This window comes from Diabrotica undecimpunctata, chromosome 1 (assembly GCF_040954645.1).
Source record: "Diabrotica undecimpunctata isolate CICGRU chromosome 1, icDiaUnde3, whole genome shotgun sequence".
Taxonomy (NCBI): domain Eukaryota; kingdom Metazoa; phylum Arthropoda; class Insecta; order Coleoptera; family Chrysomelidae; genus Diabrotica; species Diabrotica undecimpunctata.
The window spans coordinates 56902466-57190823 of record NC_092803.1 but is presented as its reverse complement, the minus strand read 5'-3'; the positions used below and the strand labels follow the sequence as shown (position 1 = coordinate 57190823).

Genomic DNA, 288358 nt, shown 5'->3' with positions numbered 1-288358 from the left:
AATATGGAAGAACTGTGTGGCAGAGAACTTGAGGGAGACACAAAATGAGTGGTGATGAAGAGTCAGGAACAGCGACCCCTGAAAAGGAAAAAGCTGAGAAAATAAAAGAAATATCTTGTGATATTTGTATTAAATTTTATTTGATGTCATTAAGAATTTTTTTTTAGTCAGTCAATAATTAAAAAATTATTATGTTCTGTTTTCGATTCCGGTGTCCTCATTCTTGCAATTGCGGGTCATTTCTTTACATTTCTGTTTCTTATATCATGATTGAGTCTTTTTACCTGTTATAGAATTAATACCCATTTTGTATAACTGGGAGTTGATGAACACAAATGTTATTTTAAATTGCAAAATTAGAGTTCCCGGAGAATAACAAAAAAATTAAGAGATAGAGCTCTAAATTAAGAGATGAGCCAATTGGAAGGAATTAAATGGATCTAAGTTAAAAAAAAAGAGAAATGAGTACATATACCCAATGATCATTTCTTCTTATTACGGTACCTATCCGTTCCGGATGTTGGCGATCAGCATATCTATCCTAACTTTACTTGCAGTTATACGGAATAATCCGGTTGTAGACGTATTGAACCACTTCCTTAGGTTTTGAAGTTAGGTTAGTTCTCCCTGGCCCTCTCTTTCCAAATACCTTGCCCTAAAGAATGAGTTGCAATAAGCCATATTTGTGTTTATTTCGTTAATTTGCGATCTTTGATTGTGTTAGTGATCTCGCACTCCGTGTCCATTCTACGTAAGACCTCAATATTAATTACACGATCCACCCATGAAATTCGTAAGATGCGCCTGTAACACCACATCTTGAAGGCCTCAAACTTTCCTAAAGAAGCTTTAGAGAGCGTCCATGCCTCTACTCCGTACAATAATGTAAATCATTCGAATGATTCTATATTGTAAAAGAACAAGAGTAACTAGCTATATTTTCGATAACTCTATGAGTGTTAGCTGATAACTAATTGATCCACATAATAAGAAATTATTTCACGATTCTACAAGTATTTTCCGATATTTTATTCAGGGTACAGTAAAATTTGTTGTTTGGATTATTTTACTTATTTATTATTTTATACACTTTATATTTAGTGAGAGCAAAAGAAACAATTACAAAAGTGATACCCACAATAGGAACACAATGAGATACAAAAGAATTGTGTGAGAAGAATTATGCCGAGCTGGTAGAAGTTAAAATAAATGTAAGAATATGCATAATAGTAGACCCTAATAATAAAAATAGAAGAAAATATAACCAGGTACGTAAACACTTAAAGCAAATTTGCTTTGTTTTTCAAAAATTTCTTAGGTTTTAAAGCCAAGATATTCTTTTTCTCCCTGGTCCTCTCTTTCCAAATACCTTGCCCTGAAGAATGAGTTGCAATAAGCCATATCTGTGTTAATTTCTCATAACATGGCCAAGATATTCTCATTTGCGCTCTTTGATTGTGTTAGTGAACTCGTATTTCTTGTCCATTCTAGGTAGGACCTCAATAACGCAGATCTTGCTTTTCCTATGCGTTGTTTTATTTCAGTAGAGTATATGATCATAGAATAGTCAAAATACTGAGAGATATTTTATTTACAGAAAATGAACGGAAATACCAAGAAAACGAAGTTTAGGCAATTTATCAAACGAAGGAATAATCCGTTGGATAATCAGGAAAATATACCTATATAGAAAAAGGGAAATAAGAAAATCATTACTCCAACATAATGATTATATTTTATTCTTTTCGTCCAGTTTTGTTATTCTCCATGTTTAATTTGTTCTAAATATCGTCTTTGGTTTCTCTTTTGATTTGTCAAGTTATGTCGAATTATGTTATTATTCTTAAAAAAAAACTAATAACTAAAGGTTGACTCAGCTTGAATAAAATTATTGCCTAAGATAAATCCAGAGGTACAGTAATCATACATTAAGCCCTGTTTGCTTCTTTGTATACTTTCGGTATTAAAATAGGGATATTATTAGTTTAATTTAAAATACTATTCTTTTTTTATAATCAAAAAACTTTTTACAGTTTTCATACCACATTCCATTACTTTAGCTACCTGTGTTTTGTGCTTTCGAACGATATTATGCCCCTCTTATTATTAGCCCAAATACTCGAGGTTGAGTCAACAAATTGTCGTTTAGAGAAACCTTAACCTCCGATTTACGACATGAAATGGGAATACGCCCACAATCTGGCAGAATAGAGGAATAAAGATTGGGTTCACATTACACATTGTTTTGTTTACTGTACATGAGAAAATAAGAGTAATAATTTTTAGGCTATCGTTAAATCATTCGAATGATTCTATATTGTAACTCTTTGAGTGTTAATTGTTAACACAATTAACTATAAGTATTTTCCGATATTTTATGCAAGTTATAATAAAATTTGTTTTTTGGGGTGTTTATTATTTTCTACACCTTATTTTATGTAGTGAGAGCAAAAGAAGCAAGTACAAAAGTGATAACCAGAATAGGAAGACAATCAGATACAAAGGAATGGTTTGAGAAGAATTATACAGAGCTGGTAGAAGTAAAAATAAATGCAAGGATAGGCATGATAACAGATCCAAAAACAGATCCTAATAATAAAAATAGTTAATAATATAACCAGGTACGTAAACAGTTTAAGCAAATCTGCTTTGTTTTTGGAAAATTCAAAAACGGTGAAATCAGATCATTTTACCAGGAGGTTAAAAAACTAAAAAAGGGTACAACGGAAAGCAAGACAACAGACGAAGGGGAGCTAGTATCTGAGCCTGGAAATGCTATGAACAAATGAAAAAGTTATTTTAAAACATTACTAAATTGTGAAGAAAAAGAAAAAGATACCAAAAAGATATAACAGACGAAGGAGATGTTAGAATAGCCGAACCAACCAGAAAAAAAGTGCAATTAATCATTAACTATTTGAAAAACAGCAAAAGCTCAGGACTAAAGGAAAGAAGTGCATAAATATTTAAGGCAGAAAGAAGGAGTTAAGCTACATAAAAAGTTACATGAACTAATAAATCTTACATGGAAAAAATGCCCGAAGAGTGGTCCAATGCCTGGATAATACCATTACACAAAAAGGCGTTGCGTCAATTGTACAAAATTACAGGGGATTGCTCTGTCGTTTGCTATAAGATACTTGGAGGGAGGGAGACAAAATGGTTCCACATGCCCTTTTCATAGACTTCAAAAATACCGATAATAGAGTAGATAGAGAAAAATGTTCGAAATGCGAAGACAATTGAAAATATCACACAAATTAGTAAAGCTAGTAAGAATGACCTTAAAAAGAAAACAGTATGAAATGGGCATGAATCGGAAAATGTTTTAGTCAGAAAAGGCCTGAAGCAAGGTGACCCGCTATCGACAGTATTATTTAACCTAGCGTTGTAAACAATTATAAGGATCATCATAATAAAAATAGAAGAAACAATCTACAGAACCGAACATCAGTGTATGGCTTCCGCCGATAACCTGGCGATGCTAGAAAAAACAAAAATGAATTGCAAAAAAATACAAAAAGAGTAGAAATAAAAATCAGAAGAAAATTAAATACATTCTACTACAAAACACAGAAAGAGACCCGGAAGAGACATTAAGGTTACCTACGTTAGATAATCCAAAGTGGGGCAGTTTAAGTAATTTATTAAAATTAAAAGTGTGTCGCGAAAAACCAGAATCTACAAAACCTGCAGTAGCCTACGGATATGAGACCTTAGTGCTAAATAAACCAAAGGAATAAATTATCGAAAGGTGGGAACGAAAGATCTTGAGAGATATTTTTGGTGGAAAAATTACAGCAGATGTTTTGCAAAGAAAAACTAATCACGTGTTGCTCAGCTTTTCCCGCAATGTATAATAACCCACTCTGGCCTTCCCTTATAACTATATAAATAAGGTAGGTCTAGTAGGGCCTCCATAGCTGCCGTTAGTATGTCTCTTATAGCCCTTATAATTTAAAGACAAAGCAAGTCTTTGCACCTTGCTTAGTTTTAGGCTAGCACTTTTTTGTTGCAATTTTGGTCACTATACTACTGACGCATACGGAATGTTTGGTTTTATCACCATGGTATAAACATAATATTAAATTTTTCATTTTAAACCTACATTTTTTCACATGAACGCGTCGGGCTATTCCAGCTCTCTTGGTTATTCGTTTTATCTGCTGATTCCAAGTAAGCCTCAGCTCTAATATTACCCCAAGATATTTTACTTCACTTACCAGATTTAGATGTCTACCCGTTAGGTAATTATTGCCCAATCTCTCTAAATCCCTCCTTCTGGGCAGCTTGTTTCGTCTATATTCCTTTTAGATGAATCACCCTTGTGATTGTTTCAAAGGAGGTGTCGTCAAATGCTCCCTCTATATCGACAAATTTACCCAGCATCACCTCTCGGTTTTCCAGAACGTACTCCATCTTCTATACTACATGATACATAACAGTAAAAATTCCTGCTTGATACACATACTGTCTCTCATTAGCGCCGGCAGGATTATTTTCAGGGGGGTGCATCTACACATACTATTAATCAATATAGAATATTGAACTATACATGTACAGCTATGTACTATCTATCTGGACAAAGGGGTGCATATGCACCCTCTTACACTCCTTTCCACGGACTTTCAACCAATACACTATCTATAATGTGCCTATCGAGCAGTTTTTCTAGGTTCTTTAGTGCGAATGACATAAGCCTCATGGACTTGGATTTTTTCTCTCCGGTTTTGCCAAGTTTGCTCTCCTGTAGAAGTATTTGATAAATATTGCCTGGACCCAGTGATTTATATGGATCAAACGAGTTTATTGCCCATTTGATATTATTTGGAGGTTCTTTTCACACGCCAGTTTTCCCTATAACCATAAGGTATGGTTTAGTCGTACAGTCCAGTCTATTGCCAGGTATCTGAAAAGTTTTTTCATGATCTTTTTTCCATTCTGAGACTATTGAACGAACTCATTTTGAAGTAAGAGAATACTTATCTAAGGGTCTTTTGAGAAAACTTGATATTTGTATGTTCTGTGCAGCCTTGAAATTTCTGCCGTTTATGCTATCTTTTTGCAATGCCTTCTCGATTTTTTTTATCCTACTTAGTTGCATATTAGATTCAGTCAGAGCTTTGCGATAGTCGCCCCACTTACCTGATTTTTTTGTGAAATTTAATTTTCACCTGACTTCTATATTTTGACTTTCATGGTTGTTATTCCACAAAAGTACCTTCCTATTGGAACTCCTTCCCAGTTCCGGACAATTTTCTTCAAACGTTGACATGATAACTTCTAAAAATTGTTCTGTAGCTATGTCTAGGTCCAGTATATTCTTTATCGTCCCTTTAATCATGTCTAAACAATATTCCAATTCTTGATCTGCTTAATATACTTCCGAGTTAGTTTTACAACGATTACGATAAGTTTTCTTAAAAGACACATTACCTTTTACTTTAAAACAGATATGTCGATGGTCTGAATAACGCAACCCATTTGACACATCCATTTTTTATTAGTTCTAGCCACGTTATTTGCCCTTTCATTGTCAAATTACAATATTAACAAACATTCACAACAAAGGTTATGATCAAATGTAGTCCATTTTTTGGCAATCTCTCACTAACTGTTTTAACTTCCCTGGTGGTAGTTGTTCGGGATCATTATATGGAAGGTATGCTGATCCGAGATTTATCTCCTACATATTTCCTCACTCTATAATATTTAACTTTATAGTCGTTAAATCACTAAAACATAGATTCAATAATGGCAGTGGTTTGGTATGTCGTTTGACTATTATACAGGTCCTAAGAAATTGGACAAATCAGCTATATATAAGCTTTTCGCTGATGCCCGATAGACCTATTATTTGGCCCTTGTAAACCCACAGCTCTTATATCAAAGCTACATCAAACCTTTTCATAGTAACAGCAAGTTTTGCCGAAGCAGGGTTTTGACTGGAGTTTTTGTTTCTGATAGTCTCTGATAGTTTTAAAGGATACCTATCCAAGTCTGTAATACGCCTTGAATTGAGCAGCCCTCAATGGTTTATAGAAGGCCTCGTCGATCATGTAGATAAGGATTTGTGCGTTGTCCCCGATCGTCCGATGTTTCAATAACCAGTCTTTCGTATTATCGTATTAGAGTATTATTTTGTTTCCTGAGATGAGACTTGATGAGTCTTGCCCACAGCTTATTTTATTTTGTTGACGATCAGGTCTGCTTGAGCCTGATCTAGGTGAGTATTAGGATGGTGTCTGTCTACCACCCTGAATACCTTTGTGACATTGCTGTATGACCTACTCTACTCGTTAGAGTTCCTTGGTTTTTTAGCGGCTCTGTGTTAAGGAAGGTTATTATATTCTCCATAGATGTCTTTTTACCCTTGGGTTTGGTAGCTACCCCTGCATTGGTTTTATCTGGTTTTAATGTGGTCTATGTCCCAGTAGCTTTTTGTTTTTTTTTTCATCCTCTTCTGTTGAGCTCCGGAAAGATGTTTTTTGATAACTGGCCCAGAGTCTATTTCTCTAGGAGCACCTTCGAGTTCAGTATTAGGGGCAGAGATAAAATCCACGACTGGAGTTGCATATCTGATCGTTTCTGTTGTATTTATATTTATAAGATCAGAAGAGTTACTTAGTTTTGAGCCTCCTTCTGAGCGATCTGTTTTTGGTTTAATCTCACTGTGTGACTCCGACTTAGGAAATCGGCATCAAAGAGCATTTACTCTTAATAGGTATTTGCCATGATCTCCAGTTCTTAAAACAGCATCAATATCTCTACGCTACTATGTTGTTCTCTTTGCTCCACAAACTAGTCATTCTACACCCAAAGTATACGGAATAATTTCTTTTTAATTCTATTTACAATTTCCGCCATAATTCCAGCTTCCCACAGCCCTCTTATTTTAGACTACTTTCATTTGATTAATTAACCATCTTGCATTTTCTCACTTAAGGCATAGTAGGTAATGTTTTTAAACTTAATAGTGCAATAAAAACTAAATTTTTTATCATATATAATATAAGCAGCACCAGATGTTCGTGAAAATCTAGCAAAAAGTGTAATTCCTTTAATCGATCGGAACTAAATTTTTACCACTATTTACTTTAATTACAACTCTTTTGCCAAAATGTCCTACGATTCCTTATATATTTCTGGATGTTGCATTTATAATCCCCCAGAATAAAATATGCTCACTAGGTCTTAGGTTGAAATTAATTTCACGTAATTTGTAATGTGTAATGTCTTATACTTGTAATTTACAAGCAATGTTTAGAGTTATAGTTTAAATATATAACTTTATATTCTTCGATCGTTCCTAACAAAATATTTGACCCAGATACCCTGAAAGTGATAAAGACTTCAATAATATCAGAATGTTTACATCTCAAGTAAAACATACTGTATAAACACATTTTAAGGAAGTAAACTCTCCACAAAGTACTGCAAAAATTATCATATATTACTACTTTCATTTTATTAAGTGGAAAATGCATTATCTGTTCCCATTCAAGTTAAGCGTTTCTCCAAAACTATACCAGTGAGAAGAATATAAGTCCACTTATGTAACTGCTCCAACCGTATATCATGATAAATTTCCATCTTGTTTTGAATTTTAAGTAGGAAATACGCAGTTTTCCCCAAAATGTATTGGCTTTGTCTTAAGTAAGTGGGTGTTTAATTTTACATAAATATATATGTTCGGTAGGTCAATCGATATCATTATATTTCGTTTTAAATAATAAGTGAAAGAACGCTAATTTTTTCATTAAAATGTTAATTTAAATCTACTCGATAAATTATTGGTATTAAATAAATTTGCTTATCATGATAGCTTGTGGATGTTGCTTGGGACAGTGGCCAGATATTCTGGCCACTGTCTTTTCTGTCTTCTAATTATTGCTACATTGACAAGGGCGACTAGTAGTTCACTGTCGTGGTTACTATTTCTATTTTTAGCTACATATTTGTGAACAGTGTATTTTATGAACAGTATTCTCAGGTTTTCATGGATAGTTTGATTAGATACATACCAAGGAACATCTTCCATCATCCTTAGCCTTTTGGACTGATATGTTTGTAACATTTTTATATTAATTTGAAGGTTTTGCAAATCCCCATAATTATATGTCGTAGATCCAGATCGGTTCAGTATAATTTTGTATATTATTAGCTTGTTCTCTAGTGTTAATTTTGGTATTTTGCCAATGAGCCAGATTTCTTAATGTTTACTGCAATTTTCCGCTTCTGAAGCCAATCTTGAAACAAGTTAAGGTGGTTCTGGAGTTTTTCTGATACTTCTTATGGATACCGCTCCAATGTTGTTATCGCAGTGTCGTCATCGAAGGTATTACATATTATTTGCGTTTATCATGGTTGAGTTTGATGTCAAAGAATCTATTAGAGAAATATAATCTTAGGATTAGATGTAACTGACTAGGCATAGTTTTCTTGATTTTGAATAATAATCCCTTGTACCGTACCCTGTCAAATGCTTGTTGTATGTCTAAAAATACTGCAGTGCACACTTTTTTGTTCTTTAAGACTTACTTGATTAGATTCATTTGCTAAATGGTAGAGTGGTTTTCTTTAAAACCTTCAAAGCAGTAATCATCATGACTATCTATCAGGAAACTACTTAGAAATAGAAGAAATATTGACAGGTCATTAAAGATTTTTATCGATTCAGATCTCACCCCACACCAGAGAACTACATTAAACATTATTAAGAGTAAACTTAAAGAAATAATCACAAAAAAACTAGCACAGTCTTCACCTGGAGTGTGGGATTATTTTCAAAATTAAGAAGATCTAAGAACTAAGCTTGACAGTTTATTTATGAATTTATCCTATTCTCATTATAGTATTATCATATTCAACGAGACTTGGTTGCCGTGTAACTATGCCAATGAAGAGCCGCAGTTGTTTGACCTCAACATATATAGAACTGATCGCTCAAGGGAAACAAGTTCATTCTCAAGAGGTGGTGGAGTCCTTATTGCAGTTCATAAGAGCTTTAGCAGTAGATCTGTAACAGTTAACCAGACAATCGAACAACTTTTTATCTTGGTGAATGAAGGTGCAAATCAGTTTATTATAGGAACAGCATATTTTCCACCAAAGTCTACATTTGAAAACTATTCCATATTTTGTGAAACCTTAGAACAAATAGGTGAAATTTATCCATCTGCACACTATTATCTGGCTGCTGACTTCAATTTACCAAACTGTGAATGGTTTTCAAATGACATGTGCTCTACAACAATTCCTTTACCAGCTGCCACAGCATCTGAAGTTGAAGCCCTGCAGGTTGTGTCTGATATTTGTGCATACCGCAATTTGTTTCAATCCAGCACTATTGTGAATTCCACTGGTAATATTCTCGATTGGGTGCTGGTTGATGATGCTGATGTAACTGTGTCCAGGGCAGATGAAGCTCTTTTGAGGTAGGGTATGCACCACCCACCCCTGAAATTTGAGCCAAATATGACCAAAAGGTGCCCCAATAATAGTGGTTTGGTTAGTGATGGTTTCTATAGGAACTTTAAGTCGACTGACTATGTGAAAATAACTGATTTTTCATCACTGTCCACTGTTGGGATAATTTATTTTTAGCAAAACCACTGAATCCAATTGTGAATATTTTTATGATATAAAAAATTTTCCAATAAAATCCTTTATAAAAAGGTATATAAAAAACCCAGTCGGGCTATGTTAAAAATTTATATACCTTTTTATAAAGGATTTTATTGGAAAATTTTTTATTATATAGTATACAGCCAACTACAGGAACTTAGTTTCCTTGTGGATTTTTATGATATAGTTTACTTAGCTATAGAATTATTTATTCCCCTAAAAAGGTATTCAAAACCTAGATTTCCTTCTTGGTTCCCCCCAAAGTTAAAGGACCTGATAGTTGAGAAAAAGAAAGCTCACTAAAAATGTCTTTTATCTAAATCACTTCTAGATTATCGCATTTTTGCTCAGCTAAGGGCGAACTGTAAATTATTAAAAGCTGAAGCCTAGAGAAATCATATTTATTTAAGAGAATTATCACTACGAAATAATTTAAAGGGATTTTGGTCATTTGTAAATTCACAAAGGTCTTCCTTGCCTGCTGTGTTGAGTTATGATGGTGGTTAATCCTGTCACGGACCAGATATTATAAATATTTTTGCAGAGTATTTTTCTATAATCTATTCCACTCAAATATGTGACATACCCAGTGATTCACCTTCACTTGGTCTTACTAACTTGACTAGTTTTAACATAACTATATCTGATATTTATTTAAAATTATCAGAACTAGATGTGAATAAGGGTCCTGGTGCGGATGGATTGCCTCCCAGATTTCTCAAGAATTGTTGTTATATATTATCTAAACCTCTTTTTTACATTTTAAATCTATCCTTTAATAAGGGCGAATTTCCAGAATGCTGGAAAAATAGTTTTTGAACACCTATTTTTAAAGAGGGAGATAATTCATTGGTGAATAATTACAGGTCCATTAGTATAATTATTGTAATAGGTACCAAAGGTATTTGAATGTTTTGTATGTGACTATCTTAACACTTCACTTGAAAAACAGCTAGTAGACCAACAATTTGGATTTCGGAATAGCAGATCAACTGAATGTAATATACTAGTGTTCGTGGACTTTCTGAGGAAAGCTATGGAGAGGGGCTGTAGGGTACATGCACTATACACTGATTTCTCCAAGGTCTTTGATCGGATCAACCATAATATTTTAATAGTTAAACTTAAAAAAATGGGTGTTGATGGGCCACTTCTTAGATGGCTGAGAAAATACTTAATTGACCGAGTTCAGATGGTGCGTATCGGGGATTTTGTTTCCAGTGATATTAAGGTTCATTATGGAGTACCCCAGGGTTGTCATTTGGGACCCCTGTTATTTAACATATTCATCAATGTTATACACCACTGCTTTCGACACAGTTCACCTCTTCTTTTGCGAACGATCTAAAGTTCTACACAATTATCAATAATAGAGAAGATTGTGTTAATCTTCAACACAATCTCGATTGGTTTAGTGAGTGGTGTGTGTTGAATACCATGGCCCTGAACGCATCCAAATTGTTCTTTTTGTATGGTCTCTATCTTATAATATTTACATATCAAAAATTGAGTCAGTTCAACACAAGTTCTTGAAATATGTAGCATATAAACAGGGTATACCTTTTGAATTAAATCAAGTAAATTTTGATCAAATTAAAATTTACCTTGGTATTCTCTCGTTGTATGACCGACGATTAATTAAAGATCCAAAGATGCTTTATTAATAATTGGCATAATTAATTCTACAGTCTTGTTTCCTCAGCTACTTGAGCAGTGTGGTCTACATGTACCTCTCCGTAGAACACGATTAAACCAAACTTTTATGTTTTTCTTTACAGAACCAGGCATGCATATAATAATTTTTTTATCTGGAGCACTAAGATGGGTAAATATTCACCCAGATGTAGATTTTTTTGCAACGAAAGCCGATTTCATTTCTGGTCTCAGGCATGTGTTTATTTGAGTGGCTGTGGAATAGGTAATCATTATTTTGATGTTTAAAACTAAATAACGTGATTAAGTTTGTGGTATTTATACTTTTATTATTGTAATATTTATTCCTATATTTTTTTGTTTTATTCTATACATTGTAAACATTGATAATCTTATTGGGCAGCAGCCCGTTGAAAATAAATAAATAAATAAATAAATAAATAAATAAATAAATAAATAAATAAATAAATAAATAAGTCAGCAGGTATTGGGTTAACAGCTAAAGGCTGACAGATAGATTTTCTTTTATTCGTCTTTAAGGCTTATATTTCGGTACTAAGTGGTTTCGGTCAGTGGTTTTCAAGGTTTATGAATCATTATTATTTCAGCTTATTTCTATTGGGTAAAAATAAGAAAACTGAAGCATTCAGTGAAAAAGTGTGATTAGGAGTACCTACTATTGCTTTCCTTGGTAGTTGTTTTAGGATTGCTCCAGTTATTAGGTGGTATTCCGGCGCCTTGTATGAGTTTAATGATTTAATTTTTTCCATAACTTTAGCAGAGAATGTTAAGCGAACTAACGGTGACAATTAGCAGAGATCATCAAGAAAGTTATTTATTTCTTCGTTGCCTATTCGTCATCCATCGTCTTTCAGCAAAAATTTAAGCTTTTTGTTGTTTTGTTCGAGACCGATTGCCATAAATCTCCTAAATTTCTTGGTGGCTTTCCATAGACACTGATTGCCAGGTGAAAGATTTTTTATGTAATATTTAAAAAAGTTATTTTTATATAATAAAGATGAAGTCTGTTCGTAAGTCTGTTAAAAAGTCTTTTCATATCCTTCCATATCTTTCTAGTTCTTCGTTTTTTCAAAACTAGTTCTTTGATCTGTTGGGGTATACTGATGATTGTGGGTTTTTAGCTATATGTAATGGTTGCCTTATACGTGGCTTTTTGTACAAGCAAAGTAAAGTCATGAACGGGATCTTTTATTTCCTTTTGCTGCTCAAGTCTTATATTAACGTTTATATTTAAATTTATATATGCTTTAAATGTTTCCCAACGTGTCTGGTCAGTACACAAGCGAGTAATATGTTTATTATACAAGATTTCTGTGCTTATACTTATGATTATGTGACTGTGATCAAAGCTAAGATCAAAAGTGAATTTTACTTCTCAGCTAATAATAGCAATTCTCTTTATGATTGCAAGGTCAAGGAAATCTGGTATCTTATTCCTTCCAGTGAGCCAATATGTTGGCTTCTCGGTTGATAGATGTTGTAAACAGCATCTGCAACTAAAAAATGTGATCTTAGTGAGTTAAAGTGAGATATGTCGAGGATGGCTGTAGATAGCTACTATAGTTATTGGTTCTATAGAAAATGTCACACCGAGAGTGTAGTACGGCTAATATAGGAATGCACAATTGCCGGATTTCACGCCTTGTGCTTGGCGATACAAACAGGTCCAAGTAGTCACAGAACCGTACCCAGATCTCTACGCCGGGCTCTGTTATTTATTATAAAATAATATATTGATAAAATAATTGCCTTCAAGTAGCCAAATAAGAGGCATGAATTTGAATAAAAAGACCTTAAGTTTTTAGCGTGAATTTTATTATACAACTGTATACTTTATTAAACTAACAAATGTATTTTAAATTGCATTTCTTGATAGCTATAAATATACCGGGTGGAACCTCCGGTAACTCGATTTCCGTGCACCCAGACCAATATCCAAGAAAAACTTTTTTTTTTGTAAATATGTGAAAAATTATCAGGAACGGGAATATCGAAAAAGCTTTGCACATTTTTTAATCCCGGCGATGTTATTAAAAAAACAAGTTGCGCACTTGAATCACTGCGAAATTTTAACACCTACTATGAAATTTTTTTTTGTGGAAATCTGAAGTGCAGTTTTTGTCCTTGTTAAAACATAATGCAGTCTCGCATTTTTTACACACAACATAAGTTTACCTAGTTCCTTGGCATAGCAACCTGGTAGTTTTCAGCGAAACCTTGTGTTATTCCATATGGGATAATGGTTTTCCTTGCCCACACTTGACCAGATGAGCAGGTATAAGGTTTATAGTGTAAGTTATTTAACATTATATTATATTTATACTTTATTAAACTAACAAATATATTTTAAATGACATTTCTTGATAGCTATAAATATACAGGGTCGAACCTCCGGGAACTCAATTTCCGTGCACCCAACCCAATATCCGAAAAGCCCATACTCTGATTGGACTGGTAAATGCATTTTATTGGTTATACAGTGTAAAATAATCGAGGATACTCACAGATATTCAATTAATTATACTAAAGTCGTCCTCTACATCCGAGATGTCGGATTCGCTTTCGCTACTCTCCCCTGTGTTCGCTTGTATTATCAATGGGTCTACGTCATCTTGCAGGTTGTCCGCAGTCCACATCTCAGTTTCCGTTTTCTCAACAACATGAGTGACATAATTGCGCCAATTTTGCTCTGTGACGCGTGCGAAACCATCGTAGATCAACTGGCGTACCTCGTCGTTTTTAAAAGTGGTATTATGGGTACCTACATATCGCTTAACTTAGTTCCACACCATTTCTATAGGATTCAATTCGCAGTGGTATGGAGGAAGCCTTAAAATATAAACATTATGTTGTGAAGCATACTCATCAAGATGATACTTATCGTATTGATCTTTAAAAGCACGCGCTGCTTCTAATAGCTCGGATTTCAAATAACACTCCTCGAAAAAAATGTCTTTTTCCACTAGCCATTCCTTGATTGCAGCTTTATTCCAGGAATTGTTAGGGAATCTCTCTTTACGGGAGTAATACGATGCATTGTCCATTACAGTGACATTCCTGCGACCATTATTTGGTAAATTTAATATTAATGTCTCCTTAAACCACGACTCAAAATATGCGGCATCCATTTCATCGTGATAGTCGCCATCATTTTTCTTTGCCAGAAAAACACGCTGTGTGCCAGGAAGGAAACCACCTGAAAAACCTGCATGCAATAAAACATATCGTGAACCTCGTTTAGTAGGTGCTTTTAAGCCAGTACTTAAACCTTTGAGAAAAGCATCACGACTGTTTTGTATCGTAGTATCGCACCATTCGTAATTTATAGATTGGCCAACATTAACCCACGATTCGTCCAAATATATGATATTGCAATGGTCTTTTCGCAAACGTCGTATAGTTCTCAAATAATTATGGTGCCAATGAATAATATCCTCTCGCTCCACCATGATGCTTCTTCGGCCACGTTTCTTATAAACAAATCCAATATCTTTTAGAAGTCTGTATAAAGTAGAAAGAGACAACGGCTGTATATTCTCATCACCTTGTATGAAGTTATGTATATGCTTTAAGAATGGCGGCAAATTTTTCATGAAAATGTCACAATGAACAATTCTCTGTTCTTTTTCTTTTTTGAAATTGTAGATGCTTCTTTCGCTAACACCAGTCATCATCGAAGTACGTCTTACAGCAGCACTTACATTAAGTTGTTCCGTATTTTGTAAAAAACACAACACATTTAACACTACGAGTTTAGCGCAACCATTAAATAATTCAACGGATTTAAACTTATGGGACTCCATGCTCTCTGATGAAACTCGGACTAAATTTTGAAGTGTAGTTTCGTTTTCCAAAAGCACTTTCACCCAGGATGGGTGGGGGGTGAAATAGAGAAGGCTTGGAGTTTATCAAATACTAATTATGACAAACAAGTTTATGGCCATATTTAGGTGATTATGTTAATGATGGTAATTTGTAGCAGAAGTTTTACAAAAGAAATGAAGACCTATTTATAGAAACAACATAACTGTATTTTTAATATTTTACATACAATAGAAAAAATCTAATTTCTATGAAAGAATTGGAAATTTGAATATTATATGTAATATCTATAAATAATATCATTTCCAAGTTTCCAAATTCTTTCCTAGAAATTATGTAGGTTTTTTCTATTTTATGTAAAACATTAAAACTACAGTTATTGTATGTTGTTCTTGTAAAGAGGTGTTCAAATGTTACTCTTATGAATATGATTCAATTGTATATCTCATGTTGACGTTTTATATGCAAAATTCATAGTTTTCGTTGTCAATAACTCATAAATGCCTTTTTATTCTACTGTATACGTATACATGATATAAAATATTTTACTCGTACTGCCGGCAGATGCATTTTATCCAAGCCGGTCCTGTGAGACAATGAGCAATCAACAGCTGGAGAAAACCGACAACCCTGCGCGTTTATTCTCCATAAGAAAAGCATTGCCGTATCTTACCCGTACTGCACTCTCAGTGTGACATTTTCTATAGTTCATAATGTTTTAGTGACTTTTTATTAATTATGGACATTCCTACGTGAGCCCACTGACAGTATTGTTAGCATTATAGGTCGAATAGTTGGGTATTTTCAGGACAGTTCTATTTGTAAACTGACTTTTAGAGATTGGTAGTATGTCAACATTGTTAATCTTTAGATAAACGGTGATTTCTTATATGTATCTTTGAACTATATTTAAACTTCATACAGAAAAATAATATCAGAGAAGATTCCTGAGAATTAAATATTAGAAAACGATAACATCGAGGAAAGCTGGGAAATACTCAAAAATAACATAATTAACGCAGCAACCGCATCACTTGGAGAGGAATGTAACAAACACTAACATATTAAAAAAACAAAATTCCATGGTTTAGAGAGAAAGTGAAGTCAAAATGTGACGAAAAGAAGTAAGCCTTTTTACAATACAGAACACAACAAACACAATAGGCATACAACCAATACAAACGAATCAGAAATGAAACGATACTTTAGTTAGATAAATAAAAAGGAAACTCTGATAGAGCTTCTCAAAACAGATGCAACACGACTATGGAGAATGATCAGAGGACAAAGAAAAAAAATTAATGAACTAATAAAAACGAATCACATTCAGAAGGAAACACGAACAAACTAATTTCGATCCCTATTTGCTAAGGTAACGATAATGAAACACCTGGTCCAGAGATAATGGCAAATAAAGAAATAAATATTTAGGAGGAAGAGGTAACAAAATATTAAGAATTTTTCAAAACTGATAATCACCAGGAGAGGAAAGAATACCGAACAAATGAATTGGGAAATAAATGAAAGACAGAATTTACAAAACAGTCATCAGACTAATACTGACGTACGCGGCAGAAACACGACCTGACACATACAGGATAAAAAAGATGTTAGAAACAGCAGAGATAAAAATACTTGGAAAAATTTATGGTAAAACACTATGACACTAGACAGAGCTAGAAGTACAGATATATGACGTAAATGCAAGGTGGAGAACATCAAGGACTGGGTAATAAATAGAAGAGTAGAATGAAACGATCATATAAGCCGAATGACAACAAATGAGAGACCCCCAATAGAAAGACGATCAGTAGAAAGACCACGAAAACGATGAAACGACAATTTACTGGGGGTACATTGAAAAACAGACATAGTCATTTCTATATAAAAAAAGAAGAACAAGAACTTCGTTTGTGTTCCATGTAGCTATTTTTAATTACCTGAATTTTATTTTGCAATTTTGTCAGTGACGGTGGTGAGCATATTCAAAATCATGCTGTTTTTGTTTAAAAGTTGATTAATTATATCCAGGAACTGGTTCAGGAAGTTAGTCAGCGTGGTTGTAATGTTTTTTAGCTCTATATAGGTAGCTCTATAATATTAGAGTTTGGAAGTATTGTATAGTTGGTTTCTGATTGGAGTTTCGATGATATTGTTATTGCTGGGTGCGTCGCTGCCAGTTGGAATGTATATGATGTGATTTCATACTCTTGGTATACTATATACTCTTGGTATACTTGGTATACTAATCTTTGGAAATTAGCTGGATGAACGCCATGGTACAGAAAACATGTGGCAGGAGTATTATTTTACTTTTTGCATGTTCTTGTATCATTAGGACTCCCACATTTGACACAATTGTATGGTTTTGTGTAGCAGGTTTTAGAGTGGTCGTAACTTCCGTGACATCTCATTAGTTGCACTAGGTTTTTTCTAGTTATTTTTATTTGATGAAGATACTGTAAAAAAATTGTATAAGATACTGAAATATTTTGCGATTAAATGGACTGTATCTTGGGTGATTCTCTTTTTGGTGTTTCCAGTGGTGGAAATAACTTTAATTACTGATTTATATACATAAATTAACTAAACATGTATTGGAAAATGCAAATACTAAATCAGTAAATGAAATTCGTTGTTACAAAAATGACAAAAGAGTTAGCGGTTCGTTGCTTACTCCTTGTTTGATGTTAATTATATTTCTAACCTTATCACCTATTGAATGGAATTCTTTCTTTATTTCTTCGACTGTTATGGAGTGGTGGAGGTATTTTAATATCATTGTCTGACCATACCTTAACCATTTTATCTTCAACCTGTTTACTTTACTCCCTTCTGCTGTTGTTTTTTTTTTTTATTTCAGATACGATATTCTAATTTTTTGCTGGAAAGAATTCTTCTCTTTTGAATTACTATTTTTTGTACATGAAATTAAATGGATCTAGAAGTCGGCTTCATTTAACAGGCAACTCTGTTCTAATTCAAGGAATTTGTGATCAATCAATGCTGCGGTTATTTGAGGATCTTGCATTAGTTTTAGTAATAATAACCTAGGCCTGTTCGGATTCTAGCTTATACAGTAATCTGAATACATTTCAGAATACATAATTTTGCGATCCTCGAGAACCCTCCGTCTCATCCCATAAGTACATTATGCCTCTTATTATCGATAAACCTTTGATTGCCTAGGTTGTAAAGGTGCATGTTTAGCTTATACAATGCAAGTATAACGAAGTACTTAGTTTTGGAAAATCAAATGCAATGTGGCACATCTTGAGAAAAAGTTAAAAATTTAGTATGACAAATAATATCATCAAATCTAGAATATTTATTTAAACATTTAATTATTAATTCGAACAAAATAGAAACTTTGGACATTAATAATTTTAAACGTCTAGGTGATTGGACGTTTTTATAGGGCACAAAGAATGTGAGAAAAAGAAGAAACATTTAGAGTCGGTATTATGAAGTAATTGGAAAATAAATTGGAATGTTATCAATTCAGAGAACAGACAGGATTCCGAAAAGGTTATTGAACTAACTAAAATCTAAAAAGTATAAAAACCCTTATATAAAAAAGGAGAATGTAGCGGTCCTTTTTAATATTGTCTTTAATTGATTTTTACAAACCTTTTCACAGCAGAGTACTACATAAAATAATAGAGTAGCTTTGTAGTCCAGACAGTACCGTCGAACGGGGTAAAACCAATTACATGGGGTTAAACCGGTCGGTAAGGGTTTTTTGCCTAATATTTTCAGGATTAATAGTATATGCGAATTTATCGCCAAACAAGCGTTCGTACCTGTCCGAGGATATGCCAGTCGCCATATTGAGCTCAAATTAACAGGTTGAAAGTGTCGCGTGGCTGCAGTGTAGACTAGTAAACAAAACGTCGTATTCTGGTGTTTTTTACAAAACTTGGAAAGATTTCCGTCTACAGAAAAAGTGATTACTATAGAACATTTCTGGTAAGTGTTATTTTGTTGTGGAATTCTTGGAGAATATTAGTCATAGTCATGGCCAATTATGCGATTTTTCTTTTGCGTTAATTTTGATATATTTTTTTCTGGAAAATCTGAAATTTGTGGGGTAAAACCGACCAACAATTCCCTAGTTATTTTATAGGTGGTACCTACCTAATTCTTACGGATATGAACGTTATGGGTAGCCCAGAGTGTGGCGGTGGTTTGGTGATCACCTAGCTCCTCTTCAAATTGGTATAAGATTTTAACATATTTTTTTTTACAGACAATGCCTCGCACCTATAAGAAGAAGTTAGGGCCAACAAGAAAATTACAGTACATTGAAATTTGTATGAAACGAGCATTGCTAGTGGGAGTATGTCTATAAGAAAGGCCTTAGGAGAATTAAGGAGTACCTTATACCACCTTACAAGAAAAAAATCGAAAAAAGAGGCAACATCTCAAGATTGGAGCGCCACCAGTTCTTTCTGAACTGGAAGAAAAAAAGCTGGTTGACTGTCTACTAGTGTGCGCGGACTGGGGATATCCTCTACACAGTATTGATATTCGATATATGGTTCAGCAGTTTATTAACAGAGCACGAAGAAGAGAAAAAAGATTCAGAGACAATTTACCAGGACCAGATTGGTTCTTCAAATTTATGGACCGACATAAGGATCTCACCGTAAAATTGACAGAGAATACAAAAAGGGTAAGGGCGGCAGTCACTTATGAAACAGTTGAAAAGTATTTTCGTCATCTTCGAGAGTCTTTGAAAGGGGTCGCACCGTCAAATGTGATAAACTATGACGAAACCAATTTCCCGTCGATTCAGGAGCTGTAAAAGTCGTGGTCAGAAAAGGATCAAAACACGCTCATCGAGTGATGGACACATCGAAAACGAGCACTGGCGTTATGTTTTCAGTTGCTGGTGATGGAACAGTGTTGCCACCTTATATAGTGTACAAGGCAAAGCATATGTATGAAGGATGGACCGATGGAGGCTTTCCTGGTGCACGATATAATAGAAGGATCAATGGTTGGTTTGATCAGAAACTTAGAAGGCCCTAAAGTAATGATAGGGGATAATTTATTCAGTCATCTTACAGTCAATGTTATCGAGCAATGTGAAAATAATGGTATAAAGTTTATACTTTTACCTTCAAATTCCAGAGATTTATTACAACCACTTGACGTTGCCTATTTTCGACCTTTAAAGAATGCTTGGAGGAAAGTGCTCACAATTTGGAAAATTAAAAACAAGGGTGTCCTGTCCAAAACTGTTTTTCCAAGACTGTTAAAAGAAACAATAGAAAAAGTGGGTCTGAAATCAACCTCAAACACCCAAGCAGGCTTTAAAACTTGTGGCATAGTGCCTTTAAATCCAGATCAAGTGCTCAAAGAAATACAACATTTAAAAAAAGGAAAAAACGAAAATAGCGAACAGAAAAAGACTAGAGTCGAGCAAATATAGACGAATACCATTGTCAATAATTTGAGAGAACTAAGAATAGGTTCAAGTGAAAATCCAAAGAGAGATAAAAGGATGAAGGTGGCAGCAGGAAAAAGTATTTCTAACAAAGACCTTGTACAAGAAAGTGAAGGTTCGGAAATTGAGCAAGGGTTAGAAGTACACGATCTAAGTTTTTCAGAGTTGGAAAATGACGAGTAAATTTCAGAGGACACACCCCAGGTTTCTGATGATACACATTTTCAGCTTGGAGAATTTGTTGTCGTTAAATTTGTTACGAACAAAAGAGACCGATTTTTTGCTGCTAAAATTACAGATATTTCTGACGAGGAGGTCACACTTTAATGCTTGAGGAAAAAGTCGTCAAAAAAACAAATTTGCTTTGCTTATCCAGAAATCGAGGATATCACCATATTTCAGAAAGAACAGATTATACAAAGAATACAAGCAATTCCTCTCAGAAAAGGAACATTTACTTTCAGGGGGATTTCCAACATTACGTTAGAATAAGTTAGAAAGTAATAACCAAATTACCAATGTACCACCAAAGAACCAACGTCTTCCTTTTGTTTTTTAGAAATGTGTTTTCTTTTATGTTTTAAGTTTTTTCAATGTTTTAAACCCAAATTTGTATTTATTTTTGAAATAAAGTTCTTTAGTAAACAAATCTTGTGTTGATTTTTACAATTTATTGCATAAAAAATTTTTTTTGTGTGATCGGTTTTACCATAGAGCTTGCTTAAAAGCAACATAAACGCAATTCAACATTCGATCGGTTTTACCCCAACCTAGAGGGTAAAACCGATCACCTTTTGAAAATATATGAGAAAGAAACTATTAGGATAATTTCAAAAGAAAAACCACTAATTGGCACTTTAGATATGATACTTTAACATATATAATTTGCAGCTTTCTCAATTCAAAAATAATCATGAAAACATGAAAAAAACCTCAAATTTTGGTCGGTTTTACCCCGTTCGACGGTATCTGTTTAAAATAACGATTTAGGGTGTGAAGTATAAATCGCAGTTTTTGCTTAAATCACTCCTAAATATCACTACAAATGATAATTTCTTTATGCGTGAGTTGTAAAATGTCGACTTACATTTTTATTAAACAGAATACAAAAATAATTTAAAAATTCGATATTTGTCTTCCTTTTTTCGCATATATTTCAAGAACTATTAGTTTTAGAATAATTTTGTATGAGACATAAAAGTTATTTTCTATGGTGATGTTATGTAATACTGCTGTTGCTACTATTACATTCATAGTCACTTTTAAACTTATTCTCATTCGATTTTTAAAAATTGGGAATCACTGTTTCCATACCCTGTATTGCCTTTCCCCAACATTCCTAGTTCGCATGGAAGATTCATTATAAAGATTCCCCACTTCTGTTCTAGCAACTTGTCTAGCTGTGTCATCAAATATGATTTTAAACTGTAACCATACTGATTAACTATAAAAAATAGTTCAAACCTAACAAAGTCTCTAGCTTCAAATCTTTGTATGACACTATTACTAAATGTTCTTTGATCATGTAAAGAACCCAGCCATTTTGCAACAATATTTCTAATTTTTTAAAATTCTTTTTCTGAACGATATATTTTTGCATTTGCACCTCCATAAGAATCAATTCATATTAAAGTACAAATAACTGCTGCTACGCATCTTATTATAGAAATCATAGAATGGCATAAAACTCTTCTTCAAAACTCTATTTGCATTTTTCCAGAAGCAAAAAATATTAATGTTAAGAATAATTGTTGGACTGGTGTAACAGCTTGTTCCCTAAAAATATGTGCTGATGCAGTATTTCTCTATATATATTAAAAAATTAATGTTGGTTGGTTTGCCTTTTTAATAATTGTTTATCCATATCCTAATGATATTACCTACGTCTTTATTATGATGTTTTATTAAAGGTTCGATCTGTTCAAATAAAGACATAACTGTAGCTTTTGTCAAAGGAAACCTTGCAAAGAAATATCAATCATCATATTATTCTAAACAATTCATTCTTTCTCCATAACTTTTTGTCCAACAACTCTGACCCATAAGGCCATATTGAGAATACATATCTCCACCATAATGTGGGTGTGGCTTTTAAATTGTGATTAGAAATAATATTTGTTTCAAAATCTTCCATAAATATATCGGCTAATAATGGAGATAAACTAGAGCCCATTACTAGATCAAAATTTAATTATGGAATTCATTATTTAGTTGAAAATATGTATTATCAGTACGTAATGTCAATAACGCTATTATAGCAACTCAGCAATATTGGCAATATCATTTTAAAATCATCTACTTTAAAATGAGTCAGATAAAATTAAATTATTAAAAGAAATTTTTCATTTTTCGAGTTAGAAAAACAAAATTTGTTTGTAATTGTAATTGATTAATGTTTGTTTTTTGATAACGATTTCCGATGTGGAAATTGAAACGTCAATTAACTTATTTTAACCTTCAATTGTGGCTTATTCCCATTAAAATATTAATTACTGTACAAATGATAGCTCCTCGGCAAAGACAAAGGCTGGTGTTATATGTTGGCTTTTGAATTGACTTTAAATAATATGACAAACTATATGTTGGATTAAAATAAACACCTTCATGGAGTTTATACTAACGTTATCTAAATATTCACGATCCCTTTAAGGAACATGCGGGCGTGAATAGTTTTATTACTAATTTGAGCATTAAGAACATTTGCAAATTTTATTTATAAATTTCTAATGGGTGTTTTAGAGATATAGTAAGTCCGACAATTTTCAATTAAAAGTGACTAATCTACAAATTGAACTAAGAACTAACGGCAACCATGTTAAATTTTAGAAATAGATTCTTACCAGGGTCATTTTTATTGTGTATGATTCGCCCATGTAAATAAGTAAAAAAAGTAAGATATTATCATAAAATTTGCCTCCGTAACAATATAAATTGGTGCGATTCACTAGCGTATAGGTAGACAAGTTCATTGAATAGTTTGAAACATCGGTAAACTATTCTTTTTATAGTATTAACTCATTAGGGCGATACAATAAACAAAGAGAAATTTGATAATTAATTTATTAGATTTGATTAAAAACACATAAATTAAGACTAATTTAGAACCAAGAAGAACATGTTAAATGTTAATTAAATTTTAAGGTGAAAATTCATTCGGGGTGTAGATGCACTTTACACCTTATACATAAATAAATAAATCTGGTAAAGCAAATTTAGATTGATGTCCATGTATTAAGTTTGACACTGATATAGCGGTTTCTTCACTATTATAAATTATAAATATAAATCTATGTCGGCTCATGCTTTTTCTTATAATGTGCACTTCTTTATCCTCATCCTTTGACCAATACATATCAACTTGAAGCAGAGTGTAAACCAAATAATATACATATGCCAATAATTTTTTTTAAATCTCTGTCATTCATTTCAAAATCGTGTCGGTTATTCTGCGATGCATAAATATTTGTAAAATATAGAATGCTCTCAATTACTTGTTTATTAAAAAAGAGTGAAAAAACTTCACTATATGACTTGCCTCCATGGTTGGCTTTTATATTGTCTAACTAAATATCAATCAGGCTGATGTTAAATTACTACTGAGTACGAAGAAGTATCTATTGTTGATAATAATAACTTGAGACAAATTTGGATTTACTATTTTAATCTGGGTTAGGTGTGATAGGTGTCAGTTTTTCTAGGTGATCTAGGAAATGGCGTTACTATGTTGGTTTAGTAGTTCTTTTATTTCTCTATCTATTTTGTTGAATTTTGTTTTGTTAAGGTGAACGAGTTTGATGCTATCTTTTACGCAGTTTTTGTTTTTATAATATTGAAGTTATCCAACGCGCGCTCCACGTTGGAAATTTGTACGGGAGTGAATCGGTGAAATCATTACATATGTAAGATCATGAGTAAGAGAGAGACAGAAGATATATTTTCTCTCTCTTCCTCTCTGGAGAATAAAAACGTTTCTTTTGTATATATATTTAATATTATATCTATATATATATATATATATATATATAATAAAATAATAAATATTTATTAATATTATTATTTATGTGATATGTTTTGTATTATTTATTGTTCTACTATAACTATAACTATGTTCATAGTTATTTTAGTCTTTTGTATTTCAAAATAATAATCTCCATAAATCACTGTATGACCGAGAACTGTCAATTTTGAAATACGTTTGTGTCATGTCTAATTGGCAAATATTTTACGTGTTTGGTTCATACGCTGGTGTATGTGAGTTCGAATCTCAATATGAATTTCCTTTTTTATTTATGAAATATTTAAAAACCCCACGTTAATTTATATGTAACATACGCAAAAATGCTAAATTTTAAAATAAAATGAAAACTTACAACATAATCGGAGTTGTTGGTTTTTTAAGTTATACTTCTATAAGCGCGTTCGACTTTGCAAATTTGCACGGGAGTGAATCGTAAATTTGCACGGGAGTAACAAGCCTCGTTGGTCATGTTAAATTATAAATTACAAAGTTCAAATGTGTACTTATATACAAAACAAACAACAATTAAATATTGTATTTGTCAATGTCAGATAAATTGACAGTTGTATAACCAAACAATATTTTTTAAGTTATACTTCTATACGCGCGGTCGACGTTAGAAATTTGCACGGGAGTGAATCGGTGAAATAATTACATATGTAAGATATAAGTAAGAGAGAAACAGAAGATATATTTTCTCTCTCTTTCTCCATCGGGAATAAAAATGTTAATTTTGTATATATATTTAATATTATATCTATATATATTGATATGATATAGGAGAAAGAAAAATAGTGATTAGAAATTAATTTATAAGTTACACATTAGATAATATTAAAAGTATTTGGTTATTTTAAGAAGTTATATACTAGAGAATTTAATAAAAATTATTTATGTGAGGGAATTTTTAAGAAATTAGCATATAATAATTGTAAAAAGTTGTATTTTAATGTTGTAAATATATTTAAGTGAGCCATGTGCATAGGCAACCAACTATACAGTAAGTGACGGACAGAAATTAAGAATGTTTACGAATATAAAGTGGGGTTATAATAATAATGTTAGTTTAAAATGTTTAATTTATATATATTTAATGATTTAAATGTTTATTCTGATCTGAAAAGCCTAAATGTCAACAAAATTATCAATAGAACATTAACGAATTCTCCAGAATGCAGAATTTGACCATTGTTTACGGTCGAACATTCTGGAATAATGATTATGTCGGTGGATCGAACAGATATTTTTTTCGAGAACATCCATATAGAAGAAATAGAACTAAATAGAACATGATTTCTTACCAGATGGTTCTGGAACATCCGAAAAGATATAAATACCCGTGATTTGGATTCAAGATGGCCAGTTTATTATGAAAGTTAGTAGAAGATAGACTCATTAAGTTAGTGAAGTCAATTGTTCAGAATTTTCAAGACAGTCAATCAGTTACAAATAGTCCAATTGTTTAATATAGTGAGTTAAATGAAGATTAAAAATTATGCACATTTATAATTATACACAAATAATTATTGAAGATTAAAAAAGTATATTAGAAGAATATTGGAAGAAATTAAAATTATATTATGATTGGAGATTAGTATAAATCAACTTATAATAATTGGATATTGGAATATTGAAAAGAAGAATAAATATAAATGCTGTTTTGCTGGTTTGCTTGGTGGTTTATAAATGCTGGTGAAGAAAAATATATCTTAAATTGGTAGAAGCTGATAATTGGAAAAAGTAATTTCACAAAAACAAGGATAACCGAAGTACGAAGACATTCAGTGGTGATTAGAATCTATATAGTGGAAAACAGTTCATTTAGGCATTCAGTGAAAGAAAGGTACAAAATTTTGTTAATATAATTTAGTAAGTGTCATAACAGTTTCAATTTTGAAGATAGTTTGTTTAAATTTTACATTGTCTATAGAATTTAATTAGTTTTATAAGAATATCAATTTAAAGATAGTTTATTTTAAATTTACATTGGCTAGGTTAGATATATATATATATATATATATATATATATATATATATATATATATATATATATATATATATATATATATATATTTGTTTCATAATAGTTATAATAAAGATAATTTAAAAAAGTACTTACAAACTAATTCTTTGAGAACCGCGATAAAACCCTATATTATTAAAAATACTCATTGCTCATCCTTCAAACAAACAAATACATCATAACAATATATATATATATATATATATATATATATATATATATATATATATATATATATTAATTAATATTATTATTTATGTGATATGTTTTGTATTATTTATTAAATGTTTATAATTATTTTAGGCTTTTGTATTTCAAAATAATAATTAAGTACAATAAATCACTGTATGACCGAGAACTGTCAATTTTGAAATACGTTAGTGTCATGTCTAATTGGCAAATTTCTTACGTGTTTGGTTTATACGCTGGTATATGTGAGTTCGAATCCCAATATGAATTTCCTTTTTTATTTTTGAAATATTTAAAAACTCCACGTTAGTGTTATTGATTTTTTATTTTTATCTTCCACAAATATTTTTTGAAGTTATACTTCTATACGCGCGTTTGACGTTGGAAATTTGTGTGTATTCGTATATATTGAGTGAATCGGCAAAATCATTACATATGTAAGATATAGGTAAGAGAGAGACTGAAGATATATTTTCTCTCTCTTTCTCTCTCGAGAATAAAAATGTTCCTTTTGTAAACATATTTAATATTTATTAATATTATTATTCTTTTATTAATATGATTATCATGGTTAATTAAACATATGCCTAAGTTATGTATATTGCCATTTTTAAATACTTATGAATATTGCATTTTAATTTGTATTGTATTATAATATTGAATTATGTGGCAGTGTATTGTATTGTATTTTTATATTAATAACAAAATTAGTAATGAATTTTACTGCAGAGCATGTGTAAAAAAATTTTTTTGCATTCAACTCCTTTTATACATATATCAAAATAAAAATATATATTTTCATTAAAATATTGATTCAATCCTTCATTTACTTACTATACTCCTATTATAGGTTAAATGTTTATATACAGCAAACGATGCACCATATACCTGTATACCTAATTCTTTTTCTCTTTTTGCTCTCTCTTACCTATAGCATTACATATGTAATGATTGTGCAGATTGACTCCCATATAAATTTGTAACGACGAACGCGTGTATAGAAGTATAACTTCTACCGGCAGTCCCACTGGACTGTCACACTCGTTTTTTTTTGTTTTTATTACTGTTGGACAACTCTTATGGAACCGTTTTCGTTGAAAGTTATATTTCGTAGATTCCCATTCAGCTTCGTGTATTTGTTTTGTTAATGTTTCTATTGCTATTTCTATTTATTGTAGTTGTTTTAGTGGGATTTTTATGTCCATCTTTTCTTGTAGGATTTCTTTTCATAATAATATTCCAGTCTTTTGTTTTATTCGTAAGTCTTTGACATGGACATTTTTCTGATGGATTTGTCATTATTGCTGCAATGATTGGTGAATGATCTGACTATAGGTCTTCATTAGACTCTAGTGCATTTATTCTTTTGGTATTATTTTATAGATAAAAAGTCAAGTAGATCGGGCAGTCTATTTCGAATGGTTGGCCAGTAGGTTGGTTTGTAGGTTGAGATATATTTTATTTGCTTTTCTTTCACCACATCGTATAGGACTTTATCTCTTCACGGGGTGGATAATCTTGAGGACCAGCTCTTGTGTTTTGAGTAGTCGCCACCCACTAAGAACCTGAGCAAAATGTGTTTCCAATTCATTCTTGTTAGGTTAAAGAAATTTTTTTATTTGGCAGTTTTTTTAACAGCAGCTTTCACGTGATTTATTTTTAGTTTGGTTTGGCATTTCATCATGAATAGACTGACGCCTGAACAACGCTTTCAAATTGTGCAAATTTATTTTGAAAATCATGGTGATATTTTATGGTCAACATAATCGTCCATCAAAGCAATTAATTCGATTAACCAATGCTCACTTTTGGTTGAATTACTACGTCAACAAACAAAACTGCTGTATTTACTGTATTTAGAGTGAAGATAATCCTCAAGTGTATGTGAAAAGATTATTTGAAATTATAACGAGTCCGTCACTTCAATAATCCTTTATACATTTTTAAATAAAATTTTTAAATCCATATTCCATTAATATTTCTTAATTTTGAATTTTCTAAGTTGGTATTAAACAAAGACCCCAGCGGCTGTTTTCGGCAGACCTTCTTATCCGACTAATAAGTAAGAATTAGCGCGCATTCTGGTCTCAATTCTGGACAGAGGAAGTTCGTTGAACTAAAATAAATAGGTGGCAAGAGATGAGCTAAATTGAGTTATTCCCTACTGGGTTGGCACCTTTGACGTCACTCTGAGCTGTTCCATCAGAGATCCAGGTTTCATATAAGACTTCCCGGATAACTTCAGGGAACAAGTTGGAAAGACCACCTTAGAGTGTGGAACACAGCTAATTTGTACTAAGTCTTGTTATTAATTTCATAATCTTTATATACTATTTTTTTGTTTAACTTTAAATCCTACTTAGACTAATAATAAAGACCCATTATTTTTGTTTTAATATTTTAAATAACGTTTAAGGACTAATTGTTAATTACAGGTTGAGTTTTTAAATACTCCCTTTCAACTCTGTTGTACGGTTTTATGTGTACACATTTAATCAGAGGGTTATTTATTGGTATTTTATTATTATATATTAAAACCTTTGGACATCTATCCCGTCAGGATAGTGTCCTCATTACTTGATTAGAACATTTAGTCGAAAGCCGAAGTACAGAGTTACATCTCTAGTAGGCAAGTAAAGTACCTTTTTAAGTCATATCATTACAATTTTCTTATATTTTATTATTTGTAAATTCAGATCATCAAGGATCCAGGGAATATATTTTTTTGTATATAAGTAACTAGGTTGACTGTACATAATTGGTGGTGGGTAGTTATAAAAGAAAAATTAGACTGTATATATTTGGATAGGGATTAAATTTTTGGTGAAAACTAAATATTTCAATTAATACCTGTTTCCCTTTTTATTTTAGCAAACAGCTTTACAAAATACCTTGGAAAGTATATGCTAATACTTTCCTGGCGCCCACTCACACTTTGGAGCAACTTTTATAACCACTTCTATTTACATTAGTTAAATATATATTGTTTATTACCTTATCATTCATTTTATCATTCTACGGTCTCTGTAGGGCATGCAAATTGGCCGAATCCTCTTTTGAGTGCCAAGTAGTCACTCTCCGGCACCTTCTGCTAGCCAGCTTTAAAGTTTTTGTTACCTTTACAATATTCCAAATACTTGTGTTACATTACACATACACATTTTTATTACATTGGCATCCTAAACCTCGCAGTCCCACATATTTTGTTACAAAATGCTTTATAGACTGGTGGAGTGATTGGTCCGTACTTATTCAAAAAAGATGCTGACCAGTCACAGGTGAACGCTATAAAGCCATGATTACTGACTTTTTCATTCCTTAATTAAACAACCATGATGTGCATGAGCTGTGGTTTCAACAAGACGGCGCAATATGTCACATAACCCGTAATATTGGCTTCTAAGTCCTGCGATTTAACATTGCTAGTCTATTTTCTGTGGAGATATTATGAAGTCGCTAGTCTACGCCGATAAGCCTGAAGCCGATTGACCACTTAGAAGACAACATTCGTCTTGTTATTGCCAATATACGGCAAAAATTGTTGAAAAAAGTTATCGAAAATTGGAGCTCTAGATTAGACTACGTAGCGGTATATGCCAAATATCATATTTAAATTATAATGCCAAAGAAAATTATCTTTCGAATAAAGTTAATTTCGTGTCAATTGCTCTTCATTAGTAAAAGAGATGTGGAGAGGGATTCTGTGAGTAGTTAATAGAATATCATACTGTATTAGCCTCCCATTACAATGAGATATCCAACAGTGGGGACGATGAATTGTGTTGTATTTTGTGAAGGATGGGTTTGTTTCTCTATATCTATATCACTATTTCTCATGTACGAAGGAGCATTTATATTGTTTTTGAGTACTTGTTTTGGAATAGTTGTATTAACTAGATATTTCTTTCAGCGGCACAACACCAGAGTTACACCAATAACTCCAAGGCTTGAGAATTTATTTGTATAGAAAGAACTTATTATGGATAAACAATTTTAACTCAGCAAAAGCAAGTACATATTTAACTTACAAAAGCAAGTACATATGCTTTAATTTAATTCCAATTTATGATCTTTACTTTTTGAAACGTCCTTTCATCGAATTTATGGGTCGAGAGAGATGCACAGATGTTTTCTGTGAATAGTTTTAAATGATAGTCCCTTTATGTCCCATTAAAGAAGAAGATGAGCCCATTATGACTTGTGATGGAAAATTGGACTTAAAGGTTTTACATAAATATTGTTTCGTATTATTCATGGCCACTTAAATTAAGCAATATATATAAATATATATACAGGGTGGTCCTTAAGTAATTGTACAAACGAAAACCGTAGATTCTGCACTTTAAAATATTACGATTTAAGCCAACTTGCTTTAATAAAATGTTGATATTAAGACAGATACAGGATGTTAAAGTGAAAATTTAAAATTTTATTTTTCGCTATAACTTTTACCCTTGTAAATATTTTTGGTCAAAAATTTATAATTGAATGCTCTTAAGTAGGATAAATTATAATTTTATACATACTTTAATGTAACTTTAACTTTTTTGCTCTTTAAGATAGCTCTATTTGTGTTAAAAAATATTTTGAATATACATTATTTTCACAAAGAAAAGGTATACTTGTTAGTAATCACAAAATTTAACCGTTTTTGAGATAATCGCATTTTATAAGTCAGCTGCATAATAATTCTTAGTTGTGATATTTGTGCGGTAAAGCACTGAATACCTGTAGATAAGCATAATTCATAGTTTATTCTTATTAAAACAACTCAAAGATGATAATGTAACATTACAAAATTTTTGTTATGGCTGGTTAATGTCTTATTGGAGAAAATATTCTTCATCTTCTTCTTTAGGTGCCGTGTTTGTATTCAAACGTTGGCCGTCATCATGTTTACAATTTCCTTTTTCTATCGCTTCTTAAGTTTTTATACCTACTGGCGTTGCATTACTTTTCCTATTGTAAAATGCTGAAAACTCAAAATATGTGGTTTATGTAAGATGGTAAACCACCACATTATAGAGAGAAGGCAGTGAGAATATACTTAAATATAACTTTTCTGTACATTGGATTGGTCGTGGCAGTCATATTTCTTGGCAATGTAGTGAGATATTGATATAATTACTTAATTTATAGAAAATCCCAAAATAATACTTATTATTCATTATATAAATTGTTTAACAATTTTTATTAGGACAATTAGAAACTAAAGCACAGATACTGAATAACACATATGTGTCTTGTTTTATAATACTTTTGCTACAAATCTAACCTTAAAGAGTTTACAAAAACATCATCGTTGGCCTAATAAGCGATATTGTTATAAATAAAGTAAACACACAGGCAATTTAGTTCAGCATATTATTAGTTCGTTAGTTAATCATAATAGTGCACTTGTTCGATATGTAATTATAGTTACTCGTAAGCTGTACCGTAATCATATAAATAAGTAATGTCATCGATAGGTTATTCCGTGTGTATATAAGAATCCAATGAATGAGATACATCACAGTTTAATACATTATTTAACCTCTGCGACAAATAAGATGTAGTTCCAAAATATACCATAAGATTTGGATATGTATCCAAAAGAATATATATTTATTCATTATACATTGTAGCCACCACGTAGCCCAGAATTTAATCCGCCTGATTTTGGTGTATGGGGCGTATTTAAACAACGTGTCTATAAGAATCAAATTAACATTCGCAACCAACTATGGGAAGAAATAACTACTGGTTTCTTTAGAACCAATGATGCTATTTAATATGAGATGATTTTTATGGAATATATTGACAAATTAATTGGTAGACATATCGAACACTTATTTTTGACAAAAGTTATGTTATTTATTTTAACTATTTCTTAATTTGGTTTGTAAACAAAATGTTTTGATTATGACTTTAATTTAACATAAAACGTAAAATGTTTGATGTAAAATCATATTATTCTGTAATTTTGTTAAAATCCTACTATTAATTATCCTGGTGATATATTTATTTTATTTAATATTTCGTTAACTATTAACTTTAGTTAAAGGTATTTTATACCAAAATTTAGATGTATTAACGTTTTTGTCTATTTTTCCTTCGTTGCCTGGAGTAATTGCCTTAAATCAAAATTATGCAGCTGATTTGTAAAATGCGATTATCTCGAAAACTGTTGAGTTAATAACAGGTATACCTTTTTTTTTTGTTAAAATAAAGTATCTTTAATATACTCAGTGACATTAGAAGTGTTACACCCAGAAGGAGTAATTTCTTGAACTTAATTTTTTGGCAACAGAATGACTATATTTAAAACATGCTATGATAACAATACCAATGGTTTATCTCTTCTACTTTTTGCAAAAATAAAGTTTAATCTTCTAAATTTTTTTGTGAGAGACCGACCTGTGAAAACCGGTTCGTATAGAAATTTTTAGTTATTGTTCCTCAGTCTAATTGTATTCAGTGTAAGCAAATGTCTCGAGTTCGAATAAACCATAATTACCACCATTTTAGCGATTTTGACAGGGGTAGAATTATTGTGTATAAAGATATGGGTTTGTCGTATCGCGGAATTGGCCGTAGTGTTAATTGTACGGCAATGACGGCTATGCGTGTCTGTCGTGTGTGGACAAACTAAGGCAGAGGAATACGAAGAAGACCAACTGGTCAACCAAGGCGTACCACAGAGCGTCAAGATAGGTGCTTTAGATTACTGGCTCTGCGAGACCGTTTTGCTTCTGCGCGTCAAATTGCTGACCAATGGTTTGAAGTAGTAGGTAGACCTGTTAGTATGCGTACACTATACCGTCGTATTCGAGCCTTTGGACTGGTTTCCTTCCGCCCATGACTAGTGCTTCCTTAGACTGCGGACCACGGTCATCAACGTTTGAATTGGTGCAGAGGACGGCAGCATTGGGTAGCAGAATGGCGTAATGTAGCATTCAGCAATGAATCACGATTCTGTTTAGGAATGCATAATGGTCGTAGGATGGTAAGACGCCGCCGTGGAGAACAACGATATATCGGGTTTGCTGTTGAGAGGCATGTATACAGGACAGTTGGAGTAATGGTTTGGGGGGCTATTGCCTATGGTAACCGATCACCATTTGTGTTTATTCGAGGCAATATCACAGCTGAGCGTTATGTTGAAGACATCTTACAAACCAGTTTACTGCCTTATCTCGACGGCCGTCGAGACGTCCTTTTTTAGCAACACAACGTGCGTCCCCATATTGCTCATCAAACTATGGACTTTTTCCAAGAAGCTGGCGTTAATGTGTTACCACGGCCGCCCCGTGTTCCGGATTTAAATCCTATCGAACATGTATGGGATATTATGTGAAGGAGACTGTCCACTTTGCACCATCCTGCATAGACTCTGGCACAGTTAATACATGAAGTTTAAGTTGCTTAGAACGAGAAGCCACAAGCAGACATTGAACATCTCATTTTGTCCATGCCTAGACGTATACAGGAGTGTATTCAGCTACGGGGTCGCCAAACACATTATTAATTTTTTTTTGATTACTTGTTAATAAAAATTCTTGACAACGTTATCGTTTCATTCTTGATGTAAATCTACCATGTTGCCAAAAAATTAAGTTCAAGAAATTATTCCTTCTGGGTGTAACACTTCTAATGTCACTGAGTATATTTTTTGTCACAAATACATGTAACTCAAAGAGCAAAAAAGTTAAGTGCAAATGTATGCCACATATGTGGCATATGTGGCGCCCTCTATCAACTACATCAAAGTGTGCATCACATTATAATTTCTCATATTTAAAAGTACCCACTTGTAAATTTTTATGCATAAATGTTGACAAACATGAAAGTTACAGCGAAAAATAAAATTTTAAATTTGCACTTTAACACCCTGTATCTTTCTTAATATCAACATTTTATTAAAACAATTTGGCTTAAATCGTAATATTTTAAAGTGTAGAATCTACTGTTTCTTTTTGTACAATTACTTAAGGACCACCCTGTATATATATATATATATATATATATATATATATATATATATATATATATATATATATATATATATACATACATATACAGCCGTATTCACCTAATAATTTGTTTTCAAAATTGCAGAATAAAATACGAATCCTTTCAATTTTTGGGAAACATCGAAATATAATACTTATTTCTGGAAGAAGGTTCTAATAATATTTTTCGTCTAATGGTCTTCCGTTTGCACGTTTTTAATCGGCTTCATTAATTTCGACTCAATACCACGGATCAGACAAAATGAACGGAAAACTTACCGCCGTATTTCAGTCAATCGACAATCTGCCGTATTTTCCTTTATTGTAATTATTTGAAAGCCATACAACAGAACGATATATTTGAGTGGAGACAAGGCAACTTAATTACAAAGAATAAATTATTCCAAAGGGGACACCAATAATGGTGAATTAGCTACAGACACGCCCTGTGCAAATATATTCTACGTTATTCTGTCGTTCGCACCTTTTCAATTGTTGTACAGGTTGTCACTAGATACGATATGGCTGGTTTTTTACATACACAATATGTCTTATTTAATGGTACAAATATTTTTAAATAATCAAGAAATTAACAACAGAAATAATGAAGTAATGATCACATACACGCTCTGGATTTATAAAAATATAGCCCCGGCTGTGGATGAAAAAATGCTCATTAATTGGTGAATGTTTTTAAAACTTACTGTGTGTTTTAAAAGGCAATATCAGAAACAACTCCCCAGTCCGATCAACAGCAAAAATTTGATTATCATTTCTTTATGAGATTTTGAAGAGCAAAATATGCACTTTTTGATTCAGACCTATTGCAAAGCCTAAGATACGCGAAGCAGTAAAATTTGTATATAGCCATAAAATCATAAAAGTTTATTGTAGATGCTTTAATTTAAGCCTTTTTAAGTTTAATTTCGATGAATTTTTATTGTATAATTAACGTTCAAAGTTAAAAAACATTTTATGTAAAAGCATTTTATGTGAATGACCACATGTTTTGTAAAAACGTTTGTATAATAATTTTTAATATATTAGATTGGAGCTCCTTCAATCTCCAATAAAATTAGATGTCGTGTACCCGGATCGGTCCATTTGTTGCTAAAATATGATAATTAGTTTATCTCAAGAAGAAAAAAATGGAATAACTTGGCCAAAGGTTATTCAACAGGTGTATTCTTCCAGTTATAACCTATGGAATGGAGACCATGACACTTACAGAGTTATCAGCCAATAGATTAAGAACAACACAAAGTTTCGTTTATAGTTTTTTTTTCGTTGTTTTTTTATTTTAAAATGTCTATATTTTGTTCCTTTTGAGTCTTCTCGGCTTTTTGATAGTTAACCTAAATATTGCAACTACTGGTTTAGAACCAGAAGTATATCAGTGTCTGGATATGTCTTAGCAAATCTTATACAGTTTGGATTTTATAATTGTTGTTGTGTCTTGCGGTGCCTTCCAGATGTACAGTTTTCTAGGTGGTAGTTTGAAAAAAAAATTGTTACTACCATTTTCTCTTCTTGTACAAATTCGACCAACTGTTCTCCTATTTCGCTTCATTTGCCAATTCCATGCTCTCCAATTCAAGTAATTTTATTTTTAAACAAGAAGCTTAAAATTATTTTTTTTTTAAAGATATTCACCCTTGAATTTTTTTAGGAAAGAAAAGCCTTTCTATCTAAACAACAAGAGGATTTTTTAAACGGCTTCCTATTTTAAATAGTTTAGGAATTTTTTTGTTTAGTGTTGCCCAGGACATCTCTGTAAGTATTTTTTTTTATTTATTTTTATTTTTCATAGTTAGTCCTTCCAGTCCTCACCAAATAAAGAAATCCTTATCTACGACTCAGCTCTCCAACCAAGATACGAGTAGCCGTTCGCAAACGTTTCAATTAATTTGCTTACCCTATCTCCAAGCTCAGTAATTGTTCAGTTCCCCCTTTTAGATTTCTATAAGCAAATTATAATTGTTAGAAGTTCTCGCCTTTTCCTCCGCCTATTTTGGCATTAAAATCCACCAATATGATAAGAATTTCATGTTTTTCACATCTTTCAAGATTTGATCAGTTGAGGAATCTTAAGCCAGCAGAATCGCTCCCATTAAGGGTGGTTTGGTGGTAAAAAATTATTAGGATGGTAATAAATTAGTGAAAAATGGGTGAAAAAATATTACGTAGGTTAAATTGGATTCCGCTCATTTGCCCCCGCTAGCTTAAGGGTCCTTGGTTTTTCTTTGACCGTAATGCCTTACCTATAAACATCTGAAAAAAATCATGGAGACACTTTGCCACTCTACCAATAATATACATATTTTTTGTGGTGTTCGAGGCCGTTTTTATTTTAAACGAATTTTAAAAATTTTAAAAGCTTTCAAAAATATAAATACCTCACCAAAAATTTTGTAAAAAATTCCAAGATGTAGACAATAAAATATTCTACAAACTAAAAACAAAGAATAAGTTTTTACGATGATTAAAACTAAAGATATCGTCAAAAAACGAAAAAACACGTTTTAATTTTTTTTGAGATTATGTTTGGGTCTAAGGATCTAAAAGTTTTTTTGGTCTAGTATTTTTTGATGTAGAACAACATGGTATGTTTATTTTTGGAATATTGCGGGGGAAATTTTACTATCTTAACCGGCTATAGAAAATGTCACACCGAGAGTGCAGTACGGCTAATATAGGAATGCACAATTGCCGGATTTCACGCCTTGTGCTTGGCGATACAAACAGGTCCAAGTGGTAGTCACAGAACCGTACCCAGATCTCTACGCCGGGCTCTGTTATTTATTATAAAATAATATACTGATAAAATAATTGCCTTCAAGTAGCCAAATAAGAGGCATGAATTTGAATAAAAAGACCTTAAGTTTTTAGCGAGAATTTTATTATAAAACTGTATACTTTAATAAACTAACAAATGTATTTTTACATTTCTTGATAGCTATAAATATACCGGGTGGAACCTCCGGTAACTCGATTTCCGTGCACCCAGCCCAATATCCAAGAAAAACTTTTTCTTTTGTAAATATGTGAAAAATTATCAGGAACGGGAATATCGAAAAAGCTTTGCACATTTTTTAATCCCGGCGATGTTATTAAAAAAACAAGTTGCGCACTTGAATCACTGCGAAATTTTAACACCTACTATGAAATTTCTTTTTGTGGAAATCTGAAGTGCAGTTTTTGTCCTTGTTAAAACATAATGCAGTCTCGCATTTTTTACACACAACATAAGTTTACCTAGTTTCTTGGCATATCAACCTGGTAGTTTTCAGCGAAACCTTGTGTTATTCCATATGGGATAATGGTTTTCCTTGCCCACACTTGACCAGATGAGCAGGTATAAGGTTTATAGTGTAAGTTATTTAACATTATATTATATTTATACTTTATTAAACTAACAAATATATTTTATATTACATTTCTTGATAGCTATAAATATACAGGGTGGAACCTCCGGGAACTCGATTTCCGTGCACCCAGCCCAATATCCGAAAAGCCCATACTCTGATTGGACTGGTAAATGCATTTTATTGGTTATACAGTGTAAAATAATCGAGGTTACTCACAGATATTCAATTAATTATACTAAAGTCGTCCTCTACATCCGAGATGTCGGATTCGCTTGCGCTACTCTTCCCTGTGTTCGCGTGTATTATCAATTGGTCTACGTCATCTTGCAGGTTGTCCGCAGTCCACATCTCAGTTTCAGTTTTCTCAACAACATGAGTGACATAATTGCGCCAATTTTGCTCTGTGACGCGTGCGAAACCGTCGTCGATCAACTGGCGTACCTCGTCGTTTTTAAAAGTGGTATTATGGGTACCTACATATAGCTTAACTTGGTTTCACACCATTTCTATAGGATTCAATTCGCAGTGATATGGAGGAAGCCTTAAAATATAAACATTATGTTGTGAAGCATACTCATCAAGATGATACTTATCGTATTGATCTTTAAAAGCACGCGCTGCTTCTAATAGCTCGGATTTCAAATAACACTCCTCGAAAAAAATGTCTTTTTTTTTGTCCACTAGCCATTCCTTGATTGCAGCTTTATTCCAGGAATTGTTAGGGAATCTCTCTTTACGGGAGTGGTACGATGCATTGTCCATTACAATGACATTCCTGCGACCATTATTTGGTAAATTCGTGGACCTCTTTAGTAGGTGCTTTTAAGCCAGTACTTAAACCTTTGTATCGTAGTATCGCACCATTCGTAATTTATAGATTGGCCAACATTAACCCACGATTCGTCCAAATATATGATATTGCAATGGTCTTTTCGCAAACGTCGTATAGTTCTCAAATAATTATGGTGCCAATGAATAATATCCTCTCGCTCCACCATGATGCTTCTTTGGCCACGTTTCTTATAAACAAATCCAATATCTTTCAGAAGTCTGTATAAAGTAGAAAGAGACAACGGCTGTATATTCTTATTACCTTGTATGACGTTATGTATATGCTTTAAGAATGGCAGCAAATTTTTCATGAAAAATTCACAATGAACAATTCTTTGTAGAATACTTCTTACACCCTCGTCATATGTGAATATTCTAGAATTTGATTGACACACTCGTTTTTTACGTTTTTTTGGCGACTTCAACGTTCCACTCTGTTCTTTTTCTTTTTTGAAATTGTAAATGCGTCTTTCGCTAACACCAGTCATCAACGAAGTACGTCTTACAGCAGCACTTACATTAAGTTATTCCGTATTTTGTATAAAACACAACACATTTAACACTACGCGTTTAGCGCAACCGTTAAATAATTCACCGGATTTAAACTTATGGGACTCCATGCTCTCTGTTGAAACTCGGACTAAATTTTGAAGTGTAGTTTCGTTTTCCAAAAGCACTTTCACCCTAAGGATGGGTAGGGGGTGAAATAGGGAAAGCTTGGAGTTTATCAAATACTAATTATGACAAACAAGTTTATGGCCATATTTAGGTGATTATGTTAATGATGGTAATTTGTAGCAGAAGTTTTACAAAAGAAATGAAGACCTATTTATAGAAACAACATAACTGTATTTTTAATATTTTACATACAATAGAAAAAATCTAATTTCTATGAAAGAATTGGAAATTTGAATATTATATATAATATCTATAAATAATATCATTTCCAAGTTTCCAAATTCTTTCCTAGAAATTATGTAGGTTTTTTCTATTTTATGTAAAACATTAAAACTACAGTTATTCTATGTTGTTCTTGTAAAGAGGTGTTCAAATGTTACTCTTATGAATATGATTCAGTTGTATATCTCATGTTGACGTTTTATATGCAAAATTCATAGTTTTCGTTGTCAACAACTCATCAATGCCTTTTTATTCTACTGTATACGTATACATGATATAAAATATTTTACTCCTACTGCCGGCAGATGCATTTTATCCAAGCCGGTCCTGTGAGACAATGAGCAATCAACAGCTGGAGAAAACCGACAACCCTGCGCGTTTATTCTCCATAAGAAAAGCATTGCCGTATCTTACCCGTACTGCACTTTCAGTGTGACATTTTCTTATAGACCGAAACTGATTTTTTGTTATTTTGACCATGATAATCATGTAGATAATTTAACACTCAACCAATAATACATATTTGTTTGCAATGGCGTTCAAGTTTTTTTTAAATAAATTTTAAAATTTTCAAAATCGTTTGAAAGTTTGAATTTCCAGCTAAAAATTTGGGAAAAATATGATAATAGACAAATAGACAATGAAATATTCTACAAATTAAAAAAAAATAAGTTTTGATTATTAGAACCAAAAATATCGGCAAAAAACAATAAAACACGTTTTAATTTTTTTTGGGTTATGTTTGGGTCTAGGGATCTAAAAATTTTTTTGGTTAGAAATTTTTTAATATAGATATAGAACACATTTATTTTTAAAATATCTATGGGAGCATTTTTCACTATCTTAACCAACTAGACCCTTTGTTGTGAAAATTATTCTATGAAAAACCCCATATGATAATTGCTTTGATATTATTTTATTAAAAAATTACCAGAAAAAAAGTTATAAGGCCCAATAAAAAATTTGTTTTTAAAATAAAATAAAAAATTTTCAGTTATGTTTATTTATAACTTTTTAATTTTCTAAAATAAAGTTGTAGACAATTTGATTTGCTAGACAAAATGTTTAATAATTTTTTTCTAGAGTTGATAGTTTACGAGATAACGCGCAAAAACCCTTTTTTCTCTTTTTCCAAGATGACGCATGACGGGCGGGGGACAAGGGTGGCGACCCTACAAACTTGAACTAAGCTTATACTTACCTCCCAACATATCAAAAAAATAAAATTGTGTCCTCTAAGAGATGCACGCTAAGGCCTAAAAATGTAACGTTTCAATGGACTTATATACTTTTCACTTCATGCATTATATGTTTCTAAAAATTTTTTTTAGGTAACTATAGCTACGGAATTAGGTAAAGTGGTTACCAGAATGCAGTTGGAAAGGTCTGAAGTAGCATTCTATGTATATACTAACGGCTCACTATTAAGGTAAGAAATAATTATATCTCTATACCAAAAAATGCAGGCTGCAGAGTATTTATATACCATGTTGTTTTTTCTCAACCCGTACATTTAAAAATAAAGAAACATGATTCAATGTATATATTTGTATAGATAATCAAATAAAAATAAGATAAATAACAACTTTTTCTGAAAACATCATGTTTCACACCATTGTGTATTTCTTTGGTTATAATATAAATTTTTTCATCGAAAATTTTTCTTTATTAGCTAGTCAAATAACTGCAAAACACTGGCTAAGACAACTAAGATGAACATGCGTATATATGACACAATAATTAGACCAATATTATTATACGCAGCAGAAACAATGAGTAAAACAGATGAAGAAGACCAAAACAGATCAAAATAAATATAGAAGCATAACAACTGCAGAGATTAAGAAAGTGCTAAAAAAATATGGTTACCAGAATAAAGAAATGTTTGACCAGATAGATAGATCACATCTGGCGAGTAGGAGACGAAGCATGAGATAAAACACGTGATGGTAGAATCGAATCCAGAAGTAAAAAAAGAAAGGAAAAAGTCTAAGATCCAAATGGCTACAAGAAGTTAAAGAAAGCTTACAAAATGCATGAGTAAGAGAATGGTAGGGAAAAACTAGAGACAAGAAAAATGAAGAAAGCTCGTTAAGAAGATAACATAAGCAAAATGGACTGACCCTCCCAAGAAATGTGATGTAGAAAGCTTTTGCGACTTACCACCACATAGAAAACAATACAGACCCACAGTTTGGAAGACATTAGGTGCGGTAAACCCTGAAAGAGTTTTTAACATAAAATGGATAAAGTGGTCAAATTTAAACTAAAGTCAATGATCAACCCTTTCAATGTTGTACTGGTCCATTGCCACGTTTTGTCCTATTCTGTCTCTGTATTTTCTCCTATTCTGTATTTCTTTTCTTATTGTAGCCACATATTTTGTTTTATCTTTGTTAATTCGGGGACAAATTTCTTTTGTGGCATTTTCCAGTTTAATGAAGTTTTCCATGACACCAACAATTGTGTTTCCCACTATATCCGTATCATCGGTGAAAGCTAGTATAAAGCGAGGACCTTGATTTTTAAAAAGGAGAGTTGCTGTGTTTGTTTTTTTTTTGTTTTTCGAGCGAATAGCGATGTTAAAGAGGAATGAGGACTGCGTTTGATTAACAGTAAATATTTAATATACAGTTGATCTTTTTTTCCTAAACTCGCACTGATTGTCTCCTATTTGATATTCTACTCATTTATTCAATCGTTTCAATAGTATTAACGAAAATAGTTTATATCCATGTTAAGTGATATATACTTCATTCACAATTATAAGAACTGACTTATGCAGAATTTAAAAGTATCCCGCTGATAAAGTCGACGCCATAAAGAGATTTGCCTCTTCAGGTAAATAGTAAAAAGGGCCGGCTTAACGAATTTTATATTTCATTTGGCATTTACATTACATATTTAATTTAAATAAATATCTAGATTATTAAGGGAAAAATACATAAACTGATAACTTATTCAATATACAAAATCAACAAATGCAAAAGTATTTTTTTATTTACTTTTTACTTTAAATGTATTATTTAATTATTAGAAGGCCATGAATCTAAACTTGGACATAATTTTTAATACCTACAAACATTTTAAAATAACATATCTTGTATATCTAAATTTAAAATCACTTCAGTATTAATTAATAATTATGATTTTCCCTATCTACCACTTAATATTTTATGAGATTATTGATTAATAATTTTATGTGATGCACAACCTTTAGTGAAGAATAATTTTTTTTCGTGAAATTATTAATAAAGAAATTTATCATTTTTTGCCAATTTTTTCAGACATGAAACGGAAAAGTTAAACATAACATGTCAACATGAATAAATATGAACCTTTTAAAACGAGTAAATCGGTACTCACCTGAGGGACCGCAAACGTTCGGATACAATTAGCGTCCCTTTGTAAAGACAATGACGTCGACTTTACTAAAGTAACAAGACATTTACTTAACACAGAGACTACACATTACTCCCCTGAGTTAGTGATAAGTTATAGTCTAAAAAAATCATTATGAAATTGACTGGCCAGTTGGTTGTGAAAACCAGTGCCAATAAAACACAAAACACACACACACACACGCACACACACACACACACACACACACACACACACACACACACACACACACACACACACACACACACACACACACACACACACACACACACACACACACACACACACACACACACACACACACACACACACACACACACACACACACACACACACACACACACACACACACACACACACACACACACACACACACACACACACACACACACACACACACACACACACACACACACACACACACACACACACACACACACACACACACACACACACACACACACACACACACACACACACACACACACACACACACACACACACACACACACACACACACACACACACACACACACACACACACACACACACACACACACACACACACACACACACACACACACACACACACACACACACACACACACACACACACACACACACACACACACACACACACACACACACACACACACACACACACACACACACACACACACACACACACACACACACACACACACACACACACACACACACACACACACACACACACACACACACACACACACACACACACACACACACACACACACACACACACACACACACACACACACACACACACACACACACACACACACACACACACACACACACACACACACACACACACACACACACACACACACACACACACACACACACACACACACACACACACACACACACACACACACACACACACACACACACACACACACACACACACACACACACACACACACACACACACACACACACACACACACACACACACACACACACACACACACACACACACACACACACACACACACACACACACACACACACACACACACACACACACACACACACACACACACACACACACACACACACACACACACACACACACACACACACACACACACACACACAAAACGAGTATAAATATTACATCACATAGATATTATGTTAAATCTGTGTCACTATCACTGTCGTCTTTTAAATTGATGATAATATTTTGTATATTATATGTAGGAAAATATGAATTCTCAGCTTTCATAACATATGAGACTGCATTTTTCCAACTATTCGCATCAATTTTGAGTACTTCCTTTTCAATTAAATGCAGGACAGATGCATTTAAATGTGGCGAAGTATTATTTCTTCGAACTCTTGACTTAAGTTGATGCCACATATGTTCGATTGGGTTAAATACACAGTAATATGGTGGAAGTCTTAAAATCGTATGACCCATGTTTTCGGCATAATTATCACAAAAGTATTCTTTTTTCAATGCGAAACTTTTTAAAATGTCCAATAAATCCTTCTTAGTATTATCTATGTGAAAATAAATATCTTTGTCATACAAGTAATTCTGTACTGTTATTTTCGTATCGCTTGAACTGAGAATTTTATTTAATTGCCTGCTATGATATGTTGCATTGTCCATAACTACAACACTTTTAGGGGGTATGTTGGGTATTAACTTATTTTTGAACCAGTCTTCAAATATATCTGAAGTTGTGTTGTCATGGTAATCGAGACAAGAATCACTGATGTTTTTAGCTGATAGAGATAAGGTATTTGGAACCCATCCATCGACTGATCCAGCATGGAATATTGTTATTCTTTTTCCTCTATTAGAAGGCGCTTTTTTTGAACAAGATTAACTATTATCTACCCAACCTTTAGATGGCGTATCGTGTGTATCAAACCACGTTTCATCTAAATAAATAATAGGTCGATTCTCTCGACGACACTGTTTAATTTTGTTTAAATATTCCATTCGCCATATCCGTAAACGATTGGATTCCATAAGTACCTGTCTTTTATCTACTTTTTTGTATTTAAACCCTATACGTTGCAAACACTTCCAAACAGTTGTTCTACCGCACTTAATTTCAGTGTTGTCGACGTGAAGTCTGTCAACTAATATATCTAGTGTGGGTACAATTTGTTCTTCATACAAGGCATACACTTTGCGACGAATAAGATCTTCATCTGCACGATCGAGCTTCCGAGAAATACTGTTATCCCGTCTTATTAATCTTGGTATAATAGGATTAGTTAAATTTTTCTGACTGTGGATAATGGTTTTTTAGTCAAAGTTGCCGTTTCATGTCAGGCTTCGTTTCTGTCCATATGTTTTTCGACAAGAGTTTGAAAAACATTAGCAATAATTTGTTTTGCATCAGTAGATAAATGTATTCGTTGGCGCTGTTCAGGTTCTAATACTTGAATGAGATCACCTCCTTGTCGATTTGCTTCCGGTTCATTAACTGGAATGATTGCCCTATTATCCTCTGGACTCCAGGGACGCCACATTGTTTCATACAATAAAGGTAAATTTGACTACGTGGATTCACCGGCAAGTGTACACACTCTAAAAAAATAAACACTTTTATTACAATACTCAACTAATTTTTTGCACAAACTGAACACTCAAACGACTTTACAACCAATTCCGTCGAAGCAGACTTTTAAGTGTTAGTTTGTCATCGTACAACTCTCTTCAAATTAAAAAACAATTATCGATAAGTAACAGGTAGAAAGTTATACAAATTCCAAGTAATTTGTTAATAGGTCAATTAAGTTAAACGTTTACTCATTATAACTGTATATACGGGTTTGTCAGTTCTAATGTGTTTGGGATATTACCCGTTTTCCCAAAACTTATTAATTTCCACCACCGGTCCAGTCAATTTAACTAAATTGAGATCTTCATAATTTTGGGCGCTTTTATTTCGTCGAGACTTAAAATAATGAATAATAAAAGAAGACAATAATTATGGGAAATTTGTATGTTTATAAAAAGAGTTTTTTGACATTACGCTTGAATGATAATATTTGATCTGATTATATGTACTAACCTACAGCTGACTTGGCTATATGCCGGTCCTGTCAGCTTGGATAGCTGTGATAATTATACAACAATAGAGTACTTACAAGGGATTATTCAGTTTTACAGCTGTTATTAAAATAACTTTTATAATGAGACACTAAATTTCTGGATACAGTATACCTCTATAGTTTGTGCAATACATTTTATCCCAGTTTTTTGTGTGTGCGTATAGCACTTAATTTTCGGGGAGTTGGTACTTGCTCGTATTTCCAGATCTAGTAGATCAGCTAATAAAAAAACATGTACCAAAGGTTCTTCTCTATATTTCAAATATTCTGCTGATATAGTGTCGTTTCCTGGGGCAGTGTAGGATCTTTTAGTATGATTTCCGCCGTATGACATACATATTCATTCCTAGCTTCATTTACTTGCACACAATTTAGTTAGTTGCTTTCATATCTCTCCACCTGCTTTTAACATATCTCTACTTATCCCATTTGCTTCCTGGTTTTATTGTATTTTAAGTCTTGAATTGTGTCCATCATTTCTTGTTCTGTTGCTCTGGCTACTTTCGCATTTTAACGTTATTCTTTCGGCTTTTTCCTTTTCATGACTTTAATTTAACAACTCAACGATGAAACTTGTCCATTACGACATTGTGTGATCAGTCTCACTTATCAGTATTCCTTCATTTAACGAACTCTTTTTGTGAGAACCCTTTTATATCTTCCTTATTTCCTGATAGAAGGATTTAATTTCTTTGGTTTGTAATTTTTCTTCCATATCTTGGAGTGTTCTTCTATTATACTGGCTTTTTAGTACTCTGCATTACATGCAATTTTTGAATAAAAATATTAACTAATACAAATTTATTTTAAGAAGGTTGCTTGATGTCTCGCCATAATTATTTGGTTAAAGATCTAATTTAATGATAGCTTAACTTTTTGTTTTGTCTGTTTCTAGCTGAATTCAGTAACTATATAGAACTAACAAATATTTTTAAATATCATATGCTGACTATTTCTCAACTTTTGATGTTGCTTTTTCCCTACTTTTTTATCTACAACACTTCAATGATAATGTATTGATCTCGTTGATTCCACAATCTAACCAACTGTTTTTGATAATTGTATTTGTCTATTTTTTTTTGTAACCTAGTTACTTAGTGTTTTCTATTATATTATTTGTTTATAAAACAATATATTGTATGTTGTAGAACTAATTTAACAAAAAGATTCGAACTGACGGATGAAGCTTTAAGAAATATGAGCAGTTGGCCTCCAGTTTCCTTGACCTTCGAAGGCAACAAAATCCCTTACATGGATAAAGAGAGCTTTCAAAGAAATCTAACTAATTTCAGGTAAGAAATATTTAAGTACATATTTCCTATAGTCATATGTTTCTTAGAAACAATAGGTAATTCCACAAACATATCACTAAAAAGTCGTGAATTACTTATACTGAATAGTACACTACCATTACTTTGTCAGAAGTATGTAAAAGGATTTTTTTAGCACTCAAACTATATTATAATGCTGACCCTTTATTATTTAAAACTAATTTAGTAACAGATGATTTCTTATTCTTTTCGTCAATCAAAAATAAATTGATATATTAACATTTCTCGACTTCTAAAAGACGGTTTACGAGGCATTTCTCGACTTCTAAAAGACGGTTTACGTTTAAAGGCATTTTTGGTGTTTGGGTTTTTTGCGAAACTATGGCGGAAGTATTATTTCTTGTGGATAGTTCGTATGTGGCTGAGGCAGACAAGTGTTTATAAAAGGTTCAACAGTTATGGAGTAGAAATAGATATAGATAAACAGTTTTAGAAAATGCATATCTAGCAACACCAATGATTTTATGACAAAGAAAATTTTCAAAAAACGAAGAGAATTTATGGCATATATAATAAAAACGCATATTGTCTACACAGATTTCGAAATAGCCTTTGACCAAGTATGTAGACACAAGTTATTTTGAAATTAAAGAAAAAAGAAAATACTTAATGCACCTAATCAGAGTAATAAAAAATATCACGATTAAAATCGAGTCAAATGAAACAAGTCCAATAAAAACAAACTAATGACTACAACAAGGTTGTATTATGTCACCAACGCTTTCTAAAATATATACTGAGAGGGTGGCATAAAACAATACGGAAATTTATATAAATAAATCAACATTCTTAAATGAAATTAATGCTTTCACCGATGATCAGTTGGTAATTTATAATTCAGACTGAAAGTGGGTAAAACGCTATACAGAGTGCTATTTGAGAATTGTATCTAATGCGTGAAAATTTCAATATGACAACTTCGACAAAAAAATAATAAGGTTTTAGTGTTTAAAGGCAAATACCACATAAAAACAAAAATAGTAATTGACAATCATACACTGGAACAAGTTAGTCATTTCAGTTACCTATACTGCGTTTCGCGGTCACTTTACAGTACAGACTCTTATGAAGAACAGTGTTGCAAGACATATCTTAAGCAATTGCTATTTTTCTTTTCCAATAAGTAAACATTAGCGTTTGTTAGCGTAATACCTTTTGTTTGTCGTTTAGCTTATCAGCAGTACTCGAACATTTTAAACACCAGTTTAATTTAAGATTAAAATAGATTAAATGGCAAATTGTTACAATGTAAAGTTAGGTTAATACAATTAAAAAGGTGATAAAGGTACCCACAATAATTCATTGTGGACATTTATAGAAAATAAGATAGAATTGTAAATCTATATGTTGGAATGTACATAATTACAAACATATCTACGTTATACATCTTAAGAACAACGTTAATTCGCCAAAACCAAATTATATTAAGTTAAATATAATTTAATTTACTTACATATGCTGCAGTTAATTAAAATATTTTTTTAAGTTTACTTTCACTGTCGTCACTCTCACCACTGTTAATACGGTAGTCACTATCGCCACTGTTTATGTGATTTACAATTGGTTCTACTTCTTCAATTAAATTATTGAGTTCCCACATACTTTGTTAAACTTTAATCACGTGTTTTACGTAATTGTTCCACTTTTCTGGAGTAACTTGATTATAACCTTCACGGATTAAGTTACTCACTTACGCATCTTTAAAGTTAGAGCTTATACCTCTTACATATCTTTTTATTTCACTCCATACCACTTCAATTGAATTCAATTCGCAGTAATATAATGAGGTATTCGTAACAATTTAGGCTATGGCTCCACGAGCGACAGATTGTCGCTAGCAGTAGCAGTAAAATTACGGCGGCAGTAAAGCAGTAAAATCATGGCTCCACAAGCGACAGTTTACAGCGCGCATATCGTCGCGTTTTGGTCTTGTAGTGGCTCCATGAGCGTTAATATGACGCAGCTATAATCAGTGGTATCTTGTCCGTTTATATAGTGTCCGTGTATATAGCAGATAAAATAAATAAATAAATAAGTAAAATAAATTCAGACCGATAATACAATAATATAGTATGGATAATCTATCATTTCAACAAAAAGTTGCTTTAATATTGGGATTGCGCCGTCGACGTAGGGTTAAAAAACAACGGAAATGGTGGATTTACCCTGTTCTAGTGCCTAGACAGAGAGAGGGAAAATTTTTTCTTTTGCACAACAAATTAAAAGAACATCCTGACAAGTTTTTTAAATATTACAGGATGTCAGTGTCTTCTTTTAATTTTTTATTATGTGAAATAGAAGATAGCCTAAGCCCAGAAGAAAAATTAGCAATTACCTTAAAGTAAGATTTCAAATTACATATTTTATAATCCTATACACGTATCGACATAAAAATAAAAAAAAAATAAAATATTTAACTATTTAACTTTCATTAGAATAAAAAGGGGCCGTCACCACTTCTTACCTCTGCGTATTCTGTAATTCGCTACTGAATTATCAAGATGATCGACGGCTCTCATATGTCAATTATATTCATTTATCATATTGGGTTGATGTAATGAATCTTCCTTTTCCAATATCTAACTTGCTTTTTATATTACAATAATTTAAAAAATTCTGATGCGACATAAAATCTGCTTTGTTGCATTCCTTTATTCATGAATCACGCCAAGCTATCGAAAACGAAACATTAGTACTGAAGGATAATAAAGTTTTACTATAAACAATAATTATTAAAATTTTTTATTTATATGATATGATTAGACAACCACTTATATAGAAATGAATCACCAGTTCAAAGAAGGAAATCCAAAAAATAGATTTTCCGGAAATCAATAAAAACTGTTTATTTTCTCTATTCAACTTTTTCTTGTTTAATAATGGCATCTATTATACAGTACAGTTTGATACGGTTAATTGGGATTGAAAAAAAACCATCCAGTGATTTTTGTTATCTAGAATAACGATAAAGAAAATATTGGATTTATTTCTTTCTTAGAACTTATAATTTTTTGTTATGATTTGAGACAAAAAATTGTATGAAAAAAATTTAAAGTAATTTATAAAAACAAAGAAACAACTTAACAAACACAGAGAAATAAAAAAAATCGAAAAGAACAAAAATATCCGATTAAATGACAATTATTGCAACAAGCGACAAATTACTGCTAGTGGAGCCACAAACGCGCTGCAAATTACTGCTAAAAAATAGGTCCGGATATATTCGAACGCGACACGACCTTTACGCCGCGTCTCAGTTTTGAAACGAAGCGACAATCTACAGCGCGTGGAGCCACTCAGGCTTCTTTCAGATAGACGACATTTTGTTGTTGTCGTGTAGTATCGTGTCGTGAAAAAAAGTTTGGCTTCTCTCACACGGACGACATTTTGTCGTTGTCCTCCTAAGGTACGGAGGACCAGATCTGACCAAACAACTACTAAAACTAATTCAAAAAATAATGGAACAAAACAGAATTCCTCAAGAATGGAGATCAAGCATCCTAATACCTCTCTTCAAAAAGGGAGACAAATCGGACCCGGAAAATTACAGAGGAATTAATTTATTAAACACAACACTCAAATTAACAACTAAAGTGATAACAAATAAATTGAATGAAATGATAACACTAGCAGAAGAACAACAAGGTTTTAGGTCGGGAAGATCATGCACCGACGCTATATTTATAATGAGGCAAGTGCAAGTCATTAGAATACAACAAACCGGCATATCTATGTTTCGTGGCCCTTAAAAAGGCATTTGACCGGGTCAACTTAAAAGACGTTATCCACTTACTGAATGCAAGAGACATACCTCTAGAAATATCTACTAAAAACAACACAATAAAAGTAAAACTAGAAGAAGAACTAACCGACCCTATTGAAGCTGGCAATGGAATAAGACAGGGAGATTCCCTGAGTCCTCTATTGTTCAACCTGATTATGGATGAAATAATAAAAAAAGTAAGAACTAAAAAAGGATACCAAATGGGAGAAAAACGACTTAAAATAATCTGCTATGCAGAAGACGCAATACTACTCTCTCAAAGTGAAGATGATTTACAACGTATGCTGCACCAATTTAATATAACCGCCAGAAAATTTAACATGTTAATTTCCCCAACAAAGACAAAATGCATGGTTATAACAGCAAATTTACTAAGATGTAAATTGGAGCTGGAAGGTCAGATCTTAGAACAAGTGATGGAGTTTAAATATCTAGGCATCAAACAGATCCGCAGGCTGCCTAAACGAAACAATATAGAGAAATAAAAATATCGGGAAAGAAACTAAAGGCAGAATTTATAAAACAGTCATCAGACCAATAAGACATACGCAACAGAAACAAGACCTGACACAGAGAGGACAAAAAGGATGTTAGAAACAGGAGATATGAAAATACTTAGAAAAATTGATGGTAAGACACTATGGGACAGAGCTAGAAGTACAGATATACGACATAGATGCAAAGTGGAGAACATCAAAAAAGAAGAGTAGAATGAAACGATCATATAAGCCGCATGACAACAAATAGAGTTGTAAAGACGGCAAGAGACGGTTCCCCAATAGGAAGACGATCAGTAGGAATACCACGCAAACGATGGGATGACAACTTACTGGAGGCACATTAAAAAGCAGACAGAGTCATGTCTATGTAAAAAGAAGAAGAAGAAGAAGAAGAAGAGAAGATCTTTTTTTAAATTTAAATATTTAACAAATATTTTTAAATCTAAATTCACTACCACTGTTTAGAATAAATCGCGATTTTTTCGCCTACGCACGACAAGTGTGAAAACTAGAATGGACTTGCTTGTACCACTGCAGTCGTTCACGACCACGACATCGTGTCGTCGCAGTGATCCCGCCGGGGTACTACGACAGTCGTATACGACTACGATTTTAAATCGCGTCGTGTGAAAGTTTACATTTAATCAATGAGTTAACTGCTATACACGATATCGTTGCCGTACACGACAACGACAAAATGTCGTCCGTCTGAAAGAAGCCTTAGTATCTCTGCTGTTGTTTTCATTTATTAAGCTACATTTTACTGCTACTGCTAGCGACAATCTGTCGCTCGTGGTGCCATAGCCTTAGCATTGTTCTGTTTTGCAATATCATCGATACTATAACCGTCATACTGTAACTTAAAAGTATTATCACCTGTAACAATTCATATTTCATGAAATCTTTAAAATATTAATATTTTGACAGTAATGATTTCTTTATTTCCTCTTTGTTACTACGTCTATTGGGAATTTTTTCTAATTTCCTCTAACGATACTATGTATTATGCATTACCACAACCGTTTTTTGGGTATTTTTGGTAAAAGTTAAGGCTAATTTTTCTTGTCCTCACTAACTAATATCTCCGACAAACATTAAGCTGTATAAAGGTAGTTATACTAATAGTCGTAATAATTAAATTGGTTAAAAACAATGCATGCAGTTAAATCGTAGTAATTTACGAATGTAAGCTATGAAACTTAGAAAATAGATATTTAATTCAACATTAATCACCGGCTAATCATAATATTCAAATTATATATCGTTAATATCGTATAAATACCTTTTGTAGTACCTATAAATTAATTAAAAACACAGATTTTCAAATCAAGGTGTTTGGGACTTCTGGAATATTCTATTTTAAAGGACTTTAAGTGTTTCCGCCTACTTCAAAACCGGCAACCCTAAGCTTCATAAGTACTTAAGATTCCATAAGATTTACAAAGCCCTATGCTCATCCCATTACAAAGTGACTGCAAAACGCTCTATATAATGTTACATAAGTTTCGCGAAAGATAGATTAATAACAGTGATCACAAAACTGACGAAAATTCACGGAATATTAAAAAACAAGACAAGTAGCGATGAAATAATTAAATGTCATAAGACAATAGCCACACTTACTCTGTTGTACGGATGTAAAAGGTGAATAATGACGGAAAGAGATAAGTCTATAATCCAAATTAGCGAAATGAGATTTCTCAGAAAAATTAAAGGCATTGCAAGACTGTTTCAGTTTCGTAACTGTATAACGCTGTAACTGTATAACATTAGTAACACATTTACAGAGTTTTTGTTAGTTTTGATTCTCCTCGTATATTTAGTCAATATTCCGCGTGCAAAAACACAGATGCTACAGAACAATAAAAGATTGTAATACATTATTATAGACAAAAGACTGTTTTTTCATACATTGTATGTTAACAAAGAACGATAGAAAAATTAATGTCTTTCGTAAAAAGTGCAGATCGCTGGGTAATTATCGCCCACATGTAGCGTCAGCTTGTACAAAACAACTCTTGGCACTCAGCCGTATCACTCAGACACCAACAGTCAGTTAGAGATAGTCGTTCCGTCCAGTAGGAGTGGAGGCTGCTCAGTGAGTTAGAGACAATCGTTTCAGTCAGTATGGATGTTTGTTGCTTAGTCAACAGAGAGGTGTGTTGGAGTTCTGGGGTAGCGCTCCCTACCTCAAAATACTTTTGTTCCTGACCGGCTAAGAAGACAGAATCTTCGCTACATGGTAGCGTAAAATACATATTTTATTATACACCAGAGACAAAGTACCAATAGCTCCCAACAGAGTAGCCTCCGACATTGTAGCAACCTCAAGAACACCTAGAGATCGTGATCACACCACCAAAGTCAAACAAGAACTAAAAATACTTAAGTCTGCATGCTCGCCTACATCTGAATACTCTGACGAGTTTACTCCAGAAGAAATTATTTCAGCAATATCAGAAATGAAGTATGAAGTCTGGAAAAGATCCAGCTCCTATAAAATCCATTCAGAATTTTTTCTCCACCGTAGCAAAGATGCTAGGAAATGGCTGGCTGATTTCTATACAGATATGTCAAAATCAGGAGAAATCCCTCATTCACTAAAAAAACTATTATATCCATACTAAAACCAGGAAAAAACATCCGTTGCTTTCATTGACCTATCAGCTGCATACGATACTGTCTGGAGATAAGAACTAATCTGCAAACTAATCCATGCCATCTCGTGTCAAAAGGTAACTAAACTCATTGATAACATGCTCACCGACAGACCTTTTCAAGTCACAATGAGCAATTTTAAAAGTGTCCAAATGAAGCTCAGCAATGGACTGCCATAGGGATCTGTTTATATATACATCGCGAACCTACCTGGAACAACTTCCCAGAAATTTGACTACACTGACGATTTGACCATTGCTGCAAGACAATACTAACGGATGACCTTGCCAATATGGGAGAATACTTTCGCAAATGGAGGCTACGGCTCAATGCAATGAAAACCGAAGTGTGCTTTTTCCATCTGAATAATGCCCAACTAAAAAAAAAACTCTCCGTACACTTTGAAAACAGACTGCTCACTCATAACTCAACATCAAAATATCTTGGACTGACTCTGGACAGAACATCAAGTTTTAAAGAACATCTACAAAGAATGACAGCAAAACTGAAAACGAGAAATAATATAGTCCAAAAGCTATGTGGCACTACATGGGGGTCCTCAGCCTCCGTACTCACATCATCCGCTCTCGGACTTGTACACTCGGTGGCTGAATATGCTTCCCCGGTATGGCTCAATAGCAAACACACACAGATTATTGACATCCAATTAAACCAGACAATGCAAATGATCTCAGGTACAATTGGACCCACATCGAACTATTGGCTTCCCATTCTGAGTCACTATTCTGAGAGAATATCGAAAAATCGAGGCTAACCATCAACTACCCATCCACCATGATAAGCTTGATATCGAAGTAAACAGACTGCGCTCAAAATATCATCCATTGCTAAGAGCCAGCCTCTTACATCAGAAACATTTCAACCTCACAAAGGCTTGGAGAAGACAATGGGAGAACGACTCAGCGCAGGAAGCACACCAAATGGCCTATATCGATCAGAAACCACCAGGCTTTGAACTGACCCGCAATACATGGACAACGCTAAACAGAATAATAACAAGCAGCGGTGGATGTACTGACAGTTTATATAGATAAGAAAAGCCCTTACTTCTGAGTGTGATTGTGGTGCGCAACGACACGCCTTCCGTCACATTGTTGAAGAATGCTCCCGAAGGCGATTCCCTGGAGTTTTCGATGAGTGCCCGAAAATGTTTTACATAATATTAATAATACATTAGATGTTCGTTTGTAATCCTTCATGTAACGTTTTATATTGATTTTTAATTATGTGTTTTTATTGTATGCCATACAATAAATAAATAAATATACACCAATTGCATTGTTTTCTCTTTCATGACAAGTACTACTTACTTATACAATGGCTAGTTGCATTTGTTGCGAAATCGTATAATTGTGCTGAACCGTTTAATATGGTGTCTCGTTAAACTTTAATCATAACATTTTACTTTCGTTTCTGAATATTATTAACGTTAATTATAGAGTATTTGTGTCTTTATTGATTTATGTAGGATTGATTTTGATATTATTATTATTGATTTATGTTATTGATTCACTTCTGTAATAATGACTGTTTGTATTGATAAGTTATTGATGATTTCATTATCTTTGAGTTGCATTTACTAGAGCAGATACATATGTAGATATAATTAATACAATATCATCTAATTGCGTTACGTTGATATTTATGTAGCAATCACCTGTTAGTCATTGTTCTTTCCGGATGTATCATATTTTGCATACTAATAATTTCTTTTTAAAATAGGCGGTTTGGTTTGTGTGATACAGATATCCACAAGAATTCTCGTAATATTTAGTTTTCAAAACAGTTGTGTTTTTACGGAAATTCGATCTACATGTATATTTGTCTTTTGGTTTTACTTGTTTTTTAAATAGAGTTTTATATAGTCTACTCGCTGATTATTTTTTATGATAATCATAAATACCCAATGCGAAAAGGGAGCAACTAGCGAGTTCTAGATTGAACATATATTCTCCTCCGTTTCTGATGGCCTTATATGTTATATAAAGGTCATCGTATGTACAGAAAACAACACAAGACTTTATATACAGAGCAATGAAGACATAAGATAAGATCTAAATATCTACTGGATCAATCATAAAATAAACAAATGTAGAACAAAATAGAAAAACGTAATAATTACTTAACTATAAACCGAAAGGAAACATAAGAGAAGGGAAGGAAGTCTTAAATAGTTGGAGCAAGGTTTGATGCTGGAGCAGGTAACAAATAACTATTCACTGGAAGGAAGAAGAAGAAATGGATCTAAAGGAAATAAAATAGATGATATTTTCACAAAAATAATCAAATATACATAACCTCATCAAAACAGAACGATAAAAGGAGTAACAACCTACAACTAATTAGAAACATGGTTAAGGAAGATGGAAATTAAAAATAAATTATTTCTAGATTAGGCATTTTAACACACATATTAATAAAACTGTTTTAGATCTTACTTCTAGAGAAGTAAGTAATATTTAAACATAGAGATTCGCACAGAAATGTTACGACGGCACGTCTTGTCCTCACTATAAAACGAACATGACTACTGAGATGTGTTACCATAAAAGAATGCACAGAATACCATTGATAAATAAAATAATCAATTAAGAAATGAAAAAATGAAAAAGACAGAAAAGATTTGATTTCACGTACAAAACGTCTATGTATCTGTTGATACGTATTTCGACTTAATAAGTCTCATCAGAACAGTTATTCATAGCCGTTCTTAACGTGAAAAATAATCTTCTCTGTCTTATTAGGAAGCAACAATAAAATGGCTTCGCTATGGACGCAACAGCGACATCTGATAGAAAAATCGGTAAGATAGTTTCGAAACAAATTCAGATTTCTGCTTTAATCTGGAGCCTTCTAAAAATTGCAAGGCATAGCCAGACGTTGATAATGATGTTAATAGAGACATGGGGAATCTAAAATTTGCATTCCACGACATACAAAGCGTCTATGTATCAACAGATACATAGACGCTTTGTACGTGAAATCAAATCTTTTCTGTCTTTTTCATTTTATTCGGATCTACTCTGTATGAGTACAAGAAACAAATTCGTTAAGGGTTTCTGCCTAGTTGAGGAGACATGTCCTGGAATGCAAATTTTAGATTCCCCATGTCTCTATTAACATCTTTATCAACGTCTGGCTATGCCTTGCAATTTTTAGAAGGCTCCAGATTAAAGCAGAAATCTGAATTTGTTTCGAAACTATCTTACCAATTAAGAAATGTTTTATAAAATGAACAAAAATATTAGATGATAAAATCTAATAAAGTTAGGAAACTTCAATATTCGGGTCTCCTGGTGAGAGAAAAAATATCCATTTCCTTCATATGCTCCTACTCATATAGACATTTAGTTATTATATTTATTATTTTTTTGTTTCAAAACTTAAGTATTATCCCTCGAAATATATTTTATTTTAGGCACACGGTTATAAGTGAAGATAGTTCAATAAAAGACGTTGTCAGTTGGTATACTTCTTTAAACGCTGCACTTCTAGAACATCTTACTCAACAAATCAAAGAAAATGACAATAGTGGAGTCTGGAGGTAACTTTTTGTAAAACTTTATATAATTACTGATAAGTAGTATTTTTAAAATTTAGGTTTTTTTGTCGTTTTCCTTTTTATCCGTTCCAATACTTCTTGTCCCAAAATAATTAAAATTTCTCGTTTTTCAAAACTATTATAGACCACATGGTAGGTATAGCATAGACTAAAAAAACAATAATTTTAACGGAAATTGTTAGTCGCTAATCTTGTTTATCATGATTGTCAGTGGTTACAGTTAAACATATTGCGCAAAAGGAACAAGCGCGGACGAAAACCTATTAAGTGGATGGAACTTAAAAAAATATCCTCTACATACCTGTACATTCGTTTGTCTTTAAAAATATCATTTTTGAAATCGTATTAAGTGAAATAGTCGAAATCAATAATTTTACTAAAATGAGCCGTGAATCACTACAAAAAATATAACGTGGTCTTAACTTTCGATATATTATAAAACGCTGCCGGAATTACATTTTAACAGATAAGGAAAAAATAATATCATGACGACATAATTATCTGAAAGAAAGATTTATTACCTGGAGAGACTTGGATTAACGCCGACCATACGGCAAAGTTTGACAATAATAAAACAGTAACAAACGCTTGACAAGCTTTTGTTAAAATTTGTCGACAGGATTGTCAAGTAAGGACCAGCGTTGAATTGTTGCCCATACTGGCAGCAACACTGCTTTGCTGCAAAATGGCACATTGTTTTTACATCGAAGAAAATATGGAACTATCATGAAGACGTGAGCTTCACATCCTTCGAGAACATATCCAAGGTTTTAATAATGTTGAATGTTATCATAGTATTGACTTATAGATCTTATCACAGCCGCCTTGGTACGCATACGCATTCCAATGATGACTGATCGAAAATTCATCAAGAGGAGTTAACTACGAGAAAAATGAGATTTTGCATTGCATTTACAAAGAATTGCATTTACAGAGAATATGAACAAAGCAGAATTAATGACAATAATCAAGGAGCATCGTGGTAGATATCGTCAATATAATGTTGATTACATGTTATATCCAATTTAAGTAAATTTGGTGCAAATGTGGCTTGGAAGAATTGGGAAAACGCTGATGGTCATACATTAAAAGTAGATTATAGATTAAAGTAATATTTATTTATTTTATTTAATGTGACATCTATGGCCATTAGGACGAGTTACAGTTTGCACGGTATATATAGTTGATTTTCTGTATCTTATCGACCGTAAAATAAGTAAAACTAGTGAGAGGGAATATCAGGTTTTTCGATCAAAAAATAAAACGATTCTATTATCTCGTCAAACTCGATATTTCGCTAATGTTTATTAGCTTCATTACGAGTGCAAGAGTGGAATTAGTAAAATTCAATCCAGCACATCACAGGATTTTAACAATTACACTGTGTATCCCTGTTTTCTTTGGTGCAAAGATTGCTATCACAGTCAGATGTTTGACATCCCGTTTAACTTTTACACTTACTATTTTTTCAGAGGTCTATTTACATTCTTGAACTTGGTGTAAAAATTTTCTGTATAGTAACAGGGCGACTCCTTTTTTGGCCCTGGATTGTTTCGCAGCACCACTGTAAATCGTCAGATAGTCATCTAGCATAATTTGACCCTTTTCTTTTTTCTTCGTCTCTTGTAGTGCACGTATGTCTATATTTTTTTCTACAAGCTCTTTTGTAATTTCCTGCTCTCTTGTGTTTAGAGACTTCACGTTCAAAGTACCGATGTGAAGTTTGTTTCTCGTTTTTCAAAAATTTGTTTTCCTCTTTCTCGCGTTAGTCGTCATGATAAAATAATTCAGGTATAATCCTGTTTCTTCAGTAGGGTGCTAAACTGATTGTAGACCTCCTTCTTCTTTATCCTGGCTTGTGATCAGCGTATTTATATAATAAGAAAAAAAAGTATGTGGCTCCTCTCTTCTTAATCCTGTCATGTTAATATTTTGATGTCTTATCCCATATGGCAGGCCGGCTTTTAACAGCAGCAATAAACAGTTCTGTATCCATGTTGAAATCAATGCTGATTGTCTAGCACAGACTGCCAAGCCACCCGAATTGTTCTGGAAGCCACGTAGCAGAATCTGGCGTCCCCGGCCCACGCCTCTTGCAAGTCACTTGTTAGTAGCTTCGCAAGTCACTTCACGCGGCTTCGCTTAAGTGTGCTTCTTCTTCTTAAAGTTCCATCTCCTATCGGAGGTTGGATATCATAACGGCTATGGTCACTTTGTTGGCTGCTGCTCTGAAAAGTTGTAGTGAACTACAGTTAAACCATTCTCTAAGGTTCTTCAGCCAGGAGATGCGTCTTCTTCCTATGCTTCTTCTTCCTTGGATCCTTCCTTGCATAATAATTCTCAGCAGCTCATATTTTTCTCCTCTGGTTATGTGACCCAAATACTCTAGTTTTTTTCTTTTTATGCTGTTCATAATTTCTAACTCCTTATTTAGACGTCGTAGTACTTCAGCATTGGTAATCCTTTGAACCCACTGAATTTTTAATATTCTTCTGTAACACCACATTTCGAACGCTTCTATTTTCCTTATGTGTTGTTTCTTCAATGTCCAAGCTTCCATTTCGTATAGTAAGATAGAAAATATGTAACATCATAGAGCCCTCAATCTGAGATGCAACTGAAGGTCTCTGTTGGTAAGCATTGTCTTCATTTTCACAAATGCTTGCCTTGCAGTTTCAATTCGGACTTTGATTTCTCTGCTTTGGTCATTTTTGTCATCAACCCAGGTTCCCAGATATTTATATGTCTCTACTTTTTCTATTTGGGTTTGCTCTATCATTAATCTTTCATTTCCATGTTGCGTTTTTGAGACAATCATAAATTTAGTTTTTCTCTTATTTATTTTTAGTCCGTATCTAATGCAATAATCGTTAATTTTATTTACCAATTCTTGTAGCGATTCCAGGGTGTCCGCCATTGTAACGGTGTCATCAGCGAATCTTATGTTATTTGTTATTCTTCCGTTTACAGAGATTCCATCACCCAGATCCGCTATCGCTTCCTGGAATATGGCTTCACTGTACACGTTAAACAGTAATGGTGACAGAACACAAACCTGTCTTACTCCTCTCTTTATATCTATATTTTCGGACTTTTGTTCTTCTATCTTGATATTGGCCTTCTGATTCCAATACAGATTGATAATGATTCGCAAGTCTCGTCTGTCTATATCTTTGTTTCTCAGTATTTCTATTAGTTTTTCATGTCGGACCCTGTCGAATGCCTTCTCGAAGTCGATGAAACAGGAATAAATACCTAGGTTCATATCTAGGCATCTTTGAGAGAGGACATTAAAAGCAAACAATGCCTCTCTCGTTCCCAGTCGCTTGCGGAACCCAAACTGAGTATCATCCATATCATCTTCTAGTTTTCTATATAATCTTCCATGAATCACCTTTAGAAATATTTTGAGGGTTAGGCTTATTAGTGATATTGTCCTATAGTCTGAACAATCTTTGGCATATACTGTTTTTGGTATTGCTACAAAGGTGGACACCAACCATTCCTGTGGGATTTTTCCAGTTTTATATACTTCATTAAATAGGTCCAGAAGTACAGGTAGAGTTTCATCGTCTAGACATTTCAGTAGTTCCGCAGGTATTTCGTTTGGACCTACCGTTTTTCCGTTTTTTGCGTTTCTTATTGCTTGTTCGATTTCCTCTATTATGATCTCTGGCCCCGTTTCGCTGTCGATTTCTTCCGGTTCTTGCCGATTATCCTCAAACAGATCTGTTATGTATGTCTTCCATTTTTTTAATTTCTCTTTAATTTCTATAATGATTTTTCCATTTGCGTCTTTCAGAAGGGCATCTTTCTTTTTTTTTTTTTTTCAGTGTATTTGTCATTTCCTTTATTTTCTTATGCATGTTAAAGCTATCATACTGTTTAGCATATGCCTCTATTTCACTGCATTGATTAGCAAGCCAGGTGGATTTGGCCTCTTTTATTTTCTTTCCTATCAATCTCTATAGTTCCTTGTATTTTACTTTACTCCTGCCTTTATGTTTCCTTCTTTCCTCCATTAGATCCAAGATTTCTGAAGTCATCCATCTCTGTTTTTGTCTTATTTTTGTCTGCAGTAGCTTTTCTCCTGCCTTTATTAAAGTTTCCTGTGCCATGTTCCATTTGTCATTAACATCTGTTGTTTTTATCACGTCTTGTTTGATTTTCTTTAAGTTATCATTTATTTCTTAAACAACTATTAAAATGTAAACAGATAATTATTTTGATTTCCTTATTAGTAAAAGACGGATTTGATTTGTACCTCATACAATTAGTAGATCAATTTCTGTCCCCAATTTTTTGTCGTACTGTAGAATGTACACGTATAATATCTCACACGTGGTATGGAAGCTCCTTCAGAATAAATGAGATATGTACTAATTTAAAATAAGATACAAAATACACGATACAAAATATATAAAAATCAAAAGAGGAATCAGATAAGGAGACACTTTACCCCCCAAACTCTTTAAGGTAGTTCTGGAACGCTTTCAAAGAATTGGAGTAAAAAGCCTAAGAAATCAATATCAACGGCAAAATGTTTTTCCACCTACGATTTGCGGACGACATTGTTCTGATAACAGACAACTTAAAAGAGATTGTAACTATGCTTACTAAGTTAAATGCCGTCTGTAATGAAGTTGGCTTGAATATAAATTTTGGAAAGACAAAATACATGACAAATCTGCCAACAAAATAGGATTAGTTCTTAAATATAAATACTTAGATCATAAAATACAAATTTCCAGGAACAACCAACCTTTTGAACTGCAAAGAAGAATCACTTTAGCATGGGCCTCACATGAAGATCTATCAGACATCTTCAAGTGCAACATGCCAAATTATTTGAAGGAGAAGACGTTAGACCAATGTTTGCCTCCAGTCATGAGTAACGGCACCGAAACACTTTCCTTAACCCAGACTACAGCAACCAACCTTAGAATAGCTCAAAGAAGAATAGAATGCTCGCTACTTGGACTAACTTTCAGATACAAGGTTAGAAACGAAGAAATAGGAAAGACGGGCGTCACAGATGTCACAGAGCGAATAGCGTTGGCGTTGTCACATGTGGCCAAAATGAATGACGGATGGTGGACCCAAAAGATTACAGTGTGGAGATCACGAACAGGAACGGACAGACAAAAGACGTCAAAATAATCGCTGGGAATTGGTTGCAGGAAGCTCTAGACCAGCGGTCGGGGAACCGGGGTAAATTACCCCAAATGGGGTAAAAATTAAATTTTTGGGGGTAAAAATGAAACTTTTGTGAGTAAAAAGTATATATTTTTAATTTGCTATTTTATAAACCTGTTAGTATTTTTTCAACTTAAACAATTTAGCGACATATGCAGGCCACACCATCTTACTCTCCACCACTAGAGTGTTCTCGAGTTATATCTTTGCGTAGTAAAGCACAGTCCCGGCCCCGACTACCTGCTCAGTTCGTGCTATGCCGTCAAGATACAAATACATTGACGAGTCAGAGAGCGAGTTTTTACTAATAAGTCACCATTTTATCATTAATCATCGATATATCGATCAAGGTAAGCCGCAATTTAAAAATTTAATTCAAGTATTTTACAACTATTATTTTCTGTCTCCCTTAAGATGGCAGCAAATAGAAAAAGAACATACCAAGACGAATTCCTTAATTACGGCTTTACATAAATAGAAGACAATGGTACAATGAAACCAGAGTGTGCTGTATGTGTGAAGGTACTGACTTCAGAATCTTTCAAAAAAAGTCAATTGAAGAAACATTTACAATTTAGATAATTTGCATTCACACCTGTCTTCCAAACCGCGAGAATACTTTGCAAATTTAGAAATACCTGTTAAAAGACAAATATTGAATAGCAACTTGTTTGGTACATTTGATCGGCGTCCAGCATCAAGGGCTAGCTCTGAAGTAGCCTGATTGATTGCACGAAATAAGAAACCATACACTATTGGTAAAGATTTGGTTAAACCAGCTGCTGTAAAAATGGCAGAGATTATGTGTGGTCAAAAAGAAGCAAAGAAACTTAATTCAGTGAGCTTGTCTGCGAAAATTGTGAAAGAACAAATTTCTATATTAACAGAAAATATAAAGGAACAGGTTATTTTCGTATTAAATAGGCTAAATATTTTGCTATTCAGCTTGATGAGACAACTGATTTTCGTAGCAATTCACAGCTAATGGTATATGTTCGCTACATAGGTGTAGATAATTTTGAAGAGGAATTGCTGTTTTGTTCTCCTCTCGAGTTGAGATCTCGTGAAATTGATGTCTACAATAAAGTAAATGAATATTTCAATGCGCAAAGTTTAAAATGGGAAAACTGTATTTCTGAATCTTTGCATGGAGCTCCAGCTATGCTGGATCATATTAATGGTTTTTCAGCTTTTGTAAAAAAAATAACCCAAATATTGAAGTTACTCACTGTATGATCCATCGCCAGGCCCTTATGGTCAAATATTTAGAACCTACAGTGGAAGCTGTCATGCATGATGTCATCAAGATTGTAAATTTTATCAAGGGACATGCACTAAACACGCGGCTATTTCGTGAATTATGTTAGGACGGTGAAGCTGAATATACGGACCTACTTTATTATACAGAAGTAAGGTGGCTTTCTCGCGGAAATGTACTAAATCGAGACAGAAAGTAGAACCGAACAAGACAGCTACTTTTTCAAGGTTAGCTTTGTTTTGGAAGATTGCGAAAATATTACTTTTGCTGACATCAAGGATACAATTGTAAGACATCTTATCAAACTCAGAAAGCGGTTTTCAGATTACTTTCCAGATCTTGATACACTTACTCTCAGTTGCATTGCAGATCCTTTTACATGTGAAATTGCTATGATACCAGAAGAACCTTCAGGTTTAGCAGAAGCAATTCTTGAACTTCGATCTGATATTCAATTTGAGAGTAAACCAAATCTGTTATCTTTTTGGATGTCAAAAGCTGCAAAGGCTTTCAAAATTGTACATGAAGATGCGGTTAAAAAATTGTTGCCATTTGGAACAACATATTTGTGCGAACAAGGCTTTTCCACTCTAAAGAACATAAAAACGAAGAACAGAAATCTGTTAAACGCTGAAGACTGTGTTCAAATCGCTCTTACACCAAGTCCCAATTTTGAAGCAATTGTATCGAACATGAAACCTCTCCCATGAAAATTCGCCCCCACAAAAAATATAAGCAAATGATAATTTCTAGTTATTTTGTAATTCATATGATATTTTTCTTGTATGACAAAATAACAAGAAATTATCATTTACTTATATTTTCTGTTGGGGTGAAAGTTATGGATTACTAGGTATTACATTGATAAATTGAATAAATGATGTTTAAATTAAATTTTTAATTATCGTTTTCTTTTCAAAATTATCATGGGGGCTATAACATGAAAGGTGTTAAAAAGAGGCGATTTCGTTTTGTCTTGCTCTTCGCCATGGGGTAATATCAACTTACACAAAAATATTTTGGGGTAATTATTAAAAATGTTCCCCGACCGCTGCTCTAGACCGACAGAACTGGAAGCAATTAGGGGAGGCCTGTGATCAACTTTGTACGCAGAAGTCTGGATGGTGGTGATAATACTAATTTTCTAGGGAAAAATAGGGGCCTTCAAAGTTTAAATATTTATAAGTTTTTTGATTATTTGTATATTGTTTTTAGTCAAAAAGTCATAGAAGTATAAAAGTATTCCTTTAATTTTTTAAAGTTTATTTTGGCTTCTAGCATATTGTCTCTTTTGTCATATAGAAAATAGATAACTCGAATTTGTATAGTAACTTTTCTTTATTTTTTCAGATACTTATTAGCGTTTAAAAATCTTCTGAAAAGTATAGAAAGCACTGGAATTTCGATGGTTTACGGTGTAAATTACTTTGGACAAGGTATCTTGCATTCTCAAAACTATATAAACTACATAACTCACGACGCTATTGCCAAAGATTTGCTCAACACGTCGCTGAACTATGTATCTCAAATGAAAAGGGAATACGAAGACCTATCTATTAATATGGTTAATTATGGCCACATTAAAATTAAGTAAGTATGAAAAAATCGGTCCTTAAACATTTCCGTTCGTGTGGTGTTTTTTTATGAACTTATGAACTTTATGAAAAAACATTTAAATACTATAATATTCTTCCAGGCGAAAAGCGATGTAGCATTTACATTAAGAAACTGAAAAGAAGGTTTTATAAAGATACTAAATATTCATTTACTAAAGGTTCTTCAAGGCTTGCTGTTTTTCACAATACGAATATCACTTAATGTATGCAGATCATAACAAAAACATAAGTCAAAAAGAAAATTTATTCAGCTGTTTGAAAATATATTAAAAATAATATTGTTTTCAGACTCAGAACTTAGCTTTTACTTCGAAATATTTATACAAACCATTTTCATTCATGGCCTGATGGTTTGGTAATTTTGTTTATCGAATCATCTGGTCTGAACCTTTCCTCTGACTATGTATCGTCCTTTAATAAGTTATAATAATAAATAATTATTTATAAATAAATATTATTAATAATAAATAGTAAATAAATATTTAATAAGTTATAATAATAAAATAATAATAAATTCCAGGTATAAAGTACAGGTCGTAACTAGTAAAACAATACTTTTTGAAAAAATTATTTTTTATATCTCATGATAATCTCCTTTAGCGGCGATACAAACATTCTAACGCTTTTCTCATAATTTAGTTTTGTTTGTCTACTAAAAATGTCTTGATGGGCCCCTAGAGGAGAAGGCACCGTAGGTTTACTTATTGTATCTCAAATATCAAACCTTTATATTTGAACCTGGAAATAGAAAATCAAATCCAGTCTAATGCTGTAACGTAATTATTTTGCCTACCTCTAGGGTAAGAACATGGGGGTAGAAAAATTGGGAGCAGAAACTATGGGGGCGAAGATAAGACAAGCAAAATAAACGCTACTAGTGCGAACGACACTCAGTTGGTTGTTGGAGAGCTGGGGTCGTGGATAAGTTGAAATAAATGGGTCGGATTGGGGTATCTACACAATGAATGAAATAAAAAGGTTACTTACATAAATCTCCTGGACAAATGGGCAAAAAAAGACAAGAAGAAATACCTCTAGCTATTTAAAAGGGACGCCGCTTCGAGAAAACTTCCTGCTGGAGCAAAGGAAGTTTCTTCCTTCCTAAAAAGTAAACATACAAAAAGGTTAGGAGATTTTCTAAAATAAAAACAAAAATGGATCAGAGAAACAAATCAAAACGTTTATTTTTGTCTCATACAAACAGTTATCAACACATAAATGGCATAAAAAATATACTATATAAATAGTTGCCAAATACAGAATAAAAAAACTTACATGTGTCCGTTTACAAACTCCGTTTACAAAGCGGTTGGAGATACTACAAAAACTTACAAATATTACCGCACAGAGATTAACCTTTTTTTAAAACAAACAAAACAAATAAATATCGAAACAAATGAAGCTAGCTGTCATATGTTAGCATTAAATTTAAAAAAACAATTAAAATGACAACTAAGTTAAACCAAAAAATTTACAATTTATTATTACAAAATCCTTTTAAATTTTAACGAAAGCAATTATTAATAATTATCAAAAATAATGTCTGTCTTTACTTTAAAATTAATATGTTAAATGTTACCTTGATTTCACTGTTTAGCACTTAACTTTCAAAAAAACTTGTTAACATCTATGGGACTCTATCTGGACATATTCTCCAACAGGGACAAAGCAAACCATTTCCATACTCAGGGACGAACAATCAATAGATGTAAAATTAGGTTCTGTGGAGGAAGCAAGCTGACAACGGGGACATCCTATATAATAATTTTCCAAATTTCTTCAGTGCCGGTTCACAAATCTTATGGTGATTACTTTGTTCTAAACTGCCATATTACAGAGAGTATTATCACCTTAACCGGTCTTAAGACATAACACAAAAAAAATCTTTCTACTCTGGCATCTCTTGCTCACTCCATTGTAGCACGTCTGCTCTGCTTGGGGCTTAAATGTCGACTTCCAATGCCTTACATTTTACAAATTTCAACGCAAAATAAATTTCCCTTTACGTCTCACAGCTAGTTTTTGCCTACAAACTTAAAACAAACAATCTACCCTTTTTTGACCTCGTTCTTAGCAACGAACCAACAAAAAAACTTCTTGATTATTTACTTTTAAATTGGTTAACTGGAAATTTTTTACCTCACAATACATACAGAGAATAGGGGAATATTAATGTAAACAAAAACAAAAAAAATATTCTCGGTTAATACGTCTTAGAAAAACCGTATACCTGACTTGCAATATTATATTAGGGGACTCGAAACAACTTTTAAATATTCCAGTTGATTGCGTTTTAACGACGAAAGACAAAAACAGCTGAATATCAAAACTTGATATTTAGAATCTCAACTTAAAATGCCATAATATATTGATCGTTTTAAAATTCATTTGCAAACAGAAAAACGAAAATATTCCACCAAATTTAAAACGCTATAGTATATAAATCGATAATGTGCACCACAATCTTTTGACCATTTTATTTGGTTTATATTTTTACAGTCATTAATTTCATACCTATTTACTAGGAATGATATAATAATGAAAAATACCGTAAGGTTACCAAACTACTCCGAAGCTTTGGAATATTTCGACATGATGGCGACCTACACAGACGAATTACGGAAAATTCAAAGGTCCCTTCGAGTTCTTATACAGTAAGTAGGTACCCAAATATTATTATAATTACATAAGTAAATAATAAATAAAATAAAAATGTTTCAATGGTTTTCACTTTTTTTAACGCCTAGCACTGTTTTTATAATTTTTTGGCAAATTTCTAGTGTTAACCACGTGTTAACTACTGTTTTTGACGTTATTATTTTTCGTCTTCATCTTCTTCTTCTTCCTCCTCAGCTTTTCCCTTTTCAGGGGTCGCTTTTGTTTACTCTTCTTCGCCTCTGGTAGTGGCTGGGTGTATTGAGTAGCTCAGTAACTATCAGTGCCTATCAGGCCGGATAGGAGCAGGATGTGTATCAGGAGGGGAATCAGGCAGTAAAAACCTGTCTAAAATCGTTTAAGGCCGATATCATTTCATATTTTTTTCAAAAATTTTTGGCATTGACGTAATGTCACTGTTATTTCACTTTTTTATCTATTTACTAGGTGCATCAACATATGTAGTCATTAGCTCTATTCGGGGTTAAAAAATATATAGGTTTTTGTACAATCCTATGAATTTAACGTAATATAAATATATAGTGACTAGTTATAGTTTTCTCTTTTATAGGTAACGTTAAAGGTATATTACATTTTTTTATTTCTTGTGAATATGCTGGGCATTCGAGTAGAATATTTGGGACATTAAAAAAAGCAAACTACAAAACAAGCGATCACAGAAGGCAAAAACTTACACGAGTAAACTAAATTTTCAGGCGAGATAAAATTCTCGCTGAGTAGAGAAGCTTAAGAGGGTTTTAAACCTGTGCTTCAAATGCAAATACTATTAATAAACACGAGTTGGTTACACTCCTTAATATCCGCTACCAGTATAGAATTATTATTTTTAAGAATTGAAGTCAATATCTACAAGACCATGTTGTCAACCATGTGTCAACACCATGGTTTACACTAGAGGTTAAACAAAAATGTCACCAAAAAAAAGAAAGCTTTCCTAAAATATAAGTCAGAAAAAACGAATGAATCATATGAAGAATATAAAAGAATAAGAACTGAAACTCATCAAATGGTAAGAAAAACAAAAACAGACTACTGGGAAAGATTCACAAAAGGACTAGAGATGGATTTCTATGGACAACAGAAACAAGTATGGCGCTTCATAAGACAACAAAGAAGCGAAATGAAAGAACTAGTTGAAATAGAACACATACAAGAGGATACATGGGTGGCCTTCCTGATAGAAATGTTTAAAAAACAAAACGAAGAACCTTCACCAGAAACGCCAAATATAATAACTGAGTAAAAGACCGAAATCTCCCCAAACCATGTGTAAGAAGGAATAAACAAATTAAAAAACAGAAAGTCACCAGGAGAAGATCAAATACCAAATGAACTCTTAAAATATGGAGGTGATCATCTTGTACAACAACTGCAACTTCTTATTAATAAAATAATCACCACGAACAGAATACCAGATGAATGGAGGAGAGCGATTATGGTGATGTTCTTCAAAAAAGGAGATAAGAAAGACCCCAATAATTATCGAGCAATAAATCTATTAAATACAACACTCAAATTGACAACAAGAATAATAGCGACAAAAATAAACGAACGAATATCTCTGCAAGAGGAACAGCAAGAATTTCGGACAGGAAGATCATGCACGGATGCAGTTTTTGTAATAAGACAAATAAAAGAAAAGTCGCTGGAATACAACAAACCAGCCTATATGTGTCTAATAAATTTCAAGAAAGCGTTTGATAGAGTGAGAATTCGGGACGCGATACATTTATTATATGAAAAGGGAATATCACTGGATTTAGTAAAAATCATTGCGAATATATATAAAGATAACATAGCTATGGTAAGATGTAAAGGAAAACTATCGCAACCTATCAAATATGAAACTGGCATTAGACAAGGAGATTCGCTGAGCCCATTAATATTTAATCTGATAATGGATGAAATCATAAAGAAAGTTAAAAAAAGAAGAGGATATAGAATGGGAGAAAAGGAAATAAGGATAATATGCTACGCCGACGACGTCAGAATAACAGCCGAAAATGAAGATGGCCTACAAAGATTAATTAAAGAATTCGAAGATACGGCGCTCATATACAACATGGAGATCTCAACAGAGAAAACTAAAGCGATAGTGATATCAGCGGAACCGAGAAGATGTAAACTAGTCGTAAATAACAAAATAATAGAACAAGTGATGGAAACTGAATACTTGGGAATAAAACTGTCAAGCTACGGAAAAGTGGAAGAAGAAGTACAAAAAGAAGTGAACATGGCAAACAGAGCAGCAGGATGTCTCAACAACACAATCTGGAGAAACAAATACCTCACAACGGAAACGAAAACCAGGATATATAAATCAACAATAAGACCGATAATGACGTACACAGCGGAAACAAGAGCAGATACGGCGAAAACACAAAGACTACTGGAAACAACAGAAATGAAAGTCTTACGAAAAATAACCAACCAAACTCTAAGAGACAGAGTAAGAAGTGAGGAAATACGAGCGAGATGTGGTATAGAGGAAATAAACGCGTGGACCAAAAGAAAAAAAGTGGAATGGAATCAACACATCAAAAGAATGACAGAAAATAGAATAGTACGAATAGCAAGAGACAAATCGCCAAATGGAAGAAGATCATTGGGACGACCGAGGAAAAGATGGTAGACAACGTCAATTGATGCTAAAAACCGAAGTAAAACAGGCATTTTGCCTATTTATAAAGTAGGAAGAAGAAGAAGAAGAAGAAGAAGTCAATATCGTCTGTGTACAAATTTTTTATTGGGTTTTCGCTCGACTCAAACACCTAACAACGCAATATGTGAGGTATTTTGTATTTTTATTTAACTGAGTCTTAGGTTTACTGTAGCTTCATTTTCCTCGTGTCTTCAATTTTGCAATTACTGAACTTAAATTTCAATTGCCACCATATCGGTCTGTTCATAAAATTCGATGCCCTACTGCAAATAGGTTGTGATAAGTTAGTACTGAAAAAGAGTTGATATCTTAAACACATTTATCCTCGTAATTTCACATTTTAGGTGAACTTCATTCAAATATGAATAAACACCTCTTTATAGTTTACAATGTATTTATTTTATTTGAAAGATTTGTATTTTACCTTAGTTAAATTTTTAAGGGACTATGTAGACGAAAATCTCCAAAATTCTGCGAACACGGAGGCAATGGGAATAGCCATATTAGTACTAGTACTATCTGTTTCGCCGGTAATCATCTGGCTTGTACGAAACGCGGTAGCTACTATACAGGTTAGTAATAATATGGCTTGATGTTAAAATTGTGTAGCTAACCGTTTGCTCAGTTATATGCTGCCAATTTAGCTAAAAAGGCCAAGGAATTGAAGCGAGAGAAAAAGAAAAGCGATTTATTGCTTTTCCAGATGCTGCCACCGATTGTGGCAACTCAGCTGAAGCAAACCAGACAGGTATGCATTTTAAATATAAGAGTTGTTCTAAAAGTTTTTAATTATATATCATATATTATCACAGGAATAAATAAAAAATTGTTATAGAAATTTTCTACTACCACTCTTTATGATAGCAATTTTAAAGTTTAAAATACAGGTATTTAATACATTTAATACTATTATATGCTTATCAAACCTGTGTAAGTAAAAGACGAATAAAATTATTAGCGCACGCCATTGCCAGATTATGATTATAGATCATTTATCAACGTCTATAATAATAATTGACATACAGTTAAATACCTAGTCATAGAATAACGGACTTGTTAAAGTATATAATAAAACATGACAATGCTGACCAGTAGAAAAGAACAGTAGATTATCTAAGCCGCAAGTTAGAGTATTTTTACTATATTTTTGTTTTATTACATGAAGCTTGTTGAGCTTTTAAAAAACAGTAACGTATGTAGGAGTTATAGAAGACTTAAGTATTTTAATTTGACAATGTATGTAAACAAAATTAAGTTTTCTAATTTATAATTATACAGTGTGTCTGTAAAGTATGGAATAATTTCGATATTTACTAAATGAAAAGCCTTTTTAAAAAACTCTAAAGCACGTCGATTTTTAAGTTTAATATTCTACATTCTACAACAAAATTTCATTATAAAAGGTGATACACATTAAGGTGATGACGTCATCGCCTCTTTTTTGAATGTAACACCCTATATTTAGAAAATAAATTATTTATTATCAATTGCAAAAAAGTAGCTCACTACTAGTTTTTAGTGAAATGTAGTTATTTTTAGTAACGTTCAATAACAATGAAGTAGTACAATAATTGTATTAATTCGTGAATGTTCTGTATTATTGCTTAGAATTAATTTTAAGTAGAAATGAATTTGAGTGTAAAGCAAAGAATTGAAATACTCATGATGATTAGATACGGAGACAAATCGCGGTGGAAGTGTGTGGAATTTATTTAATGATAAATATCCCGAAAGACCCGTAACGCAGTCAACAGTAAGATTGAAAAGAAATTTCGAGAAACTGGTATGGTTGAAAATGCATGCAAATCAGGTCGTCCCTCTGTAAATTATGATACAACATTAGATGTTCTACTTGCTTATAAAGAAGGTGCGCACACCTCTGTTCATAAGTTTACTCGTGATCTCGATGTTTGCAAAACAACGGTACACAAAGTAATAAAACTTGCGCCCCTTTAGATGCACACTTGTACAAAAATTAAACGAGGATGATCCAGAAAATTCACAAAAACATAAAAGAATAGAATTTTGCGAAACAATAATGGATAACTGCCACCGAAACTCTCTCTTGGTTCAAATATTATATTTTCTGATCAGGCTACATTCACATTAAATCGCAAGGTTAACCATCAGAATTGTAGATACTGGGCAAAAGAAAACCTCAACTGGTTGCGGAAAAATCATACACAATACCCACAAAAGGTAAACGTATGGGCTGGCATTGTAAAAAATATGTAGAATCATCGGTCCCTACTTTTTCGAAGGTAATTTAAACAGGCCAGTTTCAGTCAACTGAAGCCATACCTTCAGTTTTTAAGAGGGTACCTAGTACCTACTTTAGTTAATTTATTCCCCAGTAGAATTAATCCTGGAAGTTTTGATGAAAGTTTATGGTTTCAATAGGATGGTGCGCCTCCGCATTATACTGTAGATATTCGAAGATACCTAAATGAAATTTTTCCGAACAAGTAGATTGGAAGACGTGGACATATTGAATGGCCAGCGAGGTCGCCAGACCTCAATCCTTTGGATTATTTTATGTGGGGTCATTTGAAGAATGTTGTTTATAAAACGAAACCTGCAAAAAACAAAAATTCGTAAAGAAATAAACAATATTTCTCAAGAAACCATAAACAAGGTTTTATAAGAATTTGTACAACGTTTGGGCTACTGTCAAATACAACAAGGGCTACAATTCGAACATTTAAGATAAAGTCATGTATTAATTACTGGATTCACCATAAAAACACTCTCCACTGCCCCTAAAATCTTAGTGAATAACCACCCTCTCCCAGTCGTCGATCACCCCAAAATTCTAGGACTAATATTCGACTCCCGACTTTCTTGGAAACAACATATTCAGGAAACTAGAGCAGAGTGCCTAAAACGTTTAAATATTATCAAAACACTTTCCCACCACCAATGGGGCGCTAGCGAATGTACACTATTAAAAGTATATAGGTCTCTTATTCGCTCTAAACTCGATTACGGCAGCTTTATATATATATATATATATATATATATATATATATATATGTCAGCATCCAAAACATCCTTACAAACCCTTAATTCAGTGCATAATACTGCTATTCGCCTCTGTTTAGGAGCTTTTCGTAGCAGCCCAGCTCAGAGCATCTACCGCGAAGCCAACGAACCCCCTCTTTGGCTTAGGCGCCAATATTTCCTCCTTTCTTATGCTGCCTCTACTTCAGCTAACCTTTCTAACCCAGTACACACACTGTTGAGATTACCCAACTATACTAGTACTCACCGACCTGCTCCACGTATACACACTATCGCCCTCCTACTTCCAACTTTAATACCACATATAAATTTATCCCTAACTAACCCTCTCCCGATCCCGCAGAATTATCCTTGGACCAAAACTTTACCGAAATTTAATGTGTTACTAATACTGTTACTAAGGCAAAAACCAACCAGGATTTGATTAAGAAATCCTTACTAGAAATTCTTAATTTTAAGAAATTCGATCGGGTACTCTACACTGACGCATCAAAGAGCGAAACGGGGGTTGGTTGTGCGGTTACCACTACGGAAACAGTCGTTAGTTCATGTCAAATACCTGCCACATGCAGCGTTCACACTGGTGAACTGTATGCTATTTACCAAGCCTTCAAACTCTGTACAGCACCCAATCAACATATTGCCATTTGTACAGACTCCCTTGCCTCTATCCAGTCCATCAATAATCTATTTACTAATCACCCTCTTGTAGAAAAAATCCATGACACTTACCAAAATCTTATCATCCACGACATCCATATCACTATCATATGGATTCCCTCCCACATCGGTTTTATGGGTAACGACAACGCCGATCGCTTTGCCAAAGAAGCTGCTGTATCCAATTGTACACCACATAATATACAAATTGCCAGTGACCTAAAAACTAGTATAAAGAAACTCGTACGAAATTACTGGCAGAATCATTGGAAACAATCCACTACATTTTTACACCAAATAGATCAGACGATTAAGCGGTTCGTTATCCCTGGTATAACTAGAAATGAGATAGTTGTTGCTAGAAGATTACGTATCGGTCACACCAGATTTACACATGGTCACCTAATGAATTCTACACCTAAGCCAATCTGTCACTATTGTCAATATCCACTAAGCGTTCTACACATCCTTGTGAACTGCCCTCATTACAATAAACGACGCCAAGAACTGGGCATGAAGGGCGACATCACAGATATATATTATCGAACCAGAGTCAAGTCATCACAGCTATCCAGTTCCTGAAGCTAGAAAACCTACTAAATAATATATAACTATAGTATATTATAATATGTAATTGTACCTTATATATAATTGTATCCACGGTGCCTCGTGCTAATGGCCGAAGCTGTCACAAGCACGTTAAATAAATTAAATCAAAAAAAAATTACTGGATTACTTTCAAGTTATTTATTATAATTTATTAATATTAGAAATCAATAAAAATTAATTTTCTAAGCTCATATCTTTCAAATTATATCCGTTAGACTCCCAGTATTATACTTTTTTGGAATCAGCTTATTTTTATCGATCTAAAAATGTCCTAAAATACAGGGTGTTACGTTTAAAAAAAAAAAAGAGCCGATGACGTCATCACATTAATGTGTATCACCTTGTATAATAAAATTTTATTGTAAAATGTAGAACATTAAACTTAAAAATCGGCGTGTATTAGATTTTTTTTAAAAGGCTTTTCATTTAGAAAATCCATACTTTACAGACACACTGTATGAGGCAATATTGACAAAGTAGTTCGACATCCACTTAAGGTCAAAACATCAACTAGCATCTGAAGAAAACTCGTCGGATGATGAAGAACTATCTTAGTCACTATTATTCACATAAATAATTAATGGTTCAATTGAAATATCCACTCTAGTTCCTAGATCCCACATTTTGCTTTCTTCTTTTCTAGTATATGCAATGCAATTTTTCCATGTCGGGTGTCACATTTTCTGTAGCAGTAGCTAGCAGGCCTTTCATGTCATCCATTGTAAAAGGTAACTTTTTCTTCGCTACCTAATTTTTATTTGAGCCCGTATAAGCTCGATAGGGTTCAGCTCGCAATGATAAGTAGGGCAGCCGCATTATGTTCTTATCAGCCCTTTCGTCGACAACATATTTCTTGTATTCGGGTATATGTCTCCCTGCAAGATTTATTAGTTCTACTTTTGTCCAACATAGTGTCATGGAATGATTTATTTTTTTGAGAGATCCAGTTCATGCTATCAACTTTCCGCCAAGCATTTGTTGGTGACGGCTCCAATTGGCGACTATGGTAAGACGCATTTTTCATAACGACGACAGAATTTGGCTTAAGGATAAATATAGTCTTTGAAAACTAATCTTCAAATTTTTGGGGTATTCATTTCTTGATGATTGTCATTGATTTTCTTGGATTCGAAAAGTAACAAGCCGTTATTAAAAAAACCCAAATTACTGCCTATGTCTGTTAATAAGTGTCCATCCTTTGTCTTCTCAATAAAGGCATTATTCGGCCAGGTTTCGTCTTAATAGTAGATTTTCATTTCTTCACGACGATAGTCTTTAGCGTTCTTTTTTTTTTTCATGTATTATGTTCGGTTAAAAAATAATTACTTCTCTTTCTATAATAATATTGGTCCTACTTCTTTTTATATATTTAATATTCATTTCAATTAATATTCCCAATAATATACGTAGTAATATTTTGGGTATGAAATCGCCGAAATCTATTTTGGCTGCGACCTTTTATAAGGTTGAAATTCCATTTCTAAAAATTTTCTGTGGCAAAAAGATTTTTTGTCTAATGCCATCTCTCTCTCTCACACACACACACATTTCTAAAAAGAATGTATTTTAGAATGTGTTTACTTCCTGTTTTTTCAATTTGTTTAAGAGACTTATCTTTACTTTGTTTGGATTGTTTTACAATTTTGTAAACACTTTAGTCAAATCACTACACATAGTAACAACGTCAATGACAAACATATTTTCATTTATTTCACACAATTTCATATTTTCCTTAAGGTCCACAATCTATCTATCTATCTATACAGCCCTTGCTGTCCAATTTTAGACATAGGCCTCCTCTTCCTTCTTCTACGTCTCTCTATTGTAGGCAGTTTGTATCCACTTAGGGCCTGCGTGTTTCTTCAAGTCATCTGACCATCGCATTTGTGGCCTTCCTCTTTTTCATTTGTAACTATATGGTCTCCAGTGTATAAGTATCTTATTTCATCTGTCGTCTTTCTGTCTTATGGTATGTCCAGCGAACTTCCACTTAAGTTTTGCTATCTGCGTTAATACATCGGTCACTTTTGTTTTGTTGCGAATCCAAGTATTTCTTTTCTTGTCTGATAGCCTGATGTTCAGCATTTGTCTTTCCATGGCTCTTTGGGTCTTTGCTATTTTTTCCATGTTTTCCTTTGTAAACGTCCAAGTTTGAGAACCGTAAGTGAGGTCCACAATACACGTTCTATATAATAGTTTTTTCACCTTCCGAAAAATGTTGCGACGACGACGATTTTTTTATGACTATTTTCGAAATTCATATTTATTCAATGGTAGCTTATCCCACCTGTATACACACATCGATCATGTTGAGTTTTGATGCGGTTAAGTGTGCATTAGGTCTTACGTGGTAGGTTAAATCCAGGAGGTCTCTCTGTGACGCAAGGTATAATTGTGTTTGGTTGAGCTTCCGATAATTTATGAGTCCATTTCGTGATCATGTTGAACTCGATAGCTGCGGCCACTTCTGCGGTTTCTATGGGAGTTTTTTTGGAGTGCAGTTGACTTTTGATTACATCTTCTATAAAGTTATGTATCGGCAGCGTCATGTTTTAAGGATCTTTTTATATTCTTTGGTCAGAAGATTGAGTCAGCGAAGGTGTGGTGGTGTAATATCGGTCAGTACTGGTAGTAAATAGATTGGTGTGGATTTGATTACTCCAGCGATCATTGTTACAGTGTTATTTAGTTAGACATCAATATTTTGAATGTGAGCGCTGTTGATTCATATTGGTAAGCAATACTCATTTACAAAATAAACAACAGCTAAGCCGAAAGACCTAAGTGTAAATGCCAATACTCCCATGTTGTGCTGCAAAGCTGCTGAATGTCTGTGAAAAGGGGACAATCAAAGTGGTTGGCATTATACCATAGTTTAAAACTTGTTAAAGTTGCTTGTATTACACGATGGGCAAAATAGTCCCACTTTCGAGCATAAAAAAGAATCTGCCCTATAGGTTAAATCCTATAACATCGATCTCATGTCATTATTTTAATAAATATAACAATGATTGTCATCTAATTTAAAGGTTTTTAAACCTATTTCAGTAGCTAGGTTCAACTACTTTTAAAATGTTTCACTGATGATGATCCGACTGGACCGAAAACGTTTTAAAAAGTTGTAGTCCTTTTGGATAAAATTTAATTATCTTTTAATAAAATAAAATATACAAATATACGCTAGAAGTCTTTTTTTATTCTCTAAAGCGTTCTGTTCAGTGTCAGGTCTAGGTATTTTGGTTATTTATTGTGGTTGAGTCGTATATTATTAAAGTGAACATTGAGTGTTCTTGAAGCCATATTGTTGTTTAGTTGAAGCTGTTTACTGCGGTGTTAGAAGTGGTAAATCTTACAAAAAAAATTCGTGCGTCACTGCAAGACCAAGAATAACGCTTAATCGTCATCAGCATTTCTTGAAATTTAGTGCCTACAATTTTGAAACTAATCTATAAGAAGTACGGTATTAAACCCAATATACCAATATGTATAAAAAGGAAGGTTTTTTAACAATGTTTGATCCCTTATCCAGAAATTGTAGCACTTACTAAAAAATATTTAAAAAAACTATCGATTTTGGATTTAACCCTAAAAGATAGAATTTCAAATGTCATTATAAGAGCCAGAAGAGTGATTACAGATGATGTGGAAAGAATAGCACATATAAAGTGAAACTACGCTGGACTAGATAAACTAAACTCCCTTTCGGGAGAAATAAAGGAAACCTATGTTCAGCAAAGAAAGCTACAGGCTGTGTGATGATAATGATATTGGATTTACAGTTATCATTCTGAATACAAACAAAACTCAACCACTTGATTATTTTAAAATACGTTTATGCTAATAATAGATGTGCAAGAGATCATAGCAAGCTCGAAACGATTGTTGAACTCTCTCTTTAGAAAGATTTGGCCTGAACTACCAGTTCTTGGTAAGGGCCGATAGATTGTCACTAAAGATTAGTATTTTAGAACTGCTCAGACGACTTTTAAACAAAATTTTACTTATATGTTTATTTTATTTATGAATATCCAAAGCTTGCAAATAATTTTTGTTAAGAAAAAATAGGAACTTGGTATAGGCCACTTTCCTGTAAGTTACCTGTACATAAATACAATTCTTATTTATTGGAGTTAAATTCTAACGTAAATAAATAGAAAGAAATAAATTTCAAGGCATTTAAAAAGACAAAAATGGAAAAAGGAAAGTGTTTTAATTAAGTTTTAATACGACACCCATATTAAAACTAAAATAGAATGCTTTGAAAAGTGTTTTATAAAAACTTTTGTAATATATATTTGAATACACAGAATATACTTGTATTATAATATACAGAACAGTCCTTGTATTGTAATTTGTTTATTAAAATTTCGACAACTTCCCTTTGCCACCTTAATACTTTATGTATCTAGATTTTTCTTATTGTTTGTACCGCTTTATTAAAATACAATTGATTTAAATGAATTAGCAATATTTTAATAGTTTGGATTTTAGGTACCTGCTGAATATTACGCATCCGTTACGGTCTATTTCAGTGACATCGTAGGTTTTACTGAAATAGCTGCAGTAAGTACACCACTGGAGGTAAGTATTCAAAGTATTTTGTGTTATTTGGGAGTAGTTCTTGCTGCTTTTTTAGGTTGTAACTTTTCTCAATAAGATATACAAGCAATTTGATGCCAGGATAGAATGCTACGATGTATACAAAGTTGAAACCATCGGTGATTCGTATATGGTCGCTTCGGGACTACCAGAAAAAAATGGTAAGGCATTTTAGATAACGTAATAAAGAAAAAGCACATTGATTCTTAACAAAAAACAGAAATTTTTCCAAAAGTAAAACTGATATTGTATATTGAAACTGTGTTTGTGTGAGCTTAATTTTTACTCTGTTTATAGATGTTATGAAACCATAATTTCAGTTCAAAATACGTTTATTTTTCCAATTCCAAAAACGTTCTCAAAACGATTTTTGAAGTAGAAATCAAAATCTTTTGTTTCTTATTTTATTATTACTCTTTGGGGTTTTCTTGTCAAATTTCATACTACGATAATATTAAATTTTTCGGCAATTTTTCTGTGCGGCATTATCATATGTTTTTAAAATTTTGTTTGGGTGACTTTTTTGTCTTTTGTTGATTGTTTTATCTACTGTACTTTTATTTTTATCAATCTTGTTCTTTGCCTGTTTTGTTCCTCTTTTTTTGTATCATTCTTTCCTTGATTATTTTTCTGGTTTCAGTTGTAATGAGTCTTTGTCTATCAAATTTTTTTATTCTCTCTTTTTTCAATTTTAAAATTTCTTTCCCAAACTTCGTCTACAGTTTCGTCTCCTTAATGTATTATTTATTTATTGCTTGCTAGCCTCACTAAATTCTAAGTATTTTCCTTTTTGAATGATTCTTTATTGTATCTTTTTTCTCTGGTTGAGTTTCTTTTTGTTTTCTTTGGCTATTTCATCTTTACTTTACAAGTACATCGTTAAAACTTCATCGGTACATCGGTTTCTCTCCAGGCTCCTGTATTTTGAAATCTGATCCTCCATTTTGTGTAGATTTTAAAGTGGTGGATTTGGTTTTCGATTTTTCTTCTGGAAGATCCCTAGGTTTCTTTGTGTATTGTTGTTTTGTTATATCATTAATAGCTACTTTACAGTTAATAATAATTATTATTATTATTGAGAATAGATAGGTACTAATAGATAATTAATGACGCTCCAAATAGCTGACGTGAAAGTTGCTAATCAAAAAACTCAACCAGTGTAACTTTAAATTGTTACTCAAGAGTCAAATTTTAACATTATAAATTTAGAGACACCACATTTTATTTGTTTTTTTTTTATAAAATCTAATAAAAATAGTTTATTTACGAAGTTCATTTAAGAAATACATTTTAATTATACAAATTTATGTTTTACAATTAAAATTACCTTAAATATTACTAAAAAAAAAAAATCTGAAAAAAAAATATGTTTAAACAAATTAGACGGTTTAAACAATTTTATTCGTAATGTACACAAAAAGTAAACACAAATTAAAAAAAAAAAACGTCAAAATCCACAAACAATAAACAGAAATGCAGTGAACTGCTTCCTCTCCCTCCAACGCTCTCAATAGTTTCAAAGCCGGCCGATTTTGAGGAAAACATTTTAGAAGCTTTGTGAACGATTCCAATAAAGTTTTTTCAAATTCTTCACATTAAAACTTTAAAGCATTTTCTTATCCATGACACCATGATACAATAAGATCTCTTAATTGTATTAAACAAAGTTGCTATCAATTTAAAAAAAGTCACTAACTTCGTCCCAAAGTGTCCTAGGTCACCTTTTTTTTTTATTTTAAATTTGTAAAAAAATTCAGGCTTTCTAAATATTGAAAATGTGTTTCTTGTAGGCAATGGTTAATAAGTTATTCTAATTGTTTATAAGCAAAAAATCGACATATTTCCTCATTTTTTTTCCTTATATTGTTGCAAAAAAAAATAAATTTGGGAAAAACAAATTAAATAACTTTTAAACTATTTAACCGATGGACTTGAAATTTTGATCATATTTTAAGCATCACAAGACCCAACATTGTGTGTAATATATAGGTTATAAGTTTATTTTAAAACAAGTTTTTTAATCATTTAAAAAACGACATTTGTAGGTTTTTTTATATGACTTACAAGTTTCTTATTCTTAAATTTGTTTTAAATGCTTTACTTTTTGTTGATAGACGAAAAAAGTGAAAATTTAGCGTTTTTTACCTTAATTTGTTAATAATTAATTAATTCCAAAAAAACGACTGTAGGAAACATAAATATTTTTGTAACAGAGGTCCATACTACTCAAAACAATTCTCGTTTGCCTGACCGGTTTAGTGTCATAACAGATTACGTTTTTTTTTGCTTATTTCTCTAGTCTAATAAATAAATTCTTTTATTTTCTGTGGATACTATTATTTATTATCTATTGGTTAGTTTCGCAGCAAAAGCAAAATGCCAAATTTAATGTAAGTTTTCATTATTATGTGGCTAAGTGACTTCTATCTGATAATAGCATACACCCACATTTAGTACCATTATACCTAATATTATATTAAATGATATTAACTAAGATTTTTTTTATTTAGGAAGCAAGCATATATCTGAGATAGCAAGCATGGCTTTGGACCTTCTTTCTGGATCGAGGCAGTTCAAAATACCGCACAGAAAATCCGAAAGATTACAGATTAGATCAGGAGCACACACCGGTCCGGTCGTTGCTGGAATCGTCGGTTCGAAAATGCCTAGGTATTGCCTCTTCGGCGATACCGTCAATACAGCCTCTAGGATGGAATCCACAGGAGAAGGTAATTTATGTTTTAGTATGCGAGTAAAAAGAAAAGATTTGGGATGTTGATATGTTTTTTACTTCTAGCCAAATCAACAATTCTAGTATGCTCTAAAACATTTCTTTTATGCAGATTCATACACATTATAAGAGAAAAAACAAAATAATGTTTACATCATGTAGGTTTAAAGCACCTACGGTAAAATACACTTTTTAGATGTCATTCAAAACTATTCTATTTGCAAGTTTAGTTGATTCACTACATTGATTTTTCATTTAACGATGTAAACTAGTCGTAAATAACAAAATAATAGAACAAGTGATGGAAACTGAATACTCGGGAATAAAACTGTCAAGCTACGGAAAAGTGGAAGAAGAAGTACCAAAACAAGTGAACATGGCAAACAGAGCAGCAGGATGTCTCAACAACACAATCTGGAGAAACAAATACCTCACAACAGAAACGAAAACCAGGATATATAAATCAACAATAAGACCGATAATGACGTACACAGCGGAAACAAGAGCAGATACGGCGAAAACACAAAGACTACTGGAAACAACAGAAATCAAAGTCTTACGAAAAATAACAAACCAAACTCTAAGAGACTAGAGTAAGAAGTGAGGAAATACGAGCGAGATGTGGTATAGAGGAAATAAACGCGTAGACCAAAAGAAGAAAAGTGGAATGAAATCAACACATCGAAAGAATGACAGAAAATAGAATACTACGAATAGCAAGAGATAAATCGCCAAATGGAAGAAGATCATTGGGACGACCGAGGAAAAGATGGTCAGACAACGTCAATTGAAGCTAAAAACCGAAGTAAAACAGGCATTAAGCCTATTTATAAAGTAGGAAGAAGAAGAAGAAGAAGATTTTTCAATTATTTAAATTTCCTTTAAAATTATCAATTAATGGATAAGGCATTTCGTTTTCTTTGCATATTTTTAATTTTAATAAACTTAACTGAATGTGGTGTCGCAATAAGACGCGAGCTAAAAGTACACTCCATAAATAGTTCACGTGTTATCCTTGTTGCGTTCTGCACATGCGATGGCGTCTACATTTAATAAGAGGAAATCAGAAGCGGAAGGATCTGATTATACACGTTCAGTCTAGAACTCCGCTACTGATTTATACCCGTCGACCTCAAAGTAGACATTGCGCCTAAGTATAAAAATAGAGCTAGTAAGAAACTAGCAACATTTACATTTAATTTTAATTTACTCTTTTTACAAAAAAAAAAACAAATACAGGAATTGGAAATTCCAATTACGGTTGATCTTAAATAACAAAATGAATATACACTCCCGGCACAAAATTCGGCCACTAAAGATTTTTTATTAAGTTTGACAATTTATAACTTTTTTATTTGTATTTTGATTTTCAAGATTTTTTCATCAGTTTGTGGGTACATATATTAAGATAGTTTATTATTATTCTGGTAATAAACAAGTTTCGCTTGGATGGTACTATGCGGGGGTGAAAGGAAGCTTTGTCCTAGCGATATCGAGCATTATTTTCAACTGGTTCCCAATGAAAGGTGCAAATGCAACTACTGCAACTGGAGAACTTCTTCAATGTAGTGACGGGCAGTCGTGGCTCCATTTTCAAGGAATATAGGATCGGTATGTGCTTCGCTACAAATGTCTGCTCCAATCATAACAGAACCGCCATGGTCTACTATTTTCTCTGATATAGTGCAGTCGGCAAATGCTTCATTTCGACCTGTGTAAATGCGCTCCCGACCATCGGACGACCTTAAACAAATCCTTGATTTATCGGTATATAAAACGTAACCCCATTGTTGTACAGTCCAGTCGATATGCAATCTTTCAAACGCCAGTCGCTGCTATAGATGCCGAAGAAGTAGAAGCCCAACTTTTGCAAATATTCTTCGCATCGTTATTTCACTTACATTTACATAACGTACAATTTTGCAGTTGATTTTTAGAGACGCAGCAGTATCTCTTTGATCTCTAAAGGATACAACAACGATAAAGCGATCATCAGCTGCAATAGTTGATCTCCGTTCCAGTGTACAGATACCTATCCCAAGCATCTCGAATTGTAGAACGCGGAAACCCTAGAGTTCATGCCACGTAATTTTTCTAGCTGTCATTGTAATTTTTACAAGATACTAGACACCCATGAAACAGCATAATGACATAATGATACCAATGTTTAATCACAGAAAAGGCCATCGAGTACAATAAACCAGCATATCTATGTTTTATAGACCTGACAAAGACTTTCGATCACATCCATGTCGAAGACGTCTTACAACTATTGTATAAAAGAAACATACCAATCAATATTATATAAACCATCGAAAACATCTACTTCCACAATCGAATACAGGCAAAGGTAAATGGAAAACTAACACAGTGTATATCAGTATAAAGCGGAGTCAGACAGAGTGACTCGTTAAGCCCTTCTTCTTCAGTGCCTTATCCGGTCCGGATGTTGGCGATCATCAAGGCTATCATGGTTTTGTTGACTGCTCTGCGAAACAGCTCCGCTGAGGTCATCCCAAACCATTGTCGGAGATTTTTCAACCACGAGATACGACGGCGTCCCGGTCCTCTTCTGCCAAATACTTTACCCTGCATAACAAGTTGAAGAATTCGATATTTTTCTTCGTTCCGCATCACGTGGCCGAGGTACTCAAGCTTACGTTGTTTAATTAAATTAAGCACTTCTTTTTCTTTTGTCATGCGCTGTAGGACCTCAACGTTGGTGACATGGTCCAAATAAGATATTTTTAGTATCCTTCTGTATATCCACATCTCGAAGGCTTCGATTCGTTTTTCAGTGGCTTGCGTCAGTGTCCAGGCTTCAACTCCATATAGTAACACTGGAAGAACGTAGCACCTCACTATCCGCATCTTGGTTCCCAAACTGAGATCACTGCAGCACAGCAAGGATCTCAACTTAATAAATGTAGACCGTGCCATTTCAATTCTGGATCTAATCTCTTGAGCGTAGTCCCATTGTACGTTGAGGGTAGTTCCGAGGTAAGTGAATCTGTCGACTCTCTGGATCTCTTCGCTACCTGCCATTAGTGCCCCGGGATCTAAATTTGTACGGCTGACAACCATGAATTTAGTTTTCTTAATATTAAGGTTCAGTCCGTATGATACGCTCACAGTTCGCACTCGGTCTAGTAAGGCCCGCAGATCGTTTAGGCTGGTTGCTAGTAACACAGTGTCATCGGCGTAGCGGATATTATTGATGTATTCACCGTTCACTCGGATTCCCATGTCTAGGTTTGTGAGGGCTTCATTAAAAATCTCCTCAGAGAGTCGGCGATAGCACACATCCTTGCCTTACTCCTCGCATGATCTTCACTTGGTCGGTCAGTTGGTCTTCGACCTTGACTTGAGGACGCTGATTCCAGTATAAATTCATGATGATCCGAATGTCCTTCTCATCCAATCCTACTCTTTGTAGTGCGGTGACCATCTTCTGGTGCTGACAACGGTCAAATGCCTTGGCGTAGTCAATAAAACAAATATAGACATCACAACTGACATCGCGGCATCTCTGAAGTAGGACTTGTAAGGTGAAAAGTGCTTCACGTGTACCCATAGAATTGCGGAATCCGAATTGCATTTCACCGACATTTTCTTCGCATTTCTTGTAAATTCTGGCATGTATGATTTTAAGAAAAATTTTAAGTACATGACTCATAAGACTGATAGTTCGGAAATCTTCGCACGTTTTCGCAGATCGTTTTTTTGGTAGCGTTACAAATGTTGACAATAGCCATTCATCTGGGATATTACCTGAATCGTATATGGCGTTGAACAGTTCAGTTAACTCCTTTGTGCTCACTTCACTCATCACCTTAATAAGTTCAACGGGTATTTCGTCCGGACCTGTAGCCTTACCATTCTTAGACTGTTTTAAAGCAGCCTTTACCTCGCTTTCTAGAATTGACGGCCCTGTCATGCAATTTATTTCCGGAAGGTTGCCGCGGTCGTCCCAGAAAAGTTCTTCGATATATATTTTCCAGGTAACCAACTTCTCATTCATTGTCGTCGCCAGATTACCGTCTTTATTTATGAGGAGGTGTGTGTTTCTCCTCTTGTATTGACCAGTGGCTTCACGAATCCTTCGGTGGATATTTATATGATCGTGTTTCTCTTGGAGCTCCTCGATTAGTTTACATTTTTCTTGCATCCATGTCTCCTTGGCTCTTCGTATTTCTTTTTTAATTGTCTGGTTGGTTTCTTGGTATTTCTTCGCGTCCCTGTTTTTCAATAATCTTCTTTGTTCCATCATCTGCAGAATGTCATCAGTCATCCATTCTTTATTTTTTACTCTTTTTTTTCTTTCCCAGATGTTCTTTTCCCGCATTCAGCATGACGTCTTTGATATAACTCCATTTTTGTTCTACACTCTGTTCTTGTTGTTGAGCCGTTTCTAGTTTTTGTCTCATTGTATCTCTCACGTTCTGACGAACTACGGGGTCTTTTAGAGTGTCATAATCCAGGTTCTGTTTAGGTTTATTTTTGATGAGTTTCTTTAGTTTGAGTTCTATCTGGCCCACTAATGGGTTGTGGTCCGATGAGACGTCTGCTCCTGGGAAGGTCTTCGCCGAAGTCAAGCTGTTCTTGAATCTTTTGTTAATGAGAATAAAGTCTATCTGGTTTCTGATGATATTGCTGGCTGTATCTGCAGGTGACTTCCACGTATAAAGTCGTCTTGGGGGAAGTTTAAACCACGTGTTAGCAATGGTAAAATCTTCTTCCCGGCAAAATTGTATGAGTCGGTCTCCTCTTTCGTTTTTCTCGCCTAAGCCGTGTTGTCCGACGATGCCTTCTACACTGCTTTTGCCAACTTTGGCATTGAAATCACCCATGATGATGGTTAGCTCGTTCTTCTTGGTGTATTTTAGTGCTTTTTGTACAATTGCGTAGAACTCCTCGATATCCTCTTCTGGTTTTTCTGATGTTGGAGCGTAAATTTGAATGATGTTCGTATTAACGGGTCTGCCTTACAGCTTCATCAGAATGACCCTGTCAGAGAGAGGTATCACGCTGATCACAGCCCCAGCGACCTTTTTGCTCAGAATCAATGCTACACCATTCCTAGTCTTTTCATTTCTTGAATGGTGTTGTGTATCTTTCCCCCTTCAAACATACTTCGAACATTCCAAGTACAGATTTTTTGAACGTTCCACGTGCACACTTTATCTTTATTAGTGTTTAAATATTGGTAAGGATTTCGTGGGTTGACGACCTGGGAAGCCTTACATTTTTGTGTTCTTCCTCCCCTGCCGAATCTTGGTATCCGAAGTCCATGATCAGTATCTTCTCCAAATTGGTTTACATTAACCATGATGAATGAACTAGGGACTATTTATGGGGTGTTTTCCCGTTGCCTTCCCCATCGCAGTGTCACAACCGATTGACTCATAATGTGAGTGGCGCCTGTGAGTATCCAGAATTAAGCCTACAGGATTTTTTATTTTCCCACAGCCTTAATCCAGTAATGACATTACTGCTGCCTAATGTCATGTCCTCAGTTGATCCGCGGGTACTTATTTGGCTAAGCCTTATTTGTACCTGTCCTGTATATCTACGGGAACTCCCCTATCAGCCATTGGGACGCGCCGTGTCGGGGTTGAGGACTTCCCTGCCCAGTCTGTCTTGCGCAAAGTGCTGAAGGACCCCTACTTAATTCAGGGTCCCTCCTTTACCCAAGCTGAGACCGGCACGGTCTAGTTAAGCTCTCTCGTTAAGCCCACTTCTCTTTAATATAATAATGGACGAAATAATACAAGTAGTACGTAAAGGTCATGGTTACAGAATGGGGAACAAAGAAATCTAAATATTATGTTATGCAGGCGACACCACATTAATCGCCGAGACAGAAGACTTGCTCCAAAGATTAACACACATCTTCAATACAACAGCTAAGAAATACAATATGATAATATCAGCAGAAAAAACCAAATGTATGACAACATCTAAATATCCACTACGATGTAAAATCGAAATTGATGGGAAAATAATAAAGCAGGAAGCAAAGTTTAGATATTTGGGAATAGATATAACTAGTTACGGAGATGTTGAAAATGAAGTACGACAACAAACCTTAAAAACAAGTAAAGCGATGGGATCTCTTAATGACACAATCTGGAAGAACAAACACTTAAGGCAAGACACAAAAACAAGAATCTATTAAGCAGCAATTAGGCCTATATTAACATACACATCGGAGACAAGACCTGACACATCTAAAACGAGACGACTACTTGAAACAATAGAGATGAAAATACTCCGACGAGTATCGGGGAAAAGTCTGTTGGATAGGGAAAGAAGCGAAAACATAAAAAGAGCATGCAATATAGAAGACATAAATGGATGGGTGACAAAACGGAAACAGGAGTGGAACGAACACATTAGTAGAATGGCAGATGATAGGATAGTACGAATAGCACGAGATAAGTCACCAAATAGACGAAGAAGTATTGGTAGACCAAGAAAAAGATGGTGCAATAATTTAAACAATTAGGAGGCTAATATTGAAGAAGAAACATGCTTTAAAGCCTACATACAAGAAGGAAGAAGAATAAGAAGAAGAAAATGTATATTGCTATCACTGTCATTTATTGATAGTTAAAACTACAAGGATATTTTGGTACTTTAGGAAACTTTACTAATGCATTATAAATTTTCTCATTTCCATTAGCTGAGAGACTAAGGATATTAAACAGGGCGTGTATATTAAGATCTTTAATTGCTGAATCAAGTGACCTGTTTCATCCTTATATTTTTGGCATTCGAAAAAAATATGATCTAAATCACCTTTTTTGCCACCATTTTGACAATGATCATTTTCGTGAACATGAATTTGATGTAGATGTCTGGGATAACAGGCGTGGCCAAATCGAAGACGTGTTACAGTTGTGTGCATCTAGAAGGATTGATATAAATAGGTTGTGACCAACATTCATCCCAAATTTTTAGATATTTCATTTTAAAACCATCAATTTTATAAAACATCACCTATTTACAACTTGTTGGTTATACATTTTTACAGAATTTTTAAAATAATCCTTTTTTGAAACCGATTTCCGAAGTGGAAGAACGTCAAGCGTTAGTTAAAAACGTAATTTTTATTACAATCAATTGTGGCTTAATCCCATATTAACATAATATTTACTTAAAAATAATGTGTTTCGGTAAAAAACGAAAACAGTATTTTAGTCACACTGTAACAGTATAATTTTATTTACTTTCAGCATCCAAAATACATATAAGTCTGGACATGAAAAGAGCTTTGGATTTAATTGGTGGATACAAAACTGAACATAGGGGATTAGTGGACGTAAAGGTATGTATGTGTATAAGCATATATAGTCCGTCTAGAAAGTATCTGCAAAGGCAACGAAGAATAAGTTTTTGTCAACGTTTTCGAGAAGATAATTTTAATAATGTCTTTATATCTGATGAAAGTTGTCTCCAGCTTGGTGCAAATCATTTTAAACGCCCTATCAAGAGAAAATGTTACCGTTCAAATTTCCAAATTTCCCACTAAAATAATGGTTTGGGGAGCCATATCTCAGCGTGGTGCTACACCTCTCTGTATAGTTAATAGTACTGTTAATAGTGCGAAATATTGTGACATCCTAAATGGTTTTCTTCTTGAAACGGCCCATGTTTTATATCCAAAAGGGGTGGCGTTTTCAACAAGATAATGCAAGATGCCATACTTCTGCCTATACTCAAGCTTGGATGCAAGAACACGAATTTGTAACAATTCCGTAGCCAGCAGCATCTCCAGATCTTAGTCCCATTCAAAACATATGGGGACTGATGAAGATTGGAGTGGAACGAGTAGCACTTTTAGTGCTACTAAGAAGGTTTTATTCGGTCAGTTTCACAGGCCTGGAACACCATTACTGGAAAATTATTACCTTGACCTAGTTTCGGGTGTACCTGGACGTTTATTTAAGTGTTTAGATTTAAATGGAGGTTGTATAAGTAAATGAGATGAATTATTTGTTGAAATTTTATATTTCAAGTGATTGAAATAAATATCGTAAAATTATAATTCTGCTTTTTTTTGCGGATACTTTCTAGACGGACTATACTTGTAAGAGGTGCAATGTAGTAGTTATTTAAGTTTAATATTTGTAGAAAACGGAGGATTCTCCTTTTTATGCCATATCAAAATTATCCGTCTTTGGTAATCATGACAAAGGGCTTAGGATATTCTTATCATATGAAAAAAATGTTCTACGTTTCGAATTTCGGTTCAATCTCGACTGATTTTCTGCCGACACCGTTTCAACCTTCTATTTTTAGCTTAAGCTAAATTTATATAAAGTATTTTATATCTATCTCTTTTTAATGTATGCTCCAAATACGACATTATCGTACATTTAAAAGTCTTTAGTAACTCCCCATTCTCAGGTTCTCAACACTTCGATATCAGTTATATGCGCCATCCACGGATTCCTTAATACTCCCCTATGTATCCACATTTTTAATACTTCCATTCGGTTCATCGTTGGTACTCTTATCGACCATGCTTCTACTTCATACAGCAGTGCTAGCCAAGCATAGTTCTTGATTATTCTTTGACATAGTTTTAAACTGAGATGATTTTTACAAAGAAATGTTTTTATTTAAAAAAATATTTTAATTCTGTGTTAAGTAATTCCGCAATTTATTATATTTAAGAGTCTAGTTAGTTTGTTATGATCATTTCCAGATATGTGAATCTGATAACTCTTGGTACTTATACTTTAAGTTGTGCAGTTAAATGTGAGTTAGGGCTGCAGATTTTACAAACGTCAAAATACTGGTCAAACAACAAAATTATCATCAGAGATCGCTGCTTGAAATGTGCCATATTCTCAAACATCCATAGCCCTAAATAAAAGAACTGGCATCGATAATCATATTTCCAGTTAAATAAATAGTCTAATAATAATCCACCATACAAATCTTCCTGTAGAACAAATTATTCCACAACCCCGTATATTTCTTCGTCAATCCCTTTCGAAAATCACACATTTGAACCTCTTGACCACCCACTTAGGGATAGAATATATTATACACACGTGTGCTGATGCTCTTGTTTCGTAAATAAAAATTTCCAATGGCAATTCGCAGTTAGTTCTACTTTTTGTCGCCACAACAAAAAAAAAGCCATAACAAAGTTTAAATCACCAGACAAATTAGTAAATATTAGTGCTCGGTTGTAGTTGTTTATTTTTTTGTTGTTATTTGCTCTGAATGTTAAAAAAACAACAAATTGTTTTGTAAGTATGAACTCCACCATTATTGTAGTCATTTACTTCATCAATATTATTTATGTAGTGAACTCAGGAAGCGCTTAAACTTAAAAAAATAAAACCAATCAAATAAACCAATGAAGTAGCTTCTCTTTTTTGGCCAACAGAAATGACTGAATAAATTTCTGCATTCACTTGCTGAATATATGTTTTGTGTAAAACTTAGAGGTCGCTGATTAAATTAATTAGAATAATAACAAAGAAAAATGCAATATTTTGATTGTGCATAAATAAGCAATTAATTTAAATATCCCAAAAAAATAGCTGGCTTAACTCATTGCTGTTATCTGTACAAAGAAAAAAACACCCTTAAATATGTAGTATTAATCGTAGCAAACAGTAGAATAGTAGCATCTGAGCGTCGCAATGCAAGGGTCGAGGCACGAAAAAGGAACGTCCTGATAAACTCGAGATGATTACAGTAAGCTGTCTCGATTGAAAGTGATTTGAGATGGGCAGAAACCCTCTGACGATCCTTCTTAGGTGGTCTGTATGTTGGTGGGACAAGTGTACCCCCATAAATCAGCGCTATTGTAATGCGCTTTCGAAAGACAATAATTTAACTAAATGGTCACAGAAATAAGATATTGTTTTCTGTGATTTGCGAGGTAGGTTCCAAAATAACAAAGACAATTTCTTTGAACTTAAAAACAGATTACATGTGTTAGCCAGTTTGACACTGAGATTTTATTGAATAAAAGAAAAATAATATACTGTAATCTTTCAAAGTAAATAAGTAGTTAGAATATATATTTAAACACAATCATATTATAATACAGTAATAAAAATATTTAATGTAAAATATATACATAAATACTAAATACTTTCCCAAACAATATATTTGAAATACATGAGGACACGACAACAGAGGAGAGGAATGGTGGGAACAGGAAAAAAACAAAATAAGCAAGAGCGTAACATGTATAATTGTTAACTAGAAAAATAATAACAGATAAAAATTAAGATTAGATTAGAAACAAAATGGAAAACTGAGCAGAGAAGACAAGAGTTAGAAAATAAAAAGAAACCTTGAAATAAGTCTGTAATATCATGAAAATCCTATAATATCATAAAAGTGAATGTAATAAAAATTAATAAACAGTTTAATATATTTCAGGGAAAGGGACTAATGGATACCTACTGGCTAACTTGTAAGGAAGGAGGCCTAAATAGGACCGTTGAAATGGACACACCTTCGTACTTCCCGGTAAGTTAAACGAACTCTCATTAGATGTTTCATGTATAACATGATCTGTTTGGGTAGGTTTTTTGTAAATATTGTACTCTAGAGAATCTTTATTACGATATATAGTCATATCCAAGAAGTTCAACTTATTGTCAGATTCTGGTTCCAGAGTAAAAGAGATGTTAGGATGGAGGTTATTAAGATCATCCAGAATCTGTAAAGCATCATCTCGGGTTCCCTGTATGAGAGCTATACAATCATCAACATATCTTGATCAAAACACTATTTTGCTGTTGTTGTTAACAAATTTCTGTTCTAAGCTCTCTAAGAAAATATCAGCTAGAAAAGGTGATAATGGAGATCCAATTGCCAAAACTGTTGGTTGTTTATATATTTTTTGATTAAATTGGAAGAAGTCCTGATCAAGACAGAATTTAAGCATAGTTAAGATAGCATCTTTGTCTTTTGCTGATATTGTTTAGAAGGTTTTGTACTAAAGGAAATGTTTCATCTCTTGGTACAGAAGTAAACAAATTGGAAACATCATTTAGTACACAACCTTCTAAACAATTGCAACATATCAGTAAAAGACAAAGATGCTATCTTAACTATGCTTAAATTCTGTCTTGATCAGGACTTCTTCCAATTTAATCAAAAAATATATAAACAACCAACAGGTTTAGCAATGGGATCTCCATTATCACCTTTTCTAGCTGATATTTTCTTAGACAGCTTAGAACAGAAATTTGTTAACAACAGCAAAATAGTGTTTTGATCAAGATATGTTGATGATTGTATAGCTCTCATACAGGGAACCCGAGATGATGCTTTACAGATTCTGGATGATCTTAATAACCTCCATCCTAACATCTCTTTTACTCTGGAACCAGAATTTGACAATAAGTTGAACTTCTTGGATATGACTATATATCGTAATAAAGATTCTCTAGAGTTCAATATTTACAGAAAACCTACCCAAACAGATCATGTTACATTCATAGGTTACTCAAATTTCCACTTTCTAATGATAACTTTAATTTAGAACTTAATACTCTTAAGCAAATTGCTTTCAATAATGGTTATGATTCCAACATTATCTATAAGCTTCTAAATAGAGCCAAACTCAAAATTGCAGAAAAGCTTGCATATTCATCATAATATTTTCTTCAACCTAATGCTTCAAATAACATCAGATATTTCTGCTTCACTTATATTAGCAACATTTCCAATAAAATATCTAAACTTTTTACTTCTACAATTCTACATCAAAATTTCCTTCAAGTCGCACAACACTTTACGTTCCTTTTTAATCAACACCAAATATAGGATGAACACACTTGACAAAAGTGGTATTTACAAATTAAAATGTGATGATTGTGATGCCTCTTATGTAGGTAGAACCATTAGAAAGTTATCCATTAGAGTTTCAGAACATTTGAAAAGACCAAACTCTTCAAGTTTTGGTCAACACTTATTATCCAGTAAACACAATTTTAACATCAATACTGGTTCATCTATTTTACATGACATTAGTAGAAAGAAAAACTATCTGGAGTTAAATTTATTGGAAGATTACAAAGGAAACAAATGGAAACTCTCACTGTCTTAATACTCAAATTAATTTAAATTGTACTAAATTTAAACCTATTTTTAGTAATTTTATTACTCTCAACAGCTCGGCTGTTTAGACTTCCTGCACTGAGCATATCCATTAAGAATTTATTAATTTCATACTTTGATCAACATTACTATTTTATTCTTCAATAATTTACAAAATAGCTTGCTCAGGTTCAATTGAACTATAGTTGACGTTATTTACACTCTCCACGACTCTTTGTAATTTAGATATACCACCTCCACAGTTGACTATTTCAACATCTCCCACTGTTGGTCAGTTGGTCTTGAGTAACTCTTTGATATATTATTAATTTTATAGTTCTCCCATTGACTGTGGGTTCAACTGAACTACTTGGATTATACCCCATTTATATACTTTGCTTTCAATTTTAATTTTAATTTTAGTATTTAATTACATAGTCTGATTTCTTCTTTTTTACAATATTGATAGTGCTTGGTACACCATTTTATTGTAGTCAACTACCCACTGTCTAATATATTGTTTAGTCTATTTCTTGTATTCATACTTTACGTCGACTTCAGTTGCTCTCAAACTAACACCCTCATCATCATAGACAGGTTTGAGTGTGAGATCTGGATTATGCAATCTACATAAAAATATTCTACATAATTTCATATTTCATCAGTTGACTTCCCATAGTAGTGTCAGTTGGACCTTTGGTCAATGCTTAGTTTCATAGAATTTTGAAATGTGCAGATCACATATCCATGATTTTGACTGCCCATCTAACCTGTCATATGTCACATGTCACTTCAACATTTCCGTTGAGCGGGAGCCATTCTGTCTCCGGTTTCCATACATTCTTGTGTATTGTAGTGTGATGTCTAATTTTATGTTTATAACATTTTATTCTTGTTGGATAGGCCGCAATTGACGAAGTAGGTCTAAAACGTTAATCATATAAAAACTTTTATCAACCATCAACTTCGAGTTTTTATCGAAGTTAATTAATTTCTTCAGTTAAAAAAACGTTTCTTGGCTTATTTTAGATGCCCCTAAAGATGCTCTAGGGAACGAAAGTACTTGGGCAAAATTAAATTAATAAAACTGTGCTCGATATCCGCCTTTTATTTGATCAAAGTTCATTTATTCGAGCATTCAACCTCATATCAACTAAATAATTGTTAATTAATATTTTTTTGAAGTGAGATAGGTAGGTAGGTAGTTGACGTAGATTACCTCTTATGAACCCCAGAAAATGGTGGCCATTACCTTTCCGGCCGATAGGATAGCCTTCGCCTCCTTCGGAGTACGTTCTATGGGTGCTGCCACTGTTTGGACTATTTCTTGGTCCCTGGTGTGTACCAATGGATTCATGTTTCGTCGATGGTTACGAAACAATTTAGAAACTCCTTCGAATTACGCTTAAATACCGTCAAACACTGCACTGAAATGGTCTCATGGTTAAGCTTGTTGTCCGAAGTGAGCAAACACGGCAATTATCGCGCCGACAGCTTTCTCATGCCCAAAATTTCACGCCAGGATATGATATACTCAGTTTTTTGAGATACTTACTGTCTCAGCTATCTCGCATACCTTCAGTTGGCGGTCTGCCAATACGAGATCGTGGATTTTTGTCACGTTATCCTCTGTGGTAGCCGATTTTGGGGCATCTAGGCGTGTCTCATCAAAAACCGACGTGCGACCACGTTGAAACTCATTAAACCAATTTTTGAGGATTGCGATCGAACGAGAATAGTCACCGTACACAGCATTCAAGCGCTCTTTCATTTCTATGCGCGATTTCCCTTGCAAAAACAAGAATCGAATCACAGACCGATATTGTTCTTTTTCCATTTTTCTAAAACCCGCAGTCAAGCCTGCATTCACAAGTGGTCGAAACAAAACTACGAGTCTGATTCGGCTGAAATTTTGACATTAGCCGTCTATAGTAAAATTCCAGTATTTGGAAGAGTGATTTCATCGTTTAAACGCCAAATGTCGTTAAATTTAAATGTACTCAGCGGCCTCCGAAAACTACCCGTTTAATTTGCGTTTTCTCATCAGAAATCATAGAATGTATAATTAGTACATTTATTTGTGCTTCTCTATAGCAGACGTAACCACAAGATGCCGTACAGTGAAGCCGATTCTTGTTCACTAGTAGCAGTTATGGTCATACAAACCTGAATTCTTCGACGCAGCGATTATTACCGACATAAAAATTCCAAAAAATGAGTTTTTTCAATAGTAAAAATTGAGCACAAAATTGTATTGAAACAAATTTTATTTACATGTTCAGTTTTGTTACATATTTAAATTTATAAAATAAAAATTGATATGTTACATTTCATTCCCATTCCGTTTCAAAAACTTGGCAACTTGGAAATTTGTAAAGCATCGTAGCGGTAATATCACCGCACCTGCTGAAGCAAGAAACGTTCATTTACATAATCCTAATCAAATTTTCTAATGTTTGTATTTTGAGAACGATTTCCGAAGTGGAAATTGAAACGTCAATAAACGTGTTTTAACCTTTAATTGTGGCTTATTCCCATTTAAACATAAATTAAACCTAATGTTATTGGAGTTTGTCGTTTTATAGTAAATTTTTAATTATATTCTGTGATTAATAAAATATGATGGATGAACAACCGAGTTGTTCCAACAGAAGACAGCAAAATGTTAACGTCAGAAGAGAAGGTCGTGATACGATATGAAGGAATTGAATTGTATGATGCAGCAAAATGGCATCAAATATTAGCCAAGCGGTCGATATTTATAGCAGTTTAACAAAAGTATCCATTCGCTGTATTTATCATGTGCCAAAAAATACATCGGAAAATAAAAAGCAAGTAAAACGTAAAACTAGAGGTAAAAAAAACATTGTTTTGGATGACGAGACAAGACATTTTATTTTCGGAGTAAAATTCCAACACTGAAAAAATTTCTCAAGGGCTCGAAAACAATTACTTTTTACCCAAGATTTCTCGTAGAGTATTAATCAGAACTATGCGCGAAATGAACTTTCGATATGTCAAAACAGAAAAAGTGTGTTATTAGAAAAAAAAAGAAATTATTGTGTGGAGAAGAAAATATTGTAAAGAAATACGCACACTTCGCAGCATTGAACGGAAAACATATTATTTGGATGAAACCTGGATTAACGAAGGTCATAGAGTTGGAAAAGATTGGCAAGATTTAAATGTTAAAGGTAAACGCGAAGCATTCATAGAAGGCTGCTTTACAGGATTAACAGCTCCATCATGAAAGGGACGACGTTTAATCATTATCCATATAGGAAGTGATACAGGGTTCCTTGATGATGGACTTTGTTTTCGAAACTTCCACAAAATTTATTATAAAATCTTATCACTACAGCAGTTTCGGCAGAGTACCTTTCTCAAGTAATCTATTTTTGGTATGCATTTACACATTATAGTCTTTAACCAAATAGGTTGAGAAGGGGAGAACTGTTTGTCTCAAGTTGTTTAAGGACTATAAAGTGGTTTCGTTAAAGACTATAAAGTATAAATGCATACCAAAAATAGATCACTTGAGAAAGGCACTCTGCCGAAACTGCTGTAGTGATAAGATTTTATAATAAATTTTGTGTAAGTTTTTGAATACAAAGTTTTCAGTGTTTAATTGTTACATAAAATGAATTTCCATCAAGTAACGGTCGAATCCATCAATTATAGCTTTTTGCTTATGGCATTCTGTATTTTTAGGGGAATGTAGGGAATAATTTACTGACGTTTCTATCTCTATAAAGAGACCGTTTTCAAATATATAAATGATAGATATATTTATTTTTTATAGCTTTTTGCTTGTGGAATTCTGTATTTTTAGGAAGAATTTTGAAAATAAGCCACAACATATCTATTTACATGGTTAATTTACTGACGTTTCGATCTCTATTCCAGAGACCGTTTTTAAAGTTAGAAAAAAAAAGAAAATAAATAATATAAGATTATGTAAATAATAATATATAAATATATAATAATAAACAAATAAAATAAATGTATTTATCGTGTATATCTTTGAAATCGGTCTTTGGATATAGAGATCGAAACGTCAGTAAAAAAACCTGTAAATAAATTTATATTGTGGCCTATTTTGAACAAATAATATTTAAAAAATATAATATAATTAACGTTGAAATAAAAGTGAGTGTTTGCCACTGGATTTTCATACGTTTTTCCCCACTTCTCTGCCTTCAAACGATGAAATCACTCTTCCAAATAGTGGAATTATCGTATACCATAATGCATTACATAATAGTAGAATTCTCTTACAATAATGGCATCATCGGGCGGTGAGGCTAAGTACTTATCGGATCACCTACGTACTTTTTTTTATTTATTTTTTTTTTATTTTCTGGATTTGGAAAGAATTGCGAATATGGTCCAACCATGCACTTAGAAGTCATTGTTCTAGACAAACGTCTAAAACTTTTTCAAATGTATGTTCTTTGTTTTCTGGCATACATAACAAAACTAAACTCTTATAAAGTAACAGACTGTAAAACTGATAATTGTGGAAAAAGGATAGGAATTTCGGAATATAGTTTCAAGTCTCAATCAGGAGCGTTTTCCTAGAAATCTATTATAAAAACACATTGGCATTTTATTGTTAACCCAAAATTTTATTATAGAAAGGTTTAGTAATAGTATTATGAATAATATTATGGGTGGTAGCACACAATTTCAAAAGGGCACAAATGCATGAAAGTGTGGCCTTTATATTTTAGCAGTTTGACCTATATAATACATAATAATATGATATAATCACAAAAACTTTATTTTTATTTTATTTTCGTTTATTTATCAATAAAAATAGACAAACACATAAAAAAGAAAGGAATAACACCAGCTTTCAGAACAAACAACAACTTGGGCAAATATATTAAAAACAACAAGAGCCAAAATAAAAAGCACTTACACAGTGGTGTATACAAACTTAAATGTGGCGATAGCCCAAAAACTTACATCGGTCAAACTGGTAGAAATTTTAATAAACGAATAGCAGAACATAAAAGGGCTTTCAATAATAGAAAAACAGAGTCTACATACGCACTTCACGTTCTAGATCATAATCATTTGTTTAATGACGGATTTCAAATTCTTCACATTCAAAATACAGGCCTTAAGCTATCTTTGTTAGAATATATGGAAATTAACCTCCTCTACCTATTTCATTAAAGACTATACAGTGTAAACGCATGCCAAAAATAGATCACTTGAGAAAGTCACTCTGCCGAAATAGCTGTAGTGATAAGTTTTTATAATAAATTTTGTGGAAATTTTTGAAAACAAAGTTTTCAGTGTTTTATTGTTACTTTATTTTACCCTTAAAATCGCAAGACTTGTATAAAATATGAATAAAATCTTCACCAAAACGCAGGCAACTTAATATTTTTAAACCATAATTATTGTTAACTTAAAAAAAATTTCTAATATTACTAAGTTTTCATACATTTTTAGGAAGAAGACGACGACCTGGAGCCCGTTTTCATCAAGAGACTGAGGAATGAAAGCTATTTTTGATCTTAGATGTTTGGTTTTTAGATTAGGTGTTAATTTCCAGACATGATTATTGTTAAGAGTCTATTGGAATGTTTCTGACAAAAAGCGAGCGAAAGTATCAACAAAGTGTATTAGTTTAATTTATTAATGTGTTGATTGTGCGTATAATTTGATTAAGTCATTGATAAAAATCTTACGAGATAATTTTCTGGCAGTATAAACATAAGTTCCTTCTCGATTTCTGTACCATGCGTGTTTTTACTTACATGTCCTGATACTACAAAGTTATTTTCCGTGAACTTTTGAGTAGGTTTTTATATGCATACCCACTCATCTCAGATTATAAGATGTTTCCGGTAATGTTGAAAACGTACAGTGTAATAATTACAAACAAGAATATTATTGAGTGTATCTCGTTAAAAAAAAGTGTACAGTAGATGAAAGGTTTAGTTAAATCTCACTTTTGATTATAAAACCGAAAATTGTTGTTATATATGTAATATTGTTTTAATGTAAGTACCTATGTGTCGTATATACCAAAAGCAAAACAATATCGATGCACGTCAAGTTTTAATTGTTATCGTATTTCAAATCTAGCATTACTAAGGAGATACTTAGATTTCATATAGAATAGAATAGAAATAGGCTTTATTGTCACTGAAAATTATTGAACAATTGTATGGACAAAGCTAAAAAAAATCAGTCAAAAAGTACAAAAAGTATAAAAAGTATAAAACAAAAACAAATATAATAAAAAAACAGAACAATACAATTTTAAATTAGTAAAATTATTGTATCACTTACATAATTTGTACAGACAACAACAAAAGACAAATTGTAGCCACTGCTTGAGACACCCAAATGTAATTATAAACAATACTAATTTTGTTTCTTTGCTATACATTAAGAAACTCGTCAACTGAATAATATGGTCTTCCAGAGAGATAGATTTTTGTCATCTTACGAAACTTAATGAAAGATGTTGCGGATTTAATTTCTCTGGGAAGGTGATTATAAAGTTTTTTTGCACTATATAGAATAGAATTCTTTACTAGCTGAGTGGATGGGATTGGTAAATAAACGTTACAATCCGAATTTCTAATGGAGTAGCCATGATCAGGTCTATCGAGAAAAATGTTTAGATGCTTGCGAATCAAACAAACCGTTTCCAAAATAAATAAAGAGGGAAGCGTCAAAATTCCGTGATTTTTGAAGTAGGTCTTGCAATGAGTTGTTTGTTTGAGACCAAATAGATAACGAATTGCTCTTTTTTGCAACTTAAAAATAGTATCAAATTGGGCCGCTGTACTAGAACCCCAAAATGGAAGAACATATCGAAGATGGGACTCGAACGATGAGAAATATGCCATTTTGAAGAAGATAAATTTGGTTTCTTTGAAACAGATCTTATTGCAAAGCAAGCTGAGGCTAGTTTCTTCCTTAAGGAGTCCTATTGCAAGGACCATTTAAGATCGCTGTCCATAAGAATACCTAGAAATTTCACGGAATTAATGATACTGATTTGGCTCTTATTCAAAAGCAAGGGTTGAATGACTCCTTTATAAGATAATGCTACTGTCTTATCCACGTTAAAGCTAAGTAAGTTGGAGTCTGACCAAGCCTTGATTATAAGCAAATCAGCGGTTATAATTGAATGAAGCGTTGAAATATTGGAGCTGCTCCAAGTAATACTGGTATCATCAGAAAATAGAAAAATTTTCCCTTTAATTTGCAAGTAAGTGATGTCATTAATGAAAAGTAAAAAAAGAATGGGACCTAATACTGAACCTTGCGGTACTCCACACTCAATGTCTTTACAACTAGAGTCGGTGTCTTTTATTCTAACCAATTGTTTCCTACCTAACAAGTAAGTTTTGAACCAATTCAAAGACACACCCCGAATTCCATAGAAAGTTAATTTTTTTAATAGAATGTCGTGATTTACGCAGTCAAAGGCTTTGGAATAGTCGCAGAAAACGGTGGCGGAGGAGAGGTTACTATTTAGTGATAGATATACCTCATGTAACACAGAAAACATGGCATCACTAGTACAATTATTAGACAAAAAGCCGAACTGATTTTGCGATAAAATATTACGTTTAAGGAGAAAGGGCATAAGTCGAACTTTTATAAGCCTTTCAATAATTTTTGATAGTGCTGGTAACAATTCAATAGGTCTATAGTTGCAGGCATCAGATTTGTCTCCACCTTTATGAAGAGGAATAACGATGGCAGTCTTTAGGCAGTTAGGGAATGTACCTTTTTCAAGGGAATCATTTACTAGCGAGACCATGACCTCCAATACATTATGCGGAAGATTTGAGAAAATTTTAATAGATAATCCATCTGTACTACAGGACGATTTGCTTTTTATACTACGAATTAGGGAGATAGGAAACTGGATCTTGTGGCGAAATAGTTGAGGTTATATTTTTACTCACATTAACGAAGTAATCATTTCGATTTTCGGGGTTAGGAAAAGAAAAGGTTTGATTCGCTGCACTGGTTTTATTTCGAAAATCGTTTATTATTGACCAAGTTTCTTTTGAAATATTTTTGGAGCTTGTTAGGCAATTATGAAAGTAGGATTTTTTGGCTACTTTGAGTAGTTTTAGATATCATTTTCTGTACGTATTGATATAATCAGAGATGGGGATACTGTCATTAAATTTTTTTAATATATACCTAGCAGAGAACAGATATTCTTCGCAGATATGCGAATGCCTTTGGTAATCCAACGTTTGTAATGTTTTGGCCTGATGTTTACTAGAGGAAATGCTTTATTAAAAATAGATATTTACCTTTGATTGCATTGCAGTGGTAATGACGTCATTTAAGATTCATTAGGTTTTTCGTACTGTTTTGATCAACAATTGAGAGACTAGACATCATTACTTGTCAGACGTATTTTTCTTTGTTACTTGTTTACTATGCAAATAATATATACATACATTTTTGTATTCTAATTAATGGTGTCAATCGATTTTCATTACTTGCCAAAGTATATTCATTAACAACAATATTCTTATAGTGTGTAATCAATAAAATAGATTAATATTTTAATGCTAAAAATGACAAATGCATATTATAGTTGCCTTCATATTTGTATCGCCCATCGTAAAAAGTGGCGGTATGTGGACGTATCGCGATATTGGTTATTTCACCGACACAAATGTATTGATGTAAGTAGTAAATCATAAAATAACAATTTGTGATATGAATATAGTCAAAGTGCAAAGAAATCCGTATGTCTTTGTTTTTAAAATGGTTAATGGCATTTTCTATTAGCGATTAACGATGACGTCACATAAATGACGGCAAGCGTACCTTGTCCAAAAAATATTTCTCTGCAGACATTATCATCGTCATTATCCAACAGATCAGTAATAAATTGTCCACCGTTTGAAGTTAATTGTCCTAGTCTTGTGTCTTTATTTTTTACATTAACTACATGGTTTACTGCTTTTCTCCAGTTGGAACTTGTGATCTCTGGTAGTTCATATCGAATTAAATCAATCATTTTTTATGGGATTGAAAATTCAGAAGTAAGATGGTAACATCAAAAGAGTATGATAAATCTTATAGTTCTCGTTATAAAGACAAACTGTTTGGAATTTTTATTAGAAGTCTTGAGTGATAGTTGGCATTGTCGATAATTATCAATGTATTCTTAAAACACTCTTCGAATATATCAGAATTCATATTCTGATGATAATCTACACTACATGTTTCTATTTTTTTTTTTTTTTTTTTTCGCAAAGCTTTAACCCATTTGGGACCCAACCATTTGAAGATCCATAGTGCACAATAATTATTCGTGAACTTTTATTCGAATGTACTCCTTTCAGCTGGCTAAGTGAATCATCATCAGTCCAACTCTTGCTAGCGGTATCATGCGTCTCATATTATGTCTCGTCTAAATCATAAATTGTTCGCTTTTGGTCTCGATATTCTTGAAGTATTTCTAAATAATGTAAATGGCAATGTACTATCTCTTGCTTTCCGTTACAGCCACTCGTTTATCAACGATTCAAGTTTTATCAGCCGTCTGCATAAAGTGGTTTTATAACAGGTTCTTCTCATAGCAACACGCTTGGAGTATATAATATCAATTATTATATTTTTTCGTATTCCTCGTAAACCAAATTACCTAAAAATTTAGCATATTTATTAAGATGTTTCGGTTTTTCAGTGGTAGAATATGGAATTCCTGTTAGAAAAGACGCTTTTCTTATGCGTTTACAACTATTTTCAGGATCATTTTGCAGATTTTTGTAAACGTTCATCTTGGACTGTTCATTCAAAACAATCCTTTTTTTATAGTCGATAACTCTTTTCTACAGTTCCAGTATGTGTCGTTATTTTTTCTATCACTAAAATGATTGTCGACTATTACACTTTCTCTACTACTACTTGGGTTCTCTTACTTCTATGGACGAAAAATTGTAGGTGATTTTTCTCATGGTCGTTACATTGTCTTTATACACAGATAAACAGTTTCAAAAAACAAACAACAAAATACTACAATTATAATGACCACCTGAAAACAACGAAATTTCAACACAACTCAAAATTTCTCAAAAATCTCTAAACAACCTCGTAGCAATGATGGCAACTAAACGAAAAAGTCCAGTCTCTTAAAAGATAAGCACTTGCCGGTATATTAACATTCACAGTAATCATTGTAAATAATTATTGTGTGGGAAATATTAAATGAAACTATAAATCACATATCACGCGTCGCAAGTGGTCAAAAGTAGCCGAAATCACGTGTCTTTCATGCATTCTCGGAAATTTTGAATTCGAATATCGGCGGCGCGTAGGAAAGTTTCCTTGCCGATCACTTTACATTGTAAAAACTGAATATTATATTTCTGCTTGTAATAATAAAAATAACTATAAATAAATAAATAAATAAATAAATATAAATAACATTAGATCTAGTTTATAAAATAAGTTTTCATTCACATTAACAATGTGTAGACTGAGCAGATGTACGGAAGTCGACTATATACTTAAAGATGTAAAATACTCAAATTAGTATATTCTTTTTATTTCATAACGATATTCAATTATTTATGCTGTCAATAGAAAGGTGCTAGCAACTGGTTGTTGCTAGCTTTCTAGCTAAGTTGCTTGTTTGGTTTGTATGTACATAATGTCTTTTAAAAAAATGCCAAAACGTGTTTATTTGGAAGAAGGTATACATCAAGTCATGCATGACATGAATTATATTGTTACAAATACAATACTCCCCGCAATTAATTCTACGTATTGCGTTTACGGCAGTAAACAGAACAAAAAAAATGAAACGCAATTATTGAGATTCGAATTTTATCTCTAAGACAAATTTAATTCTCTTGAGTGTCAAATAAACGGGAACTCTATTTAATAACGGAATGAATCAATGTCCTGACATTATGTCGAAATGTCTTCACATTTCACAATAGCAAAATAAAGACACAATAGATGAATCAACAGCTGAATCAGCAGGTTGCCGAAACTACACTTTCATTTTATAAGCATCAACAATAAGAATAAGAGCGAATGACTGTTGTGACGAAGAATATCAAATTAAAATAGAGCAAAAAACAGAGCTTATTTAATGATACCAGGGGTACAGAACCCGACAAGCAGAGGAGGAATATAAATAACTACGCAAGGAAGAAACGAAAATCCACATAAAGAAGAGAGTAGCTATAAATAAAGAACTTCACGAACTACAAGATCTAAGTATGCCAATAGAGACGAGAAAATTTTACCATAATCTGAAAAAAGCAAAAGGAAATTCAAACAAGAGAAGCAAAGAGATAATAAGGGTAATATATTTACAGAAAAGCAACAAAAACTACGAAGATGCAATTCCTGAATGAGACGGAAAATGTTTTAGATTATATTGATATATCAGATGTTCGTTTGTAATACTCCATTTAACGTTTTTTATAAAAATATTGCTTTTAGTTATGTATTCTTAATATGCTATACGCTAAATAAAAAATTTATTCTCCGCTACTGATACGAGTCTTGGTAAAACTCATAAGGACAGCTAAATTATACGATAACTTTATTATACTCATTATTTCTTTGCTGAAGTATAGTCATTTCAGAACTTAAAGAAAACGCTTGTATATTAATACAGTTAAAATTATTAGACGATAAATATTAAGCAAGAGAAATTAAACTTTTTTTCCACTTTTAAGGACAAAACAAGCAAGTTCATTAGCGGAACTGAATTTAAAATTATTCTGTAGATTAAATTTGAATCAATATTTAATTAAAACATCTCATTTTTGTCGGTAAAGAAATATCTTAATTTGTCTAGACTAAAGGTGGTATTTATTTGAATTTGCCGACGGACGATAGATAGATGGAGACAACTTTACTGAATAATTGTTAATACAAATAAAATATTGTAGTTATAGCACGAGGTTGTTTATAAAGAAATAAGGCTTTGAGAAATTGATAGAATAATATATATATATATATATATATATATATATATATATATATATATATATATATATATATATATATATTGTCTTTAAATAATTTATAGCGTGTATCCCTCTTACATACTCCATAACCACACCGCTTCGATGCTCGTACAAGTATAATAATAATCGTTAAAAAAATTGATTTGCTAATTGAGGCACTTTATTTTCGTATTGTTTTTCCAATAACTATACTTTCTTTTAGTATATTTTTGTATTAATTATGTGTTCAAAGGTACTTTATTGTTATTTATATTACTAACCTAACCTAACATGCTTGTTTACAACAAATAGTACGAAAAAAAATGGCTGAAAATATTTATCATCAAAAGGCCTACTAAATATCTTAAAAAAGATTCTACAGTTATCTAGTTCTAACGTGTTTCTAAACTCTTTTCTATCTGTCACTTGTCAATCCTTCCGTCTGAAGACAAGAAATGTTTCTTTTATAATTACTTTTCATCTACGTATCTAAAAATAGGAAATATATTGAAACACGATACGAATTTGAAGTAAAAAAATGTATTTATGACATGCAACGATGATGGATTTCCTAATATTGTAAATAAGTATTCAACAATTAGAATAAGGAATGTAGATATAATTGTTGTTGATTATGCTAATATATTATTCTGTCGTAAGTATAATGGATACATATTTTTTTAATTGACTAGAGAAATCAGAAATATTCAGGGTGAGTAACCATTGATGCGACGGTCTATTATGACTAAGTGGTAAAAAATTAAAATATGTTGACTATTCATTAATAGGTAGCTTAATAAGAGGCTTAATAATTTTAAAATTAATTTCTAATATACCAAGTGGTCCAAAAGTTTTTAATAAGAAATGCTATATTTTTACAATGGTATAATAATGATATTACAATGACGTAATACCGATCTTGTGTTAAATTAAACACCCTGTATTTTTTCCTTCCATACCGTAGTGTATTTGATTTCTTTTTAAAAAGTATTAAGATCTATTATATCTAAATTTTATATTTAAGGAGTTGTTTTAATTATTTAAAATACTATATTATTTTTTTTATGGCTGTGCTTAATTTAAACACTGACGTTTACTGGCTGATTACACCATTAGTTCATTTATCGTTCAGACACTATTGATGATATCCAAAGTGTATCTATCTGTTTAAGTTTCAATGTCATAAATAAGTATTTGTAGGTGCACTAATTTTCAAATTAAGTTTTTTGGTTCGTGTCATTTCTAAATATTTCTGTAAATAAATACAATTGAAAGTAATTAAGTACTTCTATTCTTAACGTGTTGAAATCTCAAAAGTTTTAATTTGTTCTGATTCCTGAAAAGGTTAGTACCTAACGTTAATATTTATTTGATCGTATAGAATTTACGGACGAATCCACTTTGCATATGAATGGAATGAGATAAACCATCAATTTCACTATTATCAATGGAAACATCAAAATAAACGTATTTTAAAATTAAATTTTGATTGTTAATTCCTTATAAAGACTATAAAAAATATTAAAATACCACAGAAAGTAACAACATAAGGAAGGTATTAGCGTTTGAATATGTACTAGAGTAAATGTCTCAGTGTGGACCATCTGTAGATTTCTAGATTATTCTTCTTAAAATTTGTCCAAAAAACCTATAAACAAAAAATAAAGCGAACATGCCACAATCATAAAATAGATTTGTTCTTGTGTGTATTGGGTGGTGTTGGGTATGTGTTTAAGATACCCAATTTGGGCATTTTTTTGCTTGTTTGACGATGCAGTCTTTTGTCACCTCGAGGGAACAATTAAGGGGTCTAACCACCTTCTGATATCCCCGGGTGCTCTGTAGAGGGCTTCGAATACACTGTCGAGAGCTTCTCTACTTAAGTCCATTTTCGGGTTATGAACTTGGAAAATATTTATCTTCGGTGTCTTGCCTTGAAAAAGTCCAGAGGGCGTCCACAGAGAGTTAGTCCACATACTAGACTATGGCATTCGATGACACCCCCCCTCCTCTGGAGACTCTGCGGCTGGGAAAAAATATTTATTGATTTAAAAAATGCAAATGTGAAAATACACAAGAAAATATACATAAAAATACAAGTAAAATGTTCAAAAAGAAATTCACACAACACTGCACTACTTACAGGGGGAAATCGGTGGCGATGACGGCATCTCAAGCCCCTACAGGTCCATCCTCGGTCGGTGTGCCAACTCCTCCAACGGGCTCGTCTTCTTCTCGGTCGTCCGGATCCCATCTGCCATATCCAACGGGGTTTCGTAGAGTGCCAGTGTATCGAAGCCTACGTGGTCGTCCAACCACTTTCGGTAGGGGGGCGATGACTGGGTCTACTCCGGGACTTCCATCGGCATCTGGGGCTTCTAACTTCGAATAAGCCTGGCTCGTCAAAGGTGTCTGCACGTCGAAGGCGTCAGGTCTGCAGAAGGCCTCGATGTCGGAGTATTGGATTATTGCTTTCTAACACTACGTGGTTCTCCCCATTCTTCTCTTGACTTCAACCCATGTTGAATGAACCACGTCAATGGTGTGTTGCCTTCTGTGAATTCGAGCTGGGTCGTGGGTTCGGATTTTAACCACGTTGTCGGGCGCCATGTCACCTCGGGGGAACAATTAAGGGGTCTAACCACCTTCTGATATCCCCGGGTGCTCTGTAGAGGGCTTCGAATACACTGTCGAGAGCTTCTCTACTTAAGTCCATTTTCGGGTTATGAACTTGGAAAATATTTATCTTCGGTGTCTTGCCTTGAAAAAGGCAAGATATTTCTTACATGACAATTTCTTCGTCGAAATAAAAACACCAAGTTAAGTTGAAACAATTCTCAGCCACAGAGTATGGAAAATAAATGCAGGAAGCAGAGCCCCGAGGGCACTAAGCTCTCGGAGAGCCCGTGAGGGACTGACTTGGCTGACCGATTCATTGTAGCGTTGGTTTTGTGAGTGAGTGTTTATCTTCTGTGTTGGGTGTGTCTGATGTCCTGCTTTAGGCTTGTGCCTCTTCAGGACGTGTTTTCTTTTTTGGTGGGTGTGGCACTGGGATTTTGAGGTCTCCACTGGTGTTGCGGTGTTGTTGGTGGTTGTGCTGCTTTGCTAGTCCTGGACAATCGGGGGCGAAAGGGTTAGAAGTGAACGGTTCCTTTCAGAATATTTTTTGATCTAAAAACAGAATTAGTAAATATGTGAAATTTATATGTTTATTAATTTAAAAAATCAATTTAATTTTTGAGTGAATATCGCGGCGCGTGAGGGCAGCTGTGGACTGGTAACCTCGCAAACGACGGGGTATCGTTGTGCAATGGGATCGGAAAACCACAGAAAACCGATCCCCCCCCCCCCCCCCCCCGTCGGTGTCAGTTCGGAATGAACTTTCGGTATTATAATATACGGCGGTAATAGAGGGGAGTTGCCTCCTGTATGTCAATGTATTCGTCCGGGAGCTCGTTGCTGGCGAGTTCCAGCAGAATAGTGGGTAGGAATGGGAGTTTGGGTTTAGGTCGTGGTCTGAATACATTGCCGAGGGACGAGCAGGTAGTTTTAAGAATGCTTTGGGCTCTGAGGTTTTGGCCCCGGATGGTGCGAATTGTATAACTCCTGCTCAGAGAGGTAAGCCTCTCATTAATGGGCTGGATGTTCGACAGGCGATGAATGAGTGCCGAGGGATAGTCGCATCGTTTTCTGTTGAGTTTGCGTAAGATTCTCCTTTCCAGTGAGATTAGTCTATTGTTGAGGTGCTTTGGCATCACAGCACAGATGCAAGATCTGTACTCGATGACCGGTCTGATGAATGTTTTGTAAGTATGGATAAGTGTACGTGGTTGAGTGCGGCCGAATCTGCCAGTAAGAGCGTTGAGAAGTCCGAGTCGGCTCCTAACCTTACCACAGGTTTTTTCAGTGTCGTCCCTCCAGCTAAGTGTTTGAGTAAACACCACGCCGAGGTAGTCGACCTGGTTTCGGAGTTGGCTGACCTGAAAATCGAAAATATTTATATGCGCTGTTCGAGCGATAAATAGGGATTTCCAGGTCAAGAGCCAATGGGAAAATTCGAGGCGGGGCGATGCACATCGAAATGCGTACTAGTCCACAGATTATGGCATTCGATGACACTTTAGCAAGGTAAATTAGATGGTGGGAACACTGTCTCGGGGCCTTCCAATCTGCCTATTTTTCTGTAGTTTTCCCTTTCTTAGCTGTTATATTCGTTATTTTATGGGTGCCAAAAACTAAAATTGCATTTGGTTAAATTTATTGGTTTTAGATATATATTTTTTTGGACCATAGTTTAAGAATAATTAAAATATGTTGAGAATAACAATACTTAGATAGATAAAGTTTATAATACATTTAATTTAATTTCTGACGCGTAATCTAAAAACGCAATAAAATATAGATTATTCCGAAAAAAGAATCATGTTTGATAAAAACTTTTTTAAGCCACCTTGTATATTTTAAAATAATTTTAGAAAATAACATTTATTAATTCACACATTACTGAATAGATTTTTTTATTTTTTATCGTTATCCCAAAATAGAAACATCACGTCAAGGATGACCCACCTTATATATTGTGTAGGAAAATGATTGATTTTAATAAATATTAAATTACATTGGTGTACATTTTTAATATAAATGTTTAAATAAATGTTACAAACAACGAATTTCTCTGTATTTATTAGATTCATTCCCATTCCTCGTTTATCTGACTGATATTCTTATTACGCTTTTTATCAAATTTCCTTCAGAAAGTTATTAAACTTTCAGTTTCAGTATCAAAATTCCGGATCTTTATTTGATCATCCTATATAGTGACTATTTCACTGGACTATTTTTAACTGATAAAACGTCATAGCAACGCCACGTTTCCTACTGACAAAAATCCTTCCTCTCCGTGATTTTTCAGCTACAAAATTATGACAGATCCGTAACGAAGGTGTCTGGTAATTATATTGTTGTCAGTTTGACAAACGTCATTGAGGCGTAATCAATTTTGGACAGATATAATGAATCCAGACGAAAAATCAAGATTTGGATGCCAGTCAGGTAAAGAAAACAAAAAAATGGTTTCGGAAAATGTCCCATTGAACACACAGAGGTCCAGAAGCTCTATTTGGACCCAATTTTCGGAGTTCCTCTCTGAAAAATTCTGAAAAATTTTACGCTTGAAAATGTACTACCATAATGGAACTACCAAAAATTCTCGAGGATTTAACATGAAAAAAGGCAATGGCGAAGACTATAAAGAGTCGTATGTAAAATGAATCTGGAATACTACAGCAAAAATACTTTACGGAGTACGGCATAAAAATCGACCCTTCCACAGATATATCTTTCAAATGTGCAAGATTGGCCAGAGATACCAAGCGGAGGCTGTTGCATTCCTGGTGGTTACCTCTGCTACTCTGGTCTCTCCGTCTCTACCTGGATATAATTTAGTAATTCGTCCTGTACTCCATTGACAGGGAGGAACAGAATCAGTTTTAATCAGAACCACGGTCCCTAGTCGAATCTTGGTGGATGGATCCTTCCATTTATACTGCTGATGGAGTTGAGATACGTATTGTTTAGAAAATTGACGCCAAAATTGTTGATACAGCTGTTGAACATGCTGAAATCTGGACAAGCGACAGCTGGCTATATTGTCTACGTCATACTCTGGCAATGACGTGAGAGGTCTACCAATTAGGAAATGGGAAGGTGTGATAGGAGACAAGTCATTAGGACTACTTGACATTTCAAATAAGGGTCGTGAATTCAATATACCTTCTACTTGTATGATAAGTGTATTAAATTCTTCAAATGTTACATTATTATTAATTAATATACGTTTTAAATGATGCTTAGTGCTTTTAAAAGCTGTTTTCCATAGCCCCCCATGATTGGGTATATAAGGAGGAATGAAAATCCACTTTATTCGAAGCTCGCTTGTAGCCTGTTCAATAGAAATATAATTGTTCTGTAAAAAATGTCCTAATGATTTAAGCTAATTGTTGCTCCAATAAAAGTGCTGCCATTGTCTGAATAAATAGTAGTAGGTATACCACGTCTAGCGGTAAATCTTTTCAAACTTGATAAGAAATTCTCTTTTGTAATGGAGACCAAGAGCCGATAAACGTAGCAGAGGAAGACCACCAACACGATGGCAAGACGACTTACAAAAGACAACAAAAAACTGGATACAGCAAGCACAAGATAGAACACTTTGGAGAGAAACAGAGGAGGCCTATGTCCAGCAGTGGATTGAGAGAGGCTGATGATAAACTTCATTTTCTAATATTTCTCTAAACAGATTCCAGTTGGTAGCTGGATTGTGGAGTATCAGTGCTTTTGGTTTTTCTTGGATATTTGTATGAATCGTAGCCATTACTGGTGTATGATCTGACGCAATATCATAATTAGGTTCGATAGTCAGGTATTTATTGGAGAATCCTTTGGTTACAAAGAAGTCAAGGTAATCTGAGTATTTCTGAGGATCTGTAGGCCAGTAGGTTGGTGTATAGGTGGACAAATGATTTAGGTGTAGTTCTTGAATGATTTGATAGTTTTCTTTCTCTTTCTGGAGCTGTTAGTCAAGATACCCAGCTTGTTAGTTTAGTGTTATAGTTGCCTCCTGTTAGGAATATGTTGCCGTTGTTTCTAAATATTCCTGTAAATATTTCTTTATTTGGCAATTTGTTGGGCAATACACCGCTGTTATTGAAATGGGTCCTTTCCAATCCTCTATTAGGTACCACACTGATTGCCTGCATGTTATTTTTTTCTACTTTATTAAGGAGGTAGTGTTTAATTCCATTTCGCATTAATACTGCTGCCCCAGCTCTGGCAATCTGTCCACATCTGGATGAACTGCATTTTATACGTCAAAATTTGGTATTCTGAAGCTAGTTTTTGAGGTAAGATGTGTTTCAGAGACTAACAGTATGTCATTTTTGTTCTATTTTGTGTTGCTTTATGCCGGTTGCTTTCCATAGAGCTATAGTAAGTAGCTTACCCATAATATACTTATTTGTGACTAGTTGGTTTATTGCAGTTTGTTGCTGTTCTATTATACGCTGTAGGTATTGTGTAAAGTTTTCTATACTGCTTGCCTCATTTGGTGCTTGATTTATTCTTTGTCTCTGCTGCTGGATTCTTAGTGTTTGTGGTGTATTGTCATTTCTTGTGGAGTATCTTATATTTAAGATGTCCTGGTAGACTTGACATACCTTAAAATTGGCTGGGTAGAGTACCTACACCACATAGAACACATTTTGCTGGGTTTCCATCCTACTTCGTTTTTTTACAAGTGCGATAATCATGATTTTGCGCACATTTTACGCATTGATATTGTAGTGTACCTACACTGATTTCTCGATTGTCCATAATTTTGTTAATTAAACAATGTTAAAAGAATGTAATGTTAAAAAAACAAGTAATATTGATTTACTTTACATGTATTGAGATTTCAAAGAAAATTGATGTAAAAACTTAAGTTTGTCGCATTTGTTTAGAGTTTAGGTTGTGCCTTTTTTTTAAGTTTGGGTTTTTATAAACCAATCCGACCCTGCTTCCATTTATTCCGACAAAACTAGAGAATCTGGATATAATATCAGATTTCTATTATTCTGATAAGAAACTGTAAGCAATATACTGTGGCTGGGGTAGCAACATCGAGTAAGACAGTCTTGTCTTTTTGTTGGATGGGTAGTAATAATTTGTTTTTATTAACAGAATTGTTAACTTTTTCCTCTTATATTTATTGCTATTATCAGAGACTTAAAATTCGTTAAAATATAAACTTTTAGGCTGTTACAAAATATAATGTCTATGGCTAATATGTTCATAAAAGGCGACATCTAAAGTGTAACAGTCTTATTTGTATAGTTCCAGCAAATACCTTAGACATCTACCAACAGATGTATTTCTGTATTTGGCAATTATTGTAAAGATGGCGCAGTTAAATATAGTCAAAAATTATTCTTGAGTAGGATTTACTGTTTACTCAAAAATTATATAAACAAAATAGGCATATTTAGGTTATAATAGGTTATTTGTAAATTTGTATATCAAAATTTAAATATATTCTTTTTATTTATTTAAGATAATAGGTTTAAGTTCCATTGTAAGTGTATTTATTTCACATTGCACTATTGGACTTTGAACCGACATTATCTGGATGAGTAGTATCAAAGAATATAGACGCGGTAGTATTACTAGTATTCATAAAATATTTAAGTTTAACATTAGAAGTTTCAGTATTTCATATACATAAACAGTGCAGAAAACATGAGTGTGAAATTATATTACGATCTCCTGTCACAGCCATCAAGATCACTCTTTATATTTTTAAAAAAAGCACAGGTACCTTTTGAACCCTGTTTGGTAAACTTGGGAAAAGGTAAGTTTTGACATATTTTTTGAATACCATTCGATATTATAAGACTATGTAGGTCACATATTTGGACTATATTTGCCTAAGGTCAGATATTACTATTGTTATTAATGACTTATGGGCACAGTATATTGCTAAAGAATATTCTTAGTAATATTTTGGTAATATACTGTGGTATGGACTTGAATTTAAAATCCATTGTCATACATTATAGATGATCTTGTGTTTTTATATAATTCATCTTTTAGTTCCATTTTTTCAGTTACAGAACTCAGTTCCTCTCCTTTCATTCATATTGCTCTGAATCAACTGCAAATATCCATTAAGTATCACATTCACATATTTATAATACTAATAGACTAATAATAGATTCCTAAAACTTTTATATTTCAGTCTCCTTACATACACTATGTACAAAGAATCTAGACACATATATATGCATATATATTCTTTGCTATGTAATATATTCACAGTTATCATACTATTTATTTTGTATTTGCTCAGTGTCAACTGAGAAATATTTTAGTACATTTCCTTTTCTTTAAATATCATTTCAAAGATACAGGAAAATAGGAAAGCTTTATTGAAAATAATTGTTTAAATATATGTCACTTTGACTGTTAAAAATTGTAGATAAATACAAAACTACCTCTAGCAAGAAATCTTATGATAATATTATAAGTAATATTACAGTATGTGATTAAAAGAAGTAGTCTTTTAGCATTAAACTGTGGTAATATCATGATAAAGCTTATAACTTCTTAATGCTAATGAAGATAAACTGTATTAAATTTTTCGAATATCAGTGAAGTAAGAGGGTAAGATCTCTATGAACCTGAAATTTAAATGAATGGATTCTTTTTGCAATTATTTGTCTACAAGGCTATTGCTATTTTCACTATGATCTGCAATGATAAGTTTAACTAATAAGCTAATTATTTACAATAATTATGCTACTGTTAAATGATAAACTATTCTGTAAAATAATTTTAATTTGCAATAGTCATACAATATATAAATAAATATAAATGACAATATAGGTATAAACTAAATTTTATTACTGCCATATAAAACTGTACCAAACATTGATCAAATTGTCAAATCAACAAAAAATCCATTTTATATTTAAGTAAGAAGTCAAAATTGTAGAAACTTAAGGGAAACAATTTGTAGAAGTGGAGAAACTTAAAATTCAATGTTGTTTAAAAAGTCCAAAAATGATTACACAATAAGTATTAAGTACCAATAAAATCAGTATATCTAACTAGTAGATAATAAATACCAAACAGTAAATGGTTAACCTATTTAGGATTTAAACTAAAACTACCAAAAATAGTAAAGTACACTGACCAGCAAAAATAACCGGACACTAAGTAAAATAAAAAGTATAAGAAAAACTTCAATTCAAACTATTGTATGTTCAATATTGACTATGACTATTGACTGAGTAAGATATTTTTCAAATCAAAATCATAAAATATTTCTAAAATATGGATACTAAAATCAAGTACTTATTTCTTCCTCAAGCTCGAATATCAGTTTCCATTCTTTCTAGTATAGACCAGATCGAAGTAGCAATCTCGTTTTGTGACATTTGTACCCACTCATCTATTAGTGCCTGTTATAACACTACCACAGTTTTGATTCACAGGTATGTGAATATCTGAGAAATTATGTACAACATACAGATATGTGAATATCTGAGAAATTACATACAACAGTAGAAGGTTGTTTATTTGAAATGGGCTGTGGATTTTGCTGACAGATAAGTTGGTCCAGTTTGTGTTTCTGGGTTTGGGTTTTGTTGTTAGAAATGTGTTGGACATTTTTGTGAGAAAGACAATCAAAAGTGACCCATAATAATGGATGAATAAAGAGTGGATGTCATTGTAAGTTTTGAAATGTTGTGAATTTGTTGTGTCCTAGTTGTGTCGGGTGAAATGAATTGAATTTCAAAGAAGCAAAAAACCAGTTGCTCTAGGAATTTTGGAAATGGATGAAGATTTAGTGTGATGTTTAATTTGAAGAGATTTTGGAATGACTTCGTGGTCACGACGTGGTTTAAGGAAATCCCAATAGAGGCGAATGAAATGATCAGATAAATTATCTCTTATCAAGGCACATTATCTATTATAAAACATTGCATGTCTAATATATACTTTTCATTCCAAAATCATTTCTTTTGTCAAATTAAGGTGCCCCAATGGGATCCCCCCTAACTTCCATAATAGCTGATATCTACATAGAACATTTCAAAACAACAGCCCTGTCCTTATGAAATCTCAAACCCACCTACTGGTTACGGTATGTTGATGACACCTTTGTCATTTGGCCCCATGGTAAAGAGACATTAGATCTCTTCCTCTCCCACCTGAATGGAATACATCCCAGTATTCAATTCACAATGGAAGTTGTGTCTGAAGCGTCTTTGCCATTCCTTGATGTTCATTCAGAAACACCCACCACAGCGCAGTTTTTCCTATTCCTTGTACTGGAAAGCCGCTCATAGAAACTTTATCTCAATGCCAAGTCACATCATCACCCCACCCAACTCAATTCAGTTATCAACGCTCTTGTTTCCTGTTCCATAAGACTTAGGAACGACAATCACAGATCATCCGCAATCAATTCATTAAGGCAAACACTTTTACAAAACGCCTACCACAAAACCCAAATCAATAGGAGCATTCAAAATCACCTAAACCCCATTCCATAAAAAAAAGAATCCTTGCCGCCTGATTAACCCAAAATCTTTCTAACTTTTATCAAAGGTGTCACTGACAAGATCAGCAGATTTCTTAACCCTCTAAACCTCAAAACCATCATTACTACTCACTCCAAGTTGTCCAATCTCGTCAGATCCATAAAAGACCAAATCTCCAATGAAGACCATGGTGTCTACGAGATACCTTGTTCCAGGTGCCCAAGTACATACATAGGACAGACAAACCGAGGAATTCCACAACCGTATTTAGGAACATTCTATATCTGTAAAACATTCCGATACTACTTTAGCCCTAGCCCAACATCATATTCATACTGAGCACAAAATATATTTCGAAAAAGCAAAAACCATCGCAACCATTTGCAAAAGCAACCAAAAGACTGCCGGTAACATGGCGACCGCTGCTTCAGCGATCCCCAGCCCCAACCGATCCCGCTCAGACCGTTTCCGCGCATACCGTTCCCGCGCACACTGAGATTAAAGCAGCCACACAGGGTAAGACCGGTCGTCACTCGACACTGAGTCACTGAGATGTAGGCAGATTGAGATGGCAGTGCCGTTTGACGGTTCTTGTATTTCTACAGAACAAGATACAGTGTAGGAAAATTGAGACCCTCAACTCGAATAGAACCATATCCCTCTTGATAATAGGGACTTAGTTCCTCTGCCCTCGCTTATGTATAATAATAATCACCGATCTTTTTGTTGAACAGATATGGCGATTCTCATTTATTTTAAATAATCTACTTCTGTCAAACATACTAAATGTTCTTTCATTTTTATCGCATTGAATAATTTCTTTGTTTTCATTCATTATTTTTATATTAAGGACTAATAATATATCTTATCAATTCAGCAACGAAGAATTATCTTTCCACCTTTTTGGCGGCCTTCCAACGGGTCTTCTGCTATACGGCTTGTTGTTTTTATAGATGTTCGCTAATCTATCTGGTCCCATTCGGTTTATATGTTCATTCCAGTTTTTTTTTTTTTTCTTGTTTTCATCCACCTGTTAATATTTTGAATTTTGCATTGTTCGCATATACTTCTGTTGGTTTGTCTGTCTCTTAATGATATGCCCGCTATTGATCTTAATACTTTCATTTCGATATTGTTGATTTGTTGTTTCGTCTTTCTTGTATCGGTCCTTGTCTCCGCTGCATATGTTAGGATTGGTCTTACTGTTGTCTTGTATACTTTCATTTTGCTTTCCGTGGTCAGATAGTTGTTTCTCCATATGGTTTCTCGGAGGCAACCACTTACTCTTGCCGCTTTTGATGCTTGCCTTGTGGTATCTGTTCTTATATCCCTGTCACTAGTGATCTCTACTCCTAGGTAATTGAATTTCATTACTTGTTCTAGTACTTTTGCCGTTTATTTCTAGTTTGCATGTACGCGTCTCTTTACTAGTCACTAAACATTTAATTTTTTCTACTGATATTCTCATATTAAGTTTGTTTGCTGTGATATTGAAGGTGTGGAGCTGCCTTTGTAGGTCATCTTCATTATCAGCAATTAGTACCGCATCATCGGCATCCCATGTGGTATTCGTGAATTATTTGATTCATCACCATATTGAATAACAATGGGCTGAGCGAGTCTCCTTCTTTTAGTTCTATGCATTATGTTTCTCCTGTTGGCAATATAACTCTGGTCTTGTTGTTCTTGTTAATTTCAATAATTGTCCTTATTATCTGATGGTCTATTTGTTCAGCTTGAAATAAATTTAAGATGTCATTTCGCTTCACCCTGTCAAAAGCACTTTTTAAATCTACAAAGCACATGTATGCTGGTTTTCCATATTCAATAGACTTCTCTAAACGAAAAAACGTTAGTATGGAAAATAATATTCTTAATTTAATTAAGAATAATCCAATAGTAAGTACCCGACGAATTAGTCATGCTCTGCAAATTCATCATACCACTGTCTGACAAAGACTAGAATAATCTGCATCCTTACCATATACAGGAAGTACAGAGATTGATACCTCGAAATCAATATTCATGATTGATTTTAGTAGGTGGATCAACCGAAATCCAATAATTGTAAACAGATGTTTATTCATAGATAAAGCAAAATTCGCGAGTGATGGGTATACAATCTCAGGACCTCACACGTTCGGGCAGAGCAAAATCCATTTACCACGAGGCAAAGCCACTCGCAGCATAAATTTTCTGCTAATGTGTAACGGTGTAGAATATTTGATAACAAATTAATAGGACGATATATTTTACCTCCCACCCTAACTAATAAAGGGTATTTAGATTTTTAGAAAATATTTTACCAGTGCTGCTAGGTGATGAAAGTATCAATACAAGTGGAATATACTTTTAACAAGATGGTACTGCATCACACTACAGGCGCCTAGTTAGAGATTTTTTATCCGACAATTTTCCCAATAGATGGATTTGTAGAAGCGGTACTAATGCCTCGCCTTCACGATCGTGTGATTTTGATCCTTTCGAATTTTGGGGATATTTAAAATTGAAAGTTTATAACGATCAAATACAAAGTAGGGAAGAACTTTTTGAACGGATTCAAGACGCCTTTCAAGAAATGACAAATAACCCAGCCGAGATTAGGAAGTCAGTCAGACATATTACAAAAAGAGCAAGACTTTGCCGTCAACAAGGCGGTGGTCATTTTAAACAATTACTTTAGTTTTGATAATAGTTATTTTTCTGCAACTGTCTGTTGTTGTTTTTTTTATTTTTAAGATATTTCCTTGATTAAAGTTATGTATTTTTTGGACTCTTTATTATTTATTCATTAATTAAAGATGACCATTGGTTATGAATTATTTGTCGCACATAATAAAAAAAACACTGAAATGTTAACATTATACCAATTTAGATTAAATAATAGAATTAATTCAAATTAAGTCGCATTAATTTTTTTTCTATTTCGAGGTTTCGCAATTCACATAATTCAAATTTAAAATTTTACCGGAAAAAACATTTTGTCGAACGTTTTAAAGTATACCATTAAATTTAGTTTTTCATCCTCTTTTCAAATGCAGAATCCATTTAAAAAAATCTAATTTATAAATAAATTAATCGGTTGGACACTCTAAAGTATATTCACTTGCCAATTATAAAAAAAATATATACAGTGTGGTTAAAAAGTTGTAAATTAAATAAGAAGTTGGCATAATAGATAAAACACACAGTATCTTTGTTATTGATGAACTAAAGACCCCATTACGTATGGGGTTTTGAGATCGCCCAACTATCTTCTTTTTATAGTTAACGTTTGTTACTTTCTTAAAAAAACACCCTGTACAAAAAAGAAAACTACATGATTTAGAGAGGAAGTGAAGACAAAATGTGAAGAAAAGAAAAAAGCCTTTTTACAATACAATCAGTATAAACGAATTAGAAACGAAACGAATGCTTTAGTTATACAAATAAAAAGGGAACACTGGCATAGCTTCTCAATACAGATGGAACACGACTTCTATGGAACAGAGAAAGAAATATGAAAGAAATAAATAAGATCCCTACTCGCTAAATGTGACGATAAAGAACCACCAACACCAGAGATGACAACAAGCGAAGAAATAAATTTTGAGGAGGAAGAGATAAAAGAAGCATTAAGAAAATTAAAAAAAACAGAAAATCACCAGTGGAGGACTAATCCAAAAAGTACTATTGTTCTGAAGCTATTTTCTTGTAGCATTTTAAAGTAATTACTGTTTAAATGGGAATAAACTACAATTAAAGGTTAAAGTAAGTTTATTGACGTTTCAATTTCCACTTCGGAACGATTTTTGAGAACGTATTTTTGTGGAGAGAAGTGGAAATTGAATCGTCAATAAACTTACTTTAACCTTTAATTGTGGCTTATTCCCATTTAAATATTAATTACAAACAAATACTAGAACAAAACAGAATTCCTCAAGAATTGAGTTTAAGCATCCTAATACCTCTCTTCAAAAAGGGAGAGAAATAGGGCCCGGAAAATTACAGAGGAATTAATTTATTAAACACAATAATAAAAATAAAACAACCAAAATGATAATAAATAAGCAGAATGAAATTATAACACTAGCAGAACAACAAGGTTTTAGGTCAGAAAGATCATGCACCGACGTCATATTTATAATGAGTCAAGTGCAAGAGAAATCGTAAGAATACAACAAACCGGCATATCTATGTTTCATGGACCTTAAGAAGGCATTTGACTGGGTCAAATTAAAGGACGTTATCCACTTATTGTACGCAACAGAGATACCTTTAGGAATAATTAAAACAATCGAAAATATCTACCAAATAACACAATAAAAGTAAAAGTAGAAGAACTAACTGACCCTCTCGAAGATGACAATGGGGTAAGACAGGGAGATTCCCTGAGTCCTCTATTGTTCAACTTGATTATGGATGAAATAATAAATAAAGAACTAAAAAATGATACCAAATGGGAGAAAAACAACTTATATAATCTGCTCTGTAGACGACGCAATACTACTCTCAAAGTTAAGATATTTTACAACGTATGCTGTACCAATTTAATATAACTGCTAGAAAATTGAACATGTTAATTTCCCCAAAAGAGACAAAAGACATATGGTTATAACCGCAAATTTACTAAGATGTAAATTGGAGCTGGAATGTCAGATAATAGAACAAGTGATGTAGTTTAAATATCTAGGTATCACATTATCTAGCTACGAAAAGCTCGAAACAGAAGTGGAAGATCAAGTGAATAGAGCAAACAGAGCCGAAGGTTGTCTGAATGAAACAATGTGGAGAAATAAAAATATTGGGAAAGAAATGAAAGGCAGAATTTACAAAACAATCATCAGGCCAATAATGACTTAGGCGGCAGAAACACGACCTGACACAGAGAGGACAAAAAGAATGTTAGAAACAGCAGAGATGAAAACACTGAAAAATTGATGTCAAAACACTATGGGACAGAGCTAGAAGTATAGATGTACGACGTAGATCCAAGGTGGAGAACAACAAGGACCGGGTAAGAAAAAGAAGAGTAGAATAGAATGACCATATAAGCCGAATGACAGCAAATAGAGTAGTAAAGACGCTAAAAGACGGTTCCCGATAGGAAGACGACAACTTACTGGAGTTACATTGAAAAACAGATAGAGTCATGTCTACATAAAAAAAGAAAATGCATATAAGGTAACACATGTTCTTCCAGACATCCCCTAATGTACTTATCAGCATTAATGCATGTACTTCCAAAGAAATGCCGCTCCATACCGTTATACTTCCACCACCAAACTGTACTCTAGGAATTAAGCAACATTAGGCGTAGCGTTCTCCATGCCTCTTCCACATTCTTTGTGGAACAGAACATTTCTCCAATCTTCCATATCACAATCTGCATAGTCACGACAGAATTTCAAGCCTTGCCTTCGATGAGCTGCTTCTAATTAAAGGCCTGTCGCAGATACATAAGTTGATAAAGTTTGTTCGTACAGTATCAGGTGAAAGTATGGTACCAGTAACAGTACCTGTCCCTAGTCAAAGCTGTAGGTAACTGTCTGTTTTCGAAGCTTAAGAAACTGACCTTCCACGGCGTCTGTTAGCCTTGGTCTTCCCTGTATGGATCTTCTTAAATATGAACCAGTTTCTCAAAATCTTTGTAAGAAATCGGATATTGTAATCGGTTATTCGCAGAACTCCAAGCATATCTTTGATATATCGAATTGAACGCTCATTATTATAGAGAGCAACAAGTTGTGCTATTTGATCTGGCATCATTACAAATTATATTCTTGGTTATTAAAAATACTTTTCTTTCTCAAAAATGCATACATCAAAAAAGAATACAATTAATTGAACAAACATTATTTTAAGTAAATATTCGATGTATCGGGGGCATCTTAACAAAAACTTTCTTTTCGGCCACAAAAATAATTGTTTAAAATAACAAACGAATGGATAAAAGCAATTTATATTTTAATAAATATATTTAATTATTATACAGAGCAATTTAATAAAACTAAAAGGAGAAAACTATGAAATTTCACGTGGCCGGTTACTTTTGTTGGTCAGTGTATAATAAAATAAAGCAGAAAACGTAAATAGTGGTAAATCATTGCCACTGAATCATTATTTTAATTATTTATTTACTTATGATGTTTTGTAATTTATAGGAGAACATTTGAAAAAGGAATATCTAGAAAATGTGTCACGAATTCCAAAAGTGCCTGTAGTACATGATGGAGACTTCAGACTGAATGAAAGGTAAGCTTCTGAGAATATAAATATTTTATCCCAAGAGATTGAATGGAATAGTCGGTGTTTAGTAGCAATCTTAGATAGTGTTAAAGTCTTAACATATCCCTCATTATTCTGTTACAATTATTAAGAAAACACGAAAATATATTCTACCTATGTTCGATATATCTCAACTCAAATAAAACGAGTTTTTTGTCTCATCCGCTTTCCGTTAAAACAGGTTGCTTCTTTTGGTATCCAACACACTTCGATAATATTTTACCGCCAATTCTCCTCTTCTGAATATAAAAAATTATCATTTTTATGACCACAACTGGCCATGAATGTTTTTTCATTTTACCAACCGCTTCGCTAATTCAAAAAACAAGTTTTTTATCTACCTAGAACTGGGTCAACAATATTTATTCGTTCTCGGAACTCATGAAAGGGCCATAAATTTTTTAGTTTGTTTTTATCATTATGCAGTTTCTTCGTAATCTATAAAAAAAAGTGGCTCTTTAGAACCCACCATGGTGGAAGACAATTGTAAGAGTTTTGATACACTTTTATTACGTACTTTATACAAATTACAGTAAATAAGCTGATGATACAGGATAGCGACTGACTTGGTCTATAATTTCATAGTAGGTGTTAAAATTTCGCCACCGAGGTTCCACCCGGTATATTTATAGCTATCAAGAAATATAATTTAAAATACATTTGTTAGTTTAATAAAGTATACAGTTTTATAATAAAATTCTCGCTAAAAACTTAAGGTCTTTTTATTCAAATTCATGCCTCTTATTTGGCTACTTGAAGGCAATTATTTTATCAATATATTATTTTATAATAAATAACAGAGCCCGGCGTAGAGATCTGGGTACGGTTCTGTGACTACCACTTGGACCTGTTTGTATCGCCAAGCACAAGGCGTGAAATCCGGCAATTGTGCATTCCTATATTAGCCGTACTGCACTCTCGGTGTGACATTTTCTATAGTGTTCAAAGCGAAGTGAAGTTGTTCGCGCCAAAGCTGGTTTCTCCTTCAACGGCTAAAATCATGAAGCACTCTAGTCAGTGGCGCGTATGTTTGATTACAGATACAAAATTAATATATTATTATTATGACAAATGAGTTTGAAATAAACATAGATGCGAAACGGAACAGATAGTTTGACACTAAATTTAAAAGATATTAACACTAATCATTTGTATGTAAGTTTTTGGAGTAATACGTTTATTATACACACATCTATTTATATATATATATATATATATATATATATATATATATATATATATATATGTATATATATATATGTATATATATATATATATATATATATATATATATATATATATGTATATATATATATATATATATGTATATATATATATATATATATATATATATATATATATATGTATATATATATATATAAATATGTATATATATATATATATATATATATATATATATATATATATATATATATATATATATGTATATATATATATGTATATAACAAATAGAAAAGGTTAATGTGAATGAATAATAAAAGTAAAATGTAATGGCATGTCACCTTATTACCAGAGCACAGACTATGAATAAATTGAATAAACTCAATTCAAAATATTAAGAAGGTGAAAAAATTGAATATAAGAAAAATATCTCAATGTAAATTACAAAATTAGGCACAAAGGGGTCAAGTGGAACAGTAAAGAAAATAATTTACTGGAAGCAGTAAAATTAAGATGCAGAGACGTCAACTGCGACGTATACGCATGTCTGGTTGATTACGAGAAAGCGTTTGATCGAGTACAACACGCCAAGATGATGCAAATACTAAAAGAAACAGGAATTAACAACCAAGATCTGAAAATAATTAGAAGTCTCTACTGGAATCAGACAGCAAATCTCAGAGTTGAAGGTGAACACACTGACTATGTGAAAATCATGCGTGGAGTGAGGCAAGGCTGTATTTTATCTCCTCTAATCTTCAATCTTGTTCCTACATATTAGTAGGAATAGTAGGAACAAGATCCATAGACCAGGTAATGGCCTATAAATACCTAGGTCATGAGATTCGCATAGGAAAAGATAACCAAACCGTTGAGCTTCTCCGTCGTATAAGACTGACTTGGGCAGCCTTCGGCAAGCTGAACCATATTTTCAAATCGTCTGATATACCAATATGCCTTAAAAGAAAAACGTTTAATCAGTGTGTTTTGCCAGTGTTAACTTACGGTGCCGAAACGTTGACCATGACAAGGAGAACAGTTCAAAAGATCCGTGTGTGTCAAAGGGCGATGGAGCGTGCTATGTTGGGCGTTTCACTACGAGACAAGATCCCAAATCGCCAGCTACGACAAAGAACAGGAGTGGCTGATGCAGTAGAGAGAGTAGCAACACTGAAATGGAACTGGGCAGGTCACGTGGCTCGAATGACAGATAATAGATGGACAAAGCGGATACTGGAATGGAGACCAAGAGATGATGCCTACCGAAGCAGAGGTCGTCCACCAACACGTTGGACTGACGATCTAAAACGTTGTCATAGGAATTGGATGCAAGAGGCACAAGATCGAAATAGATGGAAAATTATGAGGGAGATCTATGTCCAGCAGTGGCTAAGCGAAGATTGAATGATGATGATGATGATGAATCTTCAATCTGTACTCTGAAAGAATATTTATCGAAGCTTTGCACGAAACTGAAAAAGGTATTCTACTAAATGGTTGCCGGCTAAACAACATCAGATATGCAGATGACACCATAGTATTTGCGGACAACTTAGAAGACCTACAAGTTCTTATTAACAAAATCACGTATTACAGTCAACAATATAGACTCAATATAAACGTTAAGAAGACAAAGCTTATGATAATTAGCAAGAAAAGAATAACAGAAGGTCAACTCTACGTCAACCAATCCCCTGTAGAAAGAGTGACGCACTACAACTACCTCGGCACCATAATAAATGAAGAATGGACCAACAAGCAGGAGATTAGAGCACGCATCGGAAAAGCTAGATCCACCTTCAATCGGATGCGGGCCTTCTTCAAGAGTCACAACCTCACTCTTGATACAAAAGTAAGAATGCTGCGATGCTACGTCTTCTCTGTCCTTTTTTATGGTGTGTATATGTACTGATCACCATCAAATCTCGAAAGTTACAGTTCTTCGGACATATGCGAAATGAATCCAGATATACTCTCCTTCAAGCCATCCTGCAAGAAAAATATTTGGAAAACGATGTCCAGGAAGAAGAAGAACATCTTGGTTAAAGAACCTCAGAATCTGGTTCAATACAACATCTGTGCAGCTTTTTCGCGCTGCTGAAGATAAGATAAAGATTGCCATGATGATCGCCAACATTCGTAACGGATAGGCACATCAAGAAGAAGAAGAAGTAAAATTACAGAAGAACTAGATGAAGATCACATTTAAAGGCAATCCCAAAGTTGATTTCAAGGCAATCACATATTAAGTCATGAAGTCACAACTGACTTTAAAAAAAGAGTATCATGGGCTGCATAGATAGGTAAAGCTACCTCTAGTTGGTATCTATCGATTTGCAATACATTATAATAAATATTACCAGTTCTTACAACATTTCTAATACTTATACTATTTTAATATATCTTCTAGCGTTGGTATAGTGAGGTACATCTCCAGACAATATCCAGTTGAAGACCACTGGTATCCAAAAGACAGCAAAAAACAAGCACTTGCAGATGAATATTTGGAATGGCACCACTTAAATGTTAGAGTAAATTGTTCTACATATTTTATAAAAACCGTAAGTCTTTAAAATTATTAATATGCAAATTTCATTCTGGTCATCTCTTAGACATATCCTTTTTATCAGTGGCTCAATCCGATGAAAACCGGAAAGCAGCCATCAGAGGAAGAAGTGAGGAAGGCCAAAAAGTATATGGAGAAGTCCTTACAGGATTTCCAGGACTATTTTTTATCAAATGGAAAATTCATTAATGGAAATCAGATATCCTATCCAGACATCCATGCCGCATGCGAAATAGAACAAACTAGTAAGTAACTATTACACACTATTAATATGTACCAAATTTGATCATGAATATATTATACTAAAAGGTGTCACCAAATTTTTGGAATGTATGGACAAAATTAGAGAACCTTTATGGAAGCAATTTAGATCGACAACCATTTGTATTTATATTTTGCTTCAATAAATATTAATATATATATATATATATATATATATATATATATATATATATATATATATATATATATATATATATATATATATATATATATGAAACAAAAGCCATATATTATGCATTAGAGCACAAATTAGTCAAACTTTTCACGTCTGAATTGGAATTAATAGAACGATATAACAGTTATTTCAGTATCTCTACTTCGTCAGCCTTTCGAGCTGATTCCGATTCAAACCAAAAAGTCTAACTAAGGTCTACAAAAGCTTCCCACTTGTACTTCTATTGAATCTTCCTAACAATATATATGTTGTCTCCCTTTAAAAAAAGGTAACATTTCAACGTTGTCGTTGGTGATCGTTCAGCTCTTTTCGTTGCTTTTTCTTTCGCGAAATAAAGTCGTTGTTCATTCACTAGGTGAACAGCTAAATTAACTACAGTGGGATGCCGTTGGTGGATGGAAAATGGAGAAATTCCCCAAACCTCCTTGTTGACATATCTTCCCATCTGATATATTGAAACTTCATCGGTATTATTTGTTTTCTGTTTTTCCGTACAGTTTTTTGAAAATTATCTTTTACACAAACCTCCAAATACAATAAAAAAAGAATTATTTGATGTAGTCGTTCTGAAGTATGCCGGTACAAATACACTGCGCTCCAAAATTAACGCATAATTTTAAAATTCCTATTTTGCGTTGTAATGCAAGAATTTTTGTTTGTTTTTTTCTGCCTTATGGTTGTTAAAGAACATCTTAAATAAAAAACTTTTCTTTTTTTACAAAACATGTATTGAAATTAACAATATAACATCATAAATCTAAACATCTAAACAAACAACTGATCTAAACAAACTAACATTAAAAATTAATGACAAAATTGAAATTTTCTAAGTTCAAGAAAATACTAGTACCGTGTACTAGTATCGAGTATTGCCTCCTCTGACATTAATTACTGCTTGCAGTGGCGCACCCAGAATTTGTCTTAGGGGGGGTTTTGAAATTTTTTTATGCTACCTCCATGTTGAGTCCCTACAATTTGGGTTTTAGTTTAATTTAAAGTACTAAAGATAGCAGTTCCAAAGATTCAGGTATCTATTATCCTACCTACTAACTAAAACCACCCTCTCTTACTTATGCGCAGTTGACTGTCGCACGTACCGTACTCCGAAAGTGGGATGGCCACTGTAAGGCTGACGACATTTTTGGAACACTCCCTTCTCTTATCTAGATCTTATCTATTGTTCTGAAGCTATTTTCTTGTGGCATTTTAAAGTAATTACTATTTTAATGTGAATAAGCCAAAATTGAAGGTTAAAATAAGGTTATTGACGTTCGACATTAATCGAACTTGTAAATACAATATATTTTGAAGACGGCTATCGCCGTATTCCCGTTCTCCTCCGGGAATCCTCCCGGTGCAAGGCATGCTCCTCCTCCAAACCTGTCGATTCCATCGCTCTTCTAATTCCTTCATTTCAAGAGCGTCGAGCTCTTTTTTTTCTTCCAGGGGGCTTCGATTTGTGAAGTTTTTGGGGCCAACGTTTGTCAGACATTCTCAACTGATGTCCAAACCATTTTGAACCTCTTCTTTCTATTCTGTCAATGACCGTTTCTGTAGCATTCATGTTATTTCTTATAGATTCGTTAGTCTTCCTTTCCTGCCTTGATATTCTAGCACTTCTTCTCAAATAATCCATTTCAACTGTCAAGAATCTTCTCTTCAGGTCTGCATTAATTGTCCATACTTCAGAGCCATAGAACAAAGAACTGATTCGACCATGGTTTCCCTATTCTTTTTTTGTTCCTTTTGGAAATGTGGTGATCCCACCATAAGGAGTTCAGACATCCTACAATTTTACGTCCCTGATTACTTCGTGTTTAATTTCGGTTTCTCCCAAGCCGTTCTTAGCAATGAGTGGATCTAAATATTTAAATTTTTTCACTTGTTTGATTTCCACGTCCTCGTCTATCAACACTTCAAACCTTGCATCTGAACTGATAATTAAGTAAATATTCTGTTTTCTTCATGCTGACTTGTAACCCCCATTTTAAATATTCTCTCTATAGACACTTTATCATAAATTCTAGATCATAAGAATCTTGAGCTAGGATGACTTGGTCATCCGCAAAGTTTAGGGAGAACAGTACGTCATTTCCTATGGGGATTCCCATTCCCTGGCAGTGGTTTTTCCAATTTTGGAGGGCTGCCTCAATATATAAATTAAACAGTAAGGGTGACATACTGCATCCTTGTTTTAGTCCTTTAGTTTCTTTTATTGGCTCTGATAGTCTATATCCGATTTTTAGGTAAGTAGTGTTATCCCTGTATACTTCTGTGATTATTCCTAAAAGGTATGGACTAATGTCGAGTTGTTGTTAAGCTTGCCACAATTTAAGTCTTGGAACTGTATTATACGCCTTTTCTAGGTCGATGAAGGCTAGATGTACTTCTGTACCAACCGCTATTCTTTTTTATATTAATTGTTGGAGTATAAACAAGTTATCAGTGCAAGATCAAAGATCAAAAATTCAAACGTCAATAAACTTATTTTAACCTTCAATTGCGACTTATTCCCATTAAAATAGTAATTAGATCTTATCTCTGTCATTAGCCCGGTTGGTATTTCTCTTCTTCTTCTTTCTTTTTAATGACTGCTTGGATGTAATTGTGAACACTATTCCATCCCTCCGTATTTCCCGTCATCTTTACGATCATCTCTTACAGTCACAGGGTTCATACCTATTTCTTTATACATTCTGTTTCTCTCCACTGTACATCTATTACACTCCAGCATTGTGTGAGTAACAGTGTCGGAATATTCGCAGTATAGGCATTTATCCTCATCTGTCTTTCTGAACCTATGAAGATACGCCCTAAAACAGACAATCTACCCAGTCCCTTAGGCTCGGGATCAGCATCTTTGTCCACTGAGCAACATCTTCCTTGTTATTCCACTCTTCTTGCCATTTTTCCATTGATCTTTCCCTTTCTTTTTTTTATAGCTGTTGTCAAATGCTTTCTTCTCCCATAGAGATGTCTCTTTTCTTTTCTACTGCTCTAACACATGCAGAGGAACACAACCCGTGATAGTCCACAAGGCCGCCGCAGATACAGTCCTGTAGGCGCATGATACTCGCAACAGACTCGTTCTGTCTAATTTTTTATAAGCCTAATATTAGGTATCTATATCTAAATATAATGAAATATATTATTAATTATTGCGTATTTATACAATAATTATTGTGTTCTACATATTTAAAGTGGTAATTTAATTATTCAATCAGCGTTTTGGATTTTTTATATTGTGTGTGAAAGACAAGTTACATTTTTCTACTATTCTTTATATATTGTTTACTTTATATGCCCTGGGGGGGTTTTAACCCCCAAAACCCCCCCCCCTGGGTGCGCCACAGACTGCTTGACAACGATCTCTCATACTGAGAATAATCGTTTTGATTTTTTCTTGATCAATTTGATCCCAAATTTCAACAAACCGCAAAAAATGTTTATCCAATGCGTTTGGTGCATTAGGTAGTTGTCGTAGTCGTCTGCCTATGATGTCCCAAACATGTTCTATTGGGTTAAGGTCAGGACTTCTTGCAGGCCAATCCATGGCAGGAATTCCAACCTCCTGACGATACTGCTTCACAATTCTTGCCGTGTGTGGCCTGGCATTATCTTGCATAAGCATGAAATTATCCCCAATAAATGGTGCAAATGGCACGACATGCTCTTCTAAAATGTCTGTTATATACCTCTGCGATGTAAGCCGACCGCTATATATTCTAACTAATTCCGTACGAGCCTCTAAATTAATCCCACTCCACACCATTATTCCAATCAACATGTTCACGAGCAAAATGTAATATTTGCCTTCTATGGTCTCTGGTCAATAATGGGCCAATTGGTTCCCTTCCAATTGGTGTAGGTCGTTTTCGGCTAGTCTTCTTCTAATCGTATTTTGGCTGATTCTAAAGTTATAACGATCCAAAAATTCATTTTGTAGAGAAGTACTGGTAACAAACCTTTATCTCCTGTAGTGTAGGAAGTGTCAAAAACCGGTCTTGATTAGAAGTTGTAACCCTTCTAAGGTCTTGACCGGGTCTTCTCGAGTTACTTCCAGTAACAGAAAAACGTGTTAACACTCTTGAAATGGTTGACTGGGCGACGTTAAAACGTTCAGCGAGTTCTACTTGAGTGTATCCTTCTTCGCGAAGAGTAACGATTCTAAAACAGTCACTTTCTAACAAATTTCGATTTTCTTGCTGCTGGTGGTTCATTTCAAAGAAAAAACGCTTAATAAACTTGAAAAACTCCTTTAGGTAAACGTTCGACACAACGTAATCCAACCCAACTAAATTCGAAATAAAATGAAGCACAATTAGCATGTTTTTAATTTTTTTGCAGAACATGGCAAAAACATCAGCGTTTTTTACCGTTCTTTCGATAAATTTTACAATATACCGGGGTAACAATATATTAGCACAAAAATCGAAACAATAAAATTATTTTATTTACCAGAGTTTTTAAAATTATGCGTTAATTTTGAATTTTTCAGCGCAGTGTATTTCGGCGATTTATTTATTTATTTATTTATATATATATATATATATATATATATATATATATATATATATATATATATATATATATACATATATATATATATATATATATATATATATATATATATATATATATATATATATATATATATATATATATATATATATATATATATATATATATATATATATATATATATATATATATATGAAAATTACTGAGTTCTCGGGAAGAACCGCGTTGAGAATTTAAAACTCGAGTTTTAAATTCTCAACGCGGTTCTTCCCGAGAACTCAGTAATTTTCATATATATATATATATATATATATATATATATATATATATATATATATATATATATATATATATATATATATATATATATATATAAAGTCATAAATGTGTGAGTTACACCATTTATAACTCAAGAACCGCTGTACCGATTGTAAAGATATTTGATTTTTTGAATTCATCTCAACCCCGAATAGCAGAATAACCATTAAAATATCCTAATATTTTACGAAAAAAAATTAATCTTGATCGTCGATGTACTTTTTAGGAGTTGGTAACACTGAAACAACTGTCACGTCGATCACAAACCTAACAAAATGATTTGTTTTGGTTTTTGCCAATTTAATGACAGCTTCGTAACAATAATAAACACATTTTAATAGATTGAGATTGCAACTCAATTAACCTCGAGCTGTGGCCAGCTCGACTGTTACTAGTGACTTTTTTTATGTCCTCCCTGATTGATTGTGAAAAAACATTTATGTTACTCGTGAATTTGTTTATTTTATAGTACTACTAGGTGACCTCTATGGACTAGTGAGTAAAAAAACTTTAATACTTAATTTCTAATTAAAATTCTATAAATGTTAAACCAATTAACTTAAATAATAAAACTTTTTGTATAAAAAACTTTATTATTTAATCTGTTTTGCGATTACCATGATTTACAAAAATGCCGACAATCCAAGTTTTTGAGGACCTCGTCGAAATGTATGTTGAAGATGGTAGAGGAATTTCTCACTTTTTTACTTTCGACTTCCTCTGTTCTTTTCTTGACATTCTTGTCAATATTCACCACTATTTTATCTGGTAGCACAAATTTTTTATTGAGTTTTTAAAATATGGAGATGACAGGCAAGGGCTACTAACTTTTTATAGACCACATGTCACATCAGGGTTAGTAATGGAGTATCACGAGTCACTAATTCAAGATTCGGATGGTAATAACATCATCCTGAGATGGGTTAAAGGACACAATATTTGATTTTGATGAAAGGCAACCGCTCTGCTGCACTCCCATACGCAAACCGTGAAAAGATGGGAAAAAGGGCAAGGATGTAGGCTTGACAGGGTAACACTAAGTAACTTCGAAAAGTCAGCATCTAAGAAATACTTAAGACTAACCAGGAAAAACCTACGCTTGACAGTTGGTTTTTTAACTGGTCATTGTCAACTAAGCAAACACCTCCACACACTGGGGCTAGTAGACACACCTCTATGCATGGACGAATTCGTGCACCCTCCGATGACAAAGCATCAGTTGGACCCTGGTCTACCTGACCTTTCGACATACGACCGTTAGCTGACCGCTTACCCCTACGAGTCCGACACCATTTGAGAGTAGCGTGTTACATAAAGTAACACGGGTTCCACCCTCTCCGTAGTACCTGTGTTGCGGGCACACCCGTCCGTTATGCGGCACGTTCAACCTCACCTTGGTTATGTGGAATGAGAGTAGAGTGGTCCCATGAGAGGCTCGTCTTGGATACTAGAAGTGTAGACCGGTGAATGCACGCCCTGCTTGCATTTCTACAAACCCGACACCTCGAACGACGCGACGGCTCTCCGCCTCTTCATTCCTTCACAGTAGTCGTCTCTTACGACAGGCAGGGAAAATTGCTCCGGCTGTATTATTATCTACGCGAGCCGGACGGAAAGGGAAGTATGAACGAGAAGACGAAACTCTAGAGCATGTCTCATGTGAATGCCCGGAGTTATCGTTAATACGAGAGTACGCGTTCGGCGAGTCCTCGCCCACACCTGTCCACATACGGGAGATGTCTTGTGGTGGCTTGTCTACCTTCCTAGAAATGGCAGAATGGACAATGAGCTAAGGACGACAGCTCCTTGGGAGGATTCACAATTGGTCAATTGTGGCCTAAGTGCTATGGAACTTAATCTCCCTCTCTACTCTACAGATACAGAAGATGTGAAGGGGAGCCACTGTCATTTATTATGCTGCAGACCTTGGTCTACTCAATTAACATCTTCTTCGAAGTCGGTAGGTTTAAACGTTAAATTCTCTATGTTTTTTTATGAGTCGTTTGATTATTGTTTGGGAAAGTATTTAGTATATATTTGTATATTTTACATTTTTTAATATTTTTATTATTATATTCAAATATGATTTTGTTTAATTTTATGTTCTTTTTTTTCTACGCAGTAAATTCTCATTGTCAAACTAGCTAACACATGGTAATCTGTTTTTAAATTGAAAGAAATTAAATTTTTAAATTCACTTGTTAGAATATCAAATTTCTTCGGAATTATATACGCATTTTGGTATCAAGGCTGGGCGACCGTTTTAAAACTCTGATTTGAGGGTTCGCTTCCTGTGTACGCCTCTCTTCAGAATTTTTAGGTACGGATTTTTATCCCTACAAATACTGACAAACACAGATCGAAACGTGACATCTCAGACTGTAAACATCTCAGTTTATCAAAGACCTAAAAATATAGCTATTTTACACCTCCAAACCTGCGACCTTGACGATCTTTTCTAATAATAGTGTATCCCCTATTAACAATGTTGTGTTTTGTCTTATAACAGGTTCCAGAAACAATTGCAATCTCATAGCATTAGAATACAGAAATTGTTTAAAAGTTTGCGCGTAAGATACATTAGAACGACTATTTCATTGAATTAAATTTAAATTCTTTGATGTATTATGAGCAATTATTTTAAGTTTTTCTTTTCTCCCAATAGATATGATTTCAGCAATACTATTTTTGAAATTCTTTAAATGTCAATAATAACCAACTCTAATTACCAACATTTATAATAGTATTATTGTTTTACGGAAACTTTTTATAAAACTAGTTAATTCGTTGTAACAATATATGGAATTTAATTTACAGTAATCATTACATAAAAGTTTCTTTGTCTATAAATTAGACCTTATGGCTGCAATCTACAGTTCACATTGATGCTATTTATGATTTTGAATCGGAAATCGATAAAAAGTTCAACCACTTTTACTGTTACTGTAGCAGTTTGCGATGCAACAAATATTACCTACTATCGGTTTGGACAATTATCATGTATAATTATAAATTATAAAATCTTACGGTGATGACAAATTTGGCCGATACGAGCCATTTAAACGTGACGGGTATCCCCTCTTGTCAGCTGCACAGAACGAAAACATATGCAACGCCATATAGAATAGGTAGAAAGAGGCATCCTTTACAATACTTTTTGTTTTTTGTTTTAATAAGAATAGAACCTGGTTAAAGGTTCTAAACCAAGACTAACATAAAAAAAATAGATCGCATATCATTTGGGACATTTTGTCTTCAAATTCATTGAATTGACAGAAATTGCCCACACCAAAATTTAGATATCGATCCTACGACTGGTTCGTAAACACTGCGTACTTACTAAGGATAATAATGCAAGTTTAAGTGTGAGCGAGCAAAAATGGACGGAAATACTCGATATCATATGACGAATCTGGCAGGAAAGTATGATCCTTATCCCCTCTTCTTTCCCCCTCCATTTTTACGATACTGAAGCAAAAAATGTTCTACATATTTAAAATTGTGTGTTCAATTTTGAATAAAAAAGTAATTCTACCTAATAAAGTACCTTCTACAGAGATAAGATAAACGTTTTTTCTTGCTTAAACTTTGCTTCTAAAAAAAAAGTAAATACTTACAGGTAATTTTGGAACTAAAGTACATTCGTTTACCAAATCCCCATCTATAAACATGAGCACGTGTTGATATTCGCCGTCTCATTCGTCAAGAGGCTATTAAATATAATTTATTAACTGAAACCAGACAGATTCTCATGGTACAGATCCAAACTTGCCAGCATTTTAAATTCAAATTGTATCATGTTGATTTTTAAGTTAATATATTGTGTTATATTTATGTTATAGTTATTGTTAAGTTATTTACTGGTCGTATTTTTTTAGAGTTTAGTTTAATTGTGATATAATGATTAAATTTCAAGAAATTCTTACACTAACAGTTTCAAAAGTAAATATTTTTAAAAATCATATGATACACATCAGTACGACCCTGTTTGGCTTTCACGTGCCTTTATTGACAATTGGGAATTTGTAAAATGTATAGGGTTTACTCAGTGATTTTAAATTATAGTATAGTAAGCATGTGTAGCGTAGTGTAGAGTTATTTCTGATATTTAAATGTTTCTGTAGTATTACTCTGATTCTAAATCTTCCTGCATTTTTAATATTTGGTCGTTTTCGTATACCCTCTTTTTTCTTCTGCATATTTTGTCAGGCTTCATTCGCTCTTCTTCAAATTTTTCACGACATTCTCGTGTTCTTATTTGTGTCTCGTAGAGTCCACTTCTTTTGTATATTTCTTACGTACATTCTATAAATCAGCTATGTATTTAGATTCTAGAAGTTCTTTTAATGTTTTTGGAAGGTGGTAATATAGTGTTTCAACTGAGTATATTGGACAGTCGATCAAAAGTGCTTCACTGTCACTTTACATTCACAAATAAAACACACTGGTTCCTCTTCTCTTTTCAACAAGTGTTTATGTATTGTAGCCGTGTGTCCTAATCTGAGACGTGTTATTAGGACTTGATGTTGTCGCTTTGAAGGCCAGAAGTTTCAGGAAAGGACGGAAGATTTTATTTCTATTAATTTATGTTGCTACTATTCCATTGGTTTTGCCAAACATCGCGCAATTTTGCTTTTATGTAAGGTTTTAAATCTAAATGCACCGTTAGATTTTCCACTGATGCGTCTGTAATGGTTACTGCGGACCTAGTAAGACTATCAAATGTTTTGAACTATATTTGATTTGCTGAGTTGCGCACAACACAACATAATATTTAGTCCAGCTTGCCACGATATTCTTAGCGAGTGTATGTGACTTGTTCAGCTTACTTTTGAGTCCAATTACATCGCTAGGAATTTTATTTCTTTTGTATATTGTATAGGAGAATTGTATAAAAATAGGTTTGGGAGATGTTGTGGCTTTTATTTTCGCAAAAAAGTATAGCTTTTGTTTTTGTGGTGGAAAACTGGAGTCCAATATTGTAAGACCACGATTCTATCGACTTAAGAGCTGCAGCAATACGATTATGAGCAGATAATGTTTTTATTTCTTGCTACAATTACTAGATGATCAGTGTACACAAAAGTTTTATTTGTGCCGTTGCAGTACGACACAAAATTGTTAATAGCAATTAAAAATAGCGCTACGCTCAGGTTCGAGCCCTGTGGAATTCCATTTTCCTGTAATTAAGATTCAGACAAATTGAGAATTCAGAATCTTCCAATTGTGGAGTGTAGTTAAAATATAATAGCGCCATACTGTATCAAAAGCCTTTTTTACATCAAAGCATATGGCTAAATATTCTTGATTGCATATAAAAGCGTCGTATTTTCCTAAATCCACTTTGTTCGGGTGTAATAAGATGTTTATGTTCAATATACCACATAAGTTGATTGGCAATGACCTTTTCTAGCAACTTACACATTGCATTCGTGAGAGATATTGGTCTATAGGATTCTGCTTCAAATTTAGGTTTTCTAGGTTTATATATTAGAACTCTAATTGATGAGTGCCATATTTGTGGGAATATCTTATTTATCCATATAAAATTGAAAAGCTGTAATAATAGTGCTTGTCCTACTAGTGGTAGTTTCTGTAGAGACAGGACAGGTATGTGATCTGGTCCTGGACTAGTATTTCTAATGGAGTTAAGAGTTTCAATAATTTCAGTAAAGCTTATAGGATTATTTATTAGTGAAGTGTCCTTGATTAATGGTATTATTTTATTTTCTTCAAATCGTTTCTTATTTAAGAATTCTATTTGATACCTTTCATCACTGGAAGCAATACAATATTGTTTTGCCAATATTTCAGATATATTGCGTTTGAACGTAAATGTCTTCTTCTTCTTCTCGTGCCACTCCTAGCGGAGATTGGAAATCATCATGGCCACTGCGACTTTGTTAGCAGCGCGCCTAAAAAGTTCAATCGAACTACACCCGAACCATTCACGTAGATTACGAAGCCACGATATTTTTCTTCTTCTCACACTTCTTTTGCCCTTAATTTTGCCCCGCATGATATTTCTTAAAAGTTCGTACTTTTCACCTCTCACAATGTGCCCCAAGTATTCCATCTTTCTAGTTTTTATCTCATTAGAATTTCGCATCTTTTGTCTAAAGATTGGAGTACTTGCGTGTTAGTGACGCGGTCCATCCATGATATTCTGAGAATGCGCCTATAGCACCACATCTCGAAAGCTTCGATGTTTTTTGTGGTCAACTGTTTTAGTGTCCAAGCCTCTACTCCATACAACAGGGTAGAAAAGACATAACACCGCAGCATTCGTATTCGTAACTTTATATTGATATCACGATTGCAAAAGAGTTTGCGCATTCTATTAAAGACTGATCTAGCGATTTCTATTCTACATCTAATCTCTTTTGTTTGATCAGTATCGTCTGTGATCCAAGCACCTAGATATTTATAACAGGACACACGCTCAATCGTTGTATTGTCTATTACAAGATTAGCTCTGATGTTCTTTGATTTCGTGATTACCATAAATTTAGTTTTTTTCAAAATAATTTTCAAGCCGTAACTGTTACAGTATATATTGAGACTTTGAACGAGATGTTGTAGTTCTACTAGCGTTCCCGTTAGGAGAACCGTATCGTCAGCATACCTTATATTGTTGATCGTCTCACCATTTATTATCAGACCAAGATCTTCTTCCTCGAGTACTTGTTGACAAATAGCTTCACTATACAGATTAAATAAAAGTGGCGACAAGATGCATCCCTGCCGGACTCCTCGACGGATTTGAATTTCTTCTGTTAGCCTACCCTCAACCTTCACATTTGCTGTTTGATTCCAATATAGGTTGCATATAATTCGAATATCTCGGCTGTCTATATTTTTCTTTATTAGAATTTGTCTTAGTGGTTCATGTTGTACTTTGTCAAAGGCCTTTTCGAAATCAATAAAGCAGGTGTAAATTTCTTGGTTCATGTCTAAGCATCTCTGTGAGAGAACGTTCATTGCAAACAGAGCCTCCCTTGTACCCAGCCCTTTTCTGAATCCCATCTGAGTGTTACTGATGTCTACGTCTAATTTCCTATAGATACTATTATGGATTATTTTCAGGAACAGTTTTAGAGCATAACTCATCAAAGCTATCGTACGATATTCGCTGCATTCCCTTGTATTTGCCTTTTTTGGCAGTAGTATAAAGGTCGAACGGAGCCATTCCCTAGGTATTATTCCGTAAATGTCTAGTGGTCTTTTATTAAGTACTGTATGGAGTGATGTAAATTTGTCCAGATATACTACTAATCATGTTCCAGATTTGACCAATTGGAGTAGATCTATTGATTTCTGAAACAAACTTTTGCCATGACTCTTGCTTGATTTTTTTAATAATAAATGTACATTTAGCCCTTATTCTTTTAAATTCCAATTGATTTTTAGTAGTTAAGAAGAATTCTTTTAACATTTGCTCATAATTGCTTTTTAACATAGTGCTCATAATTGTATTGCAGACAACATGTATTTAATACGCTTACTATAGAAAATGTCACACCGAGAGTGCAGTACGGCTAATATAGGAATGCACAATTGCCGGATATCATGCCTTGTGCTTGGCGATACAAACAGGTCCAAGTGGTAGTCACAGAACCGTACCCAGATCTCTACGCCGGGCTCTGTTATTTATTATAAAATAATATATTGATAAAATAATTGCCTTCAAGTAGCCAAATAAGAGGCATGAATTTGAATAAAAAGACTTTAATTTTTAGCGAGAATTTTATTATAAAACTGTATACTTTATAAAACTAACAAATGTTATTTAAATTACATTTCTTGATAGCTATAAATATACCGGGTGGAACCTCCGGTAACTTGATTTCCGTGCACCCAGCCCAATATCTAAGAAAAACTTTTTCTTTTGTAAATATGTGAAAAATTATCAGGAACGGGAATATCGAAAAAGCTTTGCACATTTTTTAATCCCGGCGATGTTATTAAAAAAACAAGTTGCGCACTTGAATCACTGCGAAATTTTAACACCTACTATGAAATTTTTTTTTGTGGAAATCTGAAGTGCAGTTTTTGTCCTTGTTAAAACATAATGCAGTCTCGCATTTTTTACACACAACATAAGTTTACCTAGTTCCTTGGCATAGCAACCTGGTAGTTTTCAGCGAAACTTTGTGTTATTCCATATGGGATAATGTTTTTCCTTGCCCACACTTGACCAGATGAGCAGGTATAAGGTTTATAGCGTAAGTTATTTAACATTATATTATATTTATACTTTATTAAACTAACAAATATATTTTAAATTACATTTCTTGATAGCTATAAATATACAGGGTGGAACCTCCGGGAACTCGATTTCCGTGCACCCAGCCCAATATCCGAAAAGCCCATACTCTGATTGGACTGGTAAATGCATTTTATTGGTTATACAGTGTAAAATAATCGAGGTTACTCACAGATATTCAATTAATTATACTAAAGTCGTCCTCTACATCCGAGATGTCGGATTCGCTTTCGCTACTCTCCCCTGTGTTCGCGTGTATTATCAATTGGTCTACGTCATCTTGCAGGTTGTCCGCAGTCCACATCTCAGTTTCCGTTTTCTCAACAACATGAGTGACATAATTGCGCCAATTTTGCTCTGTGACGCGTGCGAAACCGTCGTCGATCAACTGGCGTACCATCATTTTTCTTTGCCAGAAAAACACGCTGTGTGCCAGGAAGGAAACCTCCTGAAAAACCTGCATGCAATAAAACATATCGTGGACCTCGTTTAGTAGGTGCTTTTAAGCCAGTACTTAAACCTTTGAGAAAAGCATCACGACTGTTTTGTATCGTAGTATCGCACCATTCGTAATTTATAGATTGGCCAACATTAACCCACGATTCGTCCAAATATATGATATTGCAATGGTCTTTTCGCAAACGTCGTATAGTTCTCAAATAGTTATGGCGCCAATGAATAATATCCTCTCGCTCCACCATGATGCTTCTTCGGCCACGTTTCTTATAAACAAATCCAATATCTTTCAGAAGTCTGTATAAAGTAGAAAGAGACAACGGCTGTATATTCTCATTACCTTGTATGAAGTTATGTATATGCTTTAAGAATGGCGGCAAATTTTTCATGAAAAATTCACAATGAACAATTTTCCGTAGAATACTTCTTACACCCTCGTCATATGTGAATATTCTAAAATTTGATTGACACACTCGTTTTTTACGTTTTTTTGGCGATTTCAACGTTCCACTCTGTTCTTTTTCTTTTTTGAAATTGTAAATGCTTCTTTCGCTAACACCAGTCATCAACGAAGTACGTCTTACAGCAGCACTTACATTAAGTAAATCTAATTTCTATGAAAGAATTGGAAATTTGAATATTATATATAATATCTATAAATAATATCATTTCCAAGTTTCCAAATTCTTTCCTAGAAATTATGTAGGTTTTTTCTATTTTATGTAAAACATTAAAACTACAGTTATTGTATGTTGTTCTTGTAGAGAGGTGTTCAAATGTTACTCTTATGAATATGATTCAATTGTATATCTCATGTTGACGTTTTATATGCAAAATTCATAGTTTTCGTTGTCAATAACTCATCAATGCCTTTTTATTCTATTGTATACGTATACATGATATAAAATAATTTACTCGTACTGCCGGCAGATGCATTTTATCCAAGCCGGTCCTGTGAGACAATGAGCAATCAACAGCTGGAGAAAACCGACAACCCTGCGCGTTTATTCTCCATAAGAAAAGCATTGTCGTATCTTACCCGTACTGCACTCTCAGTGTGACATTTTCTATAGTAATTTTATTGTATTGCTCCTGACGTTTTAACCATATTGCATACTTTACATATAACATTCTTTAGGCATTGTGTTGATATAAGAGTGAACGCTACTATGCTTCAATTTAAAAACTAAATATCCTCTATCCCGTCGACTTTATGTTACATATTATTCCAAAGATCCATCATCATCATCATGATCATCATCCAGCCTTCATTTATCTCGTTCACTGCTGGACATGGGCCTCCCTTAAACTCATAAAAAATCCATCGCCGTCGGTGTAGTAGTCAGGATTCGGACGAAGGTGTCGCATATTCCACATTATTCTTAGTTCATAAGCAGTGATTTTTAAGCTAAAGAGTAGCTTTATTATCGCTATTACGGCCTGTTCTTCCATACTTTTTCAATTATCTATCTATGATAACATTCTGTATTTTTTTTTAATATGTTATTCCTTATGAGGTTTGATGATTTTGGTAAATTTAGGTGGGAATGCTGTATGTCTTAAATATCCACGGGCATCGCGATGAATACCAGTAGGTTCTAAAAATTTTAAATTAATCAATTAAAAAATCAAATTTTATTTCCTTATTGTCTAGTAACCAAACATCATATTTCCAAATATACTTTGGACAATATGAACTGTCAATATCTTGTGAATCATGCAAATATTTTTGAAAGTATGGATTTTCCGCTTCTTCAGCGTTTGTTGCGTGACTTAACAGGGTGATGAATGAATACTTCTTCACTGTGTATAGTTTCACCTGTTACATACTTAACTATTTCTTTAAGGAGCTCGGTTACGGGCTTTAAAACTGATTCAAGTTGCTCTTCTCTTTTGGTCTGCATTTTCTTAAGTGAATTATACTTTTTTTCTAATATATTCAGCAAAGTGCTTAATACGTTGAGCTCTGTTTAACTCTATTTGACTCAATGTCTTTTCCTTCTATTAACAACTCTATTTATAACACTCATAGTTGACTATACGCTGCCTTGTACAATACTCGTAGCCGAGCTCCCTAAAGAAATATGTAAAAGATGAGACTATACACAGTGAAGAATCCATTCATGACCCCGTTGAGTAACCAACAAACGATGAAGAAGAGGAAAATCCATACTTTTAAAAATAGTTGCATGATTTACAGATATTGATAGATCATATGGTCCAAAGTATATTTGGAAATATGATGTTTGGTTAAGAGAGAATAAGGAAATAAAATTTGATTTTTAAAATATCTTGGTTGATGACAGAAAGTTCAGTAGTTCTTCTGCACCATCTAATCTACTATTTTATAAGAATCCTAAAAACTTTACGCCAGATGACAAAAATTTACAAAAAATTTTTAGAATATACCGGTCTTCATCCAGATGCTTGTGGATATTTGAGACATCAAGCTTTTCCAACTAGATTTAACAAAATCAAACCCCTGTTTATAAATGAACTAAAATGACGACTAAAGCAATCACATCATAAAGAATAACGTATTGAAAAAAAATACAGAATGTTACCATTGATAGAGAATTGAAAAAGCACGGAAGAACAGGCCGTAATAGCGATAATAAAGCGACTCTTTGGCTTGAAAATCACTGCTTATGAACCAAAACGGATATGGAATATGCGACACCTTCATCTTCGACACCTGACTATTATTGTGATGGATCTATGAAATAATATGTAAGTCGATGGGATATAGGATATTTATAGTTTTTTAAATTGAATTGGTTGATGCAGAAGCACAAGCTCGACAATTTATAGCTAAAACATTGTGTAATATGTATATATTAATATATGAATGTTAAGTTCTGTTTACACAAAAGATGAATGACTTTTTCTACGCAGATTTGCCGATGATTTGCCGATTTTATGCAGATGAGTATGATCCTATCGAGTTTCAGCGTGGAGACTACTGCAAGATACATTGAAAAACATGGTGTAAAATACTATTTAGATGAAAATGACATCACACAAATTCTACAAGTACATCATAGTATAGTGACCCATCGCATATCGTTGTTGGACAGCTTAAATTTTCATGAATATTATAGAAATGTTGTATATTTTATATTTTTGTACAAGTACTCATTTATATGGTCCGTTTGAAGCTTTAACTGCGTTTTGTGAAATTTCTCCACCAGCCAAGCTATGAGAGAATATTTATATTATTATAAAATTAAAGTTGTAAATGACTTGGATAACTTTAATTGTTAATAAATAGTATTTATATAAAACATCTGTTTTATTTTCATTAAATATTTTCAAAAAAGTGTAAAAAAAGGTAAAGAAAAATCAATATTGTACAATAAAATCATTTATTTATATACAATAAATTAGAGAGTATGAATGATTTTGTGTGTTTTCAACAGTCATACCTACATATTTTTGTAATACCCAATAAAAGTACTATGCTAGAATCGCCTAATATCTAAATAATGTTCAACATGTCTTGAAATTTTAAAATTATTTTTCGAAAATGTTTAAAATGTCCTATGGTAGTTTGCAATTTTCTGACAGTTCCAATAGGTAATTTTTTAGCTTTGAATAATTTTATTATATTTTCAAAAATGTTTATTTAGGGTACTATAGTAATTTCCACAGTTAGAATGCAGTGCAGGTAAGATAAGCAATGTATTTCTCACGTGAGAACGGCTGACCACGTTACCGGTTTGCCCCGAGCGGCGCATCAGGACCAGATTTAAGAATCATAGACTGGAGTATACGCGCACATAACTATTGCCTACGGTTGTAGAAAAAACTATCATTATTTCAACTATAGCATGATTCCATCATTGATGTATAAATAAGAGAGTTACTATTGTCGAACTAAACAATAACATGAAGAAAAATACTATAAAAAAAGCAAAATACAGTAGACTCCCTCTATAACGAGAACTGAAAAGGCAGAATAATTATCTCGTTATATCAAACAACAATAATACTGTGCATACATATGAATATGTAGTTTTCTAAAACATTAACTTCCTATAGTGAAGCCATTCGGAGCAATATAAGTTGAGTGGCGTTTTTGAAAAAAGTTGTTTACTTTTATTGTCAATGAAACACATTAAAACAAAAAAGAGTTGTTTACTTTTATTGTCAATGATATACGTTATAACAAAAAACCTGTATTCTGTAAATCTGTATAAAGCGTACTTTCAAGGATAACATAAACTATTGCTTCTGCAATATGCGATAGTTTCTTACAACGTTTAAAGCACTTTCCACATGTTGTCTATTAGGACCTTCTTATTATTAGGTGCGAATGGTAAACCCCCTAAAATCACACTTGTGAATCATAAATTGTAAATTTCCGAAGAAGTTTATTGTGGGCGGCAGTTAAAAAGGGTATTTATTTATAGCCACGGCCGGGCCAAAACGTAAAAAAACCGTTTTTTGATCTTATTTTCTCTCGTTATAATCAAATTTGTCTCGATATAGGGGGTTATAGTTGAATACAAATTTCACGGGACATCTCATGTACCTCTTTATCAGTAAAACCTCGTATAGAGGGAGTATACTGTATATCAAAAACTCATTATCGATATATATATATATATATATATATATATATATATATATATATATATATATATATATATATATATATATATATATATATATATAGATAAGTTAACTTTGTTATTCATTGTAAACACATTCTTTGGGATATAAAGATCATTATAAAGTCATTAGGAGAAGCGAATCAGTTTTAATCCTCATTGTCCACGAAAAGCAAACATGTCTTTTTGTCGATTTGGGTACTGGCCATTAGACAAAAAGGTTGTCAGCAAAAACTATGAAAGCTCAGTTCTATTTCATTTTCGCAAGCGGATGAAAGTACCTACATCATGGAGCCGTTGCCAATATCTGTCGGGAATTTTAAACAGGGTATTACTTTTAGTGTGCAAGTAAAAGTGTGGTGTTTGACTATTACTGCCGAAAAAGTTTCGAAAATGTGCGGTGTGAGTGTTCGCAAAATTTATGACATGAGCGAAGAGGCCCAGCAAGGCGAACTGAAACCGGTAAAAAAAAAGGAAGAAAAACAGTTTTCAGTCCAATTCACGTGAGAATACTTACGATGAGGGAGTGAAATCTCGAATAAGAAAAATTGTCCATGGTTTTTTTTTGAAAACATACCACCAACCGTCGACGGCATAATAAACAGAGTGAAGGATGATGAGGACCTACCAGCTTTTTCGAAAACCACATTTCGTAGACAACTAAATGATACGGGTTTTAAATATGGTAAAAGAGGTCGAGCTTCGATAATGATGGAAAAAAAGGATATCATAACCTGGAGACACAAGTACGTCAGACAGATAAAAACATTGAGGAAAAAGAATAATGTAAACCTTGTTTATACCGATGAGTCTTGGATTAACGTCGGTGCTTCAGTCTAAAAGGAATGGAGGGGCACAACGATCAAGAAATGCCTCCATAAAAAGACTCTCTGCTGGACTGAAAGCTCCAACCCAAAGAGGTCCTGGATTGTTCTTCATGCTGGAAGCGAAACTGGTTTTGTGGCATGGGTCGAATTAACTTTCTTGTCCAAGAAGGGAACTGCTGATTACCACGACGAAATGGACGGGAATCTATATGAAAAATGGTTGAGAAGACGTTAATTCCAAACTTGCCACACAAAGAAAACGTTGTCGTTATGGCTAACGCGTCACACCACTTCCTCAAATTTGATTTCCCAACAAAATTGTGGAACAAAAGACAAATTAACGATTGGCTAATCGAAAAGAACATTTTCTTCGAGGAAGATTACCTAACCTAACCTAACCTAAAAAGTGAATTACTGGATACTGAGGTCGCATTTAGAGACGAGTAGAAGTACAGAATTAAAACAATTGCGGAAAAATATGGCGTTAAGATTTCGAGACTGCCGCCTTACCATTGCGAGCTGAACCCGATTGAAATGGTATGAAGTCAAGTTAAAGAGTATGTGGCTTCAAACAACGTCAATTTTAAAGAAAAAACGGTAGAGCGGTTGATAAAAAATCTTACCAACGCGTACCTAAAGAGTAGTGGCATAATTATGTGAACCACGGCAAGAAAGTAGAAGAACAAATGTTTGCGGTGGACAATTTGCAGGAAGATATTGAACCGGTGATAATTAATATAGGAGATGATTCAGAGGATGAGGACGATTTAGATATGAATTGCGATTAGTAGGGGAAGGTGAGGTAAAACGGGATACTTAACGTTTAAGGCTGTATAATACCGAAACTCTGTATTGGAGGCTACTCATATTTTGGCACAGTGAAAACTCATTATTTTTGTATCAAAACACAAAAAAAGATTTTTTTTTATAAATGTATAAAAAAGTTATATGCAAAAATTTAACACCAATACAATTTCCCATTTTACCCCCACTGTGTGGGTAAAACGGGATACACCGTAGGGGTAAAATGGGATAGGATTTTTCTATGTTATTTTAATTAAGTTTCTCTTTTTTTTAAGTTTAATTTTTTTTTATTTTTATGCAAAATACAACAACTTAAACTCAAAAATTCAAAAGGAACGAAAAAGAGCAATTAACTAAATAAGAAATAACGATGGGTTAAAGCCAAAAAACCCAATATTAATAGGAATAATAATACAGAACATTTTTCTTAAATATTAATAGGAATAATAATAACGAACATTTTGCTTAAATATTAATAGGAATAATAATACCGATAATTTTGCTTAAATATTAATAGGAATAATAATGCCGAACATTTTTCTCAACTTAATCATATCTGCTGCAATATTCGCAAATAAATACATCATCATCGCTGTCAGCTCCTGCACAAGCCTCATGTCTCCATTTTTTACAATTGCAGCATTGTATCCAGCCATCTCCTTTTTTGTCTGAAGAATATCTATTGTTGCAATAAAAGCATTCCTCATCTGCACTACTGTCACTGTTTTTAATCCTCTTGGAAGTATTTTCTTTTTTTACGGTTTTCTGCTTTAGTGACTTAATCTTGATCTTTGAGTTAACATTTTTAACATTAAATTTTAGTTTTCTGGTAGCTAGAGATGTCTCCAATTCTTATTTATAAGGGGTGCTTGTTAATATGACAGTTTTACCTTTATTTTTACTCTGTTGCTTAATTTGTTTTTGCGGTGCTTTTGGATAGGGAACAACTTGTTCCGGAGAAAATAGACCTAAACCAGTGCTTATTGAGGACATGTCCATAAGCAAATCTTTAGAAGATTCATTATTTTGTCTTTCTGGGGTAACTTGTTCTTCGACAGGCTGGTCATTTTTGGATTGACTTTTTAAGGAGATGGATATGTTTTCTTCAATATTTGGCTCATGATCAGTAGGCAAAGCTGCAGCCAACATCTCTTCGGTAAAAACAGTACGATTCAGTGGGAAAATTTCTATTTTTTGGAAACCATTAATGGCATTTAATGGAGTAGATGCTCGTAGGTAAGCTTTTCCAAATAGGTGAGGTACCTCTGAGATAGTTACACATCGCCCTGGATGATGTCTCAGCCACACTTCTATTTTTTGCGTATAAAATGTACTTAACGGATACATTAAGGAAACATCCAATGGCTGCATCCTATGGCTCGTATGAGGAGGTAGGCAAATTATTGTCACTCCATATTCACGTGCTTTATCAATAATAGCAATATTTTGTGTATGGGTTTTATGGCCATCCAAGATTAAGAGAGATGGGTTTTCTTTTGATTATTGAATGTGATAAAGAAAATGGTCAAACCATTGTTCAAACAAGTTAAGCTGCATCCAACCAGATTTATCAGTAACGACTAAGGTTCCTGGCGGTGCATCCTCCGAGAACTGCGGCTTCATACGAACTCTGGGAATTACGATCATAGGAGGAACAAATATTCCACTGGCACTCATGCAGATTACAGCAGTAGAAAGCTCCACTCGTTCTGCAGATGTTAGGGTGCCGACCTGTTTTCCACCCTTGACAGCAATCACTTTTGATGGACGACCTTGAACTGTTGTAATCCCGGTTTCGTCAACGTTAAAAATACGGGAGGGTGGAAAGTTCATTTTTTCCTGAAGAGGCTCCAAAAGGTCAAAAAATGATGAAACTGCTTCCTTGTTAAAGCCTCGAGCACATGCAGCTGATGTTGCTTCAGGCAAACGGAGCGAAAGTTTATTCCGTTTCAAAAAAGCGTGAAGCCATTCCCACCCAGCCAACTTGGTGTTTTTGTCGAAATGATGTTTGATGTTGTTTTTCTCTGCCATCTGATATGCCAAGCTACGGATGGAACGAGTTGTAAGACCGAACATCATAGTTTCCATATTCTTTGCATATGTTACCAATTGCTGCTCCAACTCTAGAGGAAATGTAGGCAGTCGGCTCCCAAGTAATTTAGAATGACCTGTTGCGGATTTATTTCTTCCTTTTAACCTTCCTTTCCAATGTTGATTTTGGAACTCCATATTTTTTGGATGCTTTTAGAAATCCACAAGTTCCTTTTCTAATGCTTCCAGAGAGCTGGCCATAGATTATTCAGACCATTTTTGGTTTTTTCGTTGGTAATTTCTAGGCATCTGAAACAAAAACAATTCTTCTAAGTTTATTCTTATATTACCCTAAACAAACTTGAATATTTTTTGCTTTTAAAAGTGTTTTAACTATAGAATTTTCACATAAGGGGTGAAACGGGATATCCCATTTTACCCCACCCGATTATTTCCCGTTTTACCCCACATGCTGTTTAAAAAGAAAAACTTACCTTGTATGCTCAATATGAGTTGGTTCACTCAAAAAACACTCTTATTCACATTATGCGCAGGGCACTACACATCATCTGAGTTCAAAAATTATTTCAAAAACTTGTTTAAAACAAAAGTTACAGCTTAAAACGTGGGACCCAAAAATTACATCAGGCACCTGTCAAAACACATATTTTGGTCTGAGCACGAGGTCGGGTGTTTGAACTACGGCGCTTTCGAACTACAAGCCAAGGCGCATTAGACGAATGTTTTAAGTATTTTTCACCGCGGCTGACGTCATAGGTAGGCCGCTAGAGGCACTATCCCGTTTTACCCAAGTATCCCATTTTACCTCACCTTCCCCTATTTATTAACGAGAAATATCTTAGATTTAATGCTCATTTGTTTTTTTAGTACTGTTCGTACCGTACATTTCAGTTATGATCTTGTGTATTTTATGTATATATGTTTATCGTGTCGTATAGGGTAAACTAGTTGCATTTTTTTTAAGTATTTACGAGGTATTAGATATTTTATGTATACAGGCATTTTTTCTGGAATTAATTGGTTTTTTTTGTTTATTCTCTTATTTAACTCAGTTAAATTAATGAGTAAAGTATCGCCAAACTATCACACACCTACCACTGTGCCATGAGCGGCATCGCTGCGTGCCGTAAGACCAACACTGCATTCTAACTGTGGCTTCTACTATAGTACCGATTAGAAGGCTAAAGAAATGCATATTTAAAATAATATATGGTTGAATGCTCAAGTACTGAATCTTGCCAAAGTACTTTCGCTCAGAGCATCTTCATCATCATTCAATCTTCGCTTATCCACTGCTGGACATAGATCTCCCTCATAATTTTCCATCTATTTCGATCTTGTGCCTCTTGCATCCAATTCCTATGACAACGTTTTAGATCGTTAGTCCAACGTGTTGGTGGACGATCTCTGCTTCGGTAGGCATCATCTCTTGGTCTCCATTCCAGTATCCGCTTTGTCCATCTATTATCTGTCATTCGAGCCACGTGACCTGCCCAGTTCCACTTCAGTGTTGCTACTCTCTCTACTGCATCATCTTCAGAGCATCTTCAGGGACTTCTGAAATAAGCCATGAAACGTTTTTTCTAGCGAGAAAAGTAATTAACTTCGAAAAAGCTGATGAAAAGTTGATGGTTGATAAAAAAGTTTTATATAACGTTTTAGGCTTACTTCGCCAAAAATGTTGGCTATCCAGGACGCCAATGGATGTTTTAAAAAATAAATACATTTACACAAAAACTAACAGAGTCTAACTAGACAAAGGACAAACAGTTTAAAAATTGTGTCGATGTTACATTGTGGGCAACGGCGGGAGACAGAATGGCTCCTAGTCTTAACGGAAATATTAATATGATATCTGACGTATGACAACTTATATGAGCAGTCACCATTATAGTGATCTGTATATTTAAAAACATTCTATTCGCGATAGCCAATTCCGACAGGGGGCGCTCAAGATTTCAAAGATGGGAGATAACTTCGGGAAAACAAATAATTTTGTCATTTGATCTCGAAGCTATAAAACGTTTAATATAAATCATTTACACGTGTGTTTTGTTAAAGTAAAAGTTGGAGTCCGTTCTTCAAAGTTTATTTGTTTGTGATTCGAGTTTATACGTACGGCAATTGGCTCTCAAACCTGAATAAAAATAAAATTTAATGTTTGTTTTTTTACAGTATGTCTGAAACATCGAAAGTAAAATTTACATTGTCTCAATTATTTTTGTGGTTGCAAGGTGGACAGAGATCTTTAGTTGAGGATGACGCAGTTTTTGGAGCTGGCTACGTTATATTTTGTAAATTACGTTTTCTACTAATAACTTCATGAGACCTTTGGGGCAATTTAGCTGATGGAACAGCATCTTTCTTCAGTCTTCTCAATTTAGTTTCAGGTGTTACTATAAAGTAAATTAAATACAAATATATTAAAATATAAATAATATTTTAATCAACACTTAATCGTTCTCAGTAAAATGTAAACTGCACACAGTTATGTACTTGGTTATAGGTTTGCCAATTCGCAAAATGCATTGATAAACTTTTATGTATGGATTTTTTTTTATTATAACAGGATGAACATTGAGGAACACTGCAATAGTTTTTTGAAGTCGAAGTCATTGTTAATTACAATATAAACCAGTTCTAATATGTATACAAATTAATGCCAATTTCAAGGTTTTCCCGAAGTGGATGCTTTTGTAATCTACCACCAGGCGTCGCCCACTTTGCGGTTCCTCGCGAATGGTAAACTGAACATTGACCAGAAGTCCAACTAACCACTAATATAGGAAAATCCAACTGATGATATATGAAATTATATTAATTACTACACAGATTGAACGAATTTAAAACGGAACATACGAAATCAATGTATTTCGGCTCAACTCCGCTCTAGGTGGTTGGCCAACAAAAGGTTGTCAAATAATTATATTATAAAAATCCAATACTTCAGCGGGCTGCTGGATTCTGAATTCATTCAAGAACAAGTCAAAACTCCACCCAAATAGGTTGTCTCGAATCACTGTGAAAACTAGACTACACAAGCAGTTATTATGCTGTCAAACCACTTATCGCTTCCTTATAGTCCAAGAGATAGAGCCGAAATTTTGAACTGATCAGTAATATGACATTTCTCTATTGGAATATATTCATTGTAACTGGGTTAAGACTTTGCCTTACAGGCGGACGCCCCTCGTGGTACAGGGGGTGGCTATACAGGGATGAAGTAATTTTTTTCGGAAAAATTAACGATCGATAATATGGCTGAAAATTTGTCCAGAGTAAGATCTTGGTATAACTAGACGAAATCCCAAAGGGCGGACGCGAGAGTGGATACATAAGGGGTGGCGGACAGGGATGAAATTGCAATTTTTTGGGGAAAAATTAACAATAAGTAATATGTGCGCCATTTTCATGGCTCATTATTTAGCCCCTAAAAACTCTAAATCCTAAAGAGCGGACAGCTGGGTTGGTACAGAGAGCCATAAAACGGGGTCAAATGTACCACTTGCCTGCGCATTTTAGGTCTCGGTAACAATTTTCAAACTGATTTTATTATGGTATTTTTATACCGATTGATTTAAAAATTTGTATGCTCACTTCTGTTACTATTCTGAGAAGCGTCAAGTAGAGTTTTCCTCAAAATTTTCCAAAAAAATTTCCGTAAATGAAAATTTTCGTAATTTTTTGAGGTAAAATCTAATTTATAGAATCCTTTCGATTTTCTGTAAGTTATACCATGATTTTTTTCCAAAAATTTTTAAACGATTTTTCCGATAAGAAAAAAAAATTAGAAAAACTTTTCTAAAACATTTGATAAAACTCTACGTCATCGTCTGAATCTTTTATAGAATATTTTGTAGTTTTAAAATGATATTATGATAATGTTTTTTTTTCAAACTAAAGTCATATTTACTTTACAAATCACATTTTTTTCTTAAATATAAATATTTTACGAATTAATTTTTAATTGAATAAATGTTTGATATTTGATATTTTATTAAATTAAAGTAATTTTATAATGTTAACTATTAAATATTTTTGGTATAACAAATAGTAATTTTACTTATTTTTTATTACAATAAAAAGATTTTTAAATTTATATTGCATAAATAATGGTTGTTCAGATATAAGAAAAATTTGATTTATTATTACATTAATAATCAAATTCAAAATATATTATTTCTATTTATCAATAGGTAAAATTCAATTTGTAGAATTCCTTTAACATTTTACAAATAATTATTAATAAAAATCAATTTAATAGTGGAATTATCAATTTTTTAAGTTTTGAAATTTACTTTGTACTTAGATATTTTCAATATTTTTTTTAACTTTCAAATTGATTGAATTTTTTTTTCATTAGTTAATTATAATTTTACAAATTCTGTTTGGACATTAATTTTGCATCATTATTATTTTAAAATATTAAAATAATAATGATGCGCGTTCCATTTAGATCAGTAATTCTAGACGCATGCGCTAAATGTAATAAGTATCAAGATGCTTTTATCCAACTTGTTACGTTCCAAATTTAAAGTAGAAAGTCCCACCTCTATTTTATCAAAATTTAAATAATTCAGGACGTGTAAGAGCGGTTGCCTATAATATATTATAAGCAAGGTGGCGAAAATAAAATTAGTAATTTTCAAATAGGGGTAATGTCTGGCAAATTGTGCTGAAGTTAAGGGAACACGTCCTCTTTTTTGTGAAGAAACTAATTTAGATCGTTCTTTCTAGAGTTATCTTGGAAGAATTGGGATCATAAAATTGAAATTTTTGAATCTCGGTACTATTCGGTGACCTCCGTGTGTCAAGTTGTCAAGTGTTCGGAAAGACGACGGAAAGAAAGTGATTCCAGGTTTGAGAGTGTTACTGAAAGGTTGGGCTAGATTAAAAACGGCATTTTTGTTTTTTTGCTTTTGCTGCTGTTCCATGTGGGATCTGGACTAGTCCGAACCGTGTGGATATTCAAGGGGATTTGCTGCCTTCGTGGAAGGGTTTTTTTTGGAATATCCACAATTTCGCTAAAAAAAGCGGATCTACAGTACACGTGAATACCGGGAGTCGTATTTAGATCAAGAAATTAGCCTTAATCACGAGTCCAAATAGCCGGCTACGCTTCGGTCCAATTTGGGATATTTCAAACCCCTAATCTGGCTAAGAAGGGTGAGTGTTAGAACATTTCGTTTTTAATTAATTAAAAAGTTGTAGTTATTTTTTTATCCCATCTCTAAAAAGCTATTCACATTTTTATCAGTTTTCATACATTCAAGTTCGGAGACAAGTTTTTTTTTGTATTGCTCCATTATCGCCAAAAGGCAGATAAACAAAGTGTTAAAATCAATATATTTATTTCCAAATAATTATTTTAGACACAGATGGTAATTAATGTTTTCTTGCTTCAGGGTTGGTTGGTTGGTTTGTTTGTTTTTTTCTGCTTCTTCTTCTTCGTATTTTTCCGTCTGGCTGTAATTTTTAACTTTTCAACATTGTCACACAAGTCTATGTACAGCGACAAGCGTATGGGATTTTGGATTGAAGACACGCTGAACTATAACTGGAATTCCACGCGGTGAAGTATATGAATATTCGAGGTATGGATCGATAATTAATTTTCAACGGAAGATTTAAGCACCGTCTAATTTGGTTTGCGGAATACAATAGTTTTTTTTTAAAGATTATTTGCTGTTAGTTTTTATTTTCATATTTACAAATACTTTACAGATTTTTTTTAAAGATAATTTGCGGTTTATTTTATTAATTCAATATTTACACATACCTATTTTAATTTTGTAAACTGCGTCTAAGGGGGGGTTATATATTTGAGATTTATTTTTTTTATATTATTTTCTGCGCACGCACTTGAGCTCACGTGGTGTCCTATTTGCGTTAATTATTTTTTTTTGGTTGGTATTGAACCGCACACCCCTTAGCGTCCGGTACCTTTGACACGTCTTACCTTTCATTTTGTTCTGTTAAGTAGAAATAACTTATGAATTTTTGTTAGGCAAGCAGAAGCCGCATTTTTATATTATTTTTTTATTAAGCCTATGGTAAAGTTAAATAATATTGTAATATGTAATATGTATGTATTTATTTTCAACTATCTTGGGAATCTATTTATTAAAATTGACTAAATTCTAATCTGACAATTTCATTTATTTTTTTATTTATTCAGGTTGTATACTGTTACTTAGTATTTTAGTAGTAAACCTATTGGTAAGTTGGTGGTTTATTGAATAGCAACGTAGGGAAGGCTGTGGGCCAATTTACCTGGCGCCCCTGATATAACTTCGGATTTTTTTGTTTTGTGGACCGCACGACCATCTCCACTGTTTTGTCTAGCCGCGAGCCATTCCCAGACTGTCACCGTATAGTACTTTTCTTTCCGGGTGTACGTCTGATTTATATTTGGTACAATTTGTAATTTTTTTATATAGATTCGGTTTTGTACGCCACATATTTTGGCGACCAACGTGGGGCCCTTAATTAATTAACCGTTTTTTTGTCAACCCCTTGTGTAGATTCCTTTTAATTAGTTAACCTAACGTGTTTGGGCTTTAATTGACTAACTTTGATTTATTTACTTTACCACTGGTTTTGCACTTAGTAGTAGTCTTAGAACTTCGTGTTTAGTGGAAGTGTATGCCAAGAAGTGCTTACTAGTTTTTTTTTTGTGTGACGTGAAGTTGGAAGAAGCCAAAAATGGAACTTAAAAGAAGATACTTTGAAGTGGTGTTGTGGAACTTAGAAGAATTATGGATATATTAGGACTTTGAAATATTTCTATTTCAGTTGGAGTTCAAATTTATTTTTTTGAGAAGTTGGACTTCGAAATTCTACATTGTGGTTTAACTTAGTTATGTTAGGGAATGTAAAATCTTTTTTTGAGATTATGTTGTGACTTGTAATTTGTTCTGAAACAATGAAATTTTGAAAATCTTTTGTGAAATTTTATAGATTGAATAAAGCGACTATTACTTTTATTTTGCTTTTGGTTTGCTCCCATTAATAAAGTAAACTGTACCTGTGTGTTAATATTTTTACTTATATCTTGATTTTGTTTGAATATTTGCTCCTTTCGGTTGATACATTTTTTTTTAAATTTTGAACTTTGGCAAGATGGTGCGAAAACTTGTACCCAACTACTTAAGGAAAGAGGAACTGGAATATGAACTCAAAATTCGTGGAGTGTCTACTGGCACTGTTGAGTCTATGAGGTCTAGTCTGTCTGATGCACTTAGTCGTGAGGCAGCAAATGAAAGCTTTAGATATCCTGAGCACCCATTCACCTTTTCACAGGATAAAACTGCAATCGAGACTAAACTTGCGGAGCTGAATACGGCTGTTGGAAAGTTTGCCGGAACTCCTACTTGTGCTGAGTCCTTGAGATTGCGGACACAGATTAACCATGTCTTGGGGAGAATTGATCTTATGGTATTGCCAACAGGTGATGATGCAGACGCAGCCCAGGTTGTTAAGTCAGACTTTCTTGCTGAGATTTTGAAGTTGTCACAGGATTTACATGATAAGCAGCATCCAATCGGATCTGGTTCGGTACCAGTAGCGCTCGATGTGATTTCGGTTTTAAATCAGTCTTTTCAGGCAGGGGTAGGACAAGTTCATGCTTCTTCTCCTGGAGCGATGTCACAAGCTGGTAATAATGTTCTTTCAGGGTCTGTCTCTAGTTTTTCTTCTGGGATGATACTTCCTCATAAATGGGGAATAGAAAAGTTTTCAGGTTCTGCTAGGGGTATGTCTATTTCTGCATTTTTTGAGATGGTGAATGAATTGAGTCTCGCTCGTCATGTACCAGATAGTATACTTTTGGAATCAGGTATAGATTTATTTTCGGATAAAGCCTATCAGTTTTATAAAGATGTTCGTCTACGTGTAGGGAGTTGGGCTGAATTAGTTGAAGAGTTTCGTAGGGAGTACCTGTCAGCTCACCATGGGGAAGCGCTTTTTGAAGAGCTTCGGAGGAGAACTCAGCATTCGTCTGAGACTATTGGAGTTTACTTGGCAATAATGAATAGTTACTTTAATCGCTTGCGTTGTCATGTTCCAGAGGAAGTTAAATTGTCTATAGTTATTAGGAATTTGCATCCGTTCTATCAAGATAGATTACGTGATCCTTTGCCAGCTACCTTGGAGGAACTTCGTGTTCTATGTCGCAGTATGGAGGAAAGACGTGATTGTATTAGGAACTATGTTGAACCGAATAGTAGGAAAATGAATACTTTGGAAAAGGACCTAGCTTATATCAGTGTGGATGCTGAAAGTTGTAGTAGCGTTAGTGAGGGTCCTGTTGTTTCATCCGAATCGGAGTCCGCTAGAGGAAAGTTTAGGACTTTAATCTGTTATCGTTGTAATCAGTCAGGCCATAAGGCAGTAGGGTGTCTAATGAAGAAGGAGGCTGTTCACTGTTTTAAGTGTAAGAAAGAAGGGTTTACAGTCAGAACTTGTCCTTCGTGTAATTCGGGAAACGGAAGGAAGCGCACCTAACTGGTCGAAGAGGTGTTGCCGACGTTGACTCGACCAACCTACGTCCTATTTTAGACTTTATTTTACATCATTCCGAAGGAGATGAACGTCCATATTTGAAAGTTAAAGTCTTAGGAAAGGAAATTTTGGGATTATTGGATTCTGGTGCTTCAAAGACCATTGTAGGAAGAACTGGTTGGAAATTTTTACAAAACTTGGGTTTAGAGTTGGATACTTCGAAGAAGATCGTTTGTAGAGTGGCGAATGGTCAGATGTGTGAATCGTTGGGGGAATGTTTAGTACCTTTCATGGTTAGGGATCGCTTGCGTGTCTTGCCAGTATTAGTTATTTTGGACGTACCGCACATTCTGATTTTAGGATCTGATTTTTGGCGTGTTATGGGTATCGTTCCAGATTTGAGGCATAACGAATGGTATTTTTCGGACGCTCCAGCAATGGTAGGTTCAGTGGATCATCTCCGAGGTCAAACTATTTTGACCGATGCAGAGAAGTCGCAATTGGAGGAAGTTATTAATAGAAGTCGTGAACTAATGGGCACTTCTCTTGGTTGTACTGATGTCACTGAGCATGTGATTGTTTGTAAATCTGCACCCATAAAACAACGTTACTATCCTGTATCCCCAGTAATCCAAAGCCATATTGATAAAGAGCTAGAAGATATGTTGGCGAAAGGAGTAGTGGAGCGATCGAATAGTGCTTGGTCGTCCCCGATTCTCTTGGTGAAAAAAAAGGTTCCAGAAGGTGAAGAACCAAAATGGAGGTTCTGCGTAGACTATCGAAAGCTTAATGCCGTAACAGAGAGGGATGGCTACCCATTACCGTACATCTCTAATATTTTAAATAAATTAAAGAACGCGCATTATCTTTCCACCATAGACATTAAGTCGGCGTATTGGCAGGTACCTGTTGCTAAGGCTTCCAGGCCTTATACTGCTTTTACGGTTCCTGGTCGAGGTCTTTTTCAGTTTTGCAGAATGCCTTTTGGATTACATAATGCCCCGGCTACATGGCAGAGGTTGATAGATCGTGTCCTCGGTCCGGAGTTGGAACCCTATGTTTTTACTTACTTGGATGACGTGGTCATCGTGACAAAGTCTATTGAAGAACATGTAAGGATCTTAGAGGAAGTCTTTAGACGCTTGAGAGAAGCTAAGTTAACCGTTAGCTGGGATAAATGTCAATTTTGTAGACCGGAACTAAAGTATTTGGGTCATGTGGTTGATAGGAATGGACTACATGTTGATGGTGATAAGGTCAAGGCTATGCTACGTATCCCAACACCCACATCCGTCAAGGAAGTTCGTAGCATCATAGGCACATTTTCCTGGTATCGAAGATTTATTCCTTCCTTTGCGACACTACTAGCTCCAATTACAGCGATATTGAAGAAAGGAAGAAAATTCAATTGGACCCCGAGTTGTGAAGAATCTTTTCAGAAAATAAAAGAATGTCTAGTTTCTGCTCCGATACTTAATTGTCCTGACTACAATTTGCCTTTTGTTGTCCAATGTGATGCCTCAGGATATGGAGTGGGCGCCGTGTTATTGCAGCCAGGCCCGGATGGTGACGAAGTAATTAGTTTCCTGAGCAGATCACTAACGCGTCAAGAAAGGAATTTTTCCACGACGGAACGGGAATGTTTAGCTGTGTTATGGGCAGTCGAAAAACTGCGTCCTTATTTGGAGGGTGTTCCGTTTACGGTCGTGACTGATCACGCATCCCTCGTATGGCTTCAAAATTTGAAGGATCCTACTGGAAGATTAGCTCGATGGGCGGTAAGATTGCAACAATATGACTTTAGGATTGTGCATCGGAAAGGAAAAGAACATGTTGTCCCCGATTTGTTATCTCGGTCAGTTCCCGTGCTTGATATGGTTGAAGAGGTTGTACCGCTTCCTAGTGGTGATAGTTGGTATGATAAACTTTGTAGAAAAATCGAGTCTAATCCCTTGAAGTATCCTCAGTGGAGAATGTCTGGTGGCAAACTTTATAAATACATCCGTCCCAGTCATGGATTTTTGGTCGAGGAAGTGGACAATTGGAAGGAAGTCGTTCCTAAGGGTCAACGATTGGAAGTGCTGAAGTTGTGTCATGATAGTCCTTTAGCAGGTCATATGGGGATCCTGAAAACTTATAAGCGTATTAACGAGAAGTATTTTTGGCCGAAACTGCGGAGTGATGTGTCTCGTTACGTTGGACGTTGCTCACTGTGTGCCATGCATAAGGTGGAACAAGGTAAGCCCAAAGGCTTTATGACTCCTCAACCTAAAGCTACTCAACCATGGGAGATAGTAGCAACCGATCTTATGGGACCTTTCCCAAGATCAACTCAAGGCTATAAGTTTATCTTAGTGGTAATGGATGTGTTTAGTAAATTTTCTTTGGTATTTCCGTTGCGATCCTCAAAAGCCGTGCATGTCGTTAAGAAAATAGAAGAAGAAGTTTTTCTCGTATTTGGAGTTCCACGTCTGTTACTATGTGATAATGGTGTCCAGTATACTTCGGGTATTTTCAAGAAAATGATGGAAACCTATGGTGTCTCAGTTCGTTATAATGCGTTGTATCATCCACAGTGCAATCCATCTGAACGCTATAACCGAACCCTTAAAACAATGATGGCAACTTATATAGCTGACAACCATAGGAAGTGGGATGAAAATTTGGCCAAACTAGCATGTGCTACGCGCACTGCATACCACGAGTCGACTGGTCAAGATCCCTACTTCATAAATTTCGGTCGGAAGATGGTAGTGGATGGACGAGATTTTTCCCGAAAGGACAAACTCGGAGACCCGGAGGACGAAGTAGCTAAAATGGGATATCCAGGTGGACTCCAGGAATTATTTGTTGATGTTAGAAAACGTTTAGATAAAGCTTCGGCTAAGTGTGAGAAGACCTATAATCTACGGAGACGTCCAGAGGAATTTCAGCCCCATCAGTCAGTATGGCGGAGAAATTTTGTGTTGTCAGATGCCGCTAAATATTTCACGAAAAAGTTAGCTCCTAGATGGATAGGACCCTACTTCGTGAAGAAGAAAGTTTCCCCCTGGACATATAGTTTAGAGGATGAAAATGGCAAGGATCAAGGTATTTGGAATATTAAGGATTTAAGGATTAGTAACCCGACTGGTGATCCCGATAGGATTTAGGTCGGAGTAGAACGGACTAGCAAAGTTTTGTCTAGTCTAAGTAAATTCTTCTGAAATTGGTTGTATTTATTTTTTTTTGTTGTGTCCGTGAAGGATGACTGAGTGTTGGCTATGATCGGTTCTTAGGATGTATTTGGATGGTCAACCGATTCGTTTTTTTTTTGTGTTAGGTAGCCAATACGAAGTCGTAGGGTTGCGGTAGCCTTAATTTCTTTTGATTTATGGAATTGAATGTCACTTAGGTTTGGTCAGAAATATGTTGTCTTCGATGATATGGCGTTGGGATTTGTTTTGATGTTAGTAAGCCATTCTATTTAATTGGGATTTTTTCGAAGCCACATAATTATGTTTTGGTGAATCTTGTTGGATAATAGCTTAGTTTTGGATGATTCACTAAATTTCGTTGTATACGGATTTAAATTCTGAAAGACCTATCTCATTTTTATTTTAATGAACAATTGGAATTACACTACTGTTTCGGTAGATGTTTCTCGCAGTATCAGTAAGAGTCGAGTGGTGGAGAGTTTCTTATGGACTCATGTTATGCGAGGTATAGTGAAGTACTAGCGATGCCCCAGAGCTGGGAGGTCGCGAATAAGGGCAACATCCAGTAACCGACCAAATCAGTGTTGTCAGATTGACGTTGGAATTTGAAACTATTCTACTTGATCTCATACGATGAGAGATGACTGTTGTGTGGAAGTGGAGTAAGTGTTGTAAGTAAGTTGTTGCTTTGTGCGTGTGGTTTGAGGTTGGTATGTCTTTCGTTGTCCAAGTACTTGCGCATGGTGAAGACGGTGTGGATGATGATTGTGTGGATTGTGTGGACTTCGCTCAGAGTTTAGGTAGTGTGTCGCTAGCGCGAGGGAAAATTTTCTTCGTCTAGTTTTTCCTCGTAAATTTTCCTCTGGGAAAGGGAGGTGTTGTTACGTTCCAAATTTAAAGTAGAAAGTCCCACCTCTATTTTATCAAAATTTAAATAATTCAGGACGTGTAAGAGCGGTTGCCTATAATATATTATAAGCAAGGTGGCGAAAATAAAATTAGTAATTTTCAAATAGGGGTAATGTCTGGCAAATTGTGCTGAAGTTAAGGGAACACGTCCTCTTTTTTGTGAAGAAACTAATTTAGATCGTTCTTTCTAGAGTTATCTTGGAAGAATTGGGATCATAAAATTGAAATTTTTGAATCTCGGTACTATTCGGTGACCTCCGTGTGTCAAGTTGTCAAGTGTTCGGAAAGACGACGGAAAGAAAGTGATTCCAGGTTTGAGAGTGTTACTGAAAGGTTGGGCTAGATTAAAAACGGCATTTTTGTTTTTTTGCTTTTGCTGCTGTTCCATGTGGGATCTGGACTAGTCCGAACCGTGTGGATATTCAAGGGGATTTGCTGCCTTCGTGGAAGGGTTTTTTTTGGAATATCCACAATTTCGCTAAAAAAAGCGGATCTACAGTACACGTGAATACCGGGAGTCGTATTTAGATCAAGAAATTAGCCTTAATCACGAGTCCAAATAGCCGGCTACGCTTCGGTCCAATTTGGGATATTTCAAACCCCTAATCTGGCTAAGAAGGGTGAGTGTTAGAACATTTCGTTTTTAATTAATTAAAAAGTTGTAGTTATTTTTTTATCCCATCTCTAAAAAGCTATTCACATTTTTATCAGTTTTCATACATTCAAGTTCGGAGACAAGTTTTTTTTTGTATTGCTCCATTATCGCCAAAAGGCAGATAAACAAAGTGTTAAAATCAATATATTTATTTCCAAATAATTATTTTAGACACAGATGGTAATTAATGTTTTCTTGCTTCAGGGTTGGTTGGTTGGTTTGTTTGTTTTTTTCTGCTTCTTCTTCTTCGTATTTTTCCGTCTGGCTGTAATTTTTAACTTTTCAACATTGTCACACAAGTCTATGTACAGCGACAAGCGTATGGGATTTTGGATTGAAGACACGCTGAACTATAACTGGAATTCCACGCGGTGAAGTATATGAATATTCGAGGTATGGATCGATAATTAATTTTCAACGGAAGATTTAAGCACCGTCTAATTTGGTTTGCGGAATACAATAGTTTTTTTTTAAAGATTATTTGCTGTTAGTTTTTATTTTCATATTTACAAATACTTTACAGATTTTTTTTAAAGATAATTTGCGGTTTATTTTATTAATTCAATATTTACACATACCTATTTTAATTTTGTAAACTGCGTCTAAGGGGGGGTTATATATTTGAGATTTATTTTTTTTATATTATTTTCTGCGCACGCACTTGAGCTCACGTGGTGTCCTATTTGCGTTAATTATTTTTTTTTGGTTGGTATTGAACCGCACACCCCTTAGCGTCCGGTACCTTTGACACGTCTTACCTTTCATTTTGTTCTGTTAAGTAGAAATAACTTATGAATTTTTGTTAGGCAAGCAGAAGCCGCATTTTTATATTATTTTTTTATTAAGCCTATGGTAAAGTTAAATAATATTGTAATATGTAATATGTATGTATTTATTTTCAACTATCTTGGGAATCTATTTATTAAAATTGACTAAATTCTAATCTGACAATTTCATTTATTTTTTTATTTATTCAGGTTGTATACTGTTACTTAGTATTTTAGTAGTAAACCTATTGGTAAGTTGGTGGTTTATTGAATAGCAACGTAGGGAAGGCTGTGGGCCAATTTACCTGGCGCCCCTGATATAACTTCGGATTTTTTTGTTTTGTGGACCGCACGACCATCTCCACTGTTTTGTCTAGCCGCGAGCCATTCCCAGACTGTCACCGTATAGTACTTTTCTTTCCGGGTGTACGTCTGATTTATATTTGGTACAATTTGTAATTTTTTTATATAGATTCGGTTTTGTACGCCACAAACTTGGTGAAACTGACTTCGATTGTAATGAAGTTTTTGAAACCTTAGAAACTTTCATATGTCACTTATATGGAACAGGACTGATGAGAACAATTCCAAAAAGAAAAGTAAACGATGTCAGATTTTCACTATTTAACCGGCAGTATAAGTTGCATGATATGAACGAGCCTTTTAAAAAAAAACTAAAAAATTTCGATGCTTCAAGCTTACCACCATGTCAAGATGAATTACACCAACATCTACTGCGAGCCCATTATATTTCAAATATTTGGACAAATGCTCATAAAAAAGTACCAACAGAATTGATTGTTGAAGAACATGGTTGGGAGTTTGAAGATGAAACATATAAATTCAAATGGTTTAGTGGACCTCAGATGCCAGAATCAATTCGAGAAGTAGTGATTGAAAATGAAGCAGATAATGAATGTGATATTATTGAAAGTGAAAGTAACGAAGATGATGAATGTGATGACATCAGTGAGAGTGAGAAAAATGAAATTTTTAAAGTTTTTCTAAATTTTTTTTTTTCTTATCGGAAAAATTGTTTGAAAATTTTTGGAAAAATTCATGGTATAACTGACAGAAAATTCTAAAAGGATTCTATAAATTAGATTTTACCTCAAAAAATTACGAAAATTTTCATTTACGGAATTTTTTTTGGAAAATTTTGAGGAAAACTCTACTTGACGCTTTTCAGAATAGTAACAGAAGTGAGCATACAAATTTTCAAATCAATCGATATAAAAATATAATAAAATCAGTTTGAAAATTGTTACCGAGACCTAAAATGCGCAGGCAAGTGGTACATTTGACCCCGTCTTATGGCTCTCTGTACCAACCCAGCTGTCCGCTCTTTAGGATTTAGAGTTTTTAGGGGCTAAATAATGAGCCATGAAAATGGCGCACATATTACTTATCGTTAATTTTTCCCCAAAAAATTGCAATTTCATCCTTGTCCGCCACCCCTTATGTATCCACTCTCGCGTCCGCCCTTTGGGATTTCGTCTAGTTATACCAAGATCTTACTCTGGGCAAATTTTCAGCCATATTATCGATCGTTAATTTTTCCGAAAAAAATTACAACTTCATCCCTGTATAGTCACCCCCCTGTACCACGAGGGGCGTCCGACTGTAAGGCAAAGTCTTAACCCAGTTACAATGAATATATTCCAATAGAGAAATGTCATATTACTGATCAGTTCAAAATTTCGGCTCTATCTCTCCGACTATTAGGCAAGCTCCTCTTTCCTTTAAAGGAGACAGATAGTTGAACGATATTTTATACAATGTCTATCACCGGGTATGGATTTATTTTTGTCCAAGTTTTATATTGGTCCACTATTTCAAATGCAGTTCAAACAGACATATATTAAATTGTATGTTCCGTTTTAAATTCGTTCAATCTGTATGTAGACTGTACAATCCAAGTCTCATTTTTAAACATGTCAGTTATAATTAAGGTGTTAGTTTAATGGCAAATGTAGTGGACACAGAGTGAGAATGTAACAACTAGACTAATTAATCTGCACTAGCACTACCAATACTACAAAAGAAGAAATTGAAATACTTAGAAATTAAAATCAAAGTTGAAAACAAAGTGTGCCAACTGAAGTATTGTACCACTGGTTTAGTCAAACTTACAGTCAATGGAAAATTATAATATTGAAAATATCAAAGCCTTACTTAGACCAACTTACCAACAGTGTTGATGTCAAAATATACAACTGTGGAAATGGTATATCTAAATTACGAAAAGATATGGAGAGTAATTAACGCCAACTGTAGATCAATTGATCACAAATAAGCTTGTTTAGCAAGTTATTTATGATTGAAATGTTAATATTAATTAAAGTATGAAATTAATAAAACTCTTAATGGATATACTCAGTGTAGGAAATTTAAATAGTCGAGCTGGGTTCTCTACGAGGTGAAGCTGCAATAAAATTTTTAAAAATTTGTTTTAAAAAGTTTAGTACGATTTAAATTAATTTGAGTATTAAGTCAGTGAGAGTTTTCATTTGATTAAAAAAATGCATATTTACAAAAAAAAAATCTCAACTTCTATATTAAATACGAACATGAATTTTTTTTAAATATTATTTTATCTTTGAGTTAAACTTTTTTTTTGTTTTTAGTTCGCATGAATAGCCCGTTCTAGAGGGCACCTAAGTTAACATAAAAAAAGTGCCCGATGGCGGACACTAATTCTCAAGACAATCAACCACTTTTAATCGAAAATTAAAATGAAAAAACAAAATGGCGGACATTTGGAGAAAAAGTAATTTTTCGACTTTTTTTCCTAACAAGTGGTTAATTGTCTTGTAAGGACGCTTTCTTTAAGTAATCTCTTTGGAATTTTTTGTTTTAGATGTGCTAATCCTGAGAATTAATTACCGCCGTCGGACACGTTTTTTTGATATGTTAACTGGGGCGATCCTAGAAAACCCTCTAGCGCCCTTTAGGAAACTCTCTAGTGCCTTTTTTTTAGTTCATGGGAACTAAAAAATTTTTTTTTTAATTTAAAGATGAAATAATATTTAGAAGTCATGTTCGATTCTGATATTTCATGAATTTTTTTTTTAATTTTTAAGCCTTCTAATCTGTACTAGTACCTTAACCGCTTTGCATCCCTATCAGTAACTTTATCGAAAGTTATCTTACGAAGTTTTTTAATAGTCAGTATTATTGTTTTGTAGAGTTTTATTTTTGTATTTCTAGATATAATTGTGGATTTAAGGAGGAGATTGAGCCCAAAATAGCATCTGTTCTGTTCCCAGGTATACAAATTAATTTCCTGCTTCGATGACGTCGTTTTATATAACGAGTGGTCGTAGGATTTGTGGTTGCGTGCCTATTTTCATATACTTCGTTTTGTTGGTGTTTATTATTAAACCCATTTTTGTAGCTGATTTTTTTAATGCTACATATGCCTCTCGTACAGCGTTTTCCATTCTCCCAACAATATTGATATCATCAGCATATACCAGGATGTGCACTGATTTATTATATATTTAACCAGTGGTTGTGATTTGTGACATACGTATTACTTTTTTCAGATCTAGATTGAACAGTATACAGGAGAGAGGGTCTCCCTAGCGCAGCCTATTATTTGTTTTAAAAGGTTCCCCCATGAATTTTAGATTTTTTGAAATCCCTATGAATTTTTTCTCTAGATTCAACTTTTTCAAGAGTTTTGTTAAATTTACCGACTGATTTGGTATTCTTAGCTCTTTCATTCATATTCCAGTGTTTTTTCCAAAAATTGTTTCAGGGTTGCAATCTGATGAATTGTCGATTTACCACGTCTGAAACCACCCTGGTATTTTCCTACTCTTCGTTCTAAATATGGTGCCATACGGTGACATAGTACTGTGGTAAATATTCTATATGCTGCATTTAGAAGCGTAATTCCTCTGTGGTTAGAGCATTCAAAGATATCTCATTTTTTGTGTATGGTGCAAAGTATTCCAATATTCCAATCATTTTGGCCTATCCAACAAACATGGAATGTTATAAACATAAAATTGTACATTAGACTACACTACACAAGGACAGAGAGTTTAAATTGTTTTAAAAAGTAGGCAAAGCTACATTATGGTTGACATTAGGAGAGAGAAACCTATATATTCTCTCTCCTGATGCCAACCATAATGTAGCTTGGAGGCACTGGAGATTAGCCTCCAATAATTAAAATAAATCACTCTTTTTACGTTCTGAAATTGGTATTTTGTTGTTGTAAGCTTGCTTCAAGGTAAATTCGTCTATTCTTCGATTGCCTCTATTGCAGCGTAATTTTTTGGGTTAAACAATAGCTTTTTCTTTCTCTCAATTTTCAGTTTTGTATGTGGTTCGATATTGGTAATTTTTGGTAAATCCTATACTTTTAATGTCCATACTTTACGTCTATGTCCAACGTCTAATACTTTAATGTGATAACACTATCATTGACATTTTTCGCCGTATTAAAGTTCATGTTCTCTTCAAGTGATTTCAAATCGAAGAAATCGTTAAAGTTCATTTCTTTTACCACAAAACGGTTTGCCAGTTTTTAAGGTTTCACGAATTAGAGAAATGTATTTTTGTATAAGCCAAACTGTATAGGCCAATAAAGTAAAATCAATAAACAGGACAAAATCCTAATAAGTAAAGCCACAAGGCTGAGGTTCCTCAGGCACGCCCCTAAGGAAAAAGACCCTTCAGGAATAGCCCTTCAGGACTAAGTTGCCACAGGCAACTCGCGAAAACTGAGCATCGAGGTCGTGTGCGACAAGCACGGGCTCGATGGCCAGGCCTATCGATCGCCCAGTCGGCAAGGAGACCAAAACTTGTTTTGCCAAATTGACGACTGTGTGACCGAGCACACAACAACCGAACAGGGGGCCGACAGTTTGCTGTCGACCCCCTGATCGGACACACATTTTTTTTAGGGTCACAGAGCCCAAAGTAAAGCCATAGTAAACTCAGTAAAGTAAATAGGGAGAAAAGCTACACTAAGCTACCCCTACAGATAGGTGGCCTAACCACAAGTCATGGAAAACGGAGGGTGTTTCTTTTCCCAAATCGCCCGACGTAACAGTTCAAGCCTCCTCTGCGTATGTCAGACGTAGAGGAGGGGTGGTGGAAAAACCTGGGGGTCAGATAGGTACCGAGCCAAAATGACTTGCTCTTTTGGAACGAGACCGGTCTGATCTTCGGACATGGGGGTCCCACTGTCTAGCAGTGGTACACTCATGTTCCATAGGGGTTGGGATGAACTCATGTGTGTGTGTGTGTGTGAGAAATGTATTGATCGAGAACGTAAATACATCCAACATTTTTGGCTCTAGTTACAGATTTTTTTTATTACTGAGTGAGCTGTATCACTTTCGTTCTGCGTTCGAATCAAGAAGTTGTATTGAATGGAGTTAATATTTAAGCGACTCACTGCATAGTGGTACATTGCAAAAACAAACCTCTTTTTTACTGACCACAGCATTTGTTAAAGTAAATAATGACATCGCAACCTGCTTTTTCAAATGCAATCTGTTCTAAGTATTTATACACACACGACCCTATTTCGATGGCTCCTCTATTGCCCAATCCTTCATACCAAAATAACAGGTTGTATTTTGCTTGTTTGCATTAGATATCGTTAAATTATAACAATTCAGTCTTGATTTGTAGTAAACAGAGCTTGATTTGCCAACAGGACATGGTAACACCGCTTGTAAGTCATAAGTGAAAACAATTATGTCGTTGTCAGGTTCATGACATATTTTCGTATCCCTGTCTTTCTCATATCTCATTCTGATTTTCGGAATAATTTCTATGTATACTCAGCCACTGTCAAACCTTCATCAATGAATTGTCTGCTAGTACTAGCCCTGAGATAGTGACTCTTAACCTTTGGAATTGATTCGATAGAATAAAATAGAATAGAATTTATTTAGCCAATATACAAAAATAGTTTTGTTTTTGACAAGTCAAAGGAATATTGAAAATTTTTACATACATACATATAAATTTTTTGCGAATTTAAACATTACAAACAGATATTTAATATTAACAAAAATACATATAATACATGATAAAAACATGAAATATCATCATAATAGGCAAATACCCTGACCAAACTAGTACTATTGTGTAAAAGCTGTACTTAGGTACTTCGTTTTTGAATAGAAACAATGTTTCAAAAAGTGTGATTTGATTTTAATCTTAAACAATAACAAATGATATACAAACCAACATCATTCGAATGTTTTATGCTCTTAGTCAACCTAAAACGTTGTGCTCTAATAGCATCTATAGATCTTGTATCGTGATCATAGAAGTTGGAGTTTATGTTAAACTTAACTTTTTTGGCATGAATTTCAATCAGCGTCTTATATATATATATATATATATATATATATATATATATATATATATATATATATATATATATATATATATATATATATATATATTTATATATCGTTTTTCTAATTTTGTCCATACATTATATCATAGTCAACGTGACAGCCACAAAGTTATACGAAGTTAATCCAATAAATATAATGTGGAATTTTTAGTACTATTTCTTTCTTCTTTAGGGGTAGCTGGTTATGACGCTAGAGATCATTTTCCGAAAATCAAGCAATGGATCGAAGCTGTAAGGGAGGAATGCAACCCTCATTATGACAGAGCCCATCAATTCATTAACTTACTGTCCCAAAAAGCAGAAGAACCAAAGTCGAAACTATAGAACCAAGATTCTTAATGGTGTATTTGTATGGATTTTTATGGTGTTATTATTTTTCCCACTAATTGTTTATAATAAAATTTAAACATGTTTGTAGTTATATATAATTGTAATTGGTGTTTTAAATATTCTTACTTGATTATAACATATCTGCAATAACGTACCTATAGTAACTGGTATCATTTAGAAGCATCTTCTAGAAAACATTAAACATCAAGGTGTTATTGAACATCTTATCTTTATAAAATCATGAAAAAAGCGCGACAGACGTTCAGATGTGAGAGCAGTATAGCTTATATGCGGTTAATTAGACTGGTAGAAAAAGAAATTGGTATTGTAATATACTATTTTTAGAAGCACTGTGACACATCTTCTTTAAGGTTTGCTTGATAGGTATCCTGCATCTGTAGTAAAGTTAGCTAAGTCTATATCGACAATATAGTGTCTAACTGATTGGCACTAGGAAACATATTTTCATAAACCGGGAGTTTCTTAGATGGCAGGATCATGTAATTGTAACTAAGAACTTTGCCGATATTGATGTCAAGCCCAAGAAACTATTCAATATCTTTTAGGGGAGGGGGAGCTGTCACTCGTTTGTCGAAACTGACTATACAAAACGGCATGACTCAGTAGGAAAAATACTCTATCAAGAACTAGTCACCAAACTGGGACTTCTCCGGACCGATCATCTCTCGTATTATAAATATTCCGACGAATAATAATTGATGACCTAGAACTGGAAGGTGTTGACACCTTCATATACTTAGGGTCGCTGCTAACCAAAGATAACAACGTCAGTGAAGAAATAAAAAGAAGAATAGTACTCGCCAATAAGTGTTACTATGGCTTAAGAAGACAGATGGCCTCAAAAATGCCTAGAAAAATTAAACTAACTGTATACAAAACACTAATAAGACCAGTGCTAACATATGATTCAGAAACTTGGACACTAACACAGAATGACCAAGAATTGCTCAAACGTTTTGAGCGAAAAATACTAAGACGAATATATGGAGGCATAAAAGAACAAGGTTTGTGGCGCAGGTGTTACAATTTTGAATTGTATAGAAGATTTGGAGAACCTGACTTTGTAAAATTCATTAAGGTAGCACGCCTTAGATGGATAAGTCATGTAATCAGACGAGAGAAAGATGCCATAGTCAGAAAAGTTTTTGACCGAAGAGGGCCGATCGGACAACGAAGAAGAGGAAGACCGAGACTTAGGTACCAAGACAACCTAGAAAATGATTTGAAGTCTATCGGAATTAGAGCATGGAGAAGAGTTGCCAGAGACAGGGACGAATGGAGGATTGTTCTGAAGAAGGCTTTGGCTCATAAAGAGCTGTAACGCCACTGCTGATTATAAATATTCCGCTGATGCTATACTTGAAAATGACAACAAGCTATATTATTTGGACCATACGATACTCACAGATCAACCAGTGGTACTAACAATTCTCTGCGTGTTGAACACGAGAAAATTGTCAAGTAGAGTAGAGTCCACACTAGACACTGCACTACGCGCAGTGTCTGCTTCTTCATTTCCGGGGATACTCACATCGGAAGGAATCCATATGAAGTCAACTGTTCTTCCTAACCTTTAAAACCTATACATAAAATCAGTGGCGGCTTTTGAAGGTAGGCAGGATAGGCCGGGCCTACCCAATAATTTTAAGAGCTTTAAAATTGAAAAACATATATTCAAAAATTATATTAATACATGTAAATAACTTTTGAATGTACTTAATCACTCAATACATTAGCGTCCGCTAAAACAACTATGTTATTATATTACCACAGAAAGCATCGAATCGTATTCAGGCATTTTAAATATCATTAATAGGCCCGACCGGAACTGGCCGACCCAGCTCACATAAGATCCCCATACAAAAAGCGTTTGAAGTAAGCAGCTTGCCGGACAACGATTTATATCGTCGTGTTTATGCTTGCTGTTTAGGCACCAGACGATCGGGCCTACGACGACAATAGTTGTCACTTGTATAATCGAATTGTAATATAAATTTTCTTAAATTATGATAAAAAAATATGTAATATAATCTATAATAATAACACAATTGCAAACAAGTGCACGGTTGCCCAAATAAATTTTAAAAAATTCGTAAAATGCGAAGTAAAAAAAATCACATTTGCGTGATTTCTACATCGCCTGATTGTATGAAACTTATATATGAGATTGTTTTATAACTGATACATAAAAATGAGTTTTTATGACACTTTACCTTCTTCTTATGGTGCCGTGCACTTATAGTGCGTTGGCGAATTATCTTAAGGTCAGACGTCTGTCTTTTGCGGCATGCAAAAGTTCGCCAGTGTTAGTTTCGCCTGTCCAGTTCTTTATATTTCGCAGCCACGACATTTGTTTGCGACCTACTCCTCTCTTGCCTTCAATCTTTTCTTGGATAATTAGTTGAGGGATTGCGTATTTTTCCCCTCTCAGGATGTGGCCCAGGTATCCAATCTTTCGTGCCTTGATCAAGCTGAGCAATTCTCTCTCAGTATTTGCTCTTCTTAGGACTTCCTCGTTTCTCACCCTATCTGTCCATGGTATGCGGAACATTCTTCGCAAGGTCCACATTTCGAAGGCTTCCAACTTGTTAATGGAAGATATTTTCAACGTCCATGTCTCCATGCCGTATAACAATATGGACCATACATAGCACTTAACCATTCTGTAACGGAGATTGAAGGAAAGATTGCGGTTACAAAGTAGCGGTTTAAATTTAAGAAAAGCTTGTCTTGCTTGTTCGGTACGAACAAGCAAGACAAGCTTGTTCTTGTCAAGCAACTGACACTTTACCAGGTTGCAGTAATAGTAATGTTGATAGTGAGTGTTTGGACATTGTTATTTCACTATTGGAATCGCCATTATCTAGAAGAACTGAAATTGATAAAAAAAAAAATTATTATGAATGAAAGGTCTACTCCAACATTGCGTATTGACCAAAAAGATGGGAAAAAGGTGCGTACTTTTAATTGCTCCTGGTATGATGTCTACAAATGGTTGTCTGGAAGTATTACGAAAAACAGACTATATTGTTGGCCGTGTTTGTTATTTTCTAATAAGAAATGTGTATAGAACTGTGAAGGATACTTTGATTTAAAAAATATGTCTGCCTCCTTAAAAAATATATTCCAGTTGCAAGGAACATTTAAGTAATTTCCTGTCCTTTAAGGATGTACAGAAGAGGGCGTTTTCTGTTCACGATTTGCTAGATGAAAAATCAAAAATCGCAAAAATTAGATACAACGCAGAAGTTAAAATGAACAGATAAATCATTAAAAAATTAGTTAGGGGTGGGGGGTCGTGACCCCTCCCTCTGGATTCGTCACTGATTACACATAGCTATATGTAATTTGTACAGGAAATAAAGTGCCGCATAGAAAAGGCAAGAACGGTCTTTAACAAAATGAGCGCCATCTTCAAAAGTCACAACATATCCCTGGATACAAAAATGAGACATTTGAGATGCTATGTTTTCTCTGTGTTGTTGTACGGGGCGGAGGCATGGACGCTTACAGACACCACTATTCAAAAACTTGAAGCATTTGAGATGTGGCTTTATAGAAGAATGCTGAGAATATCATGGACAGCAATGATCACGAACAAGGAAGTTCTAGAAAAAATGAAGAAGGAACCAGAGATTGTGTTTACGATCAAACGCATAAAATTGCAATATCTGGGACACGTTATGAGAAATCAGCACCGTTACTCCCTGCTGCAGTCTATATTGCAAGGTAAAGTCAAAGGTAAGCGAGGACCCGGTAGAAGGAGAATATCATGGCTGCGGAATTTAAGAACATGGTTTAAGAAAACCTCAACGGAACTGTTTCGAGCCGCAGCGAGCAAGGTCATGATTGCCAATATGATTTCCAACATCCGAAACGGATAGGAACCAGAAGAAGAAGATATGTAATTTGCTGGCTTGGCCTACCCAAAATTTTACCACACCAGCCGCTACTGCAAAAAATTTAGTTTTGAGTTTTAGCAACAAATGTGAGGAATTTGAAATATGCTTAAAAAACGTTAGATTTAAACGTTCACACAACAAACGATCTAAAACATTAACAACTTTTTTTTAAATTACACTATGTTTAAAAAAAAACAAAACTACTGCAATAATTTACATCTAAAAGAGTCTTCTTAAATGCATGTCCCGTGACTTGTGATCGTTTGTAATGTAAAACATTAAATTCTGCGTTTTTTATTCATATTTCAAATGTATATTTGTTACTATAACTCAAAATTGAAATTTGATGTCGTAGGTTTTAAAGATTGATTTCTAAAAATCAAAAGTTTACTACAACTGGTCAATGAAAGTGATCAGTTTTATTGATCTCACGAGAATCGTAAAAAATGGCAAAAATCGCGCCACGTTAATTTATTTAACACATTTATAAAAACTGAGGTTATTCTCGGCAAAATACAAAAACTGCATACAAAAGCTGTTCGCGGTCGCTTCAAACGTTGTTTCTAAGAGAACGGTTTATTCTACACTTTTATACAACGCTTATGTACATTTTTGTTTAAAATTATTTCAGCTACATTTTTTTACGTTTTAAGCCAATGCGAGGGGAGATTTAGGGGAAAACCCGTGGGTAAAAGTGGGCAAATTTTTTGGGGTCCCAAAATTAATATTCTCTGCAAAATTCAGCTTGTTCGTATGATTTTTAGGGGTCAACTCTCTGACGACTGGTCTAATATGTTTTTTAAATCTTCTATGGGTTAAAAAGCAATTTGAAATAAATTCTTATTTTTATTGACTGTCAGTTTCTTTGATGATTTGCAGGAAATCGATAACTTCTTTAGACGTAGCTTTGTCAGTGGAAATATTAAACTGTTGGTGATAAATTGTATCATCAAATGGATTCATAGTTTCTTTTATTCCCTTTATGATAATATTCAAGTTTTTTGTGTCCTTTTGAATTTTGCTTTATTAGTTAATCAAATATTTTCTCTCACAGTTGGTAAAATTATCCTCATGGTATCCTCGCCTAGAGCATAGCACTGACAGTGAACGCTCGCATTTAAAATAATGCATTTATTTTACGTGGCGATGATAATATAATACCATCCTATGGTCCGATCGAGGGTCGGCGCCTCGTTATGAACGCACACTAGAGTACTCATGCTTTGCACTTACAGTCAGTGTTATTATTATTATTATTTTTTTTTTTAACTCACTATACAGCGTTCCACGTTAAGAAAATAACATTAGGCTTATGGAGTTCAGTGTTGCCAAAACTCTCAAGCATGCGGTTTACTAGATTGTCGATATATTTTTCGAATTTCCATTTTCAATTAACATTTAACTGTAAAGTCAGAATAACAACCAAAGAACCACAAAGCACAAAGCCTTATTATCATTATGTAATCTCAGAGAACGACATAAAATCGCTGACATACGCACACCGTATTATTTTAAGTTGCAATTAGTAATTAGATATATGCATTCCAAGCGGTCCGTTTATTTGCTTTTAAATCTTTAATAGCCGGCAAAGTGCATGATTTAACTAAGCAATATTTTCTACTGATTTGTATGATTCATGGTATATGATATTCTTACCGAAAAACAAGTAAACTGTCGTTACTATAATTAAAATAAGATAAAATAAAATTATCTATTGTAAATAGGTACTATTTATTTAATTAAAATCATTTTCCCTACTTTTCATCTCTTGTTTCGAATGGGCACTTTTGGCAAATTACGTTAAAAAACATTAATTTAATTCATGTCTGTGAAAACGAAAATACAAATATACAACCCTGAACCGTGCTTGTGTTCATCGTGGCATCGCTGCGCTTCTATCGTCCATAAGAAATACATAGCCCTATCTCCGAAATGTTATTTTCTTAACGTGAAACGCTCTATAGTAGAATTTATAGTCTGGAAAAAATATATCGAGCACCTCTTTTAATTTTTAACATAGGTACTAAATTACATATCAAATAATTTTTTTCCATTAAACAGATCGGTGAAGGTCTTTGTTATATCGGATCCTCTACTAAATCAATTTGGTAAGTTTTATGGAATAAAATAAAAGATATACAGTTTAAATAATATTTATTAATAAAAAAAAGTAGAAAATCTTAATATCATAAATAACAAACAAGTAATACATTGTATATCTTAGAAATATGTGGAAATTTCTTTAGTTTTTTAATAGAAAACGTCAAAGTAATGTATAGAGCTACGATTCAGTTTAACCATATTTGGTCATATGAATTGGCCAACAGTAAAAATATGAAAATAAACATTATGAACTGACAAATTAACTGTCAGGGTTTGTCACAACCAGTGCCAAAGTTCCTCAGTATCCTATCCTTGTAATAATCTACAACAGCGACATACACCCTAGACAAAACAAATTGGCTCACCTACACAACTGTCGTCACAACATCACGAGACACAGATGCTATTGAAAAATACGCTTATAATATGAACTGGGTGGAAACATGAGTCGGAAGATATTTACCCCAAATCTTAGTAAAACAACAGAATCCTATTTAAATATCAATATCCCAATGAATGAACCTTAACTCCTTGAGAAATCAAATTCTATTCAGCTAAGTACAGTCTTTGGATTGAGTTTTTACTATTCTGGAGTTCAGAATTTACGATTGGAAAAAAAGTAAACATCCTAAATGCTCAAAGAAAATTTGGTTGAACCCAAAAAAAAATATGAAATATCGAGGATCACTCAACCTTTCACAATCACAAAGGCTTAAAAGGTAAAGTTGAGTTAGATATAAAGCTTAATAAGGTTGTATTAGATAATTGCATAGCTCAAAGCCAAAGTATCATTAAAACTGTTCGTTTCCATTGTAAACGTATGATGCATCACAAGAAAACCTCTTTAGACACTCAACTTTTTACTGAAATTAGTTAAATAGCATTACAGCTTTAGCGCAACTTAACTAGTTTAGTGTGATCTGTTTTTGTGGTTTTCCGATCTTTAAAAGTTTAACTTGTCTATAGAGAGCTGACAGGTACAACCCTTAACAACGCGATGAACAAAAAAGTAGTTGAAAAGAACCTATTAAATAAAAACTATCTTTTTTCTTGTATTCTTTCATAATCATCCAAGAGGTTACCAAAACTAGAATAAGGTAATCAACTAAACCAAAAAAGATAGTTTAACCTGGAAAATACCTTGAACCTTATCGAAGAAAAACGATTAAAATGATACTGACACTACAAATGGGAAAATTTAACTTAATTGAAGGTGAACCAGCAGAACGAAGAGTTATGCAAAGAAATAAATGAGTATCCACGTAGAAATGGAAAGAAAATGACTTTATGAAGAATATAATGAAACAGAACCAAGCAGAGATATGGTTACGATATAGAAATCAAAGTGTCTTACAACATTTTGGATGGTTTTCTCTACCTATGCATCGTCTATAGTAGAGTAGATGCTGAGGACCTAAGATTACAAGTTTCTGACTGAAAATATAACATGTATGTATCCAGCGTGTTATAGTTGTGGACCTTCCCTGTTAGTTTTGGAATGTATGAAGTTAAATGGTCAAGGTATCAGCTAGTAGTATTAAATTTGATCAAAATAAAATAAATAACTCATCATTATTTTTGATTTCTACATACTTCCGAGATTTATTTACTCTACTTAAATACTCACAGCCAAATAATAATAATGGTAACCCAGCTTTAAAAAACTTTTCAGCTTTTAAAAAATAATTGCTGCATTAATGAAAAAATAATGTTATTCGTGACATTTATCCAACGAAAACTAATGTATAATATGAAATTAACTTAAATTAGTGAAAAACTCTCTAATAGCCTTTACTGTTTCAAATAAAAGTTTTTCAGATATTTTTATTCCAAGTAAATAGTCACATACATCAAATACAGTTTATTTCAGATTTCGTATTTGACCTGTAGCACTGTACGATCTAAAGCATCTCTTCGCATAATTCATGGCAAAATAACTAAAAGATGAGTGGTGACACACAATTCGGTTTTATTAAAGGATAGGGTGTTTATTCTATTCTTCGACTCTTTTCGATAATGTAATGCAAGACTTAGTCATACAAAACTGCGAGAGAACAAGATAGATGGAAACAGCATATAAATCATCTTAAATCTATAATTGAATTAAATGGCAAATTAAAGATGGATAAAACCTGTTACTTAGGTTTGTATCCTGTCACCAAGACTGTTCCATAAGTTAAAAAAATATTTGTTAAAAAATACAACAAAAGATGTTAAAATAAACCTATCGCCGTTTCGTCAACGATACGATCATTATTACGAACTCTCTAGAAGACCTACAATATTTGTTGTATATAAAAGTACCAGTTACCAACGGATAAATATTGAGAATGACAGCAGCAAATGAAAAGCTTTAAATACTTTAAAACAAAGAAAATGTTCATATTTGGGCTACTCGTTTCAGGATTCCATGCCAAAAGCAAGGTTAACATAGAGGTTAAGCGGACATCTAGAAGAAATCATTCGTGGTCAGGCAATATCCGAGATGGTGTAAAATTTCAGATATTTTTGTAGGCAGTAAATAACTACCTTATACTGTTCAACGAAGATGAATCAAGATACTAGAGGATTACCTACAGATTACCATGTTTAACACCTTTGTGAAGCTGACAGATCTACTTTTTACTGTTCTGTTTCCCATAACGTCAGTTTTAAACGTTAAATATCACGGATGAACTGTATGATTTATTATCATCATCTTTGGCTCTCCAATGCTTGGTATATATTGACCTGTTTAATTTGTGTTACCCCGATGCTTCGTATTAGTTTTCCAGTTTTATATTTCTAGTGTTCTTGACATGATCCTTAAATATTCGTGAACGTCATCACTAGAACTCTCCAACTCCAATTTGGTTTTTAATTAGTTATAAGCTGTATAAAATTTCAAATAATTTAGTGTTCTTTATTGGTCAAGTAACCACTCATGGATGTAAGAACGTTTAAGCATAACGACACACATAAAAAGGGAAAGTAAGCTTGACTTATCGACCATAACACCGGGTCAGATGAAATAAATCCAAAACACAGTCTGTTAGATTTTTATGGAATAAAATCAAAAAGAGAACATGTTGCGATCAAACTTGACGAAATCAGGAAACTCTTTATACTTTTTAATATTTCACAGACAAACTGTTATACAAAGGATATCAATATTATGATTTTCTCCTAATCTACCAATAAAATAATTAAATTAACACAGCTAACATTGCTTAACATTGTCCATAGCTAAATGATACTACATATAATCTCAATATTGAATATTAGGATGTTTTACGAAAAGTGGCATCTACCGTTTTGGATCGTAACGTAGACTGAACAACTGTAAAGGTAGAGCACATACACAAAATGGGACGAAAGGACAACGCCCTACTACCTAAATTCTACATCCCGATCAGTCTTCCATAATTTCTGTTGAAGGCAATAGAAAAAATTATAGTTTGACTGATTGATTGAGTGATCACCCTCTCAATAGTAACCAGCATACGTATCAAGATGAAAAATCAACAGAAACAACGCTGGACTAAGTATTTCTAAAAAACCGGTCACACCATTTAAAATGGGGAGATTGCATCAACCGAATTTCTAGATATAGAAAGCGCATTTAATAATGCACTACCTTCTCTTCTTATGGTGCCGTGCACCTATAGTGCGTTGGCGAATTATCTTAAGGTCAGACGTCTGTCTTTTGCGGCATGCAAAAGTTCGCCAGTGTTAGTTACGCCTGTCCAGTTCTTCATATTTCGCAGCCACGACATTTGTTTGCGACCTACTCCTCTCTTGCCCTCAATCTTTCCTTGGATAATTAGTTGAGGGATTGCGTATTTTTCCCCTCTCAGGATGTGGCCCAGGTATCCAATCTTTCGTGCCTTGATCAAGCTGAGCAATTCTCTCTCAGTATTTGCTCTTCTTAGGACTTCCTCGTTTCTCACCCTATCTGTCCATGGTATGCGGAACATTCTTCGCAAAGTCCACATTTCGAAGGCTTCCAACTTGTTAATGGAAGATATTTTCAACGTCCATGTCTCCATGCCGTATAACAATATGGACCATACATAGCACTTAACCATTCTGTAACGGAGATTGAAGGAAAGATTGCGGTTACAAAGTAGCGGTTTAAATTTAAGAAAAGCTTGTCTTGCTTGTTCGGTACGGCATTTTATTTCTTGTTGAGGATCCCATTGGTCATTCACCATCATTCCCAAGTATTTGAATGTTTTCACTTGCTCGATTGGAGCATTATCTACGTGCAGTTGTACTCTGAAAAATGCGCCCTTTCTTATTGTCATGCATTTTGTTTTTCCAGCATTTATCTTCAGGCCATATGTTTTTCCTGTGGTGTTTATTTTATTTAGTATCAACTGCATATCATGTTCGTTATCTGTGATTATTGCGGTGTCGTCAGCGTAACGAATGTTATTTATCGGGTACCCGTTGACCTTTATACCACAATCAGTGCCTTCAAGTGCCTCTGCAAAAACATTCTCCACATAGAGGTTGAACAGCATAGGAGACAAAATACACCCCTGTCGCACCCCTCGTAAAATTTCGAATTCCTCTGTGTTTGTTGATTTGTTCAGCCTCACACGTGCCTTTCGCCAATCGGAGGACCGGACAAAGTTTCTGTAGATAGGTTAGTAGTTGGCAGATTCGGTCTGTTGTCTGCAAAGAGGGACGAAGCATAATCTGTCCAGATTTTGGCTAGTTCTTCCTGGGTATGTACGTAGTCGCCTTGATCATTTTTCAGGTTTGCACTACCAAATTCTCTTTATTGATGCAGCAGCATCAAAAGTGAAATCCGCTACCGTATGTTGGATCACCGGCAACTAGATCAAGGTAATGCTGTAAAATAGTCTGATTCTAACAGATCTGCAAGGAGAGGAGGTTTTGGCCAAAATAATTAAGGGATGCCTGGTGAGGTAAGTATCCTCACTAGGTTGTGCAACAGGGAAAAACTCTGTCAACCCTAATAAAACAGTAGCAGTCATTGGCTTCGCAGGGAGACGGAACGTAGATAACATCTCGATGATCGCTCTGTATGGAGAAACTGTCACAAGACGCGAATAAGGTTAAATATCTAGGAGTAATACTAGATATGCGGCTTATATGGAACGGCCATCTTAAGAAAATAACCAACCTTTCGACATGTCAAATGATATGTGAGAAAACATGTGGTATGAAGCCCAAACAGATGTAGCCCAAGCTTCAACTACAAGCGTGCTTAATCGTAACTGATACTTGACCTCCCTCAATTACATCTAGGAAGAGACAAATTGGGAGTCGAATACAACAAATCTCATAATGGCAGGTCAATACTGGTTACAGACGACTCTAAAACCGATAAAGGAGTTGTAGCTGGAGTGTACGGAAGAAAACTAAGACTAAGCCTTAGTCAAAGGCTAGGTAAATAATCGCTATCTACCAAGCCAAAATCTATGCTATAGAGATGTGCTTATATGAACTAATAAAGAGGAACTGCAGGGACATATCTATAAAAATAGTATCTGATAGCCAGGTGCCATTAAAGGCACTGTTTTCGAACCCAATTGACTCCAAGTTAGTTTGGAACTGTCTTCAGAATGTGATTCAGATGGAAAAAAGGAACAAACTAAGTCGACTTTGGGTACCTGGACATACTGGTATTGAAGGGAACGAAATAGCGGATCTTCTTGTCAGTGTGAGTAGCAAAGGAAACATTCATAGCCCCAGAATCTTCCGTTAGCGTAGCAGGAAGCACAGCTAACCTAACCTGGCAAGTAAAAATTTAAAACAAGATTACTTGACAGACCTCAGATAAAGCAATTTATAAAAGATCCACAATTCACATAACCAATATGTGAAAATTAGTCTCATATATACATTCCATACCAATTTTCGTGATATCTTAAAAATTTCCTTCAAATCTTCACCACTTTGGTGAGGAACAGGATAAACATTTCCATAACGATATAAAAGGTATGGAAGAAAAGGCAGATGAGAGAGGTTTTAAGACATACGTATGCAAATCGTTAACAGTATTTCGGAGAAGGCACCAAGCAACTACTCTAAATAAATGTAATTGCTTGTGTTTTGTATATTATACCTATATATTTTGAAACACTAAAGCGTGTGTTGACCGGTGTATTCGAATTGTTTACTTATTAATTAAGTAAGAAATTCGAATTATTAATGTAGATCTAGATCTAGTGACTCATATGCAAAGTACCTACTTTAAATCAAGTAAAAGTAATATGTTGTAATAACTAAATTATTTGTAAATGTACTATTGAAAATTTTAAACAGATTTTGAAAAATTATTAGTCTTTTATAATCGGCAATTGATCAGAGAAATCTTTGTTTTAATAATTTATTTCATCTGATATAGCGTACAGGTCAAGAACTTGTGAAATAGTCTATACTTTCAGCAATACGAAAACATTAGTATACCAACTGAGCTGTTATTTTAGCATGGGATAGCCATTATAACAATAATTTACAATAGACACATAGTATCTTAATACAAGTATCTCAATACATAGTATATCAATAAAATACCATTATCGGTATAAAAAAAATTAGCTAAATTTTGAAAAGTCTAAAGGATACTTATAAAAAATATGAAATAACTAACAAACTACATGTATCGTACGCAAGTCTCTTGTGAATGAACCATTCTTCTTACATCAATTTACATATTTACAGCACTACTCAACTAAAACAACGACAAAACACATAAAGAAAGATAATTTACAACCTTAACTGTACATTTTTATATCAAAGTATCAAATGATCAATAAACTACACATATATTTCTACACCCTACCAAAATTGGTCAATGTAATAAAAAGTTTATACAGATACTGATGATCTCTATTTTCTGACTGTAGTCTAACACTATTCATCTATATAATCTACTTGTCTTTATCTATAGTAAAAGCTTTATGTTGTATAAAATATTTTTTCTGGAAAATAAACCACAATTTATAAATATACAAAACAGAATTAGTTTACAAAATACATTTGTTTTTAATTAAAACAAAATATAGGCCCATACCGGTTTGTTTATTATGCTGAAGCTACTTTCTTGTGGCATTTTAATATAAATTATTATTTTTTATTGAGACCTAAACCACAATTTCAGTTTAGAATATGTTTATTTTGACGTTTCGAGTTTCACTTCGGAAACTAAACAAATTTTAAACTAAACCGAGATTTATTTTATCTAAAACCATACCTAACAACCAACAAGAACAAAAAATTGTATTTATAAAATACTTTGTAAATGCGAACATTTTTATTTAGGTCAAACATTAAGACTTTTAAATGTTAGAATAAGTGAACATCAATCTCATATAAAAAATAGATAATTTGATGGATCTCAAATATGTAAACACGCATGGGAAGAGTTCAATGGAAAGTATCCTGTATAGTCCTGAAAAAAACAGATGGTAAAAGAAAAATCAAAACTTTCTCTCGGCAGAATGCAGTAGGATCTGGTTAGCAATATTGAAAGAGGAAATATATAGAAAGAAAATACCACTATTAATAAGTCAATAACATCTCGATATATCATTTTTTATATTTTAAAATAAAAAACATAAAATTAGGGTTTATTGTTAATGTTAAAGTTGAGGATTTTTATCATGGTTTACTATGGGATCACTAGCAGGAGAATTTTACTGTCATCACTGCATGTGGTTTCTTATTAAAGATAAATCACATGCTATAATTTTTCTGACGGGTATTCTTAAGTTAAGTAAGGCCAAGAATAGGGAGCTGTAAGGATAGTGAAGGAAACACCCTAAGTGATAGGCCCTCAATCTTGAACAGATAGCCAATAACACCCTAGCAGATTGAAATGATTGGAATCTACTCAACCTCAACGAAATAACACCTACAATTGAGGAGGTTGAATAAAGCCATTAAGAAGCTTAAAAATAACAAATCACCAGGAACTGATAAAATTTGCAGGGAGCTCTAGAAGAATGGTGGCGACGCCTTGTATAAACTTTTACTTTTTGTCTGGCAAAATGAGATCATGCCCTGTAAATGGTCCTAAGGGGTGATATGCTCGTAACATAAAAGACGATCAGCTCCAATGTGACAACGACAGAGGTATAACCCTGTTAACAACTGCTTACAAAATACTAGCAAATATTCTTTATGAAAGGCTACAAGTTTACACAGTGGGAATAGTTGGAAAATACCAGGTCGCATTCCAAAAAAATCAACAATTAACCAGTTCATTCAATAAGGCAGATCCTCGAGAAAAAGTTAGAATTTAACATTGAAACCCATCACCTATTCGTCCACTTCAAGACCGAATACGAGAATACGATAGTGTCAAGAGAACAATACTATACCAATCAATGCGTGAGTTTGGTGCTCACATATGGGACGGAAACATGGACTCTAGCGCAGAAGAATGAAATACTTTTGGGAATATTCGAGATATATATATATATATATATATATATATATATATATATATATATATATATATATATATATATATATATATATATATATACTCCGCAAATATATTTTGAGCTATAAACGACCAATGGCAGTGACACAAATGATATAATTTCGGATTACACCAAGTCTGGAATGAACCAGATGTAACGTTCATTAAAACACAGCGGCTTAAAATGGCTGGACACATAATACGAATGCCAAGCAATACGACTGCTAAAAAGCTAACTACAGGAACATCTATATGAAGAAGAACCACAGACCGAGCGCGTAGTAGGTGTTCTGATGGAGTTGAGACCGACTTAGGGATACTACAAATCAGAAGATGTCAACATATCACCAAAAACCGAAAAGAATGGCAACGAATCTTAGAGCAGGTCAGGATCCATAGAGGATTGTCAAGCCAAAGGTAATGATGATTCTTAAGTTAAGTTGATTTCATAAAATCGGTGAACTATCCGAAGTAGAAATCGAAACATCAAAATAAACTTATTTTAAACTAAAATTGTTGTTAATTGGCAGTAAAAATAGTAAATTTTATTAATATGCTACAAGAAAATATCTTCAGAACTAACATATATAATTTAGTTAGTGTTAGGATTCGATCAAGTGATAAAAACTTTCTCAAATTTATGGTCTTATTTTGTTGTTTAATTTTTGTTATTATATGTAAGTCTGTGGATACCAAAATAATAATTTCCTAATACATTCAAAGTTCATAGAGCATTTCACATACCACCAAAGTAATAAATATGATAAAAATAAAAACAATTACTAGCGATGAACTTAGGTTTCAAAAAAACTGGTAATCACGATCTTGAAGTTTAACTAAAAATAACAGTTAGGTATTTACTCAGTAATAATTTAGGTTTACAAATGGAAAATTTCATTAATTTTATCAGCGTTGTTACTGCGACATTAGATAATTGGAAAAATTAAGAGAAGTGAATATCGGAACTATACTCGGTTTTCTAAAGAATTTATGCACTTTTCTTTAAAAACCTTTCTTATAATAATATATATTTTTTTCAAATATGTTTATTATATTAGGGTTTGTAAAAGCTTAAATCATTTCAATAATTGAATTTGAATTTGTACTTAGGTATATGATGAAACCTTTAATAGAATGATCATATTTTGTAGTAGCTTATTCCTTGTTAGAAAACTTAAATATTGAAGAGGCATTTTAAAAAAATTAATTATAGAGTAAGACCAAGAATATGAAACGACAGTATGTTAGTTGTTAAAGGCAGACAATTCATAACTTGCCTCTCATTACTGCAGAGCATAACGTGATTAAAAAATATATACATACATTACATAATAATCACAGACCTAATAGAGACTTCAAAAACTTTTCGAAAATTTGCTGTATCCCCCCAGTATTGTGCATAGTTAAAAAATTTAAAAACGAGATAGGGCTGTGATCTTGAAGGATCTGGTATCCAGTAACATACCTATAAAACATATGGAATTCTGTAGGTACTACTTTTTTAACTTTTTCCATTTCTTCTACGTACATCTCTGGCGTTTTGAGCTCCACTTCTTCTGGACAAAAAGTAATTTCTCTGGGGAGTTGTATAATTTCGTTGTTTTCAGGAAATTCAAAAGGTGTTAAATAAATTTTTTCCGTTAGAAAAGCACCCTCACGGTTCCTCACGTGTTTTAAGTAATCAGATGCTACTACGGAGTTGATGTCAGCATTTTCAAGAAACTGTTCCAACTGTTTGTCATCGAAATATCGTCGCAACCAGTGACTTTCTCTATCATAAGATAATTTACCCTTCGGGATGGATTGTACTACATTCTTCTTAACCCTGTACCACGTACTGTTTATTTTTAAAAAGGAGTCATTTTCGAAATGCGAAATAGGAGGAGAATAGTCGCTTCCTGCATTGCTTATGGTCTCAACTGATTGATTTTTGACAAAATCTAGCTCCTTTAGAAAATCCTGATTCTTTTCTTCTGTCATCCACGTTTTCCACTTCTCCATTGAATTAATTCTGGGAGTAGGGGCTAAAGGTGATAGCAAGCCAATGGAATTCTTAATAACCGACTGCGAATCATTTTCGGATGAGGCGTACCCTGAGCGAATTCTGGGAGTAGAGACTGAAGGAGATAGCAAACCAATGGAATTCTTAACTACCGATGGCGAATCACTTCCGGATGAGGTGTGCCCTGAAACAATCCCGGAGTTGTAAGAGTTCGGTGATTCAAAGTTTACCTCAATCTCATAAAAAAAGGTTTTATTACCTAAACAACGCACACTCGTTCTTTCTTTGAAAGGATTTTCTTTACGTAAGAGCATTCCGGATGGGGTGTAAACGTGGTTTTTGTGTGAAGTGGAATAAAACTCTTCTGGTTTACCTACACCATAGAGGCTTACTTTGTTTTCCCGAAATAATCCTTCCATATCTTTCAAACCCACATGCATATAATCGTAGCCCACTGGTAAGTTATGTTGTAAGGCTTTTTCACGCAAATAAACATCATTGGACTGTGTATATTCGCTGGCAGAGATACATTCGACAGGTGATCCTTTAATATCATTGGGTGGTGGTATTTTTAATCGTAAATCCTTAACGTTGGTAATTCTTTTCTGAACTTGAGTTGCTTGTGGGTTTTTAATACTTGAGCCTATTTCCTCTGTTGGTATTTTCGTTATTGCAACACGTGTTACACTTTCTACTGAAACAGTCATTTCTGTTAAGTTAGTTGCATCGGGGGATATTTGAGATATTGGAACAGGATTAGGAGTTGGTAATTTAGTTAGTGAAAGATTATTATCACTTTGTAGTTTAGTTATTGAAAGATTATTATGACTTTCTAGTTTAGTTATTGAAAGATTATTACCACTGCTAATTTTACCATCAGTAACTTTTTCGTTGGAATTTATATGGTGATGTGTGTTATCTGCAATTTTATCTTCTGTTGTTTCATTTAGTGCTTTAACGACAACTTCTATTTCATCGCCATCATCATCTATTACTACAACATCCGAGTTAATAGAACTGTCAATATTATTCCCTATTTTTTTTATGTCGGAATTGTCTGTTTCGGGGATTTCTATCGAACCTAAAAACATAAAGCTGTATTTAATATAAATCAATTTTGTTGTTATTATTTATTTAGCGTATGGCTACATCAATTTACTAATGTTTGTATTTTGACAACGATTTCCGTAGTGGAAATTGAAACGTCAATAAACGTATTTTAACCTTTAATTGTGGCTTATTCCCATTTAAATATAAATTAATTTAAAATGCCACAAGAAAATAGCTTCAAAACAATACATCACAGGTTCATATATATACACATATATAAATTATATAAATTACAAACAACAGTAAATACAAAAATATTATTCTACAACCAAACATCTAGATTATAAATATATTCAATGGACTCTTTTGTAGCAGCCAGGAAATCCGAAGGGTTACCGTTATAGGATCTAATCGGGCATTCCTCTACCATGTGTTTTACTGTTTGCCTTTCGGCGCCGCAGTCGCAATTTGGTGATTGTATTTTTCCCCATCTAAAAAGTGAGTCGGAACATCTGCCACAGTTCGTCCTTATTCTATTGAGTGTGGTCAAAATTCGTCTCGGTTGGTTGAAGCCAGCCCTCAGGTTTTCTTGTAATACATAGCATGTTCCAGTTAGCTGGTGCAGCGTTATTCTCCCATTGTTCTCTCCACCGTTCAGTTACATTAAAGTTTTGATCTACTAGCCTTTTTGCTGTTTTTAGAGGCGGGTGTCTTGAACGGAGCCTATTTATGTCTCTGGCGGAAGTTCCGACATGGGAGCGGAGCTCAAGATCAGTATTGATTTTTGTAAATTCTCTGACAAGGGCATGTTCCCGGCGGATGACGGTGAGTATATGGACTGTTTATTCATACTGGTGCACAGTATTCCGCTACGGGGTATACCAGTCCTAATGCTGTCGATCTAAGTGTGGGTGCTGAGGAGCCCCATGTAGTGCCGCAGAGCTTTTGCAGGATGTTGTTACGAGTTCGGAGTTTTGCAGCAGTCTTAGTAAGATGCTCTTTAAAGTTTAGCGTTCTGTCAAGTGTAACACCTAAGTATTTTGGGTGTTTATTATAGTTAAGGAGTCTATCCTCAAAATGGATTTGAGGTTGATAGTTGGCCATCTTGTTCTTCAAATGGAAGCAGGACACTTCTGTCTTAGTTGGATTGGGTTGCAATCTCCATTTGTGGAAATAATTCCCTAGGGCATTTAAATCGTTTGTTAGAATGCGTTCAGTGACCTCGAATTCTTTATGACTTGCGGCAAGCGTCGAGTCGTCTGCGTATCCAAACTTTTTTGATGTGGTTTCTGGCATGTCTGCTATGTAGAGGCTGAAAAGCATGTGAGCCAGCACGGATCCTTGTGGAAGTCCATTATTCAGTTTTCTTTTGGTACTAGTCTTGTCTCCCAATATAACTTTAAAACATCTGTTGGATAGCATGGCGTTAATAACCTCAGTGGTCTTTCTGCATCGGATTATTCGCATTAATTTATATATTGCCCCTTGTCGCCACACAGTGTCGTAAGCAGCAGATAGATCGATGCAAGTCTGCACAAAATTAGCCTATCAGATTTATGACGAGTTAGAACTTTTCATAAAAAATGGCTCCGAAAATAATGTTTGAAAAATTATAAAAAACTGACTGAAGTTGATATTAAAATTGGTGCCTAGTGTAGATTCCAAAAGAATACCTCGAGCAAAATGCTTGAACCCTGCTTATGATAGCATTCTGTAGCCCAATGTGCAGATATCATGATATAATTTTAATTGAAACGTGGTTTACATCTATCTTATGTTAGACTGACCTTAAATCGTCTTAAATATTTACGACAAGGCAGTGTCCTGATTACTGTTAAAAATCAACTCCAGTGAGTACCTATAGATCGATGTTAAGAAATCTACTGTTGAGCATGTGTTTGTATAGATAAATTGTAAAGCAAGGAACTTGATCTGTGGCGAGATGTATTCCTTCCGAGTCGGCACAGGGTAGTGGAGGCTAGCCTAAAACGGCATACTTGGGTAAAACGGCACATTACCGGTTTCGAATGAACCCCGTAAATCTGTAGTTACAATCCTCCCTCAACGGTAAACGGTAGTACTGTTGACAACGTTTATGAAACTGCGTAGCTCAGTTATAATATTAACAGTGTGTTTAGAATTAGTTGAGTGAATAGTTTTCCTTCACTTCTTCATTACGAGCTAATTGTTCTATGGATGTGACGTTTTCTGGAATTTTAAAGGTACGTTTAAGTATAAGTTGTGTTTTAACAGAGATCTGTATCGTTTGTTGATTAGTCAACAAATGGGGTTATGTAAAAACGATCTATTCTGGATAAAATGGAATAGAAAAAGAATAGAAGTATGCTTTATTGTCACTGAAAATTGTACAATTTTATGGGCAAAGCCTACAAAGTCAAAAAAATAACAATAACAATTATTAAAATTTACTAAAATTACATAAATCGTCAGTATCACAAAATAAAAGATAATAAAATATACCATTGTAAAATTTAACTTAATTGCAAATTGCATAATAAAACCTTACGAACTAGTTTACGAATAAGTTTAAGTTGCTGCCTGGGATACACAAATTATATAAAAATACTTATACCTATTATAAGCGTACTATAATTTCTTAGTTATTCGTTAAGAAACTTTCCACTGAATAATATGGTCTTTCACATATATAGGCTTTTTGCCAATTTGCGAAACTTAAAGTTGTATATTTAAGTTGCAAAGAAAAATGGTTTTATAATTTTTTTGCCGAATATAATATAGATTTCCTTACTAACTCAGTGGACGGGATCGGTAAATACACATCAAAGCTTGAATTTCTGGTAGAGTAGTCATGATAAGGTCTTGCTGGAAAAACATGAAGTGTTTATGAATTAAGCAAACAGTTTCTAGAATATATAAAGAGGGAAGAGTTAAAATCCCGTGATTTTTGAAGTAGCTTCTGCAATACGTTATTCTACTGAGATAAAAATAATATTAGATTGGGCAGCTGTACTAGAACCCCAAAAAGGAAGGCCATATCGAAGATGAGACTCGAACAAAGAAAAATATGTTATTTGGAAGTTGCTAAATTGATTTCCTTCTAAACAGATCTTTGCATAGCAGGCTGAGGCTAGTTTCTTTATATTTATATTTTACACTTCGATATGAAGACACCATTTAAGGTTGCCGTCTATAAAAATACCAAGAAATTTAACAGAATCAACGATACTGATCGGGCTGTTATTAAGAACCAGGAGTTGAAGAGCTCCTTTATAGGATAATGATACTGTATTATCCACAGTAAAAGAGAGTAAATTAAAGTCGGACCAGGTTTCTATTTTAAGTAGATCAGAAGTTATAATTGCATGGAGGGTTGCAACATTAGAGTTTCCTCCAAGTAATACTGGTATCATCAGCAAAAAGAAAAATGTTTCCATTGATTTCTAAATTAGTGATGTCATCTATAAAAATAAGGAAAAGAAGTGGACCCAGTACTGAACCTTGTGGTACTCAACATACAATGCTTTTGTGACTAGAGTCATTTTCTCTAACTAGTTGTTTCCTATTCCTCAAGTAACATTGGAAAAAATTCAAAGAATCGGATTCCGTAGAAATTTAGTTTTTTTATCAAAATGTGATTTACACAATCAAAAGCACACCAATTTGTGACATAGTCACAAAAACAGTGGTAGTATAAAGATTATTGTTTAGTGCTTGATAGACCTCATGTAGTACAGAAAACATAGCATCGCTGGTACATATATTAAATAATCAGCCGAACTGATTTTGTGATAAAATGTTGTTTTCAACGAGAAAGGACATAAGTCGGGCTTTTATAAGTCTCTCAATAATTTTAGACAGGACCGGTAGTTAGGCAATAGGTCTACAGTTGCAGACATTAGATTTTTCACCACCCTTATGAAGAGGAATAATAATGGCTGTCTTTAGGCACTCTGGAAATATACCTTTTTCAAACGAATCGTTAATTAGTGAGACCAGTGCTTCCAACACATTTTTTGGAAGATTTAAGAAAATTTTTATCGATAGTCCATCGGTACTACAGGAAGATTTGCTTTTCATACTACTGATTGTTTGGATCAGTTCAGATTTATCAACTGGTCTTATAAAGAATGAATTCGAGACCTTTTTTGAATTTGGGAGATAGGAAATAGGGATCTTGTTGTGGCAAAATAGTTGATGTTATATTTTTACTCACATTAACGAAGTATTCATTTAAATTTTCAAGGTTTGGAAGAGAAAATGTATGAGCTGTGTTAGTTTTATTTCGAAGATCGTTTATTATGGACGAAGTTTCTTTTGAAACATTTTCAGAGCTTCCCAGACGATTCTGACAGTACATTTTTTTAGCTGTTTTGATTTAGTTTTAGATAGGTTGAGGTATTTGAGGATAAGGTATTTGAAAATAATTAAAAACCTTTACCGGAATCAGACTGTAAATCTCGAGAGTTGAAGGTGAACACACCGAATAAGTGTAAATCATACCTGGAGTGATATAAGGCTGTATTTTTTCTCATCTAATCTTGAATGTCCACTCTTAAAGAATATTTATCGAAGCTTTGCACTAAACTGAAAAAGGCATTCCACGTTTTATTTATGTCTTCTAATATTTGTGGTTTTTCTTTGTTTATCAGTTTCTTCTGGATTTCTTCTGTATTATTTACCCTTAGTTGTATTGTCTGATGTATTTTTCTAGTTGTATGTAGTTTGAGCCTGCAATTCATTTTTAGCAGTTTATGATCTGATCCACAGTAAGCCCCAGGTACAGCTTTTTCATTTAATACTGAGGTTTTCTGTCGAGTTTCCGCACGAGTATGTAGTCGATTTGATTTCTGTGTTCTTTATTTGGACTAATCCATGTTTGAGGGTCTTCTTGGGTAGTGTTTATAAAGTGTATTTGTTATCACTAGATTGTTTTCACTGGCAAACTTAAGAAGACATACTCCTCTTTTGTTTCTAATGTCCAAGCCATATGACCCAACAATATCTCTCAAATGTGGTTCATTTTCAGTTTTTACCACCTTGGCGTTAAATTCTCTAATAATATATACTGGCTATATTTGTCGATTTTCTTCCACCAAAAGATGTTTTCTAAGTTGTTGTAAATGTCGTCAATGTCTTCATCTGGGATATCTGTTGTGGGCATATAAATATATCTAAATGACAGAAATTTTCTGGTTTTGCATCTAATGTTATTTTTGTGAGTCCATCGTTTATTGTTTCATATTGCCTGATATATTTCGATATTATATTGTTTGTAAGTATGGCTACACCATTGTACACCTGTGTTTTCAGATACTGATATGTAGATAGTGTGGTTTTTTGTTTTAAAATATCCTTGATCTCTCCAGTGGGTTTCTGCTAGACCACATATATGTATATTTTGCTTTATTAGCTCTTTCTCCACAATGTGAAGTGTTCCAGTTTGGAGAAGACCTCTGACGTTCCATGTCCCTATATTTATCGATTTTCTAGTTTGAAGATTCTGTGTTTGGCTTTTTCCTCCAGTCGCCCATTTACCACGAGTGGCCTTGTTGCCCGCGCGCTTGTGCCCGGTGATCCATTTCACACTGTCTGACGACCCGGAATCAGGACAGCGCCGGTCGCTACCTAACCACAGCAACTAGCCGGGTACTCAATATAAACATAAAGAAGACAAAGCTCATGATAATTAGCAAAACCAAACCCCTGTAAAAAGAGTGACGCACTGTAACTACCTCAGTACCATAATAAATAAAAAATGGACCAACAACCAGAAGAAAAGAGCGCGCATCGGAAAAGCCATATCCACCTTCAGCCGGATGGTGACATTTTTCAAGAGCCACAATATTTTTCTTGGTATAAAACTAAGAATGCTGCGATCCTACGTCGTCGCTGTCCTTTTTTGTAGTGTTGAATCGTGGACCTCGAACGAAGATATATGGAGAAGATTGGAAGCATTTGAGATGTGGCTATATCGGAATACTTAAGATCCCGTGGACTAACCGAGTCACCAATAAGGAAGTTCTAAAAAGAATGAAGAAGAACCGAGAAGTACTCACCACCATCAATTCTCGAAAGTTATAATACTTCGGACACATTATACGAAATGAATCCAGATATGCTCTCCTACAAGCCATCCTGCAAAAAAAATATTTGGAAAGCGAGGTCCATGAAGAAGAACATCTTGGTTAAAAAATCTCAAAACCTGGTTCAACTTAACATATGTGCGGCTTTTCCGCGCTGCTGCAGATAAAATAAAGATTGCTATGATTATCGCCAACATTCGTCACAGACAGGCACATCAAGAAGAAAATAGCGCATGGTTCTAATAAACCTTCTGATATCCGATATCCTCCGGCGGTATATTTCCACATTTTTCAAAAGAACATATATGTTAGATTATCAGCAAATAAAAAATGGGGTAAAACAATCACATTGGTTTGACACTTAATGAGAATGAAACTATATATGTATATATTCAGGGATTCTACAGTATTCACTGCCTTCTCTCGCTCAACCGTTCCCATCTCTCTCTGTTGTCCCATTCTCCATCGTTTAGGCCTCTCTTACTCATGACGTTGTCTACTTCGTTCCTCCAGGATTTTCGGGGTCGTCCTCTTTTTCTCCTTCCTATGGGGCTCCATTCGGTTATTCTCTTTATCCATCTGCTGTCGCTAGTTCTTCTTACATGTCCACACCACTTTAGGTCTTTTTTGTTCTATATATGTTAGTATGTCTCTTTCTATTGATGTTCTTTGCTTTATTTCGTCATAAATTTTCCTATCCATTCTTGTTACCCTGCAGCATCTTCGCAGGATTCCATCTCTGTTGCTACTATCTTACTGCTGTTTTTCTTGTTTATGATCCAATTTTCAGCCCCATAATGTCATAATGTGGGTCATAATATAATCATTTCGGCCTATCCCAGCCTCTTCATAACACTTTATTGATACCGATTCGAGCACGGGAAGTTTAACGAATTTATCCTCCTAGGCCATATATTTGGCCATTTAAATCAATAAAGCGATAGCAGATTTAATCTTTATATATATATATATATATATATATATATATATATATATATATACAAACAAAACTAGTGACTTTGAAAAAGAAAACATTACATGTACATCGTTTGAAAAATATAGATAGGTAATTTTGGCTTACACATATGAATCAATCTTAAAATGTAAAATGAATTTTAACTTACCATCTTCCACATTGACTAATAAAATCGGCTTTTGTTCATTGACAAACTTATTCAAAATTTTCAGATATGTCTTCTTACTTTCCTTGCGAACTAGTTCCCTAAAATCAAAACTGGCTCCTCCCAGTTTCAACTTTTTTTTACGAGTTTCTTCGTTACTTTTAACTGTTTCATCTTCTGTGCCGTTTTTGGTTACCTCAGTTACGGTAACTTCCATTGATTGGTCAGATATAAGCATTCTATCGACTATTGAATTGCTTGTTTTCGAATCATTTGTATTTGTTGTTGAGATATCAATCGGAAGGTGGGTATCACTCAGACCAATTATTGCTGTATCTTGATCGGAGGCACCGGTGCCACCATTTGAGATAAGTTGAGCTCTATTGTCATCATTAGTTGTACTTTGAAAGTCCTTGACCTTACCGACATTAGTGCTATTTGAAAATTCATTCGTTTCAACTGTATTGTCATTAGCACTGGCAGTTTGATTATTTTTAATATTAATACTATCGGTTGGAACGGTATGTCTTTGAAAATTTCTTTCATATTGGCAATTTACACTATTGATAATAGGATCCTGAATAGAAATATTAGTTTGATTATTTTTAATATTAATACTATCGGTGGGAACAGTATCTCTTTGAAAACTTCTTTCGTATTGACAATTTGCACTATTGATGATAGGATCTTGAACAGAAATATTAGTTTGATTATTTTTAATATTAATACTATCGGTGGGAACAGTATCACTTTGAAAACTTCTTTCGTATTGATAATTTGCACTATTGATGATAGGATCTTGAACAGAAATATTAGTTTGATTATTTTTAATATTAATACTATCGGTGGGAATAGTATCTCTCTGAAAACTTCTTTCGTATTGGCAATTTACACTACTGATGTTAGGATCTTGAACAGAAATATTATTAGGTACTTGCATATTTGTTCGGAGCGGTACATTTCCAATGTTTTGAATATTTTGTCTGGCACTTCTCATATGCGCATTGTTATTAGTGCTATTATACTGATTACCCAAATCTACTGGAATATATTGCGGTATTCTTTGATTAGGAATCGGCGGTATATAAGGACCAGGGAATTGCATACCATTTTGGCTTGTAGAAAAATTGTCCACCACAGGAGGCAGATTAACCATCGTATTTATGTTTCTTTGATATTGCTCTAGTAGTTGATCCATTTGATCGAGACCGTAAACGGGATTGGGAGGTAGATTATTTTGATTATTTGGAATACATTGACTAGGATTACGGTGAAAATTTGGAATCTGACTAGTCCTGGTATTTAAGATTTTAATATCAGGTAAAGGTACAATATTACGACTGTTACTATGAATGATTTGATTCTCATTTTGCCAAAGTACAGGTTCATGGTTCTTAAAGCCGACATCAGATATTGGGTTTTGATATTGCCCAGGTACCCTTATAGAATATCCCGTAGCCTTACATTTTGCATTTATAATTTCATCCGGCCAATATGAATTTGCAATGTTCTCACTCTTGGTATTGTTAATTTGAGTTTGATCTTGCAAACGTAAATGATTAGTACTCTTAATGTTAGCATTAATAATACCATTCTGGTTTTGATTGTGGAAACGTAGATGCTCAAAATGATTACTCTTGTCATTAGGAATTTGGTTCTGGGTTTGCCAAGGTCCGGTATTGTCTTTGTTAGCAATTACGGGTTCATTAAGATTTTGCCAACGTAAATGTTCCACCCTATTGTCATTATTAATGCAATTTCGATTTTGCCAACCTAAATGCTCAATACTGTTCGCATTAGTAATTTGATTTTGATTTTGCAAACGAAACTGTTTAACACTCTCACTATTGGTATTAGTTATATGATTTTGACTCTGCCAACGTATATGTCCAGGATTGTTAACATTTTCAATTTGACTTTTCCAATCTAAAAGCGTCATATCCTCACTGTTGGCAGTAGTAGTTCGATTTTGATTTTGCAAAAGTAACTGTCTAATATTGTCACTGTTTGTAGGAATTATTTGATTTTGATTTTTTCCACGTAAATCCCCAGTACTATGGCTGTTAGTCGTAACAACTTTATTATGTTGATGTTGCAAACGTGAATTTCCAATCCTCGTATCATTTCGATTAATAATTTGATGTGGATTTTGCCAAATTCCAACAATCTGTACATCAGCGTCATTACCAATAGTTCCTGTTTGAGTTTCTGCAAAGTTATTAAGTGCATCGATTGTTTGTCTTCTTTTACTTATCATCTTCGGCTTTCTTTTAGCAGTAGGTTTTTTAACTGCAGTTGTGTTCGCAATGGTGGGAACACTATCTATGGTTAGTCTCCGCCTATCAAGTTTCGTTCTGCTCTCTGGCTGTTTATCCTGTGGTAATATTTGATTCACTTGCCTTTGGTCGGAGGAGGAAAGGTTTTTTATTGCTTCTAACAACATAGCTACCGATGCTTCAGTATGAGGCTTTGCTTTCAAGAAGGTTTCAACCAAAGGCCTGAATTTCTCAAGGTCACAGTCTAACATGTCTTGTGCATACTTTCGGAGAATTGGAGATTGAAAATCATTAAAAAGAAATTGAGACATATAAGAAATAATTGAATATGCCAACTTTTGGCGATTGTATATCTGCTCTTGTGGGACATTAGGTACCTTGAGATCAATATTTAAAAATTTAAGTGTATTCTTCAGATATATCAAATATTCGAAATTTAATTTACTATTAAATATTTTATGCACCATTGATATCGTTGATTGCGGAATTTCAGGATTCAATTTATATTGGACATTAGAAGGGACAAATGTATTCGTTACTTTTTTAAAATCTCGTTCCATTGGAAAAGGTTGCGACTGTCTATTAGAATCTGGTTGTACTAAACTTAAATTTAAAGGACCTTCTGGCAAAGGAACTTCATTGTACTTCTGATGTTTTTGAACATGGTGACTATTTTCTTGTGGTAAAGAGTTCATTATCCGTGGTTTCTTGGCAGTATATGGTAAACTGGTAGGGTATATGGCCTTAGTAGTACTGGGATATGGCTTCTTAGTAGAGGATATGGCCTTAGTAGTACTGGCTACTGTAATGGTACTAGTAATCACCGGTGAAGTCTCTGGAGATTTCGATATTTTTTTATGTACTAATTCTGAAACTTGTGACGTCGAATCGTGCAATTGGGATTGGCAATGTAATCTAGAAGTGTTAACCGACGTTAATCCATCTGTACCGCTTGAATTTGGTCGATCATCTATAACTAGTAAGGACTCTTCATCACTAGAAATCGGACTGAGAGAAGCTTTTGAAGAGGGGCGCTCCGTAGGAATGATATTCGATTGATTATCTATACATGGCAAGGAAAGAAGACAAACGAATGGTTTCGAAGTACATTGTTCATTTGCAATATTATTAGACACCGACGATTTTCGTCTTATAGAGCGTAGTTCAGGTATAATGGCAGGTAGTAGGTGTTTCCCCGTATTTAATTGTTTATTTTCGTATGGGTGCTGTACATTTTCTTCTAAACCTATGTTATATGGTCGCTTTGGTTTACATAACGAAGTAGAATCACCTAAAAATAAAAAGAATTTTTTAAAATACATACCTGAAATTAATGCATTTATCAAAGTTTCTAAATCAAATTGTAATACAAAGTTACAAATCGAGTGCATACTATTATTGAAATTAAAAGTAAAGGGACAGAAGCTAAGAAAATACAGAAGGAAGACAAAAGGATTTGCAGATAAAAGAAAAGACTATTTCTGAAACTAAGAGATATAAAGTGAAATCACTTTAATAAACTTAACATAATACTAGAAAGCGAAGAGAGACAACTTGTAGAAGCAGTAGATGATAAAACAAATACCAAAATGTGAAGAAATATTTCGACTCCAGCGTCCAGCGAAGACTGTAGTAACTCAATTTTTGGCGTTTTTGAGTTACGCCCCTGAAGAATTAGATTAACGTGATATATTTCAAGGAACAAAGTTCTAAGTTAATTTCACCATGTTTAGGTTTCACCAATTTTGCACTTCGATATTGTACTAACTCATGATACTATAACAAACAAGATATGCTCACTTGCCGTTCTAATTTTAATTTTTAATCGACTTTGCGCATGACGTCATAGCGAGACAAAGCCAGGGGACTTGTGTGTATCTTATTTCAACGATGCATCATATGGCAACGTTGGTCCATTACTGTAATGGACAACTTCAAAACTTAAACCGTTAACGGTAAGTATACCTCGATGCCATATCTTGCACTAAGAAGTCATAACTAGTTACTTTCTGTGAAACTGTTGTTTGAAAATTAATAAGTAATTTGTAAAATTAATTAAAGAAATATATAAATCTATGATTTGATTGTGTGAATTACAAACAAAATAAATATTGCTACAAAACATAAATTAAATATAAAAGGTCGGTAAAATTTAAAGAATTTGAACCATAAAGGAAAAGCGGGTCATACTTGAGACTTTATGAATATCATTTAGACATTTATTTTACCATCTTTGTGATTTTTCTCTTGCGGACATTGTAATTATCTTATATTTTTATTTAGAATTCTTATTTTAAAATACATTTTACATCTAAAAAAAAGTAATTTTACATCTTCGCTAACATATACATATTTTGCAGCTTCTATTAAGTTTTTTAAATAATTTTTTGTTCTTTTTAATGTGTCGCCATTATAACTACGAAAAATATGTTCCAGTTCACTACATTTAGTTATAAATTCCAGTGTTGGTTTGATTAAACCACCCTCAGAAACATGGTTTACCCAAGTAAACGATTTATTGTTAGCGTCCGGAATATATCCAAGTATTTCTTTTTTTTTTGTAACTTAAATGCAATGAAACCGGCTAAATTTTCCAATCCATCCCATTCCAGGTCTTTTATATTCGAATTAATAAAATCTTGATGACTGTCAATTAAAGCTTCAGGGTTAATTTCTGTATCACCACTAGGAAGATTTAGCGAGGAAAAGATCTCTTCAGTGACAATTTCATAATTAATTATACTATTGGTAGTAATATTCCATTGTTTGTCAGGCAATCTCAATAGTTTTTTTTATACAACAGTCAGCTTCTGTAAGATGTTTTGATCATATTCTCGCGGTTTCTACATTAAATTTGTCTCGCTGAAAACACTTGAAGAGCCATACTTTACGCATTTGTTTGTCTCTAGGAAACACAAAAAACGACACATCGATAAAGTTTTACTTTTTTTATTATAATTGTTTAAAGAACCCACCACTGCACAATACATTATGGCACCCAAATAATTAGTCTTCTTTATAAAGTAGCTACAGGTAGTCGAGAGGAAGTTGCGTACGATAAATATGTAACGATGAGTCCAAGCCATCACCGTTAAACCAGCGTGCGCGCGAACCAACCCATGAAGTAGGAGTGTATCGACAGTAGAAAGGGCAAAGCTCCGCTATATAAACGGCAACATTTCCTCATAGAGACAGAATCGACAGGTGTTGACTGAAGGTTCTCTTCTTCCCTACCCCGGCTTGTGGACGTGTTGAGTTCACAAGTTGTTCCGTCTCCCATACCGCCGCTATCCGAAAAGCGTGTTGAGCTTTTCACTACCCGTACTCTGAAGCAGTCGTGTTGAGACTGTCGAGGAGTGTCCTATTAACCCGAATCACTTAAGGGACGTGTTGAGTTCCTTTCCTTCCTTTGTACCTATCGTCCGCTGTTATTAAATCGATACAACGTTACCGTAAAATTTCAGATACACACTCGCTTGCCGATAAGACTAGTTCCATATGACAAGGTCAAGCTTAATTTGAATAAATAGGCCAGGTACTGAGAAGACTAAACCAAATTGTAAATATGTACATAAGATTTTTGTCAATTTAATTTAAGGAAGACAATAAAGTTTTATTTTTATTTTGAACTCTGTCTCTGACTGTCTAAAAGCTACCCGGATAGTGACTCCCACGAGAGGACGTCACAAATGGCGCCCGAGCAGAAAAATACGTTTTAAACAATAATACCGACCGAATTCCGAATTTTATTTTCATAAGACAGTACTATATTTCAAATTTTAATTAAAGACAGGGTGATTCACAGTTCAATAATGACAGACGCTCCGGAAACGTCGAAGGTTAGTTGGGTGTACCTATTAAAGAAAGACGAACTTATAGCCGAATTAACAAACAGAGAACAGCCGACGGAAGGGAATTTCAGCGAGCTAAGAGCGAGATTAGTTGCGATCATCAAGGCACCAACTCAAAAAGGCCAAAACCCAGAGGAAATAGAAGAAAACCAGATGGAAGACAGACAAAGAAAGATGGAAATAGTACGCAAATGGGGGTTACACTTCGACGGTTCAAGAGACCCAATAGAATTCATAGAACGGTTGAAAGAACTCCAGACAGCTTACGGCCTACAAGACACCCACGTTTTACAAGCTCTACCAGAAACATTAAACGGGAAAGCATTACTATGGTACAGAAACAATAATAAATATTGGAACGAATTAAAAGACTTCGAACAAGATTTCCGCAATTTCTTCGTTTCCTCCGTTCTCACGCAATCTCTGGAAGCTCAAATTCGGAACCGACTCCAACGAAACAACGAAGGTGTAAAAGACTACATCATTGATATTCAAATAATGATCAGAAGACATGGTGAATTCAATCACCAAGAAGAACTAAACAGGATATACACCAATATGAACCCGAAATACAAGTTCTATATAAAGAGGCAAGACGTATCGTCAACACAGGACATCATCAGATTAGCGGAAGAATATGATATGGTCCAAAAAGAAATATATAACAGAAACAATACAAGGTGTGACTGGACACAGGCAAATAGCCATAATAACAAAATACAGAATTTCGACAGACAGACTTGTTGTTGGAGATGCGGCCGCAGAGGCCACAATAGAAGAAACTGCAGAGCTATCGCTGTACTCTTCTGCAGCCATTGCGGAACCCGAGGAACAACTTCCAATAACTGCCAATGTAGAAGCCGACCGGAAAACTCCAACAGGACTGGACAAGAAGGAGGCAACCCAGTCAGCATTTAGAGTCCTCCCTAACAACCTCCAGCTACGCACACTATACAGATCAACGACCCCACACAACGATAACGTTCAGCAACGGTAAAAAGTTAAGAGCACTAATAGACACAGGAGCCCAAAATTCGTTTATAGGACAAAAAGGTAAAAAAATATTGGAACAATGTGGAACAAAAAGCGACAGAAAAGCTTTAAAGATCACGCTGGCAGATGGAAAAACCAGCAACATAGAAATCTGTTTTACAGCAAAATGTTCCATAGACAACGTTTGGAGAAAAGCCAAGCTACATTTTTTACCAAACCTAGCTTCAGAAGTAGTACTGGGAATGTATGAAATAACAAGATGGGGCCTTGATTTATCAAACATCTTAAATAGAAATCGCGTAAGAAGGAGAGAACAATACCCAACCAGTACAGAACACGGATCCAGATCGTACAATGCAGACAATAACCGAATACCGACCAATTCCAGGGTCAACGAAACACCAACCGCAAGATATCCGCTCCAACAGAGAAGCAAAATATATAACAAAACGACCCACCGACTACCGACCGATACCGCGGTCGAAGACCACACCGAAAATATACCGACTACCGACCGATACCGCGGTCGACAACCAGACCGAAGATATACCGAACTACCGACCGATACCGCGGCCAACGATGAGTCCAAGCCATCACCGTTAAACCAGCGTGCGCGCGAACCAACCCATGAAGTAGGAGTGTATCGACAGTAGAAAGGGCAAAGCTCCGCTATATAAACGGCGACATTTCCTCATAGAGACAGAATCGACAGGTGTTGACTGAAGGTTCTCTTCTTCCCTACCCCGGCTTGTGGACGTGTTGAGTTCACAAGTTGTTCCGTCTCCCATACCGCCGCTATCCGAAAAGCGTGTTGAGCTTTTCACTACCCGTACTCTGAAGCAGTCTTGTTGAGACTGTCGAGGAGTGTCCTATTAACCCGAATCACTTAAGGGACGTGTTGAGTTCCTTTCCTTCCTTTGTACCTATCGTCCGCTGTTATTAAATCGATACAACGTTACCGTAAAATTTCAGATACACACTCGCTTGCCGATAAGACTAGTTCCATATGACAAGGTCAAGCTTAATTTGAATAAATAGGCCAGGTACTGAGAAGACTAAACCAAATTGTAAATATGTACATAAGATTTTTGTCAATTTAATTTAAGGAAGACAATAAAGTTTTATTTTTATTTTGAACTCTGTCTCTGACTGTCTAAAAGCTACCCGGATAGTGACTCCCACGAGAGGACGTCACAAATAAATTAGGTGATACTAACACAGTAAACTGAATGTTTTCACCACAAAATTTATATAACAATATACATACTATACAAAGTCTTTACTACATCAATAAATAAATAAAAATATCATTCACTACGTTTTGAAGCACACAGGATAAACCCTATTCATTCTACAAATGCCCAATCGTCAATAGAACCACGTGTAAGCCAAACAGGGTCGTACTGATGTACGACCTATGTATCATACGATTTTTAAAAATATTTACTTTTGAAACTGTTAGTGTAAAAATTTCTTGAAATTTAATCATTATATCACAATTAAACTAAACTCTAAAAAATAACATGACCAGTAAATAACTTAACAATAACTATAACATAAATATAACACAATATAAACACGATACAATTAGAATTTAAAATGATGGCGAATTGGGATCTGTAACATGAGAATCTGTCTCGCTTACGGTAATAAATTATATTTTATCGCCTCTTGACGAATGAGACGGCGAATATCAACACGTGCTCATGTTTACTGATGGGAATTTGGTAAACGAATACACTTTAGCAACTGATAGCAAGCAACAGATATAGCAACTTGGCATCATTAAAGTTGTCTCGGGCTTTCGGCACAGGTGTGCGAGAGAGATACAAGAACATGCGCGTTGACTTATCTTGTTAGTTATAGTATCATGGTACTAACTTGACTATTCTATCTTAGGTTAGTATCAGAGTTGCCATCAGTGGTGAAATTTCAGCACATGTGGTGAAAAAGAAAAAAATCGCGGCCGGGGTGATAAAAATGTGGTGATGTGGTGAATTTCGCTTATATAGGAAAGTGGTGAAAACCTCAAATCTAATTATCAACTAAAGTACAAATTTTAAAATATATACATATAGATAATATTATACACTGATATGAAATAAACATTATTAAAACTATTCCGCATTTTTATTATTAGGGGTATGCCACCTATTGGTGAAAACCGTAAAATAACTTGGAATAATGTATTTCAAGAAGATAACTCCCACAGCATAACTATAGCTTAACGTGTTGAATTCCCCAAAATTCAGATTAAACAAACGCTATTTGTGTGTTTTATTATTTCCTATATTTTAATACAAATAATTGTGGTTTGTTTATAAGATCCAGAGATTTAGGAACTTCGTTTAATTTTGTAATAAACAGGTAACATTATTTCAATAAGTAGTATTTTATATATTATATTGTTGGATATTTTTAGATAATATCTAGAAGTACTTGTAAAAAAGATGTCTGAGAATTCCGGAAAATCAGAGCATAGTGAAGCTCAAAGAATGAAATTAAATACGGGTAAAAGGAAATTTGTTCACAAATATCAATCTGCATGGGAGAGTGATGCTAGATTTAAATTATGGATACAAGAAGTAGCAACGGAGATTGAAACATATGAAGACTAAAAAACATGATAAGCAAGCAAGAGACTACAAAAGCAGACAAACCCTGACATCGATGAGTGTATCGTCATCATCACCGTTAGTAGCCGTAAAACGAGGTAAAGAAAATGATATACGCATAGCAAGTTTTTTAGTAGAACACAATTTGGCATTTAATGTAGCCGATCATATAGTGCAGCTGATCAAACATTCACATGTGGACAAGGATTTTCTGAGCAAAACTTCGTGTGGAAGAACGAAAGCGGCGAAAATAGTGACTAATGTTGTAGGTGCACATGGAAAAGAAAATATTTTAACAATTTTAAAAACAACAAAATTCTCTCTAATTATTGACGAATCTACAGACATAGGCACTACAAAAAATTTGGCTTTAATAGCAAGATTTTTTAAGAATCAAATAGCTTCCCATCTGTTTTTAGAGCTTATGGAAGTCGCTGATGCTTTCGCTGAAAATATCTATAGATCTATTGTAACATTTTTTATTGAAAATCAAATAGATTATAAAAGAAACATGGTAGGTTTTGCTGCTGATGGCGCAAATGTCATGAGAGCAGACATCACTCAGTCAGTACTCTTTTAAAAAATGATACAGCTCACTTTTTATTTTAAAGTGCGTTTGCCACTCGTTTTCTTTATGTTCATCATATGCAACACAAGAGATACCGAATGAAGTAGAACAGCTACTGCGATCGGTTTATAATTTTTTCAAGTCGAGTTTCAAAAGGATCAGTGAGTACAAAGAATTTCAGGTTTTTGTTGAGGAAAAACTTCATAAAATACGTCATCCATCCCAAACGAGGTGGTTGTCGCTTGTACAAGGGGTAAAAAGATTTCATGAACAATATAATGTACTTTTTGCTTATTTTAAGAATGAGTATATTAATAACAAAAATAAAGATGTAGAATGGATATACAATCAATTAAATAACAAAACTACAAAATTATTTTTGGAATTTTTAAATCATGCTTTGCCATTTTTCACAGACTTAAATAAAGAATTTCAATCAAAATGTCCTAAAATACAAACACTTCACAGTCAAATACAGCAGACATACATAACTTTTTTAGAAAATTATTTAAATTCAGGATACATTAATAGTACAGCTGTTGAAGATATTCAATTTCGAAATCCGCACAATTTTCTTGCCTTAGATGAAATTTATTTAGGACCTCATGTTACACGCACACTTTTACAAGCCGACATTCCACAACATGATATCACCACGTTTAAACAAAGGTGTTAGCATTTTACACTGAGGCCGTTAATCAAATTTACCAACGCTTTCTCTTTAGAGGGGATACAGCAGGTATTTTAAAGGAAATGTCTTTGTTGGGTCCAATACTCATAAAAGAGAAAAAACCAAATTCTATCACTCCATTAGCCCAGTATTTTACTTCGGTATTAGACGGACGTGACATTATTGAAATAGACCGACAATGGCGTCTATTAAGGAGTGACAGTGTAATACAAACCGACACAAATGACATGCTGACATTCTGGAATAAATTTAGGGCAGTGTCAAATCCTGATGGTTCTGTAAAATACAGCGAAGTCATAAAATTAATAGATGTCTGCTTATCTCTGCCTCACAGCAGTGCAACTTGTGAGCGATTATTTTCAATAATTTAATCTAAATAAGACGAAAACAAGAAATAAATTAGCTTTAAGTATACTACGGGGAATTTTACACTCAAAAACAGTAATAGGGGATAACAACTGTTTTGATTATCCTATTACTCCGAGTCATATGGCTAAATATTCAAATATTTATGACTGATTTTTTATTTTGTATTTATGTATAAATATTTTCATTTGATGTTATGTTTGTTCATTTATTTAATGTAAGTTTATGTATTGAGTTCTTAAAGTTTTAGGTAAATAAATATGTTTGAGGAAGTCCTTAGTATTTAATTGAATTACAACACATTTCTTTCTCTCTTTATGTCAAAAATATTTCAAATTTGCCGCCATTTTTAACAGTGGTGAAAAGTGCTGATTTTTTGTGTAGCTAGTGTGGTGAAAATCTTCTTGACTATCATGGCAACACTGGTTGGTACAGTCTGTTTCGGCATTCCGATAGGAAACGTCGTTGTCTCGTGAGCTAATACAGTTTTCACATTTTGAGATGAAGTAAAGTACGCGTACATTAACAACAGTGTTTACCTCTGTATAAATTTTGGTACATACCTAGCCATAAATTTAAAATTCGTTTTGTTTTGTTTTTAAAAAGGTTGACCTCTATGCATAGTTCCATTTAAAAAGATATTTTTCATATGTGATAGTTTATTTCCGCTACAAAATATCGCCCAATAATAATTTAAGTTTCTTATAGTGTTCCCAATGTCTAGAGTTGTAAACCGATAGCAACATTGTAAGTTGTTTATGTATTTTATTATTATTATTATTGTTTATATTTGTAACTGTTTATCGTGAGATAATAATAAATATGTATTTTTTTTTCTGAACAAAGTTATTATTTCCTTTTAAAAGATTCTAACTCCTTTTTATATTTTTTTTAGGAAAGAAAAGCCTATCTTTCCATCCAGCAGGAAGATTCTTGTAAGCGGCGTCCAATTTAAATAGCTTAGGAACCTTCTTGTATTGTGTTTGTCCAAGAGATCCATGTAAACCCCTTTTGATTCACTTTTTGTGGTTACCCCATTCTACTACCGTTGTTATTCACTTATCTACGACCCAGCTCTCCAAACAAACCACGAGCAGCCGTTCGCAAACGTTTTGGTTTGTTTTTGCTTACCCTATCTCCACTCCAGTAATTTATGTCCCCAATTTTCAACCCCCTATAATGATCCCTATGTGGTGGGCAACATTTTCGTCACAATGTATGACATGAATTATTATATTGTTAAAAATACAATACTCCCCGAAATGAATTCTTACGGCAGTAAACAGAACGAAACGCAATTATCGAGATTCGAAGTATATTTCTGAGCAAAAATTTAATTCTTTTGAGTGTCAAATAACCGAGAAGTATTTAATAACGGTATTAATCAATTTCCTGACATGTCGAAATGTGTACAGCAAAATAAAGACACAACAGATGAATCAACAGCTGAATTAGCAGATCTGCGCAACTGCACAACGAATCAAATACTTTTATTTTATAAGCGTCAATAAAAAAAATTCTTTCAAAGGAAAAACTGGAATACAACGTTTAACTTGCACGGGATGAAATAGGAATAATAACACAGCCCACCAAAATGAAAAAATTTGGTGATTGAGAAATAATTTTAAATACTTTTGACTGGTTTCAAAAGTGACTTCTTTTTCATAGTAGGTTTTTTTTGGAATCCATGGTATAATGTTAACTTCGTTCGAAAATATATACATAAAAGCACCTGGAAATAGGAAGAGAATATAAACATCAAACTAAAAAACACACTAAAACAGGAAAACAAATGAAGAGTGGGAACGGTGCAGAAACGTCATGAAGAAGCAGCTGAAGAATTACAATCCATGAAAAGTAAACAAAGAAGAAGGAACGAATGACTGTTTTAACGAAGAATATTAATTATAATAGAGAGAAAAAACAGAGGATATTTTTAATGATGCAACAGGGGTACAGAAACCGACAAGCAGAGGAGGAATATAAATAACTACGCAAGGAATAAAAGAAAATCCACCGGAGAAAGAAGAGAGAAACTATGAACAAAGAACTTCAAGAACTACAAGATCTAAGTAAGCCAATAGAGACGAGAAAATTTTACCAGAAACTAAACAAAAGCAAAAGGGAATTCAAACAAAAGAAGTAAATAGATAAGGAGGGTCATATTATTGACAGGACAGCAAGAAAAACTAAGAAGATGGAATTCTTGAATGAGACCGAAAATGTTTTAGATTATATTGATATATTATTAGATGTTTATTTGTAATACTCCATTTAACGTTTTTTATAAAAAAATATTGCTTTTAATTATGTGGCTCTTAATATGTTATACGCTAAATAGAAAATAAATATTGTTCTGAAGCTATTTTCTTGTGACATTTTAAAGTAGATACTATTTTAATGGGAATCAGCCACAATTGTAGGTTAAAATAAGTTTATCGACGTTATTAATAATGACAAACATTAATAAATTTATTTATAAATTTATTAATAAATTAGTTTAAAATATTAATAAATTTACTAATGTTTGTCATTATTAATAACGGCGATAAACTTATTTTAGACTACAACTGTGGTTTATTCCTAATAAAATAGTATCTACTAAAAAATAAATTCTCCGCTACTGATACGCTTCTTGGTAAAACTCATAAAGACAACTAAAAATTATACGATAAGTTACGATATCACGTATGACTCATTTCATTATTTCATTGCTGGAGTAGACCGGCAATAAATAATTTTGCTGAAGTAATAATTATTCTAAACATCCATAATTCAAATTTTATGGGACCAAAGCCTCACATCAGCAGGCAATAATATTTACCATATTTACATAAAAGTTTAAAAGTGTGTGAATGATTTATGGTTACCCATACGTGCCGATACGAAATGTTGTTAATATTGTTATGGTTTAGGTTTTACAGAGAACATTACAGAGCCGTATTTCATAAACTTCCAAAATCCTAGGGGGTCCAGACACCATCGAAATATTATCAAATATTGATGAATTTAAAATTCAATAAATACGTAAAAAATATTAAATTGAACAATTTTGTATTAAATTTAACAAATATTTTGATCTTTCTGAAGATAATTGTGAAGATGCATATCGAATACCTAATATTTGTTCTATTCATAAAACATTTTATAAGGGAGTAATGCCTTCTAAACTATTTTAAACAGCGTCCAGATACTGGTTTTCGACAGTATCTATTTGAATAACTTTTCAGATTGTGTTTTATATAAGCATTATCGTTGATTGAATAACCCAATTGGGTTATTCAATCAACGGCATTATTCACTTATAACTAAATCTTTTTTTAATCTTTTTAATATACATATTAAATAATATATATTTGTACAATGCGCACAAATAGAACACAAAATACTTAATACCTAATACCTACTAGTTAATCAACTTAATGTGTAAAGGGGTAGTGAAGCGCAATACATGATGCCGTATCCTGTTAGCATCACTCAGCCTCTCCTACTCAATTCCTATCTTCACCTCTAAATTGGTACACACCGGTAACCTGAGCAACCCCACTGGAGATTGCTTAACCAACCCCAGTGGAAGGTGGGATCAGGGCTGACGAAGAAGGGAACCTTGGTCCTCCGATGAATAGGGGGTTGAGAGAAGGGCTAACAACCCTTTCCTGTAAAACTCAATTGTTGCGAATACAATGGTTAATGAAACAAACGGACGGATCTCACAACGACGAACTCAGCAAAGAAAAATGGACATGATTATGGATTTAAAATTTGGAACCTGGAATGAGCGAACCCTCTTAAATTCAGGTGCTATGATAAGTATGGCAGAAGAAATTAAAAAATACGTGGTTCAAATATTAGCACTGCAGGAAATTAGTTGAAAGAGCCAGGGAGAAATTCGAAAAAATAAGTTCTCACTATACTACTCCGGAAATGAAATGAGACAAGGTGAAAGAGGAGTAGGGTTTATAGTAACCAAAAGACTACGAAAAGCCATTATCGCATTTACACCAATATCAGACAGAATTTGCACCATAAGACTCAAAGGTAAACTGCATAACGTGGCAATGGTTAATGCATATGCACCGATGGAAGAGGCTGATGAAGACGAGGTTGAAAGATTTTATGGAGAACTTCAGGGAGTATGTGATAAAATCCCAAAGACACGATGCTGTTATAACATTATGCGACTTTAATGCTAAGCTGAGAAAGAAGAAACTTTGGGAAACATAGTTTGCATAATGAAACCAGTCAAAATGGACTGCACAATTTGCAACAGCAAATAATTATGTAGTTGTCAGCACTAACTTCCAGAGAAAAGATATCCATAAAGGAACATGGAAAATACCAGGAAGCAACGAAGCCAATAAAATTGACCACATCCTCATCTCAAAAATATGGGCAACAGACATAACTCTGACTCAGATTACTATCTTGTGAGGATAAAATTGCGGCAGAAAATCGCGACAGTGGCAAAAGGGAAAAATAGCCAAATTAAAAAATGGGATGTTGAAGGATTCAAAAGTCCAACAAAGACACAAGAATATCAAAATAGTCTCCAAATAAAAATCAACAGAATCAGAGAGGAAGACATAGCCGAGGAAGAAAGGAGACAATTAAAAACAATAATAACGGAATCTGCAGAGGAAACTGATGAATGATGATGAATGCAGAACTGCAGTAGAGGAAAAAAGGTAAGCTAGGCTTAACCAACTTCAAATAAACACAAGAAATAGCAGAAAATTTTATAACGAAAAAAGAATATTAGAACATAACAACATACACGACAGCAGAAAATTATATAAAAGAATAAAAGAAAGCACACAGTCATTTAGACCAAAATTGACAATATGCAAAGACAAGAACGGACAACTACTAACAGAGAAACAAAAAATTATGAGATGGAAATAATACTTTGAGAAAAACCTAAATGCAGACAATGGAAATGATCAAAACGAGACAATATATTTTACGGCAGAGCAGCACATTGAAAATCCAAGTTATGAAAAAGTAGTTCAAATAATAAATGTTCAACCTAGTTCTTGAAGCAGTCATCAAAAAAACCAATGTAACCGGCCATATAAACACCAAAACAGTACAAATTACTGCATATGCAGACGATGTCGTCATTATTAATAGAAGCAAGACACGACTAATGGAAACGTTCAAGGAAATTGATCCTGAAGCACAAAAAGAGGGCTTAAAATAAAGCATATAGCATATAGAAAATAATATAGCAATAATCAACTATACTATTGAACGTGTGGATGCCTTGATATATCTTGACACAGAAATCAATCAGAAAAATTCCGTAAGTAGTGAAGTTAATGCACGTAGTTCCAGTGGAAATCGTGCATAATATGCTAATAAAAGATTGATAACATCGAAATTATTAGACAAAGGAACCAAAATGACTGTCTACAGAACTTTGATTAGACCCGTAGTAACCGATGGTTGTGAAACCTGGGTAATGACGAAAAAAGAGGAAGCCCAACTAGGGAGATTCGAGAGAAAACTACTGAGAAAAGCATATGGCGCGGTGCAAGAGGAAGACGGCACATGGAGAATCAGGAGAAACGACGAAGTTATTGAACTGAATGAAGGGTATGACATTGTAAGATTTGTAAAAAGTCAAATACTGTCATGGCTGGGACAATTTCAGTGACAAGAAGACACGAAAACGACAAAGATGTTACAGTGGAAGCCGGAAAAAAGGAAGGCCCAGGACGAGATGGTTGGATGACGAGGAAGACGACTTGAAAACCATGAATATAAGACAATGGAGAAGAAGGGCCCAAGAGAGATCTAAATGGAAGGACATAGCCAGACAGGCAAATAACCATCCAGGGTTATGATGTCAAAAGATGAAGTAGACGAGGAACAGTTAATCGACTTGACCTGTAACTTTATTTACTTTGGAAAATTACCATTTAATTGCCTTTTTTAATCTTTATTACTTTTTTTCTTTCATTTATTTTCATAAACATATTGTGGTAAACATATGGAAAAACAGAACATATTGCGGTTAACCTTATGTTAAACCAATTAAATGTTTTATCCGCGAGAACAATTAATTATTGTAATATGGCTTACTAAGAATTTACTGCTACAGCATTTAGTTAGGGTGTGGGTGCATGTATATCATTTAAGTACTGGTCACTATAATCTGAAATTTTTTTGGAGATGGTGATTCATTGTTGACTAATTTAAAAACTGTCAACTGTTGGAAAAATACAAAGTTCCAGCGGCGTCGATATTTCAATATTTTTTTTTTTAGAATTGAATTATTTTATTAGAAATTAATTTTATCGTTATGTGCTTGTAGAGTCTTTGTCGTTATGTGAATTTCGTAATTACATAAATCTTGCCTTAGGTACTATTAAAAGCTAAATTGTATATAGGTATGTAATTTCCTACGATTAAAGCTTTTACCTGAATCAATTTCTTAATAAGACCTGAATAAGAACTTTGAAGACTGGTTTTCAAAGGAAGACTTCAACTGGAAGAAGGTTTTCTCCAAACATCAATAGATTACTTAGAATTTTCGTTACTACTATCAGTGTTGAGCGTTCATTTTCAAGTATGATGAGAGTAAGAACCTATTTGAGGAATATAAGGCCCAGGGAAATAAGCTTTTTTTCGTGACACTCGTCCGGCCAGGCAAACGACAATTGTTTTGAGTAGTGTGGGCCTCTACAACAAGAACCTATATCTTTCCTGCAGTTAAATAGTTTATTTAATTTGTTTATTCCAAATTTAATTTATTTTGCAACAATATAGGTCAGAAAATTATGTAGTTATAGTAATTATACGGGTGGCTTCTGAAAGAAGATTTATTCTATAATGATTATTTTAAAAAAATGGGGAAAAATGATTTTAAATATTTTCAAATAATTTTGCAAAACGAGTCGATTTTTTGCTCATAAACAATTTGAATAACTTTTTAACCATTGCCTACAAAAAAAATATTTTTTCATATTTAGAAAGCCTGCATTTCTTTCGAAATTAAAAACATTAAAAAAAATTAAAAAAATATATTACCTCAAGAGACCTTGGGGCGAGGTTAGTGCCTTCTTTTAAAAAATTGATAGTAGCTGTGTTTATAACAATTAAGAGATCTTATTACGGTCATCTCCTGAGAGATGTGGAGGGGAAAGGAGCTGTAAACTGTATCCCTGGTTCTTGTTTATGGATTTCGACGTTTCTTTTTTTAATGTGTATATAGTTTTTGCGTACATTACGAATATGTATTCTAATTTGCTTTACCAATTTCTTTCTGTTTTTAATGTTTACCATTGGCATACCTCTCAATGCCAGATGAAATATTAAATAATAATTAAATAGAATTAAATATCATTTGATAGTAAATTTAATAATTATATAAACAATATAAATATGTTTAAAAATAATAATTGTATTTATATGAATTATTTTAAAATTAGAAATGTCATAAAAATTTAAAAAGATGATTTAATATGGTTAATAAGTGGATGACATTTATGACTTTTAAATTTTGACAATCGTTGCGACTCGAATCTTTTATTGGCAGATATTCTTTTAATTTTTTACTTCTTATTTAATGTCTATATTTTGTTAGTTATTTTCCGCCCAGTTTTTAATTTAAACCTGTTTAGAGTAAATATATAATAACGAATTAATCGAGAGTAATGAATTGATGTAAAGAACCGTTATCTTGTGACTCTACCTCTGACGACGCCATATTGTGGCGCTAGTTTACAGCGCCACAATATGGCGTCGTCAAGGAAAATTGGTAGACTCCAAAACTGTCAGATGAAGGCGGTAGGTGTCGCGTCAGTCACGCACGGAGCGAATATGTTTTACCGAGAAGTGGAACTTTTATCACCAAGTGACATCATGCTCATCGACGTACAAAATTCGATTGTGAAGTGGGTTTATCTTGGAAGTCATAGTATCATGCCAAAAACTAACTAACTTCGCAAAAAAAAATTACCGACTTTATATAATCTATAATATATTATAGTAGATATATTAACATCATGTCCTATATTTATATGTAGGTATGTAATATGAATTTACGCCGTGTTGCCATTCTAATCTGGGTCTTCCTCTTTTCCGTCGACCTATCGGTTGCCATTCTATTACTTTTTTGGGGAGTCTTGATGCTGGCATCCGTTGAACATGCCCATACCACCTTAATTGTTTCTTCTTCTTTCATGGCAACACGGCGTAAACAAGTCCATGAGCGAAAGAAATTTAACAACAAACTACTGCGAAGATAGGAAGAGATGGTGTTTAGGTATCGGACAACGTCGATAGACGTTCTAAACCGATGTATATATATATATATATATATATATATATATATATATATATATATATATATTTATATATATGTAATATGAATTTATTCATTTAATATAGAACATTCTAAATAAGTTCTAAAACTACATTATATTAAATAAAATATGTGTGCTCCCTACAATTTTGTTTTTTTAAGGCGGCCGGCTCGTAACATATTTATATAATAATGTTAACTTATGTCGTAAATTGTCGTATAAAAAATACAAAGTTTAGTCGTTCAAAATGATAGTCTTACTTTTATATTGAATGTTCTGCATAATTTCGTGGCCCCGCGAATCAATATAACTCGCTTTTTTCTCGACTTCGGTTTTTTCGGAGCAATCATTCTGCTCCTCCGTCTGGCTGGTAGAGGCCGAAGTGGTACAAGAACTGTGGGAAGCATCGTCTTCTGTGTCAGCGTTGGTAAATTGGCTTTGGGCTTGTGCGTATACGGCTTCGCGCTGATTGATAAGTCTTTTTTTGAAATAATCTTTGCTCATGTTGGCATCCACTGAACCATCTTTTTTATCTCCTGAAACAAAACAAATCGGTAAAAAATCATGTCATATACTTTAAAAATACTGTAGATCATTAGAAAATATAAGTGCAAAAAATATTGGGTTGTTAACTGTTGTGTGCTGGTCACGAGATTCAGTCAAGGGAAAATTACGCTATATTGTGGAAAGTAGTGGACGAAGTCGTGATCACCACACCTTCTTCTTCTTAGAGTGCCATCTCCCTACGGAGATTGGCAATCATAATCACTATTTTTATTTTTGAACTTGCTGCTCTAAATAAATCAATCGGTCAGCATTGGTACCAATCACGTAGATTCTTCAATAAAGAATTCTGCCTTCGGTCAACAGATCTTCCTTTAATTTTTCCCTGTATTATGGGTCTCATAATAGACCCATAGACCCTCAGATAGAAAAACGAATCACTCAAGCAAAGAAAGTCTTAGGATGTCTCAATGGTATACTGTGGAGTAAAGAGATAACGAAAGGAAGGAAATTTAATATATATGAGACCATGATTAAAACTACTCTTCTTTATGGCGCTGAAACATGGAGAATTAGTGAAAAGAACAAAAAGCGAATAGAAGCAGTAGAGATGGATGCAATGAGAAGATCTTTAGGTATTTCCAGACGAGACCGAATCAGAAATGATGTAATAAAACAACGTATGGGAATAGAAGGAAATAGAACTCAAGATATGGAGAAGAAACAATTAAGGTGGTATGGGCATGTTCAACGGATACCAGCATCAAGACTCCCCAAAAAAGTAATAGAATGGCAACCGATAGGTCGACGGAAAACAGGAAGACCCAGATTAGAATGGCAACACGGCGTAAACAAGTCCATGAGCGAAAGAAATTTAACTACAAACGACTGCGAAGATAGGAAGAGATGGTGTTTAGGTATCGGACAACGTCGAAAGACGTTCTAAACCGATGTGTATATATTATGGGTCTCAAAATTTCATATTTTGGTCCCCTCATCACATGGCCTAGGTATTCCAGTTTTCTTGTTATTATAGTGGTGATTAGGATTTATTTACTAACCCTTTCCAGTACTTTTTTATTTGACCAAACCTTGAATACCTCCAAATAAACTTATAATGTAACTATAGTATCTTCATTCTTCTTCTTCTTTTTATGTAGACATGACTCTGTTTTTTAATGTGCCTCCAGTCAGTTGTTCCATCTTTTTCGTTACTAGTATCTTCATATAGATAGTAGTAGTATCTTTATATAGATTAATATTCCAGCTCCCGGTTATTCAACGTATTATATGTAGAAAATTTGATTTCCGAAGTGAAAATTATGGTTAATTCCCAATAAAATTTTTTATAAAATATTTAGAGGAGATCCGTGTAGCTTGGGAAACTTGTATCTAGGGAGAGCGACAGATTTACTTTTTTCGCGCTACAAGTGCCACAAGTGAACCTTACGGTCTTTTGTGTCCAACATCTTGATCGTACCCAAAAAAGTCGGTCATTTTGAGTGCTCACGTAAGTGGTTGCGCACTGGCAAAATTTCCCTAGTTTTTTTTCTTTATCTATTTTCATTAGTGTTTTGACTGGTTCTAACCAACAAGATTGCTACAGTTAAAGATGTCAGTGTAATAAATAAATTTCAAATAGACAGCGGCCATAGAATAGTTCCAAATCATAGAATCAGACCAAAAATTGTTCTAGATCTGAAACTAGGAAAAATAAAATGAATCACATAACCAAGAGTAACCGGTATAAATATTATCAATTTAAAAGAAAACTCAGATCACTACCAAATACCAAAGGACAATTGATGAAAGATTACATCACCAAATCGACAGCTCTTAATTAATGGAAATCATCCTTGATAGTGCCAAAGAAATCGGAGGCCCGCAACAACAAAATGAACATAGTAAACTATATGATAAAACTAAAATAATGCTAACACAAAGAAGGGAAATGAAAGTAAGTAGCAACATACAGAGAATACAATACATAGAACTTTCTAAGACAATAAGAGAAAGTATGAAGGATGACATAAAAAATACAATAAAATACTGGTAGAAAATGCAATCGAAAACAGAAAAAAACTATAAGAAAACAAGAAAAGCATTCATCATTGGGAAGAATCAAATCGATGCTCTAACAAACGAAAACACCAGAATTACAGACAGAAATGAAATAATACAACTCGTGACTAAATTCTACAGCGAACTATACAAAGCCCCTGATACACTTGAAGAAGTAATCAGTCGTCAAGAAGATGTACCAGAAGTCCTTCCGGAAAGAAGTAGAATCGACAATTACAAAAATGAAAACCGGCAAAGCAGCTGGAATAGATGGTATAACATTGGAACTGCATAGCTTAAATACGCTGGCAATAAAACCTGGAAAATCTTAGCAGGCATATTTACGAACTGCCTAAGATCGAGATGCATACCAGACCACTAGAATACAGCAAACATAATTCTCATTAATAAAAAAGGTAGCAAAGAGGATATCAAAAACTACAGACCTATAAGTCTACTACCAATCATATACAAGATTCACAAAGATCATTAACAACAGTTTAACAAACGCATTAGATGCTGCACAGTCGAGAGAGCAAGCTTCAGAAGTGGATTCAGTACCATGGATCATATTCATACACTTCGAGAGCTAATGAGTAGAGCTAATGAATATGAAATACCGCTAGCATTAACCTTCATAGATTTTGAAAAGGCTTTCGATTCAATATATCTTAAGACAGCAATAGAAGCTTTGACCAACCAAGGCATTGACAAACCGTACATAGAAACTTTAGCAAATATATACAGACAAGCAAAGCTAAGGTAAAAATTTATAAAAAAAAACATGTACAATGAGCTAGTGGATGTCAAAAATGTAATAATAAACAACACTGCATTTGAGACAGTAGATGAGTATGTATACCTTGGACAGTTAATACATAAATCTGGCTCCTTACTTCCAGAAATCAAAAGAAGAATGAAACTGGCTTCGGCATCTTTGAGTAGAAATGTAGTTATATTTAAATCGAAGATGCCAATTTACCTGAAGAAAAAAGCATTCGATCAGTATATACTACCAATCATGATATACGGCTGCGAAACTTGGACACTAAAAAGAGATGATATCGAAATTCAAAGTCACTCAAAGGTCAATGGAACGATGCACGCTCGGTATAACAAAGAGAGATCGAAAAAGAATAGAATGGATCAGGCAGAAAACAAAGGTTATTGATGTAATCCATAGAATTAAATCTTTAAAACGGCAGTGGGCGGGAAATTTTTTAGCGAGAAGAACTGTCAATAGGTGGCCCACTAGAATTACACTGTGGTATCCAAGAGGCCTCAAGAGACCAAGAAGACGTCCAAATTTAAAATGGGACCATGACATAAGGAAACAAGCCGGTACAACATGGCACAGAAAACCGATTTTAGACAATCGTGGACAAAAATGAAGAATGACTATGTTAGGGAGGCTGCACCATAATCGGTAGAATATGTTGAAAATGATGATGATGAATATATATATATATATATATATATATATATATATATATATATATATTATATATATACAATATATATTACATCATCATCCTAACACTATAACACTATGACGAGCGAGTCCCCTCAGATTTTCTAGGATCAGGCGCCACTGTGTTGTTCCGATATTTTTTACGCCAACTTTGATAATTGTTTGAACGTGTCATGTCAGCAGAGTTTTGAAGTAGTTCTCAGAAAGACTTTTGTTTGTTTTCATTTAATATTTTTAATAGTTTCGTCTGCACATCTAAACTGTAAACATTTCAATAAATTTGTGCGTGATTTCTTTGAGAACATTCGAAAGTTTTTTGTCTTTTTCTGTTTAAATTTTCTAACCACTTTTCTTGTAGAATAAAACATAATATATTATATCATATCAGTTAGATATACAAAGTCAGCAAAAACATAAAATCTATAGATCTTCTCTTCTCTATCTACAAAACGAAATATGTTATGTGTTAGGTAGGTATATACAACCTGATAGTAAAAAAAGGCTGTAATATTCTCTACAAAATGAAATACATATTCTCTACCAAAAAAAATGAGGAAATCTTGTATTTGAAAATAGTGATCACTGTATATTGAATTGCTACATGAAGATATTAAATTACTTAAAAATGACACTATACAGCGTTCCACGTTAAGAAAATAACATTGCGGAAATAGGGCCATGTATTTCTTATGGACGATAAAAGGGCAGCGATGCCACGATGAACACAAGCACGATTCAGGGTTGTATATTGTATAATTTGTATTTTCGTTTTCACGAATTTTCATGAATTAAATAATTGTTTTTTAACGTAATTGACCAAAAGTGTCCATTCGAAACAAGAGATGAAAAGTAGGGAAAATGATTTTAATTAAATAAATAGTATTTACAAAAGATAATTTTATTTTATCTTATTTTAATTTATAGTAACGACAGTTTATTTGTTTTTCGGTAAGAATATCATATACCATGAATTACAGAAATCAGAAGAAAATATTGCTTAGTTAAATCATTCACTTTGCCGGCTATTAAAGATTTAAAAGCAAATAAACGGACCGCTTGGAATGAGTATATCTAATTACTAATTGCAACTTAAAATAATACGGTGTGCGTATGTCAGCGATTTTGTCGTTCTCTGAGACTACATAATGATAATAAGGCTTTGTGGTTCTTCAGTTGTTATTCTGACTTTACAGTTAAATGTTAATTGAAAATGGAAATTCGAAAAATATATCGACAATCTATACAGCGTTCCACGTTAAGAAAATAACATTGCGGAGATAGGGCCATGTATTTCTTATGGGCGATAGAAGCGCAGCGATGCCACGATGAACACAAGCATGATTCATGGTTGTATAATTTGTATTTTCGTTTTCACAGACATGAATTAAATAATTGTTTTTTAACGTAATTGACCAAAAGTGTCCATTCGAAACAAGAGATGAAAAGTAGGGAAAATGATTTTAATTAAATAAATAGTATTTACAAAAGATAATTTTATTTTATCTTATTTTAATTACAGTAACGACAGTTTATTTGTTTTTCGGTAAGAATATCATATACCATGAATCATAGAAATCAGTAGAAAATATTGCTTACTTAAATCATGCACTTTGCCGGCTATTAAAGATTTAAAAGCAAATAAACGGACCGCTTGGAATGCGTATATTTAATTACTAATTGCAACTTAAAATAATACGGTGTGCAATGTCAGCGATTTTATGTCGTTCTCTGAGACTACATAATGATAATAAGGCTTTGTGGTTCTTCAGTTGTTATTCTGCCTTTACAGTTAAATGTTAATTGAAAATGGAAATTCGAAAAATATATCGACAATCTAGTAAACCGCATGCCTAAGAGTTTTCGCAACACTGATCTCCTTAAGCCTAATGTTATTTTCTTAACGTGAAACGCTCTATAGTATTTTGACATGTCATTAACACTTTTATTACCTCTGAAATCTAATCCACAACCCGACAACCCTTTGAATATTACCATTTTACTCAATAAAAGTGTAAATATTTCGAAAATTATTAACTTCAGATATAATATATATATATATATATATATATATATATATATATATATATATATACTATCTATACAAATACTTCGAGCCTCAAACGAGTTTGACAAAATGAAATATTGGTGTTTGGCAGTGTTGAAATTTACATTAAAAATAAAACATATGCAAAAGCAATAAGGTATTCAAAAAAATTAATACTTTAGAATTACGAAAAAAGAAAAAGCAAACAGTTTTAAAACAATTTTTAAAAGTAAATAGTAAAATGTCAGTATAAATAATAAAGTTAAAGACATCTGTTGCAATCTGGCAACTTGAAAAATATATTCAAAAATGCTTTAATATATAGAGCGTTCCATTTAAAAAAACACGACTTTGGTTCATTCCGTTGTTCCGACTGACCCTGTATAATCGAAAATAATTTTAAAATATAGACCTATTTAATACACATCATTTTTGTTATAAATATTTTTTATTAACTCTATTCTTTAGCTGTAACAAAAGAAAATCAGAGGTTTGGCGCACCCCGTATAGATATCGGAAAAATATACGACCGTCAATTTAGATACAAATGTTGTTCACAAGATTACTTGTGAGAAAGTTGTCGGTCAAAATTCGGAGAATAAAAAAAAGGATACTTGCTACTTCATCCTTTATTGAAGACATTTCGCATATGAATCCTTACACATAATCATTATTTAAATATGCAGCTCTAAAAAGATGGAAGCGAAACAAAAGTTTAACTCAGAAACCATGAAAATTAAATGCTTATATTAGTTTTTTATAAGAAAAAACAGGAATAAGCCAGTTTTATATAAAATATGCCAAGAACAGAAGTACCTATATAAAAAACAGAATACTTTCTAATATGAGAGGACAAACAGAATTCCAAAAGCACTGATATTAATTATGTTTTATCGTTAATAAGGTTTATATTTTACTTCATAAAGGAGAATCTTTTTACGTCGAAATCACCAAGCTTGAATGGTCTACCAATGAAAAAGCTTGGCGATTTAATCTTCCGTTGACAGTTTGGCATGACAAATTACAGGGGAAAGTAGAAATTTATTGTCTACGGTTTTAATTATTACCGTTTACTGTAATACGTAAAAGTTTTTCTTAAACATTCCCTCTTACTGTCTCCTGAAAGGGGAAAAATTTGCGTTATTGTTTCTCTAAAAATATTATAATTTTTAACATTTCATATTAATAGTTATTTAACCAACAAGTGTATTAATAAGGGCGATTAACAATTGAGATATATTAAGACGCGAGCGAAGCGAGTGCGTTAATGTTCGAGATTGTTAATCGCCATTTTAATTCACGAGTTCGTTACAAAACTTTTCCGTCGACCGAACTTTTCAGAAATAAAAATATCTTAGTTTAAATTTTTATTTAGTTAACGATAAATAATTACATACAATGACAGACAGTACTTACAGCGGCTATGTCATTTTAAATAATTTTTTAGTGGGAATATAAATAGGTACCTATATGTTTGGTTGCCTACACCACAGGTCACTGCCAATCACAGAGCGTTAAATGTGGTTAAATTATTATACAAGCAATGTATGTTGTGTTGCCTATAATAAAATCGTTCATTAATAGAAAATCATTCATTAATAGGGGGTCATTAATCAATGATTTTGAGGGTGTTAAAATTAATCATAAATGGATGGTCGACGGAAATAGTAATTTACGTAATAAGTTCCGAAAGTGATATTTTACGAGACGAGTAGGAAGTTTCCAGGGCGAGCCGTAGGCGAGTCCTGGAATCCTGCGAGTTATAAACTTTACTTATGAACTTTTATTAAACACTTTAAAGTTTTAGACATTAGAAAAGTCTACATAATACGAATATTAATAACACAATTATAACAATTATTGACATTGATATTGTTAGGAATATTAACAGAAGTGGCAGTATTGAAATTAGTGTTAGACGTGTCAGTACTTTTACTATTTTTTGAGATATTAGCTTGGTTGCGGCGATTTTTAATCTGTGAAGCTATGTGAATTTGATTTCTTAAAGAATTTTCTACGTATCTCATTGATTTATATGTTCATTAAAAATGTCCCATGGGCTTGTAGGGCTAAAGTAATTAAAAAATTGTATGTTGTCTTCTTGCAAATCCTGATATAATGAGACAAAGTTGTCCACAGCTTTTTTCAAAAAGCAGATGAGTCCAATATTTTTTTATTTTCCGAGATTTTCGGCGACAATGCCATAATGCTAACACTATTAAACGCTTTCTTTTTCTTTCATCCAGCATACCAGACAACAGTCCAAAGCACTACTGTGGCAGAAATGGAATGTGTGAATGCAATCAAACTTTTTTTCACGACACGATCACTGTACGACAACGACAAAATATCGTCCGTCTGAAAGAAGCCTTACGGTTTAGACTATGCAGAGTTGTTTTATGTAGAAAAACTTTTTTTCTTAGAATTGATAAAACAAGAGTTATCATATTTGTAGTAAATAAACATGATATCGGATATCCGTAATTTGAGAAAAATTTATAGAATTTTTTTTAACCCTTAAGTAATGACGCGGTGTCAAAAAGTCTTAACCTCAGCGACACAAATTTTATAGTATTAGACCTCCACGAATTTTGCCAGTCGTTGTCTCTTACTATGATACTATAACAAAATGTTGTCTCCTCTTATCTTTTACAGTACCTTTGCATTTTTATTTATTGAGATACGTATCTTTCAGAGACAAATTGACTCCGCGTCAGTACAAACGTTATAAAAGTAAACACCAGTCATGAATCGTTCTTCCTAAGGTATTAGTGTCCTTGATGTTAATTATAAAGAAAAAGTAATGTGATGGTAAGATGAAATAGACAGTGAAGATAGTGATATTGAAAGAAATGAAAATAAATATATGGAGAGTGAGTTCGAGACGGAAAGTGAACAAGAAGCTGACGACAGTGACAATGACGCCAACTATGATCCAAATAAAGTAAATTCAAATCAAAAGATAAAACTATTTGTTCTGACAGTGACACAAGTGACAGTGAAGCGTATGATTTAAAACATATGATTAGTGTGCGGATCCTTGTTCTAATCTCACACACATAATTTATGGTTTAAATTATTATTTTTTCTTTAATTGGGAAAACTGCTACCAAATAATATGCATCAGAGATAAAATGCATAATAATAAATCTTTATTTTGACTTATTAACAAGTTATTCACTACTACACTATGTTACAACTTATATTACTTATATGCACTAGAAAATAGAGACAATTTATCTTTAAAAATTGGAAATGTGTTTAAATGTGATTTTGAGTGTATTGACTGAAAGCCGGTCGAAGAATGAATCTATATCAATAATCAATATATATTTCTTTCAATTAATAGGCAACCTTTTACAAAGAGGGTTTGTCTTTATAATTTTCGTGAAGTCTACATATCCCGACAGCTTAGTATGCGCTTTTAGCACAAGGGAGTTATTATTAATTGTTCATTGTTTTAAACAAGTCTATATCGCCCGATTGCGGCCTTTGTCAACGAAATTTTAATTCACTACGAGCGGCAATTAAATTAGAAACAAACTATCTTATATTTCAACAATTAGCTTATTAAATTGTTGTTCCAACCAAGAAGGGGACTAAATTATTACCTATGTTTACCAGTTGCAATTTTTACCATCTTTAGGTTTAAGAATAAGTGTTTTTTCAGTAGAAATATCATTGTTAATTAGGTACCTTTATTAAGGCAAAAATTAATCATTTTTTAGTTTCATTTTTTTGCTATTTTAAAATGTACCTATACCTGCATTTTCATGCGTAAAGTTACTTGCCTATTGAATATACCATTTTTGTTTCCATTTGTAATAACTGTTAAGTTAAAATGTGATTTTTGTCAATATGAATCACTTATTGTTTAAAAAAAAAATACAAATTATTTTTTGGCAATTTGACCCCCTGTCAGCATTGGTGTAACAATTGCATAACAACATAGTTTTTAATTTCAAACAACTTTTGATAATAACAATTTTCGATAGTGCGAATGCGAAATATAAAGGTAAGAGCAAAATTCATAATTTTTGACATACCTCGTATATTATTGATAAAATTTAATATAATATAAATTTGATGGTTGAATCTCTAGTCTTCTGAATTAGAAGACTAATAATATGGAGATCCAGAGAGGATAAATGAAATAGAAATAGACCAGCAACCAGATTTAGTGACAATTAAAGAGAATAACAAGCAATTAGCAACTGGATAAGTATACAGCGCTCAAAATTGGAATATAAACTCCTGGACAAAATTAACGCATCACTCATTTTTCTCAATAATTTTTATTTATTGATAATTTACTGTACGACAAGTTGCCTATGGACCTTGTTTGACAGTGACAGTTGTTATGTATGCTAATAATAGTCTTGTTTTAACAATAATTTGTATTAAACTTCGTTTTAGACTAAAAGTGAGTTACACTTTTCATAAAAAGTTCCGATTAAAGCAAAGTGCTTGTGAGAAACAAGCTTTTTATTGTGATATTTTTCATCACATGCATGTTTGGAAGTTTATTTGCATTAAAATCAAATAAAAAAATGAACAGCCAAAGAAATTTGTCAATGGAGGAAGCAGTGCGAGCATCGACCCTCCTAGATGAAAGAGATTGAATGCGATACGTTGCAGGTTTAATAGGAAGACATCATTCCAGCATCAGTCGCAAGGTGAGGCGATATAATGAAACAGGGTCCTACCATCGAAGACCAGGGCAAGGGCGAAAACGTTGCACTAATCAAATTGATGATCGTTTTTTGAGACAACGTGCTCTCAGAGATAGGAGAGTCACCAGCAATTTGCTAAAAAATGAACTAGCAGATGTTCGAAATGTCGCAATATCGTCTCGAACAGTTAGAAGACGTTTACATGAAGCAGAATTGAGCAACAAGAAACCGGCCAAAAAATCCTTGCTTACCAGAGAACACAAGATTCAGAGATTAAATTTTGCAAGATTGCATCAAAATTGGACCATCGATGATTGGAAACGAGTTCTTTTCTCCGATGAGACTAGCGCCCGATGGTCGTGAGCGTGTCTGGCGAAGGCGAGGAGAAAGGTTTGCCACCTGCAATATCTCTCCTAAAGTACCTTTAAAGTGGCTCTAAAATGTTTTGGGGGGAAATTTGTTTTGAAGCCCGTACGGAGTTGGTCCCCATACGTACGAGGTCTATGAATGCCCATTATTACTTAGACAACATTATTGTTGAACATGTAATGCCTTTTGCTCCGTTTCTTGGACAATTTTTTATTCATGCAAGACAACGCTCGTCCTCACGTTATTGGCTACCTAAATGATGTTAATATTCCATTATTAGAGTGGCCACCTAACAGTCCGGACATGAATCATATAAAGATTCGAAGTCGTAGATCCCCTATTGCCAATCACAACCAACTCATTGAGGAAGTTATTGAAGAATGGGAGAATATTCCGCAAGCTTTTGTTGAACATTTGATATCAAGCATGCCTCGATGCATAAATGCAACTTCTTAAAAGTAGAGGAGGGCCTACACGGTATTAGTGTTGACCCAGATACACTTTATTGTGTTAGTTTACTGATTGTTTTCTTTTTGCAATTTGGAGTTATTTATGCTAGCTCATTTACGCATTTCCGGCAAAAACAAATTTTTAAAGAAACAATAAGGCAAATTAAGGTCCTGATAAAGTCAGGTTGGACTTATAAGTTAGTTTTATTTTGAATATAAGAATTAGAAGAATTTTGAAACATTAGTATACATAGGTAAGTATATTTGTAATAATAAAAAGCAATGTCATTCATCCCATTCAAATTAAAATTTAAAAGTTTTGTAAATGTAAATTTAAGTTATTTTATTATTTTAAAACCGTTGTGTGAATTTTGAATTACTTTTTGAAGAAAATAAATATTTTTTTGAAATAATTGTCATTTTTGTTGCGTATAATCCATTTACAGAATGTTACATTAAAAGCATACTATTGAAACAAACCAGGGGTTCCACAATAAAAGTGACTACTAAAAAGGGTTCCACTTATCAAAAAGATTAAGAAACACTGTGCTAGAGTATTGTTGTAAAAGTTACGTCACACTTAGAGCAAAATGTGTAAATATACAGTCAAGAAACAATCACTTCAAAAAAATTAAATAATTTTGTGCGAAATACTAAAAATACAATAAATTAAACAAAATGCTCACCCGCACGACAATGCATGCACGAATAGGTATCAGAATATATATCCAAATCCATTTAAGCGTATTTGGTTTCATCAGATATCGGAATTCGAAATACTTAACAAGTAACACCACACCACACCACCAAAAATAATAAATCAGCTAATTAGCCAAAGCACCGAAGTCACTGCACGCACGGAACAATGCTAGAGCCTATGCCTATGTAGAGCATTTTTTGTCAGTCTGTCTCTGACAAGGAGTGGGAGTGGGGTACGCCTCCCACCCTAGTCCCTAACCACAGAACGAAGTAGAGTAGAACTTTTGAAAAATGGTTAAAAAGGTTGTATTATTTGAAATGTATAGCACGAACTCATGTAGTTTTAATAGATTTGTTCAAAAAAATTTAATTTTTTCAGGAAAAGTTTTTTAAATGTATGGTTCACTTTGCCAAACTTTCAATTCACAGAAAATTTTTTTAATGAAAAATTAAGTAATCGTGTGGGGAAAAAATAAATATGCCATTTTAATTGCCTATCTGTGTAATTAAGTTTTTAAAAACCGTATACAGGTTAAAAATTTTAAATGAACAATGAACAAAACGGAATTTTTTAAAACCGGAATTGCGCAGTCATTCACAGTTTTATACCTCTAAACTAAATGATTGATAGAGTAACGATGTGACTAGGAAGTCGGAGCAAGAAATCGAAAAATTTGACAACATAGATGAAAAAATGCGGCTGGCAAAAATGAGGTGAGATACCGTAACTCCATGTGCATGTATATCTACAAGTAGGGGAGACCGGGGTAGTTGTTACAAATTTACATTTTATTTTTTTGTACATTCAATATGTAAAATAGGCACCTCATAACAATTGGTGTAAGAAGCATTCACTTTGATTTAATTATTTTAAGTATTAGATTTACAAGAAACTTACCACTTTTAGGAAAAAAATATATATTTATTTAGTCTTGCAAATTGTATCAAATTACCCCCCGATTGGGTAAGTTGTTACATGGCAGGGGCAAATTGTTACACTAGTACTTTTCATACTTTTCAAAGAATATTTGAGTGGCTCAGAGGCAAAGGTGACTAAGCCACAAAGTGGAGTTTTTGTGATAACTCATGTCAAAGTTAACTTTAAATAAAAAATACAATTTTTATGGTAAAAAAAATGTATCAGTTTATTTTTTTTTTGGAAAAGCTAATGTCTTAAAACAACATTTAAGAAAAAATCTCACCTAAGTTTTATTATTCTAGTTCTGTGTTTAAAAAGTATAGGCACATTTGCCGTTACAAAAAATATATTCCTAGAGGAACTTCTGTGTTAAGCTATGTTTTTTCACATTTGCCATAAAGAAAACTAAAACAAGCTCTACAATAAGCCCTCATCTAATGTATCGGAACTATATTTCAATCCAGAATAAAAGCTGTGGAACTCAGGCGGAATAAACTTAAGTAAGTTCATTAAATCCTTTTCCTTTCTTTTGTTATTGCTCTCCCATTTGGACACAGAACATCTAGGTTGTGCATTACAGTAGATGATGATGTATGGCCTTTGGTTTTCTTGCTTAAATCAACCTCATGAAACAAACCCATGTCCTGTGCTGTATATTTTACATAAATTTTTTTTGGTTCGTTTTTAAGATACTGCTATTTCACCCTAAAAGGGATCTTCGGAGCGGCTATTCACAAACGCTCTGAATGTGAAAATAATCTTTCCTGTCATATTAGCAGCAACTATCAAATTGCTTCGATCTAGACGCAATAGCGACATCTGATAAATAAATCCGTAACCTAATTTTCGAACCCAATTCAGATTTCTGCTTTAATCTGTGCCTTCAAAGAATTGCAAGGCAAAACAGACGTTGATAAAGATGTTATTAGAGTCATGGGGAATCTAAAATTGCATTCCACAACATATCTCTTCAACTAACCAAAAATCCTTAGCGAATTGGTTTCTCGTACTCATAAAGAGTAAATCGGAATAAAAAAAGAAGAAAACTCTTTATGAGTACGAGAAACCAATTCGCTAAGGATTTTTCCTTAGTTAAGGAGATATTAATTGTGATATGATAACTTTAGGGAAGGTACTACTCCAGTCGTAAATGCCAATTAACCTCTAAAAATCATTCGAACAAGCTGAATTTTGCCGAGAATGTCAGTTTTAGGACGCCAAAAACATGCAAAAAAGTTTACCACTTTTACTCTCGGGTTTTCTCCAAAAAACCTCCTCGTAGAGGTGGGGAAACGAAAAAAAGTTGATTTACCAAGAATCTGTCATAGAAAGAAATGTTTCAAATAAAAAATGTAGCTAAGATAATTTTGAACAAAAATGTTTATTAGCATTTTTTATGTAGAATGAACTGTTCTGTCAGAAACAACGCTTGGAGCAATCTGCCATTTTTAATGTTAATTACGCGCGTGAAATCAATGTTCAATTAACATTCCCATCGATCTAAAACATTTAACACTGCTCTTTTGTAATTACGTTAATATGTTTTTTAAAACTACCTATCTTCTGCTACAAATTACACTAAAAACCATTTTTTTGGAGGCATTTTCCGAGACGTGCGATTGTTTGTAATGTAAAAGTTTAAATTTTGCATTTTTTAGTCATACTTCAAATGCCTCATATTTATTGCCACAACTTAAAATTCAAATTTCATGTTTCAGGTTTTGAAGATTGGTCTCTAAAAAATCGATATTTTATTATGACCAGTTAATTAAAGTAATACATTTTATTGATCCCACGAGAATTGTAAAAAATGGCAAAAATCGCGCAACGTTTATTTATTGAATAGATTTATAGAAACCCACTTCATTTGCTGCAAAAAACAAAAATTGCGAAAGAAAGCTGCACTTTTCACCTTTAAAACGCATTTAGATTTTCGTCGATAGCACACTCTGATCAGAATATATTGATTTCACGCGCGCAACTGACATTCAAAATCGCCGGTTGCTTCAAGCATTCCTACGTGTTCCAAATTCAGCGTGTTCCTACTATTTTTAGGGGTCAAATCTCTGACTGGACAATACTGTAAATGTAGCAATAACTCCGAAATTATGGCATTTAGGTATACGGAACATTACATGAAAAATAATCAGTATTTCTTAAGAATTTTAAAAGGGAAAATATATACAGGTTTGTTCTATTTAAAATAAGAAAGTTCGTTAGATTTTTAGAAAAACGGAAGATCTGACAACAATTTAAATACCACCATAATAGCGGTCGCATTACAAAACATCAAAACATCATTACAAAAACTGTATAGAGGTCGTGGCGTTCCAGACATATACATACATATATATATATATATATATATATATATATATATATATATATATATATATATATATATATATATATATATATATATATATATATATATATATATATATATATATATATATATATACTCCACGAAATTTATAGTTTTATAGATTTTGTAATGAAATATTTTGTGGTCTTAAAGCCACGAAACCTTTATGTTATTTTAGTATTACTCACAATAATAAATCGCAATAAAAACTATTCATAATCAACATAAAAACGCATTAATTTCTCACGACACAGGATTCAAATATCTGTAACAAATGACTAATTAATTACGTGTTTATTTAGTAACATACATATTTCAGCAGTGAGTGTCGAATAGTATGTTGCTTGCTAAAATATTATGTTTCTATAATTTAGATATGATCAAGATTAAGATTCGACGGACTCGAATTATATACCTTAACACGTTGAGTGCTGATGTCCGATCCTGAGATTTTACCCTGAATTGAAACTTATTTATTAATAAAATTTCTATGAGATAATTAATAACTGTTTATTACTAATTATGCCACCAGGTATAAGATAAAGGTACTTGCACCAGGAACGGATGGCGCATATGTATGTCACAGGAAAAGGAATTAAAATATGTTGCTATACTCGTATACAACCAAAAAAAGGTAATATATTATAAGAAAAATTATTTTAGTTCTTGTGGAAATAGTCGTGTGTAGAAAATAGAAGTCATTGGTATAATAAAACTCTCTTTTTTATTTGTTTATTTCTAGAGCAATATCATCTCATCTATCTCACTCTTACTTTCTATCAAGATGTGTAATAGTTCTTCTTCACTAAAATTTTTCGATTTTTTGGAAGATATTTTACATGATTTAGAAATTTTAGGCCGCGACGGATCTGCTTAATTATTATAAGTGGACTCTCCACTTAGTTACCACTAAAGCAACTCCAAGAGTTACCAATAAAGAGATTTTACGAAGAAACCTGAAAGAAACAGAATTGAACAATGAACTAAAGACGAAAATTGCAATATCTAGGCCATGTGATGAAAGGTACAAATACCAGCTTCTGCAAGTTATCATTCAAATAAAGATTATAGAAAAATGTAGCGTTGGAGCAACTCTTGGCTACTTAATCTCAGAAAATGGTTCAAGTGTTCTTCAAATCAACGTTTTAGAGCAGTTGTAAACAGAATACAAAATAATCATGATGATCACCAACCTTCAGCCGGGATCCAACGGCGCGTGGAACGGCAATCATGGGTTGGGATTTGAGTTTCAAGGATGGCGCGTCGAAATGTGGTCAGGCCATTTTCTGCAATATTCGCTAAAGATTTCATATGGAGATTGCTGTACCCAGGAGCCTTATATGGCAAGGATTTTGATGAAAATAGCCTCTATATCGCATCATCGTGCTATGGAGGGGTGGAAGATAATCTGGGGGAGCATTGGGGCTCGAAGGAGTGGTCCCTAATTTACCTGGACTAATTCTCCTCACGCCAATGAATTGTACGCCCGAATGTCCATATGAGTATGCAAGTCTCTATAGGTTGGGTTTACTTCTTTTTCTTATTGGCAAGTTTGGCGTGAGGATTGCCACTCCATGAGCCGTTGGATCCCGGATTTAGAAGAAAGACTTTACCTTATGAAGAAGAACCATGATTTCAGTTATTTTCACTTATTGTCTTTAGATGTATATAATATATTTACCTAGTATATATATATATATATATATATATATATATATATATATATTAGGTAAGTATATTATATACATGAATCTCCTGAAAAATCGTTGTTTTCTCGTTATTGGAGCGAGCAATACGAAAACATGTAAAGTAAATAAGATAAATATTTTAGATACAAAAATATCACAAGCGCTTTTCAGTTAACAATTGACACATAATTCACTTACCTGCTTTAATTCTACTTCAGATACGGAAATCAATTTCTATAAAACAATAATGGAGATCGTTAAATCAGCGATTACTCCATGACTGACGTGGTAATCCCAAGCTGAGGCACGTTTCAGTCGGGTTCAAATATTTTTATGGCGTTCTTGTTCTTACACGTTCTTACACAGAAATATATAAAACGAGGTTGGATAATTTTTAAAAGTAGTTATAACTCATTGTTTAAATTTATACAGGGAGTTGCTATATGTGATGGGTAATACTTAAGAGTGTTGCCGTTAATTTATTAATTTTAATACGTAATTATTTGCATGTTTCTATTAAATAAAAAATTGTATTTAAATACACTCTTATTAAGCGATTCTTCTTCTTATGCGGCGTGTAGGAGTTTATGCTGGTTAGAGGATGCTCAGGGATCCTTGCCGCTTTCTGTTAATGCTTTGATCTTATTCTAAAATAATCTACTGTCATTTTTGTAACTTTCATTTAAGATATTCCCAAATTCTTCCCAGGATTTTTGTTTCATATCTTTGATTGCAATTTTTTAGCTTTCCTTCCAGCTTTCCCGTTTTTATTATTTTTATTGCTTCGATGACTTTTTTCTTTATTCTCCATGAACTGTTGTCTTCTTCCCTTGAGGTTTGTGTGTCACTTGGGCTCAGGCTTGTCTTCTTCTAGTTTAAATCTTTTATATCATATATTTCTGTTCTCTTTTGCTTTGATCCTATTCCATAATAATCTGCTGTCATTTTTATAACCTTCATTTAAGATATTCACAAATTCTTTTTCGGATTTTTGTTTTGCATTTTTTACTGCCTTTTTGGTAATTTTGTTTTTATTGGTATCTAGTTATTTGTCCCTTGGAAACTTTTTTATTCACATATCTTTTTCATGCTTCTTTTTTTATAAGTGAAAGCCACTTTTACTCGGTGTATCCACCATCGTGTTCGCTTTTGGTTTTTATTATTTTCTTAATTCCGTAGGATTCTTTTGCTGATTTGTATATTACTTCCTGGTGCGATGACCTCTATATAACATATGAGACCAACAGAATGGGAGTATGAATATATACATTCATTACGTATATATATATGCTAAGCATAAAATAGGGGTAACCCCGTAATTTCACTGTATTTTCAAAATTATTATTCTTTTTGAACTATTTTCGGTTGTAACAGAGTTTACTAACGGATTGCTTGAAGAAAACTACGTTTTTGTCCTTCAAAGTTTATTGAAAGTACCTAATGAAAATAATCAATTTTCCTTTGATATAATAAATGTTGAAAAGGGACAATTTTATTTTGATGTGCCTTTTGTTTTAACAAAAGAAATTTATAAACTTCAGTAGCAAGTATTCTTTCGTCTGGCATTCACAACAGCTTGCAAATAAGGAGGCACGTTTTGGATAAGATTTTGGATCACATCCTGTGGAAAATTGTTCCATTCCTGCACCAATAGTCGAAACGCTCTTTTGAATTTCTGGGGGCCGGCTCATGACTCCGTAAACATCTCTTCATCTCATCCCAAACATGTTCTGTGGGATTGATATCTGGACTGCGACCAGGCCAAACAAATTGTGTGATTTATACCTTAGATACTCATTAACTATCTGAGTAGTGTGGGGCTCTGCATTATTATGCATAAATGTTGCTTTGTATCCAATTATAACCATAAACGTTAAGACGTGGTCTTTTACAACCTGTGTCAGGTACCAATGCGCAGTCAATGTCCCATACTCAATAAAGACTAACTCCGTGCGAGAGTTAAACGGTATGTCTCCCCATGCCATAACTAATCCTCCACCAAATGGAAGACTTTCGGCAACAATTGCTTAAAAATATCCTCTCGCCTGGACGTCGATACACTCTTACACGTTTATCTGAACCAGTAAGACAGAACCTCGATTCATCAGAAAACAATACACAACTCTAATCCTGTATTGTGATTCATCACCATTCAATCCAAGACAAGTGATCTCGTACAAAATTCAATTTCGCCATTCCGTGTTCACGGGAAAGCAGCAACCCAGTAACGGTAGTTCGAGAAGATAAAGCAGCAGCATGAAGTCACCCTGTAACTATCCATTCGCGTACGTTTATATTTCTCACTTTCTTGCAAATGATTTTGAAGGAAAACTGCCGTGACCTTTCGGTTTCTCAAATCACTAGAAACGACAAAATGCTCTAGCTGTTGTGGTTCTGCCTCGACCTGAACCAAGTTTTCGAGTAAGCAGACCGGCCTCTTCGTATCGTCACCGTACTCTTTGGACACTCCACGAGAGACTAACACCAACAGTCTCATAGTTTCGATCTGACCGTCGCGATCTCCTAACACCGCTACAATTCTTGCCGCCACAACAGAACTTCCAATGCCCATTGCAATACTCATTGCAGACAATGACACACTGAACACTAAAAAAACAATTTACAGTTGACGTTAAAGCTACAGAAGCAAAAACTACGCTAATAATGGTGTTTAGGAATTAGGGTAAGGTACACTTTTTATCTCAAACGCCTATTGAACCAGCAACAACTTTTTTTTCAAGAAATCCATTAGTAAACTATGTTACAACCAAAAATAGTTAAAAAAAATAATAATTTCCAAAATAAATTCAAATAAGATGGAATTCCTGAATGCTATCGAAAATGTTTTAGATTAAATTGATATATTATATGAGGTCTTAATATGGCATACGCTAAATAAAAAATTAGTTTTGCGCTACTGACACGCTTCTTGGTAAAACTCATTGGGACAGCTAAATTATCGGATAATTTAAGAGATCACGCGTATGACCCATTTCAATATTTTTTTGATTGAGTATAGATAAACTGAAAGTTTACTAAGAACGAAACCACGTGAGCCAAACCCGTCAATATTATAGGTAAGGTGCTCTCCACTTACATATTAAAGAAGCTGACAAAAAGCTTAAAGTTAGGTGGTTTACCCAAGATAGGAAGAGCTATAGCCGCAGAGATCGAGACAAACAAACAAGTCAAAGACCACCGTCATCCCTTGTATGATCACTTTCAACTGACCCGCCCGACTAAAGTCACGCCGCATTTTCCTGTCACAGAAAACAGCTGGATACCTTGGAGCCGGCACGATCCGTAATAAGAAGGAACAATAAGACGGATCAAACTTACTTCTTTCCATGTGGAAATCTCTAAACCCGTCGCGGAGTGGAGTCACCCGCTGTAAGTACAACCTGAAAAAGTAGAGCTAAACTAAAGATCATCTTTATGACTGTGCACACCAATTATCATCTGTTGGTGTGCAAACAGTTACAACAACCCTGTACCTAAGAAGACCTAAAGCAAGACAACGAAAGCCCTGAATGTCGTAAAGCACTGGAAGCTAACAATTTAACTGGAACTGAAGAGGATACTTAAGTAAAGTAATTAAGTAAGTATTTATCAAATTGTTTTTTTCAGATTTTTTTTTAATATTTACTGCGCAATGTGGAGAGGATTAATCTTGATGCTATGAACGTTACCGACAAAGAAATAACGCTTAGGCCATGTTCTAATTGTATTATGCCCTAGAATTTTTTATTAGTTCATTCATTTGAATCGAAGTAACTAATATTTGACTTTAGTTAGTGTGTTTCGTGGGCATTTAGTGTACGGAATAAAAATTTCATTGAGAAAGCTACGCTAAATTCACTTAAAAAAAAGGTGGTACGAAATGGCCTGAACCAGTATTCATTGTTTTTTATCATAAATTTAAATTTATTCCATATACAGAACCTTCATAAAGGTGTAAATGGACTATTACAAAAGGCATAAGACGTTAATTTCAATACATTACTTCTTCTTTTTCTGTTTTTCAATGTGCATCCAGTAAGTTGTCATTGCATCGTGTTCGTGATCTTCTTACTGATCTCTTTCTATTGGGGAACTGTTTCGCGCCGTCTTTACTGCTCTATTTGTTGTCATTTGGGTTATATCCTAGTTTCATTCTACTTTTTTATTTCTTACCCAGCACTTGATGTTCTCTACCTTGCATCTCCGTCATATATCTGTACTTCTAACTCTGTCCCATAGTTTCTTACCATCGATTTTTCTAAGGGTTTTTTCATCTCTGCTGTTTCAAGCATTTTTTTTTATCTTCTCGTGTTTCCGCCGCATATGTCATTACTGGTCTGATGACTGTTTTGTAAATTCTGTCTTTCATTCCGTTCCCGATATTTTTATTTCTCCATATTGTTTTATTGGCAAACCTGCAGCTCTGTTAGCTCTATTTACTTGATCTTCCTCTTCTGTTTCGAGCCTTCCTTAGCTACATAGTGTGGTGATGCCTAGAAATTTAAACTACATCACTTGTTCTACTATTTGACACTCTAATTTACATCCCAGTAGATTTGCTGTTATTGTTTAAATTTTCTGTCCGTTGTAAATTATCTTCACTTTGAGATATTGGTAGATTATTTTAAATAGTTTTTACATAGATTCTTTTACAGCTTGAACAATAGAGCACTCGGAGAATTCCTCTATTTTATCCCATTGCCAGCTTTGATTGGGTTAATTAGGTCTTCTTCTACTTTTACTTTTATTGTGTTGTTCTGGTAGATATTTTCAATCGTTTTGATTATTCCTCCCTTGTGTACAATAAGTGAATAACGCCCTTTAATTTTCCCTGTCGAATGCCTTCTTAAGGTCCACGAAACCTAAATATGCCGGTTTTTTGTATTCTAATGAGTTCTCTTGCACTTACCTCATTATAAATATAGAATCGGTGCATGATCTTCCTGATCTAAAATCTGGTTGTTCTTCTGCTCGTGTTATAATTTCATTCTGTATATTTGTTATCACTTTGGTGGTTTTAGTGTTGTGTTTAATAAATTAATTCCTCTGTCATTCTCCGGGTGCAATCCGCTTCCTTTTCTGAAGAGAGGTATTAGGATGCTTGATCTCCATTCTTGTGGTATTCTGTTTTGTTCTATTATTTTTTTGATTAGCTTTAATAATAGTTGTTTGATCAGATCTGGTCCTTCGTACTGTATGAGTTCATTTGGTACTCTGTCCTCTTCTGATGATTTTCTATTTTTTATTTTCCTTAATGCTTTTTTTACCTCTCCCTGCTCAATGTTCATTTCTTCATTTGTCGTCACTTGTGGTAATTAGGGTACATTATCGTCACCTTTAACAAATAGGGATCAAAAATAGTCTGCCCATGTTTCCTTCTGAATGTGCTTTTTCTTAGTAGGTAGGTAGGTACATTTCTTTAGTATTTCTTATCTCTTTTATTTACACATTTCTTGTAGTGATTAATCAAGCAAAACTTGCATAATTTTCATGTTATCTTTCCAAACATTTAAATGTTACTTGTAATGATTTCCGTAAATAGGTAATATTTTACGACTTAATTGACGTTTTAATGTAAAATAAACTTTTATAACTTATTATAGATCTTTTTATTTCCTTCACGGAGAAGTAAATAGTGGAAAAATGTTTCTATGTTAAAAATAAATTTGACTTTGAATTTGTACAATAGGTATGTGATTCTTTCATTCTATACCTAAATATCTTGAAAAGGTACATAATTGAAGACAGGTAGTTTTATAGATTTATAGAGTGTCAAGTCTTTTAAAAATGTTTATACATACTGGGGCACGCCGATTTGTAGTCCAGGCAACAAGTTTCTCGTGGAGGAGGGGTAAATTAATTTATATTTAAATGGGAATAAGCCACAATTAAAGGTTAAAATACGTTTATTGACGTTTCAATTTCCACTTCGGAAATCGTTCTCAAAATACAAACATTAGTAAATTAAATAAATTTTGTTTTTTGTTACTTAGTGAAAAATTCTTCTAATAGTTTAATTTTATCTGACTCATCTATATTGACAATTCAGACATACCTTATACATTTTAAAGTAGACGACTTTAAAATGATATTGCCAATATTGTTGAGTTGCGTTCCTGGGACGACTTTACTTATAAGATAGTTCATTCGATTACATGAAATCAACTTTAACTTGAGAATATCCGTCAGAAAAGATCATAACATGTAATTCGTCTTTAAAAAGACAAATACATGCCATGATGACAGTAAAATTCTCCTGTTAGTGATTCCATAGTAAATTATGAGGGAAAAACCAGGAAAAAAACCTCATAATACTATCCCGACATGGTAAGTATTTGATCGTGCATTTAGTTTACCTTCAATAAACACCAAATTCCGATTTTTATATGTTTGTTATTTAAAAAACGTAAATGATGTATTCTCCATATGTTACTGACTTACCAATACTGGTATTTTTCTTTTAATAACTTCCTCTTTCAATATGGGTAACCAGATCCTACTACATTCTGCCGAGGAATTCGCGACACAATACTACATTCGGCAGAATGTAGTAGGATCTGGTTACCCATATTGAAAGAGGAAGTTATTAAAAGAAAAATACCAGTATTGGTAAGTCAGTAACATATGGAGAATACATCATTTACGTTTTTTAAATAACAAACATATAAAAATCGGAATTTGGTGTTTATTGAAGGTAAACTAAATGCACGATCAAATACTTACCATGTCGGGATAGTATTATGAGGTTTTTTTCCTGGTTTTTCCCTCATAATTTACTATGGAATCACTAACAGGAGAATTTTACTGTCATCATGGCATGTATTTGTCTTTTTAAAGACGAATTACATGTTATGATCTTTTCTGACGGATATTCTCAAGTTAAAGTTGATTTCATGTAATCGAATGAACTATCTTATAAGTAAAGTCGTCCCAGGAACGCAACTCAACAATATTGGCAATATCATTTTAAAGTCGTCTACTTTAAAATGTATAAGGTATGTCTGAATTGTCAATATAGATGAGTCAGATAAAATTAAATTATTAGAAGAATTTTTCACTAAGTAACAAAAAACAAAATTTATTTAATTTACTAATGTTTGTATTTTGAGAACGATTTCCGAAGTGGAAATTGAAACGTCAATAAACGTATTTTAACCTTTAATTGTGGCTTATTCCCATTTAAATATAAATTAATTTAAAATGCCACAAGAAAATAGCTTCAGAGGAGGGGTAGTTAATTTTTTTTCCAGTCTCTTTATTTTTTTGATCACTTTATCCTGATTGAGAAGAAGGTGACATTTAACTTTTTTCCAACTATCTTTTGTCGTAAGTCATTTTTAACTGCATTAAATAGGATGTGCCAAAAGAAGCGGGAAGGTCGAATATTTGTGTATTTCCAATACGAGGAGAAAACAAAAAATTGCACACAAGCGCACAAACTTTGCTATAACCTAGTTTGTGAACGTGTGTATGGACATATTCTATACTCACGCCAATGTTTTCTGAAATTGCTCTGAGTAAAATTCGACGATTTTCTTTAATCAAGCGTTACACACATAAAGGAAAGACCATGTATAAAGACCGGTTAGTAATTAAGCGATGATCAGTGAACCTTAAACCATTTTTAAAATTTCAAATTTAATTCCAATCACTTGAAATATATTCAGTAAGAATGTTGGATTTTGTTCTGGTAAAAGAAAATGAAATGAATATAATATTTATATATAATTTATTACACACAGTAAAATTTATTTTATTAATGACATTTTACCTATAGTAATCATTCAGTGTAATATACTATACTCATAATCATCATCATCATCATCATCATACAGCCTTCATTTATCACGTCCACTGCTGGACATAGGCCTCCCTTAAACTCCTCCATTCTTTACGGTTTTGTGCTTTTTGTTGTCAATTTTTGGTGATACGCCTGATGTCGTCAGCCCAATGTGTAGGTGGTCTTCCTCTACTATGTTTGTCTGCTCTTGGCCTCCAATTTGTAATTTTGCTCGTGCCTCGTGAGTCGTGCATTCTCGCTACATCGCCTGCCCAGTGCTCAGTTCCATTTCAGTTCAGTTACGCTATACGTTCCACAACATCAGCAATACTCGTCCATCTTCGCAGATCTTCGTTTCTTATTTGGTCGTTCGGTCCCACAACGTCACTCCCAGCATAGACCGTTCCATTTGTCTCTGTGCCACTCTAAATTTCGAAGCCGTAGTCTTGGTTAGCGTCATAGTATTCGCCCCATGGGTCGTGACCGGGACCGAGAGTTATACTGTACTATAATTTTTTTAACAAATTCTCTTCAAACCATTCTTCAAAAATATTTGCATCCATATTTCCGTGGTAATCGTCTGTACTCTTTAAGGACGAAAAAAATAAGCTTACGTCGGGAATAAAGCCCTCATGATTTCTGGCATGAAATATGATTAATCTTTTACCATTACTGGAACGGCTAGAGGAATAGCATTTCGTGGTGCCTTCTTGCCAGGATGATTTTGACATATTACCTTTAGCGAAAATCTAAGTTTTGTCTAAGTATAGAACTTGCCTTTGATTTTCACAGGTTTTATTATTGATGTATTTTCTTAAAAATGCCACCATTTTGATACAACATTAGAGAGTTCACACAAACCTAAATGTTTCAGTACTCTCGACAAACTGGTTAAACGAATATGACACAGTTTCTTGTCCATTATTGTTTGCAACAAAGCACTATTTGTTACAAGTGTTCTTTACCTTTATACATATTATATATAATATCTTTAATTGCTAAAATAAGCGACTGGGGCAAATTAAATCATCAGAGTAAATTAAATCATCATTTAATTTACCCGGTACCGTTAGACCTGAAGATGCATAGCAAATTGCAGTATGCGAAATCGGTCGTTGGTGGTATAATTCAATTGATTGTAAGTCTTATTTTATTTCTTTTACCTATTTGCTGTTTATTAAGTTAGGTCAGAAAATACTAATAAATACTAATGGTCATCTGTGTGTCACCAGATAGCAGTATACAAACACCGTACTGGTGTTATACAAAGAAAAACCATGTCTGACACAAAGTGGCCCGTAGTCGTTTCCGTCTCTTTTTTCTGTTTAGCGACAGTTTATTCAGCGTCGAAAACTTGTTGAAGGCCTAGGTATAACAAGACGTAAATAAGTATGTCCTATTTTTAGCAGTCCCAATAGAATTACACTATAGTATTTATAGTATTAACTAATACTCGTATAATAGCTGTATATGTATAATTAAAAATTATCTTTAAAGCAATATAAAAACGTAAAGAGATAATATTGCCACGTTTATCTCTACTTTAATTCTTATCTTTTTTTATCAGCATTATATACAGCCTTGTGATTACAGAGATATCGATGTTAATACGATCAAACAGAAAATTATTTCAAGTAGATTATGTGAAAACAGATTATCAGTACATAAATTTACTATTAACCAGGTTTTTTTAGTTTCTATGAAATTTAGTTCTTTAAGTTTGTTGTTTATCTCATGGTTTTATCGTTGTAAGAAAGTTTCGAAATATTATGTTATGCAGAATTGATGCAGAAAGATTATGTTATGCAGAATGCATACAATATGGTCCAATGCAGAATTTAAAACAAAATCAAAAACACTCAGTAAAGAATGCTAACACTTTTATATTTGTAGTTTGGACGGTAGTACTCTTGTATCCAACCTTGGAACCTTGCCAACACGCAGTGGCTCACGTGGCATTGAACTTAGCCAAAACCCTTACAAATGTCAGATTTTAAAACAAAACGGAAATTACCCCAAGTGAGTAGATACTCTCACACTGATTTATCAGTCTGTCCCAAGGATTCTGGGGGGGACACAAATTTGACAAGAGTATGCTTTAAAAAACAAACAGTTTTCAAAATTGCAACCATAAATACTAGAACTCTACTTTCTGATGAAAGCTTTAAAGAAATGGAAAAAGAATTAGAAAAGATCAAATGGGACATCGTCGGAGTTAGTGAAGTGAGAAGGCGAGGTGAAGGCCTCGAGACCCTAAAATCCGGTCACTTGTTTTACTATCACGTAGAACAACATGAGTCAGTAGGAGGCGTCGGATTCTTCATAAACAAACAGCTAGCAGGAAATCTAAAAACTGTCCAATCAGTATCCACTAGAGTTACATGCCACGTTCAAAATAAATACTAGATATAATCTAAAAGTTATCCAAGTCTATGCTCCAACAACAGAATATACGGACGAGGAGATCGAAGTCTTTTATGATGATTTAAGCACAGCCATCACAAACAACCGTACACATTTCACAGTTATATGTGGAGACTTTAATAGGAACAAAACTGGATCCAGCAGAAACTGCTCTTGGAAATTTTGGAAGTCAGGGACGGAACGACCGTGGCGAGACTCTTTTAAACTTCCTACTAGAGAAAAACCTATTCCTAATAAACAGTTACTACTACAAGAAACCTCACCGCAGATGGACGTGGAAAAGCCCAGATGGGAAGACGACAAACGAGATCGATTACTTTATCACTGATAAAAGATACATATTTACAGATGTGACAGTGCTAAATAAATTTGCGAAATCAAGCGACCATCGTATGGTGAGAGCCACCATTGTGTTAAATACCAACTATGAACGACACAATATGATAAAAAAGAAGCAAATAAACATATGGATACATCCAAACAACGAACAAAATTTTGAAGATCATATCGGTAAATTCCTTCAAGAAAAATCATCAACAAATGATATTAACATCCTAAATAACATAATAGTAGAAGCAATAACAGAAGCTCAAAAGAAATGCTGCCCAAAAGCGTGAAGGAAGAAAAAATTAGTCTGGAAACACAGAAAAAAATGGAACAAAGAAGAATACTGAGAAGCGACGAAAACTCTAGTAACGACGATATAGATAAAATGAACAAGGAAATATCAAGAGAAATCAGAAAAGACCTAAGAAAATACAAAGATGAGAAAATCATCAAAACCATTGAGGAAAATAAGAGTATGAAAATAATAACCATCTTTATAAATTATACACCCGAATAATAACGAACAGATTAGAGACAAAGCTGGATTTTTACCAACCTCGGGAACAAGCCGGTTTCCGCCCTAATTACGGCACAAACGATCACCTGCAGTGCCTAAAAACCCTGATATAAAAAACTAACGAATATAACCGTCCCTTGGCATTGATATTTGTAGACTTTAAAAAGGCGATTGATACAGTGGAACTACCGTCCATCTTAAGAGCACTACAAGATTGCAGGGACGACTACAGATATTGTAATATAGTTAAAAATATATATGAAAATAAAGATAAAAAGGGGAGTCAGGCAAGGTGATACCATGTCACCAAAGCAGTTCATTACCGTTCTTGAGTATGCATTTCAAAGACTAACATGGCAACAGAAAGGAATATCCATCGATGGACAAAGATTAAACCATCTACGTTTTGCGGACGATATCGTGCTTCTGTCAGATAATCTGGGAGAGATCAAAGACATGCTCCAAGAACTGAACGACATACTACAAGAAACTGGGCTGGAGATAAATTTCGAGAAAACCAAAATGATGACCAATATGGTTCCCAGCGAAGAGATACAGATCAATAACAACAAGGTAGAATTAATCGATAAATACACATACTTGGGTCATGAAATTAGAATAACCAGAGACAACCAAACCTGCGAGCTAAATAGACGAATCACGTTGGGATGGGCGGCATATGGAAGGATGAGAGACATTTTTAAAACAAATACCCCAATTCACCTGGGTAACACAAAGGCGAATGGAGAGATCAATGCTGGGCTTGACCTTGAAAGATCGCGTGAGAAATGAGGAGATACGCCGACGAACTGGCGTAGACGATATTATACTGCGAATCAATAAACAAAAGTGGAGGTGGGCTGGACATGTTGCTAGAATGGAAGACGGAAGATGGACGAAGAGATTATTGGAGTGGAGACCAAGAGCCGACAAGCGAAGTCGAGGCAGACCACCCATCCGATGGACCGACGACCTAAGGAGAATAGAAACAAACTGGATTGCAGCAGCTAGAGATAGAGAGAACTGGAGACGTTTGGAGGAGGCCTATATCCAACAATGGATGTGAAAATGGGGCTGGATGATGATGACTCTTGTATCTATCTCGCTAGTCGTTTCCTTCTTCTTCTTTTGGTGCACTCCATTACTGGATGTTTGCGATTACTACATCAAAATATTCTCTATTCTGCTCCACTCTTAGTAATTGTTAAACGTTCATGCCCGTCCAAGCTCTAACATGGCGAAGCCACGACATGACTCTTCGGCCTACTCTTCTTCGGCCTCTATCTTTCCTTCAATTATTATTCGTAGCAGGTTATATTTGTCATTTCCCATTATGTGGCCTAGGAACGAGGCATTGACGTAAATTTTCGTTACTTTTGATTACTTGTAACAAATCGTTACTTTAAATATAAATACCAGGTACTTTATACTCGTTACTTTCGATACTTTTAGTCTTCAGTTAGAGTACAATATAGCTTTAGTGATTAATATTTAAAAGGTAAAAGGTAATAGTCTTCGGTACTTATAGTAAATAATTATAATATATAAAAATTGTTTAAACTTGGTTAACTCAGATTTTATTAAACATAATAAAAACTATTTTATTTTCAAAAATCAAAAGAAAATAATAACTTTAATGGATAATAATTTAATGGATAATCATTTTGGATCATTTAGAAAACCAGGGATACATTGTTTGCCCCTCGCACCACCAAACCAGAGGATCCTTTTTTCTTTTAATGTTTGGCTCTTTAGAAAACATTTTTATTTCGGCGATGGCGACTGCTGTTATATTTGCCACACGCAAAGAATTTTTTATGCATGTATCAAACTCCTACCAAATCATATCTTAATTTTCTGTATTGTCCAATGGGTCCTTCTTAATATTTTTATTTGTTTCATTAACGGTTTTATTTTCAGTAGATTGATATTCTATAAGATGAACTAGTTCATCCTAAATTTGATTTTGAACTCTTTTTAAATTGTCTTCGTTGCTGAATGCCGTTGTTTTAAATCTTGGATCCAAGAAAGAAGCTTTACCCATTATAATATTGTTTTCAGGATTTCCAAAATGGACATTATTACAGTTCTTCCTTTTTTTCTAGATACTTTAACTTTAATGCGTTCTAAAGGCGAAAGTAGTCCTTTTATAATAAGTATAACTTGGAGAGGGTTATTTGCTTTTCTGTGCTTATTTTAACAGTAACTGCTTCAAAAGACTTTATAATAAGACTTTATAAAAAGACTTTATAATAAGGCAAAGTTCTTTTAATATCTTCCATTACTTTTCAGTTTGAAGATTAATCAAGTTCATTGAACTTTCACATAGTATGTCGAGTTACATCTTGTTGCCACAACATTAATCGACTTTAAGGGAGTTTCGTCAGGTTTCATTTGATTTTAAGTATCTATGAGTTTGGCAGTCGCGTTAGAACTTCGGTGAAAGAAATCTACAATTTTTTTGATTTCTGAAACAGCACTTCTTTTTTGAAAATCTATTTTGATATTAGATAATTTTAAAAAAATAAATCGAAACAAATTATATAAGACCAATAATTAAATCCAAAACGAAGCCTCTGAGTTAGTTCTCAACTCCCATCCACTCAAAGCCAAAAAATATTTCAAACTAATAAAGTGAAATATTATATTCTTTTTCTGGACCATCGTTCTACCATCTTTGGTCTTTACCAACGATGTTACGGGCATTTCGTTTAGTTTACTATATAGTTTAGTCATCTATACCAAAAGTAACGAGTGTTTCTAACAATGAGGAATCGGTACTTTAGGTATTGGACAAATACCCGTTACTTTGTTACCGGTAGGTACTTTTTTACATCACTAGTACGAGGTCTTTCTTTTCTTAATCGTTATAAGTTCCAACTCGCTATTTATGGTATTTAATACTGTGCGGATGTGTTGTGTCAATGATATTCTGAGCATTGTGTGGCATCTTAATGCAATTACTACTGTTAATGGGAATAAGCCATAATTTAAGTTTAAAATAAATTTAAAACAAAAATAAGTTAATTTTGATTTTTTGTAATCGAATGAACTATCTTACAATAAGGCCGTCCCAGGAATACAACTCAGGAATATTGGCAATATCATTTTAAAGTCGTCTATTTTAAACTGTATAATATATGTTAACATTAAATTATTATAAGATAAAAGATAAAAGATAAGATCAGATTATTATAAGATAAAATAAGAGTTACACAACGCGCTATGGAAAGATCAATATTAGGTATTACCATCAGAGATAAAGTACCAAACCTAGAAATAAGAAGAGGAACAGGAGTCACAGATGCAGTTGAAAAAAATAGTCATGGCTAAATGAGCTTGGGCCGGACATGTTGCCAGATTAACGGATGATAGATGGACCAGAAAGATTCTGGAATGGCGACCAAGGCAAGAGGCATATCGAAGCACAGGACGACCACCGACTAGATGGACGGATGATATCAAGCGCATCACCACAAACTGGATGCAAGAAGCACAAGATAGAAATAGGTGGAAAATTTTACGGGAGGCCTACGTTCAGCAGTGGACAAATATAGGCTAATTGATGATGAATATATGTTTCTATCTATCTATCTATACAAGGATTTTTACAGCTGTCGCCGCCTTCCTTCTTTCAGCCAACGTCTCCAGTCCTTTCTGTTCTGCCATTCTCCATCTCTAAGGTCTCGTCTTTCCATATCCTCGTCCACTTCATCCCTCCATGATCTTCGGGGTCTACCTCTTTTTCTCCTTCCTATTGGGCTCCAATCCGAAATCTTTGCTATCCACCTTGTATGATCTGTTCTTCTCACATGTCCATACCAAATTAAACGTTTTTCTTGCATATAGCGTCTTGTTCTACTGTCATTCTTCGTTTTATCTCCTCATTTCTGATGCGATCCATTTTTGTCACTCTGCAGCTTCTTCTCACGAACTCCATTTCAGTTGCTGTGATTTTGGACCTGTTTCGTTTATTTATTACCCAATTACCAAGGTGTTATAAATTCTGTTCTTTGTATTTCTGGTAATCTGTCTATCCCACAGTACCTCGTTCATTTGTTTAATACATGTTCTTGTCTGTGCTAATCTGCTGGTTATCTTTTGCTCGGTGGATCCATTTTTTGAGAGTATGAATCCTAAATATTTGAATTTGTCAGTGCCGGTAATTTCCCTATTATCGTCCATTTCCAAGTTTCTCACTGGTTCTTGCTCTGTTTAATAACTCTAATTCAAATGTCTAAGTTTAGTTTTCGGTTATTTGCTTACATTTATTGCACGTGTTCCTAGCCTATTTAATTCCTGTTTTTATTTTTGGTTTATTTTTTAGTATACATAACCGAATCTATAAAAACGAAACAATCATTGGATACAATCAGTTTGGATTCAGAGCCGGCATGGAAATGGGACAAGACCTGTTCAGTTTACTAGTTCTGGCGCAAAAATGCTACGACCAACATAATTATTTACATTTATATTCTTCGTAGACTTCGAAAAAGCATTTGTTAACCCTTTGAGACCCTGTGTACATGTGTATGTACATAGCTTTTATTGTTTTGTTAAATACCAACTACTCGCTTATCTATACCGAAATAGCATTCAGTCACTCAAATATACATTTACGATCCACATTTTTAACTTCTGCTTCCATCTAGTGGTCAACAGGTAAAGTTGTCAGCGATTTTGTTGTAAAGTGTCAGCTGTTTAGTTGGTAACCGATACTGCTAGTTTTATTTTACGAGAAACTGTTATCTATTGTGAAACGAAATCGATCCAACTTTTTAAGTATGATTTATAAGGTAAGTAGTTTTTTATAAAGTACAAAACATTTTTATGCCATAAAAACTATAGTTTTGAAATAAACAAACATTTTTTAGATGCACATGAGCATGTACAAGTGGTCTGAAAGCATATTTCTGATTGTACATCTGTATGTACATATGGTCTAAACTTGGGTTTTAACTTAGTATTGTTGATTGCAGATAACATGGATTACAAAAGAAAAAAATATGATTTCGACAACCCAAAACATCTCCAAGAGTTGACCTGATAGAGGACGGTAACGTATCAGAAATAGACAATTTCGAAGTTCCCGGAGGAGAGAGTTCTGACGAGGAGGATGGAATTCTGAATAACTGTGAGAATAAATCTATTATAAGACCAGGGGTTGATGCTTTGACCAGACGTGACACTGAGACACTGGAAGAAGGTGATGGCAGCGAAAATGATAATGAGGAGTTAGGGAGAACTTATGATTCAGACGACGAATATATACCAGATGAAGTTGCAGGTTACTCAGGTACAAAAAAATTAGGAAGTAAAGTATGTTTCTCAGAAAAGGATTGTTCTAAAAAACTAAAACAAAGAGAAATTAAAACAAAAAAGAGAACCGTAGAGTGGACTAAGGCATCAATAGAGACTCCTACATTTACATGGCATCCTACTTCCCCAAATACAAGTCTTACAGAGCCACTGTACCCAATTCAGTATTTTTCGAAGTATATTTCAAATGATTTGTTTGAAAATATAGCAACATTTACAAATGTATATGCCTTACAGAATGGAAAAAATTTTAGACCAACTAATGAGAGAGAAATTAAAATTTTATTTGCACTTCATATAATGATTGGAAATTTAAACAAATTTCCCAAAATTAGGATGTACTGAGAAAGAAGCCTTGGTATTAGAATGTTCCTAGATAACAGATAGTCTAGGGACAGATTTTTCCAGCTTAGAACATGTTTACATCTAGTGAACAATTTGGAAAGACCAACAGGTGATACAGATAAATTTTATAAGGTTCGTCCTATCATCGACGCTGTCAGAAAGAGATGTTTACAGCTTGAACTTGAAAAAGTACTAAGTGTTGACGAGCAAATGATTCCTTACACAGGAAAACTTTAAGTAAAACAATATGTGAAGGGGAAGCCCTGTCCTTGGGGAATAAAATTATTCGTCTTGTGCGGAAAAAGTGGTCAGCCTTTTGATTTTGTTTTTTATCAGGGTAAATCTACAGAACTGAATGCAGATAATAAAACAAAACATGGATTAGGGGCATCTATCGTTCTTCAACTAGCCGAAAGAATTTCCACCAGTGAAGGCCACAAATTATATTATGACAATTATTTCTCATCCTATGAACTACTTGAAATATTATTGGCCAAAAAAATATATGCTGGAGGGACTATTCGAATAGATAGATTTTACAAAGAATTTTACCAGACAATGAAATGCTGAAACTACCGAGAGGTTCCGTAGATGAAGTCGTCAATAAAGAAAAAAATGTGGTGCTAGTCAAATGGTTAGATACAAAGACTGTGAAATTAGCCTCCAATTATGTTGGTGCAGGTAATTTAGACATAGTTAGAAGATGGGACAAAAAAGGCTCTTGTTACGTAGATGTTAACCGACCTGAAATTGTCAAAGATTATAATTATGGAATGGGCGGAGTTGATCTAATGGACCAGATGATTAATTATTATCGACTTCGCTCTCACTAACAGCTGGCTGGAATACAGGAAGGACTGCGACAAATGTAATACAACCAATAAGGATCGAATGAAATTTCTAGACTTCAGAGTCAGAGTTGCCGAAAGCCTAATAAATATGGTCAATTCAGTAAGTAGAAAACGAGGAAGACCAGCATCTTCATCTCCTAAGCCTTCTATTTCAACATTTAAAAGACGAGGAGAGACGAGAGCATTTTTGGAAATACAAACGGACAATTTTGGTCACATACCGGAGTTTGATTCTAAGAAGGAGGCTACTAGGTGTAAAAACACAGATTGTAATGGACGTAGTCATGTGTTCTGTACAAAATGCAAAATACATCTGTGTTTAATTAAGGCTAGAAACTGTTTTGCAGCTTTTCATGAACAATAAATATGTAATAATAATTACTTTGTAGTAAATATATTTTTAGTGTTGAGTTTATATTTAAGACCATATGTACATACATATGTACAATAAATTTTTTTTTTTTAAAACGTACACAAGTTTTTTTCATTTTATCTTACTAATTGAAGACTTTTGAAATATAAAAACACAAAATTTTTTTTTTGAAAATAAAAAAGTCAGGTCTCAAAGGGTTAAAGTAAGACATGACCTACTATTAGAACGTTTGCAAGAAGTAGGTTTAGATGGGAAGGACTTCAAACTGCTGATTGAACATCATCATTGGAAGGATATCAAATTATACTGAACCAAAACGACAGAGTTAGGATCGAAGGTTCCACATCCGCAGAAGGAGAAATTAGGAGAGAAGTTTGACAGGGATATATTTTGTCAGCCCTGCTATTTCCTCCTTATTCCGAGTTTCTATTTAAAGAGGCACTGGAGGATTCCAAGGTAAATATCATTGCGGATTCGCTGATTGCAGATTGCGGATAGGCAAGGAACGAAAACTTTTTAACACAGTGAAGGTTAGAAAAAGAAACATCCGACAATGAACAGTGTTAAATTTTGAACAACTAATAAGAAGCTAACGACAGAGAAGAGGTTGCAATTGTAGTAACCAACATCTATTTAGGAGAGGGAACTTTAAATGAATGAGAATCGAAATTCTAGAAATTTACCGTCCCAAAAATGCAGACTTGATTCAACGAACAAATATTGGGGCTCGCAGTCACAATCAAGTAAGTAAAGAGTTAGTTTAAAATAATAATTTTTCTTATAAAGCTGATGTTTCAACGGAAATCAAGTTGGCTATGTTCTGAGGAACTTAAAACAGTGTTTTTACATTACATAACCTTAAATTCCATAAATAAAAAAAAAAATAAAAGTTGTAATAATAAATAATGTAACCTTTGTAGGAAAAAACAAAAAAACATTAACAAAACAGGAACCGAAAATATAATTTTAAATTATTTTAACAATATTTAAATTTGCAAAAATCGCTAGAACAATAGACTGAAGCTAATAGTTGAAAGTGGTAACAAGAGGGTTTGACACTATAATGACCCCATCAGTCTGTTGTCAACTTAAAAAAATGAAGGTGTACGGGTTGTTGTTCCAAATTACTATTTACTTCGTGTTCAATCAATACTAATGTTAACAGAACTAATGTTTTAAATAATATACTTATAAATGCAGTGATATGCAATGATAATTGCACTGTTTTTATATTTGCAGCGCCTTAAAAACCAAATAAATGAATGACCTAATTTATTGCTGTAATATACTAAATTAAAGAACTCATAATGTAAAGTCCCAAAGTTTTAATTGATATCGTTAACATAAATAATAACTACTGACCTGTAACGTGTCCAGTGTTCAAAGTAGGAATGTGGTCAAATATGCAACGCAGTTATCGCTTGCTTATAAAATACTAAAAATATCTCTAATGTTATAATACCGAAGATGTATTTTTTAATTAAGTTTATCTTATCTTTGTTGAGATAAACCTACCTATGTACATGATAACCGCTATCTCTGATAATAGTCTAGTACTTGTGTACATGAAGCAGAGTTTAGAAAAGGTTATAAATTCCCATCAGTTTGATTGTTTTCGTACGAATTCTAAAATACCATTTTAAATAAGTGAAAATTCCTTCATTTAGGAGGGGAAATAGTTTTTTATATAATCATATCTATATCAAGGATCTATATTAGCTCCAATTTTATTCTCTATATACACATCTAATTTTCCTCTGTGTTTTTGTCCTGGTCACAGCATTATTACGCAGACGATACCCAAATCTATATGTCATTTTATCCAAGCGAGTGTGATCAAGCGGTAAATGCAATAAACCATGACCTTCATCATCTGCAGATTTTTTCTCAATACATTGTTTAAAATTGAATACATCCAAAACTCAGAGTATCATATTTGGGAGGAATCTCCATAGGAAAATATTTCTAGAGAATTATGTCAATCGAATTATCTTAGGAAATGAAAACTTAATTTTTAGCAAAAAGATTAAAAGCCTAGAGGTTTGGTTCGATGAAGATTTAAGGTTTACATATCACGTAAGTATTTATTTACAAAGAGCATACGCCGTTTTAAAATTACTGTATCAAAGCTGTAATTTATTAAGTAGGGCCACCAAGTCATTATTATGTAATGCTCTGGTTTTATCAAAATTAAATTATTTTATTGTGACGTGCTTTACAATGCGTGTCTCACTGAATTTGTTTGCGTTTAATTTTTGGCATCAGGAAATTTGAAAGGATCATGAAGTCATATCTTCACCGTAGTAAAGTGGCTAAACATGAAAAATCGTCGAAAACTACATGCTTTATGTTTTTACCATAAAATCATTTAAGAGAGAATTCCACTATACCTGTACAATCGAATAACTTATAGGACTGACGTTCATAATCTTAGACACAAGACTACCCTCACTCACTTTACCTAAACATACAAAATATTTATTTAGACATTCATTTTCAGTAGTAATATCCCTAGGACATTGATAACAGACGAGATAATTTCATGACAATCGAAAGCTCGTTCCTTGGTAACAGCACGAAGCCGAAGGCTTCGTGCTGTTACCAAGCAACGAGCTTGAGAAATTTGTCATGAAATTATGAGGCATTCATCAATGTCCGAAGGATATTCGGCGGATAATTTTTCGAAAAAAAAAAATCATAACTCAACATAACGAAACATTTATTTATTAAAAGTACAGTTAGTGAAAGTACAATTATTAAAATTTAAGTTAACATTAGATTCGTTGCTGTTCTCTACTATAGAAGATCTATTACCACGCATAATATTTATAATCTTGTTGTGGTGTTCTTGATCGAGATTCAAGTATGGTTTTATAGAATTCTGATTGCCATGACCAGTAATTTTTAGCAATTGTTATTAGCATTTATACTTTGAACATTCTCATTGCCGAAACGTGACATTTTGAAATTTATTTGGATGAAGTTGTCAAACTCGATCGTGTTGTCATAGGGATTGAAAATTGCACTGAATGCAATTATCAGTCTAATGTTGACATGATTGGGTGAAATTGTTCCACATGACACAATGCACAAGCGATTAATTTACGAGCAGCTTAAAAATTTAATAATTTAAAAAAATAAATAATTTATAATTTATATTTATTGTAAAACACACATTTCATTATTTAAATATAGTCTATCTATCATCTATCTTTGGGGGTTAGGTGGAAGAGCAATGTTTGCCGCTGTTACACAGTGGTAAAGAGCGAGAAAAATATCTTCCTATAAAGATATTTTTCTCGCTCACCTAAGCTCAGACCTAGGACCTCAGACGCTAGGACGTATAAACGATAGCTAATCTCCTTTCAGTAGTTAATAAAGTGATGGCTAATATGATAGCAAAAGTCGCTAATGGGATGCTATCTAGAAAAAAGGAGAATGCTTTAAAAAGCGACAAATTATGCTTAATCAGTCACCTATCAATCACCTTAAACATTTACTTGCTATATACTTTTACTTAAAATTTATAAATAGTCCCTGTATATTCCTCATCGTACCGATTTATCTATCAGCGAAATAAAATTCAATATAATAATAAGTCAAGGTGTTTTGTAATCTTTATTAAAATATAATGGCCATAATAATATGAAATGATTTGTTTGATTTTCAAACATTGATTTATATATAGATAAACATTTACCATTAAATACGAGGGACATTACATATTTATCTTTTGAGCCTAATAATAAAAAAACCACAATTTGCCAGTAACGATTACTTTATCTGCGCTTCTTCGTGGAATAAACGATGCCCCAATGGGCTCCCCACTATCTCTAGTAATTGCCGATATCGTTATGGAAGATTTTGAGATCCGAGTACTATCCACATCAATGCTCAAACCTCCATGTTGGCTACGATATGTTGACGAAACATTCGTCATTTCACCTCACGGCAGGGATGCTTTAGTGGCTTTTCAGACCCATCTGAATGGTATACATCCTAGTATCCAGTTCACGATGGAGATGGAAACTGATTCATCCCTACCGGTTCTCGACGTTATCATAAAAAAACCAATCTCAAGATTTTCACCACTCTGTTTATCGAAAACCCAATAATACCAATCGTTACTTTCATGCCGACTCTCATCATCTACCTTCACAAATTAATTCAGTCACTCATACCCTTGTCTCCAAATAAATACGCCTTTGCGATGACGCAAGTAGACCCGCTAAGCTCTCTAGTTTAAAACAAGCCCTCATCCAAAACGGTTACCGCGAAAATCTCATCAATAGGAGCATCCACAATTATCAATCTCACACTCAATCTCAACCCAAAGATTCAGATACTCATATGAAAGCTTTTCTTCCTTACGTCAAAGGTGAATTGGAAGCATTGGTGTATAAATAATACTTGATCAAAGTGATTAGTTTGTATAATTTCTAAAAATGCTTTTATCATGAGTTCTTTAGGTGTTTCGTATTTATTGAGTTTTGATAAATATGTGTTAGTTTGAAGGGGTGCATAATCCAATGAGGAATTGGAAGGAATGGGATGGGATTTGTGAGTGTAAAGTTATGTCGATTGTTATTGTAGATGATATAGAAAATATAGGGTTTATTATTGGAGAGGGCGTAGTATAGGTTGTTGTGAGTAAACGGTAGACATAATTAAGGGGGTGAGAAAAAAAAAGATGCAGCATAGGAAAAGGTATTGCCGTCTAATCCAGAGACTCTCAGATGGGCTGAAACGAAATGAGCCTAGACAGAGTCGAAGGGCTGTGTTATGGATAGAGTTTAAGGATTCCAGATCTCTCTTGCTGCCATAATCTAATTTAGTGATTTATTTATTTAGATCTAATCTTTTGTGGCAGGAACTTTTTAACTTAAAAATATGCTGCTTCCAAGAGAGGCGAGAGTCAAATGTCAAACCCAATATTCTACAATGATTAACTAAGGGAAGAGGTAAATCATTTATAAATATAGGTGTAGGAGGCATTGGAGGCCGTCTGCTAAATTTAATCATTTTGGATTTTGCTAGGGATAAAGTTAGTACCAGAGAGTGAGTCCTGTTAATTATTATTTTTATTGCCTCTTGCAAAATTTTAGAACTAGTGCTTGCTACTAACGTAAAGGCGTTAAGAGAAGGTAAATTAAAACAGAGATCACTTATGAAGAGGTTAAACAAGATAGAACTTAATACTGAAACTTGAGGAGTACCAATGGTTTGGGAATAAACAGAAGTGAAGACACCATTTACAGAAACTTTTAAGGTGCTTTGAGATAAAAAATTTTTGTATGAAATGAAATATATTTTCGGTGATATTATGTTGCTTTAGCTTGGCGATTATATTTTATCGACTAATAGTGTTGAATGTCTCCTTTATATCAATCACGGTAGCAGTTACTTCATACTTTTCATTTATTGGCATGGCGATGTCACTCTGGAGAAGGACAAGATTGTCGCGAGTGGATCTGTGTCGTCTAAAACCAGATCGTTCTTTCGGTATAATTTTGTATTTGTCAAGATACCATATAAGACGTTTATTGATAATTTTAGTATTTTACATATGGTACAGGTAAGAGATATAAGCATATAAGAATCACGGGCAGAGGCAGGTAGTTCATTTTTTTTAATTGGTAATACTATCGACGTTCGCCATTCATTTGGGAATTTGCGGAAAAGCCACATTTTATTATATATTTTGAGACATTTATATAAACATGGAGGTGACAATTTCTTTAAGAATATGTAGGGAATGCCATCAGGGCCAGTAGCTGTGTTTTTACAGGATTTGAGTGCAGATTTCAGTTCGGAATGGGTTATAGGAGAGTTCAGATAATTGGTATCTTGTGAAACTGTGGATGGATAAGGAAAGGCTGACAGTGGGGAAAGGATAAAAGGGAAGAATATATCTAAGGGCTAGATTTTCTGCCAGAATCTTGGCTATCCCTTGACTGTTAATGATAATCTTTCGAATAAAAAAGAGATTGGAGATTTAAAGGTTATTTTTTGCCCAGTATTTGTCCAATTTTTTTCCAAACCAGGCTTGGGTAGTATTATCATTTATGAAGGAAATATATTGTCTCAATGAAGTCTTCTTACTTAATTTAATAGTGTGTCTATATTTGGCTCTTGTTCTTTTTAGTGTAATAAGGTTCTCACATTTGTTTCTGCTGTAAATTTTTAGATCAGTTTTTTGTTGCTGCACAGCGTCTTCGCAAGAAGAGTTTTACCATGGGACACTGTTTCGTTCAGCTGAAATTACCGATTTCTCGATTTGTGCCTCGGCAGGAAGGCGAATAGAGTATAGGTAGGAAATGGTTAGTTTCACTAATATAATTATTGGACCAATTACAATTTTTTAAGCGCCAAAAACATTTGTCAATATTTGAGAATTTGATGTATCTGGTATCTAGTTATAAAGATTGGGAGATGATTGCTGTCGTGGGGATCATCAGATGTAAGCCATGTTAATGTAGGAGCTAATAAAACAAAATCCTCACTACCAAAATCACGTTGAGTTTTTGTGTTAATATTTGGGTAAGTTTGTAATAGTTTAGTAGGCTCCAATTATCATAATATGTTATTTGTTTTTGTAAATAAACTCTGATGAAGTCTATAAACATAGACGAAAGCTTAGACTTTTAATAAAAAGCACTTACTACGAAGCAAATGAGTTTTATTTGCTTTCTCACTGAGATAAAGGGTATCTCCCAGTGTTACTTTTTTATATTTTAATATTCACTGGTACCCGTTGCCTCGGTTTTTTGTATATATATATATATATATATATATATATATATATATATAACGAATTATATGAGATTCGATAAAGCTTAGAATATCGCCTTAGGACCAAACTCTGTTGGAACTACCAACAAATTTACACAACGACTGGATGAGTGGAGAAACGCACACAGAAAATGGTGTGACATTAAAAATCTAAAGATAATGAATACCAACTGGTCATTTGGAGATAGACAAATAAGATAGTAATTTCAAATGGAGAAATTATTGGAAAAAGTAATAGTTTTAGATATCTGCCATCAGTGTTAGGGAATACATGGAGATGTGTTCATTAGAATTAGAGCGGAATGGATAAAATGCAAGGAGTGTTATTTTTGTTTAGTTTGTATCTCCGTATTTTACTATTCAGAATAAAATCCTTGTATGCCAATTATCTTATCTTAGTTTATTTCAAATTTGTTTTTTTTTGAAAAATTTGTAACTTATTTGTTTTCAACTTCCATGAATCGATTATAATTAGAATGTTTATAAAATTTGTAAAATACAGTCAAGTTGTTTTACTAAATTTATGATCAAAATACTTTGAAACTCTACTGATATGAACAAAGTTTAGAAAGGGGGCATATTTATGGACGTTTTTAAGAAGTAAAAATAACAACAATCAACAATCCATGATTTGTTCACTGTGGAATGTATTGTGTAATTTTACGGTTTATAATAAACCCACTCTTGATAATGAAATAATAATTGATAACAGCATACCATACCTGTATAGCTAATTTTAGACTATAATTTTCTTCTTGACACTTTCTTTTATCACCACAAGCAGGTAGGTACAATTACTCAATGACGTAGGAAGATAATGATTATTATAATTGATTACGAGTTTTAGCAGGTGCAACACATATAAAGAAACCATTTTACTGACATAATGGAAGTACAAAATATTAAAATGCCAGTTCATAAAGAACCGGTATTAATTAACAAATAATCATCATCATCACCTAGCCTATATTTGTCCACTGCTGAACGTAGGCCTCCCCTAAAATTTTCCACCGATTTCTATCTTGAGCTTCTTGCATTCAATTTGTGGTGATTCGCTTTATATCATTCGTCCATCTAGTCGGTGGTTGTTCTCTGTTTCGATATGCCTCTTGTCTTGGTAGCCATTCAAGAATCTTTCTGGTCTATCTATCATCCGTCAATCTGGCAACATGTCCGGCCCAAGCCCAGTAAGCCATGGCTATTTGTCAACTGCATTCGTGACTCCTGTTCTTCTTTTTATTTCTAGGTTTGGTACTTTACCTCTAATGGTAATACCTAACATTGATCTTTCCATAGCGTGTGTTGCAGTTTCGCAACTATACATAACCATTTATATAACATTAACAGACTTTGTGGTAGTTTTTATTCTCCCCGTATTTCAAGATTACAGCTAACGGCCCGTACAAAAATACATCTGTGTTAAAAACTACATATTACGAGACGGGCCATCTGCAAAATGACACAAATGTGTATTTGAGATAAGCGACGCATCTACAAAATCATGTTCGAATTTTATCTTCGAATCCTCGAATCTTCTTCTTCTTTATGTGTGTGGGTTAAGAGTACCTGAGCCTGAGACACTTCGTATCGGTCTTGCGACTGAGAGAGTCGTAAAATTCGGTAAGGGTGGTGCATTATCAACTTTGTGGTTCCTGTGTGTGTCGCTGTAGACATCGTTTGCGATAGCGGTGGTGCTATCATTTCATGGGGTAAAGTACACCTTATACTATTTGTTGCCAAAATTAAATTGCGGCATATCGAGTACTGTTTACTAGTATATGCATATTGTTAAGAAATTCATCTTGTGTGCTGAACTAGCTATTTCGCATTTGTGTCGGGATTTTAACTTTTAAAATAACATTTTACGTATATATAAACATTCATTTTAGCGTGTTTACTGTATAGTTTAATTGTATATTTTATTTTACTATTAATTGATATGTGTAATTATGCTTATTACTTATAATAGTGTTTGGTTTGTTTGCCTTTATATATACACAAAAATATTCTATTGCATTGACTTTGGTATTGCCTGTCGTATCGTATTCTAGCATATTCCTGTTTGTGTGATGTATAGATATCCATTGTACCATATTTAGTTCCAAACAGCTGTGTTTTTACGTTAATTCGTTCACCTTTCTCAACGCACTTGTCACGCGTATTTTAAATTGCAGATATAAAGGAGTTGTTGTAATTAAATGTATATAATTTGTTTACTGATTTTACTTATTTTTAAATAGAATTTCATACGATCGTCTTGCTTATTATTTCTATGGGGATTTACATACCCAATGCGAAAGGGGGAAACCAGCGAGTTCTGGATTGAACAGAATATATTCTCTCCCCGTTCTGATGACCCCAATTGTTATATTGAGGTCATCGTATGTGCAGAACGCAACAGCGTGTTGTGTAACTTTTATTTTATTTAATGTTGCTTTTGTGAGAGTTTAAGTTTCTGCATCATATGTAAGGACCGGTAAAACAGGTTGGTCAAAAACCTTTCTTTTTAAACAAACTGGATTATTAGAAGGAAAAAGACAGTTAAGATTTGATTTCACGTACAGTGCGCCTGTGTATCCGCTTATACGTATTTCACCCTAATAGGGATCATCAGAGACAATAAATCTCTGTCTTAGGAAGCAACTCTAACATGGCTTCGTATAGATGCAAATTAGTTTACGGATTTTAATATCAGATGTCGCTATTTGCGTCTATACGAAGCCATGTTAGAGTTGCTTCCTAAGACAGAAAAGATTTATTTTCACTTTCAGAGCGACTGTGAATTAGCGTCTCTGATGATTCCTATTAGGGTGAAATACGTATAAGCGGATACACAGACGCACTGTACGTGAAATCAAATCTTAACTGTCTTTTTCCTTTTATACCGATATACTATGTACGAGTACTAGAAACCAAATTCGCTAAGGATTTTTGCTTAGTTGAGGAGACATGTCATGGAATGCAATTTTTAGATCCTCATGTCTCTATTAACATCAACGTATGTTTTGCCTTGCAATTCTTAGAAGGCACAGATTAAAGCAAAAATCTGAATTTGGTTTCGAAAATTAGTTTATGGAATATTAGACTTTAAAATGCTGCTCAATCTATCAAAGGCAGACCATGTAAGACCGATCCTTCTTTGTATTTCAGTTGTCTGATTATCTCGGCATACGCGAATCTCATGTCCTAGATATTTGTAAGCTATTACTTGGTCGATGCTATAGCTTTCAATCTGAATTTTCTAGCCGACTACAAGGTTGGTTATAAATTTTGTCTTTGAGGTGTTAACTTTAAGACCAATTGTTTTGTAGAACGTTTCCAGTACTTTTGTAGCTTTATCAACTCCAATAGATATTATAATCTTAGGTGATTTAGATCCTCTCAATTTATATTAATTCCCATATTATCCTTTTGTATCATTTGCTTGAACATATATTCGAGTACAGCTGTAAACAATTTCGGGGAGATAGTATCACCCTGTCTAATTCGCCAGTTTCATAGATACTCTTAATCAAGGCAATATATCGGTAGTCGATGCGACAGTCAGTCAATGCTCGAAGCATTTTATGATGATCTATAGTATCAAACTCAAACACCTTTTCATAGTCTATGCATATAAGAAAGATAGAGTGGCGCACCCAGAATTTGTCTTAGGGGTGGTTTTGAAACTTTTTATGCTACCTCTATTTTGAGTCCCTAAAATTTAGGTTTTAGTTTAATTTAAAGTACCAAAGATAGCGGAGCCAAACCGCTACGCATTCAGGTATCTATTATCCTGCCTTCTGACTAAAACCACCCTCTCTTACTTGTACGTAGTTGACTGTCGCACGTACCGTACTCCGAAAGTGGGGTGGCCACTCTAAGGCTTATGATATTTTTGGAACACTCCCTTCTCTTATCTAGATCTTATCTATTGTTCTGAATCTATTTTCTTGTGGTATTTTAAAGTAATTACTATTTTAATGGGAATAAGCCACAATTCAAGGTTAAAATAAGGTTATTGACGTTTGAAATAAATCCAACTTGTAAATACAATACATTTTGGAGACGGTTATCGCCGTATTCCCGTTCTCCTCCGCCAATCCTCCCAGTCCAAGGTATGCTCCTCCTCCAAAAATCTCGATTCCATCGATCTTCTAATTCCTTCATTCCATGAGCGTCGAGATCTACCTCTTTTTCTTCTTCCAGGGAGCTTCCATTTGTGAACTTTTTGGGGCCAACGTTCGTCAGGCATTCTCAATAGATGTCCAAACCATTTTGAACCTCTTCTTTCTATTCTGTCAATGAACGTTTCTGTAGCATTCATGTTATTTCTTATAGATTCGTTGGTCTTCCTTTCCTGCCTTGATGTTCTAGCACTTCTTCTCACATAATCCATTTCAACTGCCAACAATCTTCTCTTCACGTCTGCAATAATTGTCCATATTTCAGAGCCATAACAAAGAACTGGTTCAACCAGGGTTTGCCCTATTCTTTTCTTGTTCCTTTTGGACATGTTGTGATCCCACCATAAGGTGTTCAGATATTTTATAATTTTACGTCCCTGATTTATTCGTGTTTAATTTCGGTTTCTCCCAAGCCATTCTTAGCAATGAGTGGACCTAAATATTTAAATTTTTCCACTTGTTTGATTTCCACGTCCTCGTCTATCAACACTTCAAACCTAGCATCTGAATTGATAACTAAGTAAATATTCTGTTTTCTTCATGCTGACTTGTAACCCTCATTTTAAATATTCTCTCTATAGACGCTTTATCATAAATTTTAGATCATAAGAATCTTGAGCTAGGATGACTTCGTCATCCGCAAATTTCAGGGAGAACAGTACGTCATTTCCTATGGGGATTCCCATTCCCTGGCAGGGGTTTTTCCAATTTCCAATTTTGGAGGGCTGCCTCAATATATAAATTTAACAGTAAGGGTGACATACTGCATCCTTGTTTTAGTCCTTTAGTTACTTTTATTTGCTCTGATAGTCTATATCCGATTTTTAGGTAAGTAGTGTTATCCCAGTATACTTCTGTGATTATTCCTAAAAGGTATGGACATTTTCCTACTATTCTTTATATATTGTTTACTTTATATGCCCTGGGGGGAATTTTAACCCCAAAACCCCCCCTGGGTGCGCCACAGGAAAGATAGGCTTGTTGTATTCTGTGCACTTTTCTATTAGCGTTGTAATAACTTGTAGATCATTTGTTTCGTATCTGGAGCGGAACCCAGCCTATTCGCAAGGTTGGTAACTAACCAGTTTGTTCACAAGCCGTTTTGTTATTATCTTCATGAACAGTTTGTATGTATGGGAGAACAAATAATACTCTTATAATATTATTCTAGATTTAAACCACACCCTAGAACCCTAGGTAACCTGGTACGTCGGAGTATCTCCCAAAAACGTTCTTAAGCGTCTGGATGTTTAGAGCAATACCGCTTTCTGCATGATCTTATGGATCTTATGTATACTCAAACCCAGATATGTTATGTTTTCTAGGAAGTTCTTCGAAATGACTCCACTAGTAGAGAGAATAGAGAGAGTATCGTTTGAATACATTGTCCATTTTCTTCTTATTTTGATCTTAAGATCTGTGTACTTGGCAATCTTCTCGTTATATTTAACACGCAGATTATTGTTATTATGAATCACCACATCAATTAGTGTTGTTTGTCTAATTAGTTTATTAACTAGCATGAGATACAGTCCATTATATTCCACTGATTGGTCTGTGTGCACAATGAGGTCCCAGTATAGCTTGTAGTTGTCGTTTTCAAGCATTCTGTACGGGACATATTGATAATAACGGAGATGGTTGGTTTGGAGGAGTAGAGTTTGTTGGTTAGTTCTTGATGAAGAATCTTTTCTTGAGTCATGTCGTTCTTTATAATTAGTTCCTACAAATGTCTGGTAGTCTCTGGTAATATGTTGGATGATTTCTTGAGCTTTGATTCCATATCTATATTTGTCGTTTTAAACCTAAAGGTCTTTGACAATATATTTCAACTAGTTGACTGACATATCATCAACGTTGACTCTCCAATGTCCATATTCCACCAACTTTTAGGTCAAAATATGCTGTAGCGCATAGTAGAGCAGTCTAATTTATATGCCCAGCAGCATGGGATGACACTAAATTTGAACGTTCAGGAGCTCAATGCATTTTTGGGATGCTCGTCATAATGGGATTTCATTCCTTACCGACTTTCACATTATACTGGTCAAGTGATAAAAATTTTAATGTAGAGAGAATCTGCGAAGTAATGTCTCAAAAGCGGTTCCTTCAAATATTACGTTTCATCCATATAAATTATAATTCAAAAATACCAAAATAAAAAAGGTGAAACCAATTTTGACAAACTATACAAAGTACATCCACTGATTGATAATATTAACAAAGAGATTTATGTATTCGTTTGAAGTGTACCAAGGTAAGTCCACTGAAAGCGACAATTACTCATTAGGTGAAAGGGTTGTTCTATCTCTGTCAAAATACGTGTGGAATAAAGGTTATTACTTTTACTTCGACAATTTTTTTAGCAGTATTCCTCTTCTACAAGAACTATCTAAAAGAGAATCATTTGACTGTGGGACATTTAGAATTAACCGAAAATATTACCCAAAAGAGTTTTTACGAAGTCTTAAAATATAAGACAAAACTGGGAGATTCCGACTTTGCTCAAACTGGAGATATATCTGTGGTAAAATGGAGATATAGAGGTAAAAAATGTGTTGTGGTGATCAGCAATATGTATAATCCTGCTAAAAAAGGAACTGTAAAGCGTACTAATAAAGCTGGAGTACGGAATGAGCTGGAATAAAATCGCTATCGCAATGCTATTATTACAAATACAGGGTAAGGGTACAGGGTAATAGAACATTTTTATGAACAAATCAAACAACTACAATATACAAGACAGGATGAAATTACTATAATAATGGGTGATTTAAATGCAAAGATAGGAAAAGGCCGAGTCGACAATATAATAGGTGATTATGGTTTCGGAATAAGGAATGCTAGAGGCGACAGATTGGCTCAATTTTGTCAAGAATAAAACCTGGCGATTATGAATACATGGTTTCGATTACCACCCCGTAGACTGTATATTCTGGAGGTCACCACAGGACAATGAACAAAATTGCATTAGAAATCAGATCGACTTTATTCTAACCAATCTAAGATTTAGAAATTCCATTGTAAGCGTTAAGACGTTTCCTGGAACAGATGTCCCGTCAGACCATAACCTCATTGTCTCAAAAATAAAACTGAGGGTAAAAAAGATAATAAAATCCAAAAGTTCTAAGGTGAATGCTCAGTTACTCAAGATAAATTAAATCCGTGTTGAGGTTTCAACTTATATCAATCAAGAAAGGAAGAAATTAACATCAGAAATGAAAAACACTGAGAATGTGAACATTATGTGGAATAAAATCAAAGATTCTGTTATAAAAACATAGAAAGAAACTCCACAAAAGAAAATAGAAAGCCGAAAACCTTGGATGACTAAACAAACCTTGGAAATCATGGAACAAAGAAGAAAATATAGAAACAAAAACCCAAATAAGTACAGAGAAAAACATAAATTAATAAGGAACAAAATAAAAGAGGCTAAGGAAAAGTGGATGATGGAAACACGCATCGAAGTGGAAGAATTGCAGAAAAAGCATGATCATTATAATTTACATAAAAAAGTGAAAGAATTATCTGGAAAATCACGAACAAATACACCCAACCGATTAATTGACAAAAACAATAAACCTATTAATAACCCAATTGAAATAAAAGAAGTATGGACTAAATATATTGAAGACCTTTTCATGGACACAAGAACGGAACCAACACAAATTGATAACGAGGAAGCTCCAATAATATTAAAATCTGAACTCCAACATGATATAAACAACTTAAAATCTGGCAGAGCCCCTGGTCCAGATAAAGTTCATATCGAGCCGATTAAACTTATAGACGAAGACAGTTTAAGTGCAATAACTAGACTCAACAACATATACGAATCTGGTGAGATACCTACAGAATGGCTGCTATCGACCTTTGTTTCGCTACCAAAAACCAAGAACCCCAAACACTGTAATGATTATAGATTAATCAGCTTAATTTCACACTTATTAAAAACATTTTTAAAGATTATACATGCAAGAATATTCAGAAAGTGCGAAGCGGATATGAGTAATAGACAGTTTGGCTTTTGTAACGGCTTCGGAACAGTGGAAGCTCTGTATAGTTTCACAACTCTTGCCCAAAAATGTCGAGACCAAAAAAAAAGATCTTTTCTTTGCGTTTATAGACTATGAGAAAGCTTTCGACAAAGTTAAACATAACATTCTCATGAAATGTCCAAAGAGAAAAGGTCTTGACAAAATGACATTAACATAATGAGAAATCTCTATTGGAACCAACAGGCTGTGGTAACATTAGATGGAAATAGCACGGATGCGCAACAGATAAGTAGAGGAGTGATACAGGGTTGTGTACTTTCACCATTACTATTTAATATATATTCCGAAGAGTTATTTACGTAAGTACTTGAAAACTGTACAGAAGGGATCGAGATAAATGGTGAAAATATAAATAACATCCGTTATGCTGACGATACAGTCATTATCGCTGAAAGTGAGACAGACCTACAGACGTTACTAAACACAATTTGTAATACTGGAGAACAGTTTGGTTTAACAATAAACATGAAGAAAACAAAAACCATGGTTATCAGTAAGAGGGGCAAAGTCATTACAAGAATCCAGATAAAAAGATATTGAGCAAGTGGACAAAATGAAATACTTAGGAGTTTGGATTACGGAACATATGAATCCGAAATCAGAAATTCGCTCAAGAATAGAGCAATCAAGAGCAGCCTTTGTGAAGATGATGAAAGTTCTGAGTAACCAAAGACTCAATCTGCAAATCCGATATCGGATGTTAAAATGTTATATCTACTCTATTCTTCTTTATGGTGTCGAAGCCTGGACTGTTAATGTTGACTTAATGAGAAAACTGGAGGCTTTTGAGATGTGGCTTTTTAGGAGAATTTTGAAGATACCATGGACCGATCCTTTTACGAACGAAATGGTGTTGCACAGAATGGGAAGAGACAGGGAACAGAATAGCCAACCTTCATTAGTGGAGACGGCACTATAAGAAGAAGAAGCAGATTAAAATCGGTTTATGGGAGGCGTCGACAGATTCGAGTAGATGCTTTCTTGTATGATATTTCTTGGAAATCCAGAAAATGGTGGATGAAACTATTGTACCACATCCTAAATGCTACAGTAGTAAACAGTTATGTATTGTATAATCTTGGAATAAAAAGAAATTCACGCAAGCCTATGTCACATTTGGCATATTGCAGCTTTTTTGCCAATGAGCTCATAAATAATTTTTCGAGTAGAAAACGAAGGGGTCTTGTAGCGACAACATTTCGTAAAATAAACAAGATTAAAGAACGAAAGGTGTCTACTAATCCTGTAGTTTGAAGTTCGATGGTTGGTGAACATTTACCTGTAAAAGGTACTTTTTGGCGATGGGATTTCTGTAGCACAGAGAAGAAGCCAAGGCGAGCTCACATGACATGCAAAAAATGTGATGTTGCCCTTTGTCTGGAATATTTTACAACTTTTCATTTGTAATTGTCTTTTACAATAATTGTCTTTTGAAAAAAACGTTGTCTAAAGTGGTTTTTTTATTTAGTAACACAATTTTCTTAACAAATGGAACAAGCGGTTGATTTTAATCAGTAAAATTTTCGGGACCGCAATGAAAAAAACATAATGACAAAAGGATACATTATGACCTTAGTTATACTTTTGCATCGTTTTACTGAATAAAAGCTTTGGACGACCAAGCCTTAAAGGGTTGGTTAATAAGATGGAAAGTATGTCCCAAGCAACTACTGTAACTTTTTTTTCATTAGATTTCTTATACGTTAAGAGCTATTTTTATATTTCTTTTCGTAATATGTATAAAATAACGAGACGTTTTGTTCATCCCGTTTGTGAAATTTTGAAAGACGTGATCATATGGAAGAGATGTTGTACTTTTTCTTCCTTCCTGAAGATGATACTGACTTAGAAGCAGAATGTGACCCGAACGCCGACAAAAAATTGGCAGAACTGGATAACACACATTTTTTAATGCAGTGGATCTAGCATCTAAACGTTTCAATAAGATTTGGATTTACCAGAGTCCCCCGTTACTGAAGATGTCGTTGACGTCAATGAAAATAATTAATTTATTTTAAATAAATAATGAATTATATAATAATAAATTCAAATAAATACGCAACACAAAAAAAAATATAAAAAATTGGATAGACGTTGACGAAACAGAAATGGAGGCTTTCATTGGACTGCAAATAATAATGGAATTAAGTTACCTCATTTGAAAAATTACTGAAGCTCAGACCCAATACTTGGGGTGCTAGCTGTGAATAACTAAAAACTTCTAAATTCTTCTAAATTTTCAGCTAAAAACTTTAAAAAAATAATGGAAAACCTATACTTCAGTGATCTTCTTCTTCTTCTAATGGCGCTACAACCCTTTGTGAGTCTTGGCCTGCTTAACAATGTTCTTCCATTCTGCCCTGTCGGATACTTTCCTTCGCCACTGCCTGATGTTCATGGTTTTAAGATCCCTCTCTACGTCGTCTATCCATCTTTTACGGGGCCTTCCTCTTGTTCTGTTTCCTTGGGGCTTCCATCTCTGGACTACTTTTACAGCTCGATTATCTGGCATTCTTTCTAGGTGACCAAGCCAGTTTAGTCTTTGTGACTTTACAAATCTGACAATATCTGCGCTCTGCATTAGTTCATCCAGCTCGTGATTCATTTTAATTCTCCACGAACCATCGCTGCATTGGGTTGGTCCAAATATCTTCCTTAGTATTTTGCGCTCAAATATTCTCAGTTGATTTTCATCAGTGGTTGAGAGGGTCCACGTTTCACATCCATATGTGACCACTGGTCTAATACTTCAGTGATAATCAATCTAATAAAGATACAAATGATGCTGATTACGATAAACTGCATAATGTTCGTCCTGTAATCTGTAGCATGTATAAATTCCTTATAACCATCGAATATTTAATGTTGATTCAATTTGAGTTTTTGTTTATATTGTGACGTAAGTGCCTGGACAAATCGAAGAAAAATTTCACTGCGTAGTAAAATAATTCATATTTTACGTTTTAAATTCTGCGAATTTCAAACCCAAGCCATGTTAAGGTCCAATTTCCTTTGAAAGGCGTCACTGAAAAAAATTCTGATTGGCCCGCTGCGAAGATTGCTTGAGGATTGAGGAATGCCAAGAGCCGGTACGACGGCACCAAGTTGAGAAAAGTCCAGAATGTGGGTTCAGAGGATATCCCAGAAATAATAATCGAAGAAGTCTCAAAGTCATTAAATCGAATGAAAAACAATAAAGCAGCTGGTGATGACCAAATCGTTATTGAGGTAGTTAAAGCAGGAGGAAAGACAGTATTGAAAGCATTGATACAATTATATAACTTATGCCTTTCAAAAGAGGTTACACCATCTCATTGGAATAAAGCTGTTATAGTAGTCATGTAGAAAGAGGGAGATATAACAGAGCTAAAGAACCTATTAGCTTGTTATCTCACGTTTATAAGTTGTTTATGAAGATAAAAACTAATAGGTTGACATCAAAACTAGACTTCTATCAACCTTGCGAGCAAGCAGGATTTAGAGCTGGACACGGAACAAATGATCATTTGCAAACCATTAAGTCGTTGATTAAAAAAACCATTGAATATAATAGACCCCTAATACTTGTCTTTGTCGACTTTGAAAAAGCATTTGATACGGTCAATCAAAGTGAAATGCTCCAAGCTCTAACACAATGTAGAATAGATCACCGATACATATGCCTCATCAGATACATCTATCAGCATGCTACAGCCTGTGTAAGACTTAATGAAGATACTGAGACCTTTCGTATTAAAAGAGACGTTCGGCAAGGAGACAACATGTCTCCTAAATTATTTACAACTTTGCTAGAATACGCTTGTAAAACAATAGATTGGAACGAAAAGGGCATCAATGTAGATGGAAAATTTTTAAATAACCTTAAATTTGCAGATGATATCGTTCTTATTGCAGACACCTTTGATCAGGCACCAAGATAATGCTCCAAGAACTCCATACTGCCACAAAAAGAGTTGGTCTTAAAATAAATTTTTCAAAAACACAATTTATGACAAATTTAGTCCACAACAAAAACATCTCAGTAGAAGACAAAGATATTGTGCCAGTTGACTCCTATAAATACTTGGGCCATGAGATCAGAATAAGTCGAGACAACCAAACAATCGAGCTGAAACTGAAAAGAAGAATAAACCTCGCTTGGGCTGCATTTGGAAAGATGAAGGATATTTTTAGGTCTAAGATTCCAATGTGTCTAAAAAGAATAGTATGTAATCAGTGTATTTTGCCATTGATGACTTACGGCGCAGAAACCCTAACACTCACAAAAACAACAGTGAGTAAACTACAAGTTGTGGAAAGGGCAATGGATAGAATAATATTAGGGATTTCTCTACATGATAGAATACCCAATGCTACTTACGCAAAAGATCAGGAGTAGCAGACGTTATTGAAAGGATAACAACACTAAAGTGGAACCGGGCAGGTCATGTAGCAAGATCAGTTGATGACCGGTGGACAAAAAGAATTTTGGAATGGAGACCCCGAATACAAGTTAACAGAAATGGAGGTCGACCCCCAACGAGATGGACAGATGACATAAAAAGAGTGACTACAAATTGGATTCAGATGGCACAAAATCGGACTAAGTAGAAAAGCATGGGCCTATGTTCAGCAGTGGACGTGAGAGGTTAGTTGATGATGATGATTTCAATAGTTACAACTAGTTGTTGGAACCGCTACAAAATGTCGCCCAAATAGTGTACCCAACGTCTAGAGTTGTAAACCGATAGCACCATTGTAAGTCGTTTTTGTATTTTGTTATTATTATTTGTATTGGTAACTGTTTATGGTGAAATAATAATCAATATGTAATGTTTCTCCCTAAACCAAGTGTAGTATTATTTCCTTTAAAAAGATTCTAAACATTTTGATGTATTTTTAGGAAAGAAAAGATTATATTTCCATCCAGCAGGAAGATTCTTTTAAGTGGCGTCCACTTTAAATAGCTTAGGAACCTTCTTGTGTTGTGTTGCCCAGGAAATACATGTAAGTACCTTTTTGATTCACTTTATGTAGTTACCCCTTTCCAGTCCACCTTTTTTTATTCACTTACTTACGATCCAGCTCTCCCATCAAACCTAGAGTAGCCGTTCGCAAACGTTCCGGTTTGCTTAGATTACCCTATCCCCAGCACAGCAATTTTTGTCCCCAATTTTCAACCTCCTATAAGTGATCCCAATATGATAGGCAATATAACCGCTACAAATCGAGAAACTGAATTTAAATTTAAAAAAATATATGTATGAAGTAATATAATAGAATTCCAGAGCACGAAAGTAGTACAAACTACAAAAATTGCTGTTTAAAATGGAGACAACTGGAAAATAGTATGAAACATAATCACAGGAGCAGATAATTTACGTTGTAAAAAATGGAAAACGAAACTCAAACCTAGCGGGAATTGTTAACAGTTTATCTTGACGTCATACTATTTCTCGCGGAACGAGGTTTCCCATTAATTGGTGATCCAAATAATGACTAATTTCTAGAAATGTTAGAGAATTTGAGAAAATTCCATTTGTCAGAGGAAATACAAGACGAGTTCATATCGGTTTGTGCGACGCAAGTAGTAAACACAATTTTGTCAGAACGAAAAGTATCTACCAAAATATTTTTCGATTATAATAGATGTTACACCAGATAAGTCACATAACAGCTAACATTTATATTACGATACGTATATCTTCATGACAACATATATATGAAGTGCATGAACAATTCTTAGAATTTTTTAATTATTCAGGGAGGACCAGAAATGCATTACACAATTTAATTACAAATGTTCTCGAAAATCATAATATTTCGATTAGCGATAGTCGTGGGTAGGGCTATGACAATATAAGCGGAATGTATACAAAGGTGTTCAAGTATGCATATTGCAGGTCAATTCGAAACCTGTTGACGTATTAACAAAGCATACATTGTTCACAAGACAGACCTGTCAAATTCAAACGAAATATTAAATTATAATAAAATATAAATAAATATCATTTGATAGTAAATTTAATTATGATATAAAACAACTATGTTTAAAAATAATAATTGCATTTATATGAAATTATTTTAAAACGAGAAGTATGCTAAAAATTTAAACAGATGATTCTGATGATGATTTATGACTTTTAAATTTTGACAATTGTTGCGAATCAAATCTTTTATTGACATAGGTATATTTTTTTAATTTTTTACTTTTCATTTAATATCTGTATTTTTTTTTTTTTTTTCACTACAGGGAGTTGTAATTAAAGTCATGTTTTTCATATTAATTTTATTTGGATGTTGATGCATGACACTGCATATCATCCACAAGTATTTCATATGATGGTAAAATTCGATGTAAATTCATCGTTAGCTCGACATAATGCAACAAATCCATTGTTAACGCCAGCCATGGATGGTGCACCATCTGTTGTAATACATACGAGTTTGTAAATCGATAGCTCGTATTGTTTCACAAAATTTATAAAAACGTTGTATATATTTTCTCCGCTCCGAGTTTTTTCTTTCAGAGGCAGCCTTGTTAACAATTCTCCTTTGGCCAACATGTCAGAAAATACCATCCGAATGAAAATACACAACTGGGCGGTATCAGTCATATCGGTTGACTCGCCAAATTGCAAAGAAAAGTACATAGCATCATAATTATTTCGACCATGCACGTGTGGTGAGTCAGGACAGTCCCCGTATTTTCTCCATGAATCGCGATCGACTTCAAAAACTTTGGCGATCGACCGGTCGATCGCGATCGACCTTTTGAGCACCGCTGATCTAAGTTATGCCTTTGCAATATAGTTTAGTGATATGCAATATATTGAAAAATGATTCATGTTATCTAAGGAATGTTATCGACAAAGAAATATGTACAACGGCGGCGATATCTGTGAAGATCGTGTTACCAGCAAATATATACTTGTCATCATATACTTATTACATTTTTGTTGATAGTTCAAAATTAAATGATCTAGTATTATTTAATATCTTAGTATATATATATATATATATATATATATATATATATATATATATATACATATATATATATATACATATATTTATATATATATATATATATATATATATATACACTAATCTTTTATACTAATAACATTATAATTTAGAACATTTAGAACTGTACGCCGTTCTTCTGGAGATAACACTCTACGTTTCGACTGTATTTTATTTAATATTGTTTTTATTTTATTTTTATTTATTTTATTTTATTTTCTACCAAATTACTCATTTTGCTTTAAAGTACCGCTTCACTATACAACTATAAAAAATAGGTACTTATATACAACTACTACACCCCAAAAAGGACGAGGGTTGTACAACAGACAAAACAATCCAACACAAATTTTATTTAACAGCCAATGCTAAACAAGTATAAACACTGTATTGATTGTGATTGCAAAACCGTTCGCATGTTTTAAATAAGGTTTTTGCTGATTATGTATTTTATTAAATTATTAAAACACAAAAATACAACCCACGGCCATCAATTAATTTTTAACGATAAACAGAAGAGAAATATGATGACGTTTGAATTTCATCTTAACAGAAAGATATTTTAAACAGCATGAATCATTTTTCAATGATTGTGTGGATTTAAGAAATACATTACTAAAACAAATTTTTTAAGTGTGTATAAAATCTTAACTGTCTTTTTTCCTGAGATTACAATTATTATGACACATGGTATTTACTCCTTATTTTTCAAATAATATGTTCTTGTAAATGCATAACTTTAATTATTGGGCAAACCTACATTATTACGATACGTCAAAAGAAATTAAAAAAAATTAACATTGCAATAAAATTATAAACCAATAAACGATAACTTGTTGAGCAGTGCTGATTGAAACAACAGAGCAGTAAAATGGTATTCATAAATGTAGTGTAAAATATATCGCCGCTTATCTGGTCCGCTAGTAATAAAGTTACCAGCATTTAATGGCAAAGCGGTCTTCTTAGGTGAAAAATCCTTAAGTAAAATGGTCAATTGGCAAAATCATTATTTAAAACATGCGAACAATTTTTGCAATCTCAGTGTTTAACTTATCGTTGTTATACGATATAGTATCGGCGGTTTGTGTTCGATTGCTTTGTCTGTTGTAGGACTCCTCATCCTTTTCAAGTTGTAGTAGTTTTATTCATAGTGGTGCTTAAATAAAGTAAAATAAGCAATTTGTAATAAAATAAAAGACAGTCGAAACGTAGAGTGTTATCTCCAGAAGAACGGCGTTTAGTGCTGAAAGTGGAAAGTTATTTTAATTAGGAAAAAAAATAACATGAGTCCATTGACATCTATTATTGCAGTTCAGAAACGTACATTTGATGCTTGCAGTATCTCAGAGAGAATTCCGGAGAATTAATAGCATGAGTGAGGATGAAATAAGTAAAGTAAATCGGAAAAATCGTCGACATCCAAATACTTTAGATTTGTTCCAGTCAATTAAGTTAGCAATTAAAAATATTTTATATGATATTTTTAATGCCAAAGAACATGTAACAAAGAGTGCTGTGTTGCAAAAAATAAGGCAGAAGGACCCTTGTGATATTAGTTTAAACAGTTTGTCGAGAGTTCTGAAACATTTATATTTTCAATATAAAAAGAGAAATAATAGACAAGTATTGTGTGAACTCTCCAATGTTGTATCAAAACGGTGGCATTTTTTAAGAAAATACATCAATAAAAAAACCTGTGACCATCAAAGGCAAGTTGTATTTTTAGACGAAACTTGGATTTTCGCTAAAGGAAATATGTCAAAATCATCCTGGCAAGATGGCACCACGAAATGCTATTCCTCTAGCCGTTTCAGTAATGGTAAAAGATTCATCATACTGCATGCCGGAAATGATGAGGGCTTTATTCCCGACGCAAACTTAATTTTTTAAATAACAGGTGATGCTAGCGTTCTTAGTTTATGGAAAGAATCGCTAGAACAGATAAAGGCAGAACAATGGCAAAATTGTATTAGACACACGGAAGATCTAATCGTTTAGTCATTTCAAATGAGCCAGTTGTGGATGAGGTACGACCTCTAATTATTCGCATTGATAATTCAACTAGTAACGACTCTGAAAGTGAAGTATCAGATATTGAATAAAAGTATTTTCATTGAGTGACGTTATACGGTAAATAATAGGTATTATTATGCAATTTACACCAATGTGCAAAGGCAAAAATCACCAGAAATTTAATTAAATAAAATTAATTAAATTATGTGTAAGTTTATTTAGTATTTAATTTTTAGTTTATTTAGTAATCTTAATTAGTAATTAGTATATTGTATAGTATATCAAAGGGGGGGTTCAAAGGAGTAGTGATGCGCAATACAAGGTTTTAACTAACCATTCCTACTCAATTCCTATCCGCACCTCCAAGAAGTGTGGCCTAATCATACGGGTGAACCCCGGCAAACCTGAGCAACCTTACCGGAGATTGGGTAACCAACTACACCAAAGAGAAGAATCGAACGGTCTATGGTCTATGCTGGGAGAGACGTTGCGGGACTGAATACGAAACGAAGATCTGCGAAGAAGGACGAGTATTGCTGATGTTGCAGAACGCATGTAGCGAGAATGCACGACTCACGATGGGCGAGCAAAATTACAAATTGGAGGTCAAGAGCAGACAAACGTAGTAGAGGAAAACCACCTACACGTTGGGCTGACGACATCAGGCGTATCACCAAAAATTGGCAACAAAAAGCACAAAATCGTAAAGAATGGATGAGTTTAAGGGAGGCCTATGTCCAGCAGTGGACGTGATAAATGAAGTCTGGATGACGAGTATAGCATACTCAACTGAATTATTACTATATTTAAAATGTCATTAACAAAATAAATTTTATAGTGATTAATAAATTATATATAAATATTATATTCATTCCATTTCCTTTTACCAGAACAAAATCCAACATTCTTGGTGAATATAAAATATATGAAATTAAATAATTTACTTTTCAAGTGATTGGAATTAAATTTGAAATTTTAAAAATTGTTTGAGATTCACTGATCATCGCCTAATTACTAACAGATCTTTATACATGGTCTTTCCTTTACTCCAATGACCCTTTGAGGTTTGAGGCATAACTAAATAACAAAGAAAAAAAATAAATTCTATTAATATTTGTTTTCAATAGAATCTATATTTTGTATAACTATGACAACACTGTATAGAGTTATCTGTATTACGCATTTAACAGAACTACAGATTGCTGTGAGAAATAATCTTTTTTCTTTATTCATTTCAGTTTCGCAGAGCCTGCGCGCATGTACTGTATCTACTGGTACAGATGTTTTCGCTGAACAGAACGCCTCTGGACGTAAATTCAATCAGCGAAAAGAAATGGACAATAAAAATAAGTAAGACGATTAAAAAGAAAAGGATTAAGTTAAATGAATCAAAGTTAGTACAGTTTGGTGAACGAATAATACATAAGAAAATAAAGTAAACAAACGTGAAGTAAAATGCTGGAGCTACACATTCGCTAAAACTAGTAAAATGGAAATACCACGTAAGGCAAAACACGTAATTAAAACAGAAATTAACCAGTGCTATCGGTTGTTAGAAGAAATTTTTAGCTAGCAAGAAGTTTACTGACAAGAGTTTTAGCTGCTATAAATTACAAAGCCTGTGTAATTTGGGCCAAAACAGAGAAAACCCACAATAAAGTACTATTCAGTGAACTTTAGATATCAAACTAGTTTAATTGTATAAAAGAAGTATTAACGTTTGCTCTTAAATCAGTTTTAATAAGATAGAAAAAATATAATCTACTTTTATTTAAATTCTAATTTTAATAGTTATAAATATTAATGTCAACCTTACAAATGAGTATTTGGGAAAACAAATAGTACATACCTGTACTTTTGAAACCACGTGTTTTCGCCGAAAAAAGCAAACTTCATATCCTACAATGTTGGGCAATTTCACAAAACGAATGTGCGAAGCCCAAATAATATCACAAGCCTCTTTCCGCGGTCGGTTTCATTCATCAAAAGGCCGTTTGTAGCGAAAGAAAACCGACCAACCGAACCGGGGGCAATTTGTACCTATTTGAAAACACCACGTCAGATCAGATCGATTTTTACGGCAATGTTTATAGACAGCTCTAGCAGCAACAATAGTAGGAATAACAACGGGGGTAGTCCTTTGGCTGTGAATTGGTAATAACGAGCAAGAAGGTAATGACACTCGTATCGTGCCGTAGCGTAAATCGTTTGATAAGCATAAGACCGAGTTTCACATCGGGTGGCGTATAATTTTTTATCTTATCACTTCAAAGATAAGTTATCTGTTTAGTGTTTGCCCTCCGCAAACCAGCGACGGACTCGTTCTATATTTAATTTTATGCAATTGATGCAATTACATTAATTATTGTGAGAATGTTTAACATACAGTGGGCGACCATATTATTAAAGTCACCCACAAAAAATATTTTTAGGGGTTTACAGTTAAGCTATACACATGTAAATATTTATTTATAATAATTGTTTATGTTGTCATATATAAATATACAGTAGACTCGCGATTAACCGAGTCTAGGATATCCGAGCCCCTTAGTTAACCGAGGCAAAAGTCGAAACTGTTAAGTCACAATAATCGCGAACCATGGTACAATGAATACACAAGGTATGATATTGCGCATGACATTTGACAGCTGGCCCAGGAGTGTGACGTAGTTAAGATCGCCTGAACCACCTCGAACCCATTATTACAGCTTAACGTACACATTAATTTTGAAATTATGGTTAAAAAGTGATCTAATTTTTTTTTAAATGTTTTGTTTTGGTTATAATTGAATAAAAAATATATTTTCAGTAGCGTAAAACCTTTACTTCTCCTAGAGATTCAGGCGAAATATTTATTTTTGTTGTCATACATATACTAATAATATAAGTACTCTTTTTGTATGCAAATCCCTTGAAATTTAAAAATTTTCTGCAGAGGAAATACTGTGGATAGGTAAATAGTAGTAGATTTGCTTATTCGGATTCACTGTCACTCACTTCCAAGCAGTTTTACTGAAATAAAAACAAAATAGAGTACAATAGAGAAAAATCTGTTTTACAATTCAATATGGTATTTTAGATGAGTTATAATGAAATTTAGTAAAATAAAAAATATACACATTACTATAACCTACCGATTATTATATGCAAAATTTACTTATCAAACAATATAATAATATGAAAATAAGACACAAATTAGTTCAAACGCAAAACACAATAAATATCGACTTCAGGCGACTTTACACCGGCAAGACAGAAAGCTTGTATAAAAACAAAAGTTCAACAATAACATCGGTTATCAATGGTGACTATTGCAAATTGCAAGTTATGAGATAATAAATATATTTTAAAGTGTCTCAATACTGACTGAGTCATCTATTTTATAATAGAAAAATAATTTAGATATATGCTTATATATGTGTCTTTATACAAATGGTGTTTAGTTACTATTTACTTATACTGTATAGTATTTTTTTGTAAAACTGAAAGATTTTATTTGCCATTGTATATCTGGTTTTGTACCTTTTTCAAAGTACGCTGTGCAATTGCTTGTTGCAATAGTGACAATGAAGATAAAATCTTTAGGTTTCATACATTTCCTAAAGATAGTGTGACCAGAAAACTGTGGATTATATCTTGTTGTAGATAGGATAATTTTAATTGTAATACTGCAAGAATTTGTTATACACATTTTAAAACTGAAGATTACCAAAGAAATCTACAACAGGAACTTTTAAATTACGTTTCTAAAAAGGGTCTAAAACTCAAACCTGAGGCAGTACCTAGTCTTTATTTGCTTAAATCAACATCGGCTACCCTTTTAACCAACCAAAAGAAACGCGTACAAAGAGGCGAACACAGAGAGTCCAAAAAGTATGTTGAGCAGCTTCTTACTACTTCTAGGTCAACGACGTAAGTCTAAATCTTTATTTTTATTAATTATTAGTCATGAAACCTTAAATGGTTTTTTCATATCGATTTGTTAAGTAAGAAACTAGCCTCAGCCTGCTATGCAATTTGCAATAAGAACTGTTTCGGAGGAAATCAATTTAGCATCTTCCAAAATAACATATTTTTCTTTGTTAAATCATGTTATCATTATTAAAATATACAATGTTATCATTATTATAAACAATACCAAGATAATTTTACAAACATGTCATTTACAAAAATGTCATTTTAAATGTTGTGCAATATTGTGTACCCTCACTACACTCATATTCGATGGCCAGCTAGCTCATTCGATATAAATAAAGTTGACTTTGTCATTATTTATTTTAATTTTGTGTTTAGTTCAGTAGGTAGGGTAGAGTGTTGTACCTTGGGTCAATTTTTAGTTTTTATTTTTTTCTAAATCCTAAAATTATATATTTGCAAAGTTTATCCAATGTATTAGTTACTTTGTCTATTTGGCTACATGCTTTCTTTTTATTGACACATTTTAAGCTTAGTAGTTAGTTAAACAATATATTTTAGCAGGCCCTTGCATGTTAACCCAAGGTACAAACTGGTAATGTACCTTGGACCAGCATATATTGTACCTTGGACCAGCATTATATTGTACCTTGGGTCAGTTATAAAAAAAAATAGAACAAAGCTTGAAATGTTTTATTGAATATCTCAAAATAATCAGAACATTATGATTAACTAATGATTAATTTAGTAAATAAAAACTTATTTGACATTATATCCGCTAAATTTAACATTAAATTTCAGGTGCGCATCGTGACGTGCAGTTCCGCTTATTTTGTGCGGTTGTGGAAGTTTACGTACAATATCATTGCGTAAAAAATCATAAATCTCGGTCGAGTCGTTTATAAACTTATTGGAATCTAGAATTCTACGTAAATATCTAAGTTCATTATTAATTCCACTGTTCAGTATCTCGGCAACATAATAAACAAAAGATTTCTTCCCTGCCACTTTCACTAAAACAAAGTCTCCTTTTTTAATCTCGTTATTTTCAGATAAGTCATAGATTTTTTGGTCATTTAATAATTCTTCTTCTCTAGTTACCAAGTCCTCAAATGTACCTCCATCACTTGAACTTGATTCACTATCATACTTAGCAGCTCTCTTTGGCACATTTTGTATATCTTCTGTCGCTATTTGCTTTGTAACTGCCTGCACTTTCTCAAATGATACCGTCTTTCCCTTTTTAAGCGTAGCTATTTCATCTTTCTCTGGAGTATCGGTAAGTATTCGTGACTTTCCTCTTGCTCTTCCTAACTTCTTTTTGCGAACAGGTGCCTTTGGATAGGGTCGCAACATTTCAGGTGTAATAGAACTTCCTGAAGTTCCTGCTTGACGAATATTTGAGGTAGAAGGAGTAGAGACCTCCATTTCATTAACTGTAGTTTTAGTTTTTTCCCCGTCCTGTTCAACATTGACTTGCTCGCGACTGTCAGTAAGCTGGTTTAAAGGACGATCAGTTACATACGAAGACAGAAACTCATTATCTTCAAAAATGTTTTCATTGACGGGATAGAGACCGCTCACCTCAAATCCCTTCTGGATATTAGATGTAGTAAATGCTTTTGGAAATGCCTTATCTGCAAGTTCGGCTATATCGTAAATCGTAATAGGTTGTCCAGGGTGCATAATCATCCACTCACTACAGGCGGTATTATAGTAAGTTTTCATCGGTCCAAAAACTGCTCGATCGAGCGGTTGCATTTTGTGGCTGGTGTGGGGATGAAACGTTATCGGTAGAATTCCATTCTTCTTACAGAAATTAATGACACTTACATTCACGTGGCTATCGTGATTATCCAAAAGTAATATAACTGGATTTTCAATTGTTGGTTTCACATGATTTTTAAAGTGTTGTAGGTATTCCAAAAACAATATTTCGTTTGACCAGCCGGACGAATTTGCACCTCCTATAGTTCCAACTGGACAACCTTTTAGCATGTGAGGCTTAAAATTAACCCTCGGAAATATCATCATTGGCGGAATATGATTTCCGATTGCATTTATTGAGGCTATCAAGGTTACATTTTGACCTCGCTCTCCACTTGTCATTCGACCTAATTGTTTTATTCCCTTAGGTCCTACAATTTTTGGTGGTACATGGACAGTCGTTAACCCTGTCTCGTCACAATTCCAAATTTTTTCTTAGGAAAAATCTCCACGAGACAAAGCTTCTTTGTAGTTCTTAAAAAAGGAAGATATATTTGTTTTATTGAAGGATGTTGATCTGGCCAAACTTGTAGGTTCTGGTTTACGAAGTAATAAATCTTCATGTCTTCTAAGAAACTGCCTCAGCCATTCCTTGCCAGCTATCTTTTTTTGGTCCCAAGAAGGCGGATAAGACTTGTTATTTGCAGTTACATACTGGTATGCTAAAGTACGAACTTCCATTTTCGTCAAACCATAGTGGAGGCGTACAGCAGTGAGAAGATATATTTTTAACTCAGCTTCCTCTTCTTTATTAAAAACTTGTTTTACATTATTGGCAGTAACATAAGAAAATTCTGAAGCCCCCGACTGCCTGAAGGATTTTACGTGCCTGATCAGCGTGGTTTTTGATATGTTATAGCACTTTGTTGCTTCCCTAATTGATAATTCACCACTTATGCATTTATTTGCGGCTGCAGTTAAATCCTGGGCATTTAAATGTGGTCTTTTGATACCCACTTTACTTCTCGGCATTTTAAAATGACTATCTGAAACAATAATAAAAGGTTTTTTTGGTAACAGACACACCAATTAATTTAAATAAAAGTCAAAATAATGTTAATTCGCAATAAGATTGTACCTTGGTCCGGTCCAAGGTACACGACCTACCGGTGACCCAAGGTACACAACGTAACAATTTCAGCTGTTTTTTGTTTTCTAATATTAGGTTATGCGTTTAGACAAAAAATACATTTATGATTATCAAGCGTAAATATATATTGTCCATTACAGATAATAATAAAATATATATATATATTTACATTTGAAGCGGATTTTAACAGATAACAAATAGGTAAATAATTTACTTACGATCAAACAAAACACAAAACGCTCTGCAAGCAAAGACCATTTACACCAAGTAGATGGTCTTTGTCTGCAAGTCACCACGCTGCAATTTTTTGATAAGTGTATTTAGATGCCATCTACCGCTGATATTATTAAACCACTAATTCAACCAAATCGAAGAGAAATCTGCAGTGGGTAAGAAAGAAAGTCAACTGACCCGAGGTACAACCCGGTCCGAGGTACAACACTCTCCCCTATATATACGTACAACTTTTGTGTACCTCCATTACCACTTTTCTGTATCTTTTTAAACATCTGAAATATCGAACTCTGGAGTATAAGTTAATTAACCTGTACCTACGTGTAATAAAAGATAATTAAAACTTGTCTTATAAAGGATATCTATGTTTTATAAAGGATAAATATTATAATAACATAATTTTATCATCTCTTTATAATTACTATAATTAAATTAGACAAATTATATAAAAAAAACTTAAAATTAAAAGTCTTTCCTATACAACTACATTCAAATGTTGCGAGAATAAGCGTTCTTGACTACGTCATGCGCGAAAGCGAACCGATTTTGGAACATTATGTATCATACCTTGTGTATTCATTATTCATTGTACCATGATCGCGATACGCTGTTACGGAATTCTCAGAAATTGGTCACCACCTTATTTACAGAAATTTATGTGTAGCGTTTTGTCTATAATTATTGTTCCTATGTTAATCAGTTGACCTACCGTTTTGTTTCCTGTAGTTCAGATCGTCAAATTAAGTTACTGTAATGTAAAATGTTTAATTTTATGTACTGTTTTGTTTTAATTTGTATTTATTTGAGTTTAGTAGTTTCAATTTCATAATTAATTTTTCATAAGTTGATTTTTGTGTGAGTGTGAGAAAGGTGTTGTTCATACTGTACAATGTGAATGAAAAGCGAAAGAGTGCAGTTGTATCTTTGTAAACATGTAAACAAAAGTGAATGCAATTAAAAGGTTGGACAAGGGTGAATTAATAAAGAAGATTGCTTCAGATTTAGGTGTTAAAGAAGTAACTGTTTTAGATTGGAAGCGTAAACGTAATGAAATCGAACGGCGGGTCAACCGGTGGGAGTGGATTCGCGCCGGAGATCATGAAAAAAGGAGACCATGAACAAACTTCTGAGGCGTTTTTCTTGTGGTTTTCACAAATGAGAGGATTGTGCAGGCCTAGAAGTGATCAATTACTCGAAGCAAAAGCTATTAAATTCCACAAGAAGTTTATGGATGGAGGAGAAAACTTTTGTTCTATTAGAGTGAGGGATAGATTAACTCATGGAAGAAGAAATATGGCATCCGACAATTAAATATGTACAGTGAAAAACTTTCTGCTGACTCAACTGAAATTGAAACATTTTATTTAAAACTACAAGACAAGTCCTTGAAGATGGATTGACTTCAGACCAAATATTTAACTGTGATAAGACAGGCCTTAATTTTAAGATGCTTCCTTCAAAAACACTAGCTGCTAAAAATAAAGGAAGTGCACCAGGTTCCAAAAATCCAAGGGCATTCAAAAATATCCTAGTGACTTGCTTATCTAGAACCTATAAAAACCAACTCAATGCATGGATGGGTTTTTAATGATATTGTACCAGTCATTGATGCCAACCTAAAAAAAATCGTGACTCTCGTCTCTCATCCAACCCCTAGACCAAGGCGTTATAGCAGCAATGAAGAGGAATCATCGGCGTAGGCTTCTTCAGATACCACTAAACTGGCTAGATGAATGGCTGACTGAAATTGGCGCATTGAAAAAGATCACGGTTAAAGATATTTGCTATTGGATTGCATCTGCATGGAACGACGCAAAAGTGTCCACTGTTCAAAAATCATGGAAAAAATTATTACACATAGAAAACAAAGCACTGGACCTTCAAAAAAAACTGATGACTGTGAAGTTGATACTATAGCCTACCTAGCCAATCAATTAACAGCTGAACAACCAATCGAAAATCAAGACGCCATCGATTGGATGAACGGAGAGAAAGAAATGGAACTGACAGATGAAGCAATTGCCGATCTAGTTCTAAATATAAACCATGAAGAAGAAGAAGATACAGATGAGATAACTCAAAAGATTTCTCATTCCGATGGACTGAAGGCCCTTGAAGCAGCTCTCGCATACATCGAGCAACAAGAAAAATCGACGACAGTAGACGTCCTTCATTTTGGAACGTTGGCGGAAAATTGTCGCCACAAAAATACGAATGAAGCTTAAGCAAAAATCAATCAAAGACTTTTTTAAACAGTAATATTGATAAGGTAAATATTTTAATCTTTTATATACAGTACCTACTGTATTACTTTTTAGTCATTAAAATAACCATGTTTATCGTTATTTACGTGTTTTTCTATCAGTACAACCAATCTCGGTGTTAGGCGAGTTTTTTCCGTATCCGAGGTAGTCACGGTCCCAATTACCTCGGATAATCGCGAGTCTACTGTACTATAAAATAGGACAACTTATTGAAAAAAACTAATGTTGTACTTAATATCCGAATTTGGCCATTGACCGAAATTTATACCCAACAACGTGTTGTGAATTGCGTTTATTTCTCACATCGCGTTTTGGGTATTTTTGACGTGCACGGAAAGCGTTGTGGATAAATTACAATGACCCACAATGCGAAACTACGAAGGCCGTCAGAAACACACAAAGGGAAATACAGAAATCGCATATCGAACCTTACCGGTAACACGAATATTATTCAATGTAGTTTCTGATAATTTCTAATACAATGGGTGAATCAATCGGGAACCTTTAAAAGGAAATCGAAGGTGGTTTGAATAAACTTTATACGTGGAGTCAAGTATTAGGTCTACGCTACTTTTAGAAGGCGACTATAAAAAAACTAATTTATGAGGTTAAAGAAGCACAAGAATTGACTCAATCGATATGAATTATTAAACAATAAATAAATATTAAACATTGGAGAAAATTAACATCTGATAGTCAAAAGACACACTAACGAACAGGAAATCAAATTTTTTGTTCATGGTGAGCAAATGAAATGCATGGTTTTCACGATGTTTTTACCAATAAAAAAGGACCAACCACTGAAAACGTGGTGTTTATTTTGAAAAATGAACATTGTCACTCGCAAATAACTAAAAGTATTGACTTGGTGAAAAAGCTCTACAGAATAGAAGTTGCTTAGAATTATTATCCCTTTTATCCATTTTTGGACTTATTTTTAACGTATGTTTTTTCACCGAGAAGGGATGGCTTTTATTCCACAGGTAATTTTGTAACCCTACCGTGCTACAATAATATTACAAGGCCAGAATCGCTCGTTGTCGAAGAGAATAGGGCGGGGTTATAGAAACTATATCGTATTTTAAATTCAAGCACAATTAGATAATAGGAAATTATTATTTATTATTGGACGCCACCCCTGGTTTATCCTCGAAGGGGAAGAGCAAAAAAAAATTAAGATTGATTGAAAGTTTACAAGAAAACTATTCTTTATTATTTCTTAGTAATGAACAAAAAGAAAACATTAAAAGTTACGTCATCCCAAAGGGATTCCAAAATATTATTTTATGTTAACATTATCATAAACAAAAAATCTTTGTATCGTATTAAATTAAGAATTGGTTATAAAGAAAATGAATGTATATATAAATATTAATCCCAAATTTCGAAATTTGTTTACATTGAAAATAATATAGTTATTTATCAACTAGGAACAATGAAGAAAATAAACCTTTAAATTAAATTAGAACACTTCACTATATTTTCATTTTTTTTTGAGTTTATAATCATTTCTGTTGTCTTGAAAAGTAGGTATAATAAAAATTGGTACAACCTTAATCTGCTCTGTTTCTCTTCTTATTTAATGTCACCAAATAAACCATTGATTCAGCTACGTACTATATCAAATCACCACCATCCTAGATAAGAGGGGTTAGGGATTCCAAAAAAAGATACTGCTACTGGGCCATGATCTGGAATAACTCCATAGCAATACTATCTTGCGACGAGTATTAGAAATATAATATCAGCATTATAGCCTCTCCAATAAGGGTCTAAAAAAATAAATATCTATCTGAAATATGGACAAGAAAAGGATTTATTTGCTCACCTCTGAATTGAGACCCACTTTGGAAACACGTCTTAACGGTTGGACGGTCTTAACAGAAAAGAGCGAAGCGCTATCATGGCGCCTGAATCTGGAAATTGGGCGTGAGTGACAAGTTGAAAAATATGCTCATCTACCGGATATATTTGGGAATTACAGAAGAATCCTTGAGTCGGCTACAGGTAGGTACTTGACACATAGATGGGGCTATTAGTTTTATTAAAAAAAAATATAATCGAAATATATAATGAGTTTCTTTTAAATCTTTTGAAACGGTTACACAGCCCTCCCCACGATTTCAACTGGGTACCAGCGTGGAATCGGACTAGGCATGGTGGCACACCATACTAACCTTTTCAAAAGTGGGAATAGATATACGGAGAGGTAAGACAAACAGAATGGACAAATATAGCTACAATCTGGACTCACAGAATCCTTCTTTCACAACTCACGTGGGAACAACTCAAAGATTTCAGAACAAAGCGAAACAGAACGCATAGAAATGACTCAACTATAAAAATGTAAACAAAAAAAAAATTGCATTCTCACACTCAAAATGCATAGGGTATTTCACCTATAACCAATATCATGAACAAAGCGGAATAAAACAAAACATATCTACAAATCATTATTTGAGACCAAATGCTCGCATTCAATCGAAACAATATAATTAAGATATTATTATTTGAAATTTCATAAGTAATATAAAGCAAAACATACTAGTGTTGTCACCAAGATACAAAACAGATAATTTACTGCGTAGTCGTTATCAGACCTAACACAATAAAACACAAAAAAAATAATGTTATCGTTTGTTCGGAAGCGTAGAGTCTTTCATCTATGACTTAATCCACGAATAACATAAGAATAATAATACAATCGTATCATTAACGCCATAAGATACAAAATACAAATGTGTCATCGTTTGTTCGGAAGCATAGAGTCTTTCATCTATGACTTAATCCACGAATAACATAAGGTAATAACGCAGCGCGTCATTATAGACACATTTAGAAATACACAAATAAAAGGAAAGAGTTACTAATAGTTCAAAATTTGGTACATTAAAGTTCTACAAAGACAAGCCTTAATAAGTTTACTGGGAGAGGTAGACATCAGAATTTCTGTAAGACACATCTATATTTAGAAACAAAAAAAAGGCTGATGTTTAGTTATTAGTATGACAACTAGAATTTGTGATAACTAACGTGTATCATCCGCCTATAATAGGGACAACATTGGTAGGTCAACTTCGGGTAGGGTCAACTTCGGGTAGGGTCTAAATAATTCTAGATTACATAACTAAACAGGTATTGGAGAACTAAAAAAAGTTTCCTGACGCGGGAGGCTGTTATTCTAGATTTATTACTGAAATACAATTATGAATGGCTTATCATTCCGACGAGTCAACTAGCGGGAATCCGCTTACTTCATCCCTAGCCTTCCTCAGTGTCTGGCTATTCAGAATATAGGATGTTAGACAGCAATAATCTTTTCAAACATTATTTTGGGGGGTTTCGAATAGAGAGTCGAAATTCTAAGGTGTTCACACTAAGAGTAAAACTTAGGCAAAATGAACAGATACTATAATGAACTATCATTGGTAACTAGACAGAGGAATCTTGATATCTTTGGTATAGATACCAAAAAAATTACTTGGATTTATAAATCCGTAAAATAAGATAAATTGAATTTTGTATCCACTTGAAGACAACTAAAGGTATGTACAATTTATTGTAATATAAACTAACATAAGCATAAAAATATCACATTCTACCAAGGCATTCTAAAAATAAAATGAGATTAAATTTTGCAAACACCCTTAAAATCAATATAGGGTCTTGGTCGGGGTAGCACAAACTCAAGATCTCGATCAATACAAACTAGAGAGAGAATAATACCGAAGTAGAATAGGATAAGATAAAAATAAAATTTATGTCGAAAAGAAATACGACATATATACATATATATATATATAGACATATTGAACACAATAAATGATCAATATTATAATAATAAAAAGTAAAACAGTTCAACGAACTGGGGTGCGAGCCAAACTGAGTTGCTCTGGAGATCGACGTGCGGAGTCTCCTACACTACTTCCAGAGGCTCGTCTCTTTGCGACAACATCTGAGATAC

General features: G+C 33.7%; 3 protein-coding genes across 10 annotated transcripts in view; 2 read left to right on the top strand and 1 right to left on the bottom strand.

The window, feature by feature from the left end:
• LOC140449599 (uncharacterized) overlaps nucleotides 1-104636 on the top strand; it is a 137184-nt gene extending 32548 nt beyond the window's left edge. Inside the window, exons 3-15 of the mRNA XM_072542823.1 lie at nucleotides 41227-41324; nucleotides 47566-47709; nucleotides 58130-58255; nucleotides 66078-66317; nucleotides 68869-68997; nucleotides 72124-72253; nucleotides 72307-72429; nucleotides 80463-80552; nucleotides 80608-80731; nucleotides 83081-83299; nucleotides 90540-90631; nucleotides 93718-93807; nucleotides 100852-104636. Of these exons, the coding sequence (XP_072398924.1) occupies nucleotides 41227-41324; nucleotides 47566-47709; nucleotides 58130-58255; nucleotides 66078-66317; nucleotides 68869-68997; nucleotides 72124-72253; nucleotides 72307-72429; nucleotides 80463-80552; nucleotides 80608-80731; nucleotides 83081-83299; nucleotides 90540-90631; nucleotides 93718-93807; nucleotides 100852-100914 (1668 nt within the window). The 3' untranslated portion in view covers nucleotides 100915-104636. The remainder of the gene's footprint in view (nucleotides 1-41226; nucleotides 41325-47565; nucleotides 47710-58129; nucleotides 58256-66077; nucleotides 66318-68868; nucleotides 68998-72123; nucleotides 72254-72306; nucleotides 72430-80462; nucleotides 80553-80607; nucleotides 80732-83080; nucleotides 83300-90539; nucleotides 90632-93717; nucleotides 93808-100851) is intronic.
• Nucleotides 104637-115338: 10702 nt separating this feature from the next.
• Nucleotides 115339-171637, top strand: LOC140449581 (glutathione S-transferase theta-1-like). 3 transcript variants are annotated; one of them, XM_072542814.1, is made up of 5 exons: nucleotides 115339-115752; nucleotides 124594-124684; nucleotides 128310-128460; nucleotides 128512-128710; nucleotides 145379-145705. In XM_072542814.1, exons 1-5 carry the CDS (start codon nucleotides 115641-115643, stop codon nucleotides 145459-145461), a joined length of 636 nt encoding a protein of 211 aa, XP_072398915.1. In that variant the 5' UTR covers nucleotides 115339-115640; the 3' UTR covers nucleotides 145462-145705. The 3 variants fall into 3 exon arrangements, with proteins under 3 accessions (XP_072398915.1, XP_072398899.1, XP_072398907.1); XM_072542798.1 differs by lacking the exon at nucleotides 145379-145705 and adding an exon at nucleotides 171376-171637 and having other exon boundaries at nucleotides 115347-115752; XM_072542806.1 differs by lacking the exon at nucleotides 145379-145705 and adding an exon at nucleotides 171376-171637 and having other exon boundaries at nucleotides 115356-115752; nucleotides 128530-128710.
• A 5956-nt stretch (nucleotides 171638-177593) lies between these two features.
• LOC140449555 (uncharacterized) lies at nucleotides 177594-277995 on the bottom strand. 6 transcript variants are annotated; one of them, XR_011951830.1, is made up of 5 exons: nucleotides 228167-228305; nucleotides 216170-216445; nucleotides 196244-199807; nucleotides 182315-189085; nucleotides 177594-181175 (listed from the first exon to the last, which is right to left on the bottom strand). XR_011951830.1 is itself a non-coding variant. In XM_072542766.1 (5 exons), the coding sequence occupies exons 1-5, from the start codon at nucleotides 228216-228218 to the stop codon at nucleotides 187338-187340; spliced, it is 5565 nt and encodes a 1854-aa protein (XP_072398867.1). In that variant the 5' UTR covers nucleotides 228219-228305; the 3' UTR covers nucleotides 177594-187337. The 6 variants fall into 6 exon arrangements, 5 of the variants coding, with proteins under 5 accessions (XP_072398867.1, XP_072398889.1, XP_072398880.1 ...); XM_072542766.1 differs by having other exon boundaries at nucleotides 177594-188188; nucleotides 188264-189085; XM_072542788.1 differs by having other exon boundaries at nucleotides 177594-184247; nucleotides 188864-189085.
• Nucleotides 277996-288358: the final 10363 nt, after the last annotated feature.

Bases quoted from the DNA above. Each gene is read 5' to 3' on its own strand.
- LOC140449581 (XM_072542798.1), top strand. From the start codon at position 115,641: ATGAGTGTGAAATTATATTACGATCTCCTGTCACAGCCATCAAGATCA. The intron at 115,753-124,593 runs GTAAGTTTTGAC...TGTAATTTATAG, and splicing joins TTTGGTAAACTTGGGAAAAG to GAGAACATTTGAAAAAGGAA. The intron at 124,685-128,309 runs GTAAGCTTCTGA...TATATCTTCTAG, and splicing joins GACTTCAGACTGAATGAAAG to CGTTGGTATAGTGAGGTACA.
- LOC140449555 (XM_072542759.1), bottom strand. From the start codon at position 228,218: ATGGATTTGGATATATATTCTGATACCTATTCGTGCATGCATTGTCGT. The intron at 216,446-228,166 runs GTGAGCATTTTG...GTTTTGTTTCAG, and splicing joins GTGCATGCATTGTCGTGCGG to GAGATAAAAAAGATGGTTCA. The intron at 189,086-196,243 runs GTAAGTTAAAAT...TTATGTTTTTAG, and splicing joins ATTAGTCAATGTGGAAGATG to GTTCGATAGAAATCCCCGAA.